A 264,883-nucleotide genomic window follows, 5' to 3' on the forward strand; every position below is an offset into this window, starting at 1 on the left:
GTAACTGTGTGTACATGGGGGTGTGATCTGATTTCAGAGAGCTGCCTCACTTTGCCCCCAACGACCTCAGGGAGTCCCTGTCTGGATCACACACAGGGATCATGGGAAGATGACTCATTCTTAACACATTACATTGCAGCTGGGCACATTACATTGAGACACACCCGAGTTACATACAACCACACATTCAATACCCTCACATATATGCTCACATTGTTATTATTTCAATAATGAGAACAATGTTCCCCCTCACAAACTTCTCAGTGGCACACACACACACATTATTCATCAGGATGTCCGCCCGCCTCCCACCCACACACCCATGCGGCTATCAGTAGGAGGTATGTGTGGGTGTGAAATAAGGCATGCAGCAGACTGGAGGAAGCATAGACCTGCTGAGGGCAAAATAACCTCAGGACCCCATGGCAGCCATAATGACAATGCTCCTGTTCCTCGAACGCAGACGGTAAAGTCAATCATTTTTTTGTTTCAGTCCACAAACTTACACTGTCTGCACTGCTTAATTTGAAGCACGTTCAGTTTGTGGTGTACGTGTATTGCAAAGTATGCCCCTTTTTGTATACATATCTCAAAGTGCATTTACAGTATTCAGACAAAGCTCACAATGTTGTCTCTAGCGTGCTAGTATACAATACTGACGCAATACGTAGAATACTTTATATTTTTATGTAGTACACAGTATCTACAATATTATGGGTTGTGGAACCTAATGGCTAGCTTAAAGCTGGTAACGGAAAGGTTAGGGCATTCATACCACAATTGATGATCCATTAGCTTTCGTTAACATTAACTTGACATATGTGCTAGATCACTGATTCTTTTGTTTGTTTCTTTTTACAATAGGTGGTACACATTAATCTTTTGCCTGTGAGAAATAAAAGAAGTTGGTTTGATTGTTATTTTAGACTTCAATAAAAGAAAAGTTTGTGGCATCCTGTTGTCACCTCCCTGTCACACTTCGTGAGGACGGACGATGCCACACACACAGAGTTAGGTGAACTGATGATTTAATACACGGGTGAACAAACGATGGGTGATAATCCAACAGTCAACATCCAAGGGTAAACAAACATCCACAGGTAGGTGATTCACAAATAACATCCACAGGTACAAAAAGGTCAGAACTAGAAGCAAGCATGAAACATCTAACGATACAACAACTAGACTTGACAATGAACAAAGACAAATGGAAAACATAGGGTCCAGGTGATGAGTGTCAGGTACCGGTGAAATCAAGGTGATGAACGGTTGCAAAGGATTATGGGGGGTGTAGTCCATGGGTTGTTACACTCCCGTAGCAGTGTAATTTAGTGGACAGTACAATATGACAGTGTCAATGTTCGTAATGAAATACTGTTTACTGCAATAGTTACTGCATAATCTTTTTCAATTGGGTTATATTTATTAACACTATAATTGCATTAGCTAACATGAATGAGCAATTTTCAGGATCATTCTTTGTTCATTTTAGCTAATGCCAAAACAATTGTTTGTGTTAGTTTACTGTATAATTTAATTTTTAACATGTAAAGTAAGGTGTTTGTCGAACATCACATGACCAAACTGGGAAACATGTCCTGTTACATCCGTTTGTCGGAGAAAGTGTTAACAGCGTTATCTCAATCTTAATCAGCTAAACTAGCTGTTTTAATTTGTGGCATTATATTCTTTTTTTATATTCATTTTTGGTGTTTTTTGCAACCTTTCAAAACCAAGTTTTAATCTCAAGTGATGATCAGGTTAAGAGCATTGCAATGTGGGATTTAATGCATTCAATGCTGTGTTTACAGTATACACACTCCATACTGCTTTGTCATGTCATTTAGCAAAAGAGAACTTTGCTGGGAGACAGCATAAGTGTGGATTGGTTGAATATGCCTGCAAAATATCTTTCTTGCACATGAAGTAAAACAAGCAAGTCTGCTGCCTTGAAATGTTATGCAAAATGAAAACAGGTAAAGTACTGTACAATTTGACTACATTAATGTAAATTGAAATTAAATAGCACTGCTTCTCGTCAAGAGACAGAAAGTGAAGGGGTAGGGGGGAGAGAGTGCTTGATTTGATGTGAATATGCATATGCATATGCATTACTTTTGCCATCACGAACTTTATCAGTCTTTTACTCCGCATGTCTGCCAGGTGTGAATTCATTTGCATCATAGATGCGATAATTAGTCTTTTCTTAGCAGCCACTTTGAGAAATATAACCAGCATGATTATCAAAAACAAGAGTCGTGCCTTGTTGAAAGTCCTCTAAATAAATGCAAACATCAACAAAGAAGGCAAAGACCAGTTAAGCAAAATGGCAGAAGGGATAAGATAAGGTTTACTGTTAAATGATGCATGCAGGAGAAGAAAGTGAGCAGAAAGTGAAAAAAAACTGCACTTTGAACCTGAAAGCTTCCATGGGCTAAAAATAAAAGTCATCGTACTGAATCTTCATCATCATTATCATCTCAATGAATAAAAAGGCTTGTATATACAGTAGTTGTTTTACATTGTAGACAGAGGTATTTACCTTTGTCAACATGAAGAATGAGATTTGTTTAGACATGCTGAGGACTGAATGGTATTTCCTTCTCCCATCTGGAGCTAGAGAGAGAGAGATTATGACAGCTGCAGGGGCTCCGTCTCTAGATTTTCACTGCAGTTAAACAGATCTCAGAACCAATAGACACTGATGCAAAATTACTCATTTTGTATCTATAGGCTAGTAGTATTAAACCAGTTGTTTAGTTAAACTTCTTTTACTTAAATTGATTTTATTAAATACATTTTGACAATTCTGTACAAGCCTGATATGGTTAAAGTCCTACCATTGCCCCATCTGACTAAAATTAAGTTTTAACCTTTAATAACATTGTGTAGCTCATGAACCCATAGTCCAGATGCAAACAATGGATTTTGAATTATACTGTAGGTCAGGTCATCCCTGTGCACACAATGTCACCATAACTCAGTGATACTTTTATCAAAAGGCTTCAAGGATATATTTCATATGGCCACTCAAAGCTCGGCCGCCTCTCCGCGCTGGAATAGAATGCAAATCAAATCATGCACTTGCTTTGCTTTTGAAGTGCCCTTTTATGTTTCAACAGTCACTATCTGCTGTTGCATATCTGTTTGTTCTGAATCGTCGTCTCTGGGTTTTGCTTAAAACCATAGACAGACGCACTCTGTTTACAACATGCTGTCTCTGTAGGAGAGGCATGAATTATGGAGCTCATTTAAGGCAAGACTGCATAGTGCATTTCAAACATGTCTTATCTGGTTTGCACAATGAATAACGTCACCGTCTTCATAAAAGGTATTCATACACGCATCGATTCCATCCCTTCTTTCATACTCGAACGGCAGGAGGCGCTAAAGTGCAGGGCGATGGGGGAATTTCAACATGTTTTTATAAGCCCCTCATTGTCCATAACAACATGTGAAAGCCCCTCTCTCACAGTTTCTACCCAATAAAACATTTAAGAGCTTGCATAGCTTGAATAATATGTATTTGTTATTAAAAAAGAAAACTAGAAATATCATGATCGTTTGTTGTTTTTGCTTATAATGTCTTTGGCGTTTTTTGGTCTTACTTCAAACTATTTAAAATCAACTTCAGGCCCCCTTTGACGTTTGTTGAAACCTAGTGGGCCCCATGGTTGATAAACACTGGTTTATATGGAATAGATTGGAATATATGTGAAATTACATTGAAAGGGATAGTTCAGCCAAATATGAAAATTCTGTCATCATTTACTCACCTTTGAGTTGTTCCAAATCTGTGAACAGAGAAAGATATTTGGAAGAATGCTTATAACCAGACAGATCCCCCCCAATCCCCAAAACCCCCCCACCCACCCATTGACTCTCCATAGTAGGAAAAATTACTTTATCACTTTTTTGTTCTGTTGAACACCAAAAATCTTTCTCTGTGTTCATCAGAACAAAGATATTTAAACAGATTTGCAACAACTCGAAGGTGAGTAAATGATGACAGAATTTTCATTTGTGGGTGAAGTATAACACCTTTATATTGAATTGATGAAATAGTAATTAGTTGAGGCCATTAATATGAAGCTCGTTCACCTGCAAACATACTGCAATAACCACAACTTAAATTTCAATAGATTTTCATTTTATTTTACACTAAAATTCAGTCAAATCTTTAAGCTCTTATAATATAGGCCAACACAAAAAGAAACAACTTTTTACAATGGCAATAATAGCTATTCGCAATGTAAACTTAATTATTGCATTGCATCTATTTCAAAGTTCGCCACAATTTCCCACCACTTTAACTTCGAAAATTACGGAGAAGAAAGGGTTAAGGTGATAAAAACACATTGTGTTTGCTGGGAGGGAGTCGGGCCAAACTGATGTGGAATTAGGAAATAAAACAGGCTGTTTGAAACAGTTTCAGACCCCTCCCTGCAAACCGAGAAAGGCGCAGTAGGTCGCAATCTCGGCCTGACACGCAGCTCCGCACACCATTGGCTGACAGCGCATGTCTTACCTGTAGGAAGGTGTGCCAAAGACCAGCAGGATGAACTTTTCTGCGCTGTGAACTACGGGAAACCTATCTACGATTTTAATTCATGCTCCCAAAATCATGGAGCCCGTCACGTCTTGGAGCACCGAGAGAGTTGCCGAATGGCTCAAAGGTAATATTGTGTGTATGTGTGTAGGACTGTGTTATTAGCGACAGACAGGTAACTTTGTGTCGGTGGGGAGGGAGATATGGCCGAAGACAACAGGAACATAAATCCCTGTGGAAGGGAAGGTGTTACAGGAATGAGGAAGCGCGTTCGCGTTTGTTTATGTGAGTTGAGTACAGAACTTTGCTCGTTTCTAACTCACGGCTGCCGAATACAAGAGCGAAAATAGTTTGCAAACAGACATTATGTAAATAATGCCGTGGGTCTTCACGTTTCCTCGTGTACAGACTGATAAATTCAATGCTGTCACGCTGCTCAAGTTTGGACTGGCCCACTTCAGTATGTTTCTACATTAACTCCTGTCCCATGATCAGTTTCACTTTAACACGCGTGAAGCGTTATTTGAATACACTTTAAATAGCTGTTCGTGTAACTGTGTATTGACAGTGTTGTTATAGTGTAATAATAATGAAACAATTGTGCGTAATAAATAAATATTTAGTAGAATAGCTATTTATTACAATTAATGTTTCAGTTGTATGTGGCTAATAAAAGTATAATGGCTGTAATGTAAAGTTTTATATTTGAAATCTTAGATTTCATTAGATTTTTTTTGTTGTTGATTTGTTTTTGAAGTGGCTTTTATTATGGTCTAACTCCTCCCCATAAACTAGTTTTTGTTCCTGATCTGTATCTCATAACTTCAAAAGTGATCAGATTTTTGTCTTTCACCTATTAATTGTTTATTTCAGAGCTCTACACTGTTGCAAAAAGTTCCTACGAAAATTCCACAGTTGTTGCATAATATCAAATCTTGCTTATTTCTTAAGAAGAGATTTGTAAATTTAGCATAAGTTTTTATTGTTTTGACATCTTATTGAACTGCGATGAAAGCATGGAGATTTATAATCTGACTTGTTTATCGTGTTGCTGTATAAATGTTGGGCATCATAATATTATGGTAAGCAAGCCACAAATTGTCACAAGTTTTGTGACAGGATTTGTCATAGCTTTCTAGAAGCTTGTTTGCACTGCTTGCTGTTGGCTTACATTGAGGCTTATGGACAAAAAAACAAACCAACAAAAAAACACTGTTGTGAGTTTTTACAGGAAAAAGAAGTCACGAGGAAATACTGTACGTTGTTATGCATCCAGAAAAATGTTTCAGACACTTGTGACTCTTGTGGGACTGGATCTGAATTTAGCTTTGGATCTTGTTGTGTAAAAATCATGCGCAAAGGAATTTCCTTCAGGGCCCAAAATCCTCGGATTGTCTCCAGGAAGCTTAAACCCGAAATGTAGGGTGCTCTGTTTGAGCCTTGAGCATTTGTGTGCATACAGTCGGTACTACCCAAGCCTACACTCGCCTACAAAATAAAGGCGCTTAAAAGGTTCTTCACAGCAATGCCATAGAAGAACCATCTCGTTCTTACATTTTTATTATCTGAAGAACATTTTTTGCCACAAAGAACCTTTACTGAAACAGAAAGGTTCTTCAGATGTTAAAGGTTCTTTATGGAACCATAAAGTTCTTCTATGTTATCGAATAACCTTTTGAAGCACCTAGTAGAATTAGTAATAATTAAAGTAAATGTGTCTTTGTGGTGTGGTCAGAGATTCATAGTCATTTCCTTTTAGTGTTAGAATCTCTCCCTCCAGCTGTCTCTAACTGCTAAAACCAAATGTTGTGTCATTCTTTTTTTGATACAGTAGCACAGGGTTTTTCCTGGGTCAAAATTGGTCTTAGGTGGTGGCTGATGAACATAGTCATCCACCCACCTGTTAAATATACCCTACTCTTGAACTGCGATCCCAATATTGACAAAAAAAGAAATGCAAAGAAACATTTGTTAGTTATATAATGGGTATAAAATTGTGTGTCACCGATATTACCTGTCACTCTCACTCCTTTCTTGCCCTCTTAGGGCATTAAAAAAACTAAATATCCCATCCTTTTTGAAAGTAACAGTTCTTATTTTCACCACATGCAATTACATTTTATTTTATTAGCAGCTATCTAACAACAACTTGTGATTTGTTCTGGTTTCACTTCTCTCTGTCTAAACTAAATTATTTTATAAGTTACTACAGTCACTACTACTAAGTCATATAAATCAACTGTAATAATAATAATAATAAGTTTTATTTATAAAGCGCCTTTCCCAAACTCAAGGTCGCTGTACAAAGGTAGTGGATAACATCAAGTCAGACACAGATACAAGTATCATACAGACAATCAGATTAGACATAGGCATGAGTATAAACAAAAACAAGTAAACAGATAACACACAAGAACTGAAACATAAAAGACTTGTCATGGCTCTGCTTCATTTAGTCATGTTTTTCTTGGTCCTGTAGCAGAGCCATGACAAAGCCTTTGGTGATGTGTGGAGAGAAACATATTATTGTCCTTTTGACAATAATATACGTTCTCTCCAGTGTCTCGTCATTGGCCCCGCCCCTCTCGTTTCTTGTATTGCTTTCCTCTCCTGTCTTATGTTCCACACCTGCCCTCGCTCGTTATCCCTCATTTGTCTTTCCTATATATACACTCTTGTTTCTTTGTCCTGTGCTAGTGGATTGTTCTGTGGATGTACTATGTTTGGTGTGTTTCGTGTGACCCAGCATCTCAGCCTTGCCTTGTCCTGTCCGTGATCCTGTTTAGTTAAGTGAGTTGTTTTAGTGTTCTTTGGTTTTTGTTTTGCCCCATTGTGAGAAGTTTTTCTTTGTCTTTTTTCAAGCGTTTTTGATTATTGTGTTTGTCCCCCATCGTGGGTGTTTATTTTGTGTTTTTAGTTGTGAAATAAAGTCTTTTGTTACCGCTTCACCACCGCCTGCCTGCAATTGGGTTCTTTCACGCCAGGCGTGACAGGAATCCACGAACCACACACCGAACCCAGCGGGCGGCATGGAGTCGGACGAGGCGTACAGGAGCCCCAGGCTCACGTCCTGTTCGGCTTCCGCCAGAGGGGGACCCCTGTGAAGGACTTCGCCATGGACTTCCTGTCCACCGCGCGCTACTCGGGGTTCACCGAGGCAGAGTTGAAGGTAATCTTCAACAGCTGCCTCGATGAACCCTTCAGCCAGCTGAGATGCGCCGGTTGAGACACCTGGGCTTCGCGGACCAGGTCGAACTCGCAATGAATCGTGAGGAGCCCAGGGGAATGTCCATGGCGGAGCCTCTCACGGGGCTGGCGGCTATCCCGAGGACGGTCCCTGCAGATCGGGGTTGTGGGCACGCCACGCCACCTCCCCTCACTCTCGGCAGCCTCTCCACCGTCCACAGCCTCGTTGGCAAGCGGGGGAGGCGAGCTCCTGGGGGTCCACTCCGAGGAGTCCCAGCCAGACCAGCCGTGCCTTTCCTCTTCTTCTCACCGACCCCAGGGGGTGGCTCGGCGAAGAAAAAGAGGCAGCGGCGGGCAGCGGGACTCCTCCAGCCGGTGAGCCGGGTCCAGTCCGTGCAGCCCGGCCGTCCGGTGCAGCCGGTGCAGTCTTGGGTCCAGTCTGTGTCCAGTCTTGTGTCCAGTCATGTGTCCAGTCGTTGTGTCCAGTCCGGTGATCCAGCCGGCGTCCAGTCCGGTGATCCAGCCGGCGTCCAGTCCGGTGATCCAGCCGGCGTCCAGTCCGGTGATCCAGCCGGCGTCCAGCCGGTGATCCAGCCGGCGTCCCAGCCGGGGATCCAGCCGGCAGTCAAGCCCTGCCAGCCGGCCTTCCAGCCGGCGTCAAGCCCTGCCAGCCGGCCTTCCAGCCGGCGTCAAGCCCTGTCCAGCCGGCCTTCCAGCCGGTCCCAGTCCGGCAGCCAAGCCGGCCCCGGGAACTCCCAGGGTCAAAGACTGTCCCCCCCAGGTCTCCCCTAAGTCCCCCAGGACTCCGCGCCCTCGAGCGCAGCCGGGGACTGGGACTATTCCCCCCACCCTGGACTGCCCCCTATGGGCCCTTGTTTGGCCCCACCCCCCCTCCCTGTTTGTTATTTTTTGTCCACCCTAGTCCTGTTTTATTTGTCTTGTCTGCCACTGATTTTTTTTCTTTGTTTTGCTTGTCTGTCTGTCACCCAGTCGGTCTTGTCTCGTCCGTCTACCCCTTGGTGAGCACCTGGAGGTGCTCATTAAAGGGGGGGCTTCTGTCATGGCTCTGCTTCATTTAGTCATGTTTTTCTTGGTCCTGTAGCAGAGCCATGACAAAGTCTTTGGTTATGTGTGGAGAGAAACATATTATTGTCCTTTTGACAATAATATACGTTCTCTCCAGTGTCTCGTCATTGGCCCCGCCCCTCTCATTTCTTGTATTGCTTTCCTCTCGTGTCTTATGTTCCACACCTGCCCTCGCTCGTTATCCCTCGTTTGTCTTTCCTATATATACCCTCTTGTTTCTTTGTCCTGTGCTCGTGGATTGTTCTGTGGATGTACTATGTTTGGTGTGTTTCGTGTGACCCAGCATCTCAGCCTTGCCTTGTCCTGTCCGTGATCCTGTTTAGTTAAGTGAGTTGTTTTAGTGTTCTTTGGTTTTTGTTTTGCCCCATTGTGAGAAGTTTTTCTTTGTCTTTTTTCAAGCGTTTTTGATTATTGTGTTTGTCCCCCATCGTGGGTGTTTATTTTGTGTTTTTAGTTGTGAAATAAAGTCTTTTGTTACCGCTTCACCACCGCCTGCCTGCAATTGGGTTCTTTCACGCCAGGCGTGACAAGACTAGACTGAGGAGGAGTGCACTCAAAAAAATGAACTGTCGCTGCTGTTAGTTTTACTTAACCCATCCTTATTCACAGTACATAAAGAATGCAAGTAACTGAATTAACGTAAGTTAGCCATGTTATTTATACTAAAATTTAGATCTGTCAGCTTTACTTAACAAGTGTTTGACTAGTCAACTTAACATTGTTGAGTAGAAAGCAAAATTTTACTTAATATAAACAAGTTAATTCTACATGACTGGTTGAGGGGGATTTTCAGTTCCCAGCATGCTTTGCGTAAGACTGCATTTCGAAATTGAATGTTATTTTAAGTGTTTTTCAGTAAAGAAAAAATACTTATTTGTGCTTAATGTTCATTTATCTTTGAGGTTTAAAAGATTTTGTTGTATTTTTTTGTTTTAGGGTTACCATTGTTTAGAAGAGTGGTACATATGCTTAGGCTGTGAGAGGTTAAAGCACCCGCATGATGTCTATTGCATCATTCAATGAGCTTCAACTGTGCTAATGCCAGTACTGGGATGCCGCTCATCTGATTTGCTCATTGTGTTTTGACTTACAGTACATGCAGTAAGTCTGTATATATAATTTATGTATGACAACAAAAAGTACCATTGAGAAGGATAAATATTGAGTTCAATTCACTTAAAATTACTGGTACAATCGGAATGGTTTGGATTTACTCAAAAGTTTTGTCAACATTACTTAAATTGATTTTGTTCATACAACTTAAGTGTTATTTGTTCAAATTACTTAATATTGTTGCGTGGAACCACACAGGTTTTAAGCTCTGAGTGCGAGCGCTCTAGTTGCTGTTAACTGTCATATTATCTGAAACTTTAAAAAGGTACAAGCAGAAGGCGCTTGCTCTGACCTTAACCCGCGTCAGCCAACACAAGTTTCTCCTTCATCATTGCACTCTCCGGACATTTCAAGCAACTGTAAAGTTCCGTCATGACATCGCAAGGCCTGCCTCTCCTTTCATTCGATTGGCGCATGACGTCAAGCACTTTTCTGCTCAGAGTTGAGTTTTTTTCAACTTCAGGCGCTCAGAGCACTCCGCCAAAAACGCGAGGCGCCCGGCGTTCATAAGCAGCGCGCAAAACGCTCCCTGCCAACTGAAAACAATTCAAAAGAGGTGCGTCTAACAGAAAAAAATGCGTTCTGTCTGATCGACCCATAACACTAGGTTCACACCAAACGAGAATTAAGCGTTTTGCGCGAGTAAATTGCATACAAAGTCATTGCAAAGACGCGTACAGACGCTCGTGGCAGGCGGTGCGAATGGCGCGAATCGGGCGGCCTGATTGCCGCGAACGCGCGTCAATATCGTCTTCCGCGAAGGTTGAAAAAATTTGTCATTTCGTGTCACTCACGCGGAAATTCCTGCAAGGAATAAAGAGCGTGCAACGCGATTGTTCGCGTCTGGTGTGAACCCAGCATACTGTAAGTCCCGATTCACATTTCGCGTCTTTTCTGCGCACATATTCATTATTTTAAATGTAGATGCACGGCAGGCATGTGCAAATAGGGGGCGACGCGGTCGCAACGCGCATGCGGTGCGGCGCACATTTTTCTAGGTGCATCGGCACCGCATCAAGATGGAAATAGTTCAACTTTTCGGAGTGCTGCGCGCACCGTGGGCCATTTGAAGAGAGAAAGCGGCGTGGGTCTCGTTTTCTGCGCGGTTTTAGAGAAAGTGGGGTGCAAGTCCATGTAAACATTTAAATACTGACAAGAGAATTTTAAACTGAATGCGAACGGAAATAGGTTACCAATGTAAGTCAGCAAGTAGAGGGGTAATGTGCTCTGATTTCCTGACTCGGTTAATAACTCTGGCAGCGGAATTTTGCACATACTAAAGCCTTGTAATAGATTTACATTTACATTTATGCATTTGGCAGATGCTTTTATACAAAGCGACTTACATTGCATTGATTTAGCGGGCAGACCAACAAGGAGCGAGTTGCAATAGTCAAGACGAGAAGTGATCATGGCGTTAATTAAAGTTTCAGTGTCTTTAGTGGTGAGGGCTGGCCGGAGTCGGGCAATATTACGAAGGTGATAAAATGCTGTCTTAGTAATGGAGGTTATGTGTGATTGAAATGTAAGTGAGGAGTACACCAAGATTTTTGATAGTATGGGATAGAGTTTAGTCAGCACCATCAATGGATAGTCTTAGTTCTGCATTTTTTAGTAGGGAAGGTGGACCAAATATGATAACTTCAGTTTTGTCATTATTTAGTTTTAGAAAGTTGCTGTGTAACCAGGTTTTGATGTCGGTAATATAGGCATTTAAGGAGCCAAGAGGGAGAGCAGAGGTTGAACGTGCTGATACGTAGATTTGCACGTCATCGGCATAACAATGGCAATTGAGACCTTGACTACGGATAATATGGCCAAGGGGTAGCAGATAGATATTGAATAAAACAGGGCCGAGTACAGAACCTTGGGGAACCCCTTGTGAGAGTAAACAGAGAGAAGATTCGAAATTGCGGAGATTGATTAAAATTGTGGATTATTTAGACTAAATCTTACTAACCACTCTTGCTAAATTACCTAAACACACTTACGTTCTGAGGTGTTTTGAGGTGACAGATTTGATGTACATGGATTCAGACAGTGAGTCTCGTCAGTTCAGTGCTTGCCATATCAGTTGTTTCAACCGTTCATTAAAATTAATCGGTTCAAAGGAGTAATTAAGATGCGAATCGGACATTAGCAGACATGCTGTGTGTTAATCACAGCTGTTAGGACAGTTCAAAAGATAGTTTACACCGATAACACTTCATCGCTGGATAGGATTTGTTTCGTTTGTTTATGTCATTTGTGTGAGCGGAACCCTTGTCAGAGAAAAGTAAACCTTTTTTTGAGCGCAGTTCATCCAGCAGTAATACAGGAGAATATTCACTGAATGTGCCACGTGAAACATGGATTCGATCTTCCGACCTTTTGTCATCGTCTCACTTGCTTTTTATTAAAATGTGCAAGGGAGAGAGATGCGCATGTTCGACTTCATTCGGCGCTGCGCAGACCGATCGGCATTTGATATCAAACTTCCGCCAGAGTGTTTTGAATGCATACGAAGCAGTCAGTATACGCAGTAGGCTACTTCACGTCATATGCCGATCGATCTGCGCAACACAGAATGAAGTCGAACACACACCCTAGTTTGGAGACTCTCTCTTTGTCATTGATTGGTCATAATCACATTCAATGATCAAATAAATCTTTGGAGGGGCAAAAATTCGTTTTAGGAAAAACCCTGGCACAAAGAGAATTAAACTCATAGCTATTATGAGAGTAAACAGTAAACAGCTCATAGAACAATTAAGAACCACTTAAAAAATTGTAAAATTCAAGAGGCATGCATGTCAAACTGTTTCATAAACAGCATTACATTTGTTTATTGTATATTTGTTCATTTTATATTTATAGCTAAGTAAAACTTGCTACTTGGTAGTGTGTTTACTGATGTTATGATGTTGTATCTTTTTGTGTGTATGTTGTATGCGTGTGACAGGTCTGGATGCTCCTCTGCATCAATACTCATTCTCAGAGTGGCATCTCTCTGGCTCAGACCTACTTCATCTCACCTCTGCCAGGCTTGAGAAACTGGGAGTGCATAAAATCGGACATCAGGAGCTTATACTGGAGGCTGTGGAAAAACTCTGTGCTTTGGTAGGACTTTCTGTTCTTGTTGGGACACACATTTCTGACAATATCATAACTCTGAAACATAAAATAGCAAATTTACATATTTTACTGTAGCATCAAAGGTGTCATGAACTGGCCTTGTTCATTGTTTTATACTGTTGTATGAGGTCCACTTATGACGTTTGCGTGGTTTTTACATTAAAAACGGTTTTAATGTGTGTGCCACATTGAAGACTTGGAAGTAAACGCACACTGCTATGATTGGATAGCAGATGGCGTAGTAAACTTAGTTGGAGCGGGGATTAGTATTATCTGGGGACCTCGTGTGATTTAGAAATTACCTCCCCACATCTGTATTTCATGTGACGCATTCACACGGGATAAGTGAAGCCTGTGATTTTACTCAAATTTACTTATTTCCCGGATGTGATGGCAAGGCTTTGCGTATAGTTTGTATAGCCTATAGTTGTATGGTGTTTAATGATATATGACCGTACCTGTCAACATTTGAGACCCGTGATCGCGAACCGGACAGAAGATCACCGCGATCGCGAGTCTCAAATGTTACGAGAGTTTCCATGATAATTAAACAAACAGGAGACTCCAGGCCAAACCGACAGTGTTGGCAGGTAACTTATGGATATGACCAGGCACTGACTGCACAATATTTTGCGATCTTTAACGGCATGTTTATTGCTTGCTCGCTCTATCTGGTTCCGCGCAACTTGTGTTACTTCAGTACTGTCATGTGCGAACCAGTGGGCGGGGCTAGAGAAGTAGTCGTTGATATTCTTCTGTGGAGGCGGTGTTCAACCTATCTATGACATACAGTAGATAGGTGCATTCCAGGACCTGGCGTTCGCTGGGCCTGGTGTCAATAACAGTTGTAATTTCAGTAACAAGGGCGTTTTCAGTTCTGACACTTACAGGATGTTCGCTTGAACATGATTCCCTCTTATATAACAAAAGCTCGGATTAAAATTGATGTCTTAATTCATGACTCCTTTAAGGTCAGTGCAATTATTTATGGCCTCTATTAATAGAATGGATAATGTGGAATTCTCAAGAGGATAAAGTTTGTGAGCAACTTCTTGTGTATGTTTGCCTGTGTGTTTCTTTTTGTATCATGTACAGTTTACTTATATTGAGTGTTTGTTATAGCGTTTGGGACTCTGCAGTTCCTCCAGTACATCTGTGAGAGTTGCTCACCCAGCTGTTTTTAGATCGCTGTTTTTCAGAGGCCTGTACACCAACAATACTACATGCCATGGAACATTCTTTCATAGTGCATTGGACTTATTTTAGGGAACCTACACAACATACAATTAATTTACCCTTTAATGCATAATTATGACAGCCTTCGTCAGAAGTAATATACATATACATATAAATATACATATTTAACAACGCATACAACGGCTTGTTACTAGGCGACAGTGTATAAGATGAAAGGGTTAATGGAGTACTGTGGTATGTATTTGATTGTATAAATATAGAGCTGTTTCCATTAACAAAGTTTATTCTTGTCTGATACCTCTTCAAAGCCACAGACAACAGTAAGCCTTGAAAAAGATTTTTAGCATAAGCTGTATAATATTTAGCATTTGTTGTATTGACCGTATGCAATATTTTGGGACGCAAAACAAATCTGACCTTTTATACAAGGTAACATAGTCTGGTAAGCAAACTTGTTACTCATATAAAAAAGGACAGGATCGTTTTTTTTATTCTGATTATTTTCAGGCTTAAACTGGTTTTAAAGGGATACTTCACCCAAAAATGAAAATTCTGTCATCATTTACCCACCTTCGAGTTGTTCCAAATCTGTATCAATTTCCTTGCTCAGATGAACACAGAGAAAGATATTTGGAAGAATGCTTATAACCAGACAGATTTTGCCCCCATTGACTACCATAGTAGAAACTAAGAAATGTAGTTATGGTCACGCACTCCCACTGGAGTTTCCCATTATGGGCATTTCGGTAAAAGTCTTCTTTATAAAAGAAAAAAAATCCTACGCAATATATACATCTGTACCCAGAAATCAACGACAGAACAGAGTGTCCCCATAGTAAAGCTGTGCGCACGTGCACAGCTTAAAGAGAACATTGGTTGTAATATTTCTGTACCCATGCTGTACATTTTTAACAAAAAGTTGCCTGTGCGTAAACAGTAAATAGCGGACCCCTTGCAGTTCGGACCCCTGGTTGAAGACCCATGCTTTAAATCGTTAATTTTCAGTGTTGTCTCATACCCCCTTTGGACCCCATAGTCATTTCACTTCTTTTCTGATTATATACATGTTAATTACTGACTGTGAACTTTCACTGACAGTGGATCTACTCCATGTGCTGTAAATGTTTTGCCCACTTGTAGGATTAATATGGACCTGCCAGGTGCCAGGACTCCCTGCATGTGTCGTAACATCAGACGCCAAGCTTACACGTGTCTACACCGGACGCGACAGGCGCGATGCAACATTACAACCTGCTTGTTCTTAATGAGTTTGTCACGTCGCACCGCGCTGCATCCAGTGTGGAGAAAATTAGAAATTATATTATGGGTTGTAATGCGTTTCTAATGTCTTTTGTCGTGTCACGTCGCGCCTGTCGCGTCTGGTGTGGACACGGTTCTCGAATCGATTCTGTTGATCTGCCTTCAAGAAAAAATACATTCATTCAGGCATAGTTAGCAGAAATAATTAAGAACCAAAAGTTATTCAGGATTTACAGCAAACTTTGAACTTTATTCATTCTAAGGGGCTGTATCCACCGAGGCATTTCTGCCGGCTTACGGCGTGTTTTTTTAATTGTTTCCAATAGAAACGGCGCGTTTTTTGAAAACGCGAGCAGCTGGCATTTTTTTTCCGCGATCAGCGCCGGCGCTCTGCATTTTTCCCACGTGTTGCAACTAATCCTGTGACCATCTTATTCTTTGACCCTAGTATGCGCTGTTGTCACTGTGCAAATACGGCTCTCACTAAATCCTTGGTGTGTGGCTTGTTGTTTTTGACAAAATCCTTGCTGTTTCGAGTCTTACGAAACCCTTACCCTAACCCACACCCTAACCCTAAAGTATCTAAACTACATATGATTCTTAAACTGCACAGTGACAACAGCGCCTACTAGGGTCACAGAATACGACGGTCACAGAATTTGCTGTAACACCGGCATCGACCGGGGCGCCCAGAGTTGAAAAAATGCTGAACCTGGGGCAGAACGCTGCGCCTGCAGCGGGCGTTTTCACCCGACCTCCTGACGTTTTCAGCAGCGTAAAAGCGCCTCGGTGGACACAGGGGCTAAGGGTGTCTCTCTAAGAGAGAATAAAAAAGAGAGTAAGACATGATGGATCAGCAACATACCAGACATTCCAGTGTGGAACAAACATAACGTAGTCGGTAATAATGAGTTGTATATATTATATTTGTGTTGTGAAAAAGTTTTTATGACATCAGGTGTCTAAGTAGTGCTTTCTGTTAGGATGAACTGTAATTTTTATAAACCTTTGGAATAGCAGCTTTAAACCAACACATATGTACTAAAAAGCGCACTGACATTCTCTGTCCTCTCTGCGCAGACATACAGCATTGGAGGGGAGACTCTGCGCAGTTTGACAGAGAAACTGAACGCCTTGGCTCACACTCTGCAGATGACCATACAAGGCCGCTGGCGTGTTAATTCCAGTGATGGGCAGAGCGCCACCACTCTGCCACAACAGATACTGCAGGCGGTGGTGGATGTGATCACAGCAACCAAAGGTCTTATATCTCTGCTCAACAGGTGAGGGAGACACGGTGAGGTGAAATCAAAGAGCACCGTTTTTGGGCGTGTGTTGAAAACCCCACTTGGTGGATAAAATATTTAACAATATACCAAATAATAAGTAAATTGATCTGTTTTCAGTTACGGCATGTGTGTCTTTTACAGATACCAGTTTTCACAGCAGACTGGAGACAAAGCAAGTGAGAAACTCATCGATCTCTGTAAAGATTTGGACACCACTGTGCATAAGGTGAGTGTTCATATACAATTTTTTAAAACAATAGTTCACCCAAAAATGAAAATTCTGTCATCATTTATTCACCCTCTTGTCACTTCAAACCTGTATGACTTTCTTCTGCAGAACTCAAAAGAAGATCATTTTAAAGAATGTTGGTAACCGAACAACAGCAGTACCCATTGACTTGCATTGGGTTTGTTTCCATACAATAGAAGGCAATGGGTACCACTATTGTTCGGTTAACAACATTCTTCAAAATGTCTTCTTTTGGCTCTACAGAAGAAAGAAAGTCTTAAAGGTTTTGAAATTACAAGAGGGTGAGTAAATGATGACATAATTTTCAGTTTTGGGTGAACTATCACTTTAAAAAGACTATTTGCTGGCATAAACATTGGTGAGATTGATATGTTGGACTAATTGTTTTAGTTGTATCTTCTACGCCTGATAAACACAGACACTATAGTGCAAGCCGACACATGTTTTCCATTGAGTATGTGTGTGTTCACTGGTCTCAGCAAAGTCAGAGCTGAGACTGTCCGAGAGAGAGAGAGAGAGAGAGAGAGAGAGAGGAGGGGCATTTAAAAAGTCAGAATAGGAGAAGTGAAAGACATTTGGCCGTGTGCTATTCACCTGTGGTAAGCGTATGGGAGAAGTCACATGAGAATCCCTCCATCAAAAGAACTCATCTGGACCCAAAACAGTAGGAATTTTTCTTTCACTTTGTTATTTCTTATAGTTTATTGTCTATATGTAATACCACACTTATTCATATAGCATATATAAAAAACCTGTCGGTCCTATACACAAATACACTATCTTACTACAATCGCAGCGTCTTTGGAATTTAGATAGCGTCTGATTCAGAGCAGTGTGTTTGTTTGGTTATTTTAAAGGCATCTGAAAACAACTCCACCCGACTTTTTATGAAAACACGTATAATAAACACAATTTCTGGTTTAAAATTCAAACATAAGCGACTTGAGTGTACTCACAAAAGACAAAAATATATTTTGCACAGGTGTGAGACTTCAAAATAGTTGGAGGTGTGATGTTTCATGTTTTGGATCGTGTGCACCGAGGAAAATAATTGCTGATGATATGACTCAGTTCCACTTTGAGAGAAAACATCATTGCTAAAGAGGGGAAGGAAAGTGTGTAAATGAGACAGAAGCTAAGTGTGTGCAGAAACAATCTGCAGTGTGCACACTAAGAATGTTGCTGTTTGATATTATCAGCTCCTTTTTGTCACTGTCGCACACACACTTGTGCTCACTTACACACAGATAAACACACAGTATTAATCACCAAGGAGTTGTTCTCTCCTGTTTGGTTGTTTTGTCTTTGAGTTTGTTTTCCTAGAGCTGATGCCATCCAATTAAAGTGCATGGTTGTACTTCCTGTTTACAATACAAACAAAATTCTGCTTGTGTTAGGTGTGTAAACGCTTTCCTGTGCAACAGTAAGGGACTCTTCAACTGCGACACCAAAAGAAGAGTTAATCTACAAACTGCTGTCATGTTTTCCCAGTAGCGTGTAGAGTTAATGATACTTCAGAGTTGCTGAAGTTGTAAGGAAAGCAAATGAAACTGCTTTGAATGGCACAAACCTTTTTGAATTTTCTAGTAATGCATGTAAGGTTTGTGAATTTTACTTGTGCCATTTTTATTACATGTGCACATTACATTATACACAATACAAATTAAAATATATGATCTATAGGACAAAATAGAAAATAAGTTTTAATGTAAAACGTGTGAATGTGCAGAGCTGAGAGAAATCTTTAATACTCTTTAACTGGTTCAGACATGTGATGGTGATAGCTCACCCAAAAATAAAAATTCTGTCATCATTTACTTTCTTGTCATTTCAGACCTGCATGACTTTCTTTCTTCCGCAGAACACAAAAGAAGATATTTTGAAGAATGTGGTTAACCGGCACCCATTCACTTGCATTGGTTTTGTGTCCATACAATAGAAGTGAATAGGGGCCAGTGCTGTTCGGTTACCAACTTTCTTCAAAATATATTCTTTTGTGTTCTGTAGAGAGGCAAGATAGTCCTAAAGGTTTGAAATGACAAGAGGCTGAGTAAACGATGAAAATTTTGGGGCGAACTATCACTTTAAGCAAAATATGGATGATCTTTAATAGACTCTTCAGTAGAATAACAGACAGTAGTATGTATGTAAGATGATGTTTATGTACCCAAGACATTTTGGAGAAAAGGTCACATCTAAGGTCAGACCGTTCCACTCTCTGTTACTCATTGCAATGAGACTTCAACCTAAACACAAGACAATGCAAAGGTTTCTGGGAATAGAGCATGCATTCTGCCTACTTAATAAGCTGTTGACATTTGAGGGAGCGCTCGGCCTCTGAAGGTGTGTTAGGACAGGTGTTCAGAGGGAGGTGGGCCTCTGAATTTCATAGGACACCACCGTCACCTGAAGCCAAAGGTTAACATGCCTGGTGATAAACTGGTGTGTGTCATACGTGAATGACTGTGTCTTACTCACAGCTGGTGTTGTGGTTGAAGTTTTGATGAGCACATGGACAAATATTCTGTGTCCTGAGGGTCAACCCAGATATGAAGGAAGCTAATGATAAAGGTAATGCCTCTGGATGTTTGAAATGAGTGTTTGTTTGTATTAGTAGCACTACCCTGTGGGGTTTGGAGTGTCAGCAGATGAAAACACTTGGCAACATGCATAAAAATATTTGTGTAAATAATAAAACATGAATCACTTCATATATAGTTCATTTATAATGAGGCTATGAATGGAAAAGATGTGACGTAGTTAAAGACAGATTCATTAAAGCTAGATGAAAGAGGTGGGAGAGAAATTTAGGGAGACATGAGCGTAGATCAAAGTAACACACACACACAGTGTACAGAAATAACATGGTACAAAATATTGAGGAAAAGGTCAGGTCGATCAGACAGAGGTATTGTGTGTGCTGTTTTTATCTTTCCCTCAACATTAAAGTGCCTGAAGTTGCTTTAGCACATATTACTACAATTATTGCCTTTGTGTATTTTTTAATATCAATATCAAACTAAATCATGTTTATTTGAGAATGTAAAAATGCAGAAAGGTTTGTGTGATGGTTAGGTTTGGAGGTAGGATGAGGGGTCAGGGATAGAATATACAGTTTGTACACTATAAAATCATTATACATAAGTCCTCATAAAACATTGAAACCCAACATGTGTGTGTGTTGTTTATAAGAATATAGCGAGATGTGCAAATGGATCCACACAGAATGGCGCAGATTTTATTTTAGTATCTTCAGGTCTGCCAAAGGCCTTTTGACCAAGTAACAGAGCATTTCATTCAATTGTGTGTCTCTGCAGCGACAGTAAGATTTATATATTTGGTTTGTACAGTTTTTGTTTTGCCCTGGTTTTTGTTTTGTATGCCACGAAGCAGAAAATGCTTTAGCAAATGTAAAGTTAAAGAAAGGTAAATGTCATGCCAGTAATGCACTTAAATTGAAAGAAGAAAGAAGGAAAGGACCAAAATAACAGAGGAACAGAAAACGCAGTACATATGACTGTATGGAAGATACAGGAGACAACAGTGTTTTGCCACAGAGAAAGACTCTCTCTCTCGTTCTGAAGTGTTGAAAACAGAGGTAATGATCATTATCAGTGTGCAATGAGGGACTTTTGTGAGAACTCGATGATAACAAGGTAAAAGCTTTTTGAGCTGAAAGCTCTTTTGTGTGAGGAATCAACCTCAATAGAGCAAAAATAGGAGAGAAACAGCAGGACTGGAGACAATATAAACATCAGGAGTATCACAGAGATCTGCTCTTCGTTCTTTCTTCAAGATTCTCCCTGATTGGACATCTTTTTATAGCTCACATCTCTTTCATTTAGCATTTAAAGTTTGTTTTAAATCAGCTCTCCGATCAGCAGTATGGAGTGACCTGTGCTTGAACCGTGTCATAACGACCTATAAAAAGACAATCTGGCAGTTTTGTCTGACGGTGTGAATGTGAAATTAATCACTATAACAGTTATTATCCTGAATTGCATATAGAAACAGGAATAATGTGTATGTGTTCTGTTTGGCCTCCCGCAGCTTATCATTGCATCTTTTTTTACGTTTATATACTGCATGTGTCCTTGACAACGGCACATCTTAACTGGACAGCATGTACATAAAAATTGCAATCTTGAATTGGGCAGAAAATTGTTCTCATGTAAAGCAAAATCCTATGCTCTTCTGATCCTTACATATCATTTTGGTCTGTTTTCAGTGTAATGGATTTAGTGGACGCTTTTTAACCAGCCAGACGAAATCATTAGTCATTTAGCAGAGGAATAGCAAACGTCTCCACAAACTTTCCAAATGCATCTGAATTTCAATTCCTCCTGACAGATGAATTGATAAAATTCTTTATAAAATTTATTTTTGTGTCTATGTACTATACATGGCCATGTGTATCTGTGCCGTTCTGTTTCAAGAGGAAGTGACACACCTTTTTAAAGTAACGAGAAGTGAGCCATCACACACACAAATACAAACCACCCACAACATTCTACAAATATTTCTTGTGTTATATTTATGATATCATGTTTTTTTGTTATATAAAAACACTTTATCAGTGCATATATAATGTGTGGGTTTTGCGTAGTTAAAGTGATAGGTCACCCAAAGTATGAAAATTCTGTCATCATTTACTCACCACCATCTTGTCATTTCAAACCTGTATGACTTTCTTTCTTCTGCAGAACATAAAATAAGATATTTTGAAGAATGTTGGTAACTGAACAATGGTGGTACCCATTGACTTGTATTGGTTTTGTGTCCATACATCTAATTTTGTGTTCTGTGGAAGAAAGAAAGTCATACAGGTTTGATAAGAGGGTAAATGATGACATCATTTTTCTAGTATGAAAATTCTTTCATCATTTGCTCAGCCTCATGTCATTCCAAACACAACTGTTTACATGGTGTTACGTAAGATTTGTCTCACAAGTAAATCTGGGTCAAACCCGAGTCTGTTGCCTCTAATCCTTTAATTAGCTCATGATTAACATGTTCCGGTCAGTTTTTCCATTACTATGCATGTATAAAGAGAGGAAGAGAGTCTTGTGTAGCCTGGTCCTGTTTTGCATATGTTGTAATTCAGTGTGGACTAAACTAGTGGTCTGAGGTTAGTTTGCTAAACGCTAGCAGTGTGTGTAGTGTCAGTCTTATAAAGTGTGTTTAAGAAATAATACTGTATGAGCCGAATCGTCCCAGGAGTGTGTGGAGTAACACAAACTCCATTCTTTTTTCATTTGATCAAGCTTCTCAGTAGGTGGAAGCATGTATGCTTTGGGGAAATGCTCTCATTTCTCTCTGTCTCTCTTCCCCGGTAGGACATCGCTGTGTTTGAAAAGGAGAAGGACATCATCTCTATTGTAAGTCATTTTGGATCATCTGTTTACTCTCTTTGTTTCTAAGGCTATATAGCAGTAGTTTGTTGGGTCAATTCAAGTAATATTTCAGTCAGCTATTGAATTTGTTCATTATTTTATACGAGTTGTATATTCTTTTTTAAGTTTTATTGTCAATATAGTTATATTAACATCCCCATATTGGATTTCTGTCACCAGTGTGAATACATTGTGCTCATTACTGTAATTTACCCAATAATTCAGTAATATACACAGTTAACCTATTGTTTTCTCTTTCTCTCTCTAGTGCCGTCGGTTAGTTGCAGTTTGTGATGAGATTTTGACCGTGAGTCCACAGTCTCTTCTTACTCATACTGCACAGCTGGAAAGTATCGACCTGGTCCCAGTCTCACCAGGAGATCACGTGGTAATACATCTTCTTATTTATGGCTTCTTTAACAATAATGAATTCTATTTCTGGGTTTCCATTCTATTAGGGATACTGGTTTCGGTATCGTGCCCGATGCTAAGTTCATGTACTCATACTCGTAAAAATGCGCCGATACCTCATGTGACATAACTGACAGAACTGACTGAAATGTGTGCTTTGAAAGTTTGTGACAAGCACATACAAAATTTTTTCATAATGTGTTTAAGGTGGAGTTATTATGAAGATATCCTATTTTATTAGTCTTGGAAAATTGCCACCTCACAAAAAAAAATCCAGGTACAGGCATCGGCGCATGCTAGAAAAAAATATCCGTACTCGTACTCGGTCTTTAAAGGGATACTTCACCCAAAAATGAAAACTCTGTCATCATTTACTCACCTTCGAGTTGTTCCAAATCTGTATAAATGTCTTTGTTCTGAAGAACACAGAGAAAGATATTGATGATATAGCCTACAGTATATGGAAGAATGCTTATAACCAAACAGATCTTGCCCCCCATTGACTCCCATAGTAGGAAAAATTACTTCTGTTGAACACAAAATACATTTTGAAGAATGTAGTACAGCAAACAGTTCTGGGACACTTTTGACTACCATTGTTTTTTTTCCTACTATGGTAGTCAATGGGGGCCAAAATCTGTCTGATTATAAGCATTCTTCCAAATATCTCTCTCTGTGTTCATCAGAACAAAGACATTTTTGGGTGAAGTGTCCCTTTAAGAATGGTATCTGTGCTTCTATCATGTTCTTTTACAAGCAACTCTTTGGTCTTTGGGTTAGCGAAAACTTTCAAATTGCTGGCTTTTTTTTGGCAATTTTTTTAGTCTTTAGTTTTGCAAATGTCAAAATGAGAGACTATAAAGACACGGATGGACTCCCTCTCTTTCTTTTTCTCTCTCTCAGTCTTTAAAGAAAGAACAAACCACAACAGCACTTTGTTTTGTATGCAGCTGATATGGCGCTAAGGTGCTAATAATTCACACAGGAGACAAGTTATTCTTTAAGGTGTTTGTGTGCTGATAAATTATTTAATTACAATGGCTTATTAGGTTTATATTGGCCCATGGTATAAGAAACCTGTTTTATTGGTTACATGTAACCTTTTTATGTTTAAAATGCTTGAACTTCACAAATATGCTCAGTTATTTTCAACACATGAGTCAAAAAGGGACAAACCCAACCTGTAGGGTTGAATTAGCCAAAAGATCTGACCCACCCACAAGTTAAAAACAATCCAGCATTGTTAAGAGTATACAGAACACACAATCCAGGATCTGTGCATTGATTTCGACAGTTCACATAAGTCACTATTCCATAAACTATTTAAAAGTGACAGTCAAAAGATCAGAAAATTCTGACATTCCTTTTGTAAATCTATATTTTGATGCTTGAGAGAATTTGATTGGTTGAGGTATTTTAAATTTCTCCGAGCATCAATTAATGGTTGCAAAACAGGGCTGCTTATTCAGTTTGTCTAAGCTTGAATTATTGTGGTTCATTTTCAGCCGAAGGTCTGCGGGATGTCTATACTACCAGAACATTACCAGCAAAATCAATGCTGTTCAAGCTCTGTCTTCACTAACATCTGATGTCATCTTTAATTTATTGATCAATGCTGGTTTCCACCGGTTCTTCTCTCCCTTTGAATTACCTTCTATAAGGCACACTGCTTTAGATGGCAGGAGGTCGGAATGTTAGCATGTTAACATGCATATTAAAGTGCAATGTCTATGGACTAATTAGCAATACAGGTTTTCAGCTGCCTTATACAGTATAACCCCATATCACATCCAGTGAATTGCAGTCTAGCTGCGGTCTAAGATATATTTGGCTTGATATGCCCATTATTTCTTTCACATAGGGAATTGAGATCACCACCACAGGATCCAGAAATCATTTTGTCACTGGAACAGCAGCTGAGGTAGGACAGGTTGATGGTACCCCAGTAGTATTAAGAAGTATTCTGTTGTTTTCTTAATGTGTTTTTTTATATATTCATTTAGGGAGGCATTTAGTGTTGTTCTAACATAAAACATCTCCTCATTTAATTGCTGGGAGATATGTGCGCTAAAAGTCTGCTTTTTGGTTTAAATCTTTATTAGTAAAACAAAAACACTCATAACGAAAACTCACAACAACCATGAAGTGAGTTTATAGCAACATACACACTCACACAAAGATGCTTGTGTAAAGGGGTGACATCTTTTTTTTTGAGGGGGCGTCAATGGCAAGCTCACTCATAATTATTTTGAAACCAGCCTTAAAATTTTGTTCTATGTGTCATGTGAGTGGGAAGGTCATGAAGGTGGGTTGATGATGACCATTTAAAGCGAATCAATGAAAGGGTCAACTTGCTTAGACGTTCAGCAACAGTGCTTTACCTACTATAGTTGTGAAACTTATGCGGTGGTCCACAATCTTCGATCTTGTCTTGCAGTCACCCACAGAGTTGTGTGAGAAGATCTTAGCAGGAGATGAGGTCCTTCAAGTCAACGGTCAGATAGTGGTGAGTGTCAACAGTTCAATGCTAATGGTGGTTTACAGATAATAGATAACAATGTTTGTATGTTGGGTTATTTACGTAAATACTGTTGTAAGAAAGAAAATTAGATGGGAATCAAATGAGAGCGGCTGAACCCCTGCTTAGCACAGCAAGACATATTTGATGACCTACTCGCTGTTGTTTTTGATCACTAAATTGGATTGTCAATGGTTTGCTGCCCAGTGTCTTATATTGAACAACAAGTTATTTTAGACAAACAGACTGATCCAAAATGGACTACATTTTATGCTTCTTGCTGTTTTAAATGCAACAGGGTTGGTCAAAAATATATTTTATTGTCAATTTTTTTTATACAGTGTGTGATTCAGGGGCGATTCTAGGTTTTTAATATTAGGGGGGCTCAGCCTCCAATGAGGATGGATATATATATATATATACAGCACCACATACTGTATACATTACTAAAATAAATAATTAAGAAAGAATATGCAGAATAAAGACAAGTTATTGTTATTAAAATTAATATCACATTAATCTATCAATATGCAACATTTATAATTCAAAGTGACAACAACAGCGACAAATCCATATAATAAATCTATTTAGTAGAAGGAATAACTTGATATGATGTTTCTATGCCATTCATTCTGATGAGCATGAGTGCTGTCACTCCTCTGCATGACTGCGTGTTCATCTTTCATATACACAATATGTTTTAAATTAATAATAAAAATACTGAAGCGTCTGAAAAATGACAAAGAGCTTCTAGGTACACTTTTGTTTACTCGCAACTCAAAACAATGAATAACACAGCCGCAGCAGGCTGAACTAACGCTATCTCGTCTTCTTTCAAAACTACCGTCATCTCTCTATAACTAGATGCAGAAAAATAAAACAGCACTTCTTCACGAATGATGCATTTCATGTTAGCTACAATATCATCACGATTGTTCTAGTATGCCTTCATTGGTGTGAAGTATGACGAGAGGTGAACGCAGCAAAACTTTTTGTGGTGGATGGGAAAGGGTCTTGTATCGCTCCTGCATCATGTTATGTAAGCTGCATTTATAACAAAGAATGGAAAATATGCAGATGTCATGTTAAAGGGGTCATATGGGGTGAATATGTGTTTTTCTGTGTCGTTGGTGTGTTATAAGTTGCCCATGCATGTATTAGACACGTAAAATTGCAAAAATTAAAGTGTCGGAAAAAAAGATGCATTCTATCTAAAAGCGAATGATCACCCAGACCTGCCTGAAACGTCTCGTGTAACCACACCCCCACACATCTACGTCAGTTCGTGGTATGATTTGACTACGACCGCCCAAATTTATACGCAAGGAAGGGCGTACCTGTCAGTACAATTGCTTTGGAAATGATGTGTGGTGAATCATTAAATAAGGGAGAAAGGGAGAGAAAACACTACAACGTTCATAATTGTTTTAGATGATAAGAGATCCTAACATGGATTAAAGTTATCCGTCGCTACGATGGATTTCCGTTAATTGCAGCGAGTCTACGACGGATTTCCGTCAGCCTGTCCTTAATGTCTTAAATTCACTTTTCATAATGTTGTTAACCCTTTGACGCGTACGATCACACCGGTGTGATTAGAACATTACGCGCTTTGGCTGGCACTGAGCCAGAGAGACTCAGTCACATATCACAACTGATAAGCAGTGCTGCGTCGCCATGGAAGTGTTAAAGCGATACCTTCTTAACGGTCGCCTTAGAAAAGCTAGTCGGTCGCCTTAGAAAAGCTAGTCGGTCGCCTTAGCAAAGCTAGTCAGTCACTGTAACTAGTCACTGTAACTAGTCAAACACTGAAACGGGTGTCAGGTGTAGTCAAGCTTCAGGAAAATGGTTTCACAGCCAAAAGGCAGAAAAAGTGAAAAGCACTCTGGAGACAAATGCAAACAAAATTTTTGGTCTTTAGTGGTGCTTTTATTTTGTTCTTTTTTCTGTTAATTATTAAGAGTTTCAGAAAATATTGTTAGGTCTTATAAGATAAATAAAAAATGCACTGAAAAGTTATAGATGGTTTATTATTTTCATAAATTAAAAATAGCTTTTAAAATACTGTCCATATAAAGACGTATAATCTTAAACTTAGAATTTTAATTAAACCAAAAACATTCAGTTATACAATGCTGGAACCTCAATTCTTTTGGTTGGTGGTGTCATTTTTCTGATGTTTGATTGCATAAAATCTATGATAAATTTCTATATTTCATAAAATGCCACAAAATCTGTGGCCCCCTGGATCCATCTTGGGGCCCCCCAGGGGGCCACAGTCCCCAGTTTGAGAACCACTGGGATAGAGACACTGCCAGCAATCTATTAGTGCAACGGGTGCTTGATAAAACTGCACAAATGTTCATTGTTGATTATTATAGTTAACTATGAATGTCAATAATAGATGTAACTTGCACTCCTAAGTGTGACCCAGTGTGTGAAAACTAGGCTAAAAATCTAGTTATTAGTGACGAGCATCAGAGTTTAACCAATTATTTCAATATGATTAATAAACTAAATAAAAATAAAAAAATATACTTTCATAGGATATTCTTTGCATTATGTTGGTTGCCCTGCTGAAAAAATAATAGAACCCTGCCCAAAACACGGTAGATGCAGATGGGAATTAATAGAATACCCATTAATGCCCAAGACATATTTTTAAATTTTGTTATAGAAAAAATTGTGAATAATAATGGTATTTTAATGGAAACCACTAGAATTTACAGTATGTAATACAATTTTTTTAGCAGGGTGGGTTTATGTAGAAATAGTATATCACAAATGAATGACTTTATAGCTGGGTTTTCACATGGTTCACAAATGTGCATTGAAAATTGCCAGCTGATAAAACCTGTGCTTTAGGGATTGTATACATATGCCATCTAAGGCCAAATGTAACTCTTAACTGGGTTAGTTAGACAGTGATTAACAAAACCAGCAAGTCCCCCAAGCTGTCATTGGCTATTGAAATCTTGCTTGCAATAAATCTTTCAGAATGCTCTTGATGACATGTAGAGGCATACTCTATGCATTCGTGAGTGGTGGCGCTCATGGGTTGTCGATCTGGGACGGGTGAGTAGGGGCGGAATCAGAGTATACTCACCACAAAAAACTAGACTAACGTTACACCACTGATGTATATGATCTGCGTTTTTACTTTTTAAACATAACAGCAGACATCAATCTCTTACGAAGGTAATTTTAATGCTAGATTAACAACATCTGGATATAATTTGATAATATGCTTAGGTAGTACTGTAAACACAACAGTCCTAACCAGTTTCTAGTTGAATGACAGGCATGAAAACATTCTGACATTTTCTCAACTCATGTTTATTTGTATAATGATAATACAACGTGTTTGCTTCCCCGGGTTTCTCTCCAGACCCAAGCGCATCATGGTCACTTCTTTTACTGAAACAACAGAGCGAGAACTCATTGCCCATCAGCGCCACCTAGCCTACATAAGTGAAATAGCTGTTGATCAGTCCCATCGCCCTAGATGTGAAAGCAAAGTACGTTGGCAATTCGCATCGCTTAATCGCATCGCCTGCAATCTGAAAACCCCTTTAGAGTTAGTCACACAGCTATTTATACGTACATATTTTAGATTGTGGACAATAGTTAAATTATCATTCTTTTAAAATACCCATATTTGTTGACCACTAACCTACATACTGCGATCTGTCTTAGTTTGTGCATTTTCAAATGAAACAATTTAAACACCTTTTAAGATAGATATAAATATAATATCATTTGTTCATACAATGTACACTGTTCATACAATTTCAGGTTGGCTGGAGTAGAGCAAAGCTTGTTAAAAAACTGGAGGAGAATCCAAATGGAGTCACTCTGGTTTTAAGGAGGCTTCCAGTGTTCCTGAATCGGAAGGAGAGCCGAGCCAAGTCTGAGGTACAGACTACCATAATGCAAAGAAATATATTTTCCAATGTATTCAAATACATACTTGAAAATATATAGAATAATACATTGTTAATATATTACAATATATACAAAATATTGAATAATATGTAATGAATTGCTGCTTGCCATGTATTGAAAAATATAAGCACTTGATTCCAATACACTGAAATGGATTAATTAAAATACATTGCATTATATTTTCTAGTATATCATATATTGTTGTTTTGTAAGGGTGTAGACTGTGGATTAGTGATAGAGTCTCTGCTTTTCACCCGAACACATGCCAATTTAAGCATTTTCAAAATACTTGTTGACATTCCCTGTATATTTTGTTATTTTTAACAATGGTTAAGGATTGTTAAGCGTTTTCAACATCCGTTTATTCTAGACTGGCATGTCAGCTTAGAGATGACAGGGTTGTTATCGTAATTAAGTGTAGTGGTTTGACAACATTAATGTTGATCAATAGTAGGCTAGAGACGCGCACATGAGCCTCATATGACACAGAGACACTGCCAGCGTTGTACACTGTCATTTCTTTTAGCAGTTGCTTTGCCACAGATAAATTGTGTCACATGTCGGCAGCTCACATGTGGTTGTGTTTGTTTGTTGCACACATTTCCTCTTTGTGACACAAAATGAACAGACTTTACTGTATACACACTCTCAGCCATACACTCCAAAAGTCAACATTTTCAAAAGAAAGAGATTTTGATTGTTTTGTTGTCTATCGTGAGCATTGCCATGACAACACTACACACTTTCTATAGATCTTCTGTCTCCTTTGACTTCAAAGACTTGCGTAAATGCATTTATATAAACAGATATACCATCCTGTATTGTCTTCATTGGGTTGATCTTTTGTTTGTGTGTGTCTTTTTGACCAGTCGGGCAGTGTGTGATGTAGCAGTCATGTGGCTTTTAAAATGATTGGGTCTGTTGGTTATCCCGAAGGACCAAGCTTTTTAATAATTCATTTGATTTATGAATCATTTTCAAATTCAGTATCTCCTTAAAGGGTGTTTTCGTATTATTTAGCCTGGAGAATAAATATTACAAATAATATTAAAGTGAAAATGCCTGGAGCTAGTTCTGTCCCCTGGGATCATACAAAAGCAACTAAAAAGCCACAGTCATTCACAAATATGTTCACATACACCGTCAAACACATACACCAAAATAAAAACATCCCAGGCACACTGGCCACATGACAGGAGTCAGTTTCCATTGTAGTTGTATACTCTAGGGTTTTTCCAAACATGAATCTAAGGTCATTCATTCTTTCAGAGGGAAGAGGAGGAGGAGGAAGAGGAAGAGAAAGGCAGACATTCTTTGCTTGGGAGGGTGGCAGCCTCTGTGCGCTCATTCAAGTGAGTTCAATCGTCTCCACTGAATTTCCTTAGATGCTGTTTCTGAATTTCTTCATTTTTCTACATAATATGTCATTTTATGTTCCGTTTATTGGTATTGTCTAGTTAGGAAAAATATGTAAACAATTTTCCTGAATTAGGTATATTTGTCTTACTTCATTGTAAAATTTCTTCATATTTTACTTTTAATTTTTTTATATTATACATGATTTGCTTCACAAGTCAATTAATCTCGCTTTAAGAATGGTAATATATATTTTTAATGTAAAACAAAACAAAAAATACTGATCAAGAAAATAAAATGAAGGTATTTTGTGGGGGGAAATTATAATTTAGTATTTGAAGATTTTATTTGCTCAGCACAACCCATGATGCGCACCACTGAGTTGTTTATGATTCATAATTTTCCATATTTTTCTTTTTTTATGCTGTCAACTCACTGTATAAAAGAAGTGAAAGTTTTCATTTCTCAGGCTATTTGTTTCATAAACTCGATTCTTGTTTCATAACAATTTTTTTGAGCTGTAGTGAGGACATGTGGGCTTTCTGCTATTTCAGGTCTGTGTTCGCAATACTTAAATGAAGCTGAATGTAGCCTATAGTATATAAGTGAATGTTTTAGCTTTTAGATCAATGAAGCTACATCTCACTGCATTACCCAAAGGCCACTTTGAGTACTGTGTGTGTTTATGTGTTTATTTCTTGTTTTATATGTTGCTAAATATTGTATGTGCTTATGTACCTTAGATCAGGACCAGACGGCACACATCACAGTAGACGGGAGAAATCGGTGCTCGCTAGTGATCAAAGTCCAAATGGACATCAGTCAAACACCCTAAAAAGCCATCAGTTTGGTACAGGTAAAAGAGTCGCTTACTTTAATTCAAAATTATTTATCTTATATTACATGATGTATGTTTACAGCTCTGTCTTTGGCTGTCCTAGACTATGTAGGGTGTATACATCTCTCTTCATTGTTGTAGACTCTCAGCGTGCAAGTCGGAACAGTTTGGAAGCGGGCTCACCAGCAGACAGGAGTCCGTCCCCACAGAACGTAGAGCTCAACAGAGCCAGTACCAGCTCTTGTCCCGACATGGCTGGACTACTGGTAAGACCACAAAAACACTACTGTACTGTGTACTGTGAGTCATTTTGCCTAGGAAAAATCATCTTTTGTTAATGCGTCAAATCATATGATACCTTTTGTAAACCATGAGATCTACAGAGTATTGATAAGTTTTCTCTTATCGCAGGAGGAAAAGGAGAACAAGAAGGTCTCTACTAAAGGTAAGGTGTGGATTTATTTATTCTAGAAGATCGTATTTTCAAAATGATGACATTGGTTACCCAAACCTTTGACTCTTGTGTATAATTCAGGAACGAGGACAGCGATGAGCCGCAGGAGGGTGTCCTGTCGAGAGCTCGGCCGTCCGGACTTTGACGGTTGGCTCTGGAAGAAGAGAAAGGATGCGAGCGTGTTCATGACTCAGAAATGGCAGAGATTTTGGTTCGTCCTGAAAGGTCCAACACTGTATTGGTATACCAGTCAACAGGTTAGTACGAGTTTAGCATAGCTAGAGTGACACAGTAGTTAAAGGGATAGTTCATAATTCGTCATTTACTCACCCTCAAGTTGTTCCAAATATGTATACATTTCTTTGTTCTGATGAATACAGAGAAATACATTTGGAAGAATGCTTGTAACCAAACGGTTCTGGGGCACCATTGACTGCCATAATAGGAGAAATTGCTTTATACATTTCTTGGTCCTGTTGAACACAAAAGAAGATATTTTGAAGAATGTAGGGACTTCCATTGTAATTTTTCCAACTATGGTTGTCAATGGTCTGTTTGGCTACAAGCATCCTTCCAAATATTTTTCTCTGCGTTCATCAGAACAAAGAAAATTATAGCGATTTGGAACAACTTGAGGGTGAGTAAATGATGACAGAATTTTCATTTTTGGGTGAACTAAAGGCCATTGCACATTGAGTCCAAAATTTGCGTCCGAAATTTCCGCACGTTGAAAAAAATCCGTAGCAAGCATTTTGAGAGGCGTTTTGACAATTCAGAGACACCGTACAAACGAGCGCCAAATACGAAAAAACGCCTACGAAATTTTCGGACTGTATGTGCAAAGACCCTGACCCTTTAACTTCAGCCCACAAATGACCATTCTGTCAAACCCTTATGACTTTCTTCTGAGAAATGATTGCTATGTGATAAAAGTGAACAAGGACAGAGGATGTATTATAAGATTTACATAAGAGCTTTATATCATCCACGTTATATAATCTAAGCGCTTTAATCCATGTCTTCTCAAGCCTACAGTAGGTCTGTGTGAATGACATAGTAACAGTTGTTCACCACAGAAATTCAAAACATGCGTAAAAAAGTTTGAAGTCCCAAAATGATAACAGGTTTTGAATAACATAAAGGTGTTTGATGATGGAATTTGTATTTTTGAGTGAACTGTGGCTTTAATTTTTCAGTAGAGTATGTCATTGTGTATATACTGTACATTTTGGAACTATTAAATGCAGTTTTTTCATCCAACAATGTACAAATGTGTTGTAAGAATGTTTTGTAAAGTTAAAGTAAGCAATTGCAGCTTCTCTGTGCTGTCAGAACAGTATTTACTGGTTTGATGGTTTGAAAGAAAATCAGTGGTGATGTAGGTGGATCAAATAAACTCATGTTGTTGTGCAGGAGGAGAAGGCGGAGGGCTTGATCAAGATTGGCAGCTACAATATTGAAAGCGCAGGGGAACACAAGAGGAAGTAGTGAGTATACTAATACAGATCACCGGCTGACACAGGTTACCCGCTCATTCCCTTAGACAGATGACATTTTAAAAGGACGTGTCATACTTGTATGGCATAACATTGTTTGTGTTCACACTGTTATCAAGAAACAGAAGCAGCAGTGCTCCTGGGCTCAGTGTTTGTGTTTGGCTGTGAGAGTGAGATTATCAGACGCAAGAGGGCAGTTAGTTGGGCATGTGTGAACAACAGAATTACACTTTACGCTCCTCAGATCTTCCCCCGCAGTCCACAAACACAGCAGACCCTGCCAACATGACAAATGAGTTCTCGTTTTTCATTAAGATGCTAAAGCCATAAATGTAATGGGTATTATCATCTCTTTCTCATTTTTTGTTTCATTCTAGTGTATTTAAAATGTGCCACAAGCGCTTTCACAATTTCATCTTCGCTGCGGAGAATGTGAGCGACATGAGCAGGTGAGTGCGGTTGCACAAACATTTTCTTGAGTGGTACGTTTGACCGCAAATGTTGCAGACGTTCAGTCATCCCATTTTACTTTAGAGGCTATTTGGCGAAATGGTGGATGTTGAGAAGCTGAAATGTCACAATGATTAGATCGTACCACGCATCTGTGGTCTCTGCTCATGTACAAATAAATGTGCTTTGACCTTTTCAGTTTAAATGAATGTTTAAGCTGCATTAACTTTTTGCATTGTGACGCATCATTGGTGAAATCCTTTCTTTTGTCTCATTCATAATTTTATGACCTGCTATAATTTTAATAAGTATTTTGTAGGTTGGCTTTTCTACTTTGAAAGCTTGGCACCTCTGCAAATATTCAGGATTGAGCACCTTATGTAAGAGCACTATATATACAGTGTATAGAGTAAATCGGAGTTCTCTATTGCACTCAATGATTTGGAATAAAACTCCCAAGTGTTCGATACCTTCAAACATAGCTGTGTAAACATAGTACTGATGGTATGATGCTCCGAAGAGACCATGGATCGGTTCATGTTAACCCATATTCAATATTCTTCTACGTTAGTTAAGTAACATCAGAAGGAATAGTTGCAAAGTTGCATTAGTTATTGCATTAGCTAGCATGAACTTAAAATCAACAGCTTTTAACATTAGTGACTAACATGAGTAACTGTATTGACATAACCTAACATTAACAAAGATTAATAAAAGCTGAAAATCTATATTGCTCATAGTTCATGTTAGTTAATGCATTTACTAATGTTAACAAAAACAACCTTATTGTAAAGTGTTACTATTATTCTGAACAGATTTGGACTACTAATGTATATTTTATGTAAGTAAAAGTAATTCTCACACAGTGATTTTTCTGTGAGTAAAGGCTGCACAAAGTAATATTGTTCATCATCTGAACTGTAGTCTCTTAGCGGTTACCAAGCAACACTGCAACTTGCCACATTAATATATATAATGTGTTTATCAACATTTTGTGCTTTGTTTTCAATGTGGTTATTTTAATTTGAATGTATAGTCTAATCAATCTTTTTTATAGTGACTCTTAATGTCTTTTTAAGTGTTGTGCAGCATTTGTCCAGAGCTTCTGTAGTATTGCATCAAGGTCAGACAATAACCGTGTTGGTTTGTCTACAATGCTGCAGACTGCAGAGGACGTAAATGTCAAAACTAGATTAACACCCTGAGCTACTCTCTACCTGATATGTCTATGTACTGAAGCAAGCACATTCTCAATCGTTTCAGTTCAATTTGGTTTTATTGAATTGAGGTTTTGTCAAAGATGGTCATCTATGCCCCCTATCGACTATCACTTGATACTGCACAATACTAATGAAATTGGAAATATGAAACTGGTGAGACATTTGGATCACAGATTTATTTTTTCTCTCACATTTTTTATTAATAGATGGATTAACTGTTTAATAACAGCCATTCAGAAACACAAGAAATCTCTCCAAAGTCAGCCGGATAGTGAAGAAGGTATGGAAAGAAAACATTTACTGTTTTTTTGTGATTCTGTGTGAAGATGTGATGCCATACTAAGCTTTATTAAATTACTGCAGTTCTGACCCACCTCACTTAATAAAATCTGTATAAATGCACTTGGCTCAGGGTGCATGCTGCATCTGCAGTCAATATGACCATAATTCCATGTTTTGTAGTTCAGACTGTGCTGGTTAATGAGTGATGTTTCTGTTGTCAGACTGTTACAGTGAAACTGAATCTGAGGAAGAATCATCTCATTCACCTCTCACTCACCGGAAAAAGCCAGCTGCGGTGAGAATAGCAAACTCTCAAATATACTGTAGATAAACACAATCCTCTAATTCTATATACATACACAACAACACATCAAACTCAATGCATAAGCTGATCTGAAAAATCTTTATTTTTATGGTGTAATCGATAACGCAGACTCAATCAAACACACTCCCCCGAACAAAGGGTAAAAAGAACAGGTCATCAACGCCAGAGCCAATGACGATTTCACAGGCAGGGGGCCGTAAAATAGCAGGTAAACACACCATCAAATGAAATCACAGATCTATATTGGCATTGATGTATTTTTTAAAAAACTTCCACCTTCCTTATCTCTCTCTCTTTTTGTCACTCTTAGGAAAGGTAGATGAGATGGATGAAATGTTTCATAGCCTGAAGAAAGGAGGAGTGTCTCTGATTGGTCAGAATCAGCCAATTACTCACGACCAGCTCCGTAAATCCTTCATCAAACGCAACAAGAACCCTGTCATCAATGAGAAAATTCACACACTCCGTGCCCTCCAGAGTACACTCAAGGTTAGGCATTAACTGATTATAAATAATAATAATAATAATTTATTGATTATTGATGATAAAATCGATTACTGTAACTTATGCCAGTAAAATATTACACTACCCCAATACGTTATGCATGCACACTAGCTGAGTGCAAAATGTTTACACTGGAAACCTTTAGTTAAACTGAAAAGATATATAAGAATTTTAACATGCGTAAAATTGTTCTAAAACATTTATCTTGATATATCTGGGTTGCTGATATGATATGAATTTATTTTGTTTTATTAAACCTGAAAGTAAAGTAAAATAAAATAGTGTTTTCTGCCCAAAATTGGTCAAGCTCAGGTCGGTTTCAGCATTTCTCATTGGCTGTTTGTGTTTTACAGGCAAAGGAGGCAGAGCTACAGCTTATTAATAAGGTCTTAGAGGATTCTGAGCTCACACCAAAAAATTTTCGTGAGTGGAAGCAGTTTAATGAAGAGCTGCTTCAGGACATTGAGAAGGCGAAAGCCATGCCCAGTACAGAGACAGTTTCCAGGGGTGACGACGAGGCAAGGGGACTGAACTTTAGTGATGGTGAACAGCTTGTAGATGCTGAAATATCTGATGATGGAGGCTCCACCCCTAAAGATGCAACAGTGTTTTTGCAGACACATAGCACAGACAAGGACAATACGACACCTATGGAAAACTACTTTTACATATGAAACAGGCACAAACTCATCAAAAATAACCATTTACAGAGACTGACAAGATCCGCTCAGAGAAAAGGAAATCATACATGAAATTCAGCCCACCTGGGACAGAGCAGATTTTTAATGTTTTTTGACAAAAGTGAAAATCATTTAGGGATTTTAAACTGCTGTACATGTACTATAAAGTATCACTGTATCACTATAAAGTATCACTGAATTTATGATAAAATGCTTTTGCTGAAAAAGGAACAAATCAAACTTAGGCACTTGTTAAAGTACATTGATCATAATGATGTGTATAATTTTACATAAGTATCTTGAGAATTATAATATTAGAAGAATTATAATAATAGGATGCATATTTGTTTTTACTTCAGGTTTGACTACCCTTGAATAGGTTAAGCAATGTCAGAAAAGGTTCTATGAATGTTTTTGGTATGTCAACACGTGAAAGTGTTTCTTTAATAAGATTTTATTTTTTTAATATGAAATTAAATGTCTGAATGGCAATATAGCTCAGCAGCGAGCCCAGAAACTATTCTTCTTGAAAAGTGATACCTCAGTTTGCATGGATGATAGCGTTTGCATTAAATGCTCAGCATTCTGCAGAATTGCCACGCAGTGGCGCTATGTTCTTTATTCGCGAGGTGCAGCATTTGCTGGCACCTTCTCATTTCTTTTCACTTCTTTGTTTACTGTGCTGTACATTCATTTATATAATAGCTATGATTAATATAATGTTGCGTTAACAACCCTGTTGGGAGCTACGTGTGCATTTTTAATGTCTTTCAATGTGCTGGTCTTCTTAAGACGCACATTTCTACAAAGAGAAGGCGGAGTGTTACATTTTTTCAGCAATTTTTGGCGCGCAGTTATTTGAGATTTGTCTCGCGCACATCTAATTTGTCTTGACTGAATACCCCAAAGTTTTAAAGAGTTTTGAAACACTCAACTATGTTTGACGTGTACAGCTATAAAGTAAAAAAATGTTTTGTCTTTATATTTTGTAATGATCGTAACGAAAATAGCTGAAGCGGTCTACTGTTGCTATGGTTGCCTTCTCAGGCAAACGCGTGTTCAGGACAGCGCGTGTTTCGCCTGTATTTGACGGGTCAGTAGCCTATACAGATTACAGAAATATTATCTTAATTGCTTTATGTATTCCCAAAATACAAAATTAATTATTCAGAGGTTATCAAATTGTGTTTGAAAATATTTGTTTACTGTACAGCAATTCTGCTCTGCTATTAAACAATAAATCCACTATAAACCTATTAATTAATCTGATGTCTGAATCAGACATAATGCTTGTCTTATTAAATTTTAATTTGAAACAGTTTTTAGAAGTAACTATAATACATTTCCTTTTCCCCTCTCTGTCAGACGTGGCATGGATTTTCAAGCTCATAATTGCAAGGTGAAGCAAACTGATCTCATCTCTGCATAATATGGAAATTTACAGGCAACTCCAAGGCATTGGCGTATTTACCCAAACTAACAGTTTAGTGTAAAATTATTTCACGGATAAAGACCTAAAAACTATAAGCAGTCAGGATCTTTCACATGACTTGAAAGGAAACCTGAGAATGAGCCATTGACACATTTATTCAGAAATAAAGCCACAATAGTCAATACTTACACATATTTACAATGCAAAGATTTATCAAGTTTATTATCCATAAATCTTTAGTGAAAGTATGCATGACTACTCATGTAGAGGTAAAGCCCAAAATGCTTTTGAGCCTTGTGGCATTAGCACATCACCTTCATTGTAAGACACCTTTGGAAAGATTGTAGAACAGCATTGTCATGATGTACAAGGAAAATCTGTCGTAATACAGACCTTTTACAAGAACCCTCTTTACAAACATCTTGCTTACGGAACTGTTACTGATTAAATATTAAGCTAAACTCAAGCTATACTGAAAGCATCTGTGACCTGTGGACAATTATCACGAACAATCCTCACCAAACAAAAATGGTAATTGCACACTTACAGTATAATGTTGCCCCAAATATATATATTTTTAACAAAAACTAGTTTTGAAAAATTGAATAGATCTTGTATTTAGGTTTTTTACGTTGGTTTTCACTGTTCTCCCCATTGTACATAAGAGTCTCTTATCTCTCTTGTTCAATTTGGCTGATCTAACAGTTCACCTCATACATCTCGGCACTGTCTTTGAGTCTCTGTTTGGGACAGGTTGGACACTGCATACTTTTAAACCCAAACAACAAAGCTGCACCTCCCAGCACCTGTACCCAAGCACCCACCCACCCAAAGTACAGCGACCCAGCCGGGTGTAGCGTTAGTCTCGGTGTTTTGTGCATGTTGACTTCCTGGGTCTCAGGTGGAATTAAATCCACCTCGATCCCCAACTTTGAGAGATGACGTGTGTAGACCCCTAAAGCAGCCAGACTGAGTATGCCCGCTAGCGCCACCAACAGGCCACCGGCTGCCGCTACACTCCTGAGAGGGATATCGGTCCAACAACGAACCCCCACGCTAGCGAGTACGATCCCCACGCCACACAGGACGAGCGATGACAGCACCATCTCCTGGACCAGTCGAAGCCGAGCGTCCTGTTGATATGAGCCCGACACCGGCCAGCATTCTTTAACCTCAGAGTGCACCACCTGCAGACAGCTTTCCCACAGTCCATCTGATCGAAGTAGGAGGAGCTCCTTTGCTCCGCCCCGCCCTGCCGCACCCACCCGCGCCTGCCCCTCCCTCCACTGGGGCGTGATTGCTGCGGTGAACACCAGCACAAGGCCCAAGGGAGCAAACACCACCCCCATCAGCATGGACGCGGGAGTGTGCATCGCGAGGAAGTCCAATTTGATGTGTAGCTGAGCGGACGGTCGCAAGATATTGTCGGGGCTAAGATGAAGCTGAGCCAAATAGCTGTTGCCAAGGACCTGGTGAGGAAAATGAGATTTACATTAGAATAGATGTAAATCATACTCGCATCTGGATTAAAGATTCTAGAAGATTCCTCCAAATCATAGCACAGACGTAAAATTCACTCTAATGCCCATTTGGCGGACACAGATTTATGGTCTCTGTCTGCTGCTGGATGAGCTGTCTGTTAGATCTAAATGAGAGAGAGAGTGTACATGCATGTCTTGTTAGCTGATGACTCTCCTTTGAGCTCTAAGAAACATCGTCACTCTTGGCAACCAGCACAGTGGAGGTGAATGCCCATCTGTTGCTAAGAGACAGTAACCTGGACGATTCCACAGTTGCATCTTTTCTGGTACTGGCTCTAGTTCTATCAGCCACAAGTATTTATGTGTGCATGCTTGCGGTCGCAATCTGATGTTTTTGTAACCCTTGATGATGCTTAGATGTTTGTCTTGTTGTGACATTGGAAATGAAAGTAGTGGGAGGTCTAAAAAATGTCACATTAGTCTGCAAAGTATCTGCATCATCTAATTGTTTGATACCCTTCTAAGAAATGTGTTAGAGGGGTGTGGGTGCACATTGCTTGTCAACACGTTGGTCATTCACTGTAACATTAGAGCAAATTCACGTCTTTCATCGCATTCATTTTCAGCCTCTTTCCTGCTCCAGTCACTTTCATTGCACGGCAACCCAAAAATCAAACACGTAAACAGTAATGAAAACAACAGACACAGCCATACCAGCATAATGTGGCTACTCGCATTCCTTCCTTCAACTTTAAATGCAACTGAAAGCACCTGTTTTCACTCTGCGCTAGTTATGAAATATCCGGAAAAAACAGCATGACAGTATGATCGGAAGAATGATGGTTTTTCCAACTGGGTAAGCAGACAAAAATGTATTTTTATCAGCGATCATGACAGATCAACAGGATGAACCACTGCAAACTACCTACAGGCATTGACCTGCTCTGCTGACCCTGTTTTGTGATCATCACAACGCACAGCACGGCTGTCATCCACTCACCTTCTCTTCGCCTCCACAGAAGAACCAGCAGACTGTTGACACACTTGCTCTCTGTTAATTTTGGTGGATCTCCGTCCTCTCCCGGATTCTCTTTAGCCGTGTGGATGTGAATTTCCGTACACCCCCGTCCTCTAAAAAGGCACACACACCACAGAACAAACAGTAAAGCTGATGTGTGCTGACTACAATATGCAGTCTGCTCGCTCAAGGCAGCAAGTGGATCAAAACAGAGACATGGAAAGATAGACATGGAGATGGAAGGAGAAAGAGAGATGAATTTAAAGGGGCAGACTCATAGCATGCATTAGTCAGAGCCGTCCACAAAGGTGTTAGTCTAGCAGCTGAGATGACGTACGTGAGTTTTCAAGATGACACGCATGAAAAACGGAAAGCTAATATGGGCTTCTTTGCTGTTCTTTAGATTTCTGATATGAAATCTGTGAATCAGATCGTTTTACAGAGGGGAATGTATAAGCTGGGTTGAACAATAAACATACTGGTGAGGGTTTATAGGTCACCTCTTGTGAAGAGCTGTAAATTATTTCAATGAACTTCAACCATGTCCCCTCTCCATCAAATCTGATGACATTCAAGTAGAGCTCACAAATTGATTGTGAAATGGGGTTTTGCAACATTTTCATCTGAATCCATTATTCATTTCTATGTAAAAACCCATGGGATCACACATGTGGTGATGACATGTTTTTCACATGTGATCACATGGTTAGCATGCATCACATGTCATGTACCAATGTTTCAACATATCGCTGCTGTCCTTCTGAAACCTTGTATCTCCATATTTCGAAATTTTTACTTTTTGCCACAAATCATTTATTTGTTACCCTTTATATTTATCACTGGGTTGCAATTATACAACTAATAAAAGTAATAAAAAATGCTTGTCAAATTTAACAACATAGAATTTAATCATTAAAAAAGCACAGTGTTTTTTTTTTCATTTCCTGAAAAACATCGAATTTGGAAATCCAAGATTTCGGAAGGACAGCAACAGGTTTATTTTTCCCCTTGTGTCCCCTCTCTTTTATTTTTACATAGATTATTTAATGTTCATTTTTATAGTGTTGAAAAACTGATTTGACACATTCGTGTTTTGAATTTTGGATTTTATTTGCCTTATAAAAGCAGAGGCAGTAAAAAAGGAAAACACAGCTTTAGTGTATCAATATTGAATGAAAGCAATACAAAGCATTTGAAATGTACAAATTTGTGAACTGAAGCAACATCCACAAACTGAAAAGTCACCATTAATTATTCTGATGTTTGGGCAAGTTATTTAAGCAGTGGTTTCTTTGAACGTCCTTGTCCAAATGTCGAAGGATAAAAGGTCCGGTTGTCCCAGCAACCGTTCTAGCCACACAGATTAGAAATGTGTGTTTTTATATTGAGTGTCAAAGTTTTGGTGAACGAAACACTGACAGATATTAAGCCCTCTAAGGGTGGAAATGTGCGACTTTGAAGTCCGAAACACTCTCGGATGTGTGAAGCATTTCAGATGTGAAACTAACAGGCTGAAAGTTACAGCACCCTGACTGGAAGTGTACCGAAGAAACATGCGGCAAGATTAAAAAACATGCAAACCACCATCGAAGCATAAAGCGATACAACCGCCTCACATCCTCTTCTAGAAATGATGGGCTTATCGTAAGCAGCGTAGAGGCAGCATATCAAAGGCAAGTTTATCGTTGAAATAATAACATATATCTATAAAATCATGTCGACACACACACAACATTATCATATTTTCGTCTATTTACAATTCATATTTACAGGCAATTTACCTTGTTGATCATAATTGCTCAAGTTATAAAATAATTGTAGATAAAATATTTTTTCCAAAAAGTAAAAAAGAGGTAAATGGTGTTTACACCACAGGTATTGGTATGCGTTGAAACTGAAAACGTTAGAACGGGCAGGTAAGTTCTTTTGTTTCCATGACGATGCCTCTAGCGCTCCAGAATCTGGCTCTCAGTTGCTTGCGCTTTTGATTGGAGGGGCAGCGAGAAGCTGCTGGCGGGGGCATACGTCATGATGATGTCATTTATAACTCCATAAGCGCGACCTGGAAGTGGTTGACCATGACTTCGGAAATCTCGATGAGGAAGGCCGAGTGGTTGCTGTAATGCTCGATGATGTTGTCATCCATGTTCACAAAGATCCTGAGGACGGGAAGAAAGAACGTTAGAGATCAAACTCAATTGCTTTCATTTACATTTATGCATTTGCCAGACCCACTTTGACTTTATTATGGGAAAGTTTGAACTTTTGTGCCGCTAGTACAGTGCTCTACCAGTGTTATACTTATTAAGCCATTTTACAAGATCTCATTCGCTCATGAAGCCAAGTGACAGTGACTGACGCACTCGAAAAAACATCGTGATCCACCGACTGCTGAAAGAAAACCTTAAGCATTCCTTCACAACCTTCTAAGCATTCATCATTTCCTCCCTGAGGGCAGACCCTGATTTAGAACCGTACAAAAAAACCCCAACAAACCTTATCAAGAACATGTTAATCTCATGACTAACGCAAATTGGCACAACGCTCGACTCCAGCAGTTACAGTACATCGGCCAGCGTTTGTGTCTAACATAGACGGTATGTGCGTGTCTATGACAGACTAACAACGAGGCTGTGCCAACTCTCCCAGCCCTGAGGGTGGAGGGAGTACGATTGAAGATTAACGCGAAAGAGAGAGAGAATGCGGCTCGACCTGTCCCTATCCTTCAGCCATATCATCATCTAACGGCCTGAGGAAAGCTGAGCTCCGAGTTACACAGCTCAAGGCTATAGGATGATTCAGATAATAGAGTGGACATCTTTCTTTAAGCATGTCTAGGTCAGAGCTCCTTAAACGCTCCAGTGGTAGTGTGAGATAGCAGGTGACGGGTAGCCTGTTTAATCATGACCAAGAGGTACAATTATGTGCTTTACTTTAATGACATTTATTACACGGCTTCTGATTGGTCAATTGCCGCAGCCGAATAATTTTTTTATAATGACTACTAAACTGTCCCTGGGAACCAGTCAGCTACACTGTGCTTTGATATCATTTTTGTAATCAATATGTAATGTTCATTCATTTACAAATTTTGTGAGAAATGCAATAGAGTAGTCATTATTATTTCATACTATACGTCTCATTGAGGTAAGTTAATCAGGCCAATGGTTCTACCCATACATGTTCCGATACAGATGAGTTGACAACTTGACAGCCAAGCATGAATGTCTACACAAAGTCACGGGTGATCGCCAAGCAAAGAGATAAATTCGTCTTTCTCATTCAACTGCACGTCATGTCTCTTACACAAACAGACGCGATGTTGCCTTTCTGTCAGAGCCCTGATCTCTTCTGTTCTGTTCCTATTTGACCTTTATAAACCGCAAATAACATACACAGCTCAGATGACTCAACCCATGTTGAAATCTTCCTGTCTTCCTCCTTTTGTTTAGCTTTTTATTCACCCTGTTTTTAAAGGGGAGCAGCAATCATCGCATTCCAAACACTACAGATCTCCTGTCAACCCGGTCTGTCGACTTTTCTTCCAGGCAACTTGTTGAGATGGAGCTCAGATTATAAGAAAAGGGTTTAACAGTCGTTGGTCTCTTGAAAGAGGACATTTCAACATCCCTCTCGGTTCATGACTTCATCACAAAGGAAGTTTTCAAGAAGACACCGGATGAAGTCATAACGACAACTTAAAACGTTAAGTGTTTCTTAATGCAACAAACCGCTTAATGCCAAAGAGACAGAACACTGTTACTGTATGACAGAATAGTTCACCCAAAAAAGAAATTTCTGTCATCATTTATTCACGCTCTTGTAATTACAACCCTGTATGAGTCTCTTTCTTCTGCAGAACACAAATGAAAATATTTTGGCGATAACCCATTGACTTGCATTGTTTGGTTACCAACATTCTTCAAAATATCTTCTTACAAGAGGGTGAGTAAATTATGACACCATTTTCATTTTTGGGTGAACTATCCCCTTAAGATCAAAATCAAAGTGGTCTCTCAAAGGTAGCTTTGAGTTTGCCGTGAAACGTTATCAATATGTCACTCACCCTCTTTTGCATTTCTTGAAGATTTTCCCAATGGTGTCTTCTTGCATACCGTACTTTTCTGAAATCTGATAAGACAAAAGGGACGTGAGTCAAGTCTCAGATACAATTCTTCTCAAGGTTTGAGGTGCGATCTTCACAAATATGTGTAACGGAAATAGAGGAAAACTTACCGCTTCTCTCAGGCCCTTGAGGGTTGGCGTGTTTAACATAAGGGCATCAAACACTTCCTCGGTTTCTCGCCTTACATACAGCAGAACTGGAAAAACAAAGAATTCATCCCCAAAATAGTTTAGAGACAGCAATTGTGGGTCAAGATATATATTATAATATATTATCAACAGTCTGTTTTTAAATTTTCTCCTGCCACACCATAGGACACATGGGCGGTATAGTCAACTACCCAAATATGTTTTTGTTTCATGTTTGTTGTGTTGTTTGTATGGTTATAAGTGAATGTATGTACGTATCAGTGTTAAATCATAAATATAATCATAGAAAAAATTGAGGTTGGTAAGTTCCTCCCTCCAAAAACAACACATCATACCTCTCTGTTGCTCATCTCGACGTAGTTGTTTGCTTGGTGGGGAACTGCTTTTATCGCCGCTGTCCGCGTAGCAGTTAACACGTTTCAATGAGTTCCTGTCGCCCTCCTCCACATTAACAGGGGGCACCTGGACAGTCACAAACAGATAAAATCAACGTTTAAAAACACGTAATAAAAATTCTGCATCATTTCCTGGCTTCTGCGTGATGATAACCTTGATAGCGACGTTACCATAGTGACATATCTTCTCTGAACCTGCCCCCCCACCCTTGGGTTCCAGCTATATGTAACAATGCCAAGCCACTGACATCCAGCAATATTATGAAACGATGTTGAAATCTAACAGGTGTGAAAGGCACATACACACAGACTGTGGGAAAAAGGCCTGTCTCGACAGCATCCATTCCTCTTCCACTCACAGTGTAAACATGTCTGAAAAGCATGTCTTTAACACCAGCAGAATAAAAGCGCGTGTGTACGCGTGTGTGTTTAAGATCCCACGGGTTAATCCCGCCGTCAGTCATCGCGGTCGTCCCCCTTTCTCGGGTGAGTTTCGTTTGTCATGTAAACTCAGCAGCGCACCAGTTAGCATGTCTGATCTCGAGATCACTTTCGCTCTTTCTTTTTTCCAGGCCCACTTTTTTCCCACCGCATTTTTTCCCACACTTTCCCTCTCTCGCTCCTGTACTCGCGGCCCTCGGGGTGTTGGTGAACATGACTCAACAATGCTGCGGTAAGCCGCATATCCAGGGATGTAGGGAAGAGCGTGTGTGTGTGCAAAAGAAAGAAAGAGTGGAGGACGTACCAGGCCGCAGCGCTGCATGGTGCTGAAGTGCATCTCAGGGATGAATAAAACAGGTTGTGTGACGTGATCATCCAGAGTCTTGAAATATGTGCAGTCCTTTCCAACCGAACTGGAGACCAAAGCCTGTTTAGAAGCTGAGGAGAACAAAACAGGGTTAACATAAAATGCATGGATATTTATTTTGTAGCATGAATGCTGTTCTTAGTTTTTAAATATTGCGGTTGTACGCCTGGTTGACAAAAAATGTTGTCAGTAGTTCAAAGAATAAAACAAAAATGATAATTTTACCTAAACACACACACATATAAATAGTAAATTAAGCAATCGAAAATTTACTTTTTAGAGCTGTTTAATGCTTTCAAATGAAGAGGTCTTCAGTGTTCTTAGGAATTGGAACTGTACTTTGCATAAGGAAACTAAGATATATATGCATTGAGTTTGCATTTCTCTTTACATAGTTTGTATGGTGCTAAAGAGTAAACATCTTGGGCTTTAATTATGTAACTGTTGACACGTACTATTATCTGCAACATTCTTGGTTCTCCTCTTGGATCTCTTCCTCTCCTCATCTCTCATCTTCCTCTCTGCTCCCTGCGAACAGAACATTGAAACGTTTAGAATCTGAAGCAAATCAATAGTGAAACATCTTGACACATTTCTCTGGAACTAATAATTCTGTGCTGAAACGCTATATATATAACGATCCTGTAAACAACCCCATTTGAATTCATGTCTCAATCCAATGCCAGATGTGTGGTATGCATTCGCTCCATCTAGACAAACCACAACAATGCTGCGATGCACTCGGTTCCCCTGCTGCTGCTAAACCAGTCAGACATGTGTTCAATCAGACCATCCCATCATGCATTTCCCCCCACACGCTGTCAAAACAGCTAATGGCTACGGCAGCCATGAAAAACGCAAACTGCCTTTAAGGAGATGAGTGAGATAGAGCAGTCTGGTGCCATTTATCTCATCTGCTAAACAAAGAGTTCAATAGGAATCAGATGAGCCAGACAGAGTAAGGGAGGGAGGGACACAGAAAGAGATAGAAAGATAGATAAAAAACAAGCAACCACGCAAATCGAAAGCGATCAGAGGTCAGTGGCCAAGAGTCAGTGTTAGGTTTGTTTAAAAGCTTCATGATGAGCCAAACAAGCTACATCACGCTGATAATGAAACATTTTCTTTGAATGCCTGTATGAGACTTTTCACGCTACCATGAGATTCGCTTTTGATTGTGAATGATTGGGATGTCAGACCTGCACAGTTAAGATGTTATAATATTGGACAACGGCTCACCTTATCGCAGAAGATCTTGACCTGACAAACAGCTCTGTGAATGAGCTGGTTGTTCCCTGAGCTGTAATCGTAAGTGTCGATCTGCAGATTCAGAGGAAGGCCTTTGACCCCCTTTTGGGAGGAGAAATCAGTGCTCAGAGAATTGATGCCGATGTGCACCTGTAAAACATATTAACACACATATTTTAAACACATGAAATCCATGTAAAAAACAAGAGTGGTTTTATCACACCATGAGATAGTTGGACATTTAATAAAGCAAAATAAAACATGCATCGGTTGGATCATGTACAGGCCTGTCATTTATTCACTGCTTTAAAAGTCTCTTTACGTCATAACAAAAGGAAGGGTCAGGGATGAGACACATTAGATGTGTCATGCAAAGATGGCATGAATAATAATTCTGAATTATTTCAAAAGGAAAGGAGTGGCCATAAGGAGGACTGGATGGCAAGAACGGACATGTTTGCATATGGACAAAACCAAAATAATTATCTGTGAAATAATTATAGATAAACTAACTGAATAATTGGGTGAACAGGTGATAAATCATTATTGTCCAAAAATTCTTCCTAGTTCCTCATTGCAGGGAATTAAATTGGCGCATTGGCACTTAAATTGGCTTTACATTAGGAATTAGAGGAATAAAGGCTGGAGCAACTTTTAATGTTTTTTATTATAAGAAAGCTATACATTGGCTTTCTTTCCAAAGAAAGAAAACCTTTCTCCATAACGTTCTCTCTTTCATTATTTCTTTCGCTGCTCCACCTGCTGCGAGTTTCGTTGTCCCACCCATCATTGCCCCAGGGGCATGCTGAAGTTTGCCCTTCTTCCTTGCTATTCTCTTTTTATTCCCTACGATGACAGGTGCCTGAGGAGGAGGTCACATACCGCAGATACCTCCGCTTGACACTCCTTTCAACTCATCATTTAACAAAAACAGGTGACAGGTGGATCTGTGTACGTATGCGCTCGTACCTTCGCCTCCTCATTGGTGTTCCAGATGAAGGACAGTGCGTTGAAAGCAACCTCCTCCACATTAGTTATTCCACTGAAGACTTCCTTGTAGTCGGCTAGAGTCGATAAAGACAAGTGTTAAAACAACTGGATTATACAAAAAAGCTTAGACCAACCACAACCAATAAAAAAATCTATGCAAACTGTTTATAACAGGTGCAGTTTAAGTTGCGATAAAAAAACATACATTAACTACTGCAATAAAGTAATAATAATCACTCTTTTTAAATTATGAATTTAGGTCTTATTTTAATTTTGTACATTATTTTAAGTTAGTTTTAGATAAATCATTTTATAGAAACATATGTTATGCATATGTGTTTGTCAAGAAACAGAAAATAATAAATGAATAATTTCTAAAAAGATTTTGACAGTTTTGTACACACCAATATCTATGACCCTCTGTTTAGCGGTCGGCTGTCGTGCGTGCCAGTGGTTCCAGTATTTCAGTTGCATCTCAGGACTCTTGTCATTCTCAAACACAGCCATGATCACCGTCTGAGAGAGAGAGAGAGAGAGAGAGAGAGAGAGAGAGAGAGAGAGAGAGAGAGAGAGAGAGAGAGAGAGAGAAATAGAGAGAAATAGAGGAAGTAAAATAGAAGCATTATTAGAACTTGTCACCTTGTGTTGTGTTAGAGAGTGGAGACTCCCTTTAGAATGAATGCTTGCGTTTACCAAGTGATGTCATATGTCACCATGCTAATACCCCTTTCTCTCTGCTTTGTCAATAACCATAGCCGTGTGCTTTGCTTTTAAACAATAAGGCCTATCTGTCACACCTTCTTCACCATCTCCAAAGGTTAAGAGCCTTATAATCTGCAGGGGCTGATTTGCGGGAGGATTTGCATGCATGTCCTGAAGCATCATGGTTAGGAAGCACTAAAATAATCACGGTAAATCACAAAGCCACTTCAAACTAACCCTCAGTAATCTATGGAATGAATTCTTGGAAGAAAACGAGTTAGCATGACTTTTTGGAACTTACTTTTACTTTGCTGCATGCCACTCCCGCAGTGCTGTCCACTCCCTGCAGGGTAATGGGGTAAAACTGACCCTTGTTGAGGTACACCATCGGTATTTCTGTGGTCTTGTGATGGGAAGCTTGCGGGGCACCAAGAATGAACTGGAAATCATTCCTGTGAACAATGAATGCTTTTTTGAGCTGGAGTGTATTTTGGGGAAAGAATATAATGAGAGAGTAAAGTAGGAAAGTTTCATTAAGAAAGTTGACAGTCTCACCTGTATCTCTCTTGAGGGGAGTTAGAATAGGAATCTGAATATATAGGGCTTGTCTGTCCCGCAAAGGGAGTGCTGAAGGTGAGCGACTGTTTGAGTGAACAGAAAACAAACAGATCAAGTGTCAAATAAACGTAGGATAATTTTATAGGAGAAAGGCATGCGTCTGGGGATTTGTATGGTTACACTACAAATTCAAGATATATTGTCTAAAATATCAAGTCAGAAAATGCTTGAATATTTTTCAAAATATTCTCTAGCGTATTTTGTATAAGAGCAAAAATACTCTGCAAACCTCTTGGTTAGCATCCGCGAATGCCTGATCCGACTGCCACGGTTTTTGCGTCGCCGAGAGCAGGATCGAGTCGAAGATGTTGTTGATGACTTGCTTATCATAGCTGTCGCCCGTGTAGCTGTCAGTGCCCGGCAGCACTTGCTTTGAGTGACTAATAGAAATGTTATCAGAAAGCAGCTTCATGATGTGAGCGTTCTCCAGCGTAGCCAGTTCAGGAGGAGAGCTGTTCGGCGTCCTAAGAGAGCAAAAATCTGTTTTTACTCGTACTCAATCACACATTCTAAGTAGGTAGTAGCCACCTAAACAACGATCACAAAAAAGTGTCAAAGTCAATAAAAACTTTGCTCAATCTCGGCATTGTTTATGGAGCTTTCTTTTCATGAAAAGAAAAACCAAACACGCTGGGTGGGAGCTGTTTGCAGCCTAATGCTCATTTCTTTCACTGTTTGAGTTTCTCGTCAAGGTTTGACATGGGACAGACCGACGAGCTCTATGTTTCACTTGCACAAAAGGGTGCCGTGTAGTGACTCAGTCTTTTTTGGGATGGGTTGATGAAGAGGATTAACAGTTGAACCAGCTCTGACCTCAAATATTCTTAGGCTAAATAACCCAACCTTCCAAAACACTGAAACCATAAAGAGGAAATATGGCAACAATAGCTTTTTACACCTAAACGACCCGGCGCTACAGTAAATACATTCATCTTTTCTTCTCCCGCTTCTCTTTTCTTCAAGTTGGGTATTATGCTTACTCTAGAAAGCGTTCTGAATCGTAAAATAACAAGGTCAGACATACCTCTCCATGCCTTTGTACGCACTGCTTTCACGAGCACACGGTGTCACCTTTTGGTCTTTTGGGGTCTGTAAATAAATTTGTAAACAAAATCAAATGATGAGGAAAAATATCAAACAACTACAGGACGCAGAATTGTTTTTTTTTTGTTACCTTGCATGTCTCGTAGAGGTTGTTAAGGGCTTCTTCAGTTTTACTCTTGCTGAGGTCGTCCATGTAAGGCCAAGAGTCCATGATGTAATTGTCTGAATGACGCAGATAGCTGAAACTCTCGTTCTGTTGTACCATGAGAGCCCTTGAGGGAGAAAGCGGGCTGGTTTTAACACAGATAAAACATCACGCATTCTCAACAAGCGTGCATGATTCTGAGCAGAGCAGTATTGAGATGTATGGCAATGGTAATCCCAAGACTTTCAGCTGCCGAACCACAGACTCGAATCATGTCAAGGCGCAAGATTTGCCGATCTTCATTAACCCTCAGACAAATAATTCGTAAAGCTATACGTCATGAACAAAACAACCGGTCACATCATGTATATCCACTCTTCTATTAAACGGTCAGAAGAAAAGCCACAATGAAGAAACATAATTTCAATTTAACAAAAGCATCGCAAACGAAAGACGAGGATTTGGAGAGGATCACCAACTCCTCAAACAGGGAGAGGATGGATTTGTTTTTGGGTCTTTGCCCAACTACTAGGATTAGCACTGTGGTGGTCTGCTGTGGTGAGCTAAAGCGCAAACAGAGCTGTTTAGGCACCTGTGCCCACATCAGGTGAAAGTTTACAGAGCATCTACTATCCCCATAAAATCTTCCTCAGTCTAGACTTTAAAATCATGGCAAACTAAAAGTGTTTCTTTTGCAACTCAGATGAAATTTAAAACATTTCTTTAAGCCTATTAAACATTCTTATTATGCAATTTTAGACACCTGTATGTTGACGTAGAGCACAAAAAATTGTGCCTTTCCTTCTGTGTTGTGCACTTGGACCCCTGGGATACTAAAGTGCCCAAGTCTGTGAGAGTTTGTGCATTCATTTTTTTTTTATCAGCAGAACATGAAACAACATAGACCAGTGAAACTCAGGTACATCTTACAAACATTCTGTTTCTGAGACGGCAGAATCACACTGGATGGAAAATTTGAATTGTACAATAATGGCTCATATGAGAATTTCTAGCCAGCTGCATATTAAATGCAAAAATGTAACCAAAAAAATTAAACCATTATTCTTATAAAAAGAATAATCTGCAATTTTAGTAAGAATAACACATGCTTATATAAACTAGAGATCCTGAAAGCTTTATAAATATATAAAATCTAATAAAAACCCATAACACTTACTCAATCTCTTTGGTCATGACTCCTCTGACAGGCAATGGAGGTTAAATCCTTAGTTTGCAATCTCTCGGTTCTCTCTCTCTGTGTGTCTGATTGTGTGTATGTGTTTATATCCTGATGATTGAAGTGGTTTGATTTGTAACTACATAGTCTGTACTATTTATCTACCTAGCAGGTTGGCTTCTCTTCTCTGATTGGCTGAGAGCCCAAGACAGGTGTGAGATAGTACAGGTGTATCCTCCCTTTAACTCTTTCAGTGTTGGAGAGAAACTTGCATTTGTGTGAGTGTGTTTTGGGTGGGGTGGGGGGTGCACATGTCATGGTAGCTAATTAACACCTCATAAAAGACTGAGAGTGGCTGGCCATAGGTGTGAAATGCATTTTATTTGGTATCAGAAACCAAAGGCACAGGTGAAAGAGAAAGGTTTTAACATGCAAATTAAAGGTGGTGTTCTCTCAATCTGTGAGAGAAGGAAAAGTGGTTTTTATTCTCTTAAGTTTAGAATCATTTTATAGAGAAATTTCATTTAGTTCAATTTTCCAGTTTGGAGATAAATTAATGGTTCTTTTTTTTTAAATGTAAAAATACTAAATGGTTACTGTGAAGGTTAAGTTCAGAGGTAGGATGAGGGTTAGGGAATAGAATATACTGTATGTATAAAAGTCCTTACGCAAGTGCCCACAGTGTACAGAAACCTATCATGTGCATGCATACTATGCATGGTTTGGTATGAAAGTCAAACATTATTTTGTCTTCTTCAAAAACGTCAAGTAGATGTGCAGCAAAAACATGCCATGTCAGAATGATGTCAAATGATTTGTATTTCAGATGGAAAAAACCTTGCAGAAAAAATTACATGTTTTTATGTCTTATACCTAAAAACATGTAAAGTTGTATAACAGCGATGAGTGAGTGTGTTAATGTATTGTAAAAGTATGTATTAAAAGTGCATGTATTGTAAATGCAATTACATTTAAAGTGATAGTTAACCCAAAAATAAAAATTCCGTCATCATTTCAAACCTTTATGACTTTATTTCTTCCGCAGAACACAAAATATGATATTTTGAAAAAAGTTGGTAACCGAACAGCACTGGCCCCCATTCACTTCTGTTGTTTGGACACAAAACCAATGCAAGTGAATGGAGACCAGTTAACAACATTCTTCAAAATATCTTCTTTTGTGTTCTGCAGAAGAAAGAAAGTCATACAGGTTTGAAAAGGGTGAGTAAATGATGACAGGATTTTTATTTTTGGGTGAACTATCACTTTAACATAAATCATTAAAATTATCAAGGTTCATATGTGCACAATATTGTAGAAAGTTGTGTGAGTTTTGCATACGTTATGATAAGTTAGTAAATGTAAATGTACCTCAAGGTATCTGTCATTGTGTCACAAAGGGTGCGTGCTCTGCGGCCTGACTTTAAACACCCACACAGTTTCATACACGCACACACATCAGAGCCCTCAGGGTATCTTGGACTTGAACCAAAAAAGAAATTGATTGCAAGAACTAAGGAAGGAAGTTAGGAACGCTGATAACGCTTTAGAGGTTTACAGTAAATACATGTGGTCGAGTTCCAGTACAAAATATGGAATTTGTATTATTTACTATGTAATATAATAAAACTAACATTAGTTTACATTCGCATTGGCAGATGCTGTTATCCCAAAACATTTTTAGGTGATGAGCATATTGAGATTTAAAATATTGTTCTATTGCTTTTTTGTATCGATGATCTGAACCTAAGCCGCAACTTTCTCACTCTTTCTTTTTTAGTCTTTCGAGAATTGAGTGAGAATGTAACTGTCTTGGTTCTTCTGTAAAAAACAATACAATGTTTCTGAGCTCTTAGTCCTTTTTTATCTCTCATTATCACATGACTGCAGTGAGATCATCAGAATTACACTGATCTTAAACTAATATGGATCTAAGCAGTAGCAGGTGTGAACGGCATCGTTGAGAGGCGCTGTGTTCCGCAGGATGTGTGAACGTAAAGGGAAAGAGCTATTAGTTCAAGATGCTTTTCTAAAGGGATTACTTCACCTAGAAACCATGCTGAAAAATCAGAAACCAGACAAAAAAGGGGAATCTTCAGCTAGGGTCCTTTTATACAACAATGTATACATGTACATACATCACATGAGAGGCATCATGTTGCTAAGGTGATCAGAGTTTATAATAATAGTATAATATATTGACCATAAATGATCCTATTTTAGGATGGAAAGCCAAAGACAAGGGCAAAACAAAGATTCATTACATAGATGGCATTTAAAAATTAAGCCAAACAACAAAGACATGCTATAACATATTACATTTCATATGATATTTTGAAAAGATATGTGATATGTAATCAAAGAAAGGGTGAAACCTATTATTTATACCACTAGAATAAATAGTGGCGGTAGTAAAACCATGTCGTTAAAGGGATAGTTCGCCCAAAAATGAAAATTCTCTCATCATTTAAGGTTAAAATACACTACAAGACTTTTGCTCAGATTTTGCCCAGATTTTCAGTCTAGACTTGTTACAAAAAGTCTGTGCCAGTCTGCAGATTTGATCAGTTAGTGTGTTTCTATCTGAAACTTTCAAAAAGTCTATGTATGACTTTCTTTCTCATGCAGAACACAAAAAATATATTCTTAAGAATGTTGGTAACCGAACAACAGCGGCACCCATTGACTTGCATTGGTTTTGTGTCTATACAAGTGAATGGGTACCAGCGTTATGTGGTTACCTGCATTCTTCAAAATATCTTCTTTTGTGTTCTGCATGAGAAAGAAAGTCATACAGCTTTGAAATGACAAGAGGGTGAGTAAATGATGACAGAATTTTCATTTTTGGGTGAACTATCACTTTAAACAAACAAATACAAAGGAATGCACAAACCCATTTTCACTCAGTATAACCCAAACGTATGTCCTTTATTTGTCACTTATTTTAGAATGTACTGTATGTATCTCTTTCATCGTATTCAGAAGGTGTGTAAAGCCGAGATGAAATCAGTCTGGAGGTTGTGAGAACAGGACAGTGTGCACCTGCTGCTTTACAGTATGATATTTGAGCACTGTCTGTAAAATTGTTGGGAAAACTTATAGGAAACGAAGGTAACACGGTGCATTGTGACTTTTGCAGTCTATATACTTGCTTAAGTTCTCTTTTTTAGCCAGTAAAATCTTGTCTAAAATGATTGTGGAAACAACATCTAACAAAGATATATGTTTAAAATATATATTTTTACAGACACTCTAAAACACAAACATCAAAATCTTTTCAAAAAGTCTGTATGGTGTATCAAATGAATCAAAATAATCTTTTATTAAAAATAAGGATAAACGTATTATTGTTTTGAAATAAAGCATTTGCCATATTAATACAATGTAATATAAAGATGAAACTTGACTTGGTTTTTCATTTAAAGTTGCTATTTGATGACAATACTTACTATTTATACAGTCAAACCAAAAATTATTCACATATAATTTATGATGTTTTTTTTAAACTATTGGGTGCAGGACATAAAAGTTAATTTATGTAAGTGAGCATAGCAAAATAAAATAAACTGTGACATTATACCCAAACATTTTTCATACAGTGGTCTGCCAGTAAAATTGATAAAAAAAACTGAGACCAAATTATTCAGACACTTTCACCTGACCATGTTTTGTTTAAAGGGATAGTTCACCCAAGAATGAAAATTCTGTCATCATTTAATCAGTCTCAGTTTGTTCCAAACCTGTATACATGTCTTTGTTCTGATAAACACAAATGAAGATATTTGGAAGAATGTCAGTAACCAAACAGATTTCATCCCCCATTTACTGCCATAGTAGGGAAAATAAATACTATGGGAGTCAATGGGGGATGAGATCTGTTTGGTTACTGACATTATTCCAAATATCTTCCTTTGTGTTTATCAGAACTAAGAAATGTATACAGATTTGGAACAATCTGAGGGTGAGTAAATGATGACATAATTTCATTTTTGGGTGAACTGTCCCTTTCAGTGTTTTTTCTTGAATTGCTAGTTCGACCTTTTTACACCACACACTGGACAAAATTATAAGCATTGACTGGTTGCACTAAATTGGTATCTAATTCTGTACTTAAATTTACCAGCTACCAGCTGACAGCTATTCGACCTAATCCATTACATCCCTCTAACAAAGTTACATAACTGACATTATCAAGATGAACTTGTTCTGACACAGTTTAACTCTGAGTTCTTGTAATATTTTATTACAATTTTCTTAGCTATAGGGAATAAATTGTGATAGTGTCAAAACTGAAGGTGTCTGAATAAATGTTGGTTTGACTGTATATTTAGCTCTAATAAAATGAGTTTGAGATGTGATTGAAACAAATAAGTCGACAGATTCAGCTAAATTGTGAATGGTGACTACACATAGCCCAATGACCCAATGAAACTCACAGACGTTGCCTAAAATGTACTTAAAATGTATGACTTGGGGTGAAAACCTCAGATGTTCCACTCTGCATCATTCATGAGGATCAGGACATGCACACATTGTAATGGTAAAATCATAGGGTGTAGAGGTGTGACCCATAATATCTATTGGTCAGATCTAATCCTAGTTTCATTCACACAAACACAGTTTCAATCTGGCAGCAAATCTGTAATTTTTTCCTTAGGCTACAGTGTGACTGTCGTAACTGAAGGACGAAGTGTATGAAAACACAAACTCACATACCTGCAAGATACATTTGCCTCATATTTCCTTAAAGGGATTTTGTCAGTACATAAATGATGTAAAAGAAAGACAGAAATGTCAACTAACAAAGATGAAACTGTAAATTAAATCACGTAAGTAAAAGAATATACAAAAGAAGATACATTTAACCTCCCCCCAAAAAATCCTCTGTATAATAAATGTATAATCTTCTACTTTATATTTTCACAAAAGCTGTACAATTTAAAATAAAAAATGTTTATTATTATTTTTCCCCAATGTAATAGTGTGTGTGTGCGTGCTTGTGAATTTCTCCAAAGCTTGTCCAACCATTTATCTTAAAACATTACAAATGTCAGGGTTTCTTAAAACATCACCTTTTGAAAAAATAATAAATGATTTAAAGAGTCATAGTCTATGTAGTGTGTGTACTTAAGCTCCGTTTAAAAAAAGCAAACTTACACGGGTTGTTCTCCTGACAGCATGTGTTTAATTTCTGTCAACGGAGCTCGTGAGGAATAATAGAGAACCTGACAGTTTCTGAGCTCTTTTGATGGTCTGTGGGGTTCTTACTGGGAATTGGCAGTAAATTGAGCAGAAGTATGAGAAACCATCCCTCATTACACTAAATAAAAGAGGACGGGAGAGAGGTTTACTTTTTCACTGAGCGATAGTCATCTGCCTCTCTCTTTACTTTTTCCCTGGATGGGTTAAGATGTTCCCGTGGGATTGTGAGGTTGCCGTGCTTTCCAGGATCTGTTGCCACATTGGGAACAGCCACAGAAACGAAACATGTCAAGACCCCGCATGCAAATGCAAGCGCACATGCTTATTGTAAATAACCTTGGAAACATGTCCAAACCATCACCATCCTTTCCTGTTACCTCTGTAACACACGCGAAGACACCCCCTCACACACACACACTCATACGCACTGCATCCTTAAAAATCCACCCACGCTGAGAAAATAATCCCCCATCTCCACCCCACTCCCAATGCTCAGATAAAATGTGCCTAGTACTTTTGTTCCAACTTCATGAAGTGCACACACACCTCACGTGTGCAAAACCAAAATCACTCACCCAGTTTCACTCTACAAGTCCTGTCTTGTTAAAGAGAAGGAAAGAGAATACAAGACACATAGAGAGAGAGAGAAAGAGATTTGGATTTTCATGAATCAGAATTTGATTTAAATAGATTTGATGAAATTGCTAGACTACCATTACAAGATTTTGAGCTGTAACATTCCAAGAATGTATTGTAAAGATGACAATAGGCAAATGAGTTCAAAACTTTACAGACAAAAATGGAAAAGTTTGTCAAATAAATTTTTTTTAGAATTCAGTTATTACATAACACAAAGGGTTCAACCAAAAACATTTTCCACTCTCATGTTATTCTAAACCTGTATGATTTTCCTTTGGCAAAACACAAAAGAATATATTTTGAAGAACGTTGGTAACCAAATAACAATGGCCCCCATTGACTTCAATTGTATGACAAAATGTTGAGACATTTCTCAAAATATTTTCTTTTGTGTTCAAAAAAAGAAAGTATCATACAGGTTTTAAAGAACATGCGGATGAACATATGATGACCTGTATGAGACATCATGCAAAGTCTGTTTCATATTTATATAACCTGGCACTGATATACTGTGGAGACCATTCGTAAAATGCTCCTATTTTGCATTTTTCTAATTGCAAATTAAATGATTAGCATAACAATGTAATACATTTCAGATTGTCTTTCTATTTTGTATGTGCTCCTTTTGCTTTAATGACAGCATGCACTCGAGCTGGCATGTCCTCCACAAATTTGTGCATATCCTGATGATCCAATCTGAAGATGTTCAAAAGAAATGTTGTGTGCTGCATTAATTGAAATTTTACATAAAGGACTTAACATGGTTAAAATAACAAATCGTTGTTGTCCTTCTGAAACCTGTCAAATCCGCTGTTTTTCGGGAAAAAACATTGAACTTTTTAAATGATTGCATACTGTGTTGTCAAAGTTTTCAAGCACTTTTTAATACCTTATATTGGTTAGATATTTGCAAAACCCAGTGACAAACAAAAAGGTGACTAATAATAATGTTTTATGGCAAAAAATAAAAATCATGAAATATGGAGGTACGAGGTTTCAGTAGGACAGCAGTGAAATGTGCTTATTTGTTTAATAATCTAGAATTAGATTTTAAATATTGTTCATTCATTTTGTGTTATTTTTCCTTTTTCTTTCTTATAAAAATTGTAAAACTTTTATAAATCCTTACAGTGTCTTTTAATTACATTTAACATACATTTTTAGCATTTTGGACTCTGAATCTGTAAAATCTTATTTATTACTTTCTAACTGTATTTAATCTAAAGTAATGGGTTAGAATTAGGAAAAAGATTATAATCTTGACAAATTCCTTGGATTAGCCATTGTAAGTGAGTCACAGCGTGAAAGAATGCAGAATGCACCTGCTCTACATTACCAGCAGACACCTGCAGAAGAACACAGGTGGGCAGAGAAGAGACTAAAGACAAATGGCACATGTCATTTGGGCTTTAGTACAGTGTAAAACATGGCAGCGTATGAAAGGATGAGGAGGATGAGAGAAAGGGGTGAAGGTGTAAAGCGGAGGAGGTGGAAGGAAAAGTGCTGGTTCGTCCCCACAGTAACTCAACAGGTTCAACCTGAACCGTATGCTAACAAAGACTGTGATTACAAGGTGCTGAAAAAATGAAGGAAGAGACAAACAAACAGAAAGAAAATGAAACAGGGCCTTTTGTTAAGGGGCAATGGCTTTCTAAAAAAGTCACGTCTCATTGGGATGAGGTCCTCTTCCCTGCGCCCCTGTCCGTATATCTATATGTCCATTTGTCCATCTGGATTAACCTCTCTTCACCGTGAGTCTATACAAACAAACCATTATTGCATTAACACTGACCTGAATCCACATGGCATGTCATCGAATGCACACATGTTCGTTTACTTAGCTATTTAAATTAGGACATGCTATTGACTTATTACAGACTAATGCTTAAATAAACCTGAAACTTTCTGCATCGTTTGAATTCACTTAAAGGTATCACTAAATGTACAAAAATGGGTTTCTCACATTTAAATCATTTTAAATAATTCCAACACAAGATGACTAAGTAAATTCACGCAAAAATCCTCAAAGTGTGTGTGTGTTTATGCATGCATGCATGTATTGTAACAGAAGAAATAATATGTCTTCAGAGGCTGCATTGCAAGGTAGGGTGGCATATCCAAATCCAATGTTTCCTGTTCCCTGCGAGACCTTTATCTGATCCGTTTCTGAAAGCAGCAAAGTCGTATCATTCACTGGTTTTGATATCCCACAATCCTGTATGCTTCCATGGGGAAGGTGATTGGTCAACCAGGCTGCCCTACTAAGGCAAAGTGCAGTTACTATGCAAACACTGGAACTGAGAAAAATGCCTTTAAAGTTTTACTTGAGTAATTACTATAGCAGTCACTGCAATTTTGACACACTAGTTTCTCTGAAACGGTACAAGATTGAACCAGGAGACTTCGTCACACGACAAAACGGATGTCACAAGCCCAGTTCAAGCTGTAACTGAAATGCGTATAGTTGCTGTGTTTTTAATTTGTAGGGCCTAAACATGTTAATGGTGTCCAAAAAAACGTTCAGAGTTTTCTTTCTGTTTTGTTTTATAATGTCCCATTTATAAATTTTAACTTTCACTTTCAACAACCTGATTGCATTACTACCGTGAAATTATTCCGTTTTTTTTATATTTGTTTGGTTATCATCAAAGCAGGCATCGTTTGGTTATCGTCGGGCAGACGATACCGGAGCATCCGGTCCCACACAAACCGGCAAAAGGACAGCTTTTTTCCGCAGGCTATTAGACTGCTCAACATCAAAAACTGATACACTCCACATGCTTTACCATGCACTACAGTTTCATGGACTATAATGCATCATGCATTGCACCTAATGCAATAACCATCCATTACCAAACTTACATACCTATATCTGTACTATGTGCACTATATGGTTGATCCATTATACATACATGTTCATGTGTACATCTGCATATTTAATGTATATGTTCAACGTCTTATGTGTATATTGTGTATATACTGTCCATATGTGTATAATGTATATTGTCTTTTTTGTACAGTCTGTCTATTTATACTTTGCACTGTTCGTCTGCACTACATACTGTCACTTAAGTCTCTATTTATAACGAATCACAGGCTTCTCTCCTTGCTGCCTTCGGGCAGACAATATATTTATTCAAATATATATAATCTATAATTATAAGCTTTAAAATATTCATTTATAAGGAACGCATATTAGTCAAGGGCAATTATTGTAAATATGAAAAATGTGTCTATTGTTCTAATTCACTTAAAACTCCTTCTATTCTTTGTTCTATTTGCCATCTCATATATAGGCAGCGGTAAATGTTAAAAATAATCTTGAGTAAAAATGTGTGACCCAAACACTGCAGGTCACAAATATTTTACAAAGGCAAACCATTCATAAGCATTGCCGCAATGAAAAGCATCCGATAGCAAATAATAATGTCTGCAGACTCCAAAAGGCCATAACAAATAAATTAAGCTCATTCAGCATACTCTGAGATGTTATATTTGCTACTTGATCAAACTATCGAAAAAATATATTGAGAAGTTCTGCATTGTGCTTCGACATTTAAATAACGGCATTTTAGGATTCATATCAGTATCAAACCGTGTATTGTTCTGAAGATTACCTAATTGTTTGTGTGCAAGGCTTTCTAAACCCTAACATTCTTATCATGAGAACAATTTAATTAGTCTTTTGAAGACGAATGTTATGACACACGAGGAAGGCATGGTCACACCCTGTTATCCCTTTAATGACTGTTTCTAATTCTGATTTAACCAGTCATGGCCACGCTATGCTTCATTGCTCCCTCATGGCTCTGTTCACATTTGGACTGAGGTGTCATTGTCATTGTTGTCTCTTGGATCAATGTTAAAATACCTTTTACTGCATGCCAAGACAGGTCTGAACATGCGAAAGTTTTAGGAAAAGCCTGCCTTACCACAACCCTCTAACGAACCTTCATTCCATAAGAGAAAAATCAGGTATCACCAGAAACCTTGCTTCCGGTATAAAACATGAAGGCCAAATAAAGAGTGACATAGAGATGCTAGCATGCATCGCTGCAAACGCTAACGTACGTGCATTCCTGCCTAATGAGAAAGGATGGAGTTTACTTGCTATTTAAAACCTGTTTGTCTGTGAGTTTTTATTACCTTTGGTCTGTAACTAATGTTCTTGTGCTGGAGGGGGATTTGAAAGACAGTTACACCCACCCACCCCAAAAAAGGATGAATTATAAGTCTGGAGGTGGTGGTGTGTATGAATGCAGAACAGGTGAACTACGACAAACTCATTAGCATGGCCCCATAACGTCTGCGATGTGCAACATGAAGCATGTCTTTAACGCTCTACCTGCGGGGTCATCCGGACCCGTTTTATAGTTCTAAATGGGACAAAAATTCGAAAGGGTTAAAGGGGTCATATGGCACGAACACGTGTTTGTCTGTGTCTTTGGTGTGTTATAAGTTGCCCATGCATGTATTAGACACGTAAAATTGCAAAAATTAAAGTGTCGGAACAAAAGATGCATTCTATCTAAAAGCGAATGCTCACCCAGACCTGCCTGAAACGCCTCGTGTAACCACACCCCCACAAATCCACGTCAGTTCGTGATATGATTTGACTAAGACCGCCCAAATGTATATGCAAGTAAGGTGGGCGTACCTGCCAGTACAATTGCTTTGGAACCTGATGTTCCAAATGGTAAGAGGCGTTACATTTCCACCACACGCTTGCAGTATTCGACCAATCACTACGCACTGGTTAACTGGCCAATCATAGCACACCTCGCTTTTCAGAGCAATGAGCTTTTTTAAAAATCCACACGTTTCAGAGAGGCGGGGCAAAGAGGAGATACAAACATGCACGGTATGTGGAAAATACAGCGTTTTTGAACCTTAAAATTAAGCAAAAATCTAAATTACAGAGTCTCCAGTGCCAGTGATCCTTCATAAGCATTTTCTTTAGTAGGTTTAAATCAAAATGTGTCACATATTAAGTATCACCATCACACATGATCAATCTGATCAATCTAACTTTCTTAATAATGATTACGTTTTTCCACATTTTAGAATAACAGTAATCGGTAGGACTAAAAAGTCTAAATTTGTATTTTGAGAAAGCAAACTGTATTAAAAGCAAAGTGTATAAATGATTACCCATAATGAATCTGGAAGTCCATTGTCTGATATTCCCCCCCAAAAAGATCAAGTTTTTAAGCATTTTTTCTTTTTAATTGATCTTTTAAAATAAAACTTGAAAGGCTACTTCCTTTCAAGACATTTGCAGAGTAATGGCTGTAACGAAAGGCTAAAGTGCCATTAAGGTCTGAGCCTGCAGTATTCATGAATAACATGAGAGCTATAAGAAAGCAATAGAAACACCTGACCATTACAGGGTGGAAATGCAGACAACAAGTCTGTCAGCTAGTAACTGACCCCCTCACTGAGCACACGCAGAGAATCAGTGTAAAGGCGGGTTTTTACTTGTTACATACAGTACAGAAGAACACGTAATTTATTTATATAACGTGTATGATTAAACCCGATGCTATCACAGAGTTTTTTTGACCTGAAGAGAGGGGGTTAAAGCAGACCAATCACAGCACTTGCGGTTACATTTTTGGAGAGGCGCGCGTCAGGCTATGGCGTAGGGTTCTGTGAGTAATTCAGGCAGGAAGCGGATCCACGTGCAGTATAAGATTTAATAAACATAAGACAAAGTACAACTTAATAAAAGAGTAAAGAAACATAAAACAACAGGGACACCACAAACAACGACTGACAAATGACAAGTGAAACACAAGGGCTTATATAGACAGAACTAAACAGGGTAACAAGCTAACAAGACACACAAGGAGAAAACCAGAACGAAAAACTACAAAGGACTACAACATGGGACAGGAAATAACAAAAGTGCACAGGGGACAGGGGAACACAGACTGAATCATAAAAGGTACGCGTCTCTGCGTAGGCAACGCCGTAGGTCCGACGCAGAAGTAAATATCCGCCTTAAGGCATGTGTGCAATCACATAGTATTGTCATTTCTTTTCTTTTTTTTAAGGAGACAAATATAAAAAAAACAAGATTAGAAGCTGCAGAGTGTAATGTCAGTACCGCAAGATCATTCTGCCTGAACAATAAGCTTTATGTGTACTCATATCAGGAGTATCTTTTCATTCAAGAGTTTAAATGTGATTTATGGTAAACAAACCACAGAAGAACGATGTGGGCCTGAGGAATGTTTCAAAGAATTTGTTTTGCAGAGAATCTACAGTTGCAAGATGAGGCAACACTTGCAATTTATTTGGTGATTTGTCATACATTTTTATTTGCAAAAATAAATTAAAAGAATGAACGAAAAAAATTAACGTAACGGTACACAAATGTGCTTAAAAGGTTCTTCACAGCGATGCTATAGAAGAACCATTTTTTGTTCCACAAAGAACCATTTACTCGAAGGTTCTTTAAAGAACCATCTCTTTCTTACCTTTTTGTGATGTGAAGAACCTTTTTTCGCCACAAAAAACCTTTTGTAAAACAGAAAGGTTCTTCGGATGTTAAAGGTTCTTTATGAAACCATTTAGACAAAAAAGGTTCTTCTATGGCATTGTGATGCACCTTTATTTTAAAGAGTGTAGTATTACACTTGCTCCAATTCCCAGCATGTTATCTGAAATAGTTCATGAATCACCAATGATAATTACGACTTAAGCCATAATTGCAATAGTACCATGTCTAGGTAGAATGACCAAGCCTTTCGGGAAATAAAGAATACAAAACATTTTCCGCACATCTTTGAGATGATGTTCACAGCTTCAGAAGGTAACTGTAATACTGCCGGAAAAATCTTCAGTTCATTCTGCTACTGTTCATTCTTCTAAACTTCCAAGTTGTACTTTTCTGCGTTTTTTGAGGGGTGATGTCCTGAGGCACAGGTAAACAAACATCAGCAGTTTTCTGTTACACAGCCAGATCTGTTCAGACGAATGAGATCTAAATCATGATTGTATACTGATATTTCTATGGCATGAGTCGTTAGAAGGTTTCGACAAACAATTTCTCCTGAGGTCAATTTGAATCATAAGGCCCCCCAAAAATGAGATAAGGTCTTATGGCAGTTTAGGGAGAAAAATGGGAAACAATAATAAGCTCAGTATACAACGCTAGATTTACAAGTTTTGTAATTTACAAATCAGGCCCCATTTACACGATTAAAACATTTTTTCTTTGCGTTTTTGAAAGGTTTCACGAGACGTTGTCAAAACGCATTTACACAGATCTGCAAAATGAACTAAAAACGCTGTATTATGCATGCCAGGCCAGTGGATGGCGATATCACTTTGTAAAGAAACTATGTTTCAGCGCACAAAAGCAAACCCAGTTTTGAAGGAACAATTTACCCAAAAATGAAAATTCTGTCATCATTTACTCACCCTCAAGTTGTTCCAATAGGTAAAAATGGCTTTATAAATTTATTTGTTCTGTTGAACACAAAAGATATCACAACAGTTCTGGGGCACATTTGACTACAGTTGTAATTTTTTCTACAATGGTGGCCAAGAACGGTTTAGTTACAAGCATTCGTCCTAATATATTTCTCAGCGTTTCGCAGAACAAAGAAATTTAAACAGATTTGGAACAACTTGAGGGTGAGTCAATGATGACAGAATGTTTATTTTTGGATGAACTGTCCCTTTAAGCCAAAATGGCTTATACCTTTCGTCAGTGTGTTTAGTCTGGCAAATGTAAATAACATGTCTCCGCTGGTCATAGTAGTGCAGTAAATCTAAACTTTGCTGAAGAAATGTTAATGTGTTGAGTAGCACAATCACACACTGCCATTGTTGTTTTGGGAACAGCAGATGTCATATAAACGAACAGCCTAAATGCATAAAAATATGTATACAACTCATCTACGACCTTGTCAATCGCAAAACGTGACAAAAACAGATCTAAGACACTTTCTTATCAAGAAGTTTCCTTACTCGGAAACTTCAGTTGGTGACAGAATTCCACTGGAATTCCACACAGGCCTCAAGGGAAAGAATGTTCCTCGTCTCTTAGGGGTTGCTGGGTGTGTTACACCACAGAGGAGGCATTATTATTTCTCTTTTTTTAATTAGAGGTGAAAGCATCAAGGCCGTTTGAGGTTTCCCCTCTCTATCCGATGCGTTTACACTGTGGCGTATCTCCAGCGTTTTGATACGTGCTAATTACTACACTTGCGAAATGAATATAATTTTTGCTATTGAGATCTTGCCTCAGGGCAAATCACCCCTTCAGGTATAATAACATCTCTGAAACTAATAGAGAAATCTGAGACAGACTTTATGGCTGACAGAACAGTTCCTGTTAAAGGATATTGTTACAAAACACAGACATTTAATAAAAGACAATGACATATAAAGTGGAAAGTCATACAGAATTGTGGGTAGGGTTCAAAGGTTATATGGTATGTAATTCATTCGACATACTCTGAATAGTTAAAAATAGCTTTTAAAGATGCCCAAATAGTCATTTTAAAGCCCCTTAATTGCAGATTTGTCTGGCCTCAGTCGTTTGTTATTGATAATTATGGTAAAGTACATTCACAATATGATAGGAAAGGATCATTTTCCTCACAGGTCTTCCACACCACACCCAATGACATATCACCATGCACACAGGGATCACACATTTTTCTCATAACATCAATAAATATTATGACATGGGCGTTCCAGTTGTCCAAAAAAATAACAAAATGGCTATAGATTCTTTTATCCTACTTCGACAAAAGATCACAGGTTTGTTTCACTTCAACCACACCGTAATGCACATTTCGTCATTGTCTGCAGTATTTTATCTGTCACTAGAGGGTGAAAATGGTTGTGTGAGTAGAATACATCTTCAGTATTTCACCAAAAGGAACAAACGGATCTAAAACAACAGAATGAAACATGCGTCATTTCAGCTTCGCCAACACATGACTAATAATCAAAACGTCAAAACTCTTAGTGCTTTGGTGTACGCACGGTAATGAAAAATTGCTAAATATTGAGTATAATGACTACTTAGCTACTGTACGGACAGATATACTATATGTGTTTGAAATGGATGCTGACACATTTACATTACGTCTAATTTATTTGTTTGGATACTCACCTTTGGCTTTGACCTTGTTGGTCATGATCTGGGTCCAGATCTTGGAGGGTCTGGTCTTGAGTCCAACTCCAGCCACCTGGAGTCACACACAGCAGTGTTTTCTTTCAGGTTCTGCCATTCATAACAGCAAGGTCAAACCATTACTAACTTTTACCATACGTTCATGTGCAGTGATCTGGCATGACGTTTGGATTCTGCAGTGTTGAAGGAGAATTGGTGCCATCTACTGTCCATAAGTGTCTTTTTTTTGCTTCTAGTGTTTGTGTAGGCCTACTTGTTTAATTTAATATTGGTTGGTTGGTCTAAATATTACGTGCACGTAATGTCTTAAACATTCACATTTTTCAAATAACAAAAAACATGTTAATAAGAATGGTATCCGCAAAACAACATCGACACGCCACCTCCACACTGTTACATTAAACTAAAATTCGTCAGCATTTAAGATGAATTTGTTCCATAAATTCAATGCCATAGACGTTAAATGATAAGCGCCACAACATCGATGAAAGTGTTTTGCGTACCTCATCATCACAATTCTCCGAGACATGGCGTCACACAGAGACATGCGTACAACGTCAATTCTCTTGACAGGTGTACCCGGAAGAAACAGGATTTTGAAAATGGCGAACCACGCAGTTCTCTGCCAAAAGAAAGAAAAATAGAGTCGCTTTCAGTCCATGTCGTAACCGAACCGAACCGGGATCGGGGAGGACATTGTGATCTGCTGTAAATATGGACCGTTTGGGGATGGCACGAGAGGACGATGGGAAAGAGGACTCTTATACAGTGAGTCTATGACGTAAAGTCTATTTGGTTTATGTTTTATTAACAACAATCTTAAAAGAAAGATATCATAATAACAGATATCTTAAAGGATTTTTAAAAAGTATTTAATAATTGATGTTGCAACTAAAACGTTTCAGAGATAAGAATCGTAATTTTGCTGTTAATATTGAAGTTGCCTGAAGTGAGCTTTTTGCTTTAAATACTCTCCTGAATAAAACACACACATTCTGATTTTATTTCAATACATAATCTCGTTTTCATAACAAATACCGTTATGGACCATCAGCTGTTCACCATTGCAAAATTTCTATATGTGGAGTGTTTTGGATCTTTTTTAGGTAGGACATCCCATCAACAGAACCCACCACACTACCAGTAGAGATCCACTGAGACCACTATAGTTTCCACTAAAACCAATACAATTCCTGTATTTAACCATTAAATACATTTCTGTGATAGTTTTTGTTGTTGTTTTTTACTGGTGTAATGTCACTAATGATATTGTCCCCATATGATGTTATATGTAGCATGTATAACAAATATGTGTGCTAACACTTAATATACCTTCATGGTTTCTACACAGGAAAACCTTATTGGTACACTGTTGGCTATCTTTGGAAACTTGTTGGTCAGCATCTCAGTGAGCATTCAGGTAAGTGTGTGGCGTGTGTGTGTGTTTGCATCCTGTATTCATTATTATATTCCGGGTCATGTGAAAGGGTGTGTTCAGGTTACGCCCTGCGTAGGTGAAAATGAACTACTGTTATTTCCTTCTGTTCACACATGGGATTAGCCTTGTTTTATGACCGGTGTTTGTTATTGTATCTAAGGGAACAATTAATAAGAAGCTGAAAAAGAACAACGCACGTCATAACATCATGTTTTCTCTTGCAGAAACAAAGTCATGTGGCATTAGCAGGGAATAAAGACCCGAGGCAGTACTACCACACTAAAACCTGGTGGTTCGGCCTGATGCTTATGGTTCTAGGAGAGGGTGCCCTGTTTGTGTCATATGCATTTGCTCCTCTCTCTCTCATAGCTCCACTTAATGCTGTGTCTGTCATATGTAGGTATTCACAACCACATGGATGAAGTTTTCATTTCAATGCCATGCATCTTTTAGTTTGCCATTATTGTGTAATTTTATATGTGATATGGCTCTGAACTGGCTGTTTTGTGTTTTGGTCTTTACAGCAAGCTCCATCTTAGGTTTCCTTTTTTTGCGAGAAAAGTGGAAGGCAAAGGAATTCTTGAGTGAGTTTTGCTTGCTTTTCTCGCAAATAATAAAAGAAACACCAGCTGTATTTCCTGAAGCTGTTTATGCGAACGATTGAAGCCATGTGTTGCTAAACAGCAACTACGTTATTATGTAATTTATTTAGTATTCTTCATCTGTCTTTTGTATTCGCAGAGCGCTACATTTTGACTTTTCTGGGCTGTGCCATGACGGCAGGCGGTACTTACCTCTTTGTGACATTTGGGCCGAATTCTCACGAAAAGCTGAACGCAGAAAATATAGTCAAACATGTTATTAGCTGGCCGATCCTCTTATACCTGGTAATGCACACACCCACTTATGTAAACAGTGTTGTTAATTTTTGTACAGAATCAATTCTTTTGTGTTTGTGTTAAATGCAGTCCACTTTATTTTATATATAAAATATAAACATTTTGCATGACATGTAAACACATACACTTTTTTTCAGGAATAAGAGGTCAAGCCGCAAACATGTTTTTTTTATTTCAGCTTCTGGGAATCATTGCATTCTGTCTGATCCTGTATTTCTACAAACAGTGGAATGCAAACTACCTCGTTTTGATTCTACTATTAGTGGCACTACTTGGTATGATCATAAAAACAAAAAAATCACTTTGCACAATACATTAGCTAAATGAATGCATGGATAATGCAAATAGACTAGATCAGAATTTGTAGCGTTGTCATGGCAGTCACCCTTGACCTTTTATTTTTAGGCTCAGTGACTGTGATCACAGTGAAAGCGGTTTCAGGCATGATTGTGCTCAGTGTCATGGGTCCTCTGCAGCTCTCATACCCCATATTTTACGTCATGTTTGTCTGCATGGTGGCTACTGTTTTCTTCCAAGCATCGTAAGTTGTCCCACAATGACTTGTAATTTAACTTCAAGAGATATTTTCTTTTTTTGTGACTTCACTTTCTTTGTTTATACAGATTTTTAGCACAGGCATCTCATCTGTATGATTCCTCTCTCATCACCTGTGTGAATTACATTTTCTCAACAACATTAGCGATTGTGGCTGGTAGGAATCACAAACTTTTCTGTCTACATTTCAGCACAATGTTACTCGTTGAATATTTATTTGCAGTACTAGTTTCTCATTGTCATCCTGTTCGCAAACAGGTACCATATTTTACCAGGAATTCAACCATGAAGATGTCCTGCACATATGCATGTTTGCATTGGGGTGGGTTTTTATGACACATTCAATCTCTCACCATGAATAGTTTTACTATGATGCAATTTAACATAGTAGTGTTGCATACATTAACGGGAAATACTCACTATATAACACAACAGTGTCAGAAAGAAAACTGTTTGACCATGACATTCCACTAAACAGTGACGAATAGACTACGGGTGAACCATTAGAAATCTGAGCTTTGTTAAGAAGTGTATCTTTGTCATTTTTCTTCAGATGTGCTGTATGTTTCCTTGGAGTGTTTCTTATCACCAAAAACAAGAGGAAGGCCAAAGCCTTTGAGCCATATGTCACTATGGACATGGCGAAAGGTGTGTATCAAAAATGTATTTTCTTGATATTTGTTATCACCAAAAAGTGAAAAAATTATAATTTACTCATCCACATAATATACCACACCTGTGTAACTTTCATAGAACACAAAAGGAGAAATTCTGAACACTGCCAGTCACTTTGTTCCATGCAGTAACACAATAACAAAAATGCATTTTAAGTAGTGAGCTTTCAAGTTTCCACTAATACATCCCTGTTTATTGTAGTTGCACGGAAAAGGTGTAACCGCCACAGTCTTTCTCCTATCAAAAAGAATAACTGAAGAGTCTTGAAGCTAGTAATCTAGTTCTAGCTAGACAATGCCAGACTCACTTAGAAAAAAGCGGACCTTCCTCTGAGAAATTAAAGCTGTTCCAAAATACTTTAAATACCAAAATACAATTTCATGTTGATGTGCATGTTTTTACTGTAAACGCAGGTATTCCAACCATTCACAACAAAGGCTGGGCCGTGCAGCCTGATTACAACGGCTCATTTTCCTACGGAGCACTTGAGAACAATGACAACGTTGCTCCTGTGACTCTCCCAGTGGGTCAGGATCAGTCTGTCTCACCTGGTCCTGTTAGCCAGTACCAATCCACAGAGCTGAAGAAAGACTGAGTGGACATTTTAACCAAAAGAACTGTTTGTGTTTAAGCCTTTTCTGTTTGCTTGATGGGAGCAAAATCTAATAGCTTTATAATACTGGACCATTCTAGAACTTCTGTATAGCTCTACAACAATACTGATACTTCTGGGAATTCTGATCCTGTCTCATTGGTGGGGTTGGTTTGGAACTTTTTTTGCAGGGAGATACTGGCATGTTATCTTTGTATGAAGATTGTAATTGTAATCAAGCCTTAAATATGTTGGTTGACACTTATTCCTCCTGACACCCTCATCAAAGTTGGAAAGTGCATATAGTTAAACTCAGAACCTATATATACCTCAAAAAATGTTTTCGATTGTGTTACTGCTTTGTACCAACCATAATGCGACCCCTCCTTTATCACCTAGAGGCCTAATGTTCACTAAAAACATCATAACAAACATCCCTGCTAGTTACATAGTTTTGGTTTGGTACAAAATCGTGCACACATTTGATAGCACGTGGACAGGAAAGTGTGCCGTGCTTATTATTTATTTTCTGTGCACGTCTAAAACACGTGAAATTGCTTTTCTATACAAATCTGTGTGTGTATTATTGGAATGCGCCAGATACTAAAACACTGGGGGTAGTAGATGACTTCTATAATGCTTTCAGAAACATTGATCGTTATTTTATTGTAAATATTTTGTTATGCTATGCCTCTCCTATGCAGCTTTTTATACATTAAAGGGGTCATATGGCGGAAGTACGTGTTTTTCTGTGTTTTTGGTGTGTTATAAGTTGCCCATGCATGTATTAGACACGTAAAATTGCACAAATGAAAGCGTGGGAACAAAAGATGCATTCTATCTAAAAGCGAATGCTCAACCAGACTTATCATTAAGTTAAGTTATCATTACTGCGTTTTTTTTTTATTGGGTGTTTAACAAATGTCGTGTATACACAAGTTATGCGTAAAGCTGTGCTGAGATAATGTCATTTTAATAAATGTTTGCATATGATTGTTATTCATTTAAAGCCATGATGGTGGTGTTTCTGGTAATAGCCATTCTATAGTAACAATGTAATTTCTGTCTTAGTATTTAACAGTGTAATGCAAATCCAATTAAACTGCTTCTGATTGATCGGGTTTAATGCCTTATAAAAATGAACATTTTACTGCTGTTTTACATGACCAATGTATTAAAGCCTTACTGTATCTATGGATGTATCATATTGTTGTTTGTCGTATAAGAACTGTATACGCAACTGGAACATTTGTTGAAACAAAAAAATACAATTCATTCCCCCTTCATTTTATTTACAAAAATTACATTGGTAAGGCTGACTCATATGCCCTATTGTTCATGAATAGGACTATTTCTCTATTTAACAATCTTTTATTTTATTTATTGTTTAATTAAACGTCAACACAAATACAAAAGTACACTTGGCCCTCAATGTTGTTGAAAAATTTTCCGTGTTTCTTAAGATTAACAGCATATTCACACACATTATTCATGTTTTAAAAATAGGAAGGTGCGTTAACAATGATTTAAAAAGCTTTACGATGAGATACGCGAAACTACCCTCGTTTAGCCCGACCCTTAGCCAGAGTGCGTCAATAATCCAAACTGTCAATCATACGTGATCTCAAATCCTATTGGCTGATCGTGAAATAACCTCGCGTGTCATTGGTCATTCCTCACTGTCAGTTCCCATTCCCAAACCGATGTATTTACTGTTTACATGAAAACAGACACATATCTGACTGAAATTTAGCAACGTCCATCATTGCGTGAATGTTTAAAGTCACTAAAGTAAAAGTGGATGGACTGTCCCACCAGCATCGATTTTGAATAGATTGCAAAGATAACTGGTAAGTCATCTTTAAACTTAAATAATCACGACAATTAACGTTAGATTACTCGGATGATTACTATTCACGTTAAGTGAAGTAACTTTAACGTACATTAACACGGACGCCTGTAACTTATTACGACAGTTACGCTGTTAGCATGATATCTTGACTGTTTGAGCGTGCTAATAGAGCTAATATGAAATCTAGAGCAGCGATATTGCAGGACATCAAGTGGCTATATTAGTCTTTTTATAAGAACAAGCATTATAATAAAATTATGTTTTTGTCATTATCACTAGCGTTACAGATTTTGCATCCTCTCGAGGTCAGGGAAAGCAGACTTTCTATTTTAGACACACGTTGCTGATAATATTGAATAAGATTACGTGGACTTTACAAAATGTATGCAAGTAACGGCCACTAGATGGCTCTGTAACACACGGTGAGAAATCTGAGGTTATGAATGAGAACGGAATTCAGGTTTATATAGAGTTATCAACCTTAAATTAGATTTGTTTTTATTTGATCCTGTTGACTAGAATATATTATGAGAACTGTAGTGTGGTGTTTTTTGCTGTCTCAACTTTGTGCTTTGGTTCATTTGTGGTCAATGCCTCTGCTGGTGGGAAAGGGGAATGATGCGTGAGGTTGGAAACTTGTGGAGCAACAACTCGGTGGGTCACAGCAGTGATCTAGAAGAGGATGATGAAGAGGAGATGGCGTTTGGAGAGAACGAGGAAGACTCTGAAGAGATGATGGACTTGAGTGATCTACCTACATCTCTTTTTGCTTGCAGCGTACATGAGGCTGTGTTTGAGGAGGACATGCAGCGGGTGAGTGTGTGTCTGTGTTTGGCTATACCCGTTCTATAATCTAGAACACTGTCTGGTCCTCACATAAACATGTCAATAACCAACTTGTGAGAAAAATTGAGGTGGTCATCACTGGTAAAAAGATTCATAATCCTGCCAGATCATGTTTTGCTTTAAATCCATAAATGCTTGTGTGAAAGTGAAGTTTATAATGGGGGACTAAAACTAACATATTTGGGATAAAACCAGTGCAAGTCTATGTAATGTCTTCACCCTTTATATTTGTTGGTACACTTATAGTCATAATTCAGCTAAAAAAAATACAGCGTTTTTACTGGCCTCCAAATGAGGCTTCATCCTTAAGGGTCTGTGTGAGCTTGAGATGAGGCATTATGGGAAAGCGAGGCTTTCTGGTCCACACACACACACACACTTTTGCACTCAGGTCCTCAGGCCTTTTGAGTGCATGCTGGGTTTCTTTATCTTTTTTCAGCAAACTCTAGTTTTCCTAATCTGGCATGTTCCAGGCTAATGGAGGTCTTTTGAGCAGTACATTTTAATCTACATTCAGAAAGCTGACACTTTAAGGCCCCGAGGACAACATCTGACGTCCACTCTGCGTTGCAATGCCGTTCGTGGAATATTTTTGGTGCACGTTGAAGCGGTAACCTGTTACCTGAGAAGTGGCAGGGACAGAGAAGAGCTCTTATGTGTTAAGGAGATGTGATTTTGCAGAGAGAGAGGGAGAACAACAGAAGCACTTGGGTCATACGGAGAAAACCATTTGTACTTCTCTGAAACCCTTAAACTCAAAAACATAATTCTTGTGTCTGGACTCTGTTTTTCAAACCACAGTGAGAACTAAAAAGATTATTATCTTATTTTTGTCTTTATTTTATATTGATGTTTTGTTGAAGTCTCACGACCTACATTTTATTCCTATTACTTTTTCCTATAGTTAATTTATAATGATAACAAAGGGTTTTTTGCACCAAAAAGAGACTCATCTAAATTTAGATTTAGCTGGGTAGCAATATTGCTCAAATGCATTATACTTCATACAGTCCTCCTGTTATTGCATGCATGGCCTTTTTTAGTCAACATTACAATCAATACTAGCAAGAGCATGACTCTTATTGTTTGCGTTTTTTGACCCCTAGTGTGAGTTGTTATATTTAATAAGTCATTATCCTGGGGGGATGGTGGATAAAATAGTGAGAGCTACAGGTTACCCATAATGCCTTTCACTCTGTGATCTTTAGTACTCTGTATATTGCATATTGGAGTATTACTGATAACAGAGTTATTTTACTCCGCAGGCACGAACAAACTACAGCAGGTTCCATAAAAGCAACCCATTAAGTTAGACTTTATTTTGACAGTCAATTTGTAATGTAAAGTCCACAATTCAGAATCACACCTATTCTATTAAAGAACACTGCAGTGTGTGAATTATTGCACGCAACCCTGAGGACTTTTGAATGACTCTGTCTGAAAAACACATAATTGCTTGCGCTCTTCAGGAGTTATGTTACTGAGTGATAGTTGTGGCCTTGGGTGGAACTAAGAAAAACTGGGTAAACAGCTGGCCTTTATTTCTGCTTCAGAACTAGCCTCCCATGTCCAAAATCTCATTTACTTTATCTGTTCTATTCAACCTGGTGTGTGGAAAAGAATAGCCAGTTTTCCCTCTCGCACATACACACGCTTTTATAGGTCTTTCATTTGGTTGTGTCTGGTGGCCTGGCTTTGTTGTTTCATTAAGACTGTTGACCTGCTTTGGTGGCACGTGCCTCGATTCGACTTCCCACCCCTTTCCGTCTCTGTCCAATGAGCTCTGTCAGGGCTAAAATCCTGATAAAGGACTCTTCAGATGGGGGTCAAAACAATGGATGTGAGCCATGTATCCTTAGATTAGTGTCTATAAATAGTCCCAATCAAGAGACCAGGCTGTGAATGGATTCGATAAACGTTATAATGTACAGTCAGTCGGTCAAAAAATAAACTCTTAGGGGTCATAAAGGATTGCCCTGTCTAGGTTTATTTTGCAACTGTACATTATCCCACTTATTCAATGGCTAATCATCAAATAAATGTGTAATCCATCTATTCTCTTTACAGTATGTAGGGTTTTGGGACCGATGGCATTTGGGACCATAAACATTTTGGGTAGGTAGTCAGTATAAAGTACTTGAATTGTTTAGATATATGGACGGTGATAATAAAGTTTTTAGCCGTAACATAAAATTAACTTAACATAATGAGTGAACCTTAAAGGGAGACTTCACCCAAAAATTCTGTAAAGAATTGCTACCCCCCCAATGAGTTGTTCCAAACCTGTATAAATGTCTTTGTTCTGTTGCTCACAAAGAAAGATATTTAGAAAAATGTTAACACCTGACATATCTGGGACATCATTGACTACCATAGTGGAAAAATTTAAAATGGCAGTCGAAGGTGCCCCAGAATTGTTTGCTTTCTTGTGTTCAACAGAACAAAAAAGGATACAATGATTTTTCCTATGGTAGTCAATGATGTTCCAGAAATGTCAGTTGCTAACTATTTTCCAAATATCTTTGTGTTCAACAGAACCAAGAAATGTATACAGGTTTAGAACAACGTGAGGGTGAGTAAATGATGACAGAATTTTCAGTTTTGGGTGAACTATCCCTTTAAGAAAAAGTAAAAGGATGAAAAAGATGATATGACCCAGAGCCATTGAGAGAGAGAGAGAGAGAGAGAGAGAGAGAGAGAGAGAGAGTCACGTCAACTCTGTAGACTCCAATGGAACGTTTTTTTTTCACAGTAATGGCTGTTCATGGAGCTTCTCAATAGTTCCCAGAAGTAGTAACGCATGGAGCAGCAGGAAAACAGACCGATTTAGGTGAACTTTGAACCCATTTAAAGATGTAAGTTGTTTAATGAATAAAAAAATGAAAGAAATAAAGAATAAAAATAAAAAAAGAACTTCCTGGAACTTTCTGAAGGCTCCATGAATCACGCGAACATGTTGAACTTCTGTTGTCTCGACTCTCTCTCTCAATGGCTCTGATATGACCTAAATAATATGTGATATTTAAACTCTTTCTTTAAGTAAATGTGATGTCAGATTATACTCGGTCGGTTTAGGAAATTCCACATGACATTGTTTTAAATCACTGGTTCACACAACTGGTGAGTTGGGACCCAAAAATGGGTCACAGGTGTGTTAAAATCTGCTGCTGCTGTTCAACTTAGGGTCCTAAAGAGAAACCAGTTGATAACCACTGCTCTAAATGACACATCAGCACATTAGTTATTATATAATAAGGTGCATAAATAGATTTACTGCATTGCTAATTTTAGTGCCCCGGTGAGCAGTCCATGAGCCTGCTGCTGACCCGTTGATGATACTGAATGACATAGTTAGGAATTGTGCTGTTATTATTCAGAATGATGTGGCTCATTTACATAGGTGACATTTTAGTGTTGTGTAAACAGATTCCAGAGGAGAAAAGCTGCAAATAGTCTTGACGCATTGATCAGTAGTAACATACTATTAAGTTACGTATTCTCTGTGCTTTATAATTTCCTCTTCTGTAATGTAAAATGTTACGTACAATTTATTTCTTTTCCATGTCCAGTTTATGAAATGTTCTAAAATGTTCTTGCTTACTGTTCATACACATTGACTCAGCTTGTCCATCACTGTCTCTTACCGCTTTCTTCCGTTTATCTCCTCTCCTGCAACCCATATCTGCTGCATCACCTTCTGCTCCTAGTTCTTGCACTCTTCTGCACCTGAACTCACTCGCTTTTTCTCTCACCCATATACACTCAGTCTCTCTCTCTCATTCTCCTCTCTGTGATATAAATAGCATGCCCTAGTTTGTGATGATAGCTGCAGTGGTGCCAGGGGGTGGTACAGCAATTCATGAGTGAGGTAGACTGGCAGTCTTTACACATGCACGTTTGCTATGATGGTGCAGGGTCAACGGTCTTCACAGTGCTGCATGCACGTATGTTTGCGTGCATGTGTGTTGAAGCTGCACCCTGCTGAGCATTGTGTCTTTTATACATCGTTATCCAGAATCTTCCTTTTCTGTGAAAAGAGCGTATTTATTATGCTGATTTCTTTCTATATTATATTTTGTTTGGTGGGGTTCTATTGCTGTCTGTGAATGAACAGTAACATGTTTATGGATGTTCACTTACTGTACTTGTCATCTGCTAGATGATTTAGTCTAAAGCAATTTATGTGGCACTAATTGGTAGGGCTGTGTATTGGCAAGTGCCTCCCGATACGATAGATGGGTCACGATACAATATATTGCTATGTATTTCGATATGATACACATTTGCGATATATTGCAATACTTTAAATTGAAAATGTAAAAAGTAGAGCTAGAAATACAACATGCTGAGCACCACCGGGGTTTTCCGATAAGTGTAAAAACATCCCTTACCTCTGCAGAGTGGCCATGATGTGCGATGCATGGACCTTTAGATCAGAGGTTTGGGTTCTCAAACTGTGGATTGCGCCCCTCAAGTGGGTAGCACAGGGGAATAAGGCGGCTCACGCAAGTCACTTGGCTGTTTTGGTGCATTACAGTTAAAACAATGAACATGGGCAGTATAAAACCTCTGGTTCATCCGTGCTGTAAATGTGCTGGTGTCACATCCGTGAAAGCACAATAAATGTCATTGTTACATTTCTTAATAAACTTTTTGTCTAATGCACTGCAGTAGCCAAGTGACTTGTGTCGTGACATGACTTGTAGCTTACAAACAGCATTATTTTATATAACTCATTACTCCATTACTTATTTTGAAAACCAAAGCACACCCACACATCAGCTCTGAGAGCTCCAAGCGTTCTTATATTTTTCGCCATGCTCGCTTCCACTTACTTTTGGCCGTATGTAAATGACATAATTTAAAAAACAATTATCGATAAGTAGAGGTATCACTATCGAAATAAAAAATATTGCGATAGTTACATGTATCCATATTTTTGCACAGCCCTACTAATTGGAGGAATGTCCCCTTGGGGGTTAAGCTGGGGTTAAATGTCTTGCTCAAGGACGCAATGTTGGTAATACTCAGTTGTGATCCCAGTTTATTCTGTAATTGGATGTGAACTTCTAATCTTTACATTACCAACACCAGGAACCAGGAATGGTGCAACATAGGAACGGACCTCCTGATCCCATTGGATATTTCAGTTTTGACACCCCTTTTATTTTTTTCCACAAAATTAACCAAGGTTTTACTAGTTTGACTACAGTATGTAGCAAAGCCATAGTATCCACAAATTAACCTTTTTTAGTAGTAACGTTAGATTAACCAGGATATTTGTAGTAAAACTATGGTAACACATGGTAGCTAATCAAAAACACGGATACAAATAAAAACACAGATACTATACTATAAAATCATGGTTAATGTTCCTCTGGTGAGCACTAGTTCTGCTTCAACTAACACTTTATGGACACTTTTATTTTCTGTACACCTGCATTTCGGTATGTGTGTCTCAACTTTTCTATTGTATATATTTTTTAAATGTCGTGTTTGTTGTTTTGGCTCTATTCTAAGGTGTTTATGAGCTCGTGTTGACTATTAAAAACTTAAAATGTTATTTGAAACTATTTACCTTACCATCAGTAAATCAAAGGAACGGTGACGGCATGGTTTGTTGGCAAAAGCAACCCGTTATGATGCAGCGGTCTGTGCGCTGCTCGGACCAACGAGGGAGGCGATGACGTCCATGTGGCGGCCGAGAGCTCTGATTGGTCCGTTCGCCAGAGCCCGAGCAGTCTTCACGCGCTTACAGATAGCATCGCTCTCAGATACGGAGCCGTAGAGTTTGAGTCAGTCAGTCAGCTTACCGACAGACTTTAAGCCTCAGAGAACCACATGAAAGTGTGAACGAGAGAGAATAGACGAATACAAGAAACAGTTTCTCTGTCTCTTTGCAAGCAGCAAAAGAGGGAATGCCATCAATAAACATGAAGCTGGAGATGCTGACGCTCATCGCCTGCGATGTAGACACTGAGGTGTTTACGTCCGACAAAATGCAGGTAACACAAGTTTATCTAAAAGTACAAAAATGTGCACGTTCTGTTTATAAGCACTCTGTGGCTCCGCGCAAGGAGCGCTATAACTGCATTCGCGCGCTCATATGTGTGACGTTTCACTCAGGCGGGTCGTTGTTTCTCAGCGTTGGAATTTTTCTCAATGAAACCGCAGTTCACATTAACATTCAGCTGCATGCGCACAGATGGCGTCAATGATCTGAGCTACTGACGCGCGCCGCCTCGATGCGGAGAGGCTCCTGACGGGCTGCGCCACCCGTTTTATGTGATCATGAAGCAGTCGGTGTGGTTTTTTAAGTTTCATGCTCAAGAAACCGATATATAGGAATAGACAATTTAGTTATGTTAGTCTAAATGTGATGATATCTCATGTAGACGCAGTGCCAGTTGCCCTTAATCACCTGCCACCCAGAATACTGCAGGTGTGTCAGGTAGGACTGCACGCAACCACTGTTGCTGTGGTAGAGAAGCATGAAGCTGTGACATGATGTTTGCCACAGAAATGTCAGTGGGATTTTGTTTTAAATGAGAGACAGATGACATTGAGAGTCTGGGAGTCTGTCAGTTCCTCAGATGAAATTTGCCTTATGAGGCTTATTCATAGACACGAGAGCCACTGTGTGTTTTAGACAGGGATTCCAAGAACTCTTTTTTTTACATTCCGGGATGAATCAGGGTGGCTTTTGCAGCATGCAACATTTTTGCATATTGAAATACTGTAATACAATTTTTGTTTTATGAATTTTTTTACAATTTTATTTTATTTTGTTTTACTTGACGATATTGTCTTGCAACTCAATACCCTGCTAACAATAAAACTGTTTTTTGCTGAAACTATTAAACATTTGCCTTTCACAAGCCAGAAGTTTTTATGCTCTGTAGATTAAACCTTCTGTTTTTATAAAACATCCTGCATATATATTGTATCTATACAGGTATGTATATACTGTGTTTGTGACAGTCATTTCTGTATTTGACAAAATGTCACATTAAAAGAGTAGTTCACCTGCAAAAGGAAAATTCTTTCATCATTTACCAGCCCTTTTGGCATTTCAAACCTGTATGACTTTCTTTCTTCTGCAGGACACAAAAGAAGATATTTTGAAAAACGTTGGTAACAGAACAGCACAGCCCCCCATTCACTTCTGCTGTAACCAATGCAAGTGAATGGGGGGCTTTTAACAACATTCTTCAGAATATCTTCTTTCATGTTCTGTGGAAGAAAGAAAGTCATACAGGTTTGAAATGACAAGAGGGCGAGTAAACGATGACAGAATTTTCATTTTGAAGGTGAACTACTCCTTTAAAGAAAGCTCAAAGAATCAATAAGAACAATGACAAGAATGCCATCTTTAAGTGACCATCTGTTTTTTGTAAGCAAAAGAAAGAAATGCAAACAAAAGGACGGAAAGACAGGCGTTTCTGTGTTGGTACTCCAGACTGCAGTGGCTCTGCCTTCATCTACCCTGCAGTATCCTGCCCTGAGCGGGTACCAACAGCAGAGAAAGCAAACGAACATTCACAAGGAAAACAGGTGGATTAAGGTGCTGGTATATGTGTATACGTATATGTATGTGTGTTGCTTCTAATCTGGGTTTTTGGCTGGTTTGAGGACACAGGCGATTATAAGGAGCAGCACGTGGGTCATGGTCAGTGACTACAGTCATCTCTGCACAACAGCTTGTCTTTTTTTATTTTCTTTTTTAGCTCAAGGCCTTTTCTTTTACTCTCTGATCTGCTTCTTTTATCTACGGACGGCAGGGAGTATCGTTCTCAGTCTGTGAGAACCGAGATGGTGGATTGAAATAATTGACCGTGTTTCTTTGTTTTATAGACACAGCAGATCACATCAACAGAACGTTGAACTATTTTCTTTAGTAGAAGAGTTAAAAAAACAGGAATGGGCTTTTGGTAGCCTTTTGACCGGCAATGACCACTTTAAAGGTCATCCTGGTCAAGAACTGCCCACCTAGACAGGAAGAGACTGTCTGACTGGCATGTTAAGCAAGTTACTGTTCATTCAAAATATATGTTACTTTTTTGTTTGCTGGGAATCGAACCCACAACCTTGGCATTGCTAGCTTCATGCTTGACCAGTTGACTTGCAGCAATCCCATTTACACAAATGGATAATGCAATGCATTATATTTAATAGGGAGTATTTTTCGCTATACCTGACATAGGCTTGTGGTGTGTGAGAAATGCGAGCCTGTTAGCTGTCCTTGCATCAAGTGTGTCGGATTCTGAGAGCAGCTGGGATCTGAGCATGGCCACTGGAACAGGTGTGGCCTGTAGTGTGCGTGTGTGTTCTGTGGAAAATGATGTGCTATGGAAAATATGCAGACATCAGCACATTGAATCTGAAGGTTATGGGTAGGACTCTTGTCATTCACATGAGCACACACACACACACACGCACACCCTAATCAGTTAACACGTTGATGCTTTGCTTGTTTAAATGATAATGACTACTAAAGCTTGATAGGCACTTTGTGTGTTGCCTTTATTAAACATCCTGTTTGTGTCAGAAAGCAAGTACAGCCACAGTGATTCCGGTGAATTTCCATCAGCATGTACTGTGTCATTGGATGTGGTGATACTGTTGCAAGACAAGGATTGAAGTTATAATTGCAAGCAGTGGTGGTGCGTGAACAGGAGAGGTATTGATATCAAAATTCTGCTCCATCCATCCATTGTGCCCTTGAGCTAAGCATTTAACTCCAGTGGCTCCCAGAGGAGACTTCTCATACAATTAGCACTCTGTAAATCACGTTGGCGAACAAAGTTCAATCTTTTAACTGATGAGATTTTTAACGTTGTATTTTAAAGCTAGTTTATGGAAAATTAATCCTTGAGTTTGGTAGAACTGACTTTGAGCTTTCATTAATTTTCTCTCACACGGGTCTTGCCAGCTGCAATGGTGGGCACAAACTTGTAGATGGTGGTGGTTTTGTAACTTGATGTTTGTAACTGTAAATTAATTTACATATACATACTTAGTAGCTAAATACTTTGACAAGTACTCATTGGGGCGTGTGCTTCTGGTGATGCTCCGCTGAGAGGAGGGGCTAAGCTTGCATGTTGTGTCTACAAACAGTAACTAAACATCTTGCCTCTTTAATGCGGTGTGATGTAATGTGATGGCTGTTGAACACATATTATTTGTTGAAAATGTTATTACATTTTCTAATCAAAAGTGGGCAGATTAATCATTCAAAGCAAAGTAATGACTCAAGGTAGATGCCACATCATATGGTGCCAGAAGAGTGAGTGACAGGTAAAACTGAGGCTAGCATAGGACTGAAGCATATGGATCAGGTTCTACTCAGGTGAGTAATAAGATCTGAGTTTTGGCAGGTGGGGAGACTGAAGCCTGTGGCCTAAGATAGCCCTCCAATGAGCATGCTTAGTTATGCCCATGTGCTTTATCTCTCTCTCTCCTCTTAGATAGATAGACGGATAGATGGATGAAGCAGAAAGATGGATGGAAGAGAGATAGATACATCTGTAACCCAAGAGCAAAGCCAGAGCTCAGATGTCACTGTGGGGTTAAAGGCATTCGTAGGTAATGATGACGTTAGACAAAAGGCTTCTGGTCACCCACTTGTGTCCATTTTCCTTTGTGTCGGGTTACCATCCATCATAGCATGCACAGCAAAGATCTTTCCTGCAAACTTGGTTCTCGGGAGGGAGCTGACCTTACAATATGTGACAACTGTAGAGAATTATGTAACTTTGGTGTTTTGTTCACATTTTGACATTTAGTAGGGCTGCATGTAACGTGGAGGTTATGAACGTTTTTCAAGGAGCATTGGTTGAAACCATGTATTTCAGAATAAAATTGTGCATGTAAATTGGTATTAATAGGAAATTACACTGTTGCTGGTATCAACTACTGACATTTCCGCATGTCAAATTGCGAATTGACATGACTAATACCAATTTAATATGGCTCCTTTATGTTAGTAGTTCAATATTAGGCTTTTATGTATTTATTGTTTTACATTATCAGAATAATTTAAATAAATTAAGAACAAATCTTTTTTTTTTGCATGTCTGTATTGATTAAACAAACATTAGCAGCAGGTATACTCTGTAGATCCTATACACAGATCTGACATTTTGCCAGTTATGTTGAGAATTGAGAAAGACAAAATAAGTTATTTTGAAGAATGTTGGTAACAGAACACGGTGGTACCCATTCACTTTTATTGTATGGACACAAAACCAATGCAAGTCAATGGGTACTGCTGTTGCTCGGCTACCAACACTCTTCAAAATGTCTTCTTTTGTGTTTTGCAGAAGAAAGAAAGTCATACGGTTTGAAATGACAGGTGAGTAAATGTTGATAGAATTTTCATTTTTGGGTGAACTATTCCTTTAAAATAATAGCGAAGGACATTAAACCTTTTCCAGAATCTGACAAATTGCCTTAATGGCATGAAATATCATTGTCCCCTGGGGCTTTTTCACCAGGCCTGTTAATTGGATATGTACTCTTCCATTGATTCTAGTACAAAAACCACAACAGAACTGAGTGATGGCACCAATTCCACTGGAACCAATCAGGGTGACAGCATTTGTTGTTGTTGTTTAACTGAGTGCTGATAAGAGTGAGGAAAGACCCAGTGCCCTCTGCATTTACAGCACACGTGATGAACGCTTCTGCCACTATCCAGATTTCCTTTCACAGAAGGTCAGGGATCAGCTTCTTTTGTGCAAAACTGTTTTCTGCCTGGCAAGTTGGCAATGCAGAACAGCTACTTGGCTACATGAGTTATGCGTGACATTATGATAACATTTAGATTTTGTTTTCTGGGTTGGTCCTCCTGTTTCCAGGCTTTGTTTTGCAGACTTGATTTGAAGCAGCAAAAGTTCACTCATCTGAAAGGCCAAACAATGAATGAATGAACTATGGGGAACTAGTTGTGATATATGGAGTTTATGGAGGAATGTAATAAACTATGTGTAGAGTGAATTTTTGTCGGTGGTTTGGATGGTTTTATTATTAGACCATTTATTTAGAAAACACCCATCATATGCAACTGCCTCCTGAACATTTGTTAGTGTAAAACAGCTTTTTTTAGATATTCAGTATTAATTTGTGTTTTGTTTGTGTATAAATAATAAAGTGTAAAATAAGCCTGAAGCGTCGATGGGCCCTTGAATGGTTGTGGTTGTTGTGATTGACAGGTTATTTTAAAAGTTTCTCCTTATTTAACGGATTAATCTGCTTAATTATTTATTAATGGTTCTATTCTCAGCATAAACTCATGATGACAGAATCCCAGAGAGCCATATGTCCCAGATCCACCTTTTATGGCTTTTCTAGTAATTTTGAGTAATTTAGTGGAGCGCCCAATGAACACCCATTCAAGACTAAATGTTTACACACAAAGGATCATGTGAATTTGAAATTCGCTGACTATCATTTGAAATGTTGATTATATCACATTAATTTATTATCTAACAGGACTAAATGTTATTAGCTTTTGTTTAACTTTTGGTTTTGTGTTGTGCTTTGCGTGTTGTTTAATGATAATGACTAGAACGCATGGACTGGGGTGACTTTTGTCTTTAAATAACTGCTACACATTTTAAAGGTCCAGTGTGTACTTTTTTGGAGGGTATAAAGACCTTACATAATGAAGTGTTATGTTTTTATTATCTTAGAATGAGCTATATCTATGTACATACATACACCGTGGGTCCCCTTACATGGAATTCGTCATGTTGTTTCTACAGTAGCCCTAAAAGGATAAACTGCTCTACAGAACGTGCTTTATACGTTATCTCCACTATAAAGTGAAAACGGTTACAACATCTTAGTCCTGTGTTAGCCACCGTAGTGCTTCGAATGGGAGGGAGGGGTGGAGTGGAGAAACCTCACTCCACCCCTTTGCAACCTCACCACTAGATGCCGCTAAATTTCAGACACTGGACCTTTAAGCAATTTAGCAACAAATAGGAATATGCTGTCCTGTCACTCATTCTATAACAATTTAGAGCTGGAACTCTAAGTTTTATAATATGTGTTATGGGACATAAAAATGAACTGCTTCCTATAAAAGACTTATTTTACAGACTCTTTCTGACTCTCAAAGTGAGAACTCTCAATCTAATCTCTTTTGAGTTTCTGTGTCACTTCAGGCTTTTCATACGAGTCACGTCTGCTCTCCGTCTGTATTTCTATACTGTGTCTTTCTCAGACAGAGATAATTAAAGATTTGTGCAGGCGGTCTTTCCATCTTTTTGAAAGGGTTTTACTGAAACTAAAAGTTTTCATGGCTAATACAGGACTGGACCTGATCTAAGAAACAGAAAGTCTGGTTTATTGCAGTTGAACTATCTGACTTAGGAACAGTTTCCCAAAAGCATCGTAACCGTAAATTGATCTTAGAGCCATTGTCACCAATGGAGCTACGATCAACGTAGGCTTACGATGCTTTTGGGAAACGCAGTCCTGGTCTGAATGGTAGTTCTTACATTTTCAGAGTGAATTGAGTTTTATTGCCATTTTGCTGGTGATTTGTTTCCGTTTGTAGTGATAAACGCTTCTCTCTGTCCTTCATCAAAGTTGACCACTGTGATCTCCTGTGTCGCCACTTGTTCATGCCTTCCTGGCAGGTAAAAGGTGTGTAATCCATGTGATTGGCAGAGGTGTGAAGTGATCCAGCGAATACACACCTGTGCTGTTGCATAACAGGCTTACTTAGGCCTTACATCACATCAGTGCCCTATACACTGTCCGTAGCCGTCCTTTAAGAAAGGCCTTTTATCCCTGCCAGTGTAATGTTGGTATCAAGTTAAATAATGAGGTTTTGTTTACTGTTTTTGTGTTCACTCCCCTACAGTCCTCTCTCTTCCCTTCCTGTCTTGTCCTCACTGGCTCATCTTCTCAGATTTCATACTGAACAGTCGTTGGGACAGGCTGTACTATTGAGTAACAAACACAGATTCAGACTTTAGAAGGAATCACCTGCGCTAGCGTGTTGCATTTCAGATGCTGGAGCCCCCACCGGGGTTCTTAAGTATAGTTCAAAGGAATAGTTCATCCAAAATTAAAAATTCTGTCTATTTGAAACAAAAACAGAGAAATTGTCACTTAGTTTGTGCCATACAACAGTCATTCAAGTTCATGCTGGTTTGCTGATGACCATCATGGTGGTCCACCAGCACTAACCAGCCTGGAAGTTCATGCTCGTCCACATGCAGTTTATTTCACATGGCACTTGCTCTCTCCCTCACACATGAACACATTAAGAGCTGGCGTGTCATTGTGGCGGATGTTCGCTCCTTCCACCCGGGTAGAGTGTGTAAGTCAACACCGCCTGCAGGAAACGCTCAGCGCTGCACATGAATTAGTGATTGACACATCCCCTCCTGTTACACAATATCTGACTTGAAAACACACGCCGTGGTCAGAAAAACACAAGCACACATGCTCATGTTGCGTGTGAAAAGGAAAAGATGATCGTTGTGCCCAAATATTGTAGTTTTAATTCATCAGCAGATGAAGGTCAGGTCATAGTTTATTCTTATATACTTACATTTCACTTGCGACTGCCATTGTCTGTGCCTCCAGATAATGAACAGAATGATCAAAAACATCAGCAGATAATTCATGAGATCTGTTTCAAAACCAAATGAGCTCACACAAATATTGAGGAAAGTAATAGATTTTTTTATTTAGCTCAGGTAGTTTTTTGTAAGTGACGTTTTTAGCAGTGCAAGTATGAAATGCGTGTTCCCTTTTTTATTGTCCCCAGGAGCGGTTTGAAGCTTTGTTCAGGATCTATGATGACCAGATGTCCTTTCAGATGTTCAAGAGTTTCAGAAGAGTTCGGATCAGCTTCAGCACCCCAGAGGCGGCTGCACGTGCACGTATCGAGCTCCATGAATCCGATTTCAACGGCACTAAGCTAAAACTCTACTTTGCACAGGTCAGTGTATTAATTGTCCTTATTTCGTATGCTTCATTAACACATCATTGGTCGTTTTTGAGAATTGTGTCTCTAAGGCTTTGTTCAAATTTCAAGCGATGATATCTGATCCTTTTGATTCATTTTCAGTGCATCTACATCAGTTGCATTAAAGGTCCAGTGTTCAAAATATAGCGACATCTAGTGGTCGGGTCTGCGAATTGCAACCAACAGCGAAGCACTACGGTGGCTGACACAGCACTAAGATGTTGTCAGGTTTTCACTTCTTTGCCGAAGGAGATAATGTATTTACAAAGCGTGCTCTGCAGTGCAGTTTGTCCGTTTAGGGCTACTGTAGAAACGACATGGTGAATTCCATGTAAGGGGACCCGCGGTGTATGTAGATAGAAATAGCTCATTCTAAGATAATAAAAACATAAAGCTTCTTTTTGTAAGGTCTTTATACACCTCTGAATACTTATGTATATTATATTGCATTTCTGTCAATAGATCCGCCAAAAAATTTACACACTGGACCTTTAACACAATACCAAGAGACAGATGAGAAGACTCATTTCCATCATGAAATCTTGCTGCGGTGCTGAACTCACCAGGCAGCTTACTTGTCAGCATTAGCATAAGGGAGAAACATGAGATCTTGGGAAGTATTATATAAATGTATTTTTGTGTATTATTGTAGTGTATTATTATTAACAGGAGATCCAAGGAGAGAAAACGGGACAGTTTAGTTCCTGATTTATCTTTTCCTAAAGGTATTTCAGCTGGGATTACTAAAAGAACATGTAGTTCTCGGCATGGCAACACACGCACACACCTTCATGTATGGCAGATCATTGTTATCATTAATTGTATGAATCAGACGAATACAATTATAGAACCATTATATAGTAAACGTGGTGGATGTTTTTGACACTTCTTATTGTGCATTTGTGTGTGGGTGTGTGCAGATAGGATCTAGGACATTGTGTGTCTTTAACATTTTAAGAATAACCCGTTTCCTCAGTGGGATGGTGAGACTACGGTCAGATATCCTGTGTGTAAAAGACTTCAAATCAATTACATCTAAAAAACCCCTAAAACTAAATTTGGTTTCAGTTAAGTTTTCTTTCTCTGGCCGCAGGTGCAGAATTCAGGCGAGGATGTGGACAAGACGTACCTGGCCCCACCTCAACCTGTCAAGCAGTTCCTTATCTCTCCACCTGCGTCCCCGCCCGTGGGGTGGAGTCAGAGTGATGACGCCACACCTGTGATCAACTACGACCTGCTATGTGCTGTGGCCAAACTAGGTCCAGGTAGCATCACACTCACACACACCCAACAGTGTTTATTTCTTACATGGAGAGACATGCTGTATGTGGAACCACACACATAAACTATCAACATACAAGCACATGCCACACAAATACACATACAAGCTGGTGTCTTGTGTGTGTGTGTGTGTGTGTGTGTGTGTGTGTGTGTGTGTGTGTGTGTGTGTGTGTGTGTGTGTGTGTGTGTGTGTGTGTGTGTGTGTGTGCTGTGTGTGTGTGTGTGTGTGTGTGTGTGTGTGTGTGTGTGTGTGTGTGTGTGTGTGTGTGTGTGTGTGTGTGTGTGTGTGTGTGTGTGTGTGTTGGGGAGCATCTGGTCTAAAGGTATATCAAATAGATACAAAGGCTTTTGAACTTTGTATTTTGACACAGGAATCAGATAATAATGTATGGGCGTTTTACAATATAAAAAAGGTATTGTCCATTGTATATGTCACATTTGAAAATTGCAAAATGTGCTGTTGGCGAACACGTCAAAAAAAAAAAAAAAAGATTAACTTAAATAAGGCTTTAATAAAAAAATTGATGTGAGTCATGTCTAAGATTATTTGTGTTCGTTTTGTGCGCCCTCTGCTGGTTCGTATTAAAACTACACATAAGAAACCTGCTAGTAGACTACCCTGTTACTATAGAAACGCTCATTTTGTTTCCTATGTGTTTCTACAGTGCTCAGTTGTGGGCTTCCTATTACTTATTCTCAGTTAACTAAAACACAGGTAGTGTTTGCATAATCTTTTAATGGCTTATACATTAAGAAAATTGACCAAAACATTGTAACCAAAGCATTTCGATTGAATAGATATAGTTTCTTCTTTAGTAGTAAATTACATTTATTGATCAGACACACATAGCATAGGAATGTTCAATATTTGTTTTATTGTGTGAGGAACATTGAGGTGAGTAATGTTAGCAGCACAAATATCTGCGTGATCAAAGTACTTCAGTCGTAAACCTCTAGTTCTTGAAGCAGAATTTTGAAACCTTGCAGCTTAACTCTGCTGTTTCTAACTTTTGCTAAGTTCTAAATGGATGTAAGAGCTTAACGTCTTACATAGTTCAGTGGCGTGGCGCTTTTCTGGGAGTGTGTGAATAGAAGTGTAGTGAATGTCTGTGGATGTAATGAAAGCTAAAAACAAACTATTTGATCTCTCATACACCCTATGAAATATGGCAACAGATATCCAGCATCATTTTAGTGTTTCTATAAAAACCATATCTGTCGTCCACCAGGTGAGAAGTACGAACTGCACGCAGGTACAGAGTCTACTCCCAGCGTGGTGGTCCACGTGTGCGACAGCGAAACCGAGGAAGATGAGGAAGGTCAGCCTAAAATGAAGATTGTGCAGACCAGACGTCCCGAAGCCCCCCCGAAAGTCTACAACTAAATCCTTCGCCGCACCGCACATGTTCTTTCTCTCTATCTTTCTCTCATCCAGAGAAAGACACGCTTTATTTCAACGACAAAAGGCTAAGAAACGGATGCATTTGAAGGGTTGCTTAACGCACCAGAGGCTTATGGTGTTCTGAAATGAACTTGTGGAATTAACACAGTGTCACCGATGTCTCACCGGGACAGCCAGGGGGGCGATGAGTTTGCAAGCTCACCCCCACATTTAAACCACTTTCATTCCCTCATTCCGAGTCTTTGTACTGTAGCATTACATTACAAGCAGTAATTGTATTTAACAGTCGTAGAAATAGGTTACATGTAAACTTTGTTACGGTTCGTCACTTTGATCATCAACCAAAAAAGGGAACTATTATTTCCTCGGTTTCTCTGTGATGGCTGCGTCCACGTTTATCTCCATATCGGTCTGCAGAGGTGCCGGACCATGAGATTTTCAACGAAAGCATTGAGAACGAAGGGTTCAGTTGAAACGTTTAAATAATATTGTAACGTTTGTGACGATGAACGATGTTTGAGAGCGAGGGTGTTAAACGTGTTCGTTTACTAGGATGGATGTGCATTATTCTTACTGTGTATTTGATACCACACCCATTTTTGCATGCTATCTGGTGTATTTTATACTATGTTTAAGAATAAAGCAACTGCTGTTGAGCATATCTGACCGCTGTCTGTCAGTGAGATGAACTGGCCTTGGAAAGTGAAGAGGTTTGACAGACTTATTGTACTTGTGGAACTCAATGTTCATGTATGGGCCTGATTAGATAGTAGTGAGAAATGAATCGATGGTGCAGAACAAAAGCACATTGAGTTGTGTCTTTCTTTCCTCCAGTTTCTATTTGGCGCTCTCCTTTAACTTTTTATGATCAAATTATAATGGGGGATTTCTGTACTGCTTGCATTGTTAAGCACCTAAAGTTTTGGGGATCTCTACATAGATTTACTAAATCTAAATGCTGGAGTTTCAAGATTACGTGCTGAATATGGACAGTATCAGAGAGTTCCCAGCTGAATTATTTTATTCTAGTTTTTTTTATTATGTTCAAAGAGGAATTGTCTTTTAATTTACAGGGCATCAAAAACTCTTAGACTAACTCTTTGTTATGTGCAGCTACCGGGTCCAGTACTGCTGTGTGAATGTATCTTTACCGTTCTATGTTGTTAGGTTTGTACTTGGCATTGACAAAAATTCTATATTTTGTGTCTTGCAAATTATATTTGGTTTATTTTGGCCATAAACTTCCAGTGTGTTAATTCATACCAAAATTCTTAATACTGAACACCTCTGCAATAATGTGTTGTACCAATATTAGAGCGTAACGGCACTTCAGTTAGCCTCACAATATCACATTTCAGTGTAAAGGGGATGAGACCAGTTGATTGTTGAAATCTTATTTCCAAATGTGATAAAAAAATTTGCAGACGCTTATGTAAATCACAATAGATTTTATGCAAACAAATGACTGATGTGACTTTATAATTTGCCTTATTTTCACTGCTCACATGAAAGTGTTTTGTTTAAAAGCAAATCCTTTAAAGACAAAGGACTCCTTTATCAAATAATACATCAAATGAAAGATTTGAATTGTTGTGTAATTCTGAATTTTGATTCATGCATGCTGTGACTGGAATAGATGTCATTTACAGTTTCATTTCATGTTGAATGCGGCGCTATTTTCCTTTCCATCATGTTGTGTTTCAGGTGTTCAATCAGCACAGGGGGAAGAAACGAGTTACTGATATTCAGCTTGAACAAATGTGTTTGTTTTCTATTTTTTATTTGTGTGCGTGTTTAAGCTCACGTTGAAGATAAAAGATTCTGAAGAGAAGTGAAATACAGGAACAGATGAAGCCGTGTAATGTATTGACATTTTTTACTGGTGTTTACTGGTTTGACTTGTTGCAGTTGCTTCGTAACGCAGTGAAAATGATCTTGTTCTTTTTTCTATGTGTACAGATGGTCAGTTTAGTCAGTGTTGATGTTCTGTTTGGATGTAGATATCGTCTTGTATCATAACTGTAGTTCATGAGCATTGACTACAAAGCAATAATTTAGAATTATATACGTCTCTGTCCCGTATGGTATGTATTTATTTGCAGAGTTGATTCTAAGCTTACTTATGTTTGTGTAAATATGATTGTTATTTGTTTCTCATTAACATATAAATAAAGGTATAGAAATGATTCCTTAAAAAACAGGTGTTGTATTGTCTTTTGCACACAGATAGTCAGCTAGCAGAAAAGAAACAGAAAAGGGTGCGTCTAAAATTTAGACTGATGTTTTAGATGACGTTTCATTTCTCTGTTGAAGCTCAAATACCATATCAGTCAAGTGTTAGCATGGTGCTCTTTTACAATAGAACTCTTTTAAAACGGGCAGGACAATACAAAAGCAAAGGAAGTTTAAGCTTGAGAAATAATAATAAACATAGGCTTGTTTTCTCATAACTCATTTCAATGATTTTCAAAAATCATGTTTTTTTATTGTGCATTCCAATTAATATCAATCAAACTGCAGTTGGTTTGTTTTGATTTAAGCCATAATAACTAAAAAACAGGATTTTTAAAAGTTTTAAAAACGAAGTTATCTAAGTTTACCAAACTATATATATACTGTATATATATGGGTCGTTGACGTGATGTGGAATTTTCACAGTCAAACAATATAAAAATGAATATAATTAGAATGGTCATCATTTCAAATGCAGAAAAAGGTTAAGCATATCTTTATCTTACATGGCCCTGTCTTTTTTAAGACCTTTAAGAAGCATTTTAAATAATTTAATAATCATTTTTGATATTGTATATAGTATATATACAATATCAATGTAATAGTTACATTAATGTTTAAAATGTATTGTTGTATGTGTCATGAAAATACTGTAAATAAAAGGTGATAGAAAGAATTGAGGGAGAAAAATGAATGGAAGAGAGAGCACACAGGTGTATAGAGAGAAAATTAACAGGGATCCACACAGAAGGGAGGAGATCCTAAGAGAACAACACATAAAGAAAATAGAATAAAAAATGATTCCTTATAAAGAGCAGCCTTATACTTTAAAAATTAATTCACATAATGGATATGGTTTGAATATCAATTAGCTGTGCAGAAACGTTTCAGTAACATACTTATTAACTGAAGGACTGACATAGAATATGTTTCTACATTTACTGGGGGAAACATTGAATTTTATCTTCCTTTTTACCATAGATTGTAATGTATTGTCTATGAATTTATTAATTTATATCTATTCATTTTGAAGCATAGTCAAAATTAAATGGAAAAAATTATAATAATGAAATACCATTTAATGCAATAACTCCTTTAGTGTGACATAATGTCCAATGGTGTGACACGCATAAAAGAACCACAAATTCTCATAATAATTATCATAATCTCATAATATCTTAAAGAACACTTTGGGTATTGCAATAGGGGAGTAATAGTCATTGCTCATCTTAAAATAGTATAATTTTCAGCAGTTTTGAAAGGTTGACAGCAAATTTTGTATATTTATTGAAAACGAACAAGTCAAGGGGAAAAAATAAAGTCATTCATAATTTCATGCTACATTTACATTTAGTCATTTAGCAGACGCTTTTATCCAAAGCAACTTACTGATGATGAGGGAAACAATGGAAGCAATTGGACCAACATAAGGACAACAAAAAGCATAAGTCCAATAAAAGAAAATTGGTCTCATATAGCCTATCACAGTATACAGAGCTAAGGTTTTTTTTTTTGAAAGAGTAGAAAAGAGAGAAGTCAGAACTGATCAGTCAGGTGTTGACAGAAGAGATGTGTTTTCAGACGATTCTTAAAGATGGCCACAGAATCTGCTGATCTTGTGGCAGCGGGCAGATCATTCCATGAATGTGGAACCGATCCAGAGAAGGTATGCGAGAGATTTTTTACCTTTTTGGGATGGCACCACAATTTATGCTAAATAAATAACACTTCATAAAAATCTTATAATGAATATAGATCTCTCTCATGCTATTTGTATATTTTATTAAGATATTTTTTTCTTAATTTTGCCATGTCACACCATAGGACAGTTTTATAAAAATGCTCAAAAAAAAAACATTGAGAGTTGACTAATTTAGTGACACCTTATATTTTCTGAAACTTCAGACTTTACCCTTCATAAATATGTGTATTGTTCTTCAGAAATGGTGTTTTACAAAAAAAGCATTTTTTTACTGCATATTTGTCAACCACTCACATATATTGGCTACATAACATGTTACTTCCTGTTAATTCCTTGTGTGTGTATACAGTCATTTATATAACCTGGTGTCTCATTGCGACAATTGTCCTCACCTACCATCACATTAGAGGCAGGGTAACCGATTTTAGCCGAGTACCAAAACAAACTTGTAGCCAATCAGCCTGCGTTGCACAGCACGTATGAGGGCGGAGCAATGCAGGAAGGGGCGTGTTTCTTTTGCGTGGTAGTGTGTTTTGTTGTGGATTTCATATAACATCAACCATTTTTTCAGAAAACGGTTACCTTTGATGTCTCCAGACTTTTGCCCTCTTGACGTTATAATGTCAAAATAGGTTATTACAAATGGTAATATCAGTTAGTTAGCTAATATACTACAAGCAGTATATTAATTATGAAAATATCGCTTGATCTCCCGTTGAAAACTGGCCATTGGCTGTTGTTTTTGAATAATTAATGAGGTAGGTCTTTGCTAGGTCTGGGTTCCATTTTGGAAATTTATAAATATGATTGTGTGAACGAGTTCCTTTTGGGGCAATAATGTGTATAATATAACATTTTCTGACTCGTAAATCTCAGCATTAAACGTAAATGGTATTCTTGGAGATTACCGTCATTGTGACTACTATCGTTATTCGGCCCTATAAATACAAGTCGATGACGTTATCCGAATCGGCCGAGCAAGTCTCTTAATGCCCATCACTATGAAAATATGAGCTAAAAACATATGAGAACAGACCTTCAAAAATGGCTTTTAGCCAAATCAGTGGTGTTAAATAGACTGGTTTAAAAGGTGCTTCGCTAATCATTCTTCGTCAAATAACACATCCTTGAATCGAATACACGGCGGGCTCACACCATCTATAGGATTTTTGGAAAAAAAATCACAAGTCTAGTGCATTATAATGCGCTTTATTCCCAGCCACTTTCCAGGAGCCTCCATAGCCTATTGATGTCACTACCAGTGAGTGGCTACTGACGGTTTATGGAAAAGACATTGTGAGGAGTTTGCATAGAATTGCATAGCATTATGTTGTACCAGCAGGCAGGCATGGCTCCTCCAGTGCTGCTGTATGTGGACTGTGGTTGCTGCATCGAGAAAGGGCAGTGCACGCTGCAAACCCGGTTTGGAGAATGGCCTAACCTGAATATCAGGCTGGCACTTTATGCAGTGGTTGGAAACAGGATGTACCACTGATGCTCATCCCTTTATGGCACATCGTTATACCTGCATCTTTGAGTGAGACCCATGGGGCAATGCTCTTTTGCATCGGGTGAACTGGAGGAGGAAAGGGTGCCTCTCATCACCGATGACCTGGCGAACAGATGCATCACAAAAATGGAGCTGGCACTCTAATACCATAGACATCCGTAGTTCAGTCTACTATGAGTGCTCCAGATTCCCCCATTCAAGTACCTGAAAAAATGTATCGGCAATAAAATATGTTTGAAGACAAATCTTGGTCTCCTCTCTCAGAAAAGTTTCCACAATACCCTCAAGGCATTGTGGACCCAGCCCCTCTGCCACTCTTGCTACCCACCCTACCCCTGCTTTCGCATTTTTCCTGTCCCTAAACCCTCTGCCACCCCTTTGTTAACTCCGCAGGCCAGCAGTGTCCCAACATCTTCTGCAACACTACAGCCACAGCATAAACAGCCATAGCACAGAAGAGTGGAGGTAAACACTTGTAAAAAATGTACAAAGGCACTATTTACTGCCCAATTACAGAGACATTGACAAAAGAATAGTGGCTTGAGAAAATTTAAAGGAAATAGTTATGTTTATACATAGCTTAATAGTTTTAATACACTTTAATACACACACATATATACAGTATATTATTATTTTTGTATATTAATACTATATTTTAGGTAATGTTATTTGGAGTTAAAAAATGGAGTTAGGGTTTAACAGTTATATTAAGGTAATCAATTAAATGATATTCTCTTCATTAGAAGTAATCATGTTTTATTGTTTTACAATGTGTGCATAAGTATTCATTGCCCTTCGTGTCAGTACTTAATGGATGCACCTTGGCTGTGTGGACAGGTCCCTATCAGCTTTGCACACCTGGGCCCTTTTTTCCCCACAATATTCTTTGCAATAGTGCTACAGTTATTTTACCCTCACAAGCCTTCCTGGGCCTTTTGCAGAACAGCATCTTCACATCATGACGCTGCCATCACTATAAATCAGAATGGTGTGTTTCTGATGACTAAAAGGTTTTTTTATTCACTTTGAGACTTTGAGGAAGACATTATTTGAAATCGCGAGACACATATTTTTTTCTGAACTAGAAATTAAGGCATGCCTCCATTTACGTCCTCATACCATCAGGAACAGTCATAAGGGCAAACCTTCAGTGATGAATAGACACCCTGTTAGTAAGAATTCTCACTATCTTTATTTTACTCTCTATCTTTTATTTTTCTCTATCTTAACTTTGTGTCAGTTAGTATATATAGATAATAGCTGACGTTGCTGTTCTAGCAATCTACTGTAAAATTACACACAATTCAAAGACGCACTGTGTGAAAGAAACCAGTTGTCTGTCTCATAAAATGTTAAACAAATAACCTCTGAAAGTTATATGTTCAGAGGTCATGTTTTATTTGTACTTTTATTAACTTTGTGCCATCTTATAATGTTGGCCTATTGAATGGATGTGTTTTTGAATTTTGCTTATATGAAAAGATCGAGGCAGATTTATTTTAAAGAGTACATAACTAGGGATTTTTAAGGTCCTACTTTGGTTTATGGAATGTCCAACAACAAGTTTATGTACATAGAAGGTGTAAAAACACTATTATTTTGTAATAATAGCTAGTTACTTTCACCTTACTTCTTGACTGACTCTCAAATGATTCGTTCCGTGATTCATCTGTCTAATCCCCTCCTTTCCGCTATCCTAGTCAGATGTGATTGGTCATCGCCGAATGAGGCTCATGAGCTACAGTGTTTGGGGGAGAAGAGTGAAGTTTTCGTGGGCAGTCCTAGCAAATGTAGTGACGTAAATCCGCGGCGGTTCGCGAATCGGTCTAGGGACGACTCGTTTGCATGATTCAGAGTCGACTCCCTTTTTTCCAAGCCAATAACTTTGTCATTCATTCACCTTTGGATTTACAACTTGGCAGAATGCTTACTTTCAAACACGGCAACATTACACACTGCATGAAATGTAATTTTCAACGATCTCATGTTATGTACTCTTTAATGATAAAAGTTCAAATAACTGACAAATATCATTTTCAGTGTCCAAATCAGCAAATAATTGTTTCGGCCAAAACAATCGGCCGAAAAAAGTTAGTCTTTACCATGCCTATAATGTGATATCTGTCAATCAGGATACACCAGTGTGTTTCTTGAGATACAAAAAAATACTGGTAGTAAAGATAAGAATCAGACACGCTCTTACATGCCATGCTGAGAATCACTCATTGACAGAAACAACAGGAACCTCCTGAATTATATTTATTATAATTATACTCCGGAAATATTCAACAATGTTTTAGAAATGTATTTGCCTGATTATTTTAAGTTGTCTGACTTTTCAGTAAACTGGGTTATATTGAGAATCTGCTCATGACTGCTGCGACCAGAAAAAAAGACTTTCATGTATACTCACATCTCATCATGTACCCTCAGAAATTGATTCAAATGTACTCAATTAAATAATTAAAGCTGCGCCTTCTGTATCGCCATCTTTGTTTGACACATAAAACTGTGGGTTACTTTACGCACTTCTCTAGAATTATCTAAATTATCCAAGTCAAATGACAACAAACTTACATTTCCCCAACAGATTAACTATTGTGAATTGAGATAAGGAGGCCGTTTTGATTTTCTAAGAATTTTTGTTGATTTCCATAACCAAAAGAAAGTTATGGATTGCAGTTTGAATAGTTTTTCTGTCATCTGAGCTGAACATTAATATACAGTATATGTGTATGTCTTAGTGCCTTTCACTTACAAGGACTACAGAAGCTTAAATATGATAAAGGGGCAAAATAAGAGAGTTAAAACTATGTCAACATTCTAATCTTGAAGCCGGATGTGTAATGACCTCAGGGTTGGTGAGTGATTGCAGTGCTGTGTGTACCTGTGGTCGTCATGTGTTTGCTAATGGCCAATGGAAACACAGCCTGGTTTAAGGTCTAGTCTTTAATACCCGTAAAGCAGATGGTGTATGCAATGGATTCCATGACCAGCTCACATACCTACTTAAATATTGTTTATGAATTTGTATAATTTCATTAACTGTGTTTCTTTAACTATAGGCACATTTTGTACCAGATGCTTTCTTTTATTGAAACTTACAAAGTTAGATTTTTAAAATATTTGTATATTAAAGGGATAGTTCACCCAAAAATCATTTACTCACCCTCAGATTGTTCCAAACCTGTATACATTTCTTTGTTCTGCTAAACACAAAGAAAGATATTTGGAAGAATGTCAGTAACCATTGACTCCCATAGTATTCATTTTTCCTACTATGGCAGGATATGGGGGATGAGCTTTGTTACTGACATTCTTCCAAATATCTTTCTCTGTTTTCATCAGAACAAAGAAATGTATACAGGTTTGGAATAATCTGAGGTTGAGTAAATGATGACAGAATTTTCATCTTTGGGTGAACTATACAGTATCACTTTAAGACCACATAAAAAATATTCTGGAGACGTTTTCCTAAATATGACTACAAATAAATGTCACCGTGGTAACCTAAACAAAATGTGAACCAAACCTGTAATATGAATGTGTAAACTTCAAGTCAAGCTGTAATCTTGTCATGTTATGCAAAACGTTTGAAAAAATGTATTGAAGGTTCATAAAACGCTGGCTATGCAGCCAGCAATGGCGTGACACAAAACTTCCATCACACTGTCATTTCCATCCCATAATACTATCAAACGCAACATGACAAAAATAACAAAGTGATAGAAATGTTAACTATTTAAGAAAATAAATGTTTATTTATTTTATTTTCTAAAACACGACTGCGCCAACCGTGCACATCATCAAGGAAAAATATTTATGAAAATGTCTTGAAGAACAGCCATGCACAGATCAATCCATGACTCAACCTTTGTTAAACACCAATCAATCAATCAAATCACATGACGTAACATGCTCGTGGCGATGGCCATTATACAGTAGATCAGCTTTGTTTGAACTAGATTGAGGCCGAGGACAATAGAGTTACTTCTGTAAGTCTCTCTCCTCCAGCTGTTTGTGAAAGCCGAGCAGGACCTTTAGAAGAGCTCTTGTTATATAATGATCCCTATTGACAAAAAGCTTCCCACAGAGGAAAAAAGGGAAAGGTGCCAAACACAGGAACCACATTTGCCCACTGGGACCATCAAGCTTAGTTACACCTTACAAAAAAAAGAAAGAGACGGACATAGAAAAGGCAGAAGAAGAGAAAGAAATGTATGTACTATATATGAGTGTGTCATGATACATAAATAAACAACAACATGTTGCATGTTAAAGGATGCTATGATAAAAATAAATTAAACTGATTGTCTCATTGAAAAGAAAGAAAACAAGTTTGCTCTTTACAGGTAACTTGATTCTCATTGTGGCACCTGGCCCTGGCTGGCCGACTGGAAAACCCATGAGTGAAACTCTGTCATGAGATCGCTTCGAGGAAGGAATCCCTCAAAAGAACAAATGTCTCCTTTCTGTTATTGATGCATGTGTGTGTGTGTGTGTGTGTGAGAGTGTGTGTCGGAATGAAATACCCTTTTAATGAGTAATAAAGGTACAAAATACACCAAAGTATATGACTCATCTTAACCTACAGATTTAATTATGTTGTTCTGCTACATAACTACACAAACAATTCTTGAATATAATCGCTACATTCTCAGAAAGATTTAAATACACGCCCCTAAACATTTTATTTAGAAAAAATTGATTACTCGATTAGATTGCGTAAATGTAATGCATAAAAGCAGGGTAACAAAACACTTTACAATATATATTAAACAGCATTTATAAATCTTTTTTTATCTTTAGTTTATTTATAAAGTAACTTAATCACAATCAATCGATTCCAAAATAAATGTTTGTTTATATATGTGTGTGGCATATATATATACAGTATATCTGTATGTAAATATAAATGTATATAAATATTTACATATTTAAATGTAATATACATTATATAAATATATTACTCATATTTCTTAAATATATACCGTACATGTATGCTTGTGTATTTATATATACATATAAATATACACACCACACACACATAAATTGTATAAACACGAACATTTATTTTGGAATCAATCGATTAATCGCGATTAATCATTCAACTAAAATTAAAATGATCCAAGATTACTAAATGCTGTAAAATGTTGTTCAACACATTAACATTTACCCCTCTTTAAAACTCACATCAAGCTATGCCAAGCGTATCAATTATTCTGGTATCTGCTTGAATCATCTCATTGTGCCGAGTGTGTGTCAGGAATGCACTGATAGGAAATCCGACTGGACATTTTACGGCTGTAAACTACATCAGCTCACTCAGCCCTTGACTTGCATTGGGAACATTACAGGTGGCATTACAATCCTCTGACGATTTTTTACTCTAACATTGTATCACACAGTTCAATGAGAAATCCTGCTATGTGTGTTTAATGAAAGGTGAGTGTTGACTAAGAATGGAGCGTGTGAATTGTGTTGTGAATGTGGCACGCCTTGGGGGCCAGGCCAGACCTGAAAAACCAGCTACCGCATTTAGTCCGGAGAGCTGTGATATGGCACGTCGTGTCTACCTCACTGCCAAGGACTGAAACTCTTTTTTGCCGCCTTCACTTTCTTTCCCATTACACCTAAAGTGAATTTTCTTTCATTTTACCCATTCGGATGCAATTTTCAGTAGTGGATTATTCGGTTTTGTTTGTTCTAAGTTGTGTGAGCAGTGTTGACTGTGTGGACTATGCTCACCTTAGCCGATTAAAGAAGGGGGAGTGGAGGAATTGATTCTGTGGAGGGCGAAGCTCCACAGCCGAGACTGATCGTACAGGTGAGCCACAACAATTGAGGAAATAATGCAACCGAGCTTTGCTGTGTTTATACCCATTAGCTCTTTGTACTTTTCTTTGTGTGTATTTGTTTTTAACACCTGTTAGGGGATCCAAGGGTCTCCTTTGGCTGTAGGTTTTCAAGTATGTGTGTGACAAAGTGAGTCAGATGGACAGATTTTGAGTAAAGTGAATTAAATAATTGTGCTTTTTGTGCTTTTGACATTGAGTACAGCATTCTACAGCTTAAATTGTTACTCAATTGTAACTAAAATGAACAAACCCAGCTTAAAAAGTCAGTTCAGTGTTTCTTCAACCTTGTTATAGAAAAACATGAAAGGACTATTTGTTACCTTGAGGAGCTATTTTTACCTGATCTGTCCTTTCCAAATTGCGTTTGTTTGATAAGTTGATTCACACCTATTAAATATTACAACTCTGGTTAATGTGGTTGCCACAACACATTCTTATGTTGTCTGAAGATTTTGTAAATATATGACAGAACTCCAAATTCTATGATGTTTTGTATATTGTACCATGGTGTTATAATATTAGAATTTTTGATGTTATGTCATCATAATCATATTTTTTCTTCATGGTGTTTAATGTGTGATCACATGATGATAATATTGAATTGAGAAAGTTCTGGATTTTTGTCAGACTAGGTAACTATGACAGGATGGTTTTGATGTCATTGGCCCAAAACAGTGTTTTGTTCTATACATCCGAGAATCTGGTAAACAAACAATAACGTATAGCCACTACTTTCTTTTCCAGCCTCCTTTGATGTGATTGCAACTTTAGCCTGACATTGAACACAAAGCTCTGGCAGGGCTCTGAATGTCTTATTGTTTCCTGGCGCTCAGGAACAATACACAGGGTTCCTGAAAACAATCAGGCTGGATCCATTAGATGTTCAGTTAAAGTTTTTTAAGATCTGTTTTGAGACATGAGGGGGTTTGGCAAGTGAGTGGGCAAAGGATCAAGAATCCATTCTCAGAGAACGCATACCTGCAGAAAATGATGAATCGACCTATTGTTTGAATAAGGGGAACTGAGGATTTAGGGCAGGGATCAGCAATAGTGTATGTATAGAAACACTGTGACGTACATGCCAGACGTGTGAGCACACCTGTGATTTACATTAAATTCATTAAACATTTTCCATTTAGTAAAATGACATCAGGGACAAACAAAACATAAGCAAACTGAAAATGAATAAAAGCCTATGTAAGCAGAAATGTAATAGAAATAGATGTTTGGAAACAAGTTCTGAGCACACGTACATGTACTCTTAGAAACATTAAAACGCACTTTAAAGGGTGGTGAAATAGTGAGAAAGGGATCACATTTAGTCATTTCTAACACTGCAGTAGTCATATGAAGCCATCATAAATCTGGTTAGTTCCTCTAACAGTCACAATCAAATATTAAAACGCATCATTTACATGAGGGCGACTCCCCTTTTTGGTGTTGCTCTTGATAATCGGTGTCATTACTGAACAGGTTTAACATTACTGCTTTTCTTAAATAAAGCACATATTCAAAACAGTCCCATTTAAAAGAGAAGTGAGATAATAAAGTAGGTAGTTGCAAGTATTGAGCTTCCCATGAGAAAGTTTGTTTTTACCCATTCAACCAACCCTCTTCTCTGCCTGTAATGTAGTGCTCATTTTGCACACAAAAATAATATTGCAGTACGTAATATAAGTATATATATTGTATATTATTATATAATTTAATATTGCATTGGTTTTTCTCCAAATTGTAACACCAGACCAAACCTGACATTTCATGAAAAGATGATTTTTCACATTTTTACACTGACGCTTTCGTTATACAGTAAATAGGATTAAGACTGGGTAATCAAAATATGAATAAATAAAGGCAGAATGTTGTCTTAATGGCTATTATGTCATGGTTTATAATCATTCCCGAGGGCAGAGATTGAAGAAATGTATTAAATTAGTAAATGCCGAACAGATTTTTTGCAGATCGTTTTTAAAGACTTTCTGAACATCTGATTTTAAAAGCTTAATGTTGACTTTTTAGACAATGACAGGAACCCTGGTTCATATTAGTTTATAATGGGTAATCTGATAAACAAAATTAGATACATTTTAATTTCATAATCTTTTGGTCTGATTTTAATCTGTTTTGCTTTTAGTAAAATATTTAACTTTTGAGTTGAATATCCAGAAATGAGACTCGGCGAGTATGATATTGTCTTGTTCTGTCCCAGCTGCCCTGTTTTTCTGAGAGAGTTTAAAGTGGCTATAAATTAAATCAAGTGTTACAGGCTGACACCTGTATCAGTGAGTGTATAGTAGCGTTTTATGGCGGTGTGAAACAGAACTCGACTCGATATTGATGTCTTATGACTCACCATGTTGCCCAGGCAACACAATTTACAACTATTTGCTGTTCTTTGGTGGTAGCGGGCTTGTAATTTTCTTTCCATCAACTCTGATTGCTTCTGTCAGAAATACTCATAAGAGCCAATCTCAAATATTAGGGCCTGTCAGGAACTAAAGAGGTTGTTTTATGAAGTTGTTCAAATTATAACAAAGATGCACTTGGCAGCAGTGCAGATCAATGCAGGTTTTTATGCCCGGTTTCACAGACAAGGTTTAAGACTATAGTCCCAGACTAAAATTAAAGTTTGAGCTGTCTTAACTAAAACTAAATTGCCCTGACATAGCTTCAAATATGAAATTGCCATTGTTTTGTATCAAGATGCACACCAGTAATGTTTTTATCTAAGGCTTTTTTTAAAGCGACTTAAATTTAAACTAAGGCATAGTCCTGGCTTAAAGGGATAGATCCCCCAAAATTCTGTCATCATTTACTCACCCTCATATAATTTCACACTCTCATTAATTTCTTGGTTCTGATGAACAAAGAGAAAGATATTTTGAAGTATGTTAGCAATTTTCAGTTCGGGACATCTTTGACTACCATAGGAACAATTAAATGGGAGTCAAATGTGCGCCAGAACTGTTGGTTTCCCTAAATTCTTCAACATATCTAATTTTGTGTTCAACAGAACAAAAAACCCACAATATTTATTATTATATACATTTATTATATAGCTAACATTCTTTCAAATATCTTTCTTTGTGTTCAACAGAACAAAGACGTTTATACAGGTTTGAAACAACCTGAGGGTGAGTAAATGATGACAGAACTATACTTCAGCCTTAAGTGGTACTTTTTTGATGGCCTCAATTGTCCTTCAAAGGCTGAAATATTGTCTGTTGTGTCAGATCTATTAAAACTATTTTTACCTGCAAATAATAGACAGCTTGATAAATAAAGTGCCCAAACTGTACACTTTTGAAAAAAGCTATAAATAAATATAAACAACAATAAAGCAAAAAACTTTAATTAAGAACGTGAATCTGCTTTCACCTCACATTGTGTATGGATTGGTAAAAATGGCTATTGAATGCCAAATGACCTCAAAATAAACTTTGTTTGGTTTTAAATTGCAAAATCCATTCTCTAAACCTCTGCAGGGTCACAACAGATGGATCCCAGCATCTCAGGCCACAGGCAAACAAACAATGAATCTAAGTAAAAGATGCCCATATTATTTAAAAGGTTTTAAAATATTATAAAAGTTTTAAAGTTTTACAACTAAAGAAATAAAAAGCAAAAAATATATTTAAAGTCATGAACACTCACGAGATGAAGACTCCAGTCATATTCTACATGGAGCAGGTCGCCTCGTGGAGATCACATGACCAGTTAACTATTAGCCTAACTGTTTTATCTTGACAACCCTCTGGTGCACACATTTACTTGCCAAATTATCAAATAATAAACTGACTTTGACAAATTGCAGTTTTCTACCATCTGTAACCACAAAATATTGATTTCGCATAATGCTTCATCCACACAGCACATATGCTAGTGTGACGTAACCAGAACATTACAAACCACATCTTTTAAAGTGGCACAAAGATTGACAGTCATATTTTTATCATTTGCGTCTCACTAAAACAATTCTTGATCCTGCCCGCAGGCTGTCACAAAACATGAGATGTTATGAAACTAAAAGTTTTGCATGTTTTGTAGTTGCCGGTCTATTTGAATATAATCAGCAAGAGAATTATAGACGTTGCCTATGTGAGCTTGTGAAAGACATTAAGGCAATGATAGTCACTGGAGACAAATGCACTTTAAACTCAACTGTGTAATTTGAGGGATTGTGGGATTTATGGGTTGTTCTGGATTGTTGAAAGAATGAATTTGTTGAAAGAACAAATTGAAAGAATTCTCCCTTGGTTTCCAAATTTTAAAAGGCAATGTAAATAACAGTGGCTGCTCTAACTGTATTGTGGAAGAAATAGTATTCACAAAAATTCAGCTCTATAATTTTATTATTTTTATAATTACGGTGAGCCACTGTGGTCCTACATCAGGTAATGCACAACAGACAGGAAGTTTATGAAGTACAAAAAGCCCTAAAGTAAATCAAATTAGACCTGTTTTGGACAATCCTGGAAAAGACTGGAAGGAAACAGCTGACTGTTTTGATATCAGTACTGAAGATAGGAGATATAAGCAAAAAAAGGCATGTGTTTCTGGCATGTGTATACAAGAATTTTATGTTCAACAGATTCACTTCAATCATTTCATGGGTTAATGTGGTACCTATAAGGTGGGCTGACATAGTGTTCAAAGAATCCATAAAATCACCCCAAGCTGAATTGAAGGCATAGTTTCTGTCTATATTTACTCGCCCTCTTGTCATTTCAAACCTGTATGATTTTCTTTCTTCTGCAGAACACAAAAGAAGATACTTTGAAAAATGTTCTGTTGTATGGACAACATAACAGTGCAAGTCAATGGGTACCGCCATTGTTCGGTTACCAAAATATCTTCTTTTACATTATGCAGAAGAAAGAAAGTCATACAGGTTTGAAATGACAAGAGGGCGAGTAAATGATGACACCATTTTCGTTTTTGAAACTATTCCTTTAATAGTCAGAAGTCAGTCTACATTAGAAACCAAGCATTATGGTTTTCAGAGAGCACAATGCATTTGATCTTCAATGATCAACTAAATTGGTCTCTCAGTAAACATGACAGATGATGTAAGCAGTGTGGTTAAACTAAATAGTTCCCAAAGAAGCTTTGTTTGTTTTGTATGAAGCAACCAGTTTTTTAACATGCTTTTGAACAAAACTGTACGTTGAAATCTGTAAAGCATTATGATGATTCACAAAACAGGGGAAAACTATTAAAAGATGTGGTGAAATGTGAAAATAAATGATTTATTTCTCTGTTTACAAACGGATTGTAGGTTTCATCATCTAAAAAGAATCAATATTTGTTTTGTTTGGTTTATTTTCAGAACAATTGTAAAGATGCCATGGAACACCACAACGTCTATGCCCCTGAATATCACCAAATCGAAGGAACAAATCCTCACCCAGAGTAAGTTTGTGTTTGCTGTGTGTGTGTGTGTGTGTGTGTGTGTGTGTGTGTGTGTGTGTGTGTGTGTGTGTGTGTGTGTGTGTGTGTGTGTGTGTGTGTGTGTGTGTNGTGTGTGTGTGTGTGTGTGTGTGTGTGTGTGTGTGTGTGTGTGTGTGTGTGTGTGTGTGTGTGTGCGTGTGTGTGTGTGTGTGTGTGTGTGTGTGTATGTGAACATTACAATACTTTTAGCATACCTGTGGATTAAGAAATCTAAAATGCACCTGCATTGTACTCAGCATCACTTCCTGAAACCTGTTCTACAACATGCTTAAAATGAATCACATTACATTAGTGCATTCAAGATGATCATTTTCCCCAGTTTTGTCTTAAAATGAATTAAGCTTCTATATATGGCAAAAGTTACATTGTGCTAAAAATAAAATAAAATTTGATATATATATATATATATATATATACTGTATATGATCTCACCAACCTCTAACGTTTGCAGCAGACTGTGAGATATCATCTATTTCTTGTGTTCACAGGCTCCGGAGCCATGATAGCTGTAATCGTCATTGGAATAATCATCATTCTCACATTTCTGCTCATAGTTCTCAAGACGTACAACAGGTATGGCAACATTTTGATGTGAAGCTTAATGATTCAGTCGCATACCATGAGGTGAACACATTGTCTCCTAACAATAGCAGGATATTTTAAAGCTGAGGTCTAAAAATAGAACAAAGCTTTGAGTCTGAGGGGCTATTAGTTGTGTCTATCAAAACTGAGAGAAGAAAATTATAGACATGAATTTTAGACATGCCCATATTATTATACAACAATAATGTTTTGTGTCTGATATTGCTATTGTGATAAAAGGTTTACAGACAGTAAAGGAAAATACAGTATAAGTAAATAAATACATCAAATTTGTTCTGTTATTTTTAGAATAATATTGTACAGTATATAAATGACTTTAAACTGTACATTAACCATTTGGAACAACCAAAAAAGTTATTTAAATCATTCATGTAAATTTATGTCATTTTTGGTTTTGCAAATTTTATGCAAATTTTTGTATTTTTAGGCAGATATCAAATGCGTCCAACCCCTCATTGTTAATTGGGATGTAAACAATTACAAAAACATTTCTAATATAATCTCTATTTTAATAATTATATAGAGACACTCTTAATGTCATGTATATTTTTAAAGTAGGTTATATGCCCTACATTAGTAATATATAAAGAACAGTATCCTATATATACCTAAAGTAGGTAAAGCCTCCCAGTGGTTTTGATCCTAGTCAGCACTCTCATCTCTCGTCTAATCAAATTTCACAATTTCTCATTAAAATCTCTTTGAACATAATGAAGAAAAAATGTAGGAAAAAGGTTTACATGGTGCACACATTTTGGCAGTTAGGCTACAGACACATTAACAGAATTTATTATTATTATTTATTTACATACTGTATATATAAATGATTTTGTATTATTTTATTTAAACTGATTTATGTAATAATATATCATGAACTCCATGACAGGAGGTCCCATGCGAACAGGATGCTGACAGGGAACTCCAGCAAACCCAGAAAGAAGACATCTTCTACTACCACAAACCTGGCCATGAGCAACATGGGGCCAAGTTCAGCCAATGGAAGCATCACGCAGTCTAACTCTAACACACCTTCAGAAAATGGATTTCGCATACCACGGGTGGACCTAAGTAACATGAATCGGAGTAACGGGGAACAATTCAGCACCACAAGTGGTTCAACCGTAGTGACGATACATGACATGCCATCAGTGGATAACACATAGCAGACATGCTCTGGAGTCACACTAACATGAACAAATCTGTGGAACAGTCCCATGGAAAATGAGCCTCGACCCACTGTTGAACATTCACTGCACGACCGGGGTCTTGTGGAAGATTGGGGACCCGCCAGATAGGCTTGGCATTACAGAAACCTTTAAAAGACCCCATATATTATAATGAAGGACCTGAGGAATACTAAATTCCAAACACTTGATATGAATATAGTTTAGCGCTTCAAACCTTGAATTTGTTGATAAAATATAGTGAAATATATATTTTGTATTCTATATTTTTCTGCAGTGAGCAGAAAACTGTTTTTAATTACAATGGAAATGGACCATGCTTTCTGATCCCTCCGAAAGCCAGAATTCAGTCATAATGTCCAGTCCATTTTTGTGTATTATAGCATTTGCACTCTTATAGTAAAGTCCTTGTTGTCCACAAACACGTTCAAATGTTTGGCCATGCTAAATATACCATTTAAATGTAATAACATTAACTGTTGTTGTTTTTTAATCAATTACACACATCTCCAAAAGTAACCTCAAGAAAATTTATTCACAATCTGCAACAAAACTAAAGTATCGCATAAGAATACAAGAACGAAGAAGAATACAGCAGCGTTCCGTTTATATAAACATGTAGAAATACTTTTCGAGAACAGTTATAGCAAGCTCTCTGGCTAATGTTCTAGTGCAATATCTCAACAAAAAAAAACACAAAAACACTCAGGCACAAGATAAACTTTTTTGAAGGAGATCAACTCACAAATTGCCTGACGTTTTACAAGCTATAAAGAAAATATTTCAAAACACATTTTATTTTAGTACTACTCCAAGGCAACCATGTCAAGAAGAATAGTCCTTTAAATGCAACAGTGTTTATTAGAACAATGATAGTGTTTTATGTTATTGTTAAATATCGAGTGCAAAAGTGAATTCAAGGTAATGGATGTTGCATGTAAATGAAGTACCTGATCAAAGCTGCTAATGGTTTCAGTCCTCAAGAATTCAGTTTGGAGTGTGGATCAATCTTTTTGAATCTAGTGTCCATCTATTGCTGAAGAATATTGTTAACTGAAAGAGCTGGAAGGTTTTTTTTTATTCCTGGAAAGGTATTACTTCATGACCAAAGAGAGTACACAAGGCATTGACCTGTTACATGCTTGGTTCATTTGAAAGAGAGGAAAAAATAACAAAACATGACACTATAAATTAAAGTACACATACAAGTAGATTTTACCTGAGAAGTAAAAGGTGCCAGAACTATGGCACGTCACATATGCAACACACGATGGCCTTTTAAGTTAGTCGAATACTGAGAATTAAATCAAAACAAACGTATCTAACATTTGGGCACTTATTGTGGTCAGAAAATTAAGTGCTCAGTTAAGTGCAGTAATTCTAGGGGACTTAAAGGAATAGTTCACCCAAAAATGGTCCCCACTGACTTGACCATAGTCATTTTTATTCCAACAATGGGGACCATATTTGGATGATCTATTCCTTTAAGACGGTTGGGCCGTACAAGATTTTTTTTACACTGGTTATATCTCATCAACTATAAATTGTGCCAGTTCATTTTACCTGATTTAAAGGGTTGAACTCAAAATTAAGAAAATATTTATTCTTCATCAGGTCTCTTTGAAACCTCTCCATGTATGCTTTGCACACCAAAGCATTGCCAAAGCATCAAAACAGGAGAAAATGGTATACACACAAAAATGGATAGTTTTAGCAATATCAGACATATTACAGATTAGAAAAATAAATATTGTTCCACTAGTTGAAGTGCTGATTTTACTTAAGAGCAAATTAACGAGAAAAATTATATATATTTCTTGACACTAAATGTCATATAGTTTTCATGACGCAAGAACTCCACGTTGGATGACATCAGAACCGTAACGTCCAGTCATTGGATCATGACTTCGAAGTCTTTGGGTGTGACACCTTTTGCCCTGCTCCGACTGGCCATGCTCAGAGTCTCCCGCGTGACGTCGGTTCTCACTGCCTGTCCTTAACCGGGTTCTAATCGGAGGGGAGGAAGAAGTGGGAGTTGCATTAGTTTCCATTAAGGAAGAATTTAGGTCGTCACTTTCTTCCTGTCCACCTCTACCCCCCGCTGTTCTCTCGCTCCTTTTGGGAATTCTGAAACTGCCCCAGTTTTTCAGATGTCTCCCATTTGGCACAAGTTTTCTCTGATGCTGGCTTGGATTCGTCTTTCTTGGCGAACCATTGTATGTTGTTGGTGTGTCATTCATATCGCTTTCCTCCACTTCATTCTTCACTGTATCCTCCAGGAGCTTTGACTGCCTAAGTTTATCTTTCACAGACACCTGCTCCAATAGCTTGTTTCTCCTCCTCCTGTCCTCTAGGGGGCACTCAGTCTCATCTTTTCTATGAGCAACAGTTCCTCTCAGCCTGGACTCTGAACGTTTTGCTGTAGCTGATGCTGCCGCCTCGTTTTTCGAAACCTTGCAACCTCCAGAGTTGGAATCAATGACTCCCTCAAAATTATAAAACTTGTCTATCACCAAGCCCTCCAGCCTGGTCATATGAACTGAGGCCTGTTTTGATATTCTGTAATGGTTGCTACCCTTCTCGTGAGTCTGAACTGTGGACCCCAGTGCACTGTTCTGCCCGCAGTGACCTTTCAGAGGTTGGGGGGAAGCTGAAACTGGAGGTGCCGTTCGGAAGTAAAACATAGCCTCCTCCAAATGTCTAGTAGAAGATATACCTGACCAAAAGAGAAAAAAGGATTAAACACAATGTCACGTTTCATTGGTGTAGAAGTCTAGTGTACGGTGTAATGCTCACCAGCAACCCGCCCCTGCTCGAGCAGTTTAATGTGATGGTGAAAGATCTGCTCCTGTACTCGACACAAGGTTCGTTTTATCCTCTCCCGACGACTGACCATGTACGTTAAATTACGCACCTGAACACAAACATATACATATACAATACATTTCACTGTCTAAACCAAAAAAGGCAGTGTTATTTGTTTTTAAGCTACTGATTGATTCCTGCTAAATAGAGGAAAAAGATTTACAGATTTAGTTTCAACTTTCAACCTGTTTCTTAATTTGGACTGTGGTGCTTTTGAAACATTTTCAATTACACACACCTGCTCTAGACTGCCAAAAAGACAAAAACCTACACTAAAGGTCTGCAACACACTCGTTATTTGACCAAATTAAAGAAGACCGGGGACTGGCTGTTTATATCCCCTGTCTTACAGTGCTGAGTGGTGATTGGCTGCTGTGGTTCTCCCTTACATTACTTACTGAAGGCGGAGCTACAGGCTTCATCGCAACCTACCCGCTCAAGATCTTGTCGCAAATGGGTGAAAAGGCGAAGTCGTCGCAAAAGCACTTCCTGTTCCCGCCGGGCAAGGCTGTCTTCTTCTTCCTTCTTGGGCATTATCAGTGGCTGGTTAAAGTTAACCTTTCGTTTTAACTTCCAATATTGGAAAAGGAAGTCCACCAGCTCCAGAGGCAACTGCAGGTGTTCGGCAACCTCATCAGCAGCGACGAAGCGATAGAACTCATCCTCGAGCTGCTGCACTCGCAGCTTTCGCTCGCTAATTCTCGTCTCTTCTTGGTTTTGTGCGGTTTTGGGTTCGGAAGAGAAATCAAGCCCTCTGTTTTTCTCTCTTTGCTCTTTCAATGGTCTAATTTCATCTCCCTCTTCCTCACTCCAGTCCATGCCTGAGTGCTTGGGACAAAAGGATTTAAACTTGACCTCGTCCGCCTCTGTTAGGATTGTGTTCATCTTTAAACCATAATGTAGACCACAGGTCACGTGGAAAGCCACACGGCAACTTTTGGCAGAACACTGGTTAAGGTAAAGAGAAGGAGATGCCACATTTATAAAATCTACATTTTGAACACTTACATATAAATATCCAAGTGATATACCTGTATACAAGCTCCTGTTTTCTCTTTACACACACAGCAAATTAGCGCCCATCTGTTGCCGGGTATATGAGACACATTAGTGATAGGCTCCATCTTCTCAGGGTTACCAATGCTCACCTAGATAGAGAGATAAAGAGATTGCAACAAAGTCCAGTTTAAGCTCATACAATTAATATTCTGACCAGTGGCAACACAACAGTAAAGATAAAAGGTTTATAATCATTTATAATTATTTGTGTATGTGTAATTGTTTTGTACATGACAGGCTGTGATGTGACCACTCCTTACTTCTGGTATCCAGAGAGCACAGCTGACGTGCACCCACTTAGTTCCGCTGCGGGTGGGTTTCATGGCTCCGCCTTTCTTAGGGCACAGATGGCACTTGGGAAAGATGCCCAGAGCACAAGTACGGCAGAGCCAGCTGCCCTCCGGAACCTTCAGTATACCGTAACATGCCTGTGGGGAGGTACAAGGATATTATTGTCATGCAATACAAATGCACTTGCGCAGCCGCATACATTTATACACTGTTAAATATGCACACACACCTGGTGCACGCATATGTTGCACTTGTCACAGAACACCATCTCGTTGCCGTCCTCGCCGTCAGGTGACTTACAGACATCACAGACCACATCCTCATCATATTCGATACCAAGCCCCTCCTCTGTCTCCATGGCGTGACTCATGTTGTCATAGCAACGCCTTTCAAACTCCTCCATGACCCGCTCCATTGTCAGCTCATCCAGAGATTGCATACCTACAACCAAACCAGTTTGACTTAGTATGGCATTTGTTTACATTAGTTTACCACCGTTTCATAAATTTGTCTCTTTGAGTGCATTATGGGTAAATGAACATTTTAGATCGCATTTAACTCACCCATCTTACTGAACTCTGCATTAGCGATCTCTAGCCAAGCTACGTCCTCTTCATTCAGATCATATCGACACATGCCCTCAGCTAGAGCCTGAATACCCACATAGCCCAGCATCGATGACTCAGAAGAGCGAATCAGCTTCTTCGGTCTGACGAACAGAGCAGCGGGACATTTCTCAGCTACAGTGCTAAGGGAATACAAATACAACAAATGAAAGCCACTGAAAGTTAACATCTGACGTCTTCAATACTTAGAATGCAAAAATGGAAAATTTGATGTCTTCCTACCGCACTTTTGGTTGCGGTATAGAGTCAGGACTGACGGGCACTTGAACTCCTTTCTCCCACTCCTGTCGCCAGGGATCAGCCAGCTCATAATAATCTTCTGGATTCAGCTGGTTTGAGTCATGCAACTTCATAGCAGTGATAAGGTCTGTCCTGAACACCTGGAAGGGGGAAAGGGGGTGTGACTATTACAAAATTCAATGTTTAGTCTGAAAGCAAAGATTACTCTAAAAGAATTTTGTATGTTGATTGGTCCACACCCATATGTACATTTGGGTACGTTACATTTATATGACATTGGAGTGGATGGAACTTACCTCTGAAGGTCTCTTTCCATTCTGTTTCCTGTGCTTGGAGTGCTGAGACCAGGATGTGGAGTTACCTAGAGAAACAGAAACATAGGCTACTCTGAATTAAAGGGCTAGTAATCACTAATAATTACACATAAACATTACAACAGTTTCAACTACATCAACTTCCTAACTTGTATAAACAAAGCTTTAGAAACGTGATATAGCTCTCGATAGTCTTCATTTTAAACATTCAACTGAAGTTTTACCAGAAAGATTAAATAAATTGCCTAATTCACACTGGTACTTAGAAAAGGCACTTACTTCCATTGTCCGAATCCTCACTGGTGCTTGGGACACGGCTTCGCTTCATCATCGGCTGCCGTTGTCTTGAGGTGATCAGGAAATCTGCAGAGATAATCAAACATTAAAAGAACATTCCTGAAAACTGATCCTACACACTTCATTGCTGAGTGTGCTTTCTGACTCAGCCAGCCAAAACTAAAGTCAGCACAACAGGCCAGACGCTACATTCACAATTGGCTATGATTCCAGAAGAGTTAGGTGAGACTTTACTTTACTCAGCTTATGTTATGTTGCTTTGGTGAGATGAACCCGCCCTAACACACACGTTTGTTTTGCTCTATTTTTCACATATATGAATCTGAAATGCCTTCATTAAGGAAAATTTGATCAAGTAACAATCATTTTCACATTTAGTTACACTTAACATTTTTTATGTTAAATATGCTCGAATACATATTTAGTAAAACGTCACCGTTGGTAAATAATATAAATCAAGCTGTCAGTTAGAGCTAAATGATAATTAAACTCCGTTTTTTAAATAACGAAACACTGAAACCACAGCGCACACATTGTAATCTTTATCAGTACGTTACCTTTAATTGTATAATTTCAAAACATAATAGTCAAAGAGTGTCGTTTCATACGATGCAGCGTGTACAAAACAACAGACTGTCAACGTTCCGTGACGTCAAACACAGACGTCTCCAGTTTCACTGAGAGATACAAGTCGTTTTATTATATATATATTTTTTTTTTTTACAGTCCGCACCTTTTAAGTCTCTTAAAAAATGGGCACTGGCCCTCAGCAGATGTGCTTGTTATAAATGTTTCAACATTTAACGCGTATTTTAGTCATATCACCACGTCTCTCGTCACATAAACAACAGCTCAAGCAGTACAAACTCGCCATGCGACACAGATGACAGGCCACGCCCCTTGACGTAACAAGAGTGTTCACTTCAACGCCAGTTCAAAATTGGCGAAAATATTATTTATTTTCTCTGTGTACCACAAAAAATACAAGGTTTGTCAAACAATCACTTTTGCATTGACTTGTATAACACGGATGTGAGCGAATTTAAAGGACGTATCTGAAGTATATATAAAAACGTATACAAGTTCTGTTTTAGCCGTATTTGTTCGACCACAAAACGAATTAACGTTACTATCGCACGAATAACAAAACGTGGGTGGATTTCGGTTAAAATTTAAAACCTACAAAATTACAATATCATGCGACCACTATTTTACAACGTCATGACAAAACTAAATCCGGACCAGCCCAGATCGTGACACGCGGAACGTAATTTAGACATCCCTGTATCAACCCCCCATAATTTAAACATTATCACTAAATAAGTGAGTACTGCAAGATGTGGACACTTGTTTAACGTTATATACTCTTATCAACGTGAATCCACCGTCAGGCCATGAGGTGCGCGCCGAACTTGCGATCTGACGCTCGAGCACACAACACACATGTACAGGCTGTTACACATGTATATACAGGGCCCACATCTTTCGCGATTCAAAGTAATAACCAAACATAAAACAACAATACCAGGAGCACATATCATTTAATAAAGAAGCCAGATGCATGTAAATATTTATTTATGGCAGCCTCTGAAGCTGCTAAACTTAATCTTTTGGCGCCATTTTAATGACGTGCTACATTTGCACCGGATCATCTGCATGGAGAGCTCGCGGAAATCCTGGACAACATTGTAAGCATGTAGGAAAATAACCCCGTCTCTGCTTTTAAACGCATCTAACGTTATACCATATCACAGAAAGAATAATGCAATGTACCTACACAAAATGGCCTTGCTGATGCTTCGCTGGCGTTTGTAAGGGGCTAGTTCTTGCTCACAGTTTGAGTAGTCGCTCTCCTCCACCCCAGACACAAACACACGCAGGTTGCGTATGCGTGCCGCTACTGCTGTGTGCCTCATCATCCACCAGGCTGAGGTCGCACACATAGACTGGCTGCTCTTCATTTTCATACCAAGATGATGATATATTTATTTCTAAAACATTGCGATATGCCAAAACACTTTAGGATGACCACGGCACTCTTTCAAGTTGCTATATATTGAGACAACTAGTGTAAGCAGGTAACGTTACCGAATAACAGTCAGTTTTCAATGTATTTTGCAATATTTGTGATGCCATTTTCAAAGAAAAAGCTCCCCAAAGACAATATTTTATATATTTTGGATTTATTTACTTGCTCTTTTAAGCAGGCAATATGAACTTGTAAAAAAGGAAAAACACAATTACTGCACAACAAAAATAACATTGTTTATTGTTTCCTTTTATTAAAAATGAATCTAGGACACATATAAATGTGTAACCCGAGGTCAGGGTGGTGCATGTTTTCACTAAAAAGTACACAAACAATTTACAAATAATTCTTCCTGTTTCTCCTGTAAAGGGCTGGGCATTGTGTTAGGAATATTTCACGCCACTCACAATCATTTAATCATACGGTTAAAATGTTAGTTAGACAGAAATAGAAGTATGTGTAGGAGTTCAAAAACAGCTAACTTTGTTTTATTTTTCTGTTGCGTTAAAAAACAAATTATTTGTGTTATTTCGACAAATCACCACTAGGTGTCGCACGAAACCAAGTCTAAAAAAGGACAGGACGGAGGGAGGAGCTTATTTTTGAAACATGGCCAATGATCAAAAGACCTCCTCAACACTCCCACGTTCTATCTAGAATGTGATCTAGAATTAGAAAATACTACATCAAATCCAGAACTAAAAAAGTACTAAAATTGGTACACCCAAGGTTATCATGTTTCATGCTATTAATAGTTTACCCCGGGGTTAATCAAACAATTAGTGGGGTTTAAAGTATCCTGGGTTTGTGTTCTTATTTGAATATTTATGGAGTCAATAACATAGACTGGGTGAATAACATTATTATTTGCATGTAAGGAAAGAACAATATAACTTGCAGTATACCCAAAACTATGTGAAACAACAGATGTCGAAAATGTGCATCAGTCCAATTACTAACGTGTCTTAGCATCTGAGGCAGAATACCAAAGGGACTTCGCTGTAAGTTCATTTGAGTGCCAGAATAGCATCATATGATTTTCCGGTCCGATAAACTTGCACGTCCCTGAATCCAGCCTCAGTGAGCAGATGGGTGTAGTAAGAGGGTGGGTGCTCTTTCCCTTCTGTCTGGACCAGCATGTTCAGAGAGAATGTCTGAACCATAGTTGGACCCCGCCGGTTCTCAAACAGCAGTGCCTCTGCAATCAGAACACCTCCACCTAGTATAAGAACATAAGAGATGGTAAAGGGGAAGGTATACGTTTAAAATCCCTAAGATGTTTTGCAAGCAAGTAGATCCAAAATGCCACATCAAAAATAATCCAATTTAAAAATTACGTAAATTAGTGTTTTTGGAAAAACAACCACCACTGTTTTGACCATTTCTATAGAATAGCACAACATTATAACATTAGGTTATAATGTTTGTCCAAAATTCATACACAGAACAGGAATACAACAGTACAAACAAAGCATCACATTCCAAAGCAGTTAAAAATCGCAATATAACAGTTTTGATACTACATAAAAATATGAATAGTACATCATGAATCATACATCAATATTATATAATAAATAGATTCCTGCTGATTTTCACCCATCTTTTCCACCCTCTGTCTCACCTTTATTACATGCTGAATGAATCTTTTTCAGTAGTTTGACATTTTTATCATCTTTCCAGTCATGAATTATCCGGGCCAGAATGTACAAATCTGCAGAAGGGATTTCTCCATCGAAGAAGTTTCCTTCACGCAAAAACATTTACAGTGCTAGTTTTAGCTTTTCAACATCATAGAACTATTAATGGCACAGAGAGGGCAGTCAGATTCTATTTCGACACATTGAGACCATAGAGACCATACAGAATAACAATCATTAGTAAGATTCAAAATAATTATTTCCCACCCTCTTGAAAACAAATGGTGTCATTTTGCTGAGCGAAATGTCGCTGAGCGGACTGGATCACTTCTGGAAGATCCAGAACCATGACGGTAGAGGATGGATATTCTTTTGCTATCTCCCGCGCTAATGCACCAGAACAGCCTGCAAAGTGTTTTACAGTGACTACACGAAAGAGTTTTTAAAAAAATATTCTTTAAATTATTATAATTTTTTTGTTATTGGCGAGAAATCACTGTCACAACTACAGAGTAAATCTTGTATACACATTAAAAGGGAAAGAGCAGAAACTAAAACTACATTCACACTCACTCACCCCCCAGATCTATGATAGACTTGAAACAGGATAGATCGAACGCTGTTGCTATGTCATGGCCATCAATGACCCATGTAGAGTTCATCAGACCCATAAACTTCAGCATCTCCTCTTCTGACCTGAAACAAACACGCACACCTGTGTCAACATACGGATAGTTTCCAACTGGATTCACAGAAAATATAAAACAAACAAACCCAGATATCGAGCCATCTGCCATCAACATGCAAATATTATGCACAGAGAGCGTGACCCATTATGGTGACAGACAGAATGATACATTAATACAAAATTATTACATATCATTACCGGACCAACTGAAGCAAACTCACAACATCATTGACACCCAAACAATTCCAAGACACACACCTCATGCTTGAATCAAACACCAGCACAAGCACCATCCCCTCAGCCTCAAATATTTCAGGGCTTAAAGTACATGTCCAAGTATTTCTCAGCACCAGCGGCTAATCGCTTAAGACTGCATCACTGGAGTTAAATAAAGCACTTTCAATCCACTGACATTCACCCAAACAGCACTGCTAAAGTTATATAAAACTGGCCTCAAAAAACAAATTGCACAAACCTGTATATGGCAGAGAAGATTTCTTCAGACGGAAGACCGAACGTTTTCTCATTCTGGTTTTTTCCTTCCCTGTGAGGTTTTAAATGATGCTGATGACATGACATGATTTTTTTGAAACAGAGAAAATATTCAAATGTCCAGATATTGTTTAGTTTAAAGGTAAGGCTTTTTATTGGACTTTGATTGATCAGTAGCATTTCGAGTCTTTCAAATCTGCATCTAAACAAACTACATCAAGGCATTTATTAGAAAGGGTAAGATCAAATGGACATGAATACATATAAAAAGTAGTGGTAACATACTGTCAATACTAAAATGAAACTATCTACACCCACCTAACAGCATCTACCAGATTGTTCCAGAGCGGATAGGTGGTTTGAGAATGATAGATGATTAAACTGTGTAGAGATTTGGGGCTGGATTTAGCCAAGTACAGATTAGCAACATCTGTACTGTTATAATAAGCTACAAGAAAATAAACAGCAGTGGTTCAGAGACAGGAATCGGAACGCAATAACATCCATTAGGGTGATTTCATCAACACGTTCTCTTTAACCAGTTATATTTAATGTAGGGCTGTCAAACGATTAATCGCATTCAGAATAAAAGTTTGTGTTTACATAATATATGTCTGTGTACTAGGCATATTAACTTTGTGTTTATGAACACATACACATACATGCATATATTTAAGAAACATATAAAATATAAAAATGTATAAACGTTTATATGTAATTTAAATTATTGGTAAATATAAATAATTGACCTAAAAATTTAAATATATATAAATGTATGTGTATGTTTTTGTATTTTTAAATACAAAATGAATATGCACAATACACGGACACATATTATGTAAACACAAACTTTTATTTTGGATGCGATTAATCGCGATTAATCGTTTGACAGCCCTAATTGAATGTCTAAATGTTCCATAGCGAAAATGAATACTGCTGGAATACAAGATACACCACCTGTTCCTTGCATAAGTTCCACTTCCAAAATCTCAATGGCAACCAGCAGATCCAGTAAACGTTCAATTCCATCTCCACTGGTACCAAGCTTCTGTGCCACCTCACCTGCAGTCAGGGGCTTTTGGGACTCTAGCAGAAGGTCAAACACGCCTAACTCGCACGCTGAGAATATCGCCTGAAAGGGTTCAGAGAAGTGAAAATTATCCACAAAACACAACTAATTAACTAACTACATTTTTCGCCGAGACATATCACAGTTTATTCACATATTTAAACCTAGAAAGGCACCTTAATACTGTGTAAACTTTTGAGTAGATTTTAAATACATTTTGACATTGACATAGACTTTAGAGAGATTATGAGATACCCTGTGTAGTGTTGTAACTACAGGAGATAAAAGCAGGACTGATTCCACATGTGTAGGTGACCAAGTAATACTGTAGTTTTGTTGTACAGTTTGGCTCGTCGGCATTATTTAAACATTTAAGAATGATGTTTGATAAATGAAGAGAATTGACAGTAAAGGCAGAGCAGAAGAGGGCATGCCACACATAACTTTTATCACAAAAATATATATATTCTGAATGTACTTTTTATAAAGCCGTGTTTAAATACAATGATATTTTTTCTTTTATTCCGTGAACTAGTGACAACATTAGAAGAGTTTGGTTCCAAAATGAGATAAATCTGTTTTTAAACATTTTCAAAAATACATTTTTATTACATTATCATGTTTTTATTGTGTTAGTTAGCTGTATTTTTGGAGTTATTATGGCTTAAATCAAAACAAACCAACTGCAGTTTGATTGATATTAATTGGAATGCACAATAAAAAAAACATGATTTTTGAAACATTCTCCAAAACTCTTAATTTCTCCCAAATAAAGATATATTGTTTAAACAACACAATACTAATGTTTAGGTTTCTTTTAGGATCAGTTTACAAATTAATATGTGATGGAATAAGGTGTTTTTCACAACATAATACATTTATCTAAAGCCCAAATTATAGAAAGGATAGGGTGCTTTACAAAGCATAAAACCCAAACCTTGGAGATCCTGAATCCGTTTAAATATTCCATAAGTTTGAAAGGGTAGTCCAGTTCACTCTGGGATAAATGTTCGGCCATGATGACAAAAATCCCTCCTGCTGCTGAAATCAATTCAAGCACACCATCAATACTCATTGCACACTTGATGAATGTGAAATATAAAGGATGTCATATTGTGTTTAGATAACATTCCTGTCCCTGACATTGTGCAGCCAGTATGCATTTCCTCTCTGAAATGTGGGGCCGCTGTTGGGAGAGCCTTGTGCTTAACATACACAGCAAAAGTGGAACAATGTATAACCACATCATCACGCACCCTTCAAGACACACTTGATTTCACACTCATGTCTAGATCTCGATTTTACGCAAAACCTTCGGTCAGAGCGCAGATTAAACAAAATCCTGAACGCAAGCGGATGCTTCAAGTGCACGAACAGTTGATTGCGCATTGTTTACGTACTAAAAGAACAATTAAAACAAACTAATACCACCACAATATTATAACCATACAAGCACACGATACTGTTATAAACGTCCAAAAATGTGTTTTGATCGCGACACTTACCAAACAAAATGTGTAATTCTCCTCAAGATAACGCTACTCGGCGATTAAAGCAAAACCTCAAGAAGTGAGATAACGTTTGAAAGTGATCCTGTCTCTGTATCCCTCTATCGGTAAACACACTACCAGCCACACAAACAAACACGTCGCGCGTTTCCAGTAGACAGGATCTAACCGCGAGATGTCGCTGCAGGGTAAATGGAGCGTAAAACCAAACGCCAGATGTCACTAAAACCTTGCTACGATTGAGAAATCACGTCGCAGACCAATGTTTTCAAAACATATCTTAGCATTCAAGATTTAAAACAGAAGGCTGAAAGAAAGAGCCTAGCATCTTGTAGTGCTGCATTTTTGCATGTGCAATTTCGGTAATTGCAACTGGAAGGTGTCAAATACCTCAACCAACCACAAACAGCCCCGCGGTTGCTCAAGCACATCGCTTGCATATGTTAAATGTGTTGCTATAGATGTGAAAATCACTAATAAAATACAAATTGCACTTAATTTACTCTTACAAATGCTATTTGATTTTGTACATATTTATACTTCAACAGGTGAAGTCCACATTTCTATTTATCTTAGTCATTTAGAAACGATTCGTTTCTTAATATATTTGACATATTGGTGTTTAGTCTGAAATTTTACAGTTCTTGTATTTTAAAAGAATACATTTTGCACTAAAGTTCAAGAAAATGGGCAGAGAGGATAACAGTCGTTATTAACAAATGAATATTTTATTTCTGCAACAACAGTAATCTTTCTCTCCTGAGCGCGCGCTCTCTCTCTCTCTCTCTCTCACACACACCCACCCGTGCAAACTCCACATTTAAATACATGACGTGTGAGCCAGCATTACCTCACTGTTTGCTGCACATGCTTTAATAAAATGATACACATATTTACAGAATCCACAATTTGTTTGGATTTTGCCTCATCCCCCTCCCCCAGCAAAGACAGAATATTATTCCAAACTCATTGTTCCCCCTCTCAAGAAAAAAAAAACACAACACTTAAAGGTGGCTTTGAAAAATGACCCACAATTAAAAATAAATTCAACAGAGGGGAAACAGAGATGGACACAGGAGCAAGAGCAATGGATCTTTTGGCCAGTACAACACAGCAGTGCGTGGAGTTTAATATAACAGCGCAGATATGGCAGTAACACTGAAATAGCTCAAAGTCTATGTACAAGGTCACGATAACAGCGGTCAAGCCCCTCGTGTCTGGTTCGCTCACAGACGAGAGCATGAATCTGTCTTCTGAACAGTGAAAAGATGGGAATGCTGTGGCTTCTCAAAATCCTCCCGTAATTTGGAAATGTGGAAAGGTCAGAGCTGAACACGTGCTCTGCATGAATCTTTGCATGTTCTCCCTCCGATTTCTATAATTTTGTCTTTATTTTCTTCACCTATTGACTATTCTGGACTGTCCTGTAGTAGAATTAAACGGAAATAAGGCACAATAACTACACTGACCGTTTTGTTAATAGAGGAAGGGAGAGTTCTGTTGACCAATGACTAGATCCAAACTGCAGAAGCAATCTTCCCTTTTCATCCCAACCAGCCATTCAGATTCAAATAAAATAACAAAACCAAATCCACCCACCCCCAAACTTTACTCATCCCAAACCACTTTTAAACAACACATCGAGAGTCGCTACACACTAGGGGGTGCACACAATACAAAAAATAGCTAAAATAGCACCCATCTATCCCGGCCCCCCAACTTTGGATTGGCTCATTGCGGTCACATTTGATTTTTGGACTTGTTACCATTTCCACTTAACATTTCCTTCGATTTACAATGAGAAAGTTTCCACCGTGAATGAGCAGGCATGACATTTAAATGCTCAAAACGTGTCGTGGTATATATTACACAGACAACTTGCAAAATAAAAAGCAACAAAGAGAGACCCCATTGCGATTTTAAACCTGTTGTGTACCGAACTCCCAGATTCTGCCCCTCTATGTCTGACATAAACATACAATCCTTAACCTTATAGGTCACGTACAGTGAAGCCCCCAAATAAAAGAAAAACTGTGAATAAAATAAATGTGTATTCAGTGTTTCCTTCTTCCTCATTTTATTAATCTCTCACTTGAAGTCTAAGCCTGAACACATAAATGTGCAGGGTTTGAGAAAAAGAAGTCAATTTCACTTTCTGACGGACTGAGGGTGTAGATGCTGGGTATATAACAGAGTTCAGGGTGTAGAGTATGTGACGGAGGCTTTAGGGTTTTCACTGCATGGCTGACCATTTAGAGTGTAGAACTGATGGAATAGAGTATGTTAGTGTGTGTTTTATTTGAGTGTTGTTGAGGTGGTGCTGGACACAGGAGCTGGATTAAGGAGAAGCAAGACCAGACAGGAATTTTGACAGGCTATTGATCTGTTTTGGTAGGTGGTGAAGAACAGTGCGAACGAAACGGTCGTCTTGATCCGTTGTGAGGGAGCATTAGTGAAGGTATTCGGGGTTGGTCATACAGTACTGGGGACACTGTAAGATTGACGTGAAGCCGGGCAGATTCTGAGGGGTATTTCTGCTGGGGGTATCACAATTCTGAACTGTGGCCTTCTCAGTCCTGGGCTTTAGCTGCTGTGATGATTCAGCAGATTATTCGGCTTTTTGATGATCCTTCAAGTCTTCCTCATCTGTGTACTCCGATGGCTCGTCTCCCGGCTTTAACAAGCGTCCAACGTAGTCATATTTCTCTGAGAGAGAGGAAGGATGCAGAGGTGCGGGGAGGAAAGAAAAATAATTATTTACAGAAGATTATTTACTGTCATCAGGCCAGTTTTCAATTGACAAATTCACGCCAGATTTAACTAATTTAAAAGAGCAGTTTATGACACATTTGACGTCTCACACAGCAACACAAAAAGGCACGAGGCTGTGCTAGACTCAATCAGTTAGCTCAAAAGATAGTAAAACAACCTTGGAACAAACGTACAGATTCGTGTTTTACCAAATTACCAAACACTTGCTTCATAGTGAGTCAGACATAACCGAAAGTGAAACTTCTTTACTGCATTAAAATGCAAGCTCACAGCATTGGTAAAATGTTTTCTTTTTTGCCATTTCAAGACAGGAAACAATACCCATATATTTTATAGCTCTTTGATCTTAGAGTTAATGGCACAATAAAGGTTACAGGCACTCATATAATAGCCCATTCCTGCATCTGGCAGTCATGTATATCTCCTAGGAAGCAATACAGGTCATATTCAGAGCTTGAAGGCAGGTGGAGCGATAACTACAAACCATTATGCCTACAGACCACTTTGCAAGACATAAACAACACTGATCCAGAAACATTTTGCTGCTGCTTCAGAAACTTTTTGCCAACATTTACTTTTTGCCATAAATCATTATAAATCATCACCCTTTATGTTTGTCACTGGGTTTTGTAAATACTATAACCAATGAAAAGTATAAAAAATTGCTCGTTAACTAGGGCTGTGTTTCGCCAACAACTTCACGATACGTTACGTATCCCGATACGGGTCAATTTTTTATTACACTTCTCATATGACAGATTTAGAGCAAAATATACTCGCAGAAAATTGCCATTCATAACTACTTAGTTAATCTGACAAATAAGTGCATAAAGTAGTTTTGAGAATGAGTATAAAGTTGCAAAAGATCAAGTCCTTATACAGAGACCCTTGTTTCTAAAACAGGGTTTCTAGCTACATCATATGTATGCATGTGTTTTACAAATAGACAATATGTATAACGAATAAATATAAATATATGCATAAACGTGCAGTCAGAGTAGATTTAAATAGAAATGTGTTGAATTGAAAGATGATGGATTTCTAGATGTCAGATATAATATTATAAATGCAAAGGTGCTGCAAGATTTAAGCAGGTCTTTGCTCTTCACTTTCTATTACACGCACATTTACTATGGCTCTTCCAAGTCTTTTCAAACGTGTTACTGTATTATGAGCATCCGGTGTGTCACTACATCCCTCCAGCGAGCGGCAGGAGTTTCATTGATCTTAATCGTGTGCAATAGTTTTAGAGTGGATAAGGCAGAAGCACTGCGTCATGTATGTGTTGAATTAGCGCCTACACGACACTAACTCTACACTTTGCCTTAAACGCAACCGTGTGAATGATACAAGAATGCTCTTTCATGTATACTGCGCTCATGGATGCAGAGAGAAGGTAAGAGAGCGCGCTCTTAAAGCGGAGCTATCATGCTACGTCATGCATTCTGACTTCTTTACACTGTTAAACGTGCTGGCTTCTCATGCTTAACATGGTCAACTTGTTAAAAAACGAGTTGGACGTATGATGTAGTATTTCTGTACCCGATGCACTCCCCCAGGAGTCCAACTTGTTTCGGAAAGTTTTTTCTAATTCTGGATCCCTGTGTCGTCAAAGGGATCCTATTCCTTTTATTGGCCAAAAGCACGGCAAGGCGAAAGAGCCCGGCCACGAGCCAACCGACGAGCGAGACCCAGCTGTTATATATAATAATATATATTATAAATTTGATTAAACTAAATAATCTTCGAAGATACAACATATTAATCTTGAGTGCCTGTACAGTAGTATTGCATATGAGATTGGCAGAAACTGCCTGTGATACGCGATCTTTCAACTTTCACTTTAGGATGGTGAAACTTTGCAGTTAATACGCGGGTCACATGCATATAGAATGGTGAAGGGCGATCCGTATGGAACACGGATAAACTCCAATCAGATCCTTTACACCACTAATAATTGTTGCACAATATTTTTTGCATAATAATTGGCTAATTTCAAGAGTGCAGTAGAATCGATACGGAGGCATATGTATCGATGCGAGAAACAGCAGGAGCTCATGACGATTTATCGCCGTATTGATATTTTGAACACAGCCCTATTGTCAACATTGACACCACAATATTTAATCATTTAAAAAGTACAGCGTTTCTCCCATTTCCTGAAAAACATCCAATTTGGACATCCTAGGTTTCGGAAGAACAGTGACAATTTCCAGTTTTCTTTTTTTTACAGAATGTTACAACGCAATACAACCAACAGGGTATTCATAAATAAGTAAAATGTTGAAGCACCATCTTTAAGACTTAAAATTATGTCTGTACAAGTAAATGTGCTTCTGGACAAGTGATGTTTACATCTGATCTTGCTCAATGGTCTATAACCCATCATACCTTCAAGCTTAAAAGAATAATACTTTCATTCTTTAATACATTTTTAGAAATCTAACTCCTGAATAGTCAAAACATACACTTACCCATGAACTGCATCTCCCATTCCCGAACGCTTTCCATCTGCACTGCGTTCAGGTCTGAGAGATCATCGTACTCATCCCGTAATGCATCTTTTTCCAGACAGAATGTGGCCAGACCCCGGGAAGCATCACGTCCCGCAAAGATTCCGTAGGGACCCTCTGAAAAGGAGAAGATATTGTAAGTGCAGATCAGGTATACAGTACAAAGTTCTCAACATGCCACTGCATTATTTGGACTTCTAACACAGCACCCACAAAGTGCCTTGCTGTATTAAATCTAAGAAACAGGTATTCAAGAAAAACAATATTACAATTATTTAAGGATTTGAGGCATGCTTCCAGCTGAGAGTAGAGTAACAAACATAAATTCCTTATGTACGTAATAACTGAGCAGGTAGGCAAGACAATCCCAGACATGCCAAGACCATATTTTGTTTTCACAAAACAGCTAAATTGTTGTGCTTGGGTCCATCTAAGGAATGCAGGTAAACACACACAGGTAACCCAAAAACAGCTGTGAGGGATTCTTTAAATATTACACTGTCTGTTTCATAAGAAAACTGATGCGAGGCTTCACAAAAACAAGTTACACCACACAAACACAAATCAACTCCAGCTGTGTGTTGGTTCAGGCCACACCTTTTTCCTCAAACCTAGCCGTGACAGAAGAACACAACAAACTGACGAACTTCAGTCAAATGATAAACATGTGATATCAAACGAAGATAAAGAGAGAGATTATGAAAACAGGCACGTATCACAGATGCCTGATGCATTACGAACAACTAGAGAAAAGGTCTCAGGCTAAGGACTTGTTTGAGTTTTTCTTATAATCCTTATTTTAAACCTCAAGCCGTGAAACTGTGGTTTAAGAAGAAGTAAAAGCCACGTCAAAGCCTCCGAGATCCGATGACTGGACCTCAGTCATTACTTATTAAGAACAGAAGGTGGAAAAGGCCTCTTTCAATACTTTCTCGGCTCATCATCTGACCCCCATGTGCAAAAGCAGCTGAACATATTTGCACACAAACACACTCTGTTTAGCAATTGTGTAATAATAATCTTGAAAGGAACAAATTCGGTCCAGCCAAACGCTGACCCAAAAGAGCGAGATGCCCTATGGTCCACTGATAAGACTATAAACATTTACTATTGACATGATCTCATCTCATGTAACTGAGGTAAACACAAATCTGATTTTCTAATGATATTCTGCATGACGTCCGTGAGAATACAGGTGTCTATATGAAGGACACACTGGTTTGGGTTTGGTCTGCAGACCCCAGCACTCACCCATAAACTCCACAGATGGTCAGATAACATATTGCAAATACAAATATAGCTGTGACAGATCTGACTCTTAATCATAGGCCCCTAGTTTAGTCTACGAATAAAGCTTGCGCCATAAATGCAATCAAAGTTCACGATTAATCAAACACAGACTCTAGATGAGAAGAACCTTGTTTCACTTCTGAACCTTCTCCCAAATATAGTCTCAAGACGAACACAAGACTGCAGTTTCTGCCTTAACTGCAAAATATTTTGAGTATTTGTGCAGGAAACTGCAGCTGAAGCCAGTAAACAGTTCTTAAAGTCAAGGCAAAACAGCAGGAAGGAGAATGGAAGCCCTAAGACCCTGAGCCGGATTTCTTAACCAGGGCCACTGCTATACTTAGCTGACCTAATATTTATCACTGGCAAATCAATCTGCTAACTGTAAACGATTACAAAAATGAATATATGTTACAGAAAACTATGTGCACATGAGTCACCTGTGAAGTATTTCTGATGTGACATGAGGAGATTTAAAGGAAAATGAGATGGGTGTGTCAGCACATGGCTTTGACCCAGTTTGTCCACGTCACACGTGGCTCTCAATCAAAAATGCATGTCAAGTTGAAATCTGGGAAAGCCAAGCAATGGCAAAACAGACTGCTTATGGGGGGAAATACAGAGTACTTGCATAGCTGGACACGGTTATGAATGAGACTTATGAAAAAAACGTATGATAACATATGTAGTAACTCAAGTTTGCGTTTCAGTTAAACTAAGTTGTGGCATAGCCAAACTGATAAGAGGTGAGAGCAGCTTGTGCGTTATCACATCACTGGCAGACAGAGGCTTTGTCTGGCGGTACTGTCCCCACTCTCTTTACCAGTATGAGAAAATCTGGGGATATAGTACAGAAACGAATTCACTGAAACCAGCATGGTTACAGAACTGATACAATAGACCTTGTGTTTCTGTAGCTGTTGTATTGATAAGCATAAGCTGGCCAGCACGCAAGCTCTTCTGCTGAAGTTAAACAACACCTCTGAATGTGAGCGTGAGCCACAACGCGCCCTTACCGCGTCCATAAAACTTTTTGCCGCTGGTCACGTCGAAGACCTTGGTGTTCACTGCCATGAGTATCCGCGGGTTCTGCACGCCGTCGTACTCGCCCAGCTGCTGCAGTGTGAAGTCGCGCCTTCTCATCTTAGGCAGCTGCGAGGCCTCGCTGCTCCGGCCCGAGTCCGCTCCCGCCCTCCTCCACCACCGCGCGTAAATCACGTAACACGCGGCGAGTACTAACAATAGAACGCAGAGATTGAGTAACATGCCGCCTATACCGAGACCGGCTCCCAGACCCAGTTCCTCCGTCGTGCCCTGGCCGCCGCTAGTGTCCGCCGCTGTGCTACTACCGTCCCCATCGTCCGCCATACTGCAACGATAGCGCCTCCCCACAGCGCGCGCGCGCCCGCGCGCCCACCTGGCAGGCAGAAACGCGTTTGATTGGCTCTTCGGCGGCGGAAATGAGCGCTGCTAATGGGATTTGTAGTTTTATTACGGAGCTTCTGTGTCGTTTCGACTGGCCTACAATACCACAAAGCACATGCGTCAAGACAAAAGATTTGGATAATGAAAGGGCGCAAAGTGTTATATTTACACAGTGTTACATTTAGCACAAAACGTGCCCATTGACTAATATATTTATGCATTTTTTTTTTTGCTTTGATTTATCTTAGGAAATGTAAACAATACTTTAAAATGATAAAATATTTGGATTCAGTCTTGTGTACTGAAACAAAATATTTTTAGGTTAAATAATTAATGTTTTTGTCTTGACTTCCTTCTTCACATCTATCTTAATAACTTCACATAAAACACACAATTGACACGATATACACAAATATTGGAGTTTTTATAAACAGTTTAATATATTTTATATTTTTTTTACATTTTACAATTTATGAGGAAAGAAAAATTGAAACCGACATGCATACCAACACAAGCGCACACAAACAAAAATATCAAATAAAAATATTTCAATTGATTGAAATTATAGAGAGCTGCTTCTAATTATTTTTATGTACAGTTTTTAAAGCAAACATGATACAATCAAGACACCAATTCAGTGTCAGATTAATGATCGTAAGTGAGAAAAGAACACTGATTTAATGTAATCAGCCAAGATCCATCCAGGAAATAAAGATGTAACGCAAATAAATGTTTTTTTCTGGGCCACCACGTTTGCAGTCATCTATACTCTCTCAATACTAACAATAAAAAAATATTAAAATCAATTAAGCTTTCACAAGAGAGGAAAAATAAATTATCTAAATAGAATTCAAAGTATTTAAAAGAAAGAATAATTCCTTTCAAAAACAGAACATTTCTTAGAAAACTTCAAGTACAGAGATGTTTTCCAAATTAAGTCAAAATTATCGTAAAAGGTCATCAAGATGTCTTTCTTCGCTCCTCTGCACCTAAACTGGAGACAGTGTCTGACCGTCTCCATAATGTGAATGGCACAATATTTATATTTATAAGCAAGAACAATGTGTAGATATCATCACTTTTCTCAACCCCTCACCACGACGGGTCATACTTTTCAAATATTTAGCTCAGACACTCAGCTAATCATAAAAGCCCATAGAACTTAGTATTTCATCACAGTCATATTTTCTACATAAACTAAAAGAGCAAAAACGCAATAGGCTATATAGTGTGTTATTGTGTCTCAACCATATTCAAGTTAGATTTTGATGAGCTTTTATGAATTTTTAAAATAAACGTGTAATCTTGTCAGACACACAGACAGATGTGTCCCTCAAGACAGGCACGTGCACAAATTAAAAATACACAATACAAATAAAAGCCAAGAGATTATTATGAATGTCGAGAGAGCTGTATGTTTTGCTGCTTTTGAAATGTAAGGCATTGGCAAAGGTAAAACTAATTAAAAAAAGAGAATGCATATTCTGTAAACCTCACAGTGAAACAAGTTCACCATGCGCACTGAGGATTTTGCAATGTACTACTTATGCAGGAAAAACAGAAGAACAAAAACAAAAGATGTTACAGAAGTTAACCTATCCAGAAATGTTCTCGTATGACACAAACATAATCTGATTTACTCTTCAGTTTGTTATGACAGTTGGTCTTTGCTCTAACGGTTTGACTGTCTCACTTTCAAGGTTACGGTGTAAATCCTTTCATAGCTCTAAAGTAACTCAAATACTGTATAGTGTAGCAGAGGCTTCATTTTTTTGGCTGTTGGCTATCTCTGGTTTTACTCGCGGCTGCATCTCCTTTGCGAGCATCCGATGAGGTATTTTTCTTCACATTCTCTTTGGGGGGGGCTTTCGTAGCAGCATCGTTAGACGTGTTGCTCTTGGTAGTCGAAGGTGTTGGTTTCTGATTGGCTAAAGCTGATTTGGATGACCCTGCCCCCGATGATTGATTGGATATGACGGCTTTCGTTGCATTTGTGGCGTTGGTCTGATCAGTTGAGAATGCTTTTTCCACTCCTCCAGCAGCATGTTGATTGTCTGTAGCAGCCTTGGTAACCGAGGTCTGTTTTGATGATGATGATGAATTGTGCCGTCGACGTTTTGGCTCGTCTCCTGCGGAGGACGAGTATGCTTTTCTTCTCGCTCCTTCCTCTCCCATCGGTGGCTAAGTACAGGGAAATTTCATTTCAATTGCAAAAGACTAAATATTAACATTAACTAACTGTTTTAAAAATGAATATTTGGCATGTAGCTGAACACTTTTAAAAACAACCCATACTCACATCCACTCTGAAATCATCAATGCTTCTGAATTTCTTAAGGTATTCCTGAAGTTTGGGGTCAATGGTCTGATTCTTCATCTGAGAATATTTCAGGAAAGCCCAGAATTTCTCCAGTCCATATAGTTGACCTACACACATCAATCCAAATACAAAGACAGTGACTACTCTTTCTACACAGAAAATATAAGGACATGACAAAATGAGCAAAACCTCTAGTCAGACGCTTATTTTGACAAGTAAATTTGAAGATTGATCAAATAAGACAATAAAAAGATATGCAGGGTTAAAAAATATAAGGATTTCTTTCAGGCTAGTAATTTTTATTTGTCCTGAGAATTTTTCACTGGCCAAAACATAGAAAAAAGTGGTTTTGATTAATATTATAGTATTTTGCAGATATTCAGTAGGTAGAATTTATAAAGTTGTCCTTATACTTCATAGCAGGTGTTAACATTTGTTAGAAAAGAATAATGATGGCATATGATGCAAATTACAGGTTGATCAGGGAAAAAACAACCCTAGCTTGAGTCTGAGAGAAGAAATGACATCAGGACATGACACAGGCCGAACTTGACCAGTCCAGTTAAGGTTTAAATAGTTCAGTTTAGTCAACTGGCAATAGGTCAGCGGTCCTTGTTGTGTCCTGCACATTTTTATTCACCCTCTCTCTCAAAATTCTCATCTATAAAACACCTCACCCCTCTCATAGTCATTTATGGTCTCCTCCTGGAAGTCCTTAAAGATATCCTGTCTGAACCTCCTCTCCAGTCCATAACTGTAGAACCTGAACAGACACTCCAATCCATACCTGCAACAACAACCAATAGTAAACACTACAGTACTGTTGGTTTATTTCAGGTAACTCTTACCAGTGTAATTATTTGCCTATCGAACAAATCTGCATACAGAACCTGCATGGCAGAGAGAGATGGTAAAGTTTGCACATGTACTGGTCTTATGGCCTATTCAGACCAAGTCTAAACGTTTTGCATGTAATTATTAAACATATCTACAACTCCTGTGTCAGGAATATTGTAGAATGAACAATGTTTTGTATTTGAAGACTTGAGAGTGCCAAACCATTTAAAGTATCCAACTTTCTTCCAGAGGGTCATAAAAATTGGTTAAAAGAGACGTTGGAGCGTTGCTGCAAATGAACATATTTTTCATATTTTACATTCAATTATTAACAACAGGTGTCCAGCTTTTCAACATTTCACACAGAGTTTTTTAGAAGCTGACGAGCAAAGCTAAAAAACTAATCTCCAATAAAAAATGTTTTCCAAAGTTTATGCTCTTTGTGTCTTAACAGTTACTACAATATGCTCAGTTCTTGACTACTAATACAAAGAACCATGTGTTCGCAAACAGCCTTGAATATATACATACGCGCATTACACGGAGAGCGAGAGGAACCAGATGGACCTGAAAAAGTCTGGCATGAACATGGCATCCATTTTTGGTATGGGTGTGTTGCAGGGGTTGAATATTCATAGCAGCCTTAAGTCCTGTCCACATTGGGAAGATAATCGCACGTGATTATCGCCAGTGTTTTTCTAGACGTTTTTCAGCGTTCATACCCAAACGATTTTCACTGGCGATGAACTGAGTGAATGCGCAAATTCGCTCCCTGACATAGATGGTACACAAGGTGGCGCTGTGCAACTTTATGCTTCTGACACTCGCTTGTCACACAGAAGAAGAATTCATCTTGCTTTCTGTTGCTTGACTGTTTTGTGCTTGAGCGCCACCAAGTCGTGTTATACTGTAACTTCAGCAGCTCCAGGCACGTGAACAAAACGGCAATCTCATTGGTCGGCCAGTTTTTAACACGGCGCGTCAAACAAAAAAAAAACAAGCCAGAGGCGTTAAAAAAACAACGCTTTTACGCCTGCCCTTTTGCACACTCATATTGGCGCCCTTTGTTTAGGTCACGAGGCATTAAACGTCGACGATAAACGTTTCGTCGACGTTTGTTCACAGTACTATTATTAAAGGTCCAGTTTGAGAAATATAGAGGTATCTAGCTTTCACAATAGTTTGTGAATTGCTGCCAACAGGTCACTTCACCGCTCACTTTCGAAGCACTATGGTGGCTGCCACAGGACTAAGATGGCAACCAGACAGGTTTATTTATATTTCCCTTAAAGAAACAGTCACAGTGAAATTAATTTGGAAAGGGGCACTTAAGACTGATCCCATCTATAATACCTTTATGTCTAAAACATGCAACGCAAAGACAACACACAGAATTCAGCCCAAACACCCTCACCTGTAGTTCTCTTTGCTGTCCTCCAGGGAAAACTGCTTAAACTCCTCATACATCTTTCTGTTGAAGTTGTCTCTGAGGAAGAAGGACCAGAACCTAAAGAGGGTGTTCATCTCCTGAGACTGACCGACCCCCAACCGCTTCCTCTCTGAGTAAAACAAAAACATCGACATGAGGAACTGGCCTGTTGATGGCAGAAGATTTATACAAGGGCTGCTCGTACAGAAACCAAATGATCATTGTACCGTTGAGACAGCGGCGACGGTATTTGTGGTAAACTTGCTGGGTGAAGCCGCTTTCTCTCAGAAGCTCATGCGATGGATGCCAAAACTTTGGCAGGGACTGAGGGGTACAGCCGTAACTGCCTGATAATGCTGGAGCTCCTTCTGATGGAGACGCATTCGAACTGCTGTACAGAGGAAGCAGTGAAGTTAGAGGAAAGGCAAACATCAGTGATGTAACATCAGCATTTAGTGAGCCACAAACCTGATGGAGGAAGTGCGGGGTCTGTGCTCACGCGAGTCCATCACCCAACCTACGTGGCACTCCAGAGGAGGGTTAGAACTGTGCCGAGTTTTCCTCTTTCTGGGTGTCTATGAGGTCAAACAATAAAAGAAAAGACATAAGAGACATGCAGATCACAAACATAGTGTACTATGTAGCGACAAACAATTTGTGTCTACACTCAATGTGCAGTTGTGCACAAGTGTAAATGCAATGCTATTAGTCTGGGCAAGCGTGTCCACACAAATGGCCTTCTGACAATCTGGATAACCTAGAATGTGGCAACTTACATGTCCGTCAAAGTTTCCGCTCTCTTTCATGACAGGGTAGAAACGTGGAGTTTTGGTAGGGTCCTGTCTGCCAGGGGTACGTGGGGTACGAGGGGTCCGGGGCACACTGGAGGCCTCTGGGACATCCGTGGGGACAGAATTAGCCAAGTTACACTCATCTAAAGCAGAAAGAAAAAAGCATTTAAATATTTATATATCAAATAATATTGTTAAATTGTACACATTAAATATTCCATGATTATCCCATTAAGATGAGATGTGTGCAATCACCTGCTTGAGATGGTGGAGGAGGCGGGACTTCCTGGTTGGGATCAATAGGAACTTTAGGGGTCAGAGTTTCAAACTCGTCTTGGCTGATCATGTTGAGCTTTTTAAAGTTCTCCATATCCTAATAATAGGTATAAGACAGACATGTTGTAAAAGAGATCAAACCTGTTGCTCTATGAGGACTGACAGTATAGAAACTACAACTGAAGCCTATAAATACACACAGAGATGCCAGTTGAGTGATGGTTTTAGGTCTTCTGAATTTTAAGAAAGTTAAATAATCACACCCTTTTCATTTATCGACAAAGGGAAGCAAGATAATGTCCCTTTGGATCAATCCAATCCCAGACTGCAGATAAAATCACAAACCAGCCACTACAGGCTTTGTGTTTCTGCCTCTATGGACAATGAGGTCATCACTACTGTGTGTTTGAATCCAGGCAGTGCACTTCAGTAGATTTCTCGGCAGTGTTTTAGAAATTACATCTTTATAGTCCATCACTCTGATCATAAATGGCCATTCATAGTGATGATGCACAGGTACTACTCAAATCTTTTATGCCTATCAGGGGTATTAAGTCTGACATGATGTGGTTTATATCAGTTTTAAAAGCATATCATTTACATTAACAGAGATAAACAGCCTGCGTGTTTCCTGGTGCAGTCTGATGTGTCAAATTGATTTATATAAATGCATTTGGTCACAAGAGAATCGGTTCATCTTATGCATAATTTATAGTATGTAGATAATTTCAATAAATAAACCACACAAGATCACTAAACTTGATGTCAGAGTACGAATGATATAGTAATCTTCAAACCATTTTAAGCAAACCAAAAGTGAGCATTCCTGTTGTTTAGCGCAGCTGTTTATCGGGTGTTCGTACTTCAGAAAGCTGAGTGTTATTGCAGACCTTGGCACAGTTAACACAGGTGTTAAAACTCCCATGAGCAGGTACAGAAGACATACCCCATACCACAGGTACCACTGTACAAACATCCCATTTGTCACGTGCAGTTTGAATTGCAAAGTAAAATTTCTAATCTTTATTCCTAATCTTCTTATAAAGAAAATTAATGGTGACCAAGGTTGTCAAATACAACCCCCCTGCAAGTGTTTACTGTATCGAAATAAGCAGCACAAACATCTCAAATCTCAAAATTCTAAATATGTATTCCTCAGAAGTAAGTCAAAGCAACACGAGGGTGTGCATATGACAACATTTTTTATCACTGTAAAATATGGTTATTGACTATAAAACAAGTATAATTGGACTAGACTAGCTCTAATTTAGGCTTCATTTTAAATTTAAAGTATACAATCAATATTAAAGCTCCATATTCTCTAAAGGTCTTTAGTAAGTTTGAAGTAAACAGGGGTTTCTTTAAGTAAAATCGCTTTCTGAAATCTCTTGTCTGATTGGCTGACCATGAAGGGCACATAAAAGTTGATATATAAATCAAACTACTGCTGCTGCACACATTAAAATCTGCGTAAACCACATGTAGTGATCACTTTATTTTTGTATTGTGACATTTACGATTTCTTGGGGATGATAAAATTCCACATAAAACTGAAATCTAATTTTAAGATTAAGTACCTATTTCTTTCGTCATTGCACTGTTACATACAAAATCACAATTTGAGTCTAAATAAACAAGAATACTTTTATGTCACAATGCAATTCCAATACTGTGACAAAACTTATATATCAAGCAGTCAATTCCATTTTATCAGTCTTTCATTAGTTGAGAAATCCTCTGACACATCAGCTAGTCATTTTATTTCATTTGAGATATGATCTCTTACGCAAATCTTTCAGCATATTTCTGTAACCACAGAGCCAGTGTATGTCAAATATTTGCAGTGGAAAATTCCCACATTACTGCCGAGTGTGAGCATCTAACTGAAGCCAACAGCTGCTGAACTACCATCACATTCAGCACAATGTTCTAGACAACATTTAGACTCGGCCGAAACCAATAAGCAGCAAACACATCAGTTTATTTTTCAACATTTCTAAATGGACGAGCCCTTAAATTTGGATGTGTGCATTTTGCCTCTAATCTCACCTTTGCATTGGTACAGTCTTGCGGTCCCTCTTCTTTCGTCCAAAGATCCTGCTCATAGTAGAACAATCCATCGTTAATGGCTTTGGCGAGGTCAACTGTAATTTTAGCACGTGACGCGTGGTTTCCTTTCCTATCGCCCCCAGGGTGTTTCCGCAGGTGAGGGGGGGTCTGAGTAACGATCAGGATCTTGTTTACATCTCGGTCGTCAATTTCATCGTCAGAGTCATCATCGGACCAATCGGTGAAGGTGTTCTTGCGAGGTGCGGCGAGCCTTTCCATTTCCTCATCAAAAAGGAAGTCCAGCTCCTCCTGGTCCGCCTCAGGCTGCTGCTTTGGGCTGGACTGAGCCAATTCTGGACGTTCCTGAAGCAAACACAAAACATTTGGTCTTCTGAAGTCATGCAGCTAGACAGTAACGTTGTGTTCACGTTGTGACATGACGGCGTCATAAGGCGTTAATGCATCCATAAGCAGCATCCATCAAATTATTTTTGTCCATGACTATAAGAGCAGGAAAAATCAATCAAAAAGCGAGGAGAAAACTCAACTGATGAAGGGAACAACTCAAGAGGAGGGGAAGGAGGATGAAGACTAAGAAGAAGAGGAATTATTGAGGTCTGCACACCCACAGGACAAAAAATGGAGTAATGGATGGAGAAAAGGTTTGATGGATGGATTTATTATTATTATTATTAAAGAACACAGAAAAGCGTCCAATTCCTGTGCCAGAAGCGGCAACAAAAAGTTAATAACACTCGTTCTGTCTGCTATTGGTCAGACTAGCAGGTAGCCCCGTCCCAAACTCACACTATTGGTTACCTTAGTCTGTTACAGCCCACCCCCCCCAAAAAAGAAGGAGATACCTGATCTGTTTAGGTGCTAGTGGCTCAGAAATTGACATTAATTGTCTAGAAGTACCTTGCTTTTTCCTGAAGAGTTTCGGTGCCGTTTTTCCACCTGTATCCACGGCTGGGCTTCTGGGTCAGAAAGGCTGCTGGAGCGCTCTTTAGGGCTGCTCGCATCTTCACTAGAGTTACTTTTAGAAGGAGAGGACACTTTCGACTGAGGTTTGCCTGTGTCTGTGTCAGTGGTGTCGCTAGTCTGACCGTTCACCAGAACGAGTTCATCTATGTGCTGATTGACTGGGGAGGATGACACTGTAACCACAGAGAATAAGAGATGTTAACCAAACCCAGTTCTTCAGAAAAAAGATCACTTTCTTGAACAAATAGCACAATAAAAGTATAAATCGCTACAATGTCATTGAAACAACAACAGAACAAATTACAGAGCTGAAATGATGAAAAGGCTGAACCTGAGCTGAGAGAGGTGAACGTCTGTCCTGGGATGAACTCTGGGCAATGAATTAGCTGGGTGAAATCTGTGCGTGGGGAGTCCAGAGGAGGAACAGGAATGGGCCAAAATTCTGGATCCTCTTTCCTACGTATCTGCTCATCGACCAGTTCCACGATTTCACTGTTCTTCACCGCCTGAGTGCACACACAAAACTAGATATAACACAGGCTAAAAAAAACAACAATTTATGTTAACATATGATGTCTGTGTCCTGAAAGTGGTGTAGGGCAAAGGTTAAAGGTCACCTCCTTAATAAGGTTGATATCAGTGGTGAGGGCCTGGACTCTGTGGAAACTGGCGATCAGAGAGATGGGCAAGAAGCCTTTCGAATCCATTTTCCTCCGCAGGAAAAAGTCTCGCTCCAGGTTTGGGAGGCTAAAGTAGTATTCGCTAAAAACAAACAACAAACAGAAACAAAAGATGTTATGTTCTGGAGTTTTAACAAAACCATGGTCTGCAGAGACGTTGTGTGCTTTTCATGTTTGTGGATTCACAGAGCTTACGGTGTTGCCATGTTTTACATATTAAAACAGTTTCCCAAACTTGTTTGGCTCAGGCTCATAAAGCAACAGTTTATTAAAGTGGACATGTGCGGGTCTTTTTTTAGCATTTAGATTCATTTCGGTTTATTATGGGCTTGCACTTGTGCACTGATTTTTCTCGTAAGATCTGGCAAGACGAGCAAGTAAACGCTCATACTTTTTTCCCTAGGATATGTCCCTGATTCACTATTAAATGTGGTCTTGGGTGGATAAACGCTGTTTTCAAAAATTGATGTTTTGATATCCTCTGACTGGATTGAATCATAGTCTGCTGCCATCACACACAACGCGAATTTCTGTCAAAGCATATCCAGACTGAAAATCAGGGCAAAAATCACACACAGGTGTCTCTGGCAGTATTCCAGTGACACCAGGTGCAGTGATAAAAAGACTGCAGGTTCACCTGTGTCTAAAAACCATACTTTCACCATCACTGCTTAATGTCATATTTAAATACCATTCTAATTCTCAAGAAAATTTAAAAAAGTTAAAGGTCTCTTAGCATATGCAGCATGTTCTTGCAAAAGCACCTTAAAAGCAGCAGAAGGTGTTACTTCAGGGACGTGACTGATGATTGGACGACTCTGTCAAGCACTTTAACCAATAAGACATTTTCAGACCAAAATGAACATCCGTTCAACTTTTTTCCCTGTAAAAGCCACAGTGGGTCCTTCACCTACAACACACCTCACATTCCAGCAGCTTTAGTCAGGCGAGGTTGAGACGCCCTGAGTGCTGCACACGATTCTGGGAAGTTTCAGTGGAGGTGTTGTGCAAGTTATGCTAACTGGCATGTGTAGGTTGTTTAAAAAACTGGACTGGGATACATCCAGCACAAGGAATTTCAAAATATACATGTGACATTTGTGGCTATGAACACAAATTATCATATTTATATTGTATTGAAACTGAAAAATGACAGAATTTAAATAAAATAAACTGGGTGTTTTCCCACTGATTTGTGACCAATGCTATAATTGTTATTTTCCCCAACAATCACTTATGGTTACTAATCTAAATGTTTTCCGAAGTCAGAATTCAGATGATAGCCAGCTGCCAGTCATTTGTCACAGAAAAGTGTGTGTGGCACTCATAGACTTTTAGCTTGTGAAGGTGTTGTTAACACAGTGTTGAGTGAAGTAAATGTAGGTGAACTATGAGAAGAATTAGAGCAGCAGGACACACACATACAATGAAATCGCATACGCAAACATATACTTCTTTTTCAATCCCACACTCAGGATTATCTTAGACTAACTAAGAGACACTTCCACAGTGTCCTACTCCCTGATCTCACTGAACCCTTCCTCATCGGACAAGCTAAATTAAGGACAGTCAGGCATGCAGCGTCTGCTCCCCCTGCTGGTGGTAATGTGTTAAACACACTTTTAAAAAAGCACATGACTTAAAGGGACAGTTCACCCAAAAATAAAAATTCTGTCACGGTTTACTCACCCTTGAATTGTACCAAATCTGTATAAATTTCTTTGTTCCGAATAACATGCAGAAAGATGTTTGGAAGAATGCTTGTAACCAAATATTTCTTTGCCACCATTGACTACCATAGTATGGTAGTACTATAGGTAGTCAGAAGTGCCCCAGAACTGTTTGCTTTACTACATTTCCTACATTGTGTTCAACAAAACAAAGACATTTATAAAGCAATTTTTCCTACCATGGTAGCCAATGGTGGCCAAGAACGGTTTGGTTACAAGCATTCTTCCAAATATCTTTCTCTGTGTTCATCAGAACAATGAGATTTATACAGATTTGGAACAACTTGAGAGTGAGTAAATGATGACAAAATTGTCATCTTTGGAGGAACTGTTCCTTTAACTTTGCGTTCAGCACTGTGTAATATAGTTCACTGAACTAAAGATAAACCTGACACCTATACATTAGGATCTCACACAGCATTTTGTAATAGGTCTATAAAATGGTGCACCAAATGTTTCACAAAATGTATACAACAAAATTCAAGCTGGAAAAGCAACTTGACATTTTTAAACTTATGTGAAGGGAGAACCTAAACGTACATTTGCCGTTTGATGTATCCTTTAAGCAAGTTCTCCTCAATCGTATACATCTGCACGCGATTACCGTCGTCATAGTAATAGACCATGTTACTGCCGAAATCAGCTGGCACTGAAGACCCATCCAGGTAAGAGTCCCGGTAACTGTGGGAATGGTCGTAGCGACCTGAAAAGAGAAAGAACAGTAAAAAGAACAGGGAAAAGGAAGGTATTTTAGTTTGTTACAGGGCTGTCTAGAATACTCAATTCTGATTGGCTCATCTCACAACCAATCTGCTACACTGGGCTGTGTAGGATTATACAGTACGTGTTAAGGGTAATATTTTTAACTTAAAATCAAATTTTTATTTCATGTCCATTTTTGAATTCAAAGTAGTTTTGTCACAAGTAGGATATTCCTGGGTACCTCGGCCACGACCTCTGCCCCTCCCACGGCCTTTGCCCCGGCCCCTAGGAACTCCACGGACATTGCTGCCCTCGCTGCGAATGCTTGCTGTGTCATCAAAGAAATCTCTTTCTCTTCTCCAGCCTGTGGAACAAATAAATCACAAATAAACAGAGGTGTCCAGTGCAATTTAAAGTAAAGTTCTGCATTGGGATCTGAGAAGATCTCAAATGTTTTGCACTTTATGATTCCAAATGTAAAAACTGACTTTCTGTACATTTGGTTGGTGATCTAGAAATAATAAAAAATGGCTTCCTATTGATTTCATTGATCATACAACTACCTTTGTTAAAAATCATTTTAAAAGTCTCATACTTTCACTGTATGAGAGATCAGCAGAACAGACTCTTCACATCTAAATGACCTCAGGTGCAAATCATTTCAGTTCTCAGAAAGAGAAAGAAACTTTTCAAAACCAGACTAGGGGCTTTTAGCAATGCGTTATGTCCTTGGCCCTGCCATTATGTTAAGATAATTTACCTCAAACAAATGTACATCTAAAAGTACTTAAGGGAACATCCAGTTAAATATCAACACTGTGAAGTAATTCAATTTCAAATACACAGAATGTGACAGTATGTGTGGTGGTGTTAAGATTCAAAGCTTTTACGTGTCTGAAACCCGCCCAGTCATCATGAGAATTTTGATAGAGCTCGTCTTTCTCTCTTTTGGCTGAAGTTTACTGTTGGTACACGTGTGATCATGCTCAAGTTCACACATTTGTTTCCCAAGGTGTGAGTGTCTTAAAGGTGCAGAACTCATTTTACACGTAAAGAAATGAATAGTAGTAGTGACATATGTTTACACAAATAAATAAAAATAATCATAAGATTGAGGGAGTGGTACAAGAAAGTGGAGAAAAGGCAAGTTGAAGTTGTGATAGAAGTATAACACAAGCTGGAGTTGAACCTCAGTCTCCGTGAGCTAAACATTCACACATCAAAAATGCTAGAAACTGAAGCACCAATTGTCATTTCTCTATATTACAAAAACAAAACATAGACGATGAAAGTAGCAATGTAACAAAAACCTCTGGAACATTTATCCTCTTCTGTAACAGTAAACCTGAGTTTAGCTCACAATTACATTAGATTTACATTTATGTGTTCGGCAGCTGCTTTTATCCAAAGTGACTTACCAGGCTGTACACTGAATTTGTATGTGTATTTCCTGAGATTGAAAACAATGACCTTGTGAATGCTAACATCATGCTCTATTAATTTTTATTTCTTTCCTAAAACATTGCTTATGTTCAGCATAGAATACTGGCAGTCTACTCTAAATTTTGCAGCAGTAGCAGTACATATGCATACAGCAGGTAAAATAGTGTAACCCACTATTCAATATGCTTCATTAGGTCCTTTACAATGTGATGGACAAACACATAATTTTAGTTGCGATTCTGAACAAACCAACCAACTGGATGCCGCTTACCAAATTAAATACACAGTGTATGATGTCGCACACTTCTGTTCTGACACACACTTCTGACACATCAGCTTCATCCCAATTTGAAGGCGGGACAGTAGGGCCACAGCTATCTACTGTGCAACAATGCCTACTGTTTTGTCTCTTACTATGGGCTTTATGCTGAATGTCATGCGCAGAAACCGGAAAACAGGTCTCATTGCATCCGGTTTAAGTCCTTTTTATGCGCTTCATTACATAAAGAGCCATTTTAGTCAAAGTGCCTCTAAATGAGCTACCGAAGATGATCAAAATTGATGCCCATCACATAAACAGATTGATATGTAAGTGTTTTTTTTATTTTTCTTCTCACAGACATTTGGATATTAAACTAGAATAAAACAAAAACAAAAAACGGAAACAGCTAGCTAGATTAAATCCATAGATATCGCTGATAGTTAATACTGATGTTAACACTTTTATTAACAAGCGGATGTAATGAGACCTGTTTACCGGTTTAGTCACATGCCATTCGAGACATACACTATAAAAAAAACAGCAGACAGCATATAGTGGACATCAAATGGTAGAGTTTGGTTTGTTTGGGTACATGTCAATCAGGATAAAATGGTTAAAAATGTCCACAATGCACCCTAAAAAATTCAGTGATGCCATTAGCGACATTTTGTCATTTAGGTGTGTTTCTTCACTTCTGCTTTCTGGGATAGTGTGTGTATATACTGCAAATGCATGTACAAACTATTTTGCAAAATGTAAACAATAATTTCATAGGAGAACTTTGTTTATAATTTCACATATATAATTAAGTCTTAAATAAGTTCGTCTAACATTTCTAATCAGTTCTAAATGTTCTGTTGGCTGTATTTTGCTCCAACGTTTGTGTAGTGTTCAAAAATTAAAACAGGACGTGCTTCGTAAATTCATGCAACGTTGTAAAGTATGTGGCTGTCTCACCTCCTCTCCTGCGAGGGGCGCTGCTTTGCGTCTCCTCTCCATCCTCTGCTTCCTGATCATTTGAAAGTCCTGTGATTGGATCCGACTGCGCCACCCTGTTCTCCTTACTGTCACTTCCGTCACTACTGCACTCCTTCTCTCTCTTCTCTCCTCCAGAAACTTTCTTTCTCTCCCTCCGGCCAGACGGGCCCTTCTGCCCGTTTGTATTTATCACATTCTGGTGCTGCTAAGGGACACAATCATATCAAGCTTTTAGTAAATTCAGTAGATTCAAGCAGTGGTTCAGTAAGTAAAACCCAAAAAAGACACTTTTTATCTTCGAGTCAACTTTTCATGACCCTGTATTATAAAGTTCCTTAATCTTGTAAAATCATAAATTTACACAGTTACATAAGCCCCTTTCACACATACAGTCTTTACTGGTAAATTGCCAGAAAATTGCAGTTAACAGATCATGTGTGAACAGGAATCAGTACTCCCAATTTACCAGTAAAAGTTGTAACATTACCGGCAAATTACCAGTATGAGGCGCTGTGTGAGTGAAGAATGAGGATTACCGGTAAGAGCGCTTTGGGCCAATCACAACACTCTAACTCAGATGACGCGCACACTCAGCGATGTGTATCTCTTTACATTTCTGCACTGAAGTTGTTCAAAACAATGGCAAACACATTCTCATGTATTCGCCAAACTGCTCACGTGCACCTTCTGTGTCTCTGTATGTATGAACATGACTGTTTCTGTCCGCAGTTTTTTTTCTCGCGTTTCTGCATTTGTCCTCATATACTTCAGGTCAGTTTTCTATCTCCCTGTTGTAACGCAAAGTTGGGATGTATAGAGAAAAAAGTCATAAAAATACCAGAGAAAAGGACTGCAACTTCGGTCACAGAAACAAAAGAAAAAATAAAGAACAGAAGCCGGCGGAGCAGTTCTCCCATCTCATGTTAGTTCTCCCCCTCCGTCTTGACATGCCGCCTCACGCATGCGCAGATCTTTATTAACGTAAATACACGAAGTGACCGTACACTGTTTACACCGCACGTGAGCGGCACGGCGCATTGTACTTGGGTTAAAGGGATAGTTCATCTGTCATCATTTACTCACGCTCATGTAATTTCATACCTGTATAAATTACTTTGTTCCGATGAACACAAAGAAAGATATTTGGAAGAACGTTAGTAATTTTCAGTTCCGGTACATCATTGACTTGAGTTTTTTTTTTGTCATAAATCATTATTATTAGTCACCCTTCATGATTGTCGCTGGGTTTTGCAAATATCCAACCAATACAAAGTATTAAAAAGTCCTCATCAACTTAATCATTGAAAAGCAGTGTTTTTTCTATTTCCTGAAAAACTGGGAATTTTGACATCTTAGGTTTCAGAATGACAGCGACGATATCTTTATAACAAAATAAGGTTAAGTATAACAATGTTGCCTTTATTATTTTTTGGTAATGTCTTTGTCATGTTAGACATCCTTCAAACATACCTCTTTAATGAGGGACCATTTATAATTGTAAAACCCAGGATCTTATTAAGCTTAAAGCAGGAAATATTATGAAATGTTTGATTATCACACTATCCTCTTTAAGGCAGGTATGATCACAGTAAATCCCTAGTTAGGATACACATCAAAGGAATTAAACACACAGAAGCAAATTACTGTTTAACTTAAACCAAACTAATTTCAATCAGGTTAAAAATACAAAAGTTTGATATAATTTAAAATGCTAAAAAATTCCTTCACCTCCTTAGTGGCGATCTCTCCTGGCGTAGGCCAATTTGTGATGTCACTGAAGTCACTCGACTACAATATAAGCAAAAGAGAAGCAATGTAAAGAATTCAAAAAGAAAGGTATAAATCCATTCTTCTGCAACAGTTACCTTAAAACACAGAATCCTCAAAAATCTCACATTTCACTATACTTCACATGAAAATATATGGCAAAACCAACACTGACCATGTATAAAGTTGAAGAATGCTGGCATTAGATCAACACAAACACTCACTTACATTCAAAAACAATATAATATCCTAGTCAATTCCGGTGTATAATTTGGGCAAAAACTAAATTAATATATAATCTTATTTCTCTGATTTGAAATAGTATGTTGATACTTATTGAATGCACAAGCTGGTGTCAGGGAGTAAAACACTCCTCAAGTACAGTTTCCACCCTACACTTTTCAACTTTGTAACGCACAAACACTACCCAAACCCTATGCAGGAAGTGTGACCGTCCCTTTCTCCAAGATCATTTCACCTTCTATTACTGGAGGAACGTCAATCATTCCTCACGTCGCAAAGCAACCCAGAATTCCAAGTGTCATATCGGATTCCACCACCGTCCTGAAATGGGTCCTGGGTGTCCCAGATGCTAAAGCTGGACAGTCAAAGCTCAATTTGTAATGGAGTGTCTTTGAGTTTAGTGCAGGACACAGGTTGGCCAACTAACCCAAACCCTTTCACATGACCCTCAAAACCACTAACAAATGAGGGACAGAAGACACGGAAAGCGCTGGTGGTCATAAATGTGCAAGAAACCTGTGGAGGGTCATGTAAGTGGAGACAAACGATCATGCCCTGGAGTCAGTCATGGGGACGACTCCGCTGACCTGTTAGGACTGAATTTGAGCCCTGTATGTGCTCTCTCTGGAATGTCCTGCTGAGGTAAAAGTCAAAAACTCATGTGCTGACTCTGTTGACCATTTCACCCAGACAAAAGACTGAACAGAGAGAACAAATAACCACTTAAATACAAACATGAGCTAAGCTGCTCTGTGACTGGCTGCCGCTGACCTCTGATCTAGACTCTGTTACACAAACAGATTGGATGAAAAACTGTGAGTTTACACAAAAAAACATGTGTTTATTTGCATTTACATTACGAATTTGGCAAACGCTTTTATACGAAGCAACTTGCAGGGCAGTTGGGGGCAAATTTTATTAGTTCTGGTAATCTGAAATTTAGTAAAACCTCACTGTATGGTTTGCAGTTAATATTGCATTGCTTGTTCGGAGGAAAACGTGTTGTATTACACCATTTGCAATTGTGCTATTACACATATCAACAGTTGTGCTTACCTGTGGCGTCATGCCCACATCCAAATCACTAATATTTAGTATTATATTTATTATATAAGGTTAATGGGGTGGTGTTGCCTCCTCTTTATACAAAGCAATGAAAGTGCTTTACCTTGCTGGTCTTTCTGGACCTGGGTTTGCTGGCACGGACAACTTTGGCAGGACTCTGGGGATCTGTGGACACAGAACAAAAACACTATGTTTGATGTAGTTCATTACAGAGAGATAGAGAGAGAAAAGATAAGATCCCTGTTGCATGGAACATTCCGTTAAAGATATGATGACTCTTGACACTTTGGAGACGTTTACACATTAAACCAACTTCTACATGTGTTAGACGAGCATTTGCACAGTAATCACCTCTTAAAGGGATAGTTCACCTATAAATGAAAATTCTGTCATGAATTGCTCTCGATTTGTTTTTGACTACCATTGTCATTTTTTCTACAATGGGGTTCAAGAACTGTTTGGTTACAAGCATTCTTCCAAATATCTTTCTCTGTGTTCATCAGAACAAAGAAGTTTATACAGGTTTGGAACAACTCAAAGGTGAGTCAATGATGACCGTTTTTTGGGGGGTGAACTCTCCCTTTAAATCAATTTATATTTGACTTATACAGACTTATATGTAACATATATTTGTTCTAATCATTCTATGTTTTTGGGCACACATCACAGACAGTAAACACACAATGCCTAGATTATCCTAAAATACCTCCAGGCAGCAAAAACTACATAACTTTAGTTAATTAATAGCTCCAAGTATGACCATAAACACTGTGCATCTTATTCATGTGACTCATGAATGAAGACCGAGTTTTGTCCTCTGAAATGAGATTTGCCCTTACGGTTGGGAAATCGTGATGAAAAACTACCCACAATGCCTCTCTGCCTCCGCTGGTCAATTCCGACCAAGTGCCGCGTGTCAATTATTTGAGAACGGCAACATTAAAACAGATTGTAAAGCCACACGCCAGCACCTGCACAGCAAGGTCATGCATCCACATGCGTAAAACATTAACTTCCTTTAAAAGATGGAGCAGCAGCAAACAACATTTCTACGAGCGCCGGTGAAAGTGGATTCATCTGTGGTATTCAGATCCCCTCCAACACAATGACATGGCCCCTATGGGTATTTGTGCTGTCGTCCACACAACCAACAAAGCATCGGGCCTTGTTCTTGATAATAGCGATCTAGAGAGTCACAGAAGCAGTGTTTTAAAACACAGGAAAATGAGTGCTAATCTTGCCATAGTCTTGCCTAAGATCAGGATTTCTAAAAGACGTGAAGCTTCATGCTAAGGAGCCAAATGATGACAAAATCCTTTGTTTGCCTTTTGAAAAAAATGTAACTTGTATCCCTACATTGCAACATTAGGATCAATTGCACTGTTTAAATTCTTTGTGGTAATGGAGAAACAACTTAATAATGGTCTGAATTAGCCATTTTAATCTTAAATGATCCCATCGAACCAAGTTCCTTCAAAGCATTGCCTTAAGGGAGAAACAAAAGTGCTTGTTACATTGTTACAATTGCTTACAAAACCGGTTTTCATTTTCTCCGTTTTTTTTTAAAAGCAGAAAACTGTCAGGATTAAACAGGCAACAGAGAGGGACGCCCATTCCTGGGAGTGTCCGGGGTCCTTTATCATTACTGAAAGGATGGCCTGTATGATAAGGTGCTGGGCGCTTGCTGACAGTGTGGGGTGTGACCAAACACACAAACTCACTGATACTGTCCTGCCAACACCTCTCTTTCAATTATTGCCACCCGAGGCAGAATAACCTTATCCAATGTAAATGATCATTTAAATCACATTAAACATAAAGCCAAAGATGAAGCAAATCCAGTTTCTATTCAAATCATAGGCTAAAATTGGAAACTATCAACGGCTGCAAAAGAGCAAAGCTTTTTTCCTCAGGTAATCTTAAAGGGATAGTTCACCTAAAAATGAAAATTCTGTCATGATTTACTCAACCTCAAGTTGTTCCAAACCTGTCTTTGTTTGGTTGAATACAAAGAAAGATATTTGCAAGAATGTTAGCAACTGACATTTCTGGGGGACCATTGACAACAATAGTACAAAAAAATTAAAATGGTAGTCAAAGGTGCCCTAGAACTTTTTGCTTTCCTAAATTTCACAAAATGTTATTTTGTTCTAAACGGAACAACAACAACAAAAAAATTCTACTATGGTAGTCAATGATGACCCAGAAATGTCAGTTGCTAACATTCTTCCAAATATCTTTCTTTGTGGTCAACCGAATAAAGAAATTTATACAGGCTTGGAAGAGTAAATCATGACAGAATTTTCATTTTTGGGTAAACTATCCCTTTAAGTTTTTATTGATATCATCGATCAAGTACTTTTACTCTGCAGCTCAAGACAGCTTAGTTCCTTCCTTAAACAAACTTGACAGAACACAGCCATAGCTGTCTAACAAAGTAAACGTTTGCATACTATGCTATATCTATGCTATGTCCGACTCCGAACACAATGCTGTCACAACACAAGCCCCATGGAGCCGCTTTCTATTCTCAACATCAGCTTACAGGTCATGTGTACACACGCGAGTTCCACTGTCATGGTGCTGAGAATGTTAAAACACACCTGTCAACTACAGGTCGGACAATACGTTGGTTTATATTGATTAAGCTGTGCTAATAGTGGTGATTGAAAAATATACTGATTTATTTTAGATGTATATATAGATTATATTATATACCATTATATACCAAACTTTCATGGTTACGTTCAGGCGGTTCGGCACTATCACAATGTGTAGGAAGTTTTCAGTTATACTTTATGGGTATTGCCAAAATCCATAATCTTACAGTTCTCTGGTCATTCAAAATGCACACATCTCTGATTTTCAACACACATCCCCAAAGGATCAACCTGAAAGACCTCTCTCATATCGCTGTCCCATTTGCAAATATTTGTATCCCACTTTGCAGAAAACACAAAGACGTGGCTTAATAATGTCAGTGAGATCTTCAGTGTTGTTCATTCAGCAACAGAGAATCTAAAACAACAATGTGCGCAGTGCATATGGGATGATAACAACGGCCTTTGCTGGCTTGCTGGTCTTTAACCACCACAATGGGGAAATGTTTAAACATGAGGCTTTTAAAGACCAAGACACAGAAACTGAAAAGCTATTACACAACATAGAACGTCTTCTCTACTTGACAATAGGCTTATTACCCAAAACTAGATACAAAGAGCAAAAGTACAACCAGTGTATTTGGGTATCAGGTTCCAAACAGACCCACCCTTTTAACCAAACTAGTGGTGTCTCCTCAGCTATGCACAGAAATGAATGCCTGCAAAAAAATCTTCTGTTCTGATCAGATACTAAAATGAGATGTCACCGGCACCCAGTTTATGAACAAAACCTGTGGAGAAGCATCACTGCCTTCAAGTCTGTTAAACTGTCTTCCAAGATACTTTCGCTACCCTAAACGACTCCCAAAAAACAAACATAACAAAGAATACACATTTACTTAAAACACAAATTATGAACACACTGCCCATTTTTAAGCATGCTCCTAAAGCTGTCATCATGTAAACAAATTCATCAAAGGGCCTTATCAGAATAGGCAGCGTAAAATACAGTTTCAGGGAGCGGTCGAAGTGCTTCATAGTTCATAAACTACTATAAAACAACACCATACTCTCTTAAAGTAAACAACGATCAACAGGTGAGCTGTCAATGCTTTATTCCAGCAGGACAAAAAAAAACCCACGTGAGTTCAGTATGTGTGTGCTTGAGGCACTGAGGGTAAAGGCCTCACATCAGCTCCTGCTGGAGTTGCAGTGCTCAGCACTACACGTGCTCCCGTGCAACACGATCAGATGGGGTTGGGGGGGCTAAATTTGCCCACATCAGCAAGTCTGTCCAAATACACCCAAATGATCGAGGCACACATGGGTCTGTAGGTAGAATGATGTGGGAACGGCGTTTTGATGGGCGTTTATTCCCCCACCACCATATTTGGTCACATCAGTAATGGCAGGAGCTCGAGGCTTCCTGACAACAACAAGACGTTTTTTGACCAACCACATAGATTGCATCAGCCGAAAGCGAATCAAAACGATCTTTTTGTCGCACACGAGAAGCCAGAGGATGAGATAAGGATTTCGGTTTGATTTACGTGTTATCCAACTTTAACAGCAGCATTTTCAATCAGGCAAACCAGGGCAGCATAACCATACGTTTGGACCACAGGACACCCCGAAACTAGTTTTTGCCAAAAACAAAACGGCTACAGTGATAAACCGCGTATTTCTTTAAAAACCCGAGCAGTTTGATTTTTTTAAGCCTTTATCCTGCCTTAAGGGATTAATCAAGCGTTCTAGCCGTGAGGTTAGCGCGATGCTACTGCTAACAGGCCACGCCCCCACCTCTGATTGGTCCGTTTCTATGACCATGTATGAAAAACACACTTTACGGATATGGGCACAAAGTTTCTGAATTATTATTAAAGGACACAATGCCCGCCGTTATCATACGTTTCGATTCATGGGTGCACAAGCACGTGAAAGAGTCCATAAAAGTGATTTGACCGGAGTTTGTGGGCCGCTGCGGGTTGCAGTAGCACACGCGGGCTACCCGAGCACATGTGTGCATGGAAATAAATGCTGCGAGAGACAGAAATGTGTCTGATATGAGCATAAGTGAGATTTCGTACATACACGCGTGGGGTCTCACACGGGCCGTACCTGTTTGTATGGAGCTGTTAGTGGCATTGTTGGCAGGGCAGGCATTCCTCTTCGTCCACGGGTTGACTTTGGGCGGAGGAGCCTCGATCACTTTCTTCTTGGCAGTTTCTGTCGCTTTGGGGCTAGATGCATTCTGTTCGTTCTCTTTGTCGTTCGTGCTGTCCGTGCTCAGTCCATCCGCTTTGCTTTCCATGACCCCCTGTTTTTGATGTTTGCAGTCGACTTGAGGAGGATCCTGCTGCCCCTCCTCGTGGCTAGCTCGATCAGGTTTCTTGGGTTGAACCGTGTCCGACTTGTTTTGGTTCCCTTCACCCAAACAACTGACTGTCACGTCCAAGTTACTCGCAACTTCAGTGGACATGGTTCAAAGGAGCAAACGCCCACACGTCGATATTTTCCCCTAACCCGTAAAAATACGTTTTACAGCGCAAATACAGAGAAATAGTCGACTAAAGCTGTTGCAGCTAGAGCGCAAGTTGACAGCCAGCAGCTTGAAACACGACGGAGAGCTGCATCGGACTTTTCCTTATTTTTAAATGTCAAAATGCTCGATCTCTTAAAGAAGCCATAGCGTTCGATCACAAGAACTGATCATATCGCAACGAAAAGAAACAAACGCTTTACCAAGGATTTCAACCCCACTTTTCGATTTGGCTGATAGGCAACTTCACCTAAATAAAAGGAAATACTACCAACGGCCACGAGTCATTGGGTAAGTGTGATGTGTGAGTGTGTTACGCCTCTTTGTTGCCCCTATTGGTTGGTCAGCGGTACCGCAGAACGGCCAGTTGAACGTGGTTGATCAGAGCCAGTCTGACGTGGCCTTTCCTCCACTCAACACACCAACACACTGTCACAAAAACCTAAAATCGTACGCGGAGTATCACACAGATCTCAAAACCTGGTTTAATCCGTTTGCCAGTTAAAAAAACGAACAAGTTTACATTTGAAATAGGAGACGTTAGAGGGACTTAATGTTGTTTACTTTAACTATAACAGTACATTAACAACTTCATTATAACATTACTATTACTCATAACCGTAAATAATGCTGTTATGAGAATAAATGTCATTTAATGTGTTTCGCGAGAAAATAAAAAACTTTCAAAACAGTATAAGGCCACTAGATGGAGCACTTCCACGTGTAAAATGTGCCCTTTACATGCGCAAGAGAAGCTAATTTTTATTTTTACTTAAAATATATCACGTCATATGGTTAAATGTTCATATTTTTTAAACATTTTATAATCATAATTTTTTTAAATGCCATCTCATTTTCTGTATAGCAGCATACATTTTTTGACATAAGGTGTAAATGCATTTTTCTGTATTTTTCCACATCCTGCAATTTACCGTCAGAAACATTCAATGAATGGATTGTAAATATCCATAAAACTATTAAGAAAGTTTTCCACACAGGTTAAAATATCAGACATATTATATTATCAAAACATAAATCTAGTTTTACATTAATGTGGAGAGAATAGCCATTTAATAAGCATAGATGAGGTTTCTTAGGACGTATGTTGCATGTAAAATGATCAGGTGTTTTCAGATTTACTCATTAACTAACATAATAAGAAAGGTGCTTAGGAACAAAAATGTGCAGAGAGCTTGATGACAACTTGCAGATGACTTTACTTTGCGTTCTTTTTCGGTCTTGTGTATATGTAAGGGTGATCCTGGAGAAAACAAAGTGTCATTGAATAAACGTTTCTTCTGCATAACATTGAAATAAAAATCAACAAATGAGGAAGATGCATTGTATCTTATTTGGGATGGGCAGATGAGTTCAACTGGATTTGAGAAACTGTCAATCATTGTCTTCTTTTCCTCAGGTTCAAATTTACAGGAAAGGAAAACAAATGTATCAACTTTAAAGAGACAAAGTTGCACAAAGACAAACTACAAAAGTAAGAGTCTTGGCTAAAGAAAATGATACACATTTCAGATCTGAGATCAGACACAGAAAACAACATTTGTCTTTATACATTTTTTTTTGTTGCTAAAAATTGGTGTCAGCTAAGGGGGTTTCCGTTAGTGGTAAACTGGCTTAGGTTTTGTTTGTTCTGTATGGGAATGGCCAGGATCTAAGCAGCAACAGTGGTTGCTACTAACCACGTTGTTCCAGAGTCCTTTAGCCAGCTCCTCATGACCTTTAACAGTGAAGTGAAAACAATCGGCTGTGAAGAAACTCGATTTTGCCACCCTGAAAGAGCCAAAAACCACCAGAGAGGTGCTGTTGAGTCCCACTTCATGTGACAATATTATGACAACTCCAATGACATTCAGTGTAACAAGATTTTTTTACATTTTTTCCAGTGCTATTTGTGCACTGCAAAAAAAATACAGAATTGTATAGGAACTTTAAAAAGGCAGTAACTCACAGGTAGCCTAGGTGGCTTGGCGTAGCTCAGGTAGGGCTGAAGAACCACTGCAAAGTCCTCTTTAAAGAAACGATCCTCGAGCCACCTCTGAGCAAGATAATTATATTGAATATACAATATAGAATATTTGTAAAATATATTTTAAGTTTCATTTTAAACAAATAACCTAAATGTTTAGACATTTTAACAAAAAAATCTGCAAGGGGAGATAAAAAGACCGAAATCTAAATCTGTAACAACCACCAGGGATTATCCCACTATGAGATTGCTAATTTGCAGGTCAATTCCAGGACAACATCAGAAGTAAATGAGGGAAACAATGCCCCCTGCTGGCCAAAATATTCTGCAGTATTTAGAAGTGGAGTTTTTAAGGAATAGTACATCTCTTTCTAACAAGGAAAACAAAACTCGTTTAATTTCTGGTTGTAAAATTCCCTCTGAATATTTCTTTGTATAATTACAATAAAAAAGGTGTATAGGTACGTCTGTATAAAATGAAATGAGGGTAGGAAAAACAACACAAAAACATGGTCACTGTCCTTCCAAAACCTCGGATATCCAAATTTGCTGTTTTTCAAGAAATGGAAAAAACACAGTACTTTTGAAATGATTAAATAATGTGTTGTCAAAGTTGACGAGCACTTTTTCATACTTTATTGGTTAGATATTTGCAAAACCCAGTGACAAACATAAAGGGTGACTGATAATAATGATTTATGGCGAAAAACAAAAATCCCGAAATATGGACATACAAGGTTTCAGAAGGACAGCAGCGATATCACAGATACATGAAACATGTATTTCACATACTTATTTAGCATGCAGCCAATGTTGAGTTTTAATCTGATCATAAGATTTCAAGACTGACTGACTTTGTTTTTACAGTAATCACAAATGTTGGTCATCCCAATCAAAATAGTCAGAAGTTTCCAGTCTTCTTTGTAATTTTGGCCCTGTATAAAACATAGTAAATCCACATTAAACAGCCATAAAAAAGGCAATCCTTAAATGTTTTACAAATTGATTTTTGATGTGAATACAAGAATTTAGATCTTACAGGGTAGCCTACGTCTTAAATGTGTCTATCATGTGCCTTGTCTGCTCAGAGAGATTTCTAGAAAACAGTCAATATATACACGTAACATAAAAAATGGATTCATATGGTGAAACTGGGCATTTAGATCAACCAGATTTTATTCCACTGTGCATTATCATACCTAAAACTTTAGACTCAAACTTATTGTACAGTGTGTTTATATGGCTTTGATCTTGGTCTCATTCTTATGTTGCTTACAGTGTATTGTGTCCAGTAGCTTCAAAATTGTCTCATCAATTGTTGTTGGGTGGCCATGCAAGGTCGCCACAAAGGATGGCCCAAGAACATTGGGGTTGAAAAGTTTCACAATGTCTGGGATGGAATGGTAAGATGAGGTGAGTGTAGATCTTTTTAATACCAAAATCTCAGTAAAAAAAACTAGATTTTTCATTCTATGACCCCATATTTAACATAAAAAATTCAAATCCTACTCGCAAGAGTAATGACATCCAGATATGTTCCATATCCTCCAATACTGCCAACCACACATAGAAAACAAGGACTCAGACATACTGTTATAAAACATCACTATGATGAAATTCAGGTTTTGTTCTTCAGTCTGATCAATCAATGAAGCAATAATCAAATAACCATTAAAGTTAATAAGTAACAATGATAAGCTCTCCAAGACATTCGGGTGTAATGATAAGGGCATAATCTTTGTATTTGTTTGTGTGTGGTACCTCCAGGAAACTTGACAATACTCAATAGGGATTTCCAAAACAGTAGAACTATTGACATCTATGGCAATCTGACAACATGGAGAACAAAATAAATATAGAAGAGAAAAATAACCAAACCTCCGTCTAAGTGAAGTCTTGTGCAGTTCACTTCATAATTCCTGTAGCTGTTAGAAATATTTCATTAGTTAAAATCATTTTTATTTTGTTTAAATGCTTGTTTCATGACTAGAGAGTTTGTTACTTTCTGTTTAGATAACAACAAACATCAAAGTGGCAAACAAGTATTTACTTTCTCAGAAGGTGCCGTGTATGGAAGAGGCCATCGTACCTGAGGTGGGCACCGTGGGTGAAGGAGTCATATCAGGGCAGTGGAAGGGTGCATGCCGAAAACCTTGTGTGTCGTATTTTTTCTTGATGTTTCTGAAAGGGAAAAGCCACAATCAAGTAAATACAGCCGTAAAAAAAGAAAAAGTCAAATATTTAATATTAAAAGGTCAAACAAAACCATACAAAAATTGTGCTATTTTTTATCTTTAGTTGTGCATGAAGACATACATCATTCATTTTCAACATATTCCCCACACTATGGTATTAGAAATGCTGAAATGAATGAAGATTTTATTTTAAGGTTACACAAAAATCCTTATTGAATCAGATGCAAATGGCTTGGAGCTGCTCTAAAACAGACAAACCTACATAACTAGATATTCCAGTCTGTTATGAAACCACACAGATTTGAAGCTCTTCTTGGCTGTAATACTTCAAGCATTCATGATATTCATTCCACCAGTTTCCTTAAGAACACATAGGATTGGTCATAAAACTCAAATATGCAAAGGGAAAAGAATATAAATGTACAGAAAAATGTAATCATTAAATGCCACAAAAATGATTATTAAATGTGAGATAAAAAGAATAGTCTTATAGAATTTTTTTCCAGGCACTCACCTTTAACACTGCAAAGCAAAAGAACGGTTATAGTGGCAAATTGAAGAAACCTCATACTTTAAGCCTTATAACCAAAACTAAAATAGTAATTAAGCTGCTGCTGCAGAGGTGATTTGCATTTAATACTTGGTTTTTGGAAGGCAGTATATACACTCACCTAAAGGATTATTAGGAACACCATACTAATACGGTGTTTGACCCCCTTTCGCCTTCAGAACTGCCTTAATTCTACGTGGCATTGATTCAACAAGGTGCTGAAAGCATTCTTTAGAAATGTTGGCCCATATTGATAGGATAGCATCTTGCAGTTGATGGAGATTTGTGGGATGCACATCCAGGGCACGAAGCTCCCGTTCCACCACATCCCAAAGATGTTCTATCGGGTTGAGATCTGGTGACTGTGGGGGCCATTCTAGTACAGTGAACTCATTGTCATGTTCAAGAAACCAATTTGAATGATTCGAGCTTTGTGACATGGTGCATTATCCTGCTGGAAGTAGCCATTAGAGGATGGGTACATGGTGGTCATAAAGGGATGGACATGGTCAGAAACAATGCTCAGGTAGGCCGTGGCATTTAAACGATGCCCAATTGGCACTAAGGGGCCTAAAGTGTGCCAAGAAAACATCCCCCACACCATTACACCACCACCACCAGCCTGCACAGTGGTAACAAGGCATGATGGATCCATGTTCTCATTCTGTTTACGCCAAATTCTGACTCTACCATTTGAATGTCTCAACAGAAATCGAGACTCATCAGACCAGGCAACATTTTTCCAGTCTTCAACTGTCCAATTTTGGTGAGCTCGTGCAAATTGTAGCCTCTTTTTCCTATTTGTAGTGGAGATGAGTGGTACCCGGTGGGGTCTTCTGCTGTTGTAGCCCATCTGCCTCAAGGTTGTGCGTGTTGTGGCTTCACAAATGCTTTGCTGCATACCTCGGTTGTAACGAGTGGTTATTTCAGTCAAAGTTGCTCTTCTATCAGCTTGAATCAGTCGGCCCATTCTCCTCTGACCTCTAGCATCAACAAGGCATTTTCGCCCACAGGACTGCCGCATACTGGATGTTTTTCCCTTTTCACACCATTCTTTGTAAACCCTAGAAATGGTTGTGCGTGAAAATCCCAGTAACTGAGCAGATTGTGAAATACTCAGACCGGCCCGTCTGGCACCAACAACCATGCCACGCTCAAAATTGCTTAAATCACCTTTCTTTCCCATTCTGACATTCAGTTTGGAGTTCAGGAGATTGTCTTGACCAGGACCACACCCCTAAATGCATTGAAGCAACTGCCATGTGATTGGTTGATTAGATAATTGCATTAATGAGAAATTGAACAGGTGTTCCTAATAATCCTTTAGGTGAGTGTATGTCTAAACACTCCAATCTTTGCTTTCAAAGTCCTTCTTTTAATCTTTTATGACCTCTTTGCTGTTCATGTTATAAATGCATGATAGGTATAATATAAGGACATATAATTAAATGCAAACGTACAGCTACAAATGATCATCTTAAGAAAAAACAAGGGTGTGACCAGAACAGAACAGAAAAAGGAGGAATAAAAAAAACTCTGGCCTGAGACCATTGAGAAAATGTTGTTCTCTTTCTTATCAAATAAATACAGCCAAATTAATATCATGACTTTTACACCCTGTCTGAAATCGGACAGGACTGATGACCTCTGGCAACAGCTTGATGACTTGTATTACTTTATCAGTTATTGCACTACATGATTATAGAAGATTAGTGTTTTAAAGTCAAAGTACTACAAGTACAACAAGTTTATCTACATTGCAATATTGAGATATATTTGTTAAGGACACATACTATTACTAACAAATATAGCCGCAGAAAAATTAAGAGACTGTTCCAAATGTTCATTTAATCAGCATTCCTAGATGTATTGTTCCAGTCCAGCGTCTCGTTGAATTTCAACAAAATGAAACCTCAGGAGTGACAAAGTCATCCAACAGCAATGTGAAAGACTGACAGCATGACAAGACACATAAAAACTATGATTAAAAATCTTTTAGGTTATTACATGAAAAAATATTTTTTGAACTAAACCTAAATACATGTACAAATATTACTGTTATATTGCTTAAAAGTGAATATGAACTTGTTTTCTTTGCAGTATTTGAAGTCTGGAAAAATACAGATCCAGAATCCAATTTTGTTATTTGAAATTTAGAAGAAATATTGTGAGTAATTCACAGAATGAAACAAAAACTACTGTTTTACCTAAACACATCCATATATATCTTTATAGAGAGAGAGAGAAAGACCAGACAACGTAATGCTCCAATCTGTATTTATTGTATCCCAAAGTATGGAAAAGTACAATAGAGCTCATAGAGCTCAGTAGGTTTTGTAGTATCAGACAACGATTAAAATGCAGCAATGCATTATGGGAAGACATTAGTCCTCCAGCAAGATATCCAATTCCTCCATGGGCAGTCTCAGGCGCAACTCCTTTTCAGTCATCAGGTCCAAAAACTCCTGCACGCGTTCTGGAAACAGCTGCACTGCATCCATGTACAAACCCTGTGAGTACACAGACACAAGCATCTTCATATGAAACATTCCCATGCACTTTGCACATTGTAACGGGCGAAACAATGGGTTTTCGCTTGCAATATATGCAAAAGGGAAATGACCTTACCTTTACCCATGGCACTCCCTGAAGAGCTTTGTAGAAGATTCCACTGCCCCTCTCAGCATTCCCATCCCACACCTGTGGAAAATACGCAGAGCGTGAGCTCACAGCTATGTCCCGTTTTATTGCTGGGTATTTCATGAATCTTGTTAAGTATTTTTAACTTTACCATGAAGTTCAAATACATTCTCCACAGCAGAGGACAATGAGCTCCATGTTCTGTTGCCGTAGCAGATTCAAACAGACAGCGGATACGGTTGCTAAGGCCATTCTCCGGCAGGACGGGGAGAATGTCACTAGGAAGACCAGACCTCTGCACAGAGTCTAGCATCTGTTTAAGTCTCTGCTCTGCAGTGATGGCGAACAGATACGGCACAACACTTTCAGTTGTTTTAGCTACATTGTGGAAAAACCTTCGGCTACGACCTGCAGTGTGATAGCGGTTCTCTGCTTGAAGGTAGAGATGCCACAAGGGGGCGCTGGAGGGCAGTAATGAAAGAGCTTCAGAAAGAGCTAGTCTGAGTCGGGAAAGAGGGAACACGTTGGTGTTGGTGTGGAGGCGCATCAAGTCCACATGCTGGACGGCAACAGACTCCAAATCTGATCTTCTGGTTTCTGAATTCACAGCTCTGGAGGTCAGTCTTTGCCTGGCCTGACTGTACACAGCATCAGCTGCATCTATCCCCATTGTCAGGTACTGGAAAAGCCCAAAACACCCAACCAGGCTGGACGTTCGACTAATTTTACTGCTCCCATTCGGCTCAGGTAAAGAGGTCAAAAGAGCTTGCTCATAAGTCTTCCGAGCCTTCAGTATGGCCACTGGGTTGATTTGGCCTGAGAAAGGAGTGTACTCAGCACCTTCTGCTAGTTTAGTGAGAATGTATACAGCTGGGGAGGATGTGGGGGCCGTCCCACCCTTCAAGGCATGCTCTACTTCTAACTGGGCATAGAGGAGGCAGAGGTTGCAGAGGGCGGAGTCAATCAGACCTCTGGACACACCCATCACCAGAGCAGTGTCAAATACTTTGCGAGCCTCTTCCAGATTACCCAGAAGCCACTCCAGATGGGCATACTCTCTCCATAATGCCAGACTGCCCCTGTTCTCAGGCTCCTTTAGCAGCCGCTTGGCAAGACGTTTACTACGCTTGCCCTGAGACTTCACCCGCTTTTTATTCCCGCTGCGTAAACACCTCAGCACCTTCGAGACAAATATATCAGACAAAAAGTTGAAAAGTGACAAGCCGGTGAAGTAGTTGAACTGATGCTTGAAGCATACGATAACTGTCAAGAAATGTCTGGCAATGTAATCACAAAATCAAAAGAAAATATATTATTTTGTATAAAGAAAATTAAGCTTATTGATATGGCATTTCTTTGCAAGCTTAAACATGTGCTTAACTGTCAAGAAAATAATGTAACAATACAATACATTCCTAAAATACATTCATATAAAATATGATATATATGCAATATAAGAATATAGAATCTAAAAATGAAAAATAAATGGTTTAAAAGAAAAATATTATATTTATATAGACATTTCTTATCAAAATATACTCTACAATATATATATAAACAATACATATATATGGGTCAATGATTATCATGTGGTGCGCCCAGTAACATCAATAATTAATAATAATCTAAATTTTATGGCCGAAATATGAATCTCTAATACAGTATGGTCAAGTGAATGGTATTTTTAAAACATTTATATCAGTTGTATGTGATTTTCTGGAAAAATTATTTTGTTAATTTAAGACAAAATTACAGAACAAAAATATGATATTATTACTTGCCAAGACTCAAAGAAATGCAAATACTTTGTTTCTAAACACTTTAAATACTAAAGATTTATCAAAAGAATGTTAAGCATGTTAAGGAAATTAATTCATTTTAAGATAAATCATGACCGCACCACATGACATTTTTTAAGGCTATGGCCAATTCATCATTCTTATTGTTTGAATAACTGCAATAGATATTATGACTTATTTGTTTTTTAAAATTGGCAGGTCGAAAATCCTTATACGTCATTGACCCATTTAAATGAATCCAGAAAATATGATTCTTTGGAAAGTGTTTTCGTTTTCACACACACCTTAAGTTTCTCATACTGCAGCCAGCAGAGAGCAACAGCAGTTCGGTTATGTGCAGGGACGAGCGGCAGGGTTTGCTCCAGAACGTTCCGCAGAAACTCCTCCCCTGCCTTACAAAGCCCTGCCTGCTTCCTGCGGTCACTCAGAAATGTCATGTGACCCACTGAAGAGATCCCAGTAGTGGGAAGGTCATAAGAGGTCAGAGGTCTCTCTGCATCAGGACCCTCCTCAAGTAAAGAGAGATCGTCCAGAAGAATGTTTAAGGAAGTAGGTGCAGAGGTCCTTTTAGATACTGGCAGCCCTAGGAACTGCAGGAAGGACAGGATCAACCGCAACTGAAGATCCGGCCTGTCTACATGGATCAAAGACAGGCCTATATCATCAAACAAAACCTGTATGGAGACAGAACATATTCCAGTTAAAAAGTGTGCAATTTCTTTTGTTCAACCTTTGTGCCTTTATTTATATTTTGGCTACTTTTATCAAAGTTTGATTAAATCCATTTCAGTTTCATGGTTTTTATCGATACAAATCAATATACCGCACCTGTCTGTCGGGGTCCTCACAGTCTTCTGATTGGCCTTTGGTTTTATCTGGTCTCCATGGCAACCAGTGCTTTGCCTCACGGGACGCCTCCACATCTAGCCAGATCTTCCACTTAGGCCAGGTTTTATCTTTGATCTCCAAGTCCTCCTGTTCATCATCATCTTCATCATCTGCAGATTTCACAGTAAAGTTAGCCCTTGAAAATCTGAGTTCCCGAGTCACTATATGTGAACCTGTATGTTTTATCCTAAGATAATGCATTTGTACCCATTAGCTATAAGATATTGCACTGTCCCATTTTTCTAATCGTGCCATCTACAAATGTGTGTGGTATGAGCACCTGGCTCAGGTGGAACCACCCATCCTCCTCTTTGCTGCTGAATCATCCATGCTTTCCACCCCCGAGCGCCACGCTCACCGATCCTAGGCTCTTCACTGTCCCAAAATGGCTCAAAAAATTCCACCTAGATGCACAAATAAATACACATTTGTTGACTTGGACATCCCATACTTTCTACTTTTCTACTCTCCTTTTTTCTTTTTAGAAAATAATTCGCACTCAACTATTATCTGACAAGGAGCATTTTGACTCTTTAGCTCTTGCTCAGCTGAATGTGTACTTGACTCTTGACATGACAGATATTTCAGCTGTTGAAGAATAAAGTTTGTTTTGAAAAGCAACAGCGCATGTGAATGTGCTTCTTCAGCAAATCCTCTAGCCGAAAGGAAGACAGACAGCGGACAGATTATTATTGTAAGCTGTTTTTCAGGTTAAAGATAACGTAACATACTTTAAAAGTCTGACATTTAGTGTAAAAATGTTATCCTTGTTTGGTGTAAGTGAAGGGATACTTGAGCTTTACTGATGGGGATATGGGGGATACATAACAGAAACGAGTTGAGAAACACTGTTGTAGTTGTTCATGTCAAGTTTGTCAGGTTTCCGTTTAACATTGTGTGTGTGTTATACCTGCTGTCTGGTGGGCAGGTCTTTCACACTGTCTGGCTTGAAGAATGTGAAGTCCAGCAGGGCTTGGAAGAGACACACAGCTTTCTCGGTGTGTCCAGCCTGCCTCAGAAAATGGCACTGCTGGAGGAAGATCCCTGCCGAACGAAAGAACACAAACTTCCTGTTAGTGTTTCACTGGAATTCTGGTAAAAATGTAGATACATTTTTAGATTTAAATTTAGATTTAATTCACACGACATATCAACCACTGACCACTGAAGCACAGAGTCAGAAAACGTATTCAAGGAAGAATTCATCTTATACACAAACAGCTGTCATCATAGAAGAATCTACATGACTTTTTCCTTCTGCGAAACACAAATTAGCATGATGTTGACACAGTTCTCTTCTTAACAAAGGAAGCCTACAGTGACCACAGACTGTCATGCATGACAAAGAACCAGTGCATCAAATGGTGAGTTTTCTATAACCACAGAACGGCTTTTCCAAGAAACAGAATAAAATTCTGTATGGCCACAGAAGACAAAGAAGAGTATGGAACATAAAGGGACAGTGTCAACATAAATAAAAAACATGAATATGACCCTTTCATCTGTGGAACACAAAAGATGATATTTTGAAATATGTCTCGTGTCCGTACAATAGAAGTCAATGGGGGCCAATTTTGTTTGGTTTCCAGCATTCTTCACAATATCATCTTTTGTTTTCTGCAGGTCTGGAATGACATGATTGAGAGTAAATGATGAAATAATTTTTGTGTGAACCATCCCTTTAACAGTCCATGGTCACTGCACTGCACTGTAATCTACAAAGAAAGGTCATGCAAGTTTAGAACAACATGAGGGCCAGTAAATGATGAGTGAACAATCATTTTTGGATGAATTATTCCTTTCACCTCAAGCCTTCAAAGAACTTCAGATATGCTTGAAGAATTTAACATTCACTCTCATCAATGATATGTGCAAACAGATTTGTTTATTTTATCAGTTTTAAATTGTTTATTTTAGCATAGTTGAACAAATGGGAACCCATGCAGTGTTGGTCCAAATATTGTGTCCTCTGCACATCAAACCGAGGCTAAGAGAGAGACCCGCACAAAAGAGAGCCTGCCTCAAAATCCCGCTGTCCATCCACAAACACAGTCACAAAGATTTTATCACCTTTTCATTTCAGTAAATCCCTGCGTGGGGAAGCCCGGGACAGTGATGTTTGTATTTTGTCCTTGTCAAATTCAGCACAATACAGCCTCTAAACTAGCTGACAAACAACATGCCAGTCCACTTTAAACCCACCACATCATCACCTTTGTACTGCTGGCTGACAGTTTCAACTCAACTGCTGTCAAAGCAACACAAGGGAAGGGAGAGAACAAAAATCACCTAGTGCTGAAAATAAAGCTGTAAAAACCTTGTAGCTCCTAAAACCCCAAAAGAGAATGAGCTTTTCCCAGCCAAGAATTCCCTTTAGACTTTGAATGGGCTTTTAGAAAAGCAGTTTTCAGTTTATGAGCAAAATAAAGTCTGTGGTCAATATTACTTAAATATACATTTTGTTCTACAACATAAATTGTATACCATCATACCACAAATGTGAATTTTAAAACCATTGTGGTCTTTAAGGACATAAGCTGCGAACAAGTTGCTCGATACCTAACTAGGGTTGTCACGGTACCATAAACACGTTTTACGAACTATACAGGTCTGTGGCGATATATCGCGCAATTCTTATGCTCTGTTTTCTCAATGAATTACGGTTAAATGCTGAAACACCCGAAAGCCAGAGGGCGCTCTCGCGCAGAAACTCCAAATATGGGACACAGAAGAACGATTCCCACACGCACACGCACGCTGTGTCAGAATTCGCCCCCTATCTCCTATATAGTGCACTACATCGGGGTCCGCCATTTTGTAGTGTTGTCTGAATTCTGAGTAAACAACTCATTCCCTACATTTGTTCACTACTTTTTATCCACAATGCATTCTGATTTTGAGTGTACATCCGGTGTACACTCGCTCACTCATATTTCCCATGATACAACGCGAATCTGATTAGAATCAGCTGGAGGAGAGTGACCGTTAACGCCACGAATATATGTTTATACACTTGTGTTTGTTCTTGTTGACAGCTATTTTCTACTTTTTGAGAATAAACAGATTAAATGAATGTTATATACACTCACCTAAAGGATTATTAGGAACACCATACTAATACGGTGTTTGACCCCCTTTCGCCTTCAGAACTGCCTTAATTCTACGTGGCATTGATTCAACAAGGTGCTGAAAGCATTCTTTAGAAATGTTGGCCCATATTGATAGGATAGCATCTTGCAGTTGATGGAGATTTGTGGGATGCACATCCAGGGCACGAAGCTCCCGTTCCACCACATCCCAAAGATGTTCTATCGGGTTGAGATCTGGTGACTGTGGGGGCCATTCTAGTACAGTGAACTCATTGTCATGTTCAAGAAACCAATTTGAAATGATTCGAGCTTTGTGACATGGTGCATTATCCTGCTGGAAGTAGCCATTAGAGGATGGGTACATGGTGGTCATAAAGGGATGGACATGGTCAGAAACAATGCTCAGGTAGGCCGTGGCATTTAAACGATGCCCAATTGGCACTAAGGGGCCTAAAGTGTGCCAAGAAAACATCCCCCACACCATTACACCACCACCACCAGCCTGCACAGTGGTAACAAGGCATGATGGATCCATGTTCTCATTCTGTTTACGCCAAATTCTGACTCTACCATTTGAATGTCTCAACAGAAATCGAGACTCATCAGACCAGGCAACATTTTTCCAGTCTTCAACTGTCCAATTTTGGTGAGCTCGTGCAAATTGTAGCCTCTTTTTCCTATTTGTAGTGGAGATGAGTGGTACCCGGTGGGGTCTTCTGCTGTTGTAGCCCATCTGCCTCAAGGTTGTGCGTGTTGTGGCTTCACAAATGCTTTGCTGCATACCTCGGTTGTAACGAGTGGTTATTTCAGTCAAAGTTGCTCTTCTATCAGCTTGAATCAGTCGGCCCATTCTCCTCTGACCTCTAGCATCAACAAGGCATTTTCGCCCACAGGACTGCCGCATACTGGATGTTTTTCCCTTTTCACACCATTCTTTGTAAACCCTAGAAATGGTTGTGCGTGAAAATCCCAGTAACTGAGCAGATTGTGAAATACTCAGACCGGCCCGTCTGGCACCAACAACCATGCCACGCTCAAAATTGCTTAAATCACCTTTCTTTCCCATTCTGACATTCAGTTTGGAGTTCAGGAGATTGTCTTGACCAGGACCACACCCCTAAATGCATTGAAGCAACTGCCATGTGATTGGTTGATTAGATAATTGCATTAATGAGAAATTGAACAGGTGTTCCTAATAATCCTTTAGGTGAGTGTATATATATAGCAGTGTTTTATTTTAAATATATTAAGTCATTTTATTAAACGTAATACATGTAATAGTAAATAAACGTGGCAAACATTTGTTTTGTTCTCTTTATTAAAGTCACCATGAAACGGAAGTTGCGATTGACTTCTTTTCCGTATGTGAGGTGTATCTGAATGAAAGTAGGGCGGGGCTTTATTTTGCGTTTCCCTTTTTGATTGGTTTGTTGTAAGTTCGGCCTGGAGAGGAGGGCTAAAAATGCCTGGCCATTGGACAGTGAGTATAGTCCTACCTCTTTTTTTGTTGCTGACGTCATGTGGTCAAGAGTTGTTGAGAGTGGAAGTTGAGCTTAATGTTTTTTATTAAAGATTACAAGTGCAAATTAATTTTGAAAAAATAGTGGTGTGCATGGATAAATCATTTATAATAATCACTGCAACACTGTGTAAAACACTTAGAAGTGTCCTGTTTGATCTCATGGTGACTTTAAAAACGAATAGCTTACAATAAACATGACAAATAATGTAAAAATGAACTTTACCATTTTACAAAACTATACATTAAGCCACACAGGTGTAATATAAGCGTTATGACGAATATCCGCGACAGTACTGTCAGACGCAGGATATATTACGTCAGTGTCTGAAATTGTTCACTCATTTTCATTCACTTCTTCCCCATATAGTGAACTATTTAGCATTTGATATATAGGGACTAGTGCATGAATGAACAAGTGAGCGAATTCAGACGCAGCTATGGCCGTTTCTTAATTCAAAGAATGGACTTCTGTTCTTGTGGAGACCTGTCTTGCGAGGCAGCCTCGGAAGAACGAACTTGGATGGATGCGCTGCAGTGACTTCTGGGACTTCAAGCGGATTCCATAGGCATGCAAGGCTGCATACCATGCATCCTTGATATCGAGAACACATTCGGGTACTTTCATGTGTTCTTAAATATTGGAACAAGACTTTGACGGTTATTGATGACGTAGAGCGAGAACACAAGACCTACATACATCACACTTTTTATTTTATTTTATTCTATCCTATTTTATTTGATTACGATTATTATCTTTCTTTTCGTTTGTTTACATATTGCACTATTTGTACGCAGCCCAGCTGCAAATGCTTTGGCAATACAAATGTACACTTTGTCATTCCAATAAAGCACACCTAAATTGAAAAATTTAATTGAACACAACAAGACCGCTGAAGAACGCATATTGAGAAATGGCCAGAGTTCCAGGAAATGCCAATGGTCATATTCTATCGCTGTTCTTCAAACCTTTTCAGGTATTTTCATGATAATGAAGTATATTTATAATGATGATGTTTGACGAGTGTTGCTTTTTCAAATGCACGTTATAAACGACTCGATCTCGTAGTGATTTTAGATTGAGTAGTACTTCCTACTGATCAAAGAGCCGTAGTTCACGGAAGAGCTGTTCATAAAACACAGAATCGATTTCAGTATTGATTTAGACATGTATAATTAGTGTGAATCGCGATATATATCGCCTAGCCCTGTATCACAGTACCAAGTAAGTTAGTATCACGATGCTGTGTTCTGTTCATAATTGAAATCTACTAAACAAACCAAATTTCCTTAATACACAGATTTAAATTAAACATTTTGAATCATTGTCTCGTCCGACTCGTTCAAAACAGGGATTCGTTTAGGAGAGAAACACTGCAAAAAGGCAGATAAAAATGTTCAAAAAAACAAATAAGCAACATTGCATACGGTACTGATACTACCATTTTAAAAATAGAATGGTATTTTGAAGCTTTAACATCGTGATGCTAGCGTAGCACCGGTACACTGTGCAACCCTACTAATGACTACAAGAACCATAAGAGTTTTGCGAGGAAATCAACGGTTCTGTTCAATCATGCAACCATTGCTTTAAATATCAACTTGTTAGCAACGTTACTTTTTAAAACCCACAATGGTTTCAAAATTCACGTTTAAAGTATGACTGTGTGTACCTGAACGAAATGTAAATGAGTCTTTAAACTAAAACTGTTTCTAAACTGTGAGGAATTTAAACCACTTATAAACCACATCAACACAAAACGTCAAACAGTTTTAAAGTCAGTTTAAATATGCTTAGATGTTTGGCAAGTGTGTATATTTATGAAGAAAACATAATATTACCCAAAACGTCCTCCTCTGTGCCTGGCAGTGGAGGGTGAGACACCATACTGCCGTCCTGCACTGCCCTGAGGGTGCTCAGACACTTTCCGAACACGCCGTTGACTTTTGACACCGAGAAAGTACTGAAATGGCTCTGTGTAAAAAGTAGATACTTCCTCCATAAGGAGGTGCTGTTCGGGTGGACGAACACAAGTTTCTTCCATTCTTTAAGCAGGACCGCAGGCTCCCACAGTTCCTTGCACAGGCGGAGTTTCTCCAGTTTTAGGTCTACGCTCCCAGGGTTACTCTCCACTGCCTTGTCCATGATGGACAACTTTTTCTCCAGAACGGCACGACGAGACATCTTCCTCGCATCACCATCGCTCTCCTTGATTGCAGAAAAAGACTCGGAACCAAAGGCTAGCTCATCCTGATCAGAAAGAAAGAGGGAAAACAAAAATGAAATAATGAACTAATCTATCCAAGGAAGGTTCAAACCAAATGAAGATAATTTTTTTCAGTACCTGAAATTGTACAAAGTCTAGCCACATATGAATGTCTGTAGGGTTCTCCCGCAGCTTCCTGTTAAACTCCTCCACTCGTGAAGTTAGCTGGGTGCTGCCGGTCCCCTGGGCATCCTGCTGATCTACCTTGACCTCAGGCTGACCCTTGCCCTCCAGCCACATAGAGGTGCCAGCATCATAAATGCCCAGTGGATTGACCCATGATACAGGTGCCTGGGTGAAAGAATTTTGCTCCTCAGTGCAGGCTGAAAGCTCGATGTAAGGATCCGAGCTGGTGGGGGTGCTCTCGGACGAAGGCAAAACCAGCAGGGAATCTGAATGAAGTAGCTGACGCGTCGAAGGAGAAAAATAACGTTCAGGTTTCTTGTCTGCCCGCTTTTTTTCTGGGCCACCATCAACCCAGCTCACGGCCTGCGTCCTGAAGTCCATACCCAGGCACGAGTTCCCCTTCCGCTTATACCTGAAGAAAGAAAAACTGTTCCATTTTTTTTTACGAAGTAAAGTTTTTACAGATTGTCTCTCCTATGTCTCTCGCATTATTGAACACGTTTGAGCACATTTGAATGAATTAATCCACAAATAATGTCTGAGAAGGGAATGCCTGCTGAGAAGGGAAACCATGCACTGTGCTGTGTTTTACCTCTCTGTGTTTTTCTTACTTGCTCCTGTAAAGCTGCTTTGGAACAATGCACATTGTGAATAAAATAAAATTTAAATAAAATTTAAAAATAAAATAAAATTGAATTGAAGGGAAAGCAGTACAACCCAAAGATTGCATGTGACTATGACAAAATGTGAAAGTAGTGAGAAAAACATTGAAAGTGAAGGATTTGTATCCTCTTCCATGTAGCATTTGACCTTCTCATGAAAAGAGAACAGTGTCGCAGAACAGTCTTCGCACAAGACACGACCGGCTTTAGAGGAGTGTGTATGGAGGATCTGTGCGAGGCGGGACGTTGGTAGAGACAGAAAATCACAAAGTATTGATTGAGGTCTCAAGTTCCAGATGGCAATTCTGACACCAGTTTAAAGATGATAGAAGTTGGAGAACAGCCAGGCGTGAGATTTGTTGCCTCTGAGCAGCTAATAAACCCTTCACTACAGCCTGCTGTGCCACAACACTTGGAGTAAATAAGACCCAGAATGACGCTTTAAATACAGAGCTGCAGGCTCCGTTACTAGATTCACATTTCCAGAAGAAAATACCAGTAGCTGCCATAAAGCAACAGAACAATTCTGTTCAGCTGGGCATATAGATTAAGTTTTATGAATTTGTAAAATAGGACATCACCACCCCAGTTGTCCTGACAACCAATGAGAATCTTAATTTATGACAGTTGTGAACCTATCTTTGGGTAGAGGTGACCAATCACAGTTCAGCATGAAAAAAAAGACAAGAAAACCCATTGCATTAAACGGGTTGTGCAACGGTATTTCATGCATTCGTACTTCTTTACAATGTTAAACGTGCTGTCTTCTCATGCTTGATATGGTCAACTTGTCATAAAACGAGTTGGATGTATGATGTAGTATTTCTGTGCCCGATACACTCCCCCAGCATTCGTATAGGTTTCGGAAAGTTTTTTCGAACATGAAAATACGTTTCGTAACAAATTTTCTTATTCTCCCAGAAAAGCACGCCCACGTGTCAACCAGGGATAGCGGGAGAAGGAGCATGCGCACACGTCAACCAGCTGGAGCAAGAGAGCGAGAGAGCACTGCATTCGCGAAGTTCAGCTGTGTTTCTTTGTTCACTGCATTTCAGTGGGGAATGTTATATAAACGTTGCATATAATGCTGGATTTGGAGATCGTTTGAAACTGATAGATGGAGCGGTCCCAGCGCTAAAAGATGCCGGACAATAACCGCATGCGGTAAGTGAAAGTCATCATACAGTATGTCTGTTTTTTTGTTGGCTTGGAAATGGGTGCGCACGTGCTTTAGTTCCGCAGGAGGTCGTATGTTTTTGGAAATAATTGTACAGCAGTATCTGTCTTTTATAAATGTGATCAAACTAAAGACTCTACGGAAAGTCGAAGGGTGCGATACTATTCTGCAAGTACTCAAGATTAACATGAGTTACGGCCACTTTAGAGGATCAATGTGGAGATTTTAGCAGCATCTAGTAGTGAGGTTGCAAATTGCAATCAACGGCTCACTCCACCCCTCCCCCATCCCTTCTGAAGCACTATGGCAACTGACACAAACATGTTGTCACATTTCTTCTTTGCCGAAGGAGATAACGTATTTACAAAACGCGGTCTGTAGAGCAGTTTGTCCGTTTAGGGCTACTGTAGAAACAACATGGAAAATTCCTTGTAAGGGGACCCGTGGTGTATGTAGATAGAAATAGCTCATTCTAAGATAATAAAAACATAACGCTTCATTATGTAAGGTCTTTATACACCTCTGAAGATGCAAACCCACTGCAAACAGATTGGATCAAAAAATATTATATGTGGACTTTAAACAGGACGAACAATCCTACTGCATATCATTGGCTGCAAACTCTGCACATTGACAATACAATTTCTTCTAATCAATTCTAATGAACATTGAAGATGCAAGATGTTTGTTTTACCATACAAACTGACTAGCAACTTAACAAACAGCACACTGTTGTTACACTAATTTTATGACCACAAGCTGAACTGCAAAAAAAAACTGTAGAAAATATTTAAGGTGAGATGCAGATTTCAAACACATGCACACAAGTATTCCCCTGCAAACCGCAGCTTCTGGCACCTGCTGCTGAGACAGAATTTGACCTTCAGAGGACCAGAGAGACAGAATGAAAATGGAGAGCATCTGTGTGTGAGAGAGAAAGTGAGTCAAGTAAAGTTACCTGGCTATGTCTCCCCTATAGAGAGATTTGTATTCCCAGTTGGCACGGTCCGCTCTCCTGTCGATACAGAATGGGGAATCAGTGGGGGACTGGAGGTCATCCAGCCACATAAAAGCCCCACTCAACTGAACCTGAGCTTCCTGCCTGCAGCAAAGGGGATGAAAGACAAGGACATTAAAACTCAGACACACACACGCACACACACACACCATCAGCCACCAAGAGTGAGAAGTAAAACTGCACTGAATGGAGTGTCGGGAAAGATTTCTACCTTTCATGTTTCGTAATGATATTTTGTAATGAAGTTTTTATGTTCATGCATTAAATCTAAGAATCACATCAAGCTGCTTAATATTTGGACCATTGGAAACAGAAGTAAAATTCGGAACTTTTCTAAATGTACCGAGGGTGATTATTACAAATTCAGCACCTCAGTCTTTTTTTACTTGGTATCAAAAGTCAAAAGTTTAGGATCCCGTGACAAAAAAGTTTCTCATAATCTTAAAAATCTTTTCAATGTTTGAAATCACTTTTGTGGACAAAAATATAAATCTGCCAACATAATATTTTTTTTAATTAAAGAACAACATTTTTATTAAATATATATACTGTATACAGCCACAGAAAAAAAGAGACCATTTCAGAGATCGCTTTTCTGATCTTTAAAGTTTATGTTTATAGGTATGTGTTTAGGTAAAATGATCATTTTTGTTTCATTCTGTGAACTACTAACAATATTTTTACCAAATTTCAAATAAAAATATTTTTTCTATTTGCAGAGAAACAGGTCAAAATAACAGAAAAGATGCTCTGTATTTTTTCAGACCTCTAATACTACAAAGAAAACAAGTTCATATTCACTTTTAAGCAATTGAACAGTAATATTTGTAAATGTATTGTATTTAGGAAAAGTTCAAAAATATGTTTTATGTGATATCCTGCTTTTTATCACAGTTTTCTTGTGTCTTGCCATGCTGTCAGTCTTCCACATTACTCCTGAGGTTTTTTGTTCGAATTCAACAGACACTGAACACTGAAAATGGCCACAATACATTTATAAATGCTGATTTGAAATTAAAATTAGTAGTGCTCTTTTAAAGGGATACTTCACCCAAAAGTAAAAATGCTGTCATCATTTACTCACCCTCAAGTTGTTCCAAACTTGTATAAAATTCTTTGTTCTGATGAACACAAAGAAAGATTTTCAGTTCTTTGACATCATTGCCTACCATAGTAGAATTTTTTTTTGTTCTGTTGAACACAAAATGAGATATTTGGAAGAATTTAGGAAAGCAAACAGTTCTGGGGCACCTTTGACTACCATTTACATTTTTCCTACTATCGTAGTCAATGATGCTCCAGAACTAAAAATTGCTAACATTCTTCCAAATATCTTTCTTCGTGTTCAGCTGAACAAAGCAATTCATACAGGTTTGGAACAGCTTGAGGGTGAGTAATTGATGACAGAATTTTCATTTTTGGATGAACTACCCCTTTAATGTTTTCTACAGCATTTTTGGAATGGATGACTTGGACCAAATAATGAAAAAGCAGCCAATAAGATTTCTTCAATACTGTTTAAAATGCGCCTGATTAAAATGGATTTTATTTTGCAGTTGGCAACAGTATGATAAACACAGCCATACTATGGGAATATAGTCATATGTAGTCATACAATGTAATATTTGTGTATTTTTATAATGCTTAATTTGGAGCATGAGAACTCTGGCTTTTTGTGTATGTAAAAAAAAAGCCTGGATTAAAAATAATATTTAAAATAAATTAATTTTTGTGTTGCAAGGAACAAAGTCAAACATGAACAAACCCATCATTGTCTTCTTGTTTTAACAGGTCACTCGGATAGACTGTGTCTGATCCAGAGTCACTGGTCCCAGATTGATCTCTGCTCTTCTTCTCCTTCTTTCGCTTCTTCTTTTTGTCTTTCTTTCGTTTCTTCGATCTGCCATGGCTATCTTCCCTCTCTAGTGTCTGCTGACTGTATAAACAAACAAAAACAATGCAGAATCCTTTATTACCAAATAAACCTTTTACAATTATGTTAATGTTCTTTAAAGATTTTATTGTTGCTAGAGATCACATACACTGCCCGTCCAAAAAAGTCACACACTCTAATATTACGTTGGACCACCTTCAGCTTTGATTGCGGCAAGCATTCGCCGTGGCATCGTTTCGATAAGCTTCTGCAATGTATTCCCATCCAACATTTATTCCCATTCAGAGTTGCATTCATTTTTCGCCAAGATCTTGTATTGATGATGGGAGAGTAGGACCGCTGGGCAAAGTCTTCTCCAGCACATCCCAAAGATTCTCAATGGGGTTAAGGTCTGGACTCTGTGGTGGCCAATCCATGTGTGAAAATGATGTCTCATGCTCCATTTCACAATTTGAGCCCGATGAATCCTGGGATTGTCATCTTGGAATATGCCTGTGCCATCAGGGAAGATAAAAACCCATTGATGGAATAACCTGGTCATTCAGTATATTCAGGTAGTCAGCTGACCTCATTCTTTGAGCACATAACGTTGCTGAACCTAGACCTCCAATCCAATGGGAGGCTCTTACTTGCTGAGTTAAATCCAGGTGGTGACTTTATTTTTGGACGGGCAGTGTATATATGTAGTGTCAGTAACTGTTGTTATAGTTTTGCACTGAGAAGATAAAATGACCTTGAGTAAGACGGTTCCTCTGCCTCTGCTCCTGTTCTCTCTGTGGCTCGCTGGTGGGTCTTCAAGGCATCTTCTGTGCTGAAACTCGGATTGCTCAGCCATTCCAGATCTGGAGATGAGAGGAGAAACACAATTAGCTCTGCTGGCCCTTAAGAACTGAATAAATCAGTAAGTCACGGCCTGTCCAAATAAACAAAAACCTCAGAGAGCATCTTATGTGAAATGCATGCAAAATCACAAGGAAATGAGTTGATTTCCTCAAGCATTCCCTCAAGGATAGAGTCATGATGCTGTTACTCTGAAGGTTTGGGATGGAGCCAGATGCATTGCTGACCTGGCCGATATTCTGCACAAATCCCCCACGGCAGCAGAAGTCATCTGCATGCAAGAGCAGTTTTTTCTTTTCTACTGTGCTGCTTGATGTGAGAACAGCCCTTTCCCAATAATTTGATATCGATTAGTTGAAATGTATGTCTTCATCTAGCTTATTAAAAGTTCAACGATCGGAACCATTTGAACAGAAGATCTGACGGATTGCAGTGTGTTGAAATGCAGCCAATGTCATAATGAGGTCTAAATTAACGCATTGCAGACAACACATCTAGTGCAATAAGCACATGTAAACAAAAGATAAAAAAATGAACATTTGCCAGTTAGTTATGAGAGATTTGTATTCCCAGTTGGCAAGGTGCGCTCTCCTGTCGATACAGAAGGGGGAATCAGTGAGGGACTGACAACAAACATTAGACTGGTATGGCCACAATACATCTAGAAATGCTGATTTGAAATGAAAATTAGCAGTGGTCTCTTAACATTTTTGGAATGAAAAAGCGGTCATTAAGAGTTCCGCATTGATGGGAATTTCTTCAATACTGCTTGAAATGCTTCTGTTTAAAAAGTATTTTGTCAAACACAGGAATATAGACATACATGTAGTCAATCAAAGTAATATTTATGTACTTTTATAATGTTAATATGCTTATGTGAATGGATGCTGTCATCACAATACAAATGATAAAAAATGAACATTTGCCAGTTAGTTGTGCTAGCTAAGAAAGGCGTCACTAATACTATGGCTCACATTTAGGGTTTGGGATCTGAACCAAGGGTAAATACAGGCAAATTAGAACACTTTTGGTCAGTCATAGCAATGTGAAAAGGTTTCAATTTTACTTGAAATCAAATTGTAATATCAATCGTTGCATATTTGTTCAGTAAGTTTCAAAGCCATCAATAGTAAGAATTAAAACAAAGCACGCTTTCAACTGAGGATTATGTAGAAAAACTAGTTTCCGCAACTGACTTCCAGAGGTTCTATCCAGAGCTCCTAACTGTGACATCACGATATCAGCAAAAGACACACTGCGTAACTCTTTCAGACGTATAATAAAAATGGATTTACCTTTAGCCCCATCAGAGCTATTAGTGTTTGATGTCCCAGCAAAAGAAGGAAACAGAGCCATGCTTCATACGAATCAAAACAGACGCGCACTGATGACGTCACCCACCGGCGACAACCTGTCAGCACATTGACAGCATGCAGTTCAGAAGTTGAATGTTTTGGGGAAATATCATTGCATCAAATTATTTTATTAAAATGTTTGGCAATATATCCAAGCACACCTTTTGTAGATCGTGCCTTTTAATTCACTGTTGGGACAACGAACACAGAAATGCGGAAGTTCAGATATTGCAATAGGCTACCTTGATAGTTCTGCAAACGTTTAAGGCAAATAATGAGTTTAATAAGTGTAGCTTTTCAATTCCCACTCATAACAGGCCGATTCATAAAATTATTTACTTATTTAACGTACAAATGTCGTAACGTCCATCATGCGTTTCATCCTGCAACTGTTCAAATCGGTTGATATGTAACGTTACACAAAAAGCACAACACTCTGTGCATAAAGTTACCACCTAATACTCATAAACTCAATTTAATCTTAACCTCCATGATTTAAAAGAGTTTCACTGTGAGTCTATAAGAGATTTGATCCCGGGAGAGAAACTTAATCAGCCCTGTCCCGTCTAACCGAAGGGCTTGTTGGCCCGTCGGTTCCAGTGCAGCGTGATCCGGGACACACCGAGCGCAATGGCTTGACGCATTGCAGGTCTAACGTAACCAATAAGAGACGCTGTTACACTCATGAGCGGATTGCAGGTCTCAACTGGCCAATCAGAAAAAGTGTAACATGCTGAGCCGCAATTTCACTAGCGTCGACAGAGACAGTGGACTTGATGCAATAAGTAATCTTCCTCCAAAAGAAACTAGTGCCTTACTGACAAGTAGTTCCCCAAGATGTGAAGTTTCTAAGCCAATGTTTTGGAAATGTGACTCTAATGAACTATTTTCTTGAAATTTGATCTTCCTACAATCTTCTATTACTTTTTTTCCAATATAGTACATAAATAGATATTATTGAAACACGTTAGATCAGATGGTTTTTGAGAGACAACAGATATTACTTTTAGTACAGATATAGGGTATTACTGGGTACAAATCACATGTTTGTTTCAACATTAAATTTGAGATTGTTTAATGAAAGCTTATTTAGTAGTTATTTTTATTGAATTAAATAAGAGATCGTGGGATTGACTTTAATTTGTCCATTTTTATTTATTTTCTTTTTAATAGTTGATTCTTTATAATAGTAATATAGAACATTTACAAGGAAAAAGAAGAAAAAAATGAAGACCTTTTTATTATATTTAATTTTATTATAATTATTTATTATACCTAAACGAAATATTGTTATATTCATATTTGTGTATAGTTTCTTTGCAAGCAGCCCTTTCTATCAGAACTATTTTATAATCCATCAGAACTATTTTATAAATTATTCCTCTTTAATAGCTCAGAGGATGAAATGAACACACTCTCTTAAACACTTTTCTATGTAGGCTACCATCACACATACATTTTATCAAGCAAAATATCAAAGTGTGACAAACACAATGTTCAAACTTCATTTTACATTTTACTTGTTATCTTATTCCTTTAATAATTTTGGCTTCAATAGTGATTACATCAGGCCTCTGTTTTTGAAGAGTCCACACTCCTGCAGGTGACATGAAAAAGTAGGTAGGCGGGGCCTACGGCAGGAACGTGCGGAAGTGAGTGACAGGAGTCCAAACGGCGGAGGGCTACACCTATGTATAAAGAACCGGATCACCTTTAGCACCCTGCGAGCTGCGTTAGTACAGTGGAGCTTTAATTGGGAACAGAGCAGCGTTGCAGTCTAGTGTAGATTAACAAACCTAGTCCACTCTCCACCTCAGACATGGTACGTATAAGCTTTCATTAGATAACCATCAGAAATGCATCACTCATCTTTTACGACATTTGCGCTTAATATACAGATCCGTAAATGCTGTTCGTATTTGCTACGTTTTTGGTACTGCAAATAGGATTTCATGTGCAGTACGATCGGTTCTGTGTTTCGCGGTATTTCGCAATTGATGGTTGATCTGTTCATTATTATAAATGTGTTGCCGTGTTATTGATGTCATAGTGCGGCAGGAAATGTGACATATGCGTTTTGTTATGCTGTGATGATGTGCAGAACAGCAGCGGACAGATGATCGGTGCTCATGCTGTTAAATAAGGACATGAACGCGTTGTGCTCTTAATTGTTTGTGACAATATTTGCCTTGCTTTAACAAGTAATTTGGCTTTGTACATAAATCAGTCTCTCTTAAATCAGGCCGTCCCGAACAGAGTAATGAATAATGAAATGAATGAGATGCATTAAGCAGCTGTCATTTGGATTTTGTTGTTTGTAGATAGTCGTTCCTTCATTTGTATTAAGAAGCTCGCGTCATTAAATGATTGTTTCCCTTTTATATATATATGACCATGTCCTCCATTTCGGGTGTTCGTTTATTGGGCATCAAAATTATGATATCAAACCTGTCGACGTAACTAGATTAAGACCTTTATGCTTTTGTTTAGGATGCCACAAAAGTATTACTTTCATTTGATACATAATTTAAACCCATTGCTGTCGTTCTTTTAGTAATTGTTGAATTGTAAATGTAACAGGTGTATTTGTTGGTCTGCATGTGAACGTCTTTATAACAGCTTGCATGGTAGATGCTTGACAAGACAACAAAAGGGAGAAATGAACAAACCTTTGTTTAAAAGATGTCTTTTAGCTCAAGAAAGCAAACATTGTTCGAGAAACATGGAAAGAATGTCCGAACCAGAGTGAGTTCAATAAATCACGAGTCAGTATGGATCGAATGAGTCCATACAAATGTTTCTGGTTCAGCTTTTCCACTTCACCCTGCCAGAAGGTTCAGTTTTACATCTTTTTTTTTCTGGGCGTTATTCAAGACCGTGCTTGGTTTGGTGATATTTATCTCTGTTTGCATAATAAACTAACAGCAAATGGTCTGTGAGGGTGAGGATAGTTGCTGTGTGAGGTGAAAGTCCCATTGGTCTGTTTCCTCCCTGGGGTTGGATCTTGTAAAATATTCTTCCTCTGGCTGGGTTGAAGCTCTAGTTTCGACGTCCCACCCATACAGGCAGCCATGCCATGGGATTCAGCAAGCCCTGGTGAGGAAAATAACCTACGTTTTTTTCTGCCATGCAGAACGGTCTAGAAACAGTCTGCTTCTTCATGCAGCCGCCTCTGGGGTGTATCCCAAAAATGATGCTGAACTGCTATGAAGCTAATAGAATGACCACACTGTTTTTATACTCTTTATATAAGATCAGTATTTTAATTCTGGATTAGAATATTTTGTCCTAGAAATTGTTTGTTAAACCTTTAAATTGAAACAACAAGATTAGCCAGGAACGTATGGCTGTTTTAGAGCGTCACATCTCACAGATGGTTTTGTTCATAAGCCGCCTTCACGCTTTTGGTCAGGAGTATATATTCAGTCATCTTCCTGTCTTGGGTGTTAGATGTGGTTATATCTGCGTTCGTTTTGTTTTCTGGCAAAAGTGGAGTACACAAACTGTCCAAGGGAGTGACCAGATCTAGTCCGTATATGCTTCAACCTGTCCCGCCAACATCTTTCTGGCAGTGTGGTGGTTACGGGCCTTAGGGGCTTCCTGTTAACATGGTGTGAAAGTGGCAATACCGCACTCATTATCGTACGCCGGCCGTCCAAAGCACCGTCTCAGTCTCTCAGCTGCCGCTGCTTGGCGACTCCTAAATCAAGGCTAGATTCCAGGCAATGTTACGCAGCATTTTCACATCCAGGCCAAATTCCTGGCGGTGGTGTGTGATGTGTTTAAAACGTTGCTGGATGGCAAGTGGCCTGGAAGACTTCCAGTATTGGTGCAGGATCTCATTCTCCTTCCATCAGCTGAAAGAAATCCTTCCCACACATTGAATCTGTAATGTAAACACGGAGTTGAGAGTACCGCTCTCTTGGTAGATCATAATGGTATTTGCCGAAATATGTACATTGTCATTTCTGTCATTTACTCACCCTCATGATGTCATTTCAAACCTGTATGACTTACTTTCTTCTGCAGAACCAAAATAAGATATTTTGATGAATGTTGGTAACCGAACAACGGCGGACCCTTCCCTTCTATTGTATGTACACAAAACCAATTCAAGTCAATGGGTACTGCCATTGTTTGGTTACCAACATCCTTCAAAAGATCTTTTGTGTTCTGCAGAAGAAAGTAAGTCATGCAGGTTTGAAATTACATCAAATGATGACAGAATTGTCATTTTTGGGTAAACTATCACTTTGTTGCTAATATTGATGGAAATAAGTAAACAGTTTATGACATTCTCATATTTAGGTTACACTTTGAGAGAGAGAGAGAGAGAGAGAGAGAGAGAGAGAGAGAAACGAGATGCACAACAGCAGTCATTATAGAGTGGGAGGGACATTTGCAACTCTCCAGGTCATGCTTTGTCCCTACCTGGATTTGAATTCGCAACCTTTGTGTTAGCAGTCCGGATCTTTAACCCTCAGTCTAACAGCAGCCCAAGGGAGGTAAAAATAAACACGATGAGATGGTTACTGTGGGACAAGTGAAATAATGCATCTGCACTTGGAAACGTAAAACCATTGTTGGCACGTCTAGCAGATGCAATGCAACTCATGTGATCAAAGAGACATGAACTCAAATCCAGAGCCAGCTGCAAACCGAGATGACTGCGGGAGCAGGTAAAGTGACCACTACTGTAATGCCCTCCTTTTAATTTAGCTGTCAATTGTCACGGCGTGTACCTGCTGACCTGCCTCACAATACATCCCAGGATTCTTTGCTTTGGTGAGATGATGCAACAGCACCCCCATATCTCAGATATGGAAACAATAGTTTCTCGTCTTTGTAACCACAGCGTGCTGATGACAGCCCCGGATTGTGGCACATATTTAGGTGTGTCAATCAATCACTTTGGGCTTCTCAAAAATCGTCCCAATTTCTTGGCACATGATACTCTGCACAGCCTCGGTCATGCGGCCCAGGAGGTTGGAACAGTAACACTGGCCTCGGGCATCAGGTGAGCTTTGTTCTCTCGGAGTCCCATTAGCCTGATCAACCAGACTCGCTGCTACGCGCAAGCGGCAACATCTACTCGCAAACAGATCAGAATGTCTCTGAAAAGACCTGTCATTTACCCTGAGGACAACTCCGTATCGCTCTCCATGGTCTACGACCTTCTCGACCAGCAGCAGTTCTTTTATAAAGAACTGATTGAGTCCTTTCTGCAGATGCTGGTGGACTCCACCAACAGCCGCATTGACAGCGTGGTGCGAGATGTTCAGGATTTGAAGAACTGCCTGCACCATTGTAGGACAGAGCTCAACGATGTCAGGCGGCAGGGTGTGCAGAACTTCAAAAGGGCCGAGTGCCTGGCAGAAGGTCTGGTGATGGTCCGGGGAGCAGTCGATGGCCTTACCACTCTGAAAAGCCCCACCGCAGAGGTCAAACCTAGGAAAGCACCAGTGAAGATGGACAACAGTCAAAAAATAATGAAGAGTGATGGTTGGGACAACGAACCCAAGGCGAAGAGGCTGGTGGCTGACTTGACTGCAATTCAGATGGATGGCATAAAGGTTGTGCTTGTGAAAGTTGAAATATAGTCTTGTTATTGGTTGGTGTGGACTTTGAGAATCTGTAGGTACGGGAGGTGCGAGTGTCCCAGACAGGGTGTCTTTTGCTTGAATCTGGTCAGTAGGGGGCGATTATTTCGGAGTGCTTTTTTAAAGGAAATAGCATGGCAGTTTGTCATAACAAACTACTTAAAGGTGTCGTAACCGATTTCTGAATTACGCTTTAGACAACTGAGTCGGGCCGAGTACCAAAACAACCTTGTAGCCAATCAGCAGTAAGGTGCACAGGACAAACATTAGCCAAGCCGAGCGCTGAAGAAAGCGAAAGATGGGGGTAGGGGTGTGTTTGTTTTGGTGATTTGAACATCAACAACGGCTAAGAGAAATCGGACACCCCGCCTTTGATCATACAAATTAGATTTTGAATTAAAATAGTTAGAGTTCACCTATTGACTCTTCATGTAGTGTACTGTGCAAATTGTACGAATTCGTACAAATTAGCATCCTCGTAAAAGGATCAGATCAGTTTGTTCACCTATTTTTTTTATTGTCATGTTGTTTTATTTGCTTTTCAAAGACTTTCACTATTTTGTGATATGTTGTTTTAATATTTTAGAATCTAGGTGTGCTTTGTTTTGATTCTACCATGTTGTTTTTCTTGTCGACCCAACATATGCGCCATTTGAGATTGCTCAGTTGCACAGTGCTTGGCACAATACAGTAATGACTGCTTCAAGCTTTTATTGACCCACATTTTCTCTCTTTTATCCCCCTACATCTCTCTTTGCATACGTACATTTCTTCTCCATCTTCAGGCTGACCAACTTACCGAGGAACAAATTGCTGGTAAGTCAAGTTCCCTTTGTGTGTTTGTATTGTAAACATGAAATTTACTAGCGTCCAGAATGAAAGACAAGCAACTTTCTACTTTTCAGTATAAACTGCTCTCTCTTTAAAAGACCTCAGACAAGTGGATCTTATAAACACAATGTTTCAAATGGATCCATCTTGTGATCTAATGCTTCTGTCATTTGTTTCCTCAGAGTTTAAGGAGGCGTTCTCCTTGTTCGATAAGGATGGGGACGGTACCATCACAACTAAAGAGTTGGGCACAGTGATGCGATCACTCGGGCAGAACCCCACAGAGGCTGAATTGCAGGACATGATCAATGAAGTGGATGCTGACGGTGAGTGCGTGATTACACCTGAGGAAGGTATCGCAGCAGGCGTATCACTGTCATACCTGAGATTTTCAAAGAATATGCATGTTAGTCGTGCTGTCGATCAGTCCTTCATTATTGTGTGAATAAAAATAGACTTGTATGTCACGCAGAAATTATTTAAAGGGATATTTTGCCCAAAAATGAAAATTCTGTCGTCATTTACTCACTCTCGGGTTGTTCAAAACCTGTATAAATGACTTTGTTCTGCTAAACACAAAGGAAGATATTTGGAAGAATGTCAGTAACCAGTCAGATCTCAACCCCCATTGACTCCCATAGTATTATTTTCTCTACTATGGCAGTGAATGGGGGATGATTTTTGGGTGAACTATCCCTTACTACCTTGAATTACTTTATGGTATAAAATACTTAATTATGTAATTTGTGTGTGGGTAAGAGGGAATGACACAAATGACACTAAATTATTGCAGTGTAATATTATACTGTAACACAATAAATCACAATACAAAAAAAATGTGTTGTGTATGTAATAAAACTATGTAATATAACAAAATTATGTCTATTGGTTGAGTCGCCAACATGTGACCTTCATTCAAATATGTAATTTTTTATTTTGTTCTTTTTACTCCATGAGACCATGAGAATTTTTTTCATTGTTCTTGTTCATTTTAATGTCACAGACATATTTATTTTTTATTAGGGGGCATACAGAAGGTTCAGTAAAACCTTAAGTGTTGAATTGTTTAAATGTTAATGTTTGGGAATTAATCTGTTATCTGAATTTCTGATTCAATTTTTCATTTAGTTGAAAATACTGTGATACTATCCTATCATGAATCCCATATCATGTATTTTATCGAATCGTTACACCCCCCCTACTAAATGAATGTGTTAAATCTAAAGCCCTGTTCTAAGATAAAATGAAATGGGTCTGATTTAAAGTTTACCTACAAACATTCTTCTAATGATTCTGTCCAGGACATCTCGCCTAACATTCTTGGCTCACGAGGAGACCTCGTCACTTGTCTCACACTGGCACATTTTCTGTTGGAAGCTGTCCTAACCTCATTGAGATTAAACTGTCTCTCCCTGTGATTAAGCAGTTATCTTGTTGTGTAATTAGCTGGGGTGCAAGTGAGCTGGCAGATGAATGTAAAAGGCCTGGGACGCTTCTCTTATTACAGAGGTGATGTCATTACCACATGATCCAGTACGCTGTTGTGATATTAGATGAGAGGGGGTTATTGTTACAATGCACAGTGATATCACATGATACCACCGGAACATTGTTGGATTATTAGCACTTTTGATTATGCGGAGCGCTTATGAATTTCTCTAATATTGTTATTAGAAAATGTGATCGTGTGGTATAGAGTCGTTTTTATAGGTCAGACAGCAGTAAAGCCCATTGAATAACAGTTGGTAATAAAGACCGCTTGAATCCTTTACATAATCCACTTTGGCAGCGACACCAATGGAATCGAGAGAGTGTTTGTGTTTGTTTGTGAAGTGCTCGAGTAAGAGGGACATAGAAAGTGAAGAAGCACAAATACGCACACACATGCACGTATACACCCACATTGTCAGTTTACACAACGCAGTGTGAGCCCTCAGGGAACGGGTCTGGTGATCATTTTCACACACATATGCACACGGGGGGGATGTCATACTGTATTTGTCCCGTCTAATGGAAATATTCCACCTTAGCTTGATAAACGTCAGGGGAACCAAAACCACACACAGTTCAACCTGAAAACCCCAGAACAGTGTTGTGTGTTCCTCTACTGAGACGAGACCTACAGTTTTTTTTCTTTTCCCTAAACGCATCTGACTAGATCTGTTTATTTTCTGTCTCTCTCTCTCTCTCTCTCAGGTAATGGAACCATTGATTTTCCCGAGTTTCTGACAATGATGGCCCGTAAAATGAAAGACACGGACAGCGAGGAGGAGATCCGTGAAGCTTTCAGAGTGTTTGACAAGGTCAGGTTTGGAAATGGGGTATTGAGGGAAGATGATGTTGTTGTTACTATGGAAACAGTGAAGAGGCAGGAAGAAAACAAACCAATCCTTGGAAAAATAAACAACAAGCGCCTGTTCCACATAAAGCTGCTGTTGCTTAAAAAAGCACATGACAGCAGAGCAATTCACGTAAAGGTTGTTTTCACTGTTGATGGAGGTTTTACTGGGAATTTTGATGAATTTACTATGTTGTGCACAATTTGGATTCTGTTAATATATGCACAAAATTCTGAATAAAAATACATTCTTAACTTCTACATGTTTGTCTACAAATAACCATTTGAGCCTCCATAACGTGTCATTAACATTTTCCCCATTGACCGCAATCGATTTCAATTGATTTTTTTAATGGCATGACTTAATGCATGATTTATTGATCGGTCTCTGTTAGGACGGGAACGGCTACATCAGCGCAGCAGAGCTTCGCCATGTTATGACGAACTTGGGCGAGAAGCTGACGGATGAAGAGGTGGATGAGATGATCAGAGAAGCTGACATCGACGGCGACGGTCAGGTCAATTATGAAGGTACGACACAGCTGTGCGCTGGGATTACCTGCGGCGAAACAGGTCACCTTTATCTGCAGATTAGAAATTATTTTTGACTTCAATTAAAATAATGTAGTTTGGATTACGAAAGGTCATTCAAGCATAAGAGAGAAGAGATCAATTCAAAGTTTTAAATGAATGTGAATGAATTCTTTTTATATTTGCTAAACGTCACCCTCATGTTTAATGTCCTGCGTCTCTTTCTTTCCACAGAATTTGTACAAATGATGACGGCAAAGTGAAGCTCCTCTGTTTTCGCTGACCTCTTTAGAAGACAAAAAATCAAGTCAAATATTTTACTTACCTCTTACGCAAAAATATTCATTTATTCATACTGTTTCTGTATAGAAAAACTGAATGTTAAAAAATATAAAATGTCCATATATAGAAAAAAAAGAATAAAAATATATATACAAAACAAAACAAACAAAAAAAGTAAACAAACATAAATGACCTGCATGTACTGGTTAGTGGTCCTGTTCCCAAAGAACTGCTTAGACATCTTCAAAAAGATAACCTAATAATCCTGATATCAAACCTTCAGAAACTAAAGTAAAAGCATCTGGTGAACTGCTTAACTAGTTCCATTTGCTATTGGCGATGTTTGGGCTGGCCAATCGTCTTCTACTTCCTGTTTCTGTTCTACATGCATGCAGCTTGAGTCTGAAGCCGCCACTGGGCGGAAACCTCAGCGATGTCTGTCAGAGCGTTCTAGGGGTTTGGAACAGTCTGAATTAATTAAAGTGGGATAATACAGTTTGGGAACTGGGATTTGGGTGGGTGGGGGTGGGATAGGAATCTGCGTAGAGGACAAATGAATGGGACCTTTTCAGTTTGCTTCAATAACTAAAGAGATATTTTTAAGAAAAAAATAGCATTTAAGAGATTTTAAACTATGTTTGGCATGTCAGGATATTTGGTGTTTTGTTTCTTTGTGCATTGTGCCCGATAGTGGGGCGTTTAGTGGGAGGGAGTGGCTGGGGCGTTCAGGGTGCGACCTTTCACCTCCCGTGAAAGTGCTTTTCGGGTGAGGGATCAGTGACTGTACCATAAATGTTTTTATCTTTAGTTTTGCTCTGGGCGCTGACTGTGAGCACGTCGATGTCTCTGGAGAGTGCAGAGGGCTTTTCATCAGGGTTTTCTTTCGACTGCCCACCTTCGGTTCTGTTTTTGTTCATTCCAAGTTGTACATGCTCGTCTTTTAATTTTTTTTCCAATAAAAGAACATGAATCCGACAATGACCATGTTTGTCGTTATTGTCATCAGCATGCTTTTATACAAATAACCCCCATATATGAACTAGCATTTAGGCTTTGCAGCCATCCTACAGAAATCGCCATGGCAACCACTCTCTTTTCCTATGTCTCTGTATATATATATATATATATATATATATATATAAATGTCATGTTGCATGAGTGTTGAGTTATCCAAGCAGAGGCTTGAGCGTGTGTGTCTATGGGGATTTTAAGGGTTGCCTGGCAACCTGGGTCTGTGGCTCTAGTGGATGAGGGGGATATCAAAAGCCATGTGGGAGCCGAAAAATATACTCTAGAGCAGGGGTATTCAATAAAAGTTCCAAGAGGTCCAGTCTTTATACTTTCTTACAAACGGAGGTCCGGACAATGTTTTTTTTTAAATAAAATAAATATTTAATCAATTTAGCCCACTTGGATATATAAAAGTTATGATCTTTTAGGCCATTTATTTTATATTTTGATATCCACAGTAGTATTGTAGGCTCTGTGGCTCTAGCGGAATGCCCTCTTAATAGAAGTCTGATCATTAATATTTGTAACTAAAAAAGCTACAAACAACAAATTTAATGTAAGAATTAAATTGCTTTCATCGTAAACAGAAAACATTACTTACTAAATTAGCCTTTCCATGCCTTTCATACCAGAACTACTTCTATCTTTAAATTCCCAATTAGAACAAAATGTGATCCTGTTAGTGAAAACACAGTGAGTCTTTTTACTGTTTTCTACATAAAATCAACCTACAGAATATTCTGAGAAAATATAACAACAATATCTTCAATATTGACTGAATAATGCCATTTCAAAGATAAAAATTTTAGTTAATGCTTGAAATTAATCTTTGATGCTTGTTATTTAATAATTAATTCGTTTATGAGACTTTAGCCTGGGTTTTCACAGGGACACAAATGTTTACATGCTGATCAATAATGCTAATGATTAAATGTAGGCTAGATAAAAACGTTCATAAAATATCGCACATCTGGTTGAAAGGTTGGATACATATAGCAAACAGTAAACAGACAGAAACAAATACTTTAATATTGATGCATTTTGTTTACTGTTGTGTCTCCATTTATCTACTCTGCGTGTCTGCACTAGTGTTGTTCAAATAAGCACGTGTCTGCTGCTCTTCATGCGGCGCGTCTTTGGCGGGAGAAAAGCAGCGCACGCGGAGCGGAAAGGGTTCAATGAAGCGCGTTTATAGCTAAAAGATATCACAGGATATAGCGACAAAAGATCAATTACATAAATGTCCCTGAGTACGCGTGATGTGATTCTCCGTTGTGTAGACGCGCGGCTCAATTTAAACAACTGAAAGAGTCAAAATTTTAAATGTCTCGCGGTCCGGATGTAACGAAGCAAAGGTCCGCATCCGGCCCGCGGTCCGCCAATTGACAATGCCTGCTCTAGAGTGTGTGTGTGTGTGTGTGTGCGCGCGTGCGTGTGTGTGTGTGTGCGTGCGTGCGTGCGTGCGCGTGTGTGTGTGTGTGTGTTTCTACGCCTGATTAAACTACAGCAACATGATCCACCTCCTGTAGTCAGGCAGAGTTTATTTCTACAGTAGATCCTTGTTAAGGTTCTTTTATTGTAATTATTATAACACACACATTCTTGCAGTACTATATATATCGTGCTCACACGTGATAGCTCCGCACCCATTTTTCAGATGCGCTCCTTAATTTGGAGCTATTTAAAGACTGCGCTCCTATGAGTGCTATAGTGTGCTTGGTAGGGTGGGTGCGGGTGCATGATAGTGCATCTACTATGTGCTGCTTAGCAATGAAGAACAGGATACAGTGACAGGAGTGTGGGAGGAGAGAATGTTAGTGTGTGTGTGCACGGCCCACGTCTCTATGCCCTTCTGACTGAGAAGCTGCACATGGCTGTGTGTGTATTCATTGCATTACTTCATCCAAGAAGAAGAAAAAGCGAATGGCTAAAGGAAATACTGGAATGGAGGAATGTTGCCCTATCAGATGATTTGGACAAAGTTTCTCAGGTTTTGGTAAAAAGCCTCCTGTGTGCCTCTAAGATATGCCACCAGACAGTTCACTCAAACACGTTTTGCGGTTCATTTGGTTGCATACTTTCAGGTTTTTTGGGAGGAATCTGAGCAAGAACGGCCAAAACTTCCCACATACAGAGAGCACTTACATAACTGAGCCGAACACCACACAAACATATTGTAGAAAAATGAAATTTGTTTTCATTTTGCCTTAGAAATGTATTAGGTTTGCATTCTTTGCATTACATTATTTTTAATTTAAAGGGATAGTTCACCTACAAGTGAAAGTTCTGACATCATTTAGTCACCCTCTTTTCAAACCTGTATGACTTTCTTGTGCAGAACACAAAAGATATGTTAAAGAATGTCCCTATTTGGCTTTTACTGTATGGACACAGAACTGAAACATTTCTCAAAATATCTTCTTTTCTGTTCCACAGAAGAGAGTCATATAGGTTTCAAATGACATGAGAGTGAGTTTGTTTTATACATTCTTAATGCCATTCCAGCATTTCAGGCTATATGGCTCGAACCAGTCAATCCATACACAAGTCTGTTCTATACACAAGTTGATCCACACAAAAGTTGGGGGGACAATTTGGAATCCTCAATCAACCTAAACTGCATGTATTTGGGCTGTGGGAGGAAACCGGAGCACCCGGAATAAACCCACGCTGACACAGGGAGAACATGCAAACTCCACACAGAAAGGCTTCCCATCCCAGCCAGACCTGAACCGGGGACTTTCTTGCTGTGAGGCACCACCGCCCGACATGAGGGCGAGCAAATGATGACAGAATTTTTATTTTCCTGTGAACTATGAGGGTTTTGTCTTTGTAATCTGACTTAGACGAGTGCAAACAAGTTCCAGTGCAGCAGTTGTGCGGTGATAAAAAGTCGAGGAAAAAAGTACCAATGCATTTACATAATGCTCAGTCAAGCAGATTCCATCAACTGTGAAACGCTGTTTCTTTGGTCTTGCCCCCTCCTGTGTGTTGCTTTAAACTCTTTCTACACAACCGCACACAATACCCTGCGCTCTAAAGCTGAATCAAGGCCACAGGCCTGTCATTCACTCGTTTGCTCTGCATTCACACTGTGCCAATAAGGTCATCTTATCCTGATGGCTCCTTTCTCACCCCGCCCGAGCTGGCATTATCCGGCAGAGATTTTCAATTCACACCCAGCCAAGAGTTCAGCTCCTCTAGATCTCCACAAAATGAGGGGCACTTTAAAAGGTGATGCACATGAAGTGGTCCAAAAAACTGCTTTAAAACTTTTCACCACAAATATATACAGTATATTTCATCAATTACTTACCCTCATGTGCTTACAAACCTGTAAGACTTTCTTTCTTCTGCAGAACACAAAAAGATATTTTGAAGAAAGTTGTTACCCAAACGACATTGGCTCCCATTGGCCTTCATTGTAAGAGCACAAAACCACTGAGACATTTCTCAAAATATCTTCTATCTTTGTGTTCCACAAAAGAAAGAGTCATATACAGGTTTTGAATCACACGATGGTGAGTAAATGATGGCAGAATTTGTATTTTTGGCTAAACTATTTTTGGCTAAACTACCTCTTCAACAGGCAGATGCTCGATGTCACACGCCTGTGGGGAACAGCTCACGTTACAACAAGGCATGAAATGTATCAGGAGCTTTTGTTATCTGTTAACACCCTGACCTGCACAGATCATTTAAAGCCGGGGTTTTCAACCAGGGCCCCTGGGGGTCCGTTGACATGGAGAAACTTGACATGACATTTTTAACTAATAGTGATTTAGAAAATACTGCCTAAAGATTAGTTAAATGAACAAAAGACAAAGACTTTCATATTTAAGTATACTATATGGCTTTGGGAAATATTTGATTCTTATATAGGTTCTGGTCATTTATGGCGTTTACATATGGGCAGTTCCAGCGTTATGGATGTGACATTTTCAGTCAAAACTTGAAATATAAATTCTCAGAGAATGTATTTATTACCAACACATGAATCATTATATTTTACTAAACCTCTGTTAATAGTCTAGACATCAGAAAAATATCAGTCTTTGCATGAGATTTCTATTTTAAAAGAGAAAAAAATTTATGCGTTGTGGATGTGACAAAAGGACGCAGGTTTTTGAGAGACAACATACGTTGTAGGATGTGAATTAACAAATAAAATGTGCAAACCAGCAAATAGAGAAGAGATGGCTCTTTATAGAACATAAAATAGTTTTAATTTTCATTTGTCTATTTATGAGGAATATGAACCATTATGGATGTGACAGTTCACTTACCTGACTATGGAAAACTGCTTTAAAAGCAAGAAATGCTTTAAAAACGTTGAGACTTCATATGAGTATTTAAAACACCAAAATTGACATCTATCAGTATGTTAAAAAACCTTTGGTAAAAACTTTATTTTTTTCATCTTACGGTTGACATTTACATGGAATTGCCCACATATGTCCTCTAAAACTGTATAATTGTTTGCTGTCCCAGGCAATTGATTTTCTACATTTCACGAATCTCATATCACTCCACATTCTCTTTCCTCTCACGAAATAACTTCAAATCAATATTTCATTATGAAGTGAGTGTGCAGAGTTACCATAACAATCCTTGTATTTTAAAGGTCTAGTGTATGAAATTTAATCTGGTGGTAAGGTTGGGAATTGCAACCAACACCTCACTCCACCCCTCCCTTTCGAAGCGCTACAGTGGCTGACGTCGTCATGTTTTCGCTTCTTTGCCGTATAACGTATTTATGAAAGCACTCTGTAGAGCAGTTTGTCCGTTTAGAGCTACTTTAGAACAACATGAATTCCATGTAAGGGGACCCGCGGTGTATGTAGATAGAAATAGCTCATTCTAAGGTAATAAAAACATAAGCTTCATTATGCAAGGTCTTTATACACCTCTCAAGGCATGCTTATGTATATTATATTGCAATTCTGTCAATAGATCCTCCAAAAAAATGACACACAACACCTTCAAATTACTCATTGGCTCAGAGTGTGTTTGTGTGTCTGGTCTAGTGTGTGTCAGACACCAAGTGTGTGTGTTTGAGTGTGTACGGAAGTGGGAAAGCCCATATGGTGTAAGAAAAATGCCCAGTAGGGGGGAATGAGATATGAGTGTGTGATGAGTGGGCAGTTTAAGAATGCAGCCATCAGCATTTCGACTGTCCCACCTAACGCTTCACTTTGTACGTGTGTGTGTGTGTGTGTGTGTGTAAGGGGAAGAGAGTGAGGTCATGCATTCTAAGTATGAGTGGAGGTAGGGGTGGAGTTTATTGATTGACAGGTCCTCTCTGCGGTTAAATGATGCTGGAGTAAAACAGTTCATTAATATTTCACAAGCACACACACATACACACTGCAGGTCAGTGACACATTGGCTACTGAAAGAATACAAGCTTGTGTTACAGTAACATAAGAAACCATCCACATAAACACACACTATCCGGCATTTCAAAGGGGGGGATAGTATGCGGTCCGTGGTTCACGCTTCACGCACAGAGTAAATAGCTGTGTTGTGGAATGATCATGTTAAATGCAGCCACATTTAGAGCAGCAGCAGTGTTCTAGGATCTCAAAATAACTTGCAGGGTGAGACATTCTGAATGCTCTCTTTGATTGATTTATAATGCTGATATTTTGTACACAAGGCCATGCTTTTGTTTAAGTGTATTTTAAAGCTGTACATTTCAGCTACAAATCAAATGTAACAAAAAACATTATATAAACAGTCCAAAACAACTCATTTGCTATATATCAATTCGTGTAAAACCATACATTTGGTGTGCATGAAATGTATTTGAAATCAAATTTGAGGAAATGTAATTCACTGCTATTCTGAAATCTTATTCATGTTTGAGTTCAAATGTAAGACATGAGGCCGAGTACATTTACTGAAGGGTCATTTGGGTACATCAAATTTTAAGGACAGTGTGTAAAAGTACATTCTAAAGCTATTTGGAAACGATCTGCACTGTTATAAGAGCTGTAAATAAAGTTAATTAACTTGAATTGAATTTTCATTTTATTGACATAGTACAGTAAGTTCTGCCCATAGTTAATCCTTTCTATCTCTCTCTCGCTGGGTGTTCCTGCTATGTCCGTCTCTTTCCCCACTCTCCATCTGTTCCTCGTCCTCCCACGTTTTCAGACGATGGACGACTGGATGGATGGATGAGGAGCGAGTGACACACACACAGTGACACACACACACATCAAACACACAGTTTATTGTCTCATATTATGATATTATTATATCATTTAAAATGTGTCCAACTATAGGAGCAGTAAGGAATATATTGGGTATTCAGTGTTTGTGTTTGTGTGTGTGAGAGAGAGAGGGAGGGACGTGTTGAAAGGACAGTCATTTGGTGTAACAGTTTGCAGACTGGACACCCCTGTGGGAAATACATAATTTGTACCACATAGTGTCAGTAATCTTGAGCAGTTTCTAAGCGGAACCGCCATTGGTGTGTGTGTGCGTGTACGCGTGCACGTACTGTGTTTGAGTTGATTTGTATTAATGAGAGAAGTTTTTGGTGGACAGAAATGAACCTTGAAATGCAATCACTTAGTTAAAAATCTGTCAAACAGAAAAAAAGACAAAGTAAAATATAAAACAATGTAATTAATTGGGACTCTACTTACTTCTAGCCTACTTAAAGGTATAGATCTCTATACCTAAAATATTGTGTCATCATTGTTGTCATCATGTTGTTCAAAACTGGTATACGACTCTATTTTGTGGAAGAGAAAAGAGGATATTTTGAGAAAAATCTTTTTTGGGAAATGGTTTTGTGTCCATATGGAAGTCAATAGGGTCCAATATTGTTTGACCACCGATGTTCTTCAAAATATCTTTTTAGTGTGTTTTGCAGAAGAAGGTTATACAGGTTTGGAACAACATGAGTGTGAATAAATGATGAGAAAATATTTATTTTTGGCTGAATATATGATTTCTGCACTGCTAGCAACACAGAATTGCAAAACCGTTGAAACAAGCATCCAAAAATGAAATTCTGACTTCATTTACTATTAAATGAAGTTGTTCCAAATCTGTATAAATGTATTTGTTCTGATGAACGCAGAGATAGATATTTGGAAGAATGCTTGTAACCAAACAGTTCTTGGCCACCATTGACTACCATCTTAGGAAAAATGTAGTTGTTCTGTTGAACACAAAAGAAGATATTTTGAAGAATGTGGGACAGAAAACAGTTCTGGGACACTTTTGAGTACCATTTTCATTTTTCCTACTATGGTAGTCAATGGTGGGTGGCCAAGAACTGTTTGGTTACAAGCATTTTAAAATACCTATATGTATTCATATGGGTGAACTGTTTACCTTACCTAACCTTTAAGTCCTGACTATGAGGCGAATATTTAGTAAGGCCTGGTTTGAACTTCAATGTAGATCCAAATAATAACCCAAGATCACACAGATCCAGAGGCTTTGTGAAGGGTCACGGCCCCTGAGAATTTTCAGAGTGTGACACTGACACTGAGAACTGTCACGCTTCAAAACAATGAGCCAAATTTCTATGTCCCATCTCTCTCTCACACACACACACACACTAATCTACTGCTGATAGACGACACTTTGCTATCAACACTCTGTGGGTACTGTTTGAACCAGCGGGGGTCATGGATGAAAGACTCACCTTACACACTCTCACTCACGGACCCACTTTCCCCACACATTTGAAAGCCACTGCAAAGTCTAGCTACATTATCTGTTAGGCTAATGCTGTTGGGACATAAATGACAGTAAATGCCCCTGTGCAATGTCAACACCCCTCGCCGGGATAATCGCCAGTCAACATGACGCCGGACATGTGAAGAGAGGGCATATGGATCCATGTGTAATCGCTGTCAGATTTTCTGGGAAAATAGCAAATTAATTTGTCTCGAACATAATTTTGCACCTTAAAATAGGATTATTAAAGAACAGAACCATGGACCCTTAAAGAAAATGAGAATATTCTCATTGTTTACTCATCCTCATGTTCCAACCAACCAAGTATGACTTCATTATATCATACATATCTGATAAGTTGTCTGGACCACGTTTATGATATTTAATATTGATTTGTTTTTAATGTTTTTAAACTGTCCCAGTTCCCATTAGCTTTCATTGAATGGGGATCACTCAAAACAGCCATAACACTACAGCAAGCTAAAATCCCCTTTTGCATTATACAGATGAAAATGATAAGGATTTGTAAAATGAAGGTGAAAACTGTAATAAGAAATTCTCGTAAAAACCGGTAATACCCCAGAAAAAGTCAAATAAGATTTTTGTTATTATTTTTCATCCAGCTTGTAAATTTGCTGTTTATTTCTGTAATTTTACTTTTTTTGCATTTCTGTAATTAATCAAACTAATTAATTAGTTCTGTAAAATAAAACTGTAAAATTAAATAAAAATACATATTTTGTTGTTTTATGTACAGTGAAGTTGTCATTTTTGAAAGAGCTGTTCTACATGCATTTCTGCTTGACCTGAAAATCATTTTGAATGCTGCAGACCAACTTTCCCACCAGAGAACGTGAGAATGTGAGCAAACCCTTTCACCCTAAAAAATCAATTTCCCCAGGGTCTCTCTTATTGATCCTGTCCTCTGATGTGAGAACTGAGCTTGGCTGCTTATCAATGACAAGATCCGAGCAATGAAACCAGAGTGATAGAAAGCAAGAGAGAGTGAGATAAGCAGAGACAAGGTCAGTAAAAATGATTTACGCATAATTTTTATAAAGCAAAGCTCTTTTGTATATGGTAGCATACGTACTATATAAACAGTACAGTGGTCTGATAAGTAAACACCTGAAACCCCTCAGCCTGATGCCCTACAATCTAGATCATCAAATAATGGTCAAGATTAGTCAAAAGCTTTAATGTAGTGTCTACAGAAACTAGAAGAATAATGCTTTCACGAAGGCTTCATTAAGGTTGTCTGTGCTCCTGACCTAGATCAAAAACCCAGTGAGCGAGTGTTCTGGGCTGTTTACGCCATACGGCTCTCTACAGCTGGAACGAGGTGAGGCAAAAAAACCTCTAGAGGCGTAAACACTTTGGCTGACACTAAAAAAAATACCTGTTCAATAACAACCAAACCCTTGTTGCAGCTTTTTCTATATGTTCTCGAGAACCTCCTGGAGGCCTCCAGGGAGCGCGGGCCGTCCGGTTAAGATGCGAGCAGCAAGCTCTCATTAGTTTAAGACAGGCCAGTAAGCGCATTAAATAATTCACTCTCTGCTTTTCCCACCTCGCATTCCTTACTCTCCCCAACTCCTTTTTTATTAGGCCACGTCATTCATTTGCTTTTTAGATGACGGCTGCCCTAGTCGTGTCTTTTAACTGTATTATATTTTACGTGCTTGTGAGCTTTTGGACCTTCATCAATCTTTGAATGGTTTAAAAGGTATTCAACCGTGCCTTGAGACAGGAAACAGTCAGCTCATCTAACATACATGAACTGTGGTGAAAAGGGAAGTGTGTGTGTATGAGAGTGAGAGAGGAAAAGAAATTAAACCGGGAATAGCAAGGCCTGGATCATACTTGAATTTATATTTGATCTATTAAGATCTAGCTTTTTAAAATTATGCTATGTTAACAACCAATTTCAATGTATTGCAATCTGAGATGTGTTAAGGCCTGTTCACACCAAAAACCATAGCTAGAAAGATATAATTTATAGTTAATAACAATAACTATATAATCTTTCAAACCAGTGTGTGATAACACCCTTTAAACCATTTCAACCCTGTATGACTTTCTTCTGCGCCTTCTCCCCTTCAAGAGGTGAGTCAGTGCGCTGTTCCAGCCTCCTTACTTCCTCCACTGGACGAAGTATAGGCATTCCATCCATCACTAAGCACTTCGAGCTTACAAGCTGAGTGGAGCGGCTCATATTCCAGGCCCAGTATAGGTGTGTTTCCCTCACGAGACGAACCCTTATGCTTGAGCTAGTGCTCCACACGTAGTGACTCTCCTCCTTGGGTAGTCCCGTCTGACATTCCTCACTCTTGGTTCCCCTATCAGTGAACCTGTTGATCCCCTCGGTGGACTCCACCGCTTCAGTGCACCCCTGTTGGGACCACTCCCATGAGTTCTCCCCACTGGTGAGACCATGTAGGTATTCCACATTTATTCTTCATACGGCAGATGTGGTCTCCGCAGCGTTCACCCCTCAAGCGAGGGGGTAGCGCTTCCCGGTGTCCCTTACGGTGTCGGGCGGCTATCTTGCCCCTAGAGTAGCAAAGGCCACCGCCTGTACGGCCGTTAGTAGGAACCTCTCGTTGTGATCCACGCATTGATGTCTTACTACACCACTGGAAGGTTATGATTCGCGGTTGCACTCAATTGTGACTCGCCCAGGCCGGTCAGTGTCGCTCCGCTGGAAATCGTGACGCGGCGCAGCGCCGTGGCGTTTCGTATAGGAACCCCATTCTGTCGGTTCGACACAACGTCGAGAGACCGACAGAAAGGGAACGTCTTGGTTACGTATGTTCCCTGGTGGAGTGAACGAGACATTGTGTCCTTCTTGCCACAAAGCTTCGCTGTCCACTGCAGCGACCGGGAATGCCTCTCAGGTCCTCAGCCCAAAAGGTGAATGAATGGGCACGTCATCTTCCTTTTATACCCGTATGTACGGGGCAGAGACTGGCATGCCACGCCATTCGCCAACTTCAATGGCCTTTAAAAAGTGATAGGTTCTCAAGATCAAACCCCATTCTGTCGGTTCGACACAACGTCGAGAAACCGACAGAAAGGGAACTGAGGGACAGAAAGGGAACTGAGGTTACATACGTAACCAAGACGTTTCATTTTCTAATAATAGGTAGTTATTATTACCTTACTTACCTTGACTGACTCTCAAATGATTCGTTCGGCAATTCATTGGTCTAATCCCTTTCTTTCTGTCAGCCTACTCTGATCTGATTGGTCAGATGATCTAGTCTGCTGTGATTGGTCTACCCGCGTGCAGTTTCGCAAATGGAACGAAGGCGGGCAATTACACGGGGTGACGCAAATCTGACCCGGAACTGAAATTAGACATACGACTCGTTCGCGTGATTCAGAGTCGACTCCTTTTTTCCCAAGCCAATGACTTTGTTATTCGTTCACTTTCAGCTTTACAACTTGGCAGACTGCTTACATTCACACACAGCAACATTACACACGGCATGAAATGTAATTTTAAGGACATTGTAATAGTTACTCTTTAAAGAATGTTGGTAACCGAACACACATTATATAATTATATATATATTCTTTTGTGTTCTGCGGAAGAAAGTCATACAGGTTTGAAATGACAAAAGGGTGAGTAAGTGATGACAGAATTTAAATTTTTTGGTGAACTATCCCTTTAACTACCTTGAATATTTCTCTCTGTTGCAATTACATCCCAAGGTACAACAAAGACACAAATATTTTAAGGAAACACATATCTCACGTTTCAATCGATCATTTATTGACATCATTAAACAGCTTTTCCAGTTGTGTGAATGGCCATATGAATGACACGCTGCGCACACACAAGTAAGCTTCCTGTTTCTGGCTTAAGTCATCCTGTCCGTTATAAAGACAGATAAGAAATGTGTGCATCTGTTACAGTCAACCATCATCCATGTTCTTCACACAGGTAAACACCCACCCACACACACACATACATGTCTTCACCCGTCCCACACACGGCCACTGTGACACAGATAAATAAACATCTAATATAACATGTCTCTGTTAAACCAACAATATAAATCTGACCTCTGAATAATGACAAGTGGAAAAATAAACAAACAAACAAAAACATTCAAAACTATATTTATCCTTTCTAACAAGAGAAACAAAATATTTGCTTTTAGAATAACTGTTCTTTTGGCATCCGTTCCATTTGCTCTAGTTGATTTATACATACAGTACATAAAAAGTACAGTGTTGAATTCAGAAGGGGGCGTGATGTTTCTTTATGACTCATTGTATGTGTGACATACCGGCCCTCATACATACAGCATACAAACAAAACTTTTATAATATGTGTGTGTAACGGATACACTATAACAGTGTGTAGAGTATTCTATTAAAAGTAAACACGCACAGCGAAAGGGTGTCCTTTATCATCACGTATAACGCAAACACAAACTCCTACAGTCCATTTCATTCTGCACCAACACACACAGCGCACTTACACACACAACCGTCTCCATGTCAGTGTTATTATTGGGTCACATGACATCTACAATGATCTCAGGGATGTGGGTTTCAGAACATGTCTCAGGGGAAAAAAGGAAGCACTGTGGTTTGATGACATGGCTGCGTCAATCAATAGACTGACAAGAGCTTTACATGTTTCTCGCTGGTCAAACTAACAGTACAGTAATGAACTGAGAAAACACTACCACAGAAGAAAGAAAATGGGCGAACGAGAGAGAGAGAGCGAGAGAGAATGTAGACGTGATGTGGTTAGTGCAGCTGTGAAGTCCGTTGGTCACTTCTTCTTCTTCTTGACCGATCCAAAACTGATCAAAAGGGGGAAGAAAGGCATCTCTCTCTGAGGGCTCTCTCATGGGTGTGTGAGGACTGTAGTTCATGCATGACTCTCGGACAGATGTTTTATTGGTGCCGAGTGTCTCAGAGGCTGCGGGGAATGATGGTGAAGGGTAAGATGGGGCAGCTTGCCTCCAGCTCCAGGGCAGTGAGGAAGCATTCGGTTGCCGCGGCGTTGTTGCCCTGCGCTTGCAGAACTTCGCCCAGACTGTTCCAAACGTCATGGGCCGTGCTGTTCACCTGCACCGCGTCACGCAAGATCTTCTCGGCAAGGCTGTGCCGTTGCAACTGATGCAATATCAGACCCTAAAAAATACAAGTTGTACATTCATGATTAGTGTACGACCTCCGCCATGACCTCCACCAAAAGATGCATGTTGGTACAAGAAAAAGTCAGGAATAAAGGTCAGAGAGACAAACAGAGAGAGAGATGTGACATACAGTGCAGTACTTCCTCTTGCTGCTGTCTGTTAAAGAGAGCTCCTTTATGAGACATGACATTTATGCTTACTATGAAGATACACTAACACTTGCATGCAAAGCTGGAGACAGCACTTGTTATGCTCATCCACATGCTCTCTGACAAGTTTCTACATCCTGGACTCATTGTCTGCTAAACACTGACAATGCATTAGACGTGTGACAATCACACACGCACGCACGCACGCACACACACACACACACATTCACATTGAGTATAATTGTGAGTGTGTGCATTGACGCCGCATGGAGGGCTATGAATCATAACTATGGCTTTTGTTTTTGTATAAAAAAGGCATGGGGGGGACTAAAAATGATGGGGACAAGAGAGAGAGAATGGGACTGGGAATTGACACCTGCTTGTCTGCATACAAGTGCCATTACATATTGTGTTGAAGCACATGTAGTACATGAAGACGAGTCAACAGGCCACGCCTCCAAGCGGACGAGGAATGTTTGGGCAATTATTTTGGGACACTGTGTGTTGGGGGGATGAGGTTCCGGTTTTGCCTATATTGTGTGAACCAAGGACAGTAAAAGCTAATAACAGCGACATTGAGGGGGCCGACCAACGGTGAAGAAAACAGTTAACATACGACATAATGTCTTGTAAAAAAGCTTGTGTATGTTATCAAAAAATAGGTCAATTGATCATTAGGTCAACAAACAATCAAAAGATGTCACTTTCCCATGATAACATTTCGGGACACGCCCTGGGGTGTCAAAACACCCAGCAAAATGGCTGAGGAGAATAGGAGAAACAAAGAACCGGGACTAAAACACGCAATTATTTGCTGAAATTACAAGCAGCTGGACTGGACTGGACGTGATCCTTACGACTTCCCTACGACTTACAAAGGAATCAGGTGTTCCTGGACGCTGAAATGTTGCAAGGAATTGCATTTTCTGATATTGTAAGCAGGATTGTTTACAAAAGTCGGCACACCAAAGCTCCAAAAAAATACAAAAATGTATTGATTAAAAGACTATAGCATGGCGTGTAATGTTTTGTGCCACATGAACACCACGTAAAGTCGACGACACGTCCATACCCTCTACATCAATGGAAAGTTTTTAGTATGTTAGAAAAACAAAGTATGCATGATCGCTCACCAGTCTCTGCATAGTCTTAACGTGGGTTGGGCTGATGGAAAGCGCCTCCTCGTACCAGCGTTTGGCCTCGTCCACGTTTCCCCGCAGCTCTGCCACCTGACCCTTCATAAACAACACGTTATGAGACATGGGGAACAGGTTGGCTGCTTCCTGCGTACACGCTGTTGCCTCGGCCGCCTTTCCCATTCCAATATACACCTCCGCTATAGAGAGAGAGAGAGAGAGAGAGAGAGAGAGAGAGAGAGAGAGAGAGAGAGAAGAGATAAAAATGAAGAGGTGAGATAAAGAGGAAATGGAGAGGAAATCATTGTTGGGGATGAATTATCGTTGAGTTGTTTATCTGATCTAAGTCACACAGGAAATGAGATCCAGACGTGGATCGAATGCATCATCACACCTCGCTGCTTTAACTGTTTCTCTGGAATTCAGCTCATGAACAGAGAAATAGAGAGACAAACAATGGAAATGTATCTTCTATTTTCAGGTCTCAGCCAAACTCCATCCACAACAAGGGAAAGTGACTGCTAAATGAGCTTCACCCTTGGCACATTCTCAACCAAGCCAGGATCTGCTAGGGTTCCCTTGCATGGCTCGGTGACAGTAAAGCTTATTAAAGAATAATCAAACTTAACCAGTTAACCATCTTATCCTGAGACAACCAATCAAAGCATCCACACAGTATAAACAGTCATCTTCAAACGTACAATTTGTGCATTTAGCAGATGCTTTTTATAAAAATGTTTGTGTTCTCTGGAATTTGAACCTTCACCATGGCCTTCCACAGTTAAGCAATGGGAACCTTTATGAAAGCAGCACCTGGCATCTGTCCTTCTGAAACTTAATATCTGCATAATTATTATGTCACACTTTATGTTTGTCACAGAGTTTTTCAAATATCTAACAAAAAAAATGTTAAAAGTGCTTGTCAAATTTAACAACACAGGGCCCTATTGTACACCCGGCGCAAGGAGCAGCGCAAGTGTTTTTGCTAGTTTCCGCCCGACGCAGTTCTTATTTTCCCGTCCTGCGCCGCGTTGTTTAAATAGCAAATGCATTTTCGCTCATTTGATGCGCCCATGGGCGTGTGTTGGTCTAAAAAAAGAGGTGTGCTCAGGCGCATTGTTGGCGCGTTGCTATTTTGAGGAACGGAAAATAGACTGCGCCATAGACCAACTCAAACCTGGTCTAAAGGCAATGGCGCAATATTTTTTGGGGCGGGTCCACATACAACGCGCTTTCACTTAACTTATTACACAGAGGGAAGCGCAGCAGCACACAAACATGCCAAATATAAAAAAGAAATGATTACAATGTAAAAGATTATTATTGTGTACATAAAGATACAAATCCGACTTGTCATGTAGATGATCTGCTCGCGCGCTTTAACTTCACGCACGAGCAGATGCATTTCCTCTCTAGAGAAGCGTCCAGTCTTTGCTCTTGCTTATTCCGCCGTGTAAATAGCGAACCCGCCATGGCGTGGCGCAACTGGCTCTTAAAGGGAATGAGAGATGAGACTCTGGTTTACTGCACGTTACGCCCAAAAAACACCCATTACTCATTAAGACAATCGGGACCCGTTTAGACCATGCGCCCGACCGTTTTCCCGTCATTAAATTAGCAAAAGTGGATTCGGACACGCCCTGAGTGCACCTGCGCCGTGCGCTTTAAACCATGCGCTTAGATCGTGAAAAAGGGCCCACAGTGTTTAATCATTTAAAAAGTGTTTCCTGAAAAACTGTGAATTTGGACATTCAAGGTTTCGAAAGGACAGCGACAATATGGACAGGACAGAAGTGACCAGGACAGGGCCAAAAGTGATGACCAACATTTTGGTAAAGAAAAAAACACATGCTGTCTCATTTGTAAGTCATTTGTAAGAATTAAAGTGTCTGCTAAATGAATAAATACATGTAAATGTACAATTGGCATCTAAACATTTTTTTTCAAAGATTGATATTATTATATACTGTATATATATAGTAATATTATTAAAGATATATTAAATACTTTGAATTCATGTTGCATAGCAGTACATAAATAATCTTGGCAATAAAATACACTCAAAACATGTACAAAGCATATTTTTGGTGCAGAATGGCTACAAAATAACTATAAGAAAATATCAACAAATATTAATAACAGCTAAAATTGTAGTCAGTGTTTGCTTTATTTCCTTTGAGCTTTTTATTTGTCTATGCATTTCTTTGTATATTCAAATAAACTCATATTCCCTGATATGCCGTAGTTTGCTGTTTTGCACAACAATTTTATCCAATAAAAACATTAAAAGTTTAGAGTTTTGTCTATTTTGTACCACACACCATATATTTTGATGCTTTAAAGCGGAGGTGTCATGCTATGTCATGCATTCTGACTTCTTTACACTGTTGAACGTGCTGGCTTCTCATGCTTAACATGGTTATCTTGTTAAAAAACTAGTTGGACGTATGACGTAGTATTTCTGTGCTTGATACACTCCCCCAGCACTCCAACTTGTTTCGGAAAGTTTTTTTAAAAGTCTGGTTCCCTGTTTCGTAACAGGGATCCTATTCCTTTTATTGGACAATTCTCCCGGAAAAGCACGGCAAGACGAAAGACAGAGCCCGCCCACGTGCCAACCGACGAGCGAGACTCGCTTGCCATCAAGATTGTCTGCGCTGCGTCAAGATTGGCTGGTTACTCTTGCGATAGTGAAGTTTAGGCGTGTCTGTTTGTTCACGGCATTTCAGTGATGGATGTTTTATAAATGGTGGATATAACGCTGGATTTGGAGATCGTTTGAAACTGATAGATGGTGCTGTCCCAGTGCTAAAAGATGCCAGACATGAACTGCACGCGGCAAGTGAAACTAAGTCATATGTCTATGTTTTGTTGGCAATAGGTGCTTAAGTGCATAATTGTGTGCTCGTGCTGTAGTTCCATCCCACTGCCAGCCTCCACCAGCTCGTGTTTTTCCGGCAATAATCGTACAGCTGTATCTATCTTTATAAACACTCTTCGAAGATACGACGTATGCAATACTACTGTATAGGTACTCAACATTAATATGAGATTGGCAGAAACTGCGTGTGATACCTGATCTTTAATCTAACCTTAGGGAGCATGAAAAGCAAATATTGTACAAATATGTCCTCCTGCACATCACTTTCAGCTACTGTTGTTCTCTGGGTTGTTGCATGGTGCTGACTGTATACAGAGAACAAACGCTTCCCCTGAAGTAATCTGACCCTGCTGGATGTTGTTTTTCTAATGTATTTTCCTGGACAATGGCAGCTATTAATAACAGCATGGGTTCAAAGTGCATACAGTGAGGAATATGATGCCTATGCTTAAACAAGGTGTACATTTACAATTTACAAACTGTTTAGATGTTTGTAACTGAACCGGCTACGTTATAGCACGACTCTAGAACACACTGTCTATATTCGGCAAAAATCCTTTCTTTTGCATGTGTAACAATACAATGCGGGTGTGGCGTATGTAAATGAGATGCAAATCAGGGGTATGTGCGTGTGGCATGTACCTGCATGTAGCCAGATCTGAGCGAGGGTCATCCACGGATGGAGGGGTCCTTGTTTCGGAGCGCTGCTTTGCAGAGACGAGGCCACCTCAGACAGCGCCTGCTCCACCCGTGATGCTGCTATGGAGGTGGCGTGGACAGAACCTGCAGTCAAAACAGACAGTAAGCAATGACGCTATGCATGATTAGGATCCATCTATCCACAACACTTCAGGGATTAGGGGTCAAGCCACTCAGAATACTTATCTAATATCAGGTTTTATCATTCTGAATCACATGAATGCTAGTGAACAGCTGTATAGTAACAATATTGATAGTAAATAATGAAGCTTTACATATTTGCTGCTGCTTTGCACAAACGTACTGAAAAGCTGCAACATACGTTTCACACCAGAGCAACAGGTCAGTAGGAATAAGGCTTGTCTTCCTGTCTGCTCTGTTTGAAAAAGAACGCCTTATTTTAAAGACACAGTTCACCCAAAAATGAAGTTGAAAAATAAAATTACTGGAGCTTTTGAACTTGACAAATTATGCAAAAGCACCATAAATGTATAATATGCATTTTGGTCTATTTTCCAGGCTTAAAGTGATAGATCACCTAAAAAAGACAATTATGTTATCAATTATTCACCCCCTTGTCATTTCAAACCCGTCTTTCTTCCGCAGAAGACCAAAGAAGATATTTTGAAAACTGTTGGTAACGGACACCCATTCACTTGCATTGGTTTTGTGTCCATACAATAGAAGTAAATGGGTGCCGACGCTGTTCGGTTACCAACTTTCTTCATAATGTCTACTTTTGCGTTCTGCAAAAGAAAGTCATACAGGTTTGAAATGACAATTTTTGGGTGAACTATCCCCTTAAAGGCTACAGTTGTGTCCCAAGTTAAAACAACAGATGACAAGAAAGTGAGAAAAACAAGTCGTTCAGTTTAAGGTGAACTGTTCCCCTACCAGCTTTAACAATAAACTGTCCAGATTCGGCCTCAGTTCTTTTTCAATTTGCCAGATTCAAGAGATGAATGGCACAGAATGAACAGAAGACACCACATCAGTCCCCTGAACTGAAACTGCCCCCTGCAGTTCAGCGATCACACAGTCCCTATTTGTCTGGACATGTGGCCGCCCGGCAGAGCTCCGCGGGCATCAGCGTGGTCATTAAAGTCTCGGTCGGGGTTCAGAGGAACATATTAGGATCCTCAGAGAGTCTATGAGTCACAGGCCGGACTATATCGACCAAACCAGCGGGACGTAAAACGCATTCAGACTGAAATCGATCCCCTTATATCTCAGTTTCTTTCTTTTTAGCAACAAGTCCAATACATGGCTGCTGCTGCTCTTATGTTTAGCGTTTCTATGGTGACTGTGGATAAAAGCATGGATGACTGAGCTAAACGCTAAGACCCTGACACCCCCTATGTGCAGAGTTTAAAAGACTTCCAAGGGATCTTTCCTGAACGTCTTATACCGTACACTGTAAAAAATTCCTGTTAATTTACATAGAAATTTAACAGCAAAATGCCGTTTTCGTTTAATAGCAGTATGTTACTGTTTTATACAGTGCATTGTGGGAAGACTTGTTCACTTCAGGTTAGTGGTCGAACAACCACAGTATGTCAGTGTTATTTAACAGCATTATACCATATATTCCTATCTGCGCCATTTTGGATTATCAGCATGAGGTAAGTCTGCACCTTTATCTATGGTTGTAATATCTTCAAATTAAATGTTAGATCTTAAATATCCAGTGAAGTTTTTATTATTTAATAACATTTCCTGTTTTAATCAGGCAAAGTATTTCTGAAAACAACGTTAAGATATGCTGGTTAGAGGAAAACTTCTGAAACAGTGACTGGGTAGCGTTAACTTAAACAGGAGATTCAAATGCTCGTGACTAAAAGGTAAGAATTACCATAAATATAATCCAACATGTACGTTTTACTAATATCTGTGTAAAAGATGAATTGGGAACGATCGAAATCAATTATTGTTTTTGTGTAGTTACACTTCTAATGCGCGTTTTCTGTCCATGTAGGTGAGAAATATTTTATATTGTCTGTAAATTCGCCTGATTTTTCTTGTTATCTTAAAATCCATTTAATATAGTATGTTACCCACTGATTTATTATAGATTAGTGATGCTATCAAGTATGTCTAAAAATACCGCTAAGTTATAAAGATACGGTCAAGCCGTTGTAATACATGCTGGTAAGCTTTCCGTGTGCATGCATTAATGGTAAGATACGTTAAACAGTTAGTTTATTAAATATTTATGTTTTGGTAACTGGGAAGGCCTATATAAGTAAAATCCCTAATTATTGTCTGATTACTGTGCATGTGTCAATTTCAAAACCACTGCTGGCTTGATTGCCACCTATGTGACCAAAATATATATTTCTTTCCAAGGAGGAAGTCTAATGGCTCACTTTGCAGAGAAGCAAGAAAAAATTATTCTTCAAAAAAATGCAAGTTTTTCTTTAAATTAATTGTGGTTGTTAGTTCTTATATGAACAAATGTGTAGGAATGCTTCAATCAAATATGACATATTTATTACTCGTATGATTCGTATGACCATAATTCTAATTCCAATTTTTATTTTAATGGAGAAATGATGTCTGTTTGTTTTGTCAACACAAGCAGGGTACCTTAAAACTCTAAAAAGGACACAAGTGAAACCATTAGGTTAAGACTCTAGGAATCTAGGTTAAGATTTTTTGGTCCGAAAGCAGTCTGATTCCATTTACAGAGGTGGCCAAAATTATAAGAACACTAGTTTTTTTAACAGCTAAAAAAGGGTTTTAAGTCAGTTATTTCTATCTTTCGCTGTAGTCTGTCAGTAGGAAATATCAGTTTAATAAAAGTATTCATTTTGCCATTAATTGTAATAATCCAGTGAGATTTTTGTTTGCACAAGGAGTCTGACAACAGCCAGAGCTCCACATAGAGATCTGATCTCATCATCATCATCATCATCCAGTCTGTCTGAAATGACATGAAGAACCAGAACAAACTGAGACAAAGTAAATCCAGAAGACCAGTGGCAACGTCTCCAAGATGCTTCAAGAAACCTACCTTTTAACTGTTGTTTAACCGGCTTGTATGTTGTAAACCATGTTTTCATTTGTTTGTTAAAGTGAGAGTTCACCCAAAAATGAAGATTCTGTCGTCATTTACTCACCCTCTTGTCATTGTAAACCTGTATAACTTTCTTTTTTTCTGCAGAACACACAGGAAGACATTTTGAATAATGTTGGTAACCAGCACCCATTCACTTGCATTGGTTTTTTGTCCATACAACAGATGTGATTGGGTGTCGGCGCTGTTCGGTTGCCAACTTTCTTCAAAGTATCTTCTTTTGTATTCTACAGAAGAAAGAAAGTCATAAAAGTTTGAAATAACCAGAGGGTCAGCTAATGATGACAGAATTAAAAAATTTTGGCGAACTATCACTTTAAACCTTTTTGTTTTTTAATTGAATGATTTTTTATTCACTTTTTTCATTTTAGGTTAGTGACATTGATTTGAAGCTACATTTGTATTTTATGTTAAGGCATTTATAATGCCTTATTGTGTCTTATTTGTTTTTGATTAGTTGCTTTAGAAAAGCCATGTTTGTATTTTTATAAGTTATGGGGGCTTTTTTGTTGCACCATAGTTTGTGCATTAAATATTATAATGATGGCTTGTATTTTTTCCCATTTTATGGCGTAACAAACAAAGCATATAAAATCTGATGTTGAATAGGAATAAAGAAAAGATGAAAAAAGAATAAGTTGGCTTCATTTGTTTTTTTATCCACAAATATAAAATACAGGGTATAATTGCATTACAATTAAAATAAGTTGACTAGTATGTAAATTAACAGCTGTATGCTGCTAAGTAACATTAGTATGCTGTTCTTAAAACAGTATCAGGCTGCTAAATAACAGTTGTATCCTGTAGCTAATAAAACAATTCAAATAACAGTAACCCACTGTTATTTAACAGTATAAAGCTGGCAACCACAGCTGCCAGTAGATTACCGTTTTTTACAGGATCATTTTTTACAGTGTAGCCTTTGAAACTAAACAAGCTGAACGCAAAACTGAAGGTTCCTTTAGGGCTAGATTACCTCAAACCACTTTTGAATTTAAGCAGAAAGAGAATATTTACACAGTTCACCCAAAAATGTTTGTTTGGCATTAAACCTGTGTGTCTCCAAGCACTAAATCTGAATATCGTCGCTGTCCTTCTGAAACCTCAGATGTCCAAATTTTTAAAATATTAAAGGGATAGTTCACCCAAAAATGGAAATCCTGTCATGAATTACTCACCCTCAAGTCGTTCCAACCGAACAAAAGAATTTTAACAGGTTTGCACACAAAGAATGAATGTCAGTAACCAAACAGATCTTATCCCCCATTCACTGCCATAGTGGGTAAAATAAATACTTGGATATTTGCAAAACCCTGTGACAAACATAAAGGGTGACTAATAATAATGATTTATGGCAAATAATACAAATCACGAAATATGGAGATACAAGGTTTCAAAAGGACAGCAGTGGTATACATGGGATGTGAATGATGTTCGTCACACAATGCCATCACATGGTTTCAGAAGACTTGAACAAAAGCACACAAATTGTATGATCTACTTCGTTTTGCATGAGAAAACAGTACCGAACATCTCTGTTTGTATTGAGTGGAAAAAATAAAGTCATACAGATATAAACAACTTGAGGGTGAGTAAATAATGACAGAATTTCAGTTCAGTCTTGGGGGAACTTTTTCTTAAAGTGTCTATTTAAAACCAAGTGCACATATGACAGTCCACTGAAGTGGAGGAAACCAGCGGGTCAACCGAGCTGGTGTCTGTAAGCTGAGGTTGACAAGTGCATTCTAAGACTTCGATTAACAGCTTCACGTCTCTCTTGAGCACATGCAAACTCAAACAGACTCTCATGATGCATCAGACCAGGCTGCAGGAATAGCAGGACTAAGCCACATGCTAACAGTGGGAAGGGCTTTAAAGCGTCATCACACGCAGTCGCACATACACAAAAAGCAGATGTGTATTTAAAGAGACAGTATTATTTATTTCTGTTAACTAAAGGGCGAAATCCCTTTCAGTTCACTAAATTCAGTTACAAATGTATTTAGAGTCTTAAGGGTGCTGTGTGTAATTTTTTGGAGGGTCTTTGACAGAAATGCAATGTAATATACTTAACTATGCGTTCAGAGGTGTATAAACACCTTATAATGAAGCGTTATGTTTTTATTACCTCAGAATGAGCTATTTCTATCTACATACACCACGGGTCCCCTTGCATGGAATTCACCATGTTGTTTCTAGTATCCCTAAACGGACAAACTGCTCTACAGAGCGCATTTGGTAAATACGTTATCTCCTTCTGCAAAGAAGTGAAAAGGTGATGACATGTAGGGGGTCAAGTTGCTACAAACGACTTATCCATCCAATTCTCTGAAACGTTTCATGTTAACGGAGCTCAGAGGAGTTTAGAAACAGCTGCTTAACACGAGACGCTAAAGGAAATGAGAGCTTGTGGTCTATGGTCTAGTGGTCTGGATGCTATTCTATCAGATATCTCACACCCACTTTATACTGAGTGTCTTTAATGACAAACCATTCATATTTAAACAATATCTTTTCAGGTAATTCTAGTCAAATTCCCTTTTCGGGTGGATTTCACTGAGATTTGTAATATTTGGGACATTAAATGAATCAATGATCCTAAACGGGGATTAGAACTGTGAGCTGATTTCTGATGGAAATTAAAAGAGGTTTATTCTAATTTTGGATTAATGGTAAAAAAATAAAAGCACTTCTAAGGTCAGTGCTCTGGAGGCACTAAATCTGTTTAGATTAGTTGATTCATTTTAACATCGGAGCAATCACTTCAAAAGAGGAGTGACTTTAGTCGTTTTGGTCGTTTTCTCTAAATAAATATATGCAAAATCATTCATTTGCGCAGCACAAATGCTGCGAGATGAGTTACATGCCAAAGTTAAATACTTAAAAGATAATACAAAACGATTGTCAAACGATTGATCGTGATTAATTGCATCCAGAATAAAAGTGCATAAAAATGCATGACGGTGCATATTAATTTTGTATTTATAAACACATATATATTCATGCATATATTTAAGAAAAATATAAACTATAAAAACGAATAAACATTTATATTGATAAATATAAATAAATACATTCAAATATTTACTACGTATACATGCAAGTGCATGTGTTTATAAATACAAAAATAATAGGCACAATACACAGACATTATTATTATTATGTAAACACAAACTTTTATTCTGGATGTGATAAATCGCGATTAATTGTTTGACAGGTTAAAATCACTAACCACGAGCAACAGCAACAGAGCTGTCATTGCAGCCATTACACCCTAACAATAAAAGTAAAATACTGGTTTACAAACACAACTCTAAGTGGGTTGTGTACGCACTTGTGCGCCTGCATCCAAGTGCATGGCTTCGGGCAGTCGTGTGCGTTAAACCCTCTTTAAAAGGCCTGGAGGAACAATACTGTCTCTTTAATTATTAAGAACTGAGGCCAATCGAGCGCATTTACGTCTCTCTCCAGCACAAAGAGGCCTGGGGACACAACACGCCAGGAGAGGACACACAATCAGAGGACGAAACAAAGGTAACGTGTCCACTAAACACACAATACCAGAGTGTGTGAGATTGTCTTCACAAACAGGTGGTGGGTGCACTCTGTCAAGGGAAGGCCAGCAGGGCAATGAAGCAAGTGTGTGTGTGTGTGTGTGTGTGTGTGTGTGTGTGTGTGTAGAGGCAGAGCGGTAACAGCAAGAGCTACTTACAAACCCCAATAAAGGAGTCAAAACCATGAAAGAAAGCATCTGGAAGGTTGCCTTGGAAACCAAAAGAACAACATAAACACAAAAATGAGGCTTTGATTACTCATACAAAATTGAAATGAAATGAGCACAGAAACACAGAAAGAAATATAATGGAAAAAAAGAAATTGATTTCTGTTGTCTTTACAACACAAACCATAAGAGTTCTGTGTGGGTAAAGACAGTATCTGTGATTCCCAATCACTGCTGAACAGGTGTGTGACACCGTCTGTGTGTGAAGTGTCTCCAAATGATCTGGACACTTGTGTCACATTATGAATGTATGACCTCTAGTGAAGTAGATACAAAATATCAAACCAAGAGTTCATCAACAAAGTAACTTAAAACTAACCTCACTTGTGGTTGTCACTAAGTCTCAAACAACACATAAACTCCCATATTGAAGAGTTTTTTTTATTTTGAACAATATTATCATTCAGTTTTCTGAAGTTCTTTTATTTGCATTTCTTTATTCACTTGGTTGAATATTTTGTTGAGCATTGTCATTTATACACTTTTACACTGTGTCCACACCGGATGAGGCGCGATACATGGCTTGTTCTAATGGGATTGTCGCGCCGCACCGCGCCACTTCCGGTGTGTACAAAATGTATAATTATAATGGGTTCTAATGCATTCTATTGTCTCTTGTTGCGTCGCACCGCATCCGGTGTAGGCACGGTGTTAGATGTGGCCTAGGTTTTCGATTACCTTATGGGTTAACCGTGTTTGTAAATACAATGGTTTACATGCACACAGCACACTGAATTATAACAGTAAATCACATACCGACTATTGAGAAAGAAAAAAGAGAGGGAGTATTTTTCAAATGGCTAACAAATTACTTTATATTTTTCTAGTTAAAAACTTAATACTCTCTTGTCACGCTAGGTACATGACTTTTTCCCTTCTCATTACAGATACAGGTAGTTTTCCACATTTAAAGAAATGTATAATATTCTATTCAAATATAATTCATTAATGTCTTATTATATATGATTAATAAAACTTGCTTAGGCATCATGGCTTTGCTTGTTTTTAGCAAAACAGGCTATCAGATTGACAGTTTTAAATTGTTACGGTAATGAGAATTTTTAAGGCCTTTTTTGTACAATAAAAAAAAAGTGTGTTAAACTGTCAGTAAAAATTAAGAAATTAATGCCTTTAAACATGTCATACCTTGTTCTAAATGAATATAAAGGAAATTTGTTGATACAAGTGTTTTTAAGAAAGTCATGTTTGACATCTTGAAAGCATGTTTACACCTGGTATTAACATCAGTCGGAGGTGAACAGAACACAAGCTGACAGTAAATGTCACTTATTCACATTCAGAGTTAGTAAGAAACAGAAGTGACCACAGTATACAGTAAAGGCATCGCGACCTGATGCGGCCGAGGCAACAGTGACTCACCTGTTTTTTTTTTGTGACGATACTTAACGATAATTTTGGAAACGCCCACACATAAAGTACATGCACAACACTTTACAAAAATTCCTCACGATACCTCATATCAACATGCAGTGACATATACCGTATAATGTGAAGCACACACATTCAAAGTTCCTTATCGACATGCAGCGATACAATGTTATGGTTAGTGATATTTGCAGTTGATGTATATACCAGATGTAATAAAGGATCAAAGTGAGAATGTGGAAATACATATGGTAACAAAACCTGGCAAACTGCCGATGAAGCTCACAAACTGTACACATTTTATTCAATACTAAAAAGATCTGAAGTTACACTGTAAAACTTTGCTGTAATTTTTTCCCTGTAACTTACTGTAGATTTGACTACTAAATATTTTCCTATTAGTACTGTTTTTAATTTGAGTTAAACTTTACTTTAATCAAAATTAAAACACTTTGACTTGTCATATTCAAAATGAGCAAGAAGAGACTAACACTAAAAAATAACATTCTTCCTGAGCATTTTTGTTTTGTTTTCTAGTAAAAATATTTAAAACTTCATAAATTACGATACATTTACATAACAAGAAAAGTAACCTAAGATATTTAGTCTTGTTTAATGAAAGAAGATATAAGAACTATAGTTTATGTTTAAAACAAAATTATAAATTAAATCTACAGTAAGTTACTGGCAAACCTGATGCAAAACTACAGCAAAGTTTTACAGTGTAGGTTTAAAATTGATTTTAAAAGTTTCCCCCAAAATTGATCATTTTTATGCTTATAGTGCATTGAAATCAATTGCGGGTTGAGATGCTGCCTTCAAAGGAAGTTGTCTAGGATGCATTAGGTTTTGAAACTAGTGATCAAGGTGATAAGATGTTCCAGAGTAACACAGGAAGCCGGTTTTCTCTCTTTCAGTGTTGTGGCTCAATTCTGGATATGATCTGGGGTTTTAAAGCTAGTTGATAGTGAATGTCACTCCTTCGTTTTCCTGGGAATCTCTCGGTGGAGATTAAGAGCTTAGAGTCAGTGTGACGGGCCACTGGATCCCTGAACCCACACCGGTAAAAGCGGTTTGAGCTACATTTAAAGTGTATAAACAAGACCATGATGCCGGAGCACTTTTTGCAGTACGCTACACATTATGTATAAGTCTGAGAGAAGCCATTAAAAGCAGCCAAAGAATGAAATAACTTAAGACAGTAGCATCCTTTCTGATTTTTTGAATGCTTATGTAAATGTAGCCTGAAAACTTGTGGACTTTGTGGAAAATGTATTCATTTCACCACATTATGAAGCGATCAGTGCCTTTGAGCACAGCATATTTTAAACGGAGGCCTGCAAAACCACAACACAAATCCAAATTGCACCAATAAGCAAGTCACGAAACACACAACCCATTCCAAACTAACTGGGCTGGTGGGCGGGGACTCAGGCAGAGTGATGCAGTTAGTGCCAGGGGATTGGCTGGTGAGCAGGGAGTCATGCCGAGCTATTGGCCGAAAACACACGCAAGGTGCACAGTGCATTACTGGCAGAGGAGAAGCGTCGACGGGGGGCGTGGTCACAGAAAGCATGGCTGCTGCGCATCTGGGTGGATTCGGTCTTGGGTGGAGGTGGAGAATAGAAAGATGGAAGGGGAAAGAAAGGAGACACGGGTTCTGTCCCCGAGAGGGATGAAGAGGTGTGAGAGGCTAGAAATAAAAATGAGAAGGTGAAAAGGAAGTGAAAGATAATACAACAAAGAAATAATATGGTCCTGGATAGACTGAGGGAAAATGCATAACCATATATAACCAGAGCTGAACAGTTGGAGCAGGACTGGATGAGACTGTAAAGAAAATGGGTAACTGTTGACTCAGAGGTAGGACGACATGTTTACTGTCTGCATGCACAGCACTGAAACGTCCCCCGCTGTGCAAACACTCATTTCAGCCCTTTCATCTGATTACTGACTGCATCAGACACTGGGCAAAACCCATTTGCATATTGAAGTCTAAAATGATTCAAAGCAGGTTTTCACAAATGTTTGATGAAGGTCTACAGTTTGTTTGAGATTTAAAGGGCTAACATCATGCATTTTATTTTATTTGTTGATGCTTTCCTGTAGGAATCTTGTCCTATACTTCCTATTACCTCTGGTGAATCAGATGGGTTGGTTACCAATCAGGTAAAATAGATAGTTCTCACAAAAATGAAAATTCTGTCATCATTTCCTCACCCTCTTCAAACCTGTATGCCTTTCTTTCTTCTAAAGATATTTTGAAGAATGTTGGTAACCGAACAATGGTTTTGGGTCCATTAGGGGTGACCCCGAATAGTCGAAGATTCGATGCTTCGATAGGAGGAGCCTGATTCGACTTCCAATCTCACAATCGAATCTTCACAGAGGTGTTATGCAACGGGGATCATGCCATTTTGGTTATATGGGCAGTGGTGTAGCAGACGGGCACGCACTGCCGCACTAAAAATATTATTTATGATGTTAAGAAATGGGACATTTTTAGGGTTGGGTACCGAAACCCCCGGCGCATATGAGTGCTAGGTCTGGCTATGACCCAGCGCAGGATCGCGTCTCTCCGCGTCTTCTGTGCTGTGAGACCGGTAAAGAGAAGCAGCACGTTCCGCACGCACCCTTTATTATAAAGGTATATTCTTTTCTAAACAAATTCTGTAAATTAATTTTTGATTGTTTTTTGGTGTGTCAATGTTGCGCTGCACTTTGTGCAGTACCCTTGTTAACCACCTGGTGTCTTCCCCACATACACACACACACACACACACACACACACACACACACACACACACACACACACACACACACACACACACACACACACACACACACACACACACACACACACACACACACACACCCACACACACACACACACACACACACACACACACACACACGCACACACACACGCACACACACACACACACGCACACGCACACACACACACGCACACACACACACACACACACGCACACACGCACACACACGTGCGACTATATCAGTCGACTAAAGGAAAGACGTGACAATTCTGATTCGACTATGTAAAACCTTAGTCGAGGACACCCCTAGTGTCCATACAATAGAAGTGAATGGGTACCGCTGTTGTTCAATTACCAGCGTTCTTAAAAATATATTTTGTGTTCTGTAAAAGAAAGAAAGCCATACAGGTTAGAAATGACACGAGAGTGAGTAAATGATGACAACATTTTCCTTTAATGATAATTTAGTAATCTGTTTCACATACCCAGGCAGTTTTTTCAGCTCAGTTTTAATAAATTGTCTATTCAGACTGTCTGGAGTCTACACAGTAGAACACCAAATTCTTTATCATTTCAAAAGATCAAGAATTGTCACTTTTTTATAACACGACCCCTTTAAAAGAAAGAATTAAAGCACAGACAGCATGGCAACTATTCATTTCTGCAGCTCCTCAGACTTTAAGCCATTAATTATAGTTCTTCTATTTAAGTGTGTACAAGAGACATATGGAGGAATCCCAAAAAAGACAGAAAAGCTGATGTCAGTTGTCATGGTAACAAACCATGCTATGCATACACACAGGCTGTATAAAAGAAACAGCTATCACACGAACTATAAATGATACAGAGGATGTGATGTTAATTTGCACATGTATGTACGTATGTGTGTGCCCGCTCACCCGTCTCTGCATCACTGAAGTCCGGCAGTGTCATGGCGTTCAGCTGGCGACGGTCAGCGACAGCTCTGTCTAACAGACTGCTCCCTCTCCCAGAATCACTACACAAACACACACACATGGTGAAGAGAAGGAAAAGACCATTCAAATGAGAGACTGAATCAAGCGCTCAGACAGACATCAATACACACACACACAAACACACGTCTGGTTTACTATCTCCGTGGGGACAGTCCATAGGCGTAATGTTTTATACTGTACAAACTGTATATTTTATACCCTAACCCAACCCCTAAACCTAAAGATCATAGAAAACATTTTGCATTTTTAGATTTAAAAAAAATATTGTTCTGTACAATTTATAAGCTTTTTAGCCCATGAGGACCTCAATTTTGGTCCCCAAGGTGACACGAGTCCCCATGTGTTGGTGTGAATTCAGGTTTAGGTCACCACCGGGATATAAAAACATGACCACACACGCACACACACAGAATGATGAAACCCTTAGAAACTTCACATCTTGCACAGCTAGACAGATCTTAACATATTGTGGCACACTACTGTAGCACACATAAAATGACTTTGCTTATGTAAAGGACACTATTAATGAGGAAAAAAGAAATACTGAAAGTAATATTTAATATTCTACTCCCTATATATGGCATCCTTAAGAGATAACGTATTTACGAAACGCGTTCTGTAGAGCAGTTTGTCCGTTTAGGGCTACTGTAGAAACAACATGGAAAACTCCATGTAAGGGAACCCATGGTGTATGTAGATAGAAATAGCTCATTCCAAGGTAATAAAAACGCTTCATTATGTAAGGACTTTATACACCTCTCAAGACATGAATATTATATCGCATTTCTGTCTATAGATCCTCCTGGAGAGGAGCCGGGACCTCTAGTTCTACTGCGGTGATATTAAGGGCTTCAATTTCTCTCATTTACGAGTGTTATTCTCTGTCTCCACTGCATTGAGTCCAACATCCTCGGACAGACTGGTGACTGTTCGGGTACGAGGACAACCTTGAAAATGTACGTAGCAGTGGGGGGAAGGAGCTGGAGCGGTCCTGCCACAGTGCCACAACCCTCTGGAAAGAGGGGGGTACCACGATACGTGGCGATGGCAAGGTTTGGTAACTGTGTCCGGGAGCTAATTGGTCTCTGGTGGGCCGTCACCGGTTACTGACTTCAGGACAGTTTGACAGGAAGAGCTGGAGGGTTCTGACAGCGGGGAGCTGCTATTTCAGCCATTAGAAGAGCGAGAGAGAGAGCAGGACTGAATCATGGTATGCAGCACTGGGACGAACTGCGCTTTTATTTATTTTTAATGAAGGTGTGGTGAGCTCACAGTCAGAGACATGCTGTGCCATCTTATGTGTTGATGGTTCATGCGGACACTTGAGCTTCTAGGATTCACGTGTCAACAGTGTGTATAGTGTGTGTGTGTACCTGGGGTTGGTGAGGTTGTAACAGGACTTCCAGATCTGCAGCATGCGTTTGCAGGAGAGCAGCGCCTCCTCGGGTCCTCGACACAATGTCTCCAACTTCACCTTTGTGAATAAAAGGCTGCGGAGAGAAAAAAAGAAGTATGACTTGTTTATTTCCTCTCGTTCACACCTCTGTCTCTTCCTGCCACGGTTCTGTCTTTCTTTCGCCCAGTCATCTCTCCTTCCTGAATGTCTAATGAAGAGTTTTTAAAAAACAGAACGAAGAAAATGCTTAAGTTTACTGAACACAGATTAAGAGCAGTATGTTCATCTCTTTTAAATGCACAGCTCAGGAAGATTATGCTGTATCTGCTGAAATATTTTCAAATGAACTGACCAACAGACTAACAGAGTCATCAATTCATATGGTAAAGAAAACCTCGAAACCCCCGGAGCACTTGAGCACATAGTATAGAAAAGCAGCAAGTTCCGCACGCACCCGCAGATGACTCGCAAATGAATGTGTACACCGTTTCCAAACATTTGTCACTTACTGAATGTTTGGGCATATAAATATGAATTAACACTTTGTCTGTGAATGCACGTAGTTCGTTACTTAGACTGAACTTGCGCTGCATGATACAAAAAACATGAATAGAGTAATATAACCAAAATCACTGCATATAGGAAGCACGGCGCAGACTTTTGGAACTTGTCATTCTCTGCACTGAAAGCAAGCGTGCGCGTCAGGAGGACGGAGAAAGAGTGCGCAGGAAAAAAGGTGAAAGGGACTTTTTGACGGTTTAAATGGTAAGATGCTTTATTGCATTCCTCCTTTACATGCGGTAAATAAAGTAACTTTATTGGTAGTTCATTGGTAATGAACGTGCTGTAGTACCGTTTTTCATTATTAATTAATCATTATTATCGAGTACTTTTGAAAATAGTTTTGAGGCGAGATCTGGTCTAGTAAGTGGCACAGCAATGTTACGTGATGTTTTTCTATTTGTGCCTTGTGTTTTGAGTTCCCCTGCATTTCAGACATTTTGCCTAAACACATTTATTTTGCACATTGTGACTTGAATCTGGTTTATTTCGTTTTGTATTTTTATTTATTATAAAGGTATATTCTGTTTCTAAACAAATGTAAATTAATGTTTGATTGTTTTTTGGTGCATCAATGTTGTGCTGCACTTTGTGCTATACCCTTAACCACCTGGTGTCGCCCCCCCACACACACACACGCATGCGATACGACTGTCAGTCGACTATAGGCAAGACGTGACAATTCTGATTCGACTATGTAAATCCTTAGTCGAGGACACCCCTATGCTACAGCATAGTTTTTGTGCATTGTGTTGTACAGTATATTCATGTTGTGTTGTATCGTACACTCTAAAAACGGTTGTTTTAAAACTTTTAACGCACTTGTGTTGTCCCTTTCATTTATTTATTATTATATTATTTATTTATTTATTTATTATATTATGTTTGTGGTATAATGTGTATTTGCAGTATAATGGGTTGTATATACATTAGTGTTACAATTGTTTCATCTGGTATGTTTGTGAATTGCTTATAATAAGGTTGGTGGTGTATTGTATCTCATATTATAAAAACATCTGGATTTCACACTCCCTTTTCTACAGGAAGCAGATCAAGTGCGTGTTGAGTGAACATTCCACCATCAGTGCCACTGTTGAGAGTGCAGATGGGCATTTCTATAATCAGATATGACAGTGTAAGAAGCTCCAGCTGGTGTGTAGCGTATAAAGTAGAAAGCACACATAACAGCTCCTCTGAAATGCTTCAAGCTAAATCGAGACCGGTTTGTGACTGTAATCAGGCTGCAGTCTCTGAAGGCTGCACTGATATGAGTTCAGCCGATTGAGAACGCTGACAGCACATTATCATCGGCAGTGCTTTCATATCAGCTGCATCTGCACGCTACACTGCTAAGACGCCCACACAGCCGCTGAATTAATATTGTGTGTGTATAAAATAAGGAGAGCTGGATGTTCTGGTGCATCTCCTTTCAAGGCAATGAAGCAAAATAAAAGTGATACACTCGCATACATACACAGATGCTGAAATTCACAGTACTGGACAAAACCAAAACCCTCCAAGGCATAACCTGGTGAAAAAAGAGGGCCATGGTAAAGGGGAAGAAAAAATTGGTTTTCGTTTCCATATTACGCAAGTGGTTGAAATACACAGCCTGCGGACAAAACACGCACACATAATTACAGAGATGGAGGGAACTCTGATCAAATCAAATGAGATGGGAATTTGTGTGTGGGGGGAGTGTCCCCCCCACACACGCACAGAGTTCTTGCTCTTCTAATTGAATAGGCCAGCAGTGGATATCTTCCCATCTATCCCAGCTGCTACAGCGAACACAAACATTCTCATTACAGTGGGCACTGTAGCTTGCCTCCTAAATGTCTAAACACTGCCTGTCACAGTATGTGTATGTGTGTATATCATCTGCTCAGCTCTGATTGGTTCCCTGATCCAGTAGTCTCCACCCATTTCTCTGACTGGCTGTTATCAAACCTCGCAAACACGATCCTATGTATGCATCACAAAACAAGCCATCCTCGAATGAAAGCTCGAGAGGTTTGAGAAATGCTGTGATTACATTACATTCATGCCTTTGGCAGACTTGCAGGGCATTTAAGCTACACATTTTTTTCAGTATATGTGTTCCCTTGGGATCGAACTCATGATGCTAAAGCAATGGTCCACCAACTGACAGAGAGTGGATGTATATGTTGGACTCACACAAAGTTCTCGGGGTACTCGCTGAGGGCCATCTCAATGATGTTGAGTGCATCGTGGTAGTGCTTCTGTGCTGACAGCAACAAGGCCAGCAGATGCAGAGAATGAACATCATCACCCTGCAGCTGTAACGCCTGCCGTACATAACCCAGAGCCTCTGGAATCTACCACACACACACACACAAAAGAGGTTTTTATTAGAATTTCTTTGTTTATTATAATTTCTTTGTTCTCTTGAATAAAAAAATATATTTTGAAGAATGTATGAAAACAAACAGTTCTGGGGCACTTTGGACTACCATTGTAATTTTTCCTAATATGGTAGTCAATGGTGGCCAAGAACTGTTTTGGTTTTCTAAACATCTTTCTCGGGGTTCATCATATTCATAACCAAGACGTTTATACAGATTTGGAACAACTCAGAGGTGAGTAAATAATGACAGAAATTTTATTTTGGGGTGAACTGTCCCTTTAAACCTGGTATATGAATAATGGGATGCTTGAATACCTGTGTGTGAGGAATAGATGATGATTTTCTTACCTGTCGAGACACAGCCAGCTGGAGTGAAAGATAGAAAACAGCCAGATGATCAGTGGGGGATAGACTCTGTGCCCTGAGGATAAGAGAAACAGAGCGTGCGTTATTAGAAAGAGAGAGAGAGAGAGAGAGAGAGAGAGAGAGAGAGAGAGAGAGAGAGAGAGAGAGAGAGAGAGAGAGAGAGAGAGAGAGAGAGAGAGAGATGAGAGAGAGAGAGAGAGAGAGAGAGAGAGAGAGAGAGAGAGAGAGAGAGAGAGAGAGAGTCTCACCTCTGGAAAGCACTCAGTGCTTTTTTCTGATACTCTTCCTGCATTCCTCGAAGTGATGCTGTAAACACAGAACAGAAGTGTGAGAAGTTTGTAATGACGATGAAAAGATCAAGTCAGAACCAGCTGGTAAGGTTTCAGATACCCTAAACCTTAAGGTTACAGAAAGTTTTACACAAAGATTAACACATCCTATTCACCCCAAAATATTTTCATCATTTGCTCACCCTCGTTTCAAATTTGTATATATTTCTTTGTTCTGATGAACACAGAGAAAGATTTTTGGAAGAATGCTTGTAATGATACAGTTCTTGGCCACCATTGACAACGATAGTAAAAAAAAATGACAATGGTAGTCAAAAGTGCCCCAGAACTGTTTGCTTTCCTACATTCTTCAAAATATCTTCTATTGTGTTCAACAGAACAAAGACATTTTCCCTACTATGGCAGGCAATGGTGGCCAAGAACTGTTTGGTTACAAGCATTCTTCCAAATATCTTTCTCTGAGTTCATCAGAACAAAGACATACTGATTTGAAACAACTCAAGGGTGAGTAAATGATGACAGAATTTTCATTTTTGGGTGAACTTTCCTTTAAAGTAAGTGACGAAAGGGAATTTGTTAAAGTATTGTAGATATTGTGTTAAACAAGATTACATGGTGGGTAAAGATTGTATCAGAGAAAACAAAAAACATCCAGAATCATAAGGGTGTACAAAAGGCACAGAACGCATCCTGTTTCAGGTATGCTCACCGTCTGTGGCCTTCAGACTGTAGACAAGCCCGATAGCTAGGTATCCTTTAGCCCTGAATTCAGCTGCCTTCTCACCCATATCAATCACCATTTTAGCAAAGCGCTCACCCTCTTCCAGCTAAAACACACAAACACACACCCCATGTCATCAGCATCTCACTGTTCATGGATGGCCAAACAGTAATGGATTTACAAAGTTGTAAACAGGTCAGTGTCAGTTCTCTGGTTGAGTCTGCACGTTTCCCATGATTCTTCTTTTATTACCCAGTGCAGGTTTCCAATGCACAGCTTGACAGCCAGAAGTGGAATGGTGGGATCGTCCGGCTTCAGTCTGATACACTCCTTCAGCACCTTTACTGCTCGAGCCGACTACAAAAACACACGCACACACACACACAGAATAGTGTAAACAGGAAATTAACTCATTGTTTGTCTTGTAAGGGTTAAAGTTGAGATTAGTGTACACAGGGTTGGGCAAAATTCTGAATAAAAAAAGCTTTCAATTCAGTTGTGTGAATTTGAATTGCGTACCTCAAATTCAAGAAATTGAATCTGAATTTTAATGGAATTCTCAATTTAATTTTAAATGGAACAACGGAGCAAAATGAAACACTGACCTTCCCAGCAGCCATCAAAGACAAAGCAAGCTGGAACCAGAGATGAAATTCCTCAAAGGCAAACTTCATGGCTCTCTCGAGACACTAAGTGGGGGAAAATTAATAAAACTTCAATTACGCCGATGAGGACTGAAAACAATAGCTGTGATGAGCCAAACATGCACGCACGCACACACGCACAGACACACACACACACACGCACACACGCACACACACGCACACACGCACACACACACACAGTATAAGCATAGGTCAAACTCAGAGCCTCCTGTTGCAGATTACCCAGAGTGCCGTGGGGCTTACAGCATGTCTCTGAGGCATTACAGTTAATCACACTAGCAGCTTAGCAGAGAGAAATTAAACAATGACATCAATATAACAATAAAAAGCTACACACACATGACGCCACAGAGCTGATATCTGCATAAAATTGGCTTTCTTGGGGAACTGTGCACACACAATCACAAAATTCTTGACTTTGAAGAACTTTAAGTCCTACATCACAAAGTTATACGGACACCAATATTGGCAGGATCAACATCATCACGATCAACAGATGCTAAATGGAAAGAAAAATCTGCCCAGGTACACTAACTAAAAACATCACACTACAAACAAAACTACAAAATCTCTTCTCTTTGACTGGCTGTTCTTTCTATCAGAGATCTGCAACTTAAAAATGAACCGAGGCTGTTCTCTGAAAATGAAAGAAGATGCTTTAGATGTAATGCACAAAAACACACTGTGAATAACACACACACACGCACACGCGCACACACACGCACACACGCGGTCTTGTTACAACAGCAACCACACCAGGACATTTAACTACTCTTGCTGAAGGAATACTGTATTCCTGTATGCTCCCATGGTAAGGAGTGTGGGCGGGGCCTCACCTCTGACAGCATTTCGTACTGTCCACGTCGGCCGAGCGCAATGGTCAGCAAGTCATACACTAGCGAGGCGCTCTGCAGACTGATGATTCGGTCATTATTGTGCTCGGGGATTCGGCTCAATACAGCGTCTCTGTTAGCCTGTGACAAATACATTTAAAGCCAAATTAACACAACTCTCTTGATGCACATTTAGATTTAGCTTAGGTTAAGCTAACAGAAACTTTGATCTATCTGCTCTTCTTGTGAATACATATTTTAGATCCCGTACCAGTGGTGAAATCTTAAATAGAACCTCTGAAACCAAAATTCAGAGGGTGACCAAAGTTTTACTGTGACTCACCATAGACTCACTGATTAATAACAGAAGTAAAGCCTCTTCAGTGTTCTCCTGTGGACAAAACAAGCTAGAGACAGCAAGAGAAAAAAACACACAGAAAAAGAGATTGAGATTAATGCAAATGCAAAATTACTTCCAATAATACTTAAAAAAATGCATAATATTTTTTATTATACAACCAAGACTTGCTTTAAAGGGATACTCCACCTAATGAAAATTCTGTCATCATTTAATCATTCTTAAGTTGTTCCAAACCTGTATAAATTTCTTTATTCTGTTGAACACAAAGAAAGATATTTGGAAAAATGTTAGCAACTGACATCTCTCGGGCATCTTTGCATACCATAGTAGGAAAACTTATTGTAAAATCTTCTGTTTTGTTGACTACCATTTAAATGTTTCCTACTTTGGTAGTCACTGATGTCCCAGAAATGTCAGTTGCTAACATTCTTCCAAATATCTTTCTCTGTGTTCAACAGAACAAAGAAATGTATACAGGTTTGAAACAATTTGGGGAATTCTAATTTTGGGTGAAATGTCCCTTTAATCTCATCTGAATCTTTTTAGTGACAAGTTATGTCCCTGTTCACACTAAAAGTAAATTTGGACAAATGAGACAAAGGGGCGTGTCCTACTTCTCTCCTGAGTAGATACGTGGGCGGCGGCTGAGGGCGTAGTCCTTAGTGTGGGCGGTGTGTCTGAGTGGATCGTCGAGAGGGGAGTGGTGGGGGGGATCTTCCAGTGGGTTCCAATAACTTTGTTCACACATGCCCCTCAGCAAGATCTCTGCAAGCTGCCTGGCAATAGTCTAAACATACACGCACATCGTATATTTACTGTATGTCTAGATTAAACGTGAATGATTATTCTAAAATATGCAAATTCTAATAATAATATTTATATATAATAATATTTATTTATTAAAAAATCACTTGACAATGAATCATGATTGAATCACACATAAGTTTAACACACAAATAGACACATGTGCAAGGTTAGTATATAGACAGTTCCATCTTCACAACATAAACAAACGTTACTGCGCATGCGCACTTTTGTGACCCCAACTGAACTTCCGGTACACATTCACAAACAATAGAGTACCTGTAGATTATTTATGATAACAATCAAAAGAAACTGGGAAGAACCGTTACTTGGCTAAACTTGTCACTCCAATATTTTGAATTTAGACTGCGATACCAAGCTCAACCGCTAGATGTCAATGTACTATACGGTTTGTTTAAATGTGCCCGAACTACAAGACCCATTGTATGCATTTACTATGAACATAGTAAAATTCAACCAATAATTTATTTAATACAATTATTATACAATAAAATAATAATGAATGAATATTAACGTAAATTAAATAAAATAGTTATTATTATTAGACACTAGCCAAACACAAACCAGAAGTTAACTGGGGGTCAGGCGCGCGCGTCCGATGAAACGGTCTATAGTATCAAATGTTTTACAAAGACAAATACGTCAAAATTTCTTACCATACGAAGGTTCTGAGTGGTCCTGGTCTCAACGGCCCGGAGAATTTCTCGGAAACGGCCGACACCTCGGGTAAGGTTACTGTAGTATTGGGAAAGTGGAAGAAAGGAGGAAAAGGAGATCCATTGAATCACCTCTAGAGATTCAAAGTAACCCGACAGACATCAACAAACCTTACATCAACTCACAAACACAGCCTCAGGCCAGGTCAGAACTCTTCTATGATTTAATGAGCACAAGCATTGAGCACTCAAACTAATACAGTGGAATCTCAACGGACAGGAAGTTATCAGAGCCTTAACAGCAGCAATTACCACTAACATCTAGATCAATGGCCAACAATTTGCGTATATAAACATATGTAAACGTGTGAATTGTTATTGTTGTGAGACGCCTGTCTATAGCTTGGGGCGATATTTCCGATTAAACTGCAGCGTTTCACAGCATATTGCAAATAATCAGTCTTCAATCTTAAAATGGAATATAAGAACACATTTTATCATTAAAAACAGTTCACAACTAATGTCTGATGTCCACGTACACGTAGCACACGAGAGCCGAAGAGTATGCAAATATGTGATCCTGTCAGGTTTGCGTGTGCCGTGAGGTTCGAAGATGCTGCTTGCATCATTTATGGGCATAACAGATACATTACCCACAATGCACCACTGCGCTGGTCATATTTCACACAGATGCATTACAAACACAGACAGATGCCCCACCTGCGTCCATATGGAGGTTCCCTACTGCACACTCACCGCACAAATAAAAAATAATGCATAAACACAAGCTCACATTTGCATTTTCATACAATTCACAGGAGAGGTGCCAAACACTACAGTATGACAACAAAACAGATGAGTGCACATCTAGTTAGGGGACATCTGTCAGCAGCACGCAGCGGCCTCTGAATTGGACAACAGCACAGAACGCAGGAACAGGACGAGAGATGGACAGCTTATCTTTTATTCTCTAGTCAGCAACTCTGTGCATAGTACAAAAAGCACTCCTTAGTGGAGGTGCAAGGGAAGCTCGATTTATTTCATTGGAGTTCATATTTAGACTTTATTCATTCATTTCCTTTAAAAGCTGCCTATATGTAGACTACTTTGTTTTGGAACAGCAGTATAGGTGTATCTGCTACGGTAAAAGCAAAGGCACTATTCTATGTGAAAGAAGTGGTGAGATACATACGAATAGTCGTCATACACACAGCCTCATAACGTAGATGCCGTGGTGCAAGAGGGAAAGCGTGGCATCAGAATACACATGAATATATGACACACAAATATCTACTGGCTGTGAACGACTGAGGTTTAGCGGATACAAGTAGGCTAAGTGGAGTTCATCTCAGAGGGCGGAATAGATGATGAACCAGTGTGAACCAGACCGTTTGCAGTTTAGACAAAGGTCTGATCATTCAAAACTACAAAGAAAATAGACACCCCCACATAAGTGAAGCGCTCACCCATTTTTGAAATGGATAACATGTGCCCTCTGAAGTCCAGTTTCCAGGAAGTAGCCAAGTTCCTGTTCATGTGTGACCGGGCCAGGCTTTGGACTGCGGTTCTGAATGCCAGCACTGAGGGCCTGATAACAAGAAGAACTTTTATTACCACCTAATGTCAATCATTGTCGACACAAGCTCAATCTCTCATTCCTAATCATTGTAGATTTTCCACTTCCTGTTAGTTCTTCATCAAATACAGAGCACATCTTAAAGGGATAGTCTCCTGAAAATAAAAAATCTTCCATCATTTACACTCCCGTATGTTATTTCCAACATGTATGACTTTCTTTCAACTGCAGAACAGAAAAGAAAATATTTTGAAGAACGCTGGTAACTAAACATCGATGGCCACCATCGACTCCTATAGACGCATGGACACAAAACCACAGACATTTCTCAAAATATCTTCATTTGTGTTCCACAAAAGATAAAGTCATATACACATTTTAAACGACACGAGGATGAATAAATGATGACATAATTCCTATTTTTGGGTAAACTCTTCCTTTAAAAAGAAGTAGAGAGAGAGAGAGATGTGTTTACTACATGTATTCAGGGATTGGTTTGGACAGGATGGTGGTTTGGATGGTGAGAGTTTTTTTTCCACCATGAAGGTCAAACGTAAAACTTCAGCTGCACTTAAAAATTGCAGCGTCAACACTGCAGTAGAACGCAAGCTTTCCTCTTCTGCCATCACTCACTTACTCTCTCTCCCTCTCCATCTCTTTAATCCCCTCCAACACTAAATCACAAGCAGTAAATAAGGAACACCATCCAGGGGAATGAATCTGCACTCTACTCTACAAAACAGACAGTAGTTTAAAATATTATACAGTAGAAAGACATCGGTCTCATTCCGGAAGAGAAAGACCTTTGACTTGTTACAGGCTTTGATTGTAAATTTAAGTGCATGGATAGGACAGGGAGGGATTAGTCTGATGGTTGGCTGCCCATCACTTTGCCCCTCTGCAGCAGTACTGTGTAAATCTGTCCTCCGCTACAGTTTTTTTTAAACATTTCCAATGGTCTTCAAAAACGGGAAAATAACTATGTATGAAATTAAATGGGTCAATAGAAAACATGATTTAAATAGAATAGCAACACAATGCTAAGTAGAATACACTCACTAATGCATTGTAATTTTTTCTTAAAAACTTCTGAATCAATGCACTCAAATTCACATTAAAGGTGCTGTGTAATTTTTTTAAGGATCTTTTGACGGAAATGCAATATAATATACATGTCTTCAGAGTTGTATTAAGACGTTATGTTTTTATTAAATTAGAATGAGCTATTTCTATATACATACACCACGGGTCTCCTTACATGTAATTTGCCATATTGTTTCAAACGGAAAACTTTTTATGCGTTTTGGCTGTTCATTTACACTGAAAACGGAAACTTTTGAAAACGGGTCTCTGAGTGCAAGTTTTTGAAAACGGGTCTCTGAGTGCAAGTTTTTGAAAACGATGGCATTATCGTTTCCGTGTAAACTCTGAAGGCGGCGTTTTCCAAAAACGATGACGTCATACGCATGCGTATTACGTGTTCAGTCTGTAGGTATGCGCAAGTATTCCCCAAACAATAATGGCGACCTCCATGCTGCATATTTGTGGCGCATGACATACTTATTATCATTTCTCCAGCAAAAAGTAGATTTACTGCACCACTACAACCAGCGCAGACAAAGTATTTATTTGCACACTATTATAAACAAACAAAATACGCCCACAAAGTCTATTAAAAGCGCTTTTAGATTAAAACAGGGGATGCAGTAGTGTTTCTTTACAGCGCAACATCGCCATCCACTGGCCTGGCATGCATAATACATCGTTTTTATTCATTTTCCCGGATCCATATAATTGCAGATCATTCTGATAACGCTGTAATGTGTACATGAAACTTTTCAAAAATGCAAAATGTTTTTTTTTTTGTGTAAATGTATTCTTAGTCCTGTGTCAGGCACGGTAGTACTTCGAAAGGGAGGGGTGGAGTGAGCCGTTGGTTGCAATTCGCAACCTCCCGACTAGATGCCACTAAATTTCAAACACTGGATCTTTAAAATTCATAATAATGTTTATTTATTAAGCATGCACATGACAAACATTATTAAAAACTTGCACGGTAGCAATGTCTGCAGTGCTATATAGACAAATAGTTTTTTTTAATTGTATTGAAACTGAATAATGAGGTGCCCCAAGATTCATACCCTTAAAGGGATACTTCACCCAAAAATTTAAATTCTGTCATCATTTACTCACCTTCGACTTCGACCTTCGTTCTGATGAACACAGAGAAAGACATTTGGAATAATGCTTATAACCAAACAGATCTCAACACCCATTGACTACCATAGTAGGAAAAATATAATGGTAGTCAAAAGTGCCCCAGAACTGTTTGGTGTCCTACATTCTTCAAAATGTCTTCTTTTGTGTTCAACAGAACAAAAAAAACGATAAAGTCAGTTTTCCTACTATGGTAGTCAATGGGTGTTTGGTTATAAGCATTATTCCAAATATCTGTCTCTGTGTTCATCAGAACACATTTGGAACAACTCGAAGGTGAGTAAATGATGACAGAATTTTCATTTTTGGGTGAAGTATCACTTTAATATTAGGATTCTAATGTTTGTTGTGCTTGATCTACAGTATATGACATGAACATAATGAATAAACCAGATCATCATATATATCAATTCAGATCTTTAGTGTCATTGTACTAGTCTAGATCAACAGGAAAGTTGTAATACCTTTTCTACCTCCTGAAGATACAGCAAGGCAATGTCTCCAGACTTCTCATAGCAAGTGATGATCTCCTGGTCTTTGTCAGCATTACAATTGGACAGCGATGGGGATGCCGCATGCACCTTCTCCAGACAAAGACCTACAAATAAACAACAACCGCAAAAAAATCAACCACAGGAAAGGCACTTTATGTTCTAGCATACTACAAGACTCAGTGAGATGTGTATGTCTTATGACAAATTTTTTCAATTTAGGTCTTAATACGATCATTGAAATGTGCTTACATGAAGAATGGAGTACAACCGAAGAAATACATTGAATGTTTTTGAGCTACAGATTCTCAGCTTCATGTCTAAAATTATTACGTCTCATTTTAGCAGATCAAACAAACTGTTTGCAATTCTGTTTGGAGACGCAGACATTAAACACTTCACCTGTAAGGGTCTTGAATACAAATAATGCTAGACATGGCCTAAACTAATCCCGAATTCAGTGTTACTGAGCATGAGGACAGCTCTGCATGTAGGTTCTCAATATTTTATAATGTAGTGAAATAAATCCCATCTGCGCAACCAAAATTCTACATCAATCCTAATTCAATTGATTAATGAACCACTCCAATCTACTTTTTATGATCTGATCAGATTTTTAAAGATAAATCATTCATTCTCAGATGGTCAAACTGAACGTGATGTGGTTCATTTATGCAGTCTGAGTTTGCTTCCTTTGTCGCTGCAGGACAAAGTAAGTGAGACCCTGAAATATACATCTGTGAGAAAATCAAAGACCTCAGACAAACCAGGAAAGCCTTAAATGTTTTAGCATCAGAGATGTCTGCTCAACTGCTGGATCCCGATGCCTCGCCTGGGTCAGCCGAGAACCAATCAGTGCAGAGAAGACGCAAGCATGGCTACCGAGAGATATCACACAAACTGTAGTAAATCTTTGCATACCAGCTTAGGCATCTAAAGCCACCTCTTAAATGTCTCATTGCATGAAAAAAACAGGCCAAAGGCAGCGCTCAGGTGGCTGATCATCACAATAAGAGTTGTTTGTTTGGCTGCTGTTAGTATTGGGTTCTCAGCCCAGATAAACTTTTCATGACAGTATGGCCTTGTGACAGGAAACCGAAACTGTAGCCCTCCTAACTACTCAAACTGCATCAATAATAGACAACGTAATAAACGGTTTTCACAGGGTGGAGAAAACTAATAACAGTCTGCTATGTTCTAGAATGATTCAGAAAACTGAGCTGAATAATTCATCATGATCAGTGACATAATAACAACGACCCAGTTGACATCGTTTACGATAACTATGAGCATAACTATAACAATAACCACATATTTCCACTGATAACTTTGTTTACTATAAGCTCCATATTTTTAAAGAGCACGTTCTTTAAATACTAACAGGTTTCGTTTTTTAGCTTTTCATCTAAAGGCTTACGCTGTTAAGAGCCTAAAATAATTTGAGCAATTTCACTTGGTGTTGCGGAAAAAATACACATTTCACCTCTAAATAAAAGTTAAATGTCATGACTAAGCAGGGCAGAGGGATTTGCCTTGTTGTTCCACACCGATGCCTACGGAAAAAATAATGACATTGCCATCATTGCCTTATATGGATCTTTGTACACAGAAGGTCTGAACTTGGCCTAGAAGCTCTAGAAAAGGTACATTCTCTTCCATTCTGACATATACATAATGCTTTCATCAGTCTGCTGTACTCCTCAAATAAATATTCCCCATCCACCTTTACAGGTTTAAAGACCCATTATACTAGCCAGATCCTAGACAAGCCCCATTACTGCAAGCAGGCTCCTTAATGACCTGTATAACAGCTGCAATAAATCTGACGCCCCAGAACAGTCCGTCACAGGCATCGCAGCAGCAAAAGGGAAATTTTATTAACCAGCAAGAGGGTTTAATATACACAGGAGAAACGTAGAAAGTGTCAGTGAGATGAAACACGTGTGTATGTGTGTGGTGGATGATTAGGACCCTCCCTGTTGGCGTTAAAAGGCAGCTGTCAGTCAAAGAGATGCTATGAGGTGTTTGAATGAGACAGGCTCTGTGCCACCCTGCAGTTTTTCCCCAGAGCATCACAGAACCGCCGACCCTTCATAACTCTGATCACCCCACGCTGCGGTCCTGGCAAACATTTACTGTGCCTGGTACTAAAAATGTGTGCGTGTTCGCACAGCAAAGATTTAGAAAATCACCTATCACATCACAAGTCAATGCTGCCACCAAAAGGCCAAAATGTGAACTGCAATAAATGATGCAGCATCTGGCCATGATGATGGTACAGGAGCCAGCTAAAATTGAAACATTGAAGCATCTCTGTTTAAAGACAATTACAGCTTCTTACAGTGTAATACAGGAGATGTATGTGAGAGGTAATATTGTAGCTTAAGCAGCAGAAAAATATAAAAACATCTTCATGAAGTTCCAAGAAGCTTTTCAAAAGCACAACATTGGCCTGGTCAGGGTAGCCAACAAACCGCTAAACAAAGAAATAAAAAAACATTTAGCATCCAGAGCACCGCTGGGGTCTAATCTCTACCATGTTTTTGAAAAAAAGTTTAATTTTCAAAAAGTATTAAATAAAATAGCAAGAAGACTACCATTGGTTATATACACAGATTATTGCACTGCTTATGCTTGCATAATATAAAAAAACATCTGCTCTCTCACCTTTAGTGGCATAGGCCTCGGCGATCATGGAAAGTCTGTACATCGGAACCCCAACCAGCTGCAGCTCATCCAGATTCACATAGCCGTTCTGATTCAGTGCGTCTCTGTAATCACCCTCTACGTAACATAGTTTAGCCATAATCAGCCTGGCTTCCTGCGTGTATTCAGGCTGAGAGAGAGAAGATGGAATCACAAAGAAATAAACACACCAGCCAAAGTACATCATCATCAAAATCATAACCTGTTTGCAGCTTATAAAGACGGTTTCAGCAGCAACAACATAAACAAATGTTATGTGGCCCAAACTTAACTTCCGGTAGACCGCAGCAAAGAATCAATAACTCTTGAGTAGATTTGATTTAATACAATTAATATACAATAAAATATTATTATAAATTAATATTATTATAATTTAAAAATAAAATAAATTCTTATATTATTACCAAACACAGACCGGAAGTTAACTTCGGGTCAGGTACGTACGTCCGATGAAACCGTCTATAGTCAGAAATGAAAACACACATGTCTTGTATAAATGTTTAAACACAACCCAGTCAAACACTCATTCTAAGACAGGTTTCAATCAAAACAAGCAATTTAGGATAATAGTAAAGATATAGAAATGAGCACTTCATTAACCCATAAAAAGGTTGTGTAACTTCTATACATAGTGGGGTCCAAAAGCCCATTATTCAAAAAGAGGCCTCAGTAAAAATGCTTATACTTTGAATTTTTTAATACATTTTTCTCCTATTTGGAAATCAAGCTCCATAGGTCTATGCTAAAACCTGATGTATGTGAAAATCTTAAGCATGATATGAGAATGTCCCATGAATGTGGGCTGCAATAGTAACAAAAAATCTGACCATGTGAAATTTTCATGACAACACGTTCACATGAAAATTATTTTTAAATGTGCTGCAATGTAGAAATAGAGAATCTTGAATGTTTCTAAATTATTAAATTATTACAAATACTTATCCGGAGTTAGATATCCACTGCAGTGATTCATAATTCACTCAGTTGCATGTCTGAATAGTAATAATCTTTGTGTTTGACATGACTGTGGATCAGCTATCCTGATAAGGCACAAAGGAGCAACACTTGCTTCATGTCGTATACCTTTAAGTTTCCCCGATCAAGCGCAGCTGTCAGGTGTTTCCGAACCTCCTGAAGTTGTTGTCGGGGCCTGCGAGGACTGGCTCCTCCCTGCTTGATAGGGTTTTCCTTCAAGTACTGCTGGAGTTTTGCCTCCCCCAGAAGAAGTTCCCCGAGATCATCTACAACACAAGCAAGACACAGTTCACTATCGATTAACTGTGAAAGATGATATATTGAGATAGCACTGAGGTGTTGTCCCTGTGGTCTGGGCAGTGTTGGCTTGCTCACCGGGAGACTGCATTTATTTATTTATTCATTTATTTATTAGATATTATTTATTAGAATGATCTTGCTTGGTCTATAAATACCATGCACTGTGCTGTGTTTTACCTTTCTGTGATTTCCTGTTTTTCTTATTTGCTCCTGTAAAGCTGCTTTGGAACAATGCACATTGTGAAAAGCGCTATATAAATAAATTGGTCTGTTCTGATAGGGTCATAGACCCTTAACGCAAATAATAAGATTTAAAATAAACTAATGTAATAGAAGGACAGCCTTATGCACACACATACATACATATACAAAGGAATGGGGGAAAAGAGAATTCTTTCATACCCACTTAAAAGTACCACAAGACAGAAATGACACAAAATATTGTAAAAAAGGGTCATCATAAAATATCAATAATAAGCCCTGTTGCAATAAATGAAAAGCTGCATTTATTCAGAATATTCCATATGCTTGTATTGTCTATCATTATGGAGCAGAAACAAACAAGATGTATGCATTGAAGCTGTCAACTGCACATTATGCACAGCCAAATCACATAAACTGAACAGAGCATAATCCAGTGGTGCACATTTAGAATTGAGCACATTCTCACAGGTCACGTGTGCTAGTTTAATCTGATCCTTTCACGCGCAAATATTGAGTCCTCCCTCAGTCTCTGTGCTTTAAACCATACAACTTTATATAAAAACTGGTAAGGAGCAACTGAATTTACGACAGTTTTACATTTGCTGGTATGCCTTTTAGTAAATCAACCTAGAACAATTTCACCTTTAGAAATCCCACAATTATGTTTATTGTTTACCTACTTCCTTGACGTCATAAACTGACTTAATTATAAGAGCAATGTCAATGAATGGACACAATTATAAAATAAATCAGGAAGTGTATTCAACTGTATGTCTGAACTGTAGCACCAACTAACATCTCATTTTAGACACCTTAAAACAAACCTGTCATTCAATGAATCGTTTAGAGAATAGTGATACACTGATATCGATTCTACCCACCAGGCCTGAGACATACACTGTCCGAGCTAACAGGTTAGCCTATAGAATATGTACAGAAAACACACACACACCGTTTGAGATTAGTTTCGCAGACAGCTGTCGCACAAGTTCTGGTATCTTGTCCCATTGTGTCTCTGATCGACATCGCTCTATTTCAGTCTCTAATCGCGAACCGGACTTTCTGGCTGTCATCTTTTTACCTTTTCCAGACCAAAACACGACCCGCAGCACAGAAACATGAAATACCTGGAAAGGTCCGCTGAACATGCCCGTGTGACTACCGGTTTATGAAACTTGAACGTTGATTGGTCAGAATCCTGTCATGTGATTTTTGCTGTCTTATATTTTTCGCATTATTTACAAAACACATTGGGCGTTTCACTTGCTTTTACTATTTTAAGAACAAGTGTAGTCGTTCTGATGGAATAAACGTCTAAAATCTTTGTTCTTCAAAATCTGGCAGCTTTACTTTTGGTCAGATTAAATGAAGCTGCCCTTCTATGTTTTTTGAAGTTCATCGGTTGGGAGAGCTCGTTGCACTGCAGCCTCCATTGCTGTAGGTGGCGCTGCATGAAATAAACCACTAGTATTTTGCAGCAGTGCGTCTGCCTCATGGTGATCTTGGATGTAGAGAGAAGATCATGTAAGTAATGAAGTGTTTTAATGACTATTTGAAGTGTTTTTATTTGTTTTCAGCTCTAAACACATATATTTATTGACACAGAATATTTAGAGTTTCGCTGTTGTCCGTTACGCAAGGGTTTTATGGTTAACGTTAGCCTATTACCCGTTCATAGAAACACCACTTAAGACGAAAAATAAAGGGACAAGTTAATCGGTGTCAGATATATTTAAAACAAACGCCTGTAAATTAACTATATTTATTTTTGGTCTTTATCATTTAATGGACGATTCCCAAGGCAAGGTCACATCGGCCTTGTCATATAAAGTAAAGATAGTATATAAAAATCAAATTCAAAAATTGGGTCCAAAAACATTTATGATCATGTAATCAATACATAATTGTGAATTGATGTTATCTCACATTTATAACTTATTATGTTTTTTTTACAGAATCTTTTCACAATCCATTGCTGGCTACAGGATGTTTTTGACATTGGCTCTTTTTCGGAAAGGGATCCCAGGGAAGCAGTGGATCGGGAAACACCGCCGACCACGTCAAGTCACCTGGCAGATGAAGTGCAATATGATTAAACGACTGGAGCAGGAAGCAGAGAATGAATACTGGATCAGCCGGCCATTCATGACGCTAGAACAAGAGCGAGGTCATGCAGCGCAGAGGCGGGAGTGGATGTGGCATCAAATTAAAGAAGCCAGACAAGCCAAGTTCCCTGAACACAAATACATTGCAGACCAACTAAACCATCTAAAAATCACCAAGACCTGGTGATTCCAGTTTATTAAGACAACAAAGACTGATGGGGCAGATTTGAAGGGGAGCAGATGAGCTCCCTTTCATAGGACTTGTTTGGTTTGATTGGATATTTGTATTATATGGGTTGTGTTTATAAATGACTTCTGATCAAACAAAATATGGCTTCTCTCTTTATTATAGTTCATTGTTGCAGCATTTTTAATTTTTAACAGTGTAATAGCTGTGTTATATTTTACCTTCAGAAGTGCTTTACACAAAAACTTGAGACCTGAGCAAGCTGTAATGAACTCAATAAATGTAAATATGCTGAAACAGGGAGAAATTACAAACCGGGAGAAATCAACAACTGGGCATATTTAGTATACTAAATAATGTCAAGCAGACCATGCAGGCTGGTCTGAGAAATAATGGCATAGACATAGACAGGGCTTAGTTTAAACCCGGACTTACCCTTAGTTAAATTAGGATATTTAAGCTATTTTTACATAAATTTCATATAAAATGCCCTAGTAAAAAACTACTGGTGTGCATCTTGAGACAAAACAATGGTGCTGACATGTTTTAAGGCGAGTTATTTTCAGTTAAGACTGCGCAAACATTCATTTTAGTCTTAAAGATTAGCCTTAAACCTGGTCTGTGAAACTGGGCAAATGATACCTACACTGTAACACTTTCTATGTCTCTATAAACCATAATCTACAACTCTGTTTTGTTAATAATTCATAATTTATAAAATAAATAATTTTGTTAACTGTAAATAAATATTACTTTAACTAATATTGAAAAAAAGCTGTGGCTTCTTGTATAACGTTTTTCATTCTTCGACCTACATTTAATAATAGCTATGAGATGATTTATATGTGCCCAACATGTTTCATCCTATTGAGTACAAATATGAAGTTTTTCTGCCATTATTAATAAATAATATATGTATCTAGCATGTATATTCCTCCCTTACACTAGAGGGAAGTGTACAAGTCTAGGCTGCCACCCATATTTAAAACTACGCTTCCCATGAGTCATTGCGCACAAGAGACAGCGTCTCCATGACAGTCATGTTATTGTTGTTCAGTACATAATCATGGATGGATGCAGGGTTTGAATGCGTTTGTTTTCATGGAGCACATACAATAAATCCGTTTTATACATGCTGGAATAAGGAAGTATTCGTTTTATGGTCGCGGCCTTTTTTCTGTCATCCACGCCGGGTGTAATATATCAGGTTCGGCCCAGGTTGCAGCACACTAGACTTTTTCCTTCAGTCCCTTACGATCAGTTGGGTGGTCTGACTCTGTGCTGATTGTGAAGCCGTAGAAGCATGCGAGAGGAGCGGTGTGGCAGTGGCCCGATCCGGACACAGGAGGCTCGGAGAGGCTTCGAGGGATTAATGGAGAAGATGCGCATGTAACAGCATCAGAGGATGATTTCACGATACAGCCGCCGGCCTGTATCTCACAGCCTGGAGATGTGCGTGAAACTCACCCAACACGAAACACGCAAGGTCTCAAAACCCGAATGACAGCATTTTGGGGCGCCTTGGTTGTGTGACACTACTGGCCTTTTTACGAATACATACATTTTACAATATGTAGACTTGCTGGATGCATACACCAACTAACATCAGAAATTTGAATGTATCCATGCTTTGTTTTAGCTTGGTAAAAGCTTCCCTGACATCTTTAACTGTTGTCTATGTTTGTTTCAAATTTTTTCTCTCCCTGATGCTGCTGGTGGTCTTGATAAATTTGTAGCCGTGGCTTGTCCCGCAGCTGTTTGGACCATCATCCTCTTCCAGAGGAGACAGACGATGATACTGTTCATCCTCCTAGACACCTGCATGATCTACAGGAGGATTCGTCTTCATACAGCAGGTGTGTGTCCTATTGACAGCTAATCTGTACCGGGATATGATAAATTGCATTTTTAAGACCAGAATTCTATCATTTTGACACTGTTGTTTTGTAAGAAATCAGATCCTTTGTTTAGACAGTGTAGTCAATATCTGGTATTTCTACATTGGTTACCGTAGTAATGACTTACAGTAGGTGTCAGCACAACGGTAGGAGACATACAAGTGGCTTGTAAAAAGAGAGGTGGAAACTGAAAAGTTTGCCTCTGCTATTGTCTTTTGTCATAGACAGTTTATGAGGATGTGTTTTTTCCTTTTAGTTTACTAAACTATAGATGTGACTAGAAACTAGACATGTTTCATCATGACAATTGAATCTGTCTTGTTCTACGTCTGATGATTCCTCTGCTACATCTGTCAGATCAGAATGTCAGACAGTCACCACAGACGACGCCACTCAATCCTGGTCTGGTATCCATAGTTACACAGGAACTGGCATCTCCACAGAGCGCAGCTCCGTCTTCTCCTGGGGCTATGATGTGAGTCGTAGAACGATGAGCAAGTGTGATTGTGCTCACAGTTTAACACTGTTTCCTAAACAGGCATGATGTGATGAAATTCCAGCAACAAGCAATCGATCTGTCCACACTTGAGCAGAAGATATCAGATATTTTACATTAATAAACAGCAGAATTTTGGACCAGGAATTTGGATAGATGTCCAAGTCGGTCTTGGTTTGGCCGCACCAAAATAGCAACAAAGAGAACAACAGACCTGCTTGTCGCCGTGGCTAAATAGAAACTAAACTCAAGCAACTTCTGGCTTTGATCTCTTCTGGCTTACAGTTGTTAAGCAGCATAGATTGTTCAACAAAATATGTCACTGGTTGAACCCTTTTTTCCTCTTTACATCTGTAGGAATTTGATAAGGCTGCTTCTAGACAGGTCCAGCAGATGTTTGAGGAGATCGACGATCTGTTGTACGAGAGAAAATGTGAAACTCAGCTCAAAGGTCTGCAGGATGAATGTCAAGAGTGGGCTTCTCGTTTCCCTCATCTACGGTACACACACCATCATACATTCATGCTCAGACTTTACGCACAATGCATTGTGGGAAGATACATTCCTAGTGATTACTGAACCTGTTCGGGTAACAGGATCCTTGGGACGCAGCTGGTATGTCCTACAGATGAAGGATTCCAGTGGTACGCCACACCGGCCCACATGCCCATGTCCTCTGGTGGCGGACAGAGCAAGGAGAAGACGGCCAATGAGTGAGCATTCTTGCGTTCCAAAACAGCATGTGACAAGTTGCAAAAGAGAGCCAATCATTAGATCCATTATTGAAATATTTGTGTGCATGTCAGATTGTGTGTGCAGGGTCGAAGGGCTTTTTTATGTCGGCCCTCTGTGGAGGTGACCCACTCTAGTACCACATCTAGCAGTAACCATGGCGATGAGTTGCCCAGGGTGATCGAGGCAGAGGGCTTGATAGAAGAATATCTCGCATTTGACTGCAGGGACCTGTGAGATGTAGTTTCGTATAAAGCATTATTCATGTGATTTTCTTTTTATAGCTTCTTTTCGGTAAATGATATATGTGTGCGTGTAGGGATGAGGAGTGGGAAAGAGAGTATGTGAACAGAAGGCAGAGACACTTCCTTCCCCCTGTCTCGCCCTATCGGTGTCGTCGGGAGGCAGTGCTTGATCTTCTTTTTGATGATGTGTGGCGTAAGCTGATTGGCTGGATGGAAGAGCTCGTTCGCAGGCATTGGGAAGGTTTCATGTCAGGTAGATTCAATTTTCAGTTTTGGTGGATATTCCAAGTAATGCATTTTTACGTGACCTGGAATGTATCTGTGTCCATAAGACGATGAAAAGAATGCTGTAGCCCTCAGCCCTGCATGTCCTGACTCCCAGAATCCTTTTCTGCTGCTGTCCACCGCCTCAACGGTGCTTCCTCCACTTTCCCAGACCAGAACACAACAGCTTACAGCCAGCCTGCAGGCCCAGGTTAGTCAAATGCTTTTGGGCTCCAGGGGGCTTGTTTGAGGGACGTTTTGGAGTAATTTCAGATTTATGACTGTTAACAATGTTTAGCAGATTTCTACATAGTTTTTTACTGTACTGATTCTAAATAATTAAGCAATTTCTATTTTATATATAGGACAGAATGACTAAGTAATATTTACAATCAACATTTCTTTTGACTTTCGTTTTTGGATTTTTTTTCATTGCAATGCATTGTGGGTTTGCCTTCTGTGTGAATGAAACATGCCTTAGATTTTGGCATCACTGCTTTATGTCTTCTCTGTCTTCACACAAGCATGCGAATTCTCAAAAAATGCCGTGTTTCACTGCTGTCTGTCTTTGTCTTTGTCTTTTTTCCAGGCTTTCAAATCATTAACTTTTTACTTCCTTTTTTCTGTGTTTCCCCGGATCCCTTTTCTGCCTGTCCCATCATCCATCCGTCATCTATATCCTTTCTCTCTCTTCCTATTTCTATTATTTTCCCCTCCATCTTCATCCAAAGAGCTCAAAGTCATGGGGTTCAAAGCACAAGGCAAGAAGGAAATCCAAAAAGCAGAGAAAGTCATCTACTGTATGTAATTCTATGCTGATAACCACATGTAAACTTGGGGGGGGTGGGTTGTGGTTTTAGCGGCAAGAGAGGTTTTCTGTCTTTGGGCAGGTTTCTCTCTCTTTGTTTTTTACTCGCAAACAGATCTTTTGAAACTTTCTGATGTTATGTTAAGCTTGTGTTTTTTTGTGTGTGATGCTGACTGTATGTTTATATTGTTGTTTCCTTTATATTAGTTTGTTGTATTTCAGTGTATTTCTGATGCCTGGGTTTCACACTTTACTTCATGTTGTACAATGATGGGTGGTGTAACTAGTCTGTTATTATAAAAATGACTGCGATATGCAAATATGCATTATATGACAATTGCCTTTTAAAGCCTATCAGTCCTTTGTGGATGTTTATTCCCTGTTTATTTTTATGCCCCTCTGTTTTCCCTCAGACCAGTCGAGTGCCTGTAGGGGCAGCTGTTACCCATCACAATCTCAATGACCTCATCATGATACATGGCATTCCACTGCAGCAAAGGAACCTGGGGCCTCTGGACCGAATATCTCAGTACGAACACCATAGGAAAGACAGAAAGGATAAACAAAAATAGTGTCTTTAGTTCATATATTTAGCAGCTGCTGAATGCAAATTTTTAGAATGAAATATTAATTTCATTTCTGTAGTTTTCTTACTCTCTCTTTCTTGTTCTAGGGACTCTGAGGAGAAATTGTCTCATCGTCCTGGCTCTAGCATCATTCCGGCCAATAAACCCCGTCCCCGCCGTGCCCTGGAGCAGAGCACTTCCTCCCTGACCCGTCCCCCTCAATCAGCACGACGACGGAACCCGCCCCCTCGCACCCTGATGCCACTGACATCCAGCGTAACACAGCCCATTACAACCGGTTCTATGGAAGAAGTGGTTAGAGGAACAAGACTGTAAGAGCCCCGTTTATTTCCACTTTTCTATTTCTTTCGTTCCCTTTTATGTTGTGATAGAAGGTGTGTGTTTTCAGGACGACTGCCAGCGATCGTTTGACTTCACCTCCCATGCCTCTCAGCAGAAATACACTCCTTCCTCCCATTGGCACTGGAGACCCAGAGCACCCGCACTCCGGACAACACTCTCGGCTCATACAGGTGCTTTAAACATAACACGTGCAGCTGTATGTTAGTAACAATTAGCTATTTAAGATCATATCCAGAAATCATAAGACACAAATCATTGTGTCTTTCAGTGATCCTTTAGTAATATTGTTTCTAAGGTCTGTGTGCTTGTGTGTGTGTGCAGAAACAGAGAGGCTCTTCTAGTCGGGCTCATAGTGCATTAACCGATGAAGGTGTTAGTCTGCAGCCCCGAGACAAACTGCACCTGCTGGATGTGTTTTCCAGACCCAACACTACACACACTTTCAGGGTAAATCCCACTCGCACATGTATACATACAAGCCTGAGCCAGCATGTCACGTGACCTTAAGGCCTTTAGCAGACGTTCAGCGCGTGCTTGTATGTACAGTATATTGTTAATGGTTGTTGTTTTTTTAGTCGGATACCCCTTATCGACGTTCATTCACTGGAATAGACACCCTTGGGCAGGGTCGACCTGGCAGAGCATCTGTTGGCATAGGTTGGATTATACATGCATGACTTGAAGATTTACATTGTCGGTGCATAGAGCAATGTTCAAAAACGTTAACATTGCTTTGTGTGTTCGTGCAGATTCTCTTGGAATTGGTGTGACTGGCATCAGTTTGGGCATTAGTAGCTCCTCCTTCATAGACTCATTTTCCCATCATCCTCTAGGTCACTTCCCAGTCGAGCATGAGGAGGAGACAGAGGCAAAAGCTTCTCTTCCAGGTGAGCGAGAATTTGTTTTAATGCTTTAAAGCTGTTTTAGCCTGAGACCTAAATGTGAATTCATTCAAAGAATTAATGTCAACTATATTTGCATTGCAAGGTTAGGTTTTATAATATTTATGCAGTGGCTTCTCAGATTTGATCTTTTCCAGTTTACTCAGGTCATGAATCTTGCATGGTATTTACTTTAAGAATAGTGATGACAGGAATGAAATAAAGTTATTTATTATTCTGATTTATTATTAATTGATAAGAAATAATCTGATCTGAGTGTCAAATGGAGGTTTTTAATAAGCTGTAAATTTCTTGATCTTATACAGATATACAACATTACAGAGTTTTTGATCACATGCAGACTTGCAGTACAGTTTTCTGGAAATATATCTCAGTTGCATTTAATGCAGGGGTGCCTAATCCTGCTCCTGGAGATCTGCCATCATGTAGAGTTCAGCTTCAACCCATAAAACACCTGAACCAGGTCATCAACAACAAGACAAATAACAGGTGTGTGTTTGATTAGCGTTGTAGCTAACATATGCACAGACAGGACATAGTACATCTCCAGGAGCACGATTGGGCACTCCAGATTTATTTCTCCCTTTCTTCCTAACTATTCAATTCTTCCTACTTTTCCAGCACGTTCCCATAACAGAGGTGGTACAACGGCACGCAGTAGCAGACCAGGGCTTTAAAACACATATGCACACATTCACACACACATGGTCCCCAACGCACCTCAGCACTGATGCTAAACTTTTCTTCAGTACTGATAGACACTTTACAAATCTGCTGGACTTTTGTATAACATGCTGTTTGGGCATGTACTTTATTTATGAGGACTATTGTTATTATTAATAGCATTCTTATTCATGTTGTGCTTTGAAATTTTCTAAAACCGTATTTTTGTATATGGGACTATTCAGCTTCATATGGCTGCCAAATAACTGTCTATCTCTACATCTGCAGATGTACTGTACCCGATGTACTGTATTGAGCAACAACTTTTTGTTTTCCTTATGACGGCTTTTTGAGGTCTACGTGGCATTTTTATGAAGGCTTTACAAAGCATGGCTAGGTTGAGGGTGCCTGGATGTAATGGAGGTGAATCTAGCTAAAGGTAATGCTTTCGATTGGACATTTCTTCATGCAAATTAAAAAAAAGTTTTAACAGCCCTGTTATTATTTTTAAGGGTTGTAATAATACTTATAGCAAGTTTTCCGTGTTAAAATGTCCTTGAATATTTCACTGTCAGTATTTCACTATGTACTGTAGAACAACGCACCTTAACATTCTCAAAGTTCACTTATTGTCAGTGTGACATCATAATTGTATCCAGGTTTTTATACCCACCTCCTTTCATAGCTTCAGTCTGGGAACAACGTGACCCTGTTTTTTAGGGTGGAACAGTACAGATTGAAATTCTGGAACTGTGCGGCCATAATGACAGCTCAAAAGAGGACTGAAAATTTAATGTTTCTTATTTTTTAAGATTAGTTATTCAGAAAACAAGCCTTTGTAACTAAGCCTCAGTCCCATGAGCCATACAAAGCATGCATTGTTTGGCTTGACAAGTGAGAGAAAATGTAAGGATGCTTTAATAATAATATACATAAAAAATGCACACAAAAAGAGTTCAGGTTTCATTCAATTAACTGTACTGTAAACATATTTTTGTTGGCATGAGGTGGACAGGCATAAAATAATTATTTTATAATTATTTGAACATCCACTAAAATGGTCATTTGGTTTCTGTGGTGCCAGCAAATTCTTAAATACATAACTGTTGAAGCACATTTTTTTCTGCATACAATTTTTGGTAGCTATTGAATGTGACTCTTAAAGGTTTGAAATGTTTATGTGGCAGCTTTATCGTAAAAGCATTTTATTGAAATTGCACCAGTTCTGACAAGCATCGATCCTCTGTACTAACTGAACCTCTTATCAGATTTGATTATTGTGTTGATCTTGGTGAGTGAGTGCTGCTTTTAATACACTTTTCTATCTGAAGAGTAACCTATCTCAAAGCATGTATTACAAGTGTACAGGCCATGAGATTGATGATGTTTGATGATAAGTCAGATGGATTCCTTAACAGCCATAATGAAGTGATGTCACAGGAAGCTTTCTGTCATCTCTTCATACCGCACCCTAATGCCTCTGAGACGGCTTCACCAATTCTTCACTCAGCTCAGCAAGGACAATCTAAAGTTGCCGAAGTTGTAGCCATGTCTGAGATTTTTTTCTTGAATTCCAGTTGATATTCTGCTATAGGTATGCGGCTAGATATTCTGATATATCTGTAGACCACAAAACTTTATTGCTGCTGGTTTGAATTGGGCAGATTGACAGACTTGTCATGTGCTGCTCTTCAACACGGATGCATACAGTTTTTTGGTGAGATAACGTGTTCAGGAAAGAGTGTTCGGTTTCCTGTGTGGAAATAATAATTTGTAGTGAATCTGATTGAGATTACAGAGCTGGATGTGTGCGTGTGTGGGTATGTGGTGGAGGTGAAACGCCTCTTTTTTTTCTAGGTGTAGCACTGCTGTATGATGATTCCCTCTGAATGTTTACTTCTGTAACAGAATGGCAAATAAAAATGTTACTTGAATAATATTGTTGCTTCTTGTCTTTGACATCGTAAGTACGTTGAAAATCAGATTTACTGAAAACGCTGTCAGATCCTGATCCTGACAGTGAAAAAACTACCATGGACATAATTTCTGAAAGATGTTTGCTTTACATATGGACTGCAGGGGGAGCCACCTAAGCAATGTTGGTGGCTGGTTAAATGGCAATTAAAAAAAAAAATCTTTTGTAATTTATTCAACCTCATGTCATAACTGATGTGTTTGTAATCTGAAGATAACCTTTTTTTTAAACAATTTTTATACAATAAAATATGAATTAAATAAAATATAAATAGTTAAATTTCTAACCTCTATAACCAGACTGGAAGTTAACTCAGGGCCAGGCACGTGTGACCGAGGAAACCTCTATAAATTCAAAATATTGTTTTCTCTCACACACCTATTGTTTCTTTTCAGAAGATATTAATTTACTGAAGTTTGGGGTATTTTAATGATGCTGTTTTTGACGAATTTCATTTACATTTTGCTTTTCAATTGGGGAATGTAACACCTGAATGTGCTAATTTACATAATTAACCAATTTAGTTCATTACTTAAATGCAGCCTTACTAACCGTGTTTTTTTAAGGTAAAATATGTTTTTTGGTGTATTGATTACTATTGGCAAAACCATAATTTTCGCATGGGCAGCATCATGAACATTGTCGAACTGAAACAAAATTTCATCACCCCGATGAAAGTTGCTTGACACATCTTCAATCGGTTTATTGTACTTTTATTAGGGCGCCGAAGCGCAGCACAACGATCACATCAAAGACAATGAATCAGATTGGTAGCTTGTATTTCCCTGCTGCATGCTTTAGCAGAGCATATTTAACACACTGATTTCACACAAATCTTTCGCTCTTACTCTCTCTCCCTCCATCTCTCCACCACTCTCTGTGTATTCTACTGATACTGGTGGCAGATTGAGAGATCTGATACACAGCTCTGTTTAATACTGGCCCTCAAAGCCCTCTGGCTGCTTCTTTTGCATATTTTGGCACAGTCTTCCTTTGTGAATGAGATGAGAGAGTTTCTCTGTTTTTCAGACACTCAATACTGTATAACTACCAACAGAGACAGCTTCACACATAACAACAACAACACAAACATTAGTACATCGATATTGTACAGTAAATTACTTTTTGCTGGTGTGAACTTGGTCTCACCTCTCTTTGTATTTTTGTGTGTCTGTGTGTGTTATAGCATAGGTCTCTGTGATCTGAATGATTATGTAGACTTGCTTGAGTGTGTTTATGTGTGTCGGTGGTCACATTTGACCTCCACCACACCAGATCTTGGCCCCCGACAGTGTCTTCTCTGGCCTTATCTTGGGCTTCACCATGGCTTAATGATTTAAGTCCTTCTCAACCGAGAGTAGATATCTGTAATGTCCACCCATCACTCAACATTCGCTCCTGGTTCTCATCATCTTGCTATGGTACTTAATTGGCAGTCCCCAGCGTCTCATAAGATAAACATCAAACACGTACAGCGCTCCTGGATCCAGTTCACCAATCACAGCTGTCGTGACCGCTCGACGTGGATTGAGCTCCTGGAAGTACTTACAAAGGACTCTCTGGTTGGCCGGTCGGGACTCTGGGTCAAGGCAGCGGCCCGTAGAGCTGTGTTTGCCTGCGTCATTTGGAATCTGCCTTTGGTAAACACAGTAGAGACTCCGCTCTTCTGTTCCCATCCAGGCTATAGTAACAGAGTTGCAGGTCCGCAGCTTGTTGAAAGACTTGATCTGGAGCGTGGCAGGAAACACTGGCACCGCTCGCCGATGGTAAGCTGATGATGCCTGCATTCGGAGACAGAATTTGTCCGAACCGCTTTTAGGGATTGGTAGTGAGGAAGCGTCTGGAGCTAAGGCTTGAAGTTGGATGAGGTATGACGGGCCACCATGCAACCATATCTGGGCCAGCTGGTGTCCTACTTCCTGAGACGTTAGCTCCTGATCTTTACTGGACACGGTGACCTTGACATTGCTGGTCCCATTGCAAGTGTGCATGGTTAGAAGACCATTTTGCTGCCACCCACGAGGTTTAAATCCAAACAACCGTTCCCTCTGTTGGCCGCTTCCGGTACCGCTCAGGGTCACCCATTTGACCTGCCCCTCTCGTAAGGACGTGACGGCCGGACGAGCCTCTTCGTGTGTGCGGGCGAAGGTGCCCGTGTATGCCATGCTCGTGCCATTAACCCTGTCCACTACAAACACATCAAAGTAGTACTGCGTATCCGGAAGCAGGTCCGAAACTGTGCACACACTTTCCACGTCCTTGCACACGCATCCAGGGTCCTCAAAGTTGTCTAACAAAGCGGTTGAAGTTTCACGGTCCTCGGGGGCATCTGATCGTTGCCACCACCAGTCTTTAATTGGTGCCCACACAATCTCCTTGCCTGGTTTGTCTCTCCTCTGCCTCATCTGTTCATCCTTCCTCTCTTTTTTGACTCCCTCACGAACTGCACAGAGACTGCGGCGGTTATGTTTGCGGTCAACCAGGACGCAGTATTCGTAATATGGACGGTTACCATGGCGACCATCCTTAACAACAACAGAAGAGCTCGGAGCCCATCTTAAAGTGACACTGGTCATGCCTACCCCCAAAGTGTGCACTCTAGGGTCGGACGGCAGCTCCGGAAAAACCCCAGAAGGCCCCATGCCTTCGTGAAGGTATGCGGACACCTGGGTGTCGTGCTCGTTCGATTTCAGCCGAAGAATGTAGATGGATGCTGGAGCGTAGGCAGGACCAGTATAGGTGTCTACAGCGTTACCGGTGTAGGTGTGAATCCTAACTTCCCTTCCAGAACCTCTCCACCAAAGCTCAGGCATGCTCTTTTTTGAGGTCCCTGCAGAAAAGAAGCATTTCAGATCCTGCCTCAGATCAAGCTTATTCAACAGACAGCTCTAATCAAAAGAAAGCCCAAAACACTGGGCAGCTCACTCACACACACACACACACACACGCACACACACACACACACACACACACACACACACACACACACACACACACACACAACCCTGTTTTACATGCGAACCATCAGTACTTTAGTTGGCACACTTTTTAGAGGGAATGTCTGGTAATCAAAGTGAATAATTTAAAGGTGTAGATGGGGACACTGACTTGACAGTCTAAATGATTTAAATGTCACTTTATGACTTTATAATTCTGCTTTGCCTGGTAGACTATCTCTTCTTTTTAGAGCATGCGCACCATGACAAAAATGCAGTCACCATAAACCTGTGTGGGTAGTTTAACTCAGAAAGCAAGGTAAACTTTGAAATGTGCTTCCTATGTATTATAATAAATTATCGCCTAAAATATTTGATAGATGCATTAGATACAAATTCAAAACATACATCACTTATGCAATACATTCAAAAATTTTAAGTTCAATTATTTTAACTCAAGTTACACATTTACAGAGTTTACACTGTGCATTTAAAATTTTGACATCATTTATTTACCCTCATGTCCTTCAAAACCTGCATATGACTGTTACTTCTGTATGAACACAAAAGAAAATATTTTGAGAAATGTTTTGAGAAAGGGGTTTTGTGTCCATACAATGACGGTAAGTGGTGTCCCGTGTTGTATGTTTACCAACATTCTTCAAAATATCTTATTTTGTGTTCTGCAGATGAAAGTCATACATGTTTCAAATGACATGAGAGTAAGTAAATGATGAACTAATGCTCTTTTTTGGGTGAACTATGCCTTCAGTATATCATATTACAAACCACACTCTACACAGACAAATCTTCTAGGCACTAATTTCCCTCTAAATATTACAGTAATAAGTTATGAAAAATATAATACGTAAGCCACATCAAAGTGAACACTTGGTTTTTGGTGATTTGGTTTTACACATGTTGCAACAAATAAAAAAATGTGATTGAAAATGGATTTATCCATCCAGGATTTTGTAAAAATAATAAATGAAGAATAAAACATTTATTTATCAAATTAATTTCTAACAAGCACTCTTTATAATTGAGCAGACAATGTTTATCCCTCCAGATGGTGCTTTATGTTGTGTCTCTGTTTCCGTTTGAAAATATTTTTCTTTCTTTGTAACAGGGAAACAGCCTGGAGATTTGGAGATGGATAAGTGGAGAGTCTTCAGGCCGCCGAGACCCCAAAGCAACACAACAGCAGTTTTACACCTGCTAATTAAACCAGTGAGCCTCAAGCGACTGCTTCAAATCTTCATTAATGTCTCTGGAGAGATATATTACCCTTCTGCCCTTCAAATACAAAACCCCTGAGTTGTCTGATAGCCGTGGTTAGGACTGTGCCTGCACTCCATGCACATATACTATACTGTACAAACTGTATATTTTATCCCCTAACCCAACCCCTAAACCTAAAGATCATAGAAAACTTTTTGCATTTTTAGATTTTTAAAAAATATTGTTCTGTACAATTTATAAGCTTTTTTTCCCATGGGGACCTCAACAACACACACACACACACACGCACGCACGCACGCACGCACGCACACGCGCACACACGCACGCACGCACGCACACACACGCACACACACACACACGCACACATGTTTTCCTAATATACACCCCTGCATGTTTATATGAACATAACATGTGCCTTCATGCGAGTGAATCAATGAACAAGCAAACGTACACACACAAACTCACAGTGGGGCTTCTTAGGTGGTTTATCCTTCAGAGTGCGAACAGCCAAGCTCCATTCAATTGGTACTGCACAGGGGCTCACAGTAACAGACATCAAATCAGCTTTCTTCTTTAATGTAAAATACAGTCTGAAACACAAATTAATTCAAAGTTTTAAGCATTTCAAGGATTTACATTTCTGCAGCTTCACATTCATCAAAACTGCAGATGTTCATGACATTTACATGGGTAATTTAAAGACAAATGCATTTGTTTTAGATCAGTTGAAAATTATGTGAATTAAAAAAGGCACTGTAAAACATCTATAATAAAATAATGTCATAGCATTTTAAATAAATAAAATACTGCCAGATGGTGTTACAACATACCAGAAGTGGTTAAACAGGCCATTCTAACCAGCCAAACTTTGACCTGATTTGAGGAGGATATTTATTGTGGTTTGTTTTGTGAACCTATATCAATGTAATCCAGAAATTGCAAAACTGCTACACTATAAAAAAATGATGGATTATTTTTAACGTTGGGTCAGAAAGGGACGAATCCAACCACTGGGGTAAATTTACCCAGCAAATGGTTTATATTTGACCCAACAATGGGTTAAAACAACCCAGCATTTTGGGTTGTTTTACATCATACATTCATGCACAGCAGCCTTAAAAAAGCAGAAAAGAAAGAAACAGCCCAAAACAAACAGTTGTGAATCATAATAAATTAAATTAATGTTTTCAATGCAAAAAACTACAATGTAGGAAAACAATGTAGGGAAAAATTATTAAAATGATTTTAAACATAACAGGACCGCTATAAATAATATCTTAGAGCTTTGCTTGTCTGCTGTTGTTTGCACAGCTTTTTCTGATGATGAAGAAGAGGTGAAACAAGAGCAATGACAGATCTCTGATAAACTTCCATCGATCCATCACTGCTGTTTAGATATGCATCTACACAAACCCTAATGTTTACAGAACGCCAGGTGCTCCATCGCTGTAGCGTGCTCCGCTCAGACAGGAAACACATTCATTCCCCCCCATGAGTAACATCACACTGGGCGGAATCTGGTGAACCTCCCTCAGTGGATTCTGGTAACACCAGCCATTTGGCAGCCATCACTTTCTCTGACCTTGAAATACTGCTTGTGGTCTTTGACATCTGCTCTGTAATTGCTCTTCATTTTATTATGTTTGTGAAAATATTCAGACATCAGATTTAAAACGATTTTTACATTTGTCTACGTGAATTTATTTGTTTGACATGATTTGGATCTCTTCAGGAAAGTGGTTTTTAACTTTGACCTTGAAAAAAGAAATCAAGGGCGGTTGAGGGATTACTGCCAGTCGCTCGCTTTAATCTCTGTTTCATCAGGTGTGTTCGTCCCTTGCCCTTTTAATACCGTTTTAGTCAAATTTGACTGTGGAAGGTACAGTCTTTTAATTGATTCATTAATTTGATTTATAATCTGAAACTCGTAGCCTGTGGCTGTGCATTCAATGCGCTCTTTCTCTCTCTTTCTCACACTTAGACTGAATCCTGACACCACCTCGGTTACGGGCGAGAGAGCAGTCCTGGCTGTGTGATTCTCACTGGCTTATGTTGCTAATGGAAAAAAGCTGCCATTTTCGCTGTTTGATATAGAGCAAACCGGGGAATTTGTGGTGAGATTTTAATACCATTAACAAGAAATGAACCAATAAGTAGAGAAATTACTCACATCCCGTAAACTGTTTGTGTTAGTGCAAGCTAATTGTCTGGATACATCATTCTTCTCAAATAATGTATGGACTCTATGGAAATATTGCACTTTCACATGGAATAGGTTACAACCATTCCTGTGGAACAACCCCCTCGAGGACAGATATTAGTTTACTGTGATTATTTTTTTTACTGTGAGTCTGTTCCCTGCTAAGTGATACTGCAGTATTAGTGGTGTCTCTGGAGATTTGTAATGTTGATTCTCCCACTCTTGTATTGCTTCTCTAGTCCAGTATGAAGCTTCAAAACACACGCAATCAGTTTTTTCATTTTTTTGATTTGTTCCTTCTGGTCGGTGAGCTTGAGTTTTGTTTGCAGTTTCTCACATCCCTGTTTGCCTGGAGATGTTTCATTTTACCCACTCAGGTGTGTAGGTGTGTTATTTACCTTCGAGTGCGTCCTTTCGGTAGATGTACTGATGTGATCTTGTTTTCACTCAGCCATGTCGTGGGGTGTAATGTTACTTCATTTTCAGGTGCCAAGGCGAAGATTGTGGCTGGGCCGGAAAAGACGGCCACAGCCAGGTAAAGACAGCAGGAAAGAGTCATCCTCATTTAGCACAAATGGCCAATCACTTGTCTGGAAAAACAGAGAACGAGAGTACTTTTCTTTTACAAGTCTCTTGACAGTATAGATTATTTCAGACTGAAAACCTGACATCAAAGAATAAGAATAAAATACACTGCTTTTCATTTTTTATATTTTGTCCTTTTACATTAAAACAACCTTTTGTGCAGGACGATTTTCACTGACAAAAGCACAACCGTGGAGTATAAATTAGATTTTATAGATGTGGTCTGTTCACCCTTCCCCACGGTGAAAAGCTCTGATTCAGCTTGTCATTCAGCCGTAAATCTCCATCTATTTAGATTCTAAATGAGCAAAAATGCTGGCTATAAAAGACAAATGAGGACATCTGGATGTTTATAAAGAACTGATAATTCAGCTAAATCTTGTTTTACAAGAGTGAATCCATCATATCTTAAACGTCGCGTCCTTGAAGTAAACTGCGGAGACAAAATGGCAAAATTTAAATTAAGATTAAAATCTAAAACTGTCAAAATGCAACTTTGAAGTGATTTGCAGAGGCTTTCAAACTCGTAATTCACGGTAAATCCTAACAAGATCTGCACTATTCTGTGTTGCTTATTTATCTCACAAGGTGCTGACAAACTAGTTTGCGTGTTTCTACAGACTTTCAGCACAAAGGTTTTTCATTACGGCTGACAAGCGCAGAACACAGCTCTCAGTCAATCAGTTGATTCTCACACTCCATCTGTTGTGAGGGCAAGATGAGAGAGATAGAAGCTGTTGAAGAGACGTCAAGAGGGAGAAAAAGTTAGCCCCATCCCAGCTGATGATTCATTGATAGCAGGAAACATTTCTCTTTTACTCAGAGAGAATTATTCATACGAGCAAAGAAAATTTGCTATCCACTAACACTCGGGAATCTTTCATTGCTCTCTGCTTTGACACTCCGCAGAAAGCGCTCAGACTCGAGTACTTTAGTGATGCATGGCAAACACTCTCATTTGAATCTATGTCTCTATTTTTAACTGGAGAGTTCAAATTGCTTTGCTGTGGAAATAGAAAGTTCTCGCTTGTTGAACCCGACTCCTCTCATTATGTACGAATAGCAGGCTTCTTGATTCTTTCTTAAACTCGTCACAAAAGAAAAAGAACAAACCCAACCAAAACAGCACCTGGAGGTAATCCAAACACAAAGTGTGGGGGAAGTTGAGGAAGTTTCGAACTCTCGGATGTTCGTGCACTGTTTATCTGCAGCTGATGGGCCTAGTGATGTGAGTTCACATCCCTGGAGAGAGAGAGGCGGCGATCAAAGCCGTCGTGCTGAAAAGTGTCCCCATAACAACACGCACAGTTGTCGCTGGGGAAACGTTGCCCTGTAGATCAGATGACAGGCGGCGATGGAGTGAACGCACCCTCGCGCCCAATGTATGAGTGCTCAACAGACCCTTGTTAGAAACAAGAAGAGGATAAGGATGAAGGAGAAAAGAGGATGCAATGAAAAGTGCGAAGAGAGAGAGATCAGGAACGGGAAAATGTCCAGGAAGATGGAGAGAGGGATTAGGAAAGGTGAAAAAAAGACAGCGGAGGTGAGAAAGAGAAGATCAGAGGGAATAAAAAGAAGGAGGAGCTGAACATGGGCGTAGGAGGTGAGAGAGGAGGAGAAAAAGAAAAAAAGTGTAGAGGAAAAATGAATAAATTGATGCGCACATAAATTAAACATTCACACGTCCCCGTAGGAATACGTTGGTAAGGTTCAGACAAGGAAATAAATGTATTCTTGTCTATATCTCTGTGTTTACTCGTGTCACTGTATGCACTCTCTCGCTCTCTCAACCTGCTTGTTGATGGCGTCGGTGACGGTGTCATGTGACACATGCTCTTTGCAGGGGTCCTGACTGCTCCCAGGGGAACCAGATATAAAGAGAGAAAGAAGAAAAGAGAGAGAGAGATGGAAAAGAGAGAAGGAAAGATTGCAAACTTGAATAGTATAGAATGAAAATGGAGAACTTATGCAAAGATCTGGGCCGTAGGGGGATTGAGAGAGAGAGAGAGAGAGAGAGAGAGAGGAGAAAGGGGGTTTAGTGAAAGACTGACGAAGGGTATGAAATGAGTATGACAAGAGAACAGAAATATATTGAACACAGGGTTGTAATAGTTGATTTGAAGAAGTCTGATCATTTCAGATTTCAAAGAAGCATAAATATCCAGTACACCGTAACACTCTGAACATTTTGAAGCATATACAGTTCATATTTTTGTTAGATAGACAGACAGACATATATATATATAAGCACTTTTTTTGTAAGAAAGTTTGCGTTTTTTTACAAAAAAGCAACAACAAAAAACAGAAGTCTAAAATTCTTTCTCTTTGGCACTTTTTTTTTTGCTATTTTTATTTCAATTCAGTTTAACTTTCCTCAGCAGCATCATTAGTTTCCCATCCCTGCTTCAGATTTCTCTGAAACAGATCCACCATCCCAAACCACAGACCATTTCATTGCTCTACATATGGGCTCTTTAGTGGTCAAACAAACATGGGACATAATAGAACCCATGTACCAAGGTGGTGAAGAAAACAATACAAAAATTAAACATAAGGATCTCCCAGATTAACACGTCAATCATTTACACTGTAGCAGTACACCACACTGATTGCTTTCCTGACATTTGATCACAGCCGCTTAATCACATGTTCCTACCTCAGCCTTCGCTCTGGACTTCTCCTCTGAAGAAAGAATTAGAGAAGTCGTCTGATGTCTTTTGCTCTGGAGATCACAGTCATGCAACTCTGCTGGAGTCCTGAAGACCGAGAGGAAGATCACAAATAAGAAAAGACCTCCCACTCTTCTCCTTCTCCTCTTTCTTTCCAGTCTCCTCTCTCTTCTCTCGTTTCCTCTCCTTTTCTCTCTCTCCTCTCCCCCGACCCAGATCGGTGCAGTCTGATAGGCGCACTAGTCAAACAGACACATGCGCATGTGGAGTGTGTGTTTGTGTGGAAGAGAGATAGTGAGTGAGTGAAGGAACAGATAGATGACGGATAGAAGGATGGAGAAAGTCTCTTGGTGAGAGCTGTCGTTGCGTGTATGACGAGACTGGGAGGTCTTGTTAAGGGGGGGGATCGGTGTGTGAGGAGTAATTGCAGAGAGAATTGGGGAGGGTCTTTGGAGACGTGTGTGTGTGTGTGTTGAAGAGTGCAAATGGATGTGTTAATTACATTAGGGGACCCACACTAAACTCAAAAATAATTTCTCATTAATTCTCATAGAAACCTTTATCTTCTATAAACAGATCCAATGAAAGCATACATTGGAAAACTGATTTCCTATGTGTGCATAATAAAACACTGACACGCCAGTTGCTTTGTACCTCTTTACGAGAACTTTTCACAGTGTAGAACAGATTTTACAGATCTGTAGTGTAAATGAGCTATAGCATCTATTTATTATAAAAACCACTAAACGTGCAATGCCTCCTCACCCAACATATGTGTTTATATATGTTGCTCTGTAGGTCAAGTGATCTTTTCAGAGAGATTGAATATATACATGCAAGTGTTTTTCCTGAACACAACATTGTGTGTCTCTCCTCCACACAATGCTATCTCTCCATCTTCCACCCCTCCCTCATATTCTGTCCATCCTCCACAGCAGAATGAAAAGAGTCATTTGCATTGTGTGTGTTAAGCATGTCTCCTGGGCCTTTTTGAATGTATTCTATGGGTGCTTCAGCCACGCTATTGAAGTAATGAGAACACTTCACCCATCTGGGCGTTGTGCGAGTGTGTGCGTATGAATGTCGGTGACCCCTGCATCAATTACGAGCAAAACCAGAGCTCAAATCTCCTCCAGGATTTTCCTGTTTCCTTGACCATCAGATATATCCGTTGACCGTAAGAAGTGAATATCCGTGGCTGGCTGCCATTGGTGGCTTTGGTTCAGATCAGGACAGCAGCTAAGCAGTGACGAAAGGAACCTGATATGACTGACAATCAGTCGGCATCAGTCGGTCCACTCTGTGTTCTCCAAAACACATGAGAGTCCTAATGAATCTAGAATGTTCTTTATCGTCACGGTCGTCCTACAGAAGCTCATCCTACAGAACCAATCAGAATGTATTTGATCTGATTATGGTTACATATATTACGTAGAGATTTAGAAACTTTTTGGGATACTTTTTTCTGTGAAACTGTCAGTGTACATGTAAGTTTGTTAGTGTTGAAACATGTAAAGTGACACTTTTGGTTTTGGATTAGAATGGTCTTCTTTCTAACCATTTTTGGTAAAAATGACTCTTTCTTACTGGGTAAATGTAAAAAAATGAGACATCGGCTCTATTCCAAAATCTAGTTTACTATAATATAAACTGCATACTGTAGGCATCTACATACTAAAACTGGTATTGTGCTCCATGAGTGACTAATTTTGAGCATATTAAATACAAAACAACTCCTAACCCTAAAATCATGCAGAACACAAAAGAAGATATTTCGAAGAATGTTGTTAACCGAACAATGGAATAAGCATAAAATACAAAAACAAATTTGTATTTGTAAATTTGGGTCTCTCAGCAGCGGAAGTAATCATAGTTGGGTAAACTTCTATAGCGGTGAATGGGAGACTACCACAAATATAATTTTTGCATTCTCATTTGCTCAAAAGAAAAACTCGACGATAGTGTTTTCACTACTTTTAACAAAATAAAAAAAATGGACAGAGTCTGATGACGGCAGTCAAAAGAGAGAATGATATCAATACCGTGACTTCCATAGATGCTGAAACACCCCCGCATTAGCGTTTACTATTTTTTTGTAATATGATGCAAAGGTAATATAATACAAAGTATAGTGTTAACTTAAAACTTTGGAAGATTTACGATGCTGATGACCTAGAATAGGACATATACAGTATATCTATTTGTTGAAGAGCTTGTCACATTGTTGCGTTGCTTTTTCCTCGATGTGATTTTAGCAACACAGCTGTGGTGCGTGGTACTATTTTCAACCATAAGTTTTGAAACACTATGTGACAAGCAGAACGGGACGAGGGCCGTAAGGGAACGACACGAGGCCGGTGACGCGAGTTGTAACGAGCGTCAGCTGCCCGTTGCACCGGTCTCACATCTCTCACGGAGGAGCTCTGGAAGCATAAAAGGAGGAGCAAAAGCAGTGAAGGACGAGAGAGAACCAGGCCTGGAGTTTATGTTACGTTTTATTATGTGTGTGTGGTCGGCAGTCGACCGTGAGGGAGCTGTCGGCATTTTACCTTCGTATGGTTGTTTGTTTATTTTATTAAAAGTTTGTTTAACGTTCGCCGGTTCCCGCCTCCTTCCGTACTTTGAACATTGTTACACATTTAAAAAAACTCGAAAGCATACCAGGAGCATATCCATGATAGCTTAATATGCTATTTAAGTAGGGAGCTTACTAGATTTTGGAGCAGCGAAATAAATAACATTTCTCTTTTCATCTTCAAAATATAGCGTAGGAATGAATCTGACCAATCTCCCCAAAATATCTATATTTTAAAGACTCATGTTTTAACCAGGCAAGTGCTAAATCTTTTGGGTGTTTTGAGGTGGGCCCCACTCTCCAGCCCCCTGAGTGCTTTAAACGGTTCTGGCCCACTTCAAAAACCCTTTGAACTGCCTGAAGTTTGGCTCTCTCTCATATTGCTGGGGTTTTGAAGTTTTGATTTATAACTGATTAACCCTTTGGTTGTGCCAGAAATACTACATGACACACACACACAAACATGTACATATGTGTATTAATGCACACATATTGTACATTTAGAATCTGTGACTCTTATAATCTCTTTCTCTCTTCCACTGGTTAGTTTTTTGATCATGCGGTTTTTCTGTTATGTTCTTCTTAATAATTCATATATTTGCTGAATGTTTACACTCCAGTACATGCACGCACGCACACCTTAGGTACAACATATTTTTAATTAAAATAACAGAATGTTTATTGTTTTTAATTATACTAATTTTTTAACAAGTGCATATTTTTTATGTTTTAGATGAAGGTTTAACTGCCATGTCTTTTGAGTTCAAAAGTTGTCTGAGTTGACAATAAGACCTCTAGTTAGGGGTAAATGTCTGCACAACACAAACCCTACAAGTAGAGAGAGAGAGAAAGGACAGAGAGTCGAGTTGACAGTGATCTGAATTTTAACAGCAGATGATACAGTTGCCCATCTGCCCATACAAAACTGCAATGCCCCCTCACAGAGTAACAGAGAAAGAAAAATACAGAAAGAGCAAGAGATGAGATAAGAAGAAAAGAGAAAATAAAATGACCCTTATGAATAAATGTGCTGTCATAGTCACTCTGTCTCTTTAACCAATCAACACATGTCACTTTTACCCATAGTTCAGCTTGACCCCCGAGAGTGTGATGTCATGGACACAGCAGGTCATAGAGTGACTATGATGTGTCATCCGGTGAGACTTTAGTGAATGACACATGCAGATGATCTCATACAACTGTTCCATATGGACCCATTATTTATGCATCTGCCTCCATTACAATTGCAAGATCTCTGTCTTTATGGCCTTAGAGAGATATAAATGTGACCACAAAAGGGGTTGTAAAGTTTAAATGTGTATGGTTGTGTGTGCGCGTGTGTGTGTGCTGTTGTGGGAGTCCAAGGCAGAGTATGACAATAGATCATATGACAATGTTAATGAGTTGGTATGTGTGTGTCTCCCTGAAACAGTTACAGCTGATTGGGAAGGAGGTTCCTTTGAGATCTGAGGGGTCTGATTTGACCTCAGGGGTTGTGTTTCTTTACTAGACCTCATTTCATTAAATTTTTACTGATAAAAAGGCTCTCTCACTGCGTTGTTTCTTGCTTACAGTAATTCATTAAAGATTTGCCAAGCTCAAATATTGGATTGAACAAATATTGGATATTATATTGCTTAATTTATACAGCAGCACACATACAAATACGTTTAAATTAATATTCCTGGTTAAATACAACTTAACCTTTTACTTGTCACTGAATGTATTTAGTATACACATTAAAATGCACAATTCACACTTCAATGGTTGTAATTCATAAAGACCTGAAGTCAGTCTCCAATGAAAGAAGTTATTTTAGACCAACTGCATAATTTATATTGTAATAAACCAATAAAATGTGTATTCTAGAGACTTAGACATTTCCAGTGATTTGTATTGTTGTGGATAGATTAGAATTTACAGTAATTGTGTAATGTTAAAGTACAGTAAACTTACACTGTGAGAATGTTTTACAGATTTATCATGTATAATATCCAAAAAACATTTTCAAAGATTTTTGAAATACAGTCAAAAACCGTCAAATTACAGACGTTTTACAAAAAAACGGTTATTTTAAGGAGTATTTCTTGCGGCCCAGCTGCCAGAAAATTTTCATTTTTTTTAAGTGTGCAGTAAGTGTTCCATTGAAGGAACAGTGTCATTTAAAATGTTAAGCCGTATTGAGAATATCTGTGACATTTCCACAGAGGAAGATTTTGACCATGGTTATGTAGGCTATTTACAAAAGAATTATGTGGAGATGTTATATCATTTAAAAAATCAAGATAACATTTTCACAGAATATTCTATACATTTTATAGGATGATTTTATGAAGAAAACAATATGAGTTTAAAAACTGGCAAGAAATTGACTTTAGCTGGGTTTTCGCAGACTGGGTCACATTTATTTAGTCTGAAATATTCCTTAAAGGGACAGTTTACATAAATGAAAATTCTCTTATCATTTACTCACTCTCACGTCATTCCAAACCTGTATGAATTACATTCCTCTGCAGACTCAAAAAGAAGTTATTTTGAAGAATGCTGGTACCCAAACAACATTGGACCCATCTCCTTTTGCGTTTGTCATATACACATTACACACATGACTGTGAAATGACAAGACAAAATTTAGATTTTTAAGTGAACTATCCCTTTAAGCCTTTGTGTTTCATTCAGAATCAGAATGAAACAGTGGCGTTACTTTGTTTTGAAAAGTGCATGGTGGGGACAAAGACGACACAAACAATACTTTAATAAATTGTTTCTGTAATAACTCGTTGGGAATATTCATGGGCGTCACAAGCGCGAAAAATGTAGGTGACTCCTCCTCCAGAAAACAGTATAAAAACTGCGCCGCTTTATCGACGGTTTAAGTGGTGTAACGTCATTGCGAAAGACGCGTGACAAATAATATTGACACTGCCGTGAAGCAGGTTCAAATCCGCTGATCTCACTATTCTAAATTTTCATATCAGATCTGCTTCCATTTGTTTTTAAACTGTCATGTTTTCATCAATAGATAATTTAAAGCATGTTGTGCTTTATTATATGTAAGGATGGCTGTTGCCGTACGTAATTAAGCGTATTAATTCGTGATAAAATAAAAACTACTGAAGCGAATGTGTGTTTTCCCCATGTTAAAAATTTGGTGTTTGACACGGATTACCTGTCGGTGGGTCAAGGATTGAGACGTTTGGGAACCCCCTGCCAATAAAGACAAACATTCAAGTATACAAAAATCTTATTTTCACTTATTACTACGGGCATTGCCAGATAGGCTACAAATATACAAACGAACTTTCTAAATTTTGTTTTGAACTCATGAAACTACAAAGTTGTGACTTTTTCCATTTATTGGAGTTTTCTATCAAGTATCAAAATGTAATTAATCTTACAATAGACGATAGCAACCGCATGTCGAGAACAATAAGGACGAATATATAGCACCAAAGTGCAATTAAGCGCAAAATGTTTGGTACATGTATGACTTGAACAGCCATTTTCAAATATTTTCATTATTTTATTAAAAATAAATACATTTATCTGATATGTGATAGGGAAAAAGTTAAGCAAACTGCAGTCCCGAACACACGACGACATGAAGAAGGTAACATGTGCTTCACGCTCTATGCCACTGGAGCAGTCGATTTTCGGAGAGGGGGCGAGTGGAGCTCCACTCTCGAACAGGAAATTATGGAATGAGTTTGCGGACTAAATTAAAAAGGAATTGCAAACTGCATTTGCAAATGCGTTTTCTATTTATTCCGGTAACAATTGTGACATAATTCAAACGCAAATGCAAACCATTTGCATTTGCATTTGCGCGAACGCACAATGTCCGCCAAATATCAAAAGGATAGGCAAAGTCTATTTGCAATTGAATTACCTCTGTCTTACGAGTTACGACCCTGCCATATTTAAATCGAAATGGCAACTTCCCGATACAAACACGCCCCGTTGAATCAGAGTCAGAGGAAACGCAAACGCAAAGGGATTTGCGATTTCATTTGAGTTTTGGCAGGCTTAATACGCGACACCAGAGGAAGTGAAATAGCATATGGGGAATTGCTATTGCGATTTAAATATGGCAGGGTCGTAACTCGTAAGACAGAGGTAATTCATTTGCAAATAGACTTTGCTTTTCCTTTTGAAATTTGGCAGACACTGTACGTTCGCGTAAATGCAAATGCAAACGGTTGAATTTGCGTTTGAATTATGTCACAATTTTGACACGAACAAATAGAAAACGCATTTGCAAATGCAGTTTGCAATTGCTTTTTAATTTAGTCCGCAGAATCACTCCATAGGAAATATGTCACCTCCACTCAATAATAAAGAAGGGGCAAAATGGCTTCACTGAGCTCTCCGAAGTTCGAACTTTAACTCGGGTAATTTTATCTCAGCATCTCTACCCTACTTGCAGACTGACGCTGTCTTAACGTGCAATGAAGCACAACGCATATGGCTTCCGTGAAATTACGCAAAAACGATGAATAAACACGATGGATTTATATGTTTTTGACGATCAATATTGATGTCTCGCCAATGTTAGCTGATGTTGCATAAATTTCTTTAAAATACATGTTTAGAAAATCCGATTTTTTAATATAATCCACTGAAGTACTGAAAACCCTGATGTTACACACCCCGGTACCGTAGGTGGCGATATACTAAACATGTTGATTGCGACCCGTCATTAAAAGGAAGGAAGAAGAAGGAGAAGAACGTTCGTTGATAGTCACAATGACGTCACTTAACTTCCGCCTTTTCGCAAAGCAGTGTATCATAACATCCGTCTTGCAACAAACAAGAAGAAGAAGAAGTACTTCCGTTTTGCCGTCGCGCTGGAATTTAACAACAATGGGGAAAAAACGGACAAACACGTATTCAAGTACTTATCCTAGCACCTTCGCTAACACAAAAAGAAAAGAAAACACTTACCTTCATAATCAAACAGGTATTGTTCAACGAAGAATTTGTATCCTTTCTCTAGCTTTGATCTTGTTGGTAGTGAAAATTTGTCTGCAAGACGTTGTACATCATCTAGACGTATTTGTGGCAGATGTGCAAGGGACTTGGTAAACTCCATTCTGAGGCGAGCTTATAGGTGCGTTACCACCACCTTATGAACTGGAGTACTAGCGGAAGTAACGATACACTGCTTCGCGGCAGAACGGAAGATGCGTGACGTCATGTGAAAAGGGCGTATTTACTGTTACTTGCAGTTGATGTGTTTTGTAAATATAGTTTGTGTTTTTTACTCAAAACAATTAAAACTTAATTTGTGGAAATTATTCAACAATTTACTGTGGTTGTTTTGTGTTATTTTGCTTTAAATATAAAATTTCTAAATTATTTGTGTTCACATTTTTCATTTTTATAAAAATGTATTTATTTGATGTTTCATTTATTGTTCACTGCTAACTATTATAATGTTTACTTTCTAAATACAAACCTGGAAGCAATGTCTGGATTTAGTAACATTAAAGGTATTTAATAACATTTAAACAATAATTTTGTAGCTTTAAAACATTACAAGTATTTATTGACATTAAAACAGCGCCGTTTCATAAATTACTTCCGGGTTGAGGTCAGAATTAGGTGACGTATATCTGCTCGGGCTTCGAGTGGAGGTGACGTATTTCCGGCTGCAGCCAGCCCCTATTGGATTTTCGTGTGCCTTTCTTACACTTTGTCTATTCCAATCTGAAACTGATGGGCCGAGTTAGTATAAATAGCCTCTGCTTACAAAGCGGGCTACTTGCACGGTAAATAGACACTGTATTTTTTATGTCTTCCAATAAGTGGTGGGGACAAAATTGACTTTGGCAAAAAGTGGTGGGGACATGTTCCACCCATCCACCCACAAATTACGCCTATGGAATGAAACATATAAAAACAATCCAGACCACACGATTTAGAACAACACATACACACGAGAGCAACTCAAACGGTACATAACCACAAAATAAATGTCACAGCACAAAATACTGTTTCATAACACCCCACCACAAACCCAATGTAGAAAAAGGCATATAACGGATTCTTCACTGAACTGTCTGCAGGAAACTGATCCTACTTTAAAAGCTACAAATGTAATGAGATCTGATTACTCCACAGCACTTCCTGGAGTCATGTGTACATTGAAAACTCAATCTACTTGTTTTCAAATGTTCTGATTCCATTTTTAACACTTTGTCTGAAACTATTGGAAGCGTGAGCCGATGTTCTGAAAGTTACTTTGTGGTGGGACACCTTTTAGTTAAACTCTCACCTATAGACATACAGTATATCCCACTCACCCTTCTGCAACTCTCTCTTTCCCTCATCCCTCATCCCCATCCCCCTATTCTTTCTTTTCCGATCCATTTTTCATGCTTCAGTCTATTTTCTCTCATCCATTTGCTACGGTTTACTGTAACTCGCCCATCCCCACCCTGTTCTCTGAGTGCATTACAATATTCTCCCTCTCTCTTTTCTGTGTCCTTCTCCCTCTCTGTCATATTA

The 264,883-nt window shown here is 38.8% G+C and overlaps 15 protein-coding genes and 2 long non-coding RNA genes across 35 annotated transcripts; 7 read left to right on the forward strand and 10 right to left on the reverse strand.

Annotated features, from left to right (window-relative positions):
• Nucleotides 1–4,450: 4,450 nt before the first annotated feature.
• On the forward strand, nt 4,451–37,651 carry cnksr1 (connector enhancer of kinase suppressor of Ras 1). Of its 2 annotated transcripts, XM_057344414.1 has the most exons (21): nt 4,451–4,676; nt 12,876–13,033; nt 16,586–16,788; nt 16,936–17,020; nt 22,381–22,422; nt 22,706–22,825; nt 24,710–24,769; nt 25,286–25,354; nt 29,162–29,281; nt 30,581–30,663; nt 31,411–31,523; nt 31,647–31,771; nt 31,917–31,950; nt 32,041–32,216; nt 33,373–33,446; nt 33,833–33,904; nt 35,332–35,405; nt 35,629–35,702; nt 35,841–35,940; nt 36,043–36,221; nt 36,590–37,651. In XM_057344414.1, the coding sequence occupies exons 1-21, from the start codon at nt 4,625–4,627 to the stop codon at nt 36,908–36,910; spliced, it is 2,334 nt and encodes a 777-aa protein (XP_057200397.1). In that variant the 5' UTR covers nt 4,451–4,624; the 3' UTR covers nt 36,911–37,651. The 2 variants fall into 2 exon arrangements, with proteins under 2 accessions (XP_057200397.1, XP_057200398.1); XM_057344415.1 differs by lacking the exon at nt 24,710–24,769.
• Nucleotides 37,652–38,492: 841 nt separating this feature from the next.
• On the reverse strand, nt 38,493–41,405 carry cldn23l (claudin 23-like). Its single transcript, XM_057344413.1, has 2 exons — nt 40,830–41,405; nt 38,493–39,817 (listed from the first exon to the last, which is right to left on the reverse strand). Exon 2 carries the CDS (start codon nt 39,719–39,721, stop codon nt 39,047–39,049), a length of 675 nt encoding a protein of 224 aa, XP_057200396.1. The 5' UTR covers nt 39,722–39,817; nt 40,830–41,405; the 3' UTR covers nt 38,493–39,046.
• Nucleotides 41,406–41,936: 531 nt separating this feature from the next.
• grhl3 (grainyhead-like transcription factor 3) lies at nt 41,937–52,367 on the reverse strand. The gene is made up of 15 exons (XM_057344412.1): nt 52,250–52,367; nt 51,058–51,199; nt 50,908–50,972; nt 50,113–50,347; nt 49,821–49,906; nt 49,567–49,717; nt 48,968–49,079; nt 48,543–48,637; nt 47,565–47,723; nt 46,781–46,853; nt 46,263–46,396; nt 45,458–45,584; nt 45,084–45,169; nt 44,914–44,978; nt 41,937–43,006 (listed from the first exon to the last, which is right to left on the reverse strand). The coding sequence occupies exons 1-15, from the start codon at nt 52,264–52,266 to the stop codon at nt 42,889–42,891; spliced, it is 1,665 nt and encodes a 554-aa protein (XP_057200395.1). The 5' UTR covers nt 52,267–52,367; the 3' UTR covers nt 41,937–42,888.
• Nucleotides 52,368–66,419: 14,052 nt separating this feature from the next.
• On the reverse strand, nt 66,420–67,858 carry LOC130560790 (uncharacterized). Its single transcript, XR_008963746.1, has 3 exons — nt 67,751–67,858; nt 67,227–67,337; nt 66,420–67,001 (listed from the first exon to the last, which is right to left on the reverse strand). It is a non-coding gene; the product is annotated as an uncharacterized LOC130560790 (long non-coding RNA).
• Nucleotides 67,826–72,625, forward strand: nipal3 (NIPA like domain containing 3). Its single transcript, XM_057344812.1, has 11 exons — nt 67,826–68,015; nt 68,599–68,667; nt 68,910–69,081; nt 69,210–69,269; nt 69,427–69,572; nt 69,763–69,859; nt 69,990–70,125; nt 70,208–70,296; nt 70,398–70,461; nt 70,693–70,787; nt 71,228–72,625. Exons 1-11 carry the CDS (start codon nt 67,962–67,964, stop codon nt 71,407–71,409), a joined length of 1,164 nt encoding a protein of 387 aa, XP_057200795.1. The 5' UTR covers nt 67,826–67,961; the 3' UTR covers nt 71,410–72,625.
• A 480-nt stretch (nt 72,626–73,105) lies between these two features.
• On the forward strand, nt 73,106–92,975 carry rcan3 (regulator of calcineurin 3). Of its 3 annotated transcripts, none has more exons than XM_057344266.1 (5): nt 73,106–73,256; nt 73,870–74,071; nt 87,894–88,067; nt 89,188–89,359; nt 90,605–92,975. In XM_057344266.1, the coding sequence occupies exons 2-5, from the start codon at nt 73,874–73,876 to the stop codon at nt 90,757–90,759; spliced, it is 699 nt and encodes a 232-aa protein (XP_057200249.1). In that variant the 5' UTR covers nt 73,106–73,256; nt 73,870–73,873; the 3' UTR covers nt 90,760–92,975. The 3 variants fall into 3 exon arrangements, with proteins under 3 accessions (XP_057200249.1, XP_057200250.1, XP_057200251.1); XM_057344267.1 differs by having other exon boundaries at nt 89,188–89,353; XM_057344268.1 differs by lacking the exons at nt 73,106–73,256; nt 73,870–74,071 and adding an exon at nt 79,783–80,109.
• An 8,770-nt stretch (nt 92,976–101,745) lies between these two features.
• On the forward strand, nt 101,746–109,783 carry ncmap (non-compact myelin associated protein). The gene is made up of 4 exons (XM_057344270.1): nt 101,746–102,048; nt 107,409–107,491; nt 108,019–108,103; nt 109,020–109,783. The coding sequence occupies exons 2-4, from the start codon at nt 107,422–107,424 to the stop codon at nt 109,294–109,296; spliced, it is 432 nt and encodes a 143-aa protein (XP_057200253.1). The 5' UTR covers nt 101,746–102,048; nt 107,409–107,421; the 3' UTR covers nt 109,297–109,783.
• A 42-nt stretch (nt 109,784–109,825) lies between these two features.
• On the reverse strand, nt 109,826–116,916 carry jade1 (jade family PHD finger 1). 4 transcript variants are annotated; one of them, XM_057344650.1, is made up of 11 exons: nt 116,787–116,916; nt 114,992–115,075; nt 114,695–114,759; nt 114,381–114,538; nt 114,096–114,280; nt 113,762–113,973; nt 113,502–113,669; nt 113,214–113,330; nt 112,615–113,130; nt 112,114–112,231; nt 109,826–112,033 (listed from the first exon to the last, which is right to left on the reverse strand). In XM_057344650.1, exons 2-11 carry the CDS (start codon nt 115,041–115,043, stop codon nt 111,159–111,161), a joined length of 2,466 nt encoding a protein of 821 aa, XP_057200633.1. In that variant the 5' UTR covers nt 115,044–115,075; nt 116,787–116,916; the 3' UTR covers nt 109,826–111,158. The 4 variants fall into 4 exon arrangements, with proteins under 4 accessions (XP_057200633.1, XP_057200631.1, XP_057200632.1 ...); XM_057344648.1 differs by having other exon boundaries at nt 114,695–114,780; XM_057344649.1 differs by having other exon boundaries at nt 114,695–114,780; nt 116,783–116,913.
• A 354-nt stretch (nt 116,917–117,270) lies between these two features.
• Nucleotides 117,271–123,152, reverse strand: asmt2 (acetylserotonin O-methyltransferase 2). 3 transcript variants are annotated; one of them, XM_057344102.1, is made up of 9 exons: nt 122,430–123,152; nt 121,862–121,962; nt 120,813–120,987; nt 120,174–120,303; nt 119,839–119,907; nt 119,253–119,371; nt 118,943–119,080; nt 118,660–118,782; nt 117,271–118,257 (listed from the first exon to the last, which is right to left on the reverse strand). In XM_057344102.1, the coding sequence occupies exons 2-9, from the start codon at nt 121,940–121,942 to the stop codon at nt 118,046–118,048; spliced, it is 1,047 nt and encodes a 348-aa protein (XP_057200085.1). In that variant the 5' UTR covers nt 121,943–121,962; nt 122,430–123,152; the 3' UTR covers nt 117,271–118,045. The 3 variants fall into 3 exon arrangements, with proteins under 3 accessions (XP_057200085.1, XP_057200084.1, XP_057200086.1); XM_057344101.1 differs by having other exon boundaries at nt 121,862–121,965; XM_057344103.1 differs by lacking the exon at nt 118,943–119,080 and having other exon boundaries at nt 121,862–121,965.
• Nucleotides 123,153–123,278: 126 nt separating this feature from the next.
• On the reverse strand, nt 123,279–130,406 carry pgrmc2 (progesterone receptor membrane component 2). The gene is made up of 3 exons (XM_057344105.1): nt 130,024–130,406; nt 127,679–127,834; nt 123,279–125,138 (listed from the first exon to the last, which is right to left on the reverse strand). The coding sequence occupies exons 1-3, from the start codon at nt 130,373–130,375 to the stop codon at nt 125,041–125,043; spliced, it is 606 nt and encodes a 201-aa protein (XP_057200088.1). The 5' UTR covers nt 130,376–130,406; the 3' UTR covers nt 123,279–125,040.
• A 447-nt stretch (nt 130,407–130,853) lies between these two features.
• On the reverse strand, nt 130,854–153,392 carry larp1b (La ribonucleoprotein 1B). 2 transcript variants are annotated; one of them, XM_057344302.1, is made up of 18 exons: nt 152,707–153,392; nt 148,092–148,153; nt 146,642–146,701; nt 144,893–145,115; nt 142,472–142,594; nt 142,069–142,231; nt 139,736–139,880; nt 139,450–139,624; nt 139,053–139,291; nt 138,135–138,497; nt 136,065–136,182; nt 135,795–135,952; nt 135,487–135,593; nt 135,246–135,409; nt 135,004–135,148; nt 133,430–133,539; nt 132,732–132,859; nt 130,854–132,613 (listed from the first exon to the last, which is right to left on the reverse strand). In XM_057344302.1, exons 1-18 carry the CDS (start codon nt 153,065–153,067, stop codon nt 132,197–132,199), a joined length of 3,261 nt encoding a protein of 1,086 aa, XP_057200285.1. In that variant the 5' UTR covers nt 153,068–153,392; the 3' UTR covers nt 130,854–132,196. The 2 variants fall into 2 exon arrangements, with proteins under 2 accessions (XP_057200285.1, XP_057200284.1); XM_057344301.1 differs by having other exon boundaries at nt 144,893–145,118.
• Nucleotides 153,306–157,851, forward strand: LOC130560493 (uncharacterized). Of its 2 annotated transcripts, XR_008963690.1 has the most exons (4): nt 153,306–153,418; nt 154,545–154,619; nt 156,390–156,524; nt 157,125–157,851. It is a non-coding gene; the product is annotated as an uncharacterized LOC130560493 (long non-coding RNA). The 2 variants fall into 2 exon arrangements; XR_008963691.1 differs by lacking the exon at nt 154,545–154,619 and having other exon boundaries at nt 153,330–153,418.
• Nucleotides 157,852–160,099: 2,248 nt separating this feature from the next.
• On the reverse strand, nt 160,100–177,183 carry nrde2 (NRDE-2, necessary for RNA interference, domain containing). Of its 2 annotated transcripts, none has more exons than XM_057344591.1 (13): nt 177,071–177,183; nt 175,669–175,777; nt 174,807–174,977; nt 172,982–173,125; nt 170,137–170,596; nt 169,634–170,042; nt 164,094–164,227; nt 163,464–163,587; nt 163,124–163,293; nt 162,580–162,969; nt 160,648–161,676; nt 160,485–160,556; nt 160,100–160,366 (listed from the first exon to the last, which is right to left on the reverse strand). In XM_057344591.1, the coding sequence occupies exons 1-13, from the start codon at nt 177,129–177,131 to the stop codon at nt 160,241–160,243; spliced, it is 3,399 nt and encodes a 1,132-aa protein (XP_057200574.1). In that variant the 5' UTR covers nt 177,132–177,183; the 3' UTR covers nt 160,100–160,240. The 2 variants fall into 2 exon arrangements, with proteins under 2 accessions (XP_057200574.1, XP_057200573.1); XM_057344590.1 differs by having other exon boundaries at nt 170,137–170,611.
• A 1,665-nt stretch (nt 177,184–178,848) lies between these two features.
• calm1a (calmodulin 1a) lies at nt 178,849–187,690 on the forward strand. The gene is made up of 6 exons (XM_057343669.1): nt 178,849–178,952; nt 183,516–183,546; nt 183,744–183,887; nt 185,758–185,864; nt 186,295–186,430; nt 186,665–187,690. The coding sequence occupies exons 1-6, from the start codon at nt 178,950–178,952 to the stop codon at nt 186,691–186,693; spliced, it is 450 nt and encodes a 149-aa protein (XP_057199652.1). The 5' UTR covers nt 178,849–178,949; the 3' UTR covers nt 186,694–187,690.
• Nucleotides 187,691–199,183: 11,493 nt separating this feature from the next.
• Nucleotides 199,184–236,084, reverse strand: ttc7b (tetratricopeptide repeat domain 7B). 3 transcript variants are annotated; one of them, XM_057343328.1, is made up of 22 exons: nt 235,915–236,084; nt 234,567–234,724; nt 233,445–233,613; nt 230,751–230,884; nt 227,960–228,081; nt 226,494–226,572; nt 225,627–225,799; nt 224,995–225,058; nt 224,655–224,792; nt 223,759–223,842; nt 223,406–223,510; nt 223,142–223,259; nt 222,391–222,448; nt 222,125–222,197; nt 221,587–221,747; nt 218,825–218,941; nt 217,374–217,471; nt 215,229–215,390; nt 212,243–212,293; nt 205,398–205,538; nt 201,872–202,074; nt 199,184–200,584 (listed from the first exon to the last, which is right to left on the reverse strand). In XM_057343328.1, the coding sequence occupies exons 1-22, from the start codon at nt 236,033–236,035 to the stop codon at nt 200,363–200,365; spliced, it is 2,751 nt and encodes a 916-aa protein (XP_057199311.1). In that variant the 5' UTR covers nt 236,036–236,084; the 3' UTR covers nt 199,184–200,362. The 3 variants fall into 3 exon arrangements, with proteins under 3 accessions (XP_057199311.1, XP_057199312.1, XP_057199313.1); XM_057343329.1 differs by lacking the exon at nt 215,229–215,390; XM_057343330.1 differs by lacking the exons at nt 212,243–212,293; nt 215,229–215,390.
• A 2,187-nt stretch (nt 236,085–238,271) lies between these two features.
• Nucleotides 238,272–250,407, forward strand: fam149b1 (family with sequence similarity 149 member B1). Of its 6 annotated transcripts, XM_057343332.1 has the most exons (18): nt 238,272–238,461; nt 238,548–238,706; nt 238,991–239,110; nt 239,510–239,627; nt 240,006–240,148; nt 240,245–240,361; nt 240,455–240,613; nt 240,700–240,878; nt 240,958–241,100; nt 241,621–241,689; nt 242,111–242,226; nt 242,371–242,595; nt 242,673–242,796; nt 242,948–243,073; nt 243,202–243,283; nt 243,376–243,513; nt 243,918–244,017; nt 250,232–250,402. In XM_057343332.1, exons 2-18 carry the CDS (start codon nt 238,660–238,662, stop codon nt 250,260–250,262), a joined length of 2,037 nt encoding a protein of 678 aa, XP_057199315.1. In that variant the 5' UTR covers nt 238,272–238,461; nt 238,548–238,659; the 3' UTR covers nt 250,263–250,402. The 6 variants fall into 6 exon arrangements, with proteins under 6 accessions (XP_057199315.1, XP_057199316.1, XP_057199317.1 ...); XM_057343333.1 differs by lacking the exon at nt 250,232–250,402 and adding an exon at nt 244,150–246,120 and having other exon boundaries at nt 238,272–238,706; XM_057343336.1 differs by lacking the exon at nt 238,272–238,461 and having other exon boundaries at nt 238,660–238,706; nt 250,232–250,407.
• On the reverse strand, nt 246,853–256,131 carry ndnfl (neuron-derived neurotrophic factor, like). Its single transcript, XM_057343339.1, has 4 exons — nt 255,786–256,131; nt 252,943–253,134; nt 250,810–250,934; nt 246,853–248,996 (listed from the first exon to the last, which is right to left on the reverse strand). Exons 2-4 carry the CDS (start codon nt 253,107–253,109, stop codon nt 247,552–247,554), a joined length of 1,737 nt encoding a protein of 578 aa, XP_057199322.1. The 5' UTR covers nt 253,110–253,134; nt 255,786–256,131; the 3' UTR covers nt 246,853–247,551.
• Between the last annotated feature and the right edge of the window lie 8,752 nt (nt 256,132–264,883).

Source organism: Triplophysa rosa, linkage group LG10 (genome assembly GCF_024868665.1).
Source record: "Triplophysa rosa linkage group LG10, Trosa_1v2, whole genome shotgun sequence".
In the NCBI taxonomy this organism is placed as follows: Eukaryota; Metazoa; Chordata; class Actinopteri; order Cypriniformes; family Nemacheilidae; genus Triplophysa; species Triplophysa rosa.

Excerpts from the sequence above, each read along its gene's own strand:
- pgrmc2 (XM_057344105.1), bottom strand. The coding sequence starts at position 130,375 with ATGGCGGACGATGGGGACGGTAGTAGCACAGCGGCGGACACTAGCGGC. Across the intron at positions 127,835-130,023 it reads CAAAAAGTTTTATGGACGCG|AGGGTCCCTACGGAATCTTT; the intron begins GTAAGGGCGCGT and ends TCTCCTTTTCAG. Across the intron at positions 125,139-127,678 it reads ATGGGAGATGCAGTTCATGG|AGAAATATGACTACGTTGGA; the intron begins GTAAGTGTATGT and ends CCTCTCTCTCAG.
- cldn23l (XM_057344413.1), bottom strand. The coding sequence starts at position 39,721 with ATGCACACTCCCGCGTCCATGCTGATGGGGGTGGTGTTTGCTCCCTTG.
- jade1 (XM_057344648.1), bottom strand. The coding sequence starts at position 115,043 with ATGATGAAGCGAAGCCGTGTCCCAAGCACCAGTGAGGATTCGGACAAT. Across the intron at positions 114,281-114,380 it reads ATACCGCAACCAAAAGTGCG|CACTGTAGCTGAGAAATGTC; the intron begins GTAGGAAGACAT and ends GTATTCCCTTAG. Across the intron at positions 113,670-113,761 it reads GCAACATATGCGTGCACCAG|GCATGTTACGGTATACTGAA; the intron begins GTGTGTGTGCAT and ends ACCTCCCCACAG.
- larp1b (XM_057344301.1), bottom strand. The coding sequence starts at position 153,067 with ATGTCCACTGAAGTTGCGAGTAACTTGGACGTGACAGTCAGTTGTTTG. Across the intron at positions 148,154-152,706 it reads TAACAGCTCCATACAAACAG|ATCCCCAGAGTCCTGCCAAA; the intron begins GTACGGCCCGTG and ends CTGTGTCCACAG. Across the intron at positions 138,498-139,052 it reads ACTCTTCAGGAAAAAGCAAG|GAACGTCCAGAATTGGCTCA; the intron begins GTACTTCTAGAC and ends TGTTTGCTTCAG.
- ncmap (XM_057344270.1), top strand. The coding sequence starts at position 107,422 with ATGCCATGGAACACCACAACGTCTATGCCCCTGAATATCACCAAATCG. Across the intron at positions 107,492-108,018 it reads GGAACAAATCCTCACCCAGA|GCTCCGGAGCCATGATAGCT; the intron begins GTAAGTTTGTGT and ends TTGTGTTCACAG. Across the intron at positions 108,104-109,019 it reads GTTCTCAAGACGTACAACAG|GAGGTCCCATGCGAACAGGA; the intron begins GTATGGCAACAT and ends ACTCCATGACAG.
- nrde2 (XM_057344590.1), bottom strand. The coding sequence starts at position 177,131 with ATGGCTCTGTTTCCTTCTTTTGCTGGGACATCAAACACTAATAGCTCT. Across the intron at positions 163,294-163,463 it reads GGTGGTTCCACCTGAGCCAG|ATGATGAAGATGATGATGAA; the intron begins GTGCTCATACCA and ends TGAAATCTGCAG. Across the intron at positions 162,970-163,123 it reads GTGAGGACCCCGACAGACAG|GTTTTGTTTGATGATATAGG; the intron begins GTGCGGTATATT and ends GTCTCCATACAG.
- cnksr1 (XM_057344414.1), top strand. The coding sequence starts at position 4,625 with ATGGAGCCCGTCACGTCTTGGAGCACCGAGAGAGTTGCCGAATGGCTC. Across the intron at positions 16,789-16,935 it reads CTTATATCTCTGCTCAACAG|ATACCAGTTTTCACAGCAGA; the intron begins GTGAGGGAGACA and ends TGTCTTTTACAG. Across the intron at positions 22,826-24,709 it reads TCTCACCAGGAGATCACGTG|GGAATTGAGATCACCACCAC; the intron begins GTAATACATCTT and ends TCTTTCACATAG.
- nipal3 (XM_057344812.1), top strand. The coding sequence starts at position 67,962 with ATGGACCGTTTGGGGATGGCACGAGAGGACGATGGGAAAGAGGACTCT. Across the intron at positions 69,860-69,989 it reads ACTATTAGTGGCACTACTTG|GCTCAGTGACTGTGATCACA; the intron begins GTATGATCATAA and ends TTTTATTTTTAG. Across the intron at positions 70,126-70,207 it reads ACTGTTTTCTTCCAAGCATC|ATTTTTAGCACAGGCATCTC; the intron begins GTAAGTTGTCCC and ends TTGTTTATACAG.
- asmt2 (XM_057344102.1), bottom strand. The coding sequence starts at position 121,942 with ATGGCCGAACATTTATCCCAGAGTGAACTGGACTACCCTTTCAAACTT. Across the intron at positions 120,988-121,861 it reads ACGGATTCAGGATCTCCAAG|GCGATATTCTCAGCGTGCGA; the intron begins GTTTGGGTTTTA and ends GAACCCTTTCAG. Across the intron at positions 118,258-118,659 it reads TCATTCAGCATGTAATAAAG|GTGGAGGTGTTCTGATTGCA; the intron begins GTGAGACAGAGG and ends TTCTTATACTAG.
- ndnfl (XM_057343339.1), bottom strand. The coding sequence starts at position 253,109 with ATGAGGATGACTCTTTCCTGCTGTCTTTACCTGGCTGTGGCCGTCTTT. Across the intron at positions 250,935-252,942 it reads CCGAAAGGACGCACTCGAAG|ACTGTATTTTACATTAAAGA; the intron begins GTAAATAACACA and ends TTTGTGTTTCAG. Across the intron at positions 248,997-250,809 it reads ACCACCTAAGAAGCCCCACT|GGACCTCAAAAAAGAGCATG; the intron begins GTGAGTTTGTGT and ends TCTTTTCTGCAG.
- ttc7b (XM_057343328.1), bottom strand. The coding sequence starts at position 236,035 with ATGACAGCCAGAAAGTCCGGTTCGCGATTAGAGACTGAAATAGAGCGA. Across the intron at positions 217,472-218,824 it reads TACAACCTCACCAACCCCAG|TGATTCTGGGAGAGGGAGCA; the intron begins GTACACACACAC and ends GTGTTTGTGTAG. Across the intron at positions 205,539-212,242 it reads TGACTCCTTTATTGGGGTTT|GTTCTGTCCACGCCACCTCC; the intron begins GTAAGTAGCTCT and ends TTTTGACTGCAG.
- grhl3 (XM_057344412.1), bottom strand. Across the intron at positions 47,724-48,542 it reads ACACCAATGAGGAGGCGAAG|GTGCACATCGGCATCAATTC; the intron begins GTACGAGCGCAT and ends TATGTTTTACAG. Across the intron at positions 46,854-47,564 it reads TCAAGATCTTCTGCGATAAG|GGAGCAGAGAGGAAGATGAG; the intron begins GTGAGCCGTTGT and ends TTCTGTTCGCAG.
- calm1a (XM_057343669.1), top strand. Across the intron at positions 185,865-186,294 it reads CTTTCAGAGTGTTTGACAAG|GACGGGAACGGCTACATCAG; the intron begins GTCAGGTTTGGA and ends GGTCTCTGTTAG. Across the intron at positions 186,431-186,664 it reads CGGTCAGGTCAATTATGAAG|AATTTGTACAAATGATGACG; the intron begins GTACGACACAGC and ends TTCTTTCCACAG.
- fam149b1 (XM_057343332.1), top strand. The coding sequence starts at position 238,660 with ATGATTTCACGATACAGCCGCCGGCCTGTATCTCACAGCCTGGAGAT. Across the intron at positions 243,284-243,375 it reads CAGAGCATCTGTTGGCATAG|ATTCTCTTGGAATTGGTGTG; the intron begins GTTGGATTATAC and ends GTGTTCGTGCAG. Across the intron at positions 244,018-250,231 it reads AACAACAAGACAAATAACAG|GGAAACAGCCTGGAGATTTG; the intron begins GTGTGTGTTTGA and ends TCTTTGTAACAG.
- rcan3 (XM_057344266.1), top strand. The coding sequence starts at position 73,874 with ATGATGCGTGAGGTTGGAAACTTGTGGAGCAACAACTCGGTGGGTCAC. Across the intron at positions 74,072-87,893 it reads TTGAGGAGGACATGCAGCGG|GAGCGGTTTGAAGCTTTGTT; the intron begins GTGAGTGTGTGT and ends TATTGTCCCCAG. Across the intron at positions 89,360-90,604 it reads TGTGGCCAAACTAGGTCCAG|GTGAGAAGTACGAACTGCAC; the intron begins GTAGCATCACAC and ends GTCGTCCACCAG.